At 40.5% G+C, this 248,852-nt stretch overlaps 3 protein-coding genes across 3 annotated transcripts; all 3 read left to right on the forward strand.

Annotated features, from left to right (window-relative positions):
- Window positions 1-711: 711 nt before the first annotated feature.
- Window positions 712-52,640, forward strand: LOC125895810 (glypican-1-like). The gene is made up of 10 exons (XM_049587938.1): window positions 712-1,506; window positions 36,218-36,376; window positions 38,453-38,670; window positions 39,554-39,727; window positions 41,284-41,449; window positions 43,551-43,681; window positions 44,427-44,564; window positions 45,119-45,249; window positions 48,538-48,713; window positions 49,092-52,640. The coding sequence occupies exons 1-10, from the start codon at window positions 1,356-1,358 to the stop codon at window positions 49,271-49,273; spliced, it is 1,626 nt and encodes a 541-aa protein (XP_049443895.1). The 5' UTR covers window positions 712-1,355; the 3' UTR covers window positions 49,274-52,640.
- A 3,793-nt stretch (window positions 52,641-56,433) lies between these two features.
- On the forward strand, window positions 56,434-182,431 carry LOC125895803 (ephrin type-B receptor 1-like). The gene is made up of 20 exons (XM_049587926.1): window positions 56,434-56,706; window positions 101,389-101,453; window positions 102,140-102,430; window positions 103,305-103,523; window positions 103,634-103,814; window positions 117,641-117,796; window positions 125,991-126,253; window positions 131,747-131,822; window positions 133,151-133,275; window positions 146,705-146,870; window positions 147,087-147,192; window positions 149,358-149,419; window positions 149,527-149,724; window positions 159,243-159,490; window positions 163,507-163,574; window positions 164,194-164,341; window positions 166,104-166,253; window positions 172,716-172,912; window positions 173,024-173,182; window positions 176,484-182,431. The coding sequence occupies exons 1-20, from the start codon at window positions 56,613-56,615 to the stop codon at window positions 176,593-176,595; spliced, it is 3,084 nt and encodes a 1,027-aa protein (XP_049443883.1). The 5' UTR covers window positions 56,434-56,612; the 3' UTR covers window positions 176,596-182,431.
- Window positions 182,432-240,717: 58,286 nt separating this feature from the next.
- On the forward strand, window positions 240,718-246,794 carry si:ch211-262h13.5 (uncharacterized protein LOC571127 homolog). The gene is made up of 7 exons (XM_049587939.1): window positions 240,718-241,035; window positions 242,156-242,266; window positions 242,809-242,896; window positions 243,610-243,776; window positions 244,271-244,378; window positions 245,063-245,149; window positions 246,040-246,794. The coding sequence occupies exons 1-7, from the start codon at window positions 240,802-240,804 to the stop codon at window positions 246,550-246,552; spliced, it is 1,308 nt and encodes a 435-aa protein (XP_049443896.1). The 5' UTR covers window positions 240,718-240,801; the 3' UTR covers window positions 246,553-246,794.
- Window positions 246,795-248,852: the final 2,058 nt, after the last annotated feature.

The following is a 248,852-nucleotide window of genomic DNA, read 5'->3' on the forward strand; positions in this document are numbered from 1 at the left end:
GCTTTTAAATTCCATCCCTGACGATCTGAGCCTTGCAGAAAGTAACATCATCTTAAAAACGCAACGTTTATTAATGTTACTCCAGCAGCACATTATCTGTTGTGTTTATTTCATGCATTTCATATTTCATTCTATAACATACTCTCAGCTTATATTGATTACTGATGTACCATGTAAAGCACTGCGTAAATGTGTTGTCTTTTTATTATAAATGACGGAAGATGTATTTTGAGTATCATAATATAAGAGAATAGACACACAACATGCTGTATTTTTTTTTTTTAAATTTAAATGTGTTTAATGGACACAAGTCATTAAAAAGGATTTTTTTTAAAATTTTCTGCTAAAATTTCTTGAATTTGCACATAAAGTTTGGGCTGAATACAAGTTTTTCATGCAAAGAATACCAAAGATATTTAGGAGTCAAAGCATGGACCCCCATATGATTTTAACTTTTCCCTTATTTGTGATTTATTATAATTTTAAGCCTTCATTTTGAGGATTGTGTGTAGGAATAATGAAACCACTGTGTGCACTGTCATTTTCAATTAATGAGAATAAATATTATACATTTTTAATGGGGAATCCCTGGAATATCACTCTTCTACACGCCCCTCGTTATATGAGGACCTACAGGTGGCGCTGTTTAGCCCACCTGGTCCTTGCAACAGTAGACACTCACTCTTATCCTCACACACACAAAGAGGGAGAGAAAGAGAGCATCAACACTCTGCTGCACACTCCCTCTAACACTCATTTCATTGTCCCAAAGCCTGGAAAGAGGGATTTACCGGATACTTCTTCTCCTCTCTGAAACCTCATTTAGAATAACGGATTTGCTCTTTTGTTGCCTTTAAACCGGCTGATTATCATAATCATGAACCGGTAGTCTGCGCGTGGATCTGCACCGGCTTTGACTGAGCGACACCTGCTCTCTCTCTCTCACACACATACACACACACTCTCCCCTTTCCTCTGTCTTTTGTCTCTGACATCTCTGCAGCCCACAGCCAGCAGCGCTGAGGAGGAGGAAGAGGAGAAGGAGGAGGAGGAGCGGGGTGTACCTGACACCTACAGCCGCGCGTCGCAGCTCCATTCTCCCGCAGAAACACCCAGGACTCGCCCGCCGCGGGTGCCTCCGTCTCTGGCGCGTTACTTCACGGGAGCTCTGTGCAGTTTGACGGGGGGAAACACTGCTTCTGCTGACACGCAGAAAACTCCTGAAAATCAAAAGACAGCAACAAAAAACTGAAGACAGGGATCTTCCAAGAACTCTTGCTTGATTCACTCGGATCAGAAATCTTTAGGATTTTCTGACAGACTGTGAGAGGAAAAAGAGGACTACACTTAAGAAGATGCGTCTCCCGGTGCTTCTCTGTGTGTTGGCGTGTCTCTCTGCAGCACCGGGCCCGGTGGCCGGGGCGGACAGGAGCTGCACCGACCTGCGGCAGTTCTACACCGGCAAAGGGTTCACTCTGGTAGGGGTGCCTCAGACTGAGATCTCCGGTGAGTTTTGGGAGAAATTTTACAGAAAAAAAAGCACTTCACAGCACTTACTGAGTCAGTTTTCTATAGTAGCTATAATTAAAAACATAGAAAGCTGCTTTGCTCAAATATATCCTAACAGGATGGGGTTTTCAATAGTGTGTTTTCTCACCTTATTCTAATATTTTCTTACCTCCTATGGCAACAGGGACTTACAGTGTGTCTGTAGTATTTCTGTTTCAATATTCCTAGAAATTGCATGATGCTTCTAGGTATTAGGCTATTTGTCTCATAAGGATGACATGCTTTGTAAATAAACCTGCTCCTGAAGCTTGTTCAGCCCACTTGTTAACTTGTTTTATTGTTCCAAAAGGCAAGTGTGCTTGCATTAGTCTACATCTCAGTTTAAGGATGTTATTGTGATATTCTCCAGCCTCTTTGCACACTCTTATTACTGAGCAATGCACCCATCCTGACTGAGGTGTTTCCCAGTCTATAGACTCTTCCTGCACATCTCTATTACAGCCCTTTCTGGGGCATTTTCATTGTCTGCTGAAGGCAGAATTGCAGGTGGGTGTCAGCTATGTGTCTTATGGAGCTATTATTGTCTGTGCGGGGCATTTATGGTTGTTTGCTGATGTTGGTGCTGCAGATGTAAACAGCTTTTAACAAAAACTACAGAGGAGAGAATAGATTTGCTTTCTGCTCGTGGCTGCTGTAACTCCATGTTGCATAGCAGTAGTGTGTTCTGGGGCATTTTTCATTGTCTGCTCTGCTCTGGACTGCAGGTGTGGTGTGTGTGTGTGTATGTGTGTGTGGGTGTGTGTGTGTGTGGGACTCAATAGATGCTGAAATGGCCTGTTTTGCCATTTGCATAAACTAATAATTTAGGCAAGCCCGGGGCAATATCGAATAACAAGTGCAGCCCAGCAGGCTTGCAGCACAACCTGCTGTAACAAAAGTTGGAGAGAGTAAGATTTGGGATATGATTCTGTCCTTTTGTTTTATCCTGGTACCCTCTCTTGTCAGTCAGCCAGCCATCCAACCATTCAAGCAATCATGCATTTAATCAATCAGTCAATTACCCAGCCAGTCAATTAATCAATCAGCTTGACACTCAGTCAGTCAGCCAGTCAGTCAGAACAGACATCCCACATCAAAGTCTGTGTATCTCGTCTCTCTGGTCAACCACCCTTCACACATACTGATTAAACTGTCCTGGCCTTGAGGAAAGCGCAATATGGGAATTGTGGAAATTGAGTTGTTTTCGCCTTTAAGGCAATCATCCGACTCTCTGTCTCTTCCAGTATTTCACCTAAAGATGTAGTGGAGGAGGAGATGAGAAGAGAGAGGGGAGATTGAGGTGTGTGTATGTGTTCAGCGTGTATGATCTGAAGGTCATTTCATGTTGTGTCAATGAAAATAGTCTTGTATGGGCGGGTGGGTTATTAATATTGGATGTGTGCGTGGGTGTGTGGGTGAAATAGAGACCAACAAACAACACAGGAGTGAACCAAAGAAAGGTGGAGACAGAAACAGACAGAAAAAAGAGAGACAGACAGTGAGGTGGGTTGACAGAGACAGAGCAAGTGAGTCACTCAAGGTCTCTGTTAGACCCGACACGACTCTCTCCCTCCCTTTCCATTAAAAACTCATCTTTTATTGACAGATGAAAAACACAATGCTTCAGTCACTTGGACCTTGATCTGCTCTAGTTATTTGAGCAAGAGTTCTTCCTTTCCAGACCCCATTAATACTGACAACCAGATAGGAACAGAAAGATGGCGACCGGCAGCAGAATTCCCCAGAACAGGGGCTCTTCAATCTTTCTCATCTCAGAAACACAAGGTTGGTAAATTTAGCTTTTCCGCTCAGGGAGCAGCAGACTCCCCTGCACTCCTGTGTCAGTGTCACTCTGGAGGGTGTTAGTGTTGCCCAGGCTGAGGGTTCCTCATCTAAACTCTATTTTGGTGCAGCCGGCTGAGGTGGTCGTGTTTACACCTGGAAAGACCTAAGTGAAGCTGATTCATTCATTTGGTTGCCTTTTTTGCACCTTTATGGCCATTAGGAGGAATAATAACTGTTATTATTTTTGCAAGCATGTATGCATACAAATAAGTAATCAAAAGTACTACCTTCTGTTTACAACTTTTTAAACATAGATCTTTTCGTTGACAGCCTTATTTCCTTTCTGTCACTGTCTCTAAAGGTTCAAACTGACCTGATTCTAAAAACATTGAGGTTTGATGCCTCTGTTGCCTGTCAGAACTTATAAAAGGTCTTATAAAACTGACCGACAGAGCTGGATGAATTTATGAAGATTTTATCATAAGTGCTCTGTCGTAGGCAACTGGACTTGCTTGCAGTTGCCTACGACATAGCATTTATGATAACCATGACCTGGATGACTGAGAATCTTCACTGACACGAAGATTTTAAGGATAAGGCACTTTCTGTCTCTCTTTTAATAAAACAGCTTAGTTTAATTAAAAAATCATCATTAAACTAATTTGATTTTCTTTTATGTGTATGGCTGTGTGAATTAGTCTCGCCTGTATTGATGCTGATAGACAGCTCTCCTGGGGGGCAGGGGGCTTACCTCATTATAAAGATATTAGAAAGTTGTATATTAAGATTAACATGTTTTACGACAGGGAAATTAGAGTCAAACCAGCAAAACATCCTCATCAGAAACACAAATAGTTGAATGAAGGGTCTAGTGTGTAGGAATTAGGCAGCTGGGAGAAATTTCCCTCTAGGGTTTTCTACCAGAAAGAGTTCTCCTGGTTAAGGCTGAGTTTGGTGACGTTTGGGAGCTTGGTTTGGGTTAAAATGAATAGATTTCTGTCAGAAAGGGCTTTCTTGGAGAAAGCCCACAAGGAAAACTTCTCTTGTGTGCAGAAATGAATGGCATCTAGCAGTGAGGTTGCAGAACTGAAACTTGTGCCATGTGCCAAGCATTTATGTGAGAACTACAGTGGCTAATGTATAAACACGGAACCGTGAAAGGTCCTATCTGTAGTGTATTATGTAATGATTTAGGACAAGACCCAGCTGCTGCCAGTCACCATTAGTTTTTGCTAAGCCTGATCTTTCAGAGTTTTCTGACACCACTGGTTGACAAATCCCTTAATAATTATCACGATAGTCCTTCTGGTTAGGAACGGCTAGTGTCTGGAATTTTCTGATTCCAGTACCTGCATTTCAGCACCAAAACAAAACAAAACCTCTTTCACTGCCGTACTTTGAGAAAAATAATGATGTCTACAAAATCCTTTTATAAATTCAAAAAAGGCAAAAGTCAGTGCGTTAGAAGACAATGTTGAAAGACTAAGCATTCGATCTTTAGTTTTGATTTTCTGCCGCAGACACATTTTGTCAAACAGTATTGAGCTTTCAGACATAGTCATTTACTCTCTATTAGTACTTCTGAGGTCTGACAGACATCTATGACACAGTCTTTCAAACAATCCCATGAATAAGTGATACAGTGTCAGCACAAAAGTGCATTTAAAATGAGTAAAAACTACAAAATTGTACGCAGGAATGTTGTTGTTGTGAGTACATTTTTTACTCATTTAAACACTTTAAACACTTTCTACTGTAGTCAAACATCATTAACATGCAATTAGCTGTTGCATGGAGAAAAGAAAGCAAAATTGTCCATTTGTCTCTCCTGTTTTTCCAAACCAACACAGAAGATTGACTTAAAAATATGTGTGCAAATTCAAAAAGTAAGTGTATGATATGAATATATAGTACAGCAAATATGCAAGGGGAAGAATGGTAACACAATATGATGCCAGGTGTTTATCAGATTTAGAGGATATAAAATACATGTTGTCCGGTGTAAACAGTGTGTGAGATCTGTATTTACCAGTGTATATGATAAATATCAAAATTCTTAAGTAAACAGTGTGTAATTTGATAAGCATATGCTCTTAATTCCTGCAGAGTTTAAAAAAAGCCCCCGTTCTTCTCACACCTATTGTCCTATAGGTTTAAACCCATGTGAATGGAAGTTGTCTTTCCTGCTGTCTGCCTGTCTGTCTTTGTGCCTGCGAGCATTTTTAACTCACTCACATTGTACCTGGTCAATAGTTAAAGAACTAGCTCGTCCTATAGTGTGTGTGTGTGTGTGTGTGTGTGTGTGTGTGTGTGTGTGTGAGAGAGTGAGTGAATGTGTGTTTAAAACTCAGTGAAAGCCAACACCTTCTCCAGGGAAGACACTTAGTTTCATTCACACATGCATTGTCCATGCAGAGCAGCACACACCCATGTGATCGTGTGACACCCAGAAACAGAGAGGGACTATATATCGTGCACGCTTCATATTCTGTATCGGAAGGTATTGAGTTTTGACACCCGTGTGTGTTATGTAGCCTACATATTGAGTATTTGTCACGTTGTTGACTGTTTGAAAGAACATGGAGGAGATGCAGGGAGGTTTAACATGATACACTGTGTTTTTAGGTTGGGTTACCTTTAGATTATGATACATGACAGGTTTGGTTACCAGTCAATAACTCCTTAACAATGCTGAGTCAACGACGGAGCCTCCATTCATTTACATTTTTACAGTGTCAGTGCACTTTCTTTTGTTAACTGTCCCTGGGGCTGAAGAATGATTCGATATTATCATTCATTTGTCAAGTTTCCATTCAAATTTCCAGAAAACTTGCAACAGAAAATGTACATTTCCTATGAATGCAGAATGTTGAGTTCAAGTGCTCAGACAGTTTCACACAAGTGAGAAACTGTGAGGTCAAAACCAGTCTGTGCTTTAATCAAATGTTGCTTTGTCTAACAGCACCTGTTAAGTTTAAGTTACAGTAATGCAACACTACAAAGCAACAGAAAAATATCTGTGTGACTTTAAACCAGCATCAATATTTTACCTGCTGCAACATCTGGCGATGTCTGCTCATATCTGTCCACAGTGTCCGGGTGTGTGCGAGTGTTGACGTATGTGTGTGTGAGAGAGGAAATTGATACTGTCCGTCATCTGTCACACATCACATGCTCACTCAGGCGCTCACAGCACACGCCACCATGTGGAACGCCGAATACCCAGTCCACACACACATACACACATACACAATTTTCTTTATACTCTTCTGTAAGTTTTGCACCCGTCCCTCTCCCTTTCCCTTGTTGTCTGTCTATTTCCTGCTTCCATCTCTGCATTGTTTTTCTAGACAGGCTCAGATCCAGGGGTGGAGGGTTGCCTGAGTTTGTCTGAGTAAGATAGTGAGGGGGGTTTGCAAGATCTGTTAAAAGCAGAGCTGTGAATCTTTCATGATGTCTGATGCAGCGACATGAGAGAGACAGAGTTAGAAGTGAGTAGGAAGAGAGAGGAGAGGATGTGAGGAGAGGAGATCAGAAGGAAGAAGGGAGGAGGGTCTGTCCTGTCATCTCTCCTTCATTGACATGGGCTGGATGTTGCTACCACTGGTTTGGTACTGATCCTAGCTCCTGTAGGCCCTACTCCCTATTTGATCATTTTCAGATGCTATTTATTGAATACTTAAAAATGTAGAGTTGTGCAGGCAACAGGAAACAGTGTGGTAGAATTGACCATTTTCTGATTAACCTCCCTACTTAACAGCAATTTTCCAGTCAAAGTTTAATATGTGTCAAGCTTTGGATTTATAAGCATGCTGAAGTGGCATGCAGTGGGCTGGTCAGAGCAACACTGAAAGTGTTTTTAGCCTTTTCTGAACCAAAAACAACAAGAGCAAATGCGTAAACAAACTGATTAAGTGTGTTTATCTGTCCTAATGTAAGTTCCAAATATTAGCTTGCCCATCTCTTACAGTGGTAACCAAGCCAAAGATGCTCAATAGCAAAAGATGAAGCATTACAAGCTGCGCTAATGGTATGAACACACTTCCTGTCTCCTAAATAGGCGTGGCCTGGGTCCCAGGAATTGCATTTTGAAGTCAGTTTTTGTTTCGAAACAGTGGAAGTACGTATGTAACATGATGCCATGTGGCTTGGATATACTTCTTCCTGTAGACCCTTTTACTGTTATTAAACAGTATAAGGTTTTTTGGTGGGCGCAGTTTAGCTGGAGGCAAAACAATTCTCTACAGACATTAGTTAACGCAAGCTAGCAAGTTCTGTTGGCTTGTTTTAGACAATGGAGGAAGATGATACTGGTGTTTTCTGAAATATTCATTCCGATTGTCGGAGTGCACTCTGGCACAAACTGGACCGTTGGTAAATTCGGAGCGCTGTCTTAATGTACCATTCGGTTATCCAGAGCACCACAATCTCAGAGTGGCAAAGTGAACTCTGGGCACTCTGTCTGGGGAGACGGAGCAGCAGAGTGCAGAGCAGAGTGAATGTGTGATACCTTAACCATTCTTTAGTTCATGTAGAAATATAAAACTCTGTTCTTCGACCAACAGGGCTTTCATGATAGTGTAAAGCATCAAACTGAATTTATGAAAAACACCATGTCAGGTCACTCACTCTCCAGGACCACGAGTGTGAGAAAGTAAACGCTGACCAATGGGACCAGACCGGCTAGTCCGTATGCTCTCGCTCAGTGGATAGAGGATGTGACAGGATTGCTGAAGGTGGGATGGCTGGCTTTGTGGTTGATTACTATGCCAATCTTACAAAGGAGGATGACAGTTCAACAGTTTCCTCCATTTTGTTTTGCTATCGAAGCTAATGTTAACTAATGTGCTAAAAGTTAGTGTTTTGGAGAAATCCAATATTCCTTTTAATACCTCTCTAAATTCTGATTATTTGGACATGATAACCCTCAGTACACACGACGTTATGGTATGATATGTGATAAAATGTATGTTTTGAGCCATGACTCCTTCTATTCTGGCTTCCAATAACATAACAAGACTCCTATGTAGCCTACGGCCTTGTGGTGGCGAGTTGTGTTTTGCCTCCAGCTAACAAACTGACATCATTGTGATATTGGCTCTAAAAGGGTCTATAGACTTACATTGTGCTGTATCTAATTCTCTTTATATATCCATGGCATGGATATATTTAAAGTGTTAAATGGTGTGTAGATGGATGAAAAATTAATTCGAAACAATACAACACTATGAGGGCGGCACGGTGGTGTGGTGGTTAGCACTCTCGCCTCACAGCAAGAGGGTTGCCGGTTTGATCCCGGGCGTGGAAGCCCTTCTGTGTGGAGTTTGCATGTTCTCCCCGTGTCAGCGTGGGTTCTCTCCGGGCACTTCAGCTTCCTCCCACAGTCCAAAGACATGCAGATTGAGGACTAGGTTAATTGGTGACTCTGTCCATAGGTGTGAATGTGAGCGTGAATGGTTGTTTGTCTCTATGTGTCAGCCCTGCGATAGTCTGGCGACCTGTCCAGGGTGTACCCTGCCTCTCGCCCGATGTAGCTGGGATAGGCTCCAGCCCCCCCGCGACCCTCAAGAGGATGAAGCGGTTAGAAGATGAAGAACAACACTATGAACAGTACAAATTTGTTTGTTTGGTTTGGTCTTTATTTTGCCACAAAAATATGTCTATAGTTGCTAAATCTTGCAAGAGGACTCAATAGCTGAACACTGAATACAGGATGCTTTTATTTTTTGCCTGTAGCTTTGGTCTTTAGTCTATTAGTACAATACCATGTATGTTGCCATGAAGGGTGTATTCAAGACCTCTTATAAGGTTCAGCTAACATTAGCTTATTCAGCTTGCTTCCTAGGGCTGTTGAGGTTGACAGTTTTCATTTTAGATGTCAAAATCAAACGTTGCTGCCTAGAAATGCTGTTGTTTACCTCCTTCTGAAACCAAGGACCAGTTGTTTAAAAGTGATATTTTCCGACTTTTCTTTGTAAATTGCATATATGGCGTGCAAAAACAGAAAGCTTTACAATGGTAACTAAGGGTGGTTGGCCAATTAGCATAGATATCTTTCATGAAACGCCAGTAAACTTGCAAAAGAAAAAGAACTTTCATAGCAAGAATCCTTTTTTATAGTCATGGGTCTTGTTGATATATGTAATGCAGCCACATTTATAATGCACATTTGCATTCCACATATGAACCCATAGCTATTATCTAGACTGACTGTGGGTAAAAGCCTAATACATTAAATTCCTCCATTGCCAATTTATTAACAAGTAAAAGTGATGAATGCAAGGGTCAGAGTTATACAGCCTTCCTGCACCCCTATGACGATCACGTACACTAGGAGTGGTAGGTGGGGGAAAAAAGAAGCAAAAGCACAAACCGTTCAATGCCTTAACATCAATCTTTGGACCTAAAATCAATGTGGTACAAACCAGCATCGTTTCTCGATAACCTCTGTCTTTCCTTCCCTCTGCTTGTCTCTCCCCTCGCTCTAGTTCATACCTCTCCTCCTTGTTCTCTCTCCTCCCTTTAATATTTACTTCCTCCTTCTTATCACCCGCTATTTTTACTTTCTCCTCCTCCTCCTCCTCCTCCTCCTCCTCCTCCTCCTCCCAGCCCTCCTCTTTCTCTCATCATTCTCCCCCTCTCTGGGAATCGAGCATCCATCTGTTTTCCAAATGAAAAGATGCGCTGTTTGTCTGATGTGGTGGACACGGTGGTTGCTTGGTTGCTTTATGAGTCAACGCTCTTCATCCATATGTTCCTCGGAGCCCTATACACTGTGTGTGTGTCTGTCTCTATGTGTGTATATATGAACTGAAGGGAAGGAGATTTATTGGTATAACAGGTTTTTACATAGTGAAATGAACTGGTGCAGAACTGGTTAGACTGGTGGTTTCTGAGCTGATTCTTCAGTTACAGTAAGAGACCCCTGAACAATGTAGTCAAATAGCTCATCTCAATAGGAGCTGAAACAATTAGTTGATAAGCTGATTAGTAATTTCAACTTGGTTAAAGCATAAAATATGAATAATTTACTGGTTCCAGGTTCCAAGATATTTGCTGGTTTTCGTTAGCCCTGAAAGGCAAGGTGATTTTTTTTTATTTGCAATTTTGGACAAATCAGTATCTTCAATGATAGTAATAAGAATATTTTGGGCTTTGCAACAAGTTATTTTACTGTCAACTTGGGTTTAGAAAATTGTGATTACTATAGAAAAATTAAGAGGAAAAACAAAATCAGCTGAATATTTTATAATGAAAATAGAAAGTCGCATGCAGGCTTACATTCATCTGTTACCGATTAATCACTCAATAGTTAAAACACATTCTTCCCGTGCATTTTAATTAACATATTCATTGTCTTCATCTGATAAAGAATAATGAACTGAGTTTCATTAAAGAGAAAGTTCAGATTTTTGAAGTGGGGTTGTATGAGGTACTCATCCAAAGTCATTTGATTACATACAGTAGATGTCAGTCGGCATGCCCTCAGTTTGGAGAAGCAGGCAGGAGTACCGCCACTGAAGTTAAACACTGTACTGCTGATGAGGGTAGCAGCAAAACTTATTTTAGCCGCCTTCAAAGATCTATGTCAGTGTAAGTGCACACTATATTGAGAATATTTTCATCACTTTACATCAGACAGCGATTTCAAACGGGGAACTGAAGCCATTTAAGTGTAGTATTTTGTGTAGTACAGTATTTTAGCATAGCAGAACTGCCTTGATTGAAAGTTTGTGTTGTTGAGTGACTTTGGCAATTAAAACATTTAAAATGGTTAGCTTGGATTAATCAAAGTCACACAATAACACAAAAAAGCTAAAAAAAAACCCCAAAAAGAGCTAAAATGGCTGATTTTTTCAATGGAGGCTGGTGGCTTTGATAAGAGCATAAATGGAGAACTGAAAGGCCCATCAGAAAGGCCATCTGCGCCAAGGTAAAGTGGTGAAAATGTTCTAAAAATAGCACACACTTAAACTGACTTTTAGGTGGGACCTTTTTGGGCGGCTTAAATACATTTTATTGCTGCACTCGTCCACAGCAAAACAGTGCTTGGCATCTGTGCTGGTACACCTGTCAACTTCTCCAAACTGGGGGCATGCTGACCGACATTTCCTGTAGGTAATACACTGACTATGGATAAATACCTCATACAACCCCACTTTAAGTAATCCAAACTATTCCTGTAAGTCATATACTACGACACCACATACATGTATAGTATCTCCCATGCTCTCAGGAGCCTTTACTTGCACTTGAAGTGAAGTTGAAGCATTTTTAATAACTTCTTATGGCAGTGGATAGAGACGACAGGAGTGGATGAGATGTGTCGGCTTAGTGCGTTCACTCTGCGTTTCAGCTCACAGCTCGCGGCTCTGCATATTAACTGTCATGCATTGTGGTTTGTAATTTCAGGGAAGGACACGAGCACAGTCTCCTCAGCGGGTTATCAACAGACAGACGCATTAGACAATGTACAGTGAAGCTTTACAAGGCCTCTCATTTCTATTAATTGGTTATTACAAGGATTGATGGGATTGTTGTAATTCAAGTCTTTTACTGCAAAATAAACACCGACCAGACATAAGCAAGGTCAGTCCAGTTCTGCATGACTTGGATTTAGCATTGTGAGTTGAATATAATATACACTGAGTTGCCAGATTATTAGGTACACCCAGCTAAAACTAATGCTATCTAATGCATGTGATAAATCCTACTTTCATGAAGGAGGATTTATTGCAGGACACAGAGAGTTATTTAGCCTACTCTGATTGATATAAATGGGGTGGACAAAATAATAGAAACACCTGCTAGTGTAATGCAACAGCACCACAAACTGCAGCCACCAGAAACGTTGTTGTGTGCAGATGAATCAACACCTCTCGAAAACAGTTTCAACAAAATAGGATTAATTGCAGGGGTATTAGATTGCATTAGTTTTAGCGTGATGTACCTAATAAACTGACAGCTAGGTGTATATCTTATATCATGTTGTTGGGTGAAAAATAGGTTTATGAATTAGCTTCCAGATCAGCAGAGCAAAAGTAGTTCATGAAGAATGTAAATTATGTTGATAACTTATGCTGATACATAACATGCATTCTCACACTGATGAGTTAAGCGTCAGTGCTTTGAAGTTCCTCATAGAAACATCAAGCTGCTGCTCACAGTACAGACACTAAGTTGAAAGTAAACCATAAGGACTGAGACTTCTGGTGGGCCACGTGAGAGCAATAAAATAAAATTGCAATTTGTCAAAATCGCCAAAAAACATACAGTACAGTAACATATTCACCTGAGAATTTGTATTCAGTTTGCAGCCATGAATATTTAACTGCCAAATTAGACTCAGCATGTAGAATGAGTACATTTGTTCAGTGTACTGTGCAGCCAACAGGGGAGATATTACATTATTACAGCTAATCATATAGTTTGTAAGTATTTTCCTCAAACCCCAGCAGGGTTTTTATTCATTTTATAGCTTGAATAGTCTCTGTTGAAAAAAATATGAAGAAACTCAGTAGTGTGTTGTTTTGATAGTGTAAAAGCCACTCTGTGTCCTAACTGAGAGGTCATAACTACACAGGCATGAGCATTGATAGGATCACCGCCCGTTGGAGAGTATTATCAGAGATCTCATTTAAAGTGACTGTGACAGGTGTATCTGTCACAGCTCTACGAGGTAAAACAAACAGACTTGGTACCAGTTTCCAATAGCAACCGAGGGCAATGATCATGTTTGATACATTACATGTTAGCGGAGTGAAACGATGATTGATTTTAATGTCGAGGAGTGTATTTCAAAGGCTAGATTGATTAGGGATCATGCTGTAGCTTTCACCTGAATCCATGCGCGAGCTCTTTTGCTGCTCGTCACCTGCTGTTTGTCCTCTCTACGGGATATAATGAGAGGTGTGGTTAGTTAATGGAGAATGTGCGTCCAAATGCTACATCTGAAGAAGGAATGACAGCGTGTTAGCGTGTTTTCATGTGTGTACATGTGAGGCTCAGATAGAGGCCTATAATTAGACATGTTTCTGTGAAAATCCAAACTCCATGCACGCCTGCTGTGTTTGTGTATCTGTGAGCCTTAGAGTGCTCCGTACAGCCAGTCTCCCTCGTACTTTTTATCATTTTAACCTCCCGAGTGTCAGCTCAGAGGCCATTTCATGTTATTTTTTATTGTTATTTTTATGGCGTTTCGGCTTTATTACATAGTTTGCCATCGGGAGTGACAGAGAAGTTTATTTGATAGAGGTGGCGAACTGCATAAAAATGGCTCCTTAGCTCATAACATTTGAAGACACATTGTGCAACATATCCTTACAATACACCAGGGTGTCCGTATGAGTTTTTGGAAATGCACCACACTTTGTGCAGCAGCTTTAGCACAGTGCTTACAGAGCCTTGCCCAAAGGCACCATGGGAAACATGATAATGAATCCTTCCAAGCAGAAGAAGAAGTGCTCCTTATAAAATATGAATAGTCGATTTTCCTAACTTTTCTCTTGAACCTTGTTAGACATTGTCAGTCATGTAATAGCGCAGTTTAACAAATATTGCTGAACGTATCAGTGGAACATTGTATTGACAAAACCCCATTTTTTTGTGATAAATTGGTTTGATTTTTAAAGCAGATTGGTGATGTGTTTGTAGAACAGAGGTTAGTCAGTCTCACTTAAAGTTGCTTGATATTCAGAGCTCCTAACCACTAATGAAACAGGATGTTTGTTGTTCATTAGCGTAACAATAGTATAATTTATAAAGTGATGCACTCGTTTATTGGTGGTGTTGCTGGCCCTGTGTATCAGAGATCCAGCATAGTATCCCCCCGTATTGGATGTGTCTTCACCTCATGATTTCCATCAGTACCATAACACAAACACGCGAGCCCCCCTTCACAGATAAGTCCAAATGGGCCGCTTTCCTGCAACACAGAGCAGGCAAATATCAGCGACTTTAATGACGAGGATACTTATCATTTCAAATCTACAACCAAATTTAATAGACCACTTTAGAGTACTGGACAGGGATTATGGATTTTATTTTATTCACTTACTGTTGGAGGTTTTAAACATTACAGACTATAAAGTGTCACAACTGCTGTCAGCCGCCTGACACTGAAGCTACAGGATTCAAGGTGGTCTTTCTTTCATCTGGTGCTTAAACCACTGTTTAAGCTACCATCTGTAAAGTACTGTTCCTGTCAATCACTGTCTTTACTGTCAGGTGGGCCTGTCTCATCCTCATGGACCTCGCTATTAACCTGAAAATCTTCCTGACTTGCTCTGACATATATCAAACAAAAAAAAAGATGGACCAGCAAGAAGGCTTTTAAAAATTTTGTTTTTGTTTTTACTCTAATATTGGCAATGAAAATGCAGACAGCAGCAGGATGTGTACTCTATGTCATAATAGTGTAAAATAAAAATATTGGACTGCACTTGTATAGCGCCTTTCTGTTTGTCTGACCACTCTAAGCGCCTTTCACATTACGGCCTCTAGTTTCACTGACCGGCCGAGGCGGAGGCGCAGCGCACCTGCGCTTCGCCAACTGGGTGTGGCCAGGCGGATTTGGCACACCGTGCGCGCTGATGCAGCTACTCCTCTTTCCCACCTCAGTCCCTCCTACCTGCGCAAGTCGGAAAGAGGGAGGAGAGAAGGTGTGGAGTGGGTTTTACACACACATCACACCAATCAAATGAGCCCCTCTCCTCGCCCTTAAATGCGCCGTGCGAAGGCGTAATGAGAGTTTACTCAATTCGCCATGGCAGAATGGCGGCCAAACTTCTCCCTGGAGGAAACTGATGTTTTGGTCCGGGAGGTCCAAGCTCGCAGTGTCCGAATATACGGAACTGCAAGCAGACCTCCACAGGCTGATGATGCAAACTGGGGTGCGCATCAGAGGCCATGATGCACGTCACCACTTGGACCACCTTGCGGGGTAGATATAATTTGTTCCTGTGTAATGAAAAAGAGTACGACATGAAATGACAATTACACTGGATACGGCGGTATTCCAGTCATTCGTGTGTCCTTTGACGGTACACCCTCTCTGCGTAAGTCCTCCTCTTCCTCGCAATAATGTACTCCATCTTTGTAAATCACGTTAATCAAGAACATTTTAACATTTGTATAGGCAAACACATGAAGCACGTAAACCCTTAAGACACCGAACATAACTTGCAATTTGTTGACAGCGTTTCTCTCGTGCGCGTGCGCTCTCTCTTTCTCTCTCGCAGTCTCACTCTGTTTCTTTTCTTTTGACTTTTCTAAGATGACAGATGCTGAATATATACTCCCTATCTGATGCTGTGGCTGTTTGTGGTTGGCTGAGAGGGATGTGAACTCATTAGTTTGCAGCTGTGTTAATCAAATCAGGTTGGGTTTCCATTACGCGTGCCAAACATGCCAAATGGTGCCAATCCCCTTTGATCTGACATCAGATGTGACGGGACAGTCGATATTGAGATACATTTATGTGCTGATTGCAGATAGTAACATTGTGGGTATTTATTGCATTGTTAATGTGCCTGACATTCTGGAAACCTGCCTATGAGGTTTTGGTGACGTGTGCACTGTCCGCCAGTCAGCCAAACTTCGACTTACACCGGCTACACTCCGCCTGCGCTGACAGTAGACCTGGTTTCAGCTGGCGAGCTTTTAGCACACCTTCGGCGAAGCCTTTTGGCAAGAAACTGTCACTGTGCTAAGCTGGTTTGTCAACACCTCCCCCCGCTGCGCCGCCACACCCATCTCAGCATACCTCGGTCTGCCAAACTACCAAACTGAGTGCGCCTTGGGTTGCGCTGCTCGAAACTAGCTCTGCACGGGGTTCGCCACCCTATGCCGCCCTGCGCCGCGCCGGGAAACTAGAGGCCTACATGTCACATTCACCCATTCACACACATGTTAACACATTCCTGGCTGAGGCTACTGTACAAGGTGCCACCTGCTACTCAATAACCATTCACATGCTCTCTCACACCAATGGAACAACTGTTGGGAGCAATTTGGGGTTCAGTATTTTGCCCAAGGATACTTTGACCTGTGAACCGCCGATCTTCCGATTGGTGGACCATCCTCTCAGCCACAGCCATAGTAGTTGTTGGTAGGCAGGTGTGCTAGGCTGCGGGGGTATGCTTTACAGGCCAGATTTACATCCAGTGCCAACATTACCAATGCAATGCAGTCGTGCTCTCAATACATATCAAGGTGGAGATTAAGAGTGTGGAGTTTGGGGTGTTGGATTAGCCCAAGCACATCAGACTTGCATGCAGAAGAAACTAGAGTGTGTGTCCTGTTACAGACCTAATCCACAGCTTTCTAGCCATAAACACTGGCCATAGTTGCTGTTCAAAGATATTGTAGAAAGCAAGAATTTTACAATTGCATTGCATTAATCCAGTTCTTTTGTTTTTGGCAAGAATCGTCTAGTATTGCAGTTCTTGTCTGGTGTCAGGGCTGAAAGATCACATCCAGCAGTATACACTACTTCATTGCTATTTTATTGCCAGGGCAACAGTCTTGATGTTTGTTTGCTTCCTGTCAGTGGCTGTAATTACAAACAGTCAAAATGGAAATACCCAGGAAAGGAAAGGGACCCATTTAGAATGTTTACGATTTTGAGAAGACTGAAATGGTCTTTACAAACCTGATTCATAACCTGAAAAAAACTTACCAAAGATGCCAAATACCTTCAATATTTCCAGCTTTGACATCCCACCAAGTGGCAGTCCATATAGGCTTGTTTGAATGTTGCAGTTGTTGCAGTGGAAAATTTGGCAAAGTAGCAAGGAATACTTGTAATTAGCGCTTTAATAGCATGTCTAACTGCAAGAAATCCCCATAGACAGTTCTTGTTTTCCATGATACCCCATCTTTAACAACTGCATGAGAGCTACAGTATAATGATTATGTTTCTTGTGAGCAGAGTTTCATTTTGTAAGTTTCAAACTCGGCGTGTGTGTGTATTACATCATACAACAGTGTTTTGAATGTGTGTGCAGAATGCTGTTTCTTCAGTCAAAAACTCATTTCTGAGATCACATTTCTGTCCAGCTCCCTCAAGAACCACGTGTCTGTTCGCCTAGCAGCTCTAATCAGACGGCTGGTGCCACATTCATTTAGTTCGTCTACTGCTCTGACATTGAGGACTTGACCTGGAAATGGCCGACCTCAGGCTGTGACCTAATGTTCCCCCAACCATGGAGATTCGATGCTCCCTGCTGAGAAAGAGCAGGGACGTAGAATCTCTCCCTGATGTGCCCTGATTACCCCCACTCACACTTGACGCACACACACATTCATAAACTCCCACCTCTCATTGTCCACTACCTTCCCGTCACCATCACCAGCACTGTGCATTTGGATTAGAGGCTGATGTCTAATCTCCTGCTAATCCCGGCCTGTTAATCTAAGTGTTAACAGTCCTTAGCTCACAGCATGACAGCTAATGCACTGACCTTGCCAGTGAGGGAATAACACCTACTCTCACTGAGTTATTCCATATTTGTTTCTGTCTGTTTGACCCTCTCATTCATCATGTTTACATTTGCAGGAACTCTCATTATTTCTCATTTAAGTCTCCCTTTGATTTGTCGCAGGGCAACGCAATCTCCTGTTTATGGTCAACTGTAAATAAGGGCTTATCCCAGCAGTCAAAGATAGCTGACTTGATCTTTGCATTATCTGCATACTTACACAAACGTGAGCCGTCAGACACTGACTCTCCGCAGCGTGGCACACACCAGTTGGCACTTGTGCTTTTTTGCAGACTGAGTGAAGGGGAGTAAAAGTAGTAGTTAGTTTAAGAGCCTTTAACTACTCCCAGAAATGACATAGAATTAAAGTATTATACGGTAAAGTTGGTGCCATGTGAACACACACGTGCACACACCCACACACACACACACACACACACACACACACACACACACACACACACACACACACAAACTCGCTTGGCAACAGACAGGGCTGGACTGTGGGGTGGTGAGGTATTTTTAGTTCAGTAATAGTATAAAATAAGGACAGGTTCACCCAAAAATACTGTTACACCTCCCTCTCCTTCTCTCTCAGCCTCTTTGCTCTGCTTTTTTTTCACCCACATTCAGTTTTTGACCCTTTCTTTCCCCTTTTATTTCATTTTTACAATTCTGGTCTGAAGACCTTGAAAGCATCAGCAGCAGTTATATTTGTCACTCCTTGGTGTTGCATGATTGTTTTTCTCATGAAACATTTCTATGTAACTGTGGCACTCAAAAAGTACTAGCGTCCCTACCTTGTTTCAGACGGATATATCTCAATCAGCATTTTTATTGGAAGTACGTTAGCATGCTGTTAGCATTTAGCTCAAATACCTCTGTGCCAAAGTACAATCCCACAGAGCTGCTAACATGGCTGTAGACTCAGATTACGATTATCTTCATCATTTATTAATCTGGTGATTATTTTCTCAATTAACTGATTGATCATTAAGTCTTTAAGAAGTTGAACAAAGGTTGAAAATGGCTATCACTTGAAAACTGAAACTGAAATGCGACTCCCCAAAAAACGCAGGATGGTTTTGCAGCACATAGCAGTGCATGCTTCAGCGACCTCTGATAGCAGCTGGGAGAAATTTTCCTTGTGGGCTTTCTACCAGAAAGGGATCTCTTGGTTAAGGTTAGGAAAAAGTTTATGGTTTGGGTTAAAATTAATAGATTTCTGTTAGAAAGGGCTTTCGAAAGAAAAAGAAAGCCGACAAGGAAAAAAGTTTGCTCGAGGGCTTAATTCCAGAAATGGATTTCTTGGTACTGGAAAAAAGTCGTGGCTGGGGATAAAATGGATAGATTTCTGCCAGAAAGGGCTGTCTGACAGAAAACCATTGAGGCAAACTTTCACGTGTGCCCTGTGACAGCCTCAGCCCCGCTGAGCCTGTGCTCTGAGCGCACACTCATGAGTTTCCCATGATGGAGGGTGAGTTATGCTAATTATTTTTACAAATAATAAACTTGTGTGGGTGGGGCATTTATTGATGGACAATACTATGTTGACCTCAGCATACAGATTTCCCCATCTGAGTAGATTTTTGTTGTTGGAATTAATTTAGTCCATCTAAATGTAAACATTTTTTTTTTAAGCACCATTCAGTTGTACATATTTTCCAGTATAAGGTTTGACGGTCAGTTTGTGAAGTTAACAGTCAGTCATTTGAATATGTGCAGGATCAAGTCTCGTCATGGTTGTAGCCAAGTGTGTAAGGAGCAAAATCTAAGTCTGTCTTTGTAAATTAATGAAGTTAGAGTTAGGCATGAGAATACTGTGAGTTGCTGAGTGTATGAGGTATCGGCCAAATTGATATTTTTTACTGAACTATACTTTCCAATTGCTGCACAGAAGGAAGCGTGCATCTGCTCACTAACGAGAGGCTTGTGCCCGTGACAGCACAAGATTTAAACATTAATGGCGTCCTCCCCTGCTGAGCTTTAACATTAGCTAGCTCAGTGGAGGTAGGTGAGCTAGCAGTAGATGCATGCTTCCTTCTGCGCAGTGATACAGTTTGTGGGCGAAGTATGGTAGAGAGAAAATAGTTCCTACGTGAAGGTGCTCACAACAGGGTATGTAGATTACTTTATCTTATCTCAACTGCTGTTGAGTTTTTCAATTTTTTTTTCCTTTGGTGTATTGAGCACCACAAGCCGAGTCCCATCTAGTGCCATTCGACAACACTCAGTAACTCACACCACAGCAATTTAGTATAATAAATAGCACTACAGGTCAGACGAGAAATATTTATTTTTGATTTAGGGGTGAACTGTCCCTCCAAGATAAATCAATCATCAAAACATCGACTTATCATTTCACCTTGACTTCGAGCCCAATTTGCATTGACAAGAGACTTTCGAACCATTCTTTTCAGTAAACATGCAAATATTGATATAAGCTGCAAGACGATATGCCTCATTGATTTGCATGTGGACCAAAGCTTTGACTGGCTTTGCTTGCTGTGGGAAAATTGTGATGAACTGTCACAATTCTACAGTGTAAGTCATTTTTTGTGATGATGAAGAATCATGTTCAATGAAGTGTCAGTCAATTCCGCAGTCATTTGTGAGAAACTGTGAATATATCAGCAAAAAAAAGAGCAGTGTGAATTTAAATCAGAAAATCACAGAAAAGATGTAAGCTGGAGATTTATTAGACACTTAGAAGTAGATTACAGCTTTATAATTTACTCCATTTCCCCTTTTTTCTCCTCTCTGCTTCTTCCTCAGTCGCCACCGATGATCTTTCACTCCTCTCTCCCGCCTCTCCCTCTTCTTTCATTTCCATTTTATTGCCTTCTCATCCCTCCATCTCTCTCCCCTTTCATCATTACAGCTCCGTGGCCCCCCTCCTTCCCTCGCTTTTTGGTGGATAGTAAAAAGGTAAAAGTGTACTCTGGGAGGAAGGCCATGTGGAACGTTAAATCACATACAGGTGCCCTTAAGAGAGTGTGAGGTGGAAACACACATACACACGCACACATGCATGAACACAGAGGTACCATCAGCCCCTCATTTAGGTAGCAGTAATTTGCCGCAGTAAGTGACAGGGTTATTGTAAGACGCTCATTAAGAAAGGGAAGCAGCGAATAAACGTCTGACTGAAGGGAATAAATTCAAACCACTGCGCCACTTTTACTGCTCAGCCATAAGCTGCTTTGATGTGGTGTGTGATGGCAGAGCCGGGGCAGACTCAGGGCGTGTGAGTGTGTGTGTGTGTATGAGAGTGGTACTTATGTCATCTAACACTGATTTTACATTTTATTTGTAATTTGATCACAGGATAGCATGTGATTTTTGCACTGCCTGTATTGTGTGTGTGTGCTGTACTGTGTGTATGTGTCTGTCTTTACATCTTCAAGGGTCAGGGGTCAGATCAGTAACTACGAGATGGACTGTTACCGCGGTAACACAGAGCAAGGTCACTTCCTATGACAAACTTTCATCTCAGCGGGAGAGAGCAAGGAAAAGGAGGGATGGTGGATGAAAGGAATGAGGTAGTGACATTAGAGGAAATAGGGATGGAAGAAGAGATGATAGAAACTGGTTTAAGGAGAATAATTCAAATAAAGGCAGAATAGATGACAGGGCAAGGAGATAGTTGAAGGAAAAAAGGAACGAGACAAGACTGTATTGAAAAAGGAGAAGACACCTGAAAGAAAGTTCAAAGGTGTTATATTCTGGCGGCCATCTTTCTGTGAGTCTGTCTCATTATTTTCCATCTTATAGGATGTTGAATGACATTGAACATGGATGACTGTAATGAAAATTTAATGATGACCAACGATGTATTCCAGACTCAAACACTTAATCTATAATACTGCAAGAGTCATCTATACGTTTTTAGTTGTGCTGGCGGCATGGTTCTAGGGTAAGCAATGTAAGTCTGTTGGTTGATCAGCCACTTGATCCTCGCTGGAATATCTCAAGAACTGTTTCATGGATTCCAATTAACTTTGTACAAGCATTCATGGTCCCCAGAGGACGAATCTTACTGTCTTTGGTGATCCCCTGACTTTTCCCTAGCACCATCAGGAGGTTGACATTATTGGTTTTGAGTAAAATGTCTTAACTACTGACAGAAACTTGGTGCAGATGTTCCTGTCTTCTTTGACATACCCTTCCTTTTTTATCTAGCACCAGAAAGTTAGCACGTTAATGATGTACTATGTTAGCATGCTAACATGCTAAAGCTGTTTTCTCATTTGAACTCCAGACAGTTTCCTACTGGAAATACTCCATTTGGTGTAAGTAAGGGGTGGTGCCTGGGCAGAACATGCGGGAGGTAGGACAGTTCCTAATTTGGTCATTAACAACAGAGTTTCCTGCCGTTCCTTTAATTTTTTTTTGACGAATACAGCATCGGCCTTTACCAACACAAGTTCATGAATCTTATCATCTCTTCAGTTAGACATTTTTGTTGCCATTTTCATGTAAATGCCCCTTCTCCTTCACCCTCAAATGATTGTTTTCTTCCGGTTTGATAAAACGTCATCAACACGCCCACTTGCTTGCTGGGAATTGTCTGGATGATTACCTGCTCTATTCACATGTGGGCTCAATCGGACATTACATGGACATTGTCCTAAGGAGCTGTCTGTCTGTCTGTTTAATGTCCAGTTAAGCTAATACGGACATTTTCCATCCCACACGCATGAATCCGACACATGAATTTTGACATATACAGGAATATATGCGCTTTATTTACCCAGATAATTCTGGGTTACTACAACATCGGTCCTGTTTTTGTTGTCCACCATTTCTATCAGTTGTACTCACCAAAGCAATTACTGAGATCTGAGGAAGCAGCAACATTGCTCCATCTTGGTCCAAAAGGACGAGAAACTGGTTGGAGACAAGCTGCAATAACATCATTGTAAAGAAACACTGTAGCCGTACATCTACATTAAATAGCGTAGTTCACAATTGAAGTTCTGTAAACTGTGATGCATGTTTACAACAGAAAGTTACTGGTCACCTGTGTTTTCTCTCCCAAATCAATTGGGATAACATGAGGGTTTGTTAAAAATATATCTGGTCATCTAACTGTTGGTAAACCCTGCTGACTTGAATGCAGACTGACTTAATTTTAGCAATGTTGCCATGTTTCCACATTACTGCAATTAACTTGGTGTTTGCAATGTTAGTATTTCTGGTAGACGTGATTAAAGTCTGACTGATGTTGTAATAAACTGGAATTATCATTTACAGTTTGTTTCATTCTTTTAAATGGACAAGAGTGATGCTCCACCCTACAGGAGAGCTGTTTGTCAGACTCCAATTTTATTCCTTCGTCAGCAGCTGAAACAGGTTGAGCAATGGTCTAACATCTGGAAACTAGTCATTTGAGAGACTTCAGTTATGCTTTACAGTGTGCTGATTCAGCTACAGCGCATACTGTCCGACCTCTGAGAAAGATTAGTCTGCAGCGTTGGTGCAGGTTAGATGTGTGATGGAGCACTTCTACTGTGGCTGAGAGTGTAATTGGATTTACACGTCTCATTTAACCTGCTAGATGCCTCAACAATCCCAGATATTGGAAACATCGCTTGAGTTTCTCAAGTAAAACAAAATTGATCTTGTACTTTTCATGGTGCAGAAATAGTCTTTAATTACTAACAATTAAAGAAAGTGCAACCAAAACAACTTTTAAATAGTTCAGCAAAGTTCAGCCGCTCAGATACTTAAGTATGATGAAAGTTATATTTGCAAAGTCTGGCTCTTTTGGAGATTTTGTCTTGATTCAAAATATCAGGGGATAAGTGAGGATGTTCATTTGTTTAGCAGCAGTGTTTCACAGTTTCTGAAACACCAAAAGCTGATGTGTTAATAGCTTTGTGGCACATATTTAAAGCTGTGGTGTGAGTGTGTGTGTGCGTGTGTGTGTGTGTGTGTGTGTGTGTGTGTGTGTGTGTGTGTGTGTGTGTGTGTGTGTGTGTTAGAAAGAAAAGAGATTATCTGGTTTGTACATTCCTTTTAGCGTAACCTACAGCCTCAGGGTATTATGTCTATGTTAGTAACATTAAATGTCTCCCTACCTTTCTGTGTGCGTGTGTGTGTCTGTATGTATATCTGGGTGTGTAGACAGATAAGAGTGTATACATATAATTCTAATAACTGGTGTGCGTGTGTTATGAAATATAGTGACCTGATCTTCTTAATTGTATGTCTGGTGACCCTGATCCACCTAATGATGAAGGCCACGAGGGGAGGTGTTTGTGTGTATGTGTGTGTGTGTGTGTGTGTGTGTGTTCTCATAAGCTCCCATACAGTTATGAAAATGGGCCCTTTTGCATTAGTAGCATTAGTCTTACCCTGCACAGATGAATTATGTTGTATATATAGTGGTTTGTGATTGATTTAGGAGATAAACTGACTGAACTCAACCACTCCTAGATGCTGAGGATTCAAACCAAAATCCGCAAAGTCATAAAAGTAATTAAAAAAGGAATGACACAGTGTTTTGATCTCAGGATGATGCAACAAATATGCAATTGTGAAGTCAAGTGAAGCATATGATGTATGGTTACCTGCGATGTTTGAGGTGTCTTGAGCAAGCGGCAACCTCCAGGGCTGAGAAATGAAGCCAACACAGAAGTTTCGAAACTTGCAGTTCTTTGAACGGCTGCTTGAGGCTGCCTCCAGAGGCCAGTCAGTCCCCATAGACCTCCATGTTAAAATGCCTAGCTTTACCATGGAAATAAACATGTTTACACCCTGCTACAGAAAACAGTTTTGGTCTCTAACTGTACGGAGGTTGAATTTTTATATAATTCAATTACAGTCTATGGTCTTGAGGTATAGTTTTAACGAATACAGCCATTTCATCAGGAACCAGTCATGTTGTTTCAGTGTTTTATGTCAATATTTTTCACGAAATGGTTGTTCTTTATTTATCTGAGGTGGGAGTGGCTGGGGTTGGACTTCCTTTCTATTTCTTATTTCTTTTTATTTATTTGTTTATTTATTCATTTTCCGTGACTCTCCCCGAAGCTACAGATATTTTTTACTTGAGCCTCACTGGGTAAGACTCTCCCTCCACCTTAAATTGGTCCTTACCATATATTTTTTAGATTCACAGCAAATATATTGGAGCCAATGCAACAAACAAATAACACGGAAGCTAATTTCGTAAGCAAAATGCAAATCCTACCCTCAAATTGCATCATCGCACAAGCTGTGTCTGCACCTATCTTCTGTGTCTGCAGAATATCAGTGCATGACATCCACACATCCTGCCACACATTATACACAGTCCTCCACGCATATGGAAACACACACACACACACACACACACACACACACACCCATCACAGCTTGCACACAGCCAGCATCAGCAACATGTACATAATGACCGTTTTCCCAAATAAACTGTACACGACAGTGGCAGCAGTGGCCAGCCACAATAATATCAGTAATTTAGCACAGAGGATGTTGTTAGATTTTACAAATCTTACCCTTAAAGTTAAAGGTTAAAAACTGGAAACAAAATCCTGGAGTTGAAGAAAGTCTTGGTTTCTAATTGTTGTCATGCATGCAGGAGCACAGAATTTACTGTTTTGTACAGGATGTGGTCGATGCAAATGGTTTAGTTTTTGCTAAATTTTATTCAGGACATATAGAATAAAGGGATTTTGAAGAAATATCACTTTTTTAAGCTTAGCTTTGGTTATGAGTCTTGAATAAAGCATTTTCACGCATGATGTGCTTAAGAACTGTTGTAAATTTGATAATCCAGTGATAATTTCTATTTTTTTTTCAGTTTCTGGCTGTGATAAATTGTGATTTCAAGGATTTTTAAAGAAAATATGCCTTTCAAACCCTCCAATGGATTTTGGGATTCAGATGGGATTTACAGTAAATACAAAATAGAACCTTAAAAATTATTTGATCAAACTGTCCCCAAAGAGAAGGATTTTTTAATTCCTCTGATTCTAAAGAAGCAGTTTACCATTTTGAGAAATATTATTATTTGCCTTCTTTCCCACATTGAGATAAAGATAAGAAAATCAATACCATTCTCATGTGTGCGTGTTAAGTATGGAGCCAGGAGGTGATTATCTTAGCTTAGCAAAACTGCTGGAAAAGGGGAAATAGATACCCCGACTTTGTCCAGAGTTCCAAAATCTGCCTTCTAGCACCTCTGAAGCTCATTAATTAACACACGATATATCTCATTTGTTTAATCTTAACAAAAATAGTAATATAAAAGGAACAATTTGTGGTTTTAGAGGGAGCCAAGCTAGCAGTTTCCCCCTGCTTCCAGTCTTTATGCTAAACAAGCTAATTGCTTCCTGGCAAAGATGATGAGTCACTTTTATCTTGTCATCTTAAACATGTTTCCCAAAAATATTGAACCATTCCTATTAACGGATGAGAAATTAATGGTGGATTAAAAATGCTGCAAAGATGGCACTGCTAACAATTACAGTTACACAATCTTAGTAAACACAGTATAGTTCGAAAAGGACTTTAATTTAAACAGGACAATTCATCACAGTTAAACTAAGGTCAGGTCAGTTAATTCTCTCTGAAACAATCCACTTGAGCTCAGCTACAGTAGATCAGACTCACATTATCTTACATTCTCTTGGGAAAATGTGTGATATATTTGTGAAGCATCTCCAGACAGTGATGAATGCTGGATCAGAATCAGAATAATCATCTTGCCATGTCATGTAGCAAAGATAAACAACTTGTAGAGCAAAGAATCTTCCCATGAACATTAAAAATGCATTTTACCAGAGGGAAAATACCAGTTATCAGTCTGTAGATGGATGCCAAACTAATTTCTATGTCTTGCATACAAGCCAGCAGCATGGCACCATAACACTGAAAAAAAAGAAAAAAGAAATTAATTAATTTTAAGTGTCAAACAGAGATAAGCAGACAGCTGCTGTCAAGAGCTTAAATCAGTTGCTGTCTCAACAACGCCCTGTCTTTGATTAAATCCGGGTGTTGCCACATCTAGAATATTTGGCTTCGTGAAAGTTTGGCTTAATGGGTTTTTTAATTTGAGTTTCTCTTCACTCAAAGGTGACTAAGCATAGTAAAAGATCATAGATGGTTCTTTGCAACAAGAGGCAGAAAGCATGTCACGCGGGAAGTGTCAGCAAACACCACACTTCCTGTTGCTTAGTGGTGTTGATTCAGCTCTTTGCAGCCTGGCTGGATGGCTTCCTGTCAGCTTGCAGTGTGGTGCAGGGTACCTGTTCACCTGCTTGGCACGCGCTCTGATTGTTGGCTCACTTGTTGAGACGGGCTCAGGTATGTTGGGGCTGCCACAAGGAATGCAGGGAATAAAAAGGGAGACAGAGCAGGAGGGTGTGACAGAGAGAAGAAAGTGAGAGCCAGATGCTTTTGATGGCAAGAGGAAATGAATGGCTAAGCAATGTTGTCTTGATGTGGTCTCCATGGCGACCTGTGTAAGCTGTTAAACGTCTGGAGGCGAAACCAAAAAACAAGTTTCGAATTAAATGGATTCACTAATGATTAAGTGCAAAAATACCCTGCAGCAGAACAAGGATCTGCAGTTTCTCTAATGCAGCACTTAGCTCCAGGAGGGCTGTGGGAAACTGTGATCTCTACTTGGCACAACATCCACCATTAAATGAATTTATACCCATAAATATTACATCAGACGTTTCCACATAATCAATACAAAAGAATTTACCTCATCAGGATTCATGCCAGTCTAACGAGGTGAATAAACTATTCCTCTAAGTAGGGTAATCTGAGTTGAAATAGATTTTGCCTTGACTACATCCTTGACTCAGAGTTTATAGAAACCAGATTGAGGCCATAAGGTTGTTGGTTTGAGTCCCTGAGCTGCTGGCAAAACGTAAGATGAGAAAGTGGGTGAGTGGTGGCCGAAAATAGAAGGCTGTGATCGAACTAAGGAGCACTCAGGGTTTGATTGTGATGATGATTATAATAATGTGAAGCAGTATTTTACTGGCTAGAAGCCCAGCTGACCTTTCCTGGATACATAAATGTTTAAAATATGAGTGGGCAATGATTAGACAATAGGTTTTTTTTGTCTTTTTTTATAGTTAGAATAGTTCCTTATGTTGCTTTTTTCGTTTTATCTTTATCTAGAGCGTCAGATTCTCCTTTACAGCTGTCCACTCTCAAGTTTCATCACTATTTACAGAGCTGCAGGAAATTACTTTCCACTGATCAGGTCCCCTCTAGGAGGCAACTGAAGGTAGTCAAAATCTTCACAACATTGCTGCAGATATTAAGACACCGCAGAACAAAAGGGATGTCTTCTTCACTCTGTCTTTTACATCTTTTTGCCAATATTTTGATCATGTGTTTCCATTTGGCTCCTCTTGTGTTGGAAAGTCTTGAGTGACATACAGTACCCAAGCCTAAACACTGACCTTGGTACCTTACTCCAAACGGATGGGTGACATGGACAGGACCTTATTGCAAAGCTGAGAGGAAAAAATTCTCTGGTTTGGGGACCTGAGATTTGCATCCTTGTTCTTTGCAGATGATGTCGTTCTGTTGGTCTCATTACATCGTGACCTCCACCATATGGGTTGGTTTGCAGTTGAGTGCGAAGCAGTTGAGATGGAAGTCAGTACCTCCAAGTCTGAGGCCATGGTTTTCTGCCATAAAATGGTGGTTTGCCCCCTCTGGGCTGGGAGAGAGTCACTGCCCCAAGTGAAGGAGCTCATGTATCTCAGGGTCTTGTTCAAGAGTGAAGGTAAAATGGAGCGTGATATGGACGGGTGGCTTGGAGTGGCTTTAGCAGTGATGTGGGCACTGCGCTGGACTGTTGTGGTGTAGAGGGAGTTGAGCCAGAAGGAAAGGCTTTCGATGTACTGGCCCATCAACATCCCAACCCTCCCCTATGGTCATGAGCTTTGGGTAGTGACCGAAAGAATGAGATCACAGATATAGGCACGGCCGAAATGAGTGTCTCGTGCAGAGTGGCCGGGCTCAGCCTTGGACGTAGGATGAGGAAGTCAGACATCCGGAGGGAGCTCGGAGTAGAGCCGCTGATTCTTCATGTCAAAAGGGGTCAGTTGAGGGGGTTTGGGCATCTGATCAGAATGGCTCCTAGGTGCCTCCTGTTAGAGGTTTTCTGAGCATTTTTGCTGGTAGGAGGCCCCAGGGTAGACCGAGAACATGCTGGGGGGATTCCATATCTCATCTGGCCTGGGAACACCTTGGGATCTCCCAGAAGGAGCTGGAAATCATTGCTTGGGAGAGGGACATTTGGAGTACTTTGCTCAGCTTGCTGCCCCAGCAACACACAAGCAGATGAAAATGGATGGATGAGTGACATGGGGGGAACCATTATTCAACCAATTTTTAACATTGAAAGAGCCCTTTTAAAAAGTAATGACTAGGAAAACAACTGTTCTCCCTCTTGAGGACTGAAACGGAAAATTGGTCATCACGAAGTAAGTGCCTGAAAGAAGAGCCTTGTCTGAGCTGCAGTGTTGCCAACTCTTTTCCATTTTAAGTATCTAGCACTATCTCCAAAATTGAAAAATCTTCAAAAAAAAAACCATTTGAGATGCCATGAGAGGTATGGGGCATATACGTGTACTATAGTGCACAACTTTCCATTGAATCCAGGGAGTGACAAAAAAAACTCTGATGGTCGAAACAGTATGCTAAATTTGTTGCTAGTTGCTTTTTAATGATGAGTTGCTAAGAGGGCTGAAAAGTTGCTAAATCTGGTGAGAAAGTTACCAAGTTGGCAACACTGCTGAGCTGTTCACCGCTGTAAGCATTTGACAAATATAAGCAGGGGCAGCACCAGGATGAAGAGCCATAAAGAGCTCTGCTGCGCTGTTCTCATAAAGTTGTATTGAATTCAGCTGTCAATGTGCCTTTTTTCTCTCCTCTGCACTTCCTTTCATAACTCATCATTTGAAACTGCGTAGATAAAAATAAAAATCCTACTTGGAAAAAAAATAGACCCACACTATCACACTTCTTCTTAATAGCCCAGAGGGAATTTATCTTATCACTGCTAGGCAGAAACTAAAGCTCTGCATATTTATAACTGAGTGTGTTTCTGTACTCTTATGATTTTACTGTATCTTTGTGATGACCAATTTCCATTTCAGACCTCGAAAGGAAGAACAGTTGTTTCTCTGGTCGTCACTTTCACCGTTAAAAAAAATGGTTAAGTAAGGGTTTCTCCTATGTCAAGGGCAAGGTTCTGTATGTCACTTTCCCAACTTTCCCATTCAAGTTGAGCCCAGTGGAAAAGAGAGGCTTAAATGCACCTTTACCTAACCTTGTACTTCAAACTGTGGTCAGACATCTGGGATGAGATGAGTGAGGTTGGTCAGTGGGATAAGATCCAAAGATGCTCCACAAAAATTGTTAGGCTTAGATGACCTCGTGGAAATATTTGCGGCCAGGGCAAACCTTTTGTATGGGGAATAAGACCCAGAGAAGCTCCAGGTTTTAGGGTTACAGTTAGCTGTGAGGGTACAAAAGAACTTACTGTTGGACGTTCAAACTGTCTGTAACATCCTATGACACCTTTTGTAACTTTCCAAAACCAACAACACAACAAGCTCTGTCACTCTAGCAACAGTTGGCCGGGCCAGGTGTGCGAAGGTGATGTTAGTATGCGGGTTTGACATTTTCTGAAGCTCTCTTCATCATAAGCCTGTCACCCTCGATGTTTACCACTAAGTGCAATCCCTTCCAGGTGAAACTGTCCAAAAGTGTGTGTCATTATCCACATTGGGATGATTCATCGAATCTCCCCACCTCTGCATGATGACAAGCTTTTCACACCTCCTTCGAGTGTGCCCATTTTGAACAGCTATGAACACTTATGCCTTCAGACGTGGTTGGAAAAAACTTTTGAACGGACAAGTCTGTTTTAAGTATACTCTGCATGGTTTAAAGAGTAAGGGATGCATTTGAAAAGTTGCTTGTGATATTAAGTGAAATTAGTAGCACAGACTATCTGTCAAACCACAACCAATGGCAACCAATGATTGACAAAATAATCCTGGAAAACCAATTTATATTGAAATGCTCTTAGCATGTTGCTTTTCTCATTTGATTAAGGCCATAGGCACTAAGGAAAGTATTGTCAGTGAGAGTCCTCACAAGTGTGGTACGGACTTATGTATATTTGTGTGTTTGTCCTTCGGGATGTGGACTTAACTAAATATATACTGAAGCTTGAAGTAAAAAACAATGTGAGCAATTCAGTCACTTATAGAAACTGATTTTATTTGACGCAAATCTCCTTACAGCTAATCACTCCTCTCCTCTCCTCTCCTCTCCTCTCCTCTCCTCTCCATATTTACACCACTATTCCTGGCAGCACCTAAAAGCTGTTTTGTCTTTGCCTAGAAGGAGTCTTTTTTTGACACTATGAGCAGATGATTGCCTAAAGGCCCATCGCAAAGCCCTTGAGCAAGGCACTTATTCTCAGATGAGATAACCTGCACTGTGTTCTAGTCATTTCAGCTACTGTAATGTATCTGTCTGCAGGTATAGCATGTTTGCAAGCTTGCTTTTTGTACATGTGTTAGTGTCTCACCACTGTGCCCACTTCTGTATTTTCCAAGTAAATTAAGTTTTTATAGCAGGATACCAGCTGCTTCCATTACCCAGCAACCCAGGAATGCAGTAAAGCATATGTGTCTGTGGTAAACGCCCTGCGTCGTTTAGGTTGGTAAGCAAACCAACAACTAAATGCTAACATTAGCTGCAGCACATGAGTGCACAAAGATGGTGTGTGCTGTCTCCGACCCACATGTGTAACACCGATGGTTTTAAACCCTGCAGAGGAATTATCTGTACTTATTCTGCCTGACTGTAGAGCCCTCTAAGATGTTTTTTAGAAAGGTGACCTGAGTACTGAAAATGACATTGATTGATACCTCAGACCTCGGCTGTGTCTCTCCTCTCCTCTTCCCTCCCCTCTTCTGTAGCTTATAATGCTCAATTTTTTTAGGGAATGTGTCAATGTGTTGTTGACTGATGTCAAGCTGAAATTTGAAATGTAATCTGATTATGATACTGTGGCTATTGATTGATGGATTATCTATTGGGCAACTGCCGAAGGGCCGCAATGTTTGTCAGTTGGACTTTGATCATTTGATTAACAATCCTGTCAATAACCCTGTGTCAAAATGTATGGATATATAGATTTAGATTGTGATATTAGTTTTTGAATTTAGTTCAGTTTGAAGCTGATATTTCAGTCATCTTGAATTATGGTCTTTTTCACAAAACTAGGCTGTCTATGCAGGGGCATTTATTTTTGCACAAAGGTAGAAAACCTACAATTACCACAATGCACTGTTCCGCAACGTCACAATAAATACTTCCTCTGGTGGGTGACGCAATGCAAGCTTGGCCATTTTTCCACATGAAACAATATGGTGGATGACTGGTAACAAACTATCTTGAATTACAGATAAACTGTTATTAAAATAAGTTCCTGAAAACATTTTAAGTAGGCAATGCAGTCACTGAATATGTATTCATATTTTATCAGCGCTGCTTAGTCAGTATTTTCAGCCCCTGAGTTTTACAATACAGGACACATTACGGTGCCTGCTTCCTGCTCAGAAATTCTCCTATTACAGCCTAACAGTGTACTAAAATGTGTTTCTTAAGACATTTAGGTAAGGAATGGGCAATACAGTAACTGAATCTTGGTTTATATTTGATCAGCACTGCCTCGAGTTTGAGACAGAGAGAGGGGTAGGTCTCTTTGTGTCCGTGGTGGCGGGGATTCAACATGAGGATATATAATCTGAAGTTGAAGCAATGGCCCAAGAGTCAGTGAAAATCTGCTGGATGATGCAAAATGCAGCATTTGAGCTGAGAGATGAGCAGGCAGATCTGAACACTGGTAGGATGGAGGGAAGTTTACTGCATTTTATTAACACATCCTACCCACAAACAAAGCTGGTTGAAAATTTGCAAAGTATTACTTAAAGTATTACATCCAAAATATGCAAAAATGGAGTACTAGATGACTCAGGGGTTTGCACACTGTGTACAGCTACAGTTGAGTTCTGCCGTTTTTTGATCTGCCACCAAAAAGTCATTAACAAGGCACAAAACCTATTTTTTATTCTGTGAATCAAACCGGAATCATAGACGACAAAGACTATGATTCTCATGTGAATCAATATTTTCCTCCAGCCCTACAAATCACGATAACGGCACTAAGTTAATTGGTACCCTGGAGAACACTAATGTGGGGTATCAATGCAGAAAGACAAATACAAGTCTTTTTTGACCAGATAAGAACACAAATCAAAATAAATGCCCAGGATACATAGACTGATTATTTGTTTCTTTCTTAAAGTGAATTTAAATTGGAACCTAACACCTGGCTGGGGACAAAATTATTGGCGGTCGTATTTGATTGTGCAGATGCTGCTTTTCATGTCCAATAGCATCTATTTAAAACAAAAGACTTTCCTCAGGTGTTGACACGAGCAGTCAGTGCTGAACACAAAGAGGTGGAGGTGATGCAGAAGTTCTCTCTGTAAACTAGATTGACAGGATTGTGGGAGTTGTGTGAAAATTTGCAGCTGAAGTGTGAGGATGCGTTTTCAAAAGCTTTTTCCAACTTTCAACAATCAGACACACACAGCTCAGTAGAGAGAACAGGTGTTATTAGTGGGGAAGTGATTTTGTTTGATGCTCTTTGGGTTCAGAAGAGTGAAGCGTCTCATCTCAGACTGACTGACCTGCACTTGACACTTGAGGATTACTGAAGGAATGGGAATAATAAATGAGTGTCGTGGCTGATCTGTGGAGTGAGTGTTTGCAGCTCCAGCTCCAGACTTGTGCTCCTCTTACACTTTCCTCTTAGATTTGTGATAAAGCAAAAAAAAAAAAAAAAAAAAATCTCAAAATACCCAAAAAAGGGAAGTGGGAAAAGACGTAAGGTGGTGCATAAACTGCTATTTCCCGTAGTACGGCTGCCAGTCTCTGTTTCTCACCCACAAACACTCTCTCACACACACACACACACACACACACACACACACACACACACACACACACACACACACACACCAGCCAGTGCCAATGAAAGATTCATGGAGGAGTGATGATTAAGGCGTCTCCTCTTCTGCTCCACTTACCCTGGTGGACAAATTCTGCCCCCAACCCACACATACACATCCACACACACACACACACACACACACCCAAACCCAGGACCTGTTAAGAAGAGCGGGAGCAGTGATGCACACAGCTGTGGGGTACTTACTCACCCTTAACCTTTCCAGGCTTGGGCACACACACACACACACACACACACACACAGTCTGTCAAGAGACTGATGCGGCAGACTGCTTTCTAGGCTGTCTGGCAGACTCTGTGTGTGTGTGTGTGCATGTGTGTGTGTGTGTGTGTGTGTGTGTGTGTGTGTACAAGTATATTTGAATGTGTGTGTGCATGTGTGTGCGTGCGTGTGTGTGTGTGTGTGTGTGTGTGTGTAGGTGTTTTGGAAAAAGATCTTTATCTTTATTCTCCCCTGTGGGAGCATCCCCATAAGCATAGACAACAAATGTTGAAGGCGAGCAATTTTCTAGACTCCTATTCTGCATTTTACATTTTCGGTTTCATTATTCTCAGCAATTATCATGCTTTATTGCCATGTCATGTGCCTTTGAGTACCTTTAAAGTGCTATACAAATGATATTATTGTTATTATCATTATTATAGTTATTTATTATCACTGCAGAGTTTCAGTATTTCAGCTCTGGTCAAACTAACATTTTGTCCTGTAAGCTGAAACATGATACGGTTGAAAAAGGTTAATGTTATTATTATTTTCGTTTGTTTTTTAACCTTTCTTTATCTTATCTTATCTATTGATCTAAAATATAAGATTATTTTATAAAATGTGATGGATTGTTATAGAAAAAATATCCGACAGTGTTTTGCTTCCAGTATTTCTGTATTTTTCTACCTACGACTTCAACTTGTAATGGAGTATTTTAATTACGTGTTGTTGCTACTTTTATTTAAGTAAAACATCTCAGTACTTCTTCCACCACTGAAGAGGGGGCAGGAAATGAGGGATAACATGTAATAAAGGTCCCTGGCCCTCTGGTTCACACCAGTGGCATCTGCAAAATGCTAAATTAGGTTTATCAATGACATGTATTGGAATACTATGAACTTCAATCAGTTGGTTGTTAGTCTACCAACATACTGGCCTAAGCAAATGTACAATAACACAAACACACAGCTTCAGAACATCCAGTGCATAGAAAAGAGACAAACAGCTGAAAAAAACCATGGTTGCTATATATAGATCAAGTGTACTGTATTTACTGTACAGAGTGCTTTTCTGGTCGGAAACTACTGTATAAATAAAAGGATTCTAATAAATGATTAATGCAGTGGACTGAGAGGCACTCAAATCCTTTACTTTAGCAAAAGTAGCAGAAACACACTGGAAAAACACTCCAGTCCAGATTGTAATTAGGTAAAGGGAAATAACTATTGGCAGAATAATATACACTAATATCTGAAGTAAAAGTGCTCATAATTAATACTGGTTCATTTATAGTGCTGAATAATTGATGGACATTATTGTTACACTGATAGTCTGTCATATGTATGTACAGACCATCAGATGGCATGAATTTGGTGGAGCACCTGTATGCAGATCCAGTAACCAGTTGTTCATTGTCATATAGTGCATCTTACAGGCACAGCGGTGCTTTGAGCTCAGAAAGTGAGAATGCTAACATGCTAATGTTTAGCAGGCACTATATAATCTTTACCATGTTTACCAGTTTACTAATTACCAAACACAAAGTACAGCTTAGAGTGATTGCAATGGCGTTGGTTTAGGATTTGGTCATAAACTAAAGTACAGGACACCTTAAATTTTTTTACCTGAAGGTAAGATGTTAGACTCAGTTACTAGGAAATAAACCAAGTTTTTCATCCTGAGGGCAGTAAGGGGGACATGAATGTCTGAAAAAAGCAAATCACAGCAGTTAATGCAAATATTGTCAAGACATTTCTCGTAGAACCACAAATGTCAACCTCCTGCTAGACCAAAAGTCAGACGATTAATTAAGTCTGGGAACTATGGATGTCTGTTAAGAATTTCATGGCAATTCATCCAGTAGTCTTTTAGATATTCCAGTCTGCATCAAAGTGGTGGAGCGACTACCACTGCCATAGAGCCATATCACTGGCGTCATTAATGAAAATGATACACCTGTATTTCCATTTCCTTAGTCTGATCTTGAGGCTAATTTGATAGTAAATGGACATGTTAAAGAGTTGACATATGCAGTGATTAAATTGAATAGTTATAAAACAATTAACGTAATTAACTCTGACTCTGTGTCTTCCCCACCATGCAGGTGAACATCTGAGGATGTGTCCTCAGGGTCCAACCTGTTGTACCAGCGCCATGGAGGAGAACCTGGGCGGTCTGAGCACACGAGAGACCGAGGGACTGATCAGAGAGGCTGGCAGATCGCTGCAGTCTGCCTTCAACGCTCTCCACAGGAGCTTCGACAGTAAGTAGGGTGTGTCTTTGTGTGTATCTGTGTGTGTGTGTGTTTGCAGGATAGATGCTCATTACTGGCTGAGCTCAATACCACAGCTTCAACGACGGGCCCAGAGGAGTATGACAATAGTATGTTGTCTATTTGTGAATTTGTGTTTGGTACAAGCTCTTACTGTGCTCAGCGCTCGATAATGCAGCTTCCCAGGGATGGTTGGGTTTTTTTTCTGTGTGTGCATGTGTGAGGGAGGATGTGTTTGTGTCCTGTGCGTCAAGGGGACCCCTGACTGGGTGTTATAATGAGAGCGGAGTCAGCCAGACACAATGAAACGTGATAAGCCGATCCCCTGATCTCGAAGGGACACACACACACACACACACACACACACACACACACACACACACACACACACACACAAACAGAGGGGTGTCCCCCGGGGCAGTGGCTGGTTCAGCTAATGAGCAGTTGACCCACTGAGGAGCCGAGGCTGCAGATCACTGCACATCAGAGAAAGAGAGGGATGGAGGGAGGAGGAAAAGAAGGAAAGACTGAGAAGTGCCACCGCTAACAATAGGGAGACAGACAAATGTGGCAAGTGAGAAATGTGTCATTAGGAAGGTAGAAAGTGAGTCAAAATAAAAAATGAGGAAAGAAGAAATAGGGAGCAGGAGGAGGACTAGTCAGAGAAGGAGGAGAAGGAGGAGGAGGAGGAGGTGGAGGAGGAGGAGGACAGTATTATTAGTCTCAAGGCAGCAGGCCACCTCAGTAGCAGTTAATGTGGCCGCCCATCTGGTTGTGGTTAGAACAGGCTGGCACTGGTCCACAGCCTTTGAAGCATGAGGGAAAAGCCCAGGCCAATATACTGCAGAGACAGCGAGCTGACTCTCTTATTCTTTCTGTTTGACCTTTGTGTCGCTTTGTATCCATCTGGCTGCAAGCAAATTTCGAAGGAACCTTTAAAAATGTTAAATAAATTGGTAGAAATTTAACTTAAGTACATCCAAGGCCATTGTCCATCGATATGCTTGACCTGAGGAACAATCACATTCCTTATTTCTTCATTCTTCTAAAGTATTTCAATTGCTATATACTCGGTAATTTTCTTATTAAAATAAAATCAAACTCAATCAAACTGCACTTATTAATATTTCTAACTAAACAAGGGATCAGATGACTGTGTGTGATGTGAAAGGTGACAAACCCACAGAGGATTATCACCTGACTCCGCAGCTCCCCTCAGCTCTACAGAGTGTTTTAGTTTGGGTTTTATGGTCTCTCTGCTTTCATTAGAGACATTCACAGAGGCTTTAGGCAGCTATTTTCCAACAAAAAAGCTCAGATAAACCCACTGCATGCTACCTGCTCATCACCAAACAGAGCATAAACAAAGTTACCGACTTGCTTGTGAATTTGGTGGAGCACTTAACGGCTAAAGAGCCAAACATTTTTCCTCAGGAGATAGTGACAACAATAACAGAGAGAAAAAGAGATTGAATATTGGACTTACATTAGTCAGATGGGCAGAAACACAACTCCTATTAATGTTTCTCTGCGTCTGCTGTGTGTGTAAATAGGAAACTGTTTGCTAACATGTTAGCTTTATGAACTTTACAAGACCATGTTATCATCTCTGATGTTTTCTTCCTCCTTCTCCTTATTTCTCTGCTTGTCAAATCTTCTCCTTTTATCTTTCTGTAGGAACAAAATTTTTACTCTGTATAGACTTGTAATTTTCTGCCTTCTCATGTGTATATGGCTTTATTGTACCTGAAGTAAACTGTGTCCTTGGAGAGTTTTGTTTTGTAGCTGTTGTCATGACAGTTATCAGTTAACTGGAGGCCTCCCTTCTGCGTGCACTTCTAAGTTTAAATATATTTTGTGACTAAATGTGATTCTTTGTCTGACCTACAGAGGTTTCGGAGCTCTGACCCTTCAGCTGAAACAGATTGACTCTTTTATATCTCTCATTATTCTGTTCTATCAACTTATTAAATGACACAAAAGACAACATGATTGGTACACTTTATATTTGTTCACTTTCCCTTTTCAATTGTCCCGCCTTTTCTCTCCTCTCCTTTTCCCCCTCAGCTTATTTCACTGAGCTGCACAGTCGCTCTGAGCGCTCTCTTCAGGAGGCGCTGTCCCCACTCGGGCCCCTGTACTCCCAGAACACTCGCCTCTACGGAGATCTGTACGTCGACCTGCGACAGTACTACCGGGGCTCCGCTCTCAACCTGGACGAGACCCTGTCTGAGTTCTGGTCCCGCCTCCTGGAGCGCACCTTTAAAATCTCTGCCCCCACAGATGTGAGTGAAGAAGTTCAACTGGAAGACTTTTGAATGGGAGACAATGGTGTACAGAATGATGAAAGGATAGTTATTAAAATAGTAAGACAGAAACCAGGGCACTGATTAAATAACTGAGATTACAGAGGAGATGGTATGTCACATTATTACAGTCTCAGTCACATTTTAGATGTTTAAAAATACCCAGGTTACAATCATATTAATGATACTGAAAGTTATTTGAATGGAAATACTTCACTGTAAAATCTGATGTGATGATCTCACCTTAAAAAAATCTAGGAAAGGGATTGCCTCGAAAAACGTAAGTATGTTCACCTATAAAGTAAACATAACTTAAGACTGTAGTTATGTTCACGTACTTTCCTAGATTTTTCAAAGTAAGTTCCACTTGTCAGATTTTACAGTGTTGGAATGTGAATCGACACGATTGAAGGATTTTGTGAACTAGTTCTCCTGATCCATTCAGCTGTTGGCTGAACTGCCTCTCTTCAGTTTCTGCTTCTGTTCTGGCTCAGAAATAGAATAAACATTTGCAATATTTCTATTTTTAGGTATGTCACCTGCACTGTTTTGATCTATTGTTGCTCTTAAATGCATAACCAGAGCTTATTTGTGTTCTACGAATATGAAGAAGAGGTAGAAGCATGTTTAAATCTGTCATGATAACATACTTCTTAAGAGTGTCCGGGAGGGTGATCATGTTTCCTGGACATGAGTCTGGCCTGAGACCAGTGTTGCACGCCATCTCCTGTCTTTTCCGCTCTTGCCTCACTTACTGCCAGCTCTACACTGCATGCTATTTAAGAAAGGGAAAAATGTCAATAAAATCACTAACAATAACAAAGTTATCTTTCCCATTTCCCCTGTCACCTCTGTCTGGCAGGTCAACCTGTCAGAAGACTACCTTGAATGTGTTGCCAAGCAACAAGAGACGCTGCGGCCATTTGGAGACGTCCCACGGGACATGAAGGTGAAGCTGATCCGGGCTTTTGTCACAGCCAGGTCGTTTGTCCAGGGGCTGATAGTCAGCGCAGATGTGGTCAGGAAGGTCTCACAGGTGAGTGTGCGGTGTGTGTGTGTGTGTGTGTGTGTGTGTGTGTATATGAGACATAACAGGAGAGACACAGTGAGTCAGACAGAGAGAGACAGTTGTTGCTGTGAGAAAAAGTGAGAGTTCAAGAGTCTGTTTGTGTCTCAGTGAGAAAATCGTGTGTGTGCGTGTGTGTGTGTGCATGTGTGTATGTGTGTGTGTGTGTCTGTGTGAAATGGAGTTCTGCTGGGCTGAGTCCCAGGAAAGCAGATATGATGGATGCGTGGTTGTCACACCCTAACTGTCAGAGAAAATGTCTCCACCCAAAAAAAACGAAAAAAAACAAAGATCATCAAAAATGAAGTGTCAGACTGCCATCAGAACAAAGCTCTCATTTGGACGGATGACAACAGTCTTGTCAAATTATGGGTGTGATAATTTTTTTTTCAAGTCTCGGTGCAGTTTTTTTCCCAACACTCAGAGAGGCAGCGTTGTCTGATGTGACTGTGTGATTGTTTTCTTCTGTGTACTGTTGTTAGGTCCATTGTTAATGTTTGACGTAGCTCATGTGGTCACAACACTTTTTACACCCTTCTTTCTTCATTCATCCCCTGTAAGATAGATTTACTGTACGAACTTCATCCCAATTCTGCAATTTAATAGACCACACCAGTGATTTTTTTTATGTTTTAACCTATGTAGCGAATCATTTAGCAAAATATTCTGCTGACATTTGAATGTATTTTTCCATACAGTTCCAGGCATGTATTAGCTTCTTTTCCTTTCCAGTTGATGTCATAATCAGAGATGATCTTGAAACTAACTTGCGTTGTGTAATCTATCACAGCGATCATCGTGTCTGCTTCCATTTTTGTCAAAACTGCATTATTGTTAGGAGTGCAGGGCTTTTCCCATCAGCACTTCAACCACATTACCACACTGCGATAATGTAACATTGACACAAATTAATGCAGACTTGACGTTGACAGTGATGGATTGTATACAACTCAAGCAACTTTCAAAAGTCTGTGGGCTGATTTTCATACTGCACATAAATAAATGCATGATAACCGATTGGAAAATCTAAAACTGTATACCATGCAATTAAAAATAGTCAGCAAAAATGATCTTGGAAATACACTGGTCTGGTCTGTCATCTGTGCAGGGTAGTGGTAAAATAACTCCACTGTGGAACTGGACACCTTTCATGACTTACATACACAAGAGGCTGACAGTGTAACAGAAACCACGTACTGTATAAAGACAGAGGAGGAGGGCCATCATGGCTTTCTTGTTCAGGCTCCGTGTCTTATAATGTTGTAACACCGCCCTCTACTGTTTATTCCCTCCTCGAGCGTTTTGTACTGCACGGCAGTCATGGAGTAAATGACCTATTAAAAAGAGCTAAGCAGCCAATACACAAAGCACATTTAAATTATGAACAATTACTTTTCCCACAACAGTTCAATTAGGTGAGAGGAAGAAACTGGACTAATATAAATATACCCTTGCACTATTAAATGTCTTCTTTCAGAGCTGGCCCTGAGGATTGTGATACTAACTGTGCTGTCAAACCTCCACAGGTTCATCTGAGTCCAGAGTGTACCAAAGCCCTGATGAAGCTGGTTTACTGCCCCCACTGTCGTGGCATAGCCTCTGTCAAACCCTGCTCCAACTACTGTTCCAACGTGATGAAGGGCTGCCTGGCTAACCAAGCTGACCTGGACCCCGAGTGGCAGAATCTTATAGGTAAGATTCAGTCATTAAAGTAAGACACTGAGGAGTAAAGCTAGGGATAATCCAGATTTTCTTAGAAGGCTGAGTTGATGCCTAGGACTCATTTGTCCTTATGTGGCACACACAAATGATTTACGAGAATTTGTGGCATGTACCAACACTACCCATACTAGGTTTCCTTTTACAGACTACCTTTCCCCACAGGGGACACACACATATATTAGATCCTAAAAACATTAACAGCTTAATCTGAATGAATTTATAGTTAGAATATGATACAGACATGAACTGAAATAAAATATATACAGTAATTAAGGCAAACTTAGTGCAAAATATATTTTCTGGCACCCCAGCAGCTGCCCTATGCAGGTCACTGTCGTTGAATGTTGCATCCAGCAGTGTAACATCACCTAGGCTATAATATCACCCCACCCAAAGCACTCCCTCTTTATGTCTGTGTGACGGCCTCCTGCTTCAGTGGGGCCTGCTGTGTGTGTTTTCCCCTGTCTGTCTGTCTGTTGCTGTGTTTTGCAGGTCCTGGTGGGCGGGGCTGAGTAGCTGCAACTGGGAGCACCTGGCCAGTCTCCTAGCGGCAGCTTACTTAAGCTGGCTGTTCAATCAGTTCGCTCTCTTCCTCTCATTCGGCACCATAGTTTTGTTTCGTTGGCTTCGGCCTGGTTTTCAATTTGTGTTCAACACCATATGACACCCTGCATACATTACTCAATCACCCATTCACCCTGCCAACAAACTGAAACACATATTCACACATTTCATAACTTAATTATGCTTTTGCAATTACCTTTTGTTAAACAATAACTGTGTGCACTTCTCAGTTGATACTGTGTGTGTCTCCCATATTTGTCATGGCCTATGAGCTCTGTCCTGACACTCTGTCACAATGCAACACTGCTCTGATGGCATGCTGTCGACAGATACTGTTTACTGTTAATATTTTCTAATATGTTTGGCTCCTCTAATCTACACTGACACTGTTAAATTTCTGACTGAAGCTCGGCAGTGTGAAATGCTTCCTTTTACTCTTTGGTAACATTTTTATGAATGAAACTTGTCCATAAATTGAGTGGGAAAAGAACAGGTAGTCTTATTATAGGGTGTTTTCATTAGGTTGAACAGGTACCATTCATCAGGCTAAAACAAGAGCTTTATGACAAGTTTTGTGAATCCAAGCCACAATACTCAGAAAAAGGTAAGAGAGATTTAGGATGAAATTACAGAAATAAATGTAATTGTACTGAGTTACAGATACTGGGAAAATTATGTAATTAAATAACAGTTAATAATCAAAATGTTGGTGAATACAAAGGGGTTGGATCCAAATATATTATTTTCGGTATGTGGAATATAGCATTCATTCTGTTGCTTTGCATATTTTTACCCTGCAGCCTTTTTTTGGCAAAGCCCATTTCCAGTCATTATTTTAGCTTTATTGACCAGTTCATAGGCGTTTCTAGCCCATTTTTGGGGGTGCTGAAGCACCCCTAAATTGAATCCCAGCACCCCTAATGTTTGAGAGATTTTTATTTATTTATTTATTTATTTATTTATTTTATTGTATGTCCTTTTTTAACAAGCTAGAAAAGTGTCAAAACCATACAGTACTTGGTTGAAATGTAATATTTTAACAACAAAAATATAGCATTTAAATAACCTTTATCAGATTTGATGGTTTAGTCACAGACTTTCCCAAAAAGTGTTGTGCTTTTCTTTCACAAATGTGGGAATGAAATTGCATTAAAATGTACAAAACAGTGAAATTTATCTTGCCTGGCCGGGCAGCTCTCTGGGTGCTCAGCACCCCTAAACCTCTGATCCTAGAATCGCCCCTGGACCAGTTTAAAACGTTTGATAGAAAAATAATAAAAATTTAATTAAATAGAATAACTTTGATGAAATAATTAAATAGTTACATTACTTATGGCATTTTAAACAGGGTTACTTGTAATATGTAACGTGTTACATTTCACAAGTAACATTCCCAACACTGGATATATGCTGGTAAATTATGATTTAGGGGCTTGGTAGCAAATCAGGTTTTGTCAAATTTATCCAAATTTTTTTCTCTTCTCTTTTTGCTTCTTTCTTCATTCAGACACCATGATCCAGGTGGCCTCTAGTTTCAGCACGGAGCCCAGTCTCGATGTGGTCCTCTCTTCCATCCCTGCTCGGATCTACGAGGCTGTTCACTACCTGCAGGAAAACATGGACACTTTCACAGCAAAAGTAAGAGGTCTCACCTCATCTTGTCACTTTAAAATATCCCTTGGAGCATTTTATTTCCAGTCAGATGCCAGCTAACATCTGCAGTCCTGCACTGTTAGAACGTGTCTCAGGTCAAATATCATTAAGGAGTGTGCAGAAGCAAAGTTATTATCCTCACAGAGTGCTTACCTTGAGGATACATGATGTAAAGCTCAACAATGTGCTCCAGCAGCGATGGGCCGAACATCTCACCCCTACCTTTTATTGGTTTTATAGATGTATCCTTCAAATAAGGTTTGGCAGCATTATTAAATTGCTTGCCTCCCATAATTTACCTGATGTATATATCAATGTTCATTTATTGGACAAGCAGAGAGTGCAGCTATGAATAGTTTTGGCCTTGTTTACAATGCCAAGCTGCTTTACTCTTTCACTTTGTTAAGTGCAATTTATTTTCAAGCTCTTGCATATAAATCGCTAATATAAAATGCAGTCTAATATATCTGTTTCTATCTGACTCTTAAACACTTGTCACTGCAGACAATATCACTGCTATGGTCTTGAACACATAGGCCATGGGCTTAAAAAACAAATGTGGTCAATACACCCATTTGTGGCAACTAGCGGCCAAGCATCCTCACAGTTTGAAACACGTGTCTGCAGCGACATCTAGTGGTATTTTTTAGTTCTCACAAAATGTTGCGATAGAGACTGAACAGTGGTTTCTATAGCTGTGTGATCTCACATGTAAAACTTGTAAATGCAGGTGTACCAGACATGTGGAACTCCAGGTGAACCAGGAACAGGAAGTCCGACCCTTAATGAGCAGAGGAAGAAGAGCGGCTCCCTGACTGCATCAGAGTACAAACCCTCTCCAACTGCTGGGCTCAGATTGGAGATGCAGGTGTGTGCATGTGCATGTATATCTATACTGCATGTTTACTCTATGAATGGACAGAGTTCATTTAAAGGCGCAGGAAAAAAGAAGAGTGGACATGTGGATGTGAGAAAGTATCTATCCACCCGGAACAGTCAGCACTTATTTTAATGGGATTTCACTTGAATGACTTTTGCAGCAGGATTTCTCTTTGATGGTCAAGGTAAACATGTAGGAAATGGTTATGAAAAGGAAATGGTTATTTTAGTTGTAGCATTCATTTTTTTGTTTATGAAAAGATGCATTCTTTTATCGAGAGCATGAAATTACTGGCTTTGCTTGTGCCACTTATTTTCTTATGTGCAGGCTACATCCCAGGTTGTTTTTGTATATGTTTGATTTGAGTGCCTTTGTCAAATCCATCCATGTATTACAGTGGATTTCAATGGAAGTCACGATGTACATTTATTTTAAGCAGCACAGATTGTGATGTGATTTAAAACCTATTATGACTTGTTTTGGATTCTATACCCATACCTAGACTTGGACTTGTGAAACTAAAATGTTGTCTCTGTCCTCAGGTGTCAGATCTGTCCAGTAAGCTGAGGGAGATGCGGCAGTACTGGGTCCAGCTCCCTGTGGCACTTTGCAGCAAATTGGCAGCAGGAGGCGCCAGTCAGGATAAATGCTGGAATGGCATGACTAAAGCCAGGTGAGGAAGCAACCTGGGCTGCGTCCAGCTCTGACAAAACATATCAAACTGTTTATAAACAGAAACAGTGATGTGTTGAACGTCCTGTTGTGTTACACAGCACACTGTTTTTAATATGGTGGATTTTAATTCAATAGATTTTAAATGAGCTTAATTTGCATGGAAACCATACATTCGCTGCTGACTGCGTAACATCTCTCACACATCCACCAAACTAGAGGAAATGTATCTTAATGCCAGTTGCACACCTTTTTACACCAAGTAAACGTGTCTTTTAACCTAGAAGCATGGTGCACACCCTTTTCAGACCGAGGATGCCCCAGCTCCAGGAAAATGTCACCTGTCACCGACCAATCAAAAGCTTGTTTGTTTAAATATGACTTAAAGCATGACTACACCCAGCTCACCTGTGACTCCCAAATGTCCCTCAAATCCAGACTATGTCTAGATACAGTTCAATTTGATTGTCTTTGACCTCAACATGAAGATATTTCTTCCAAGGTTTTTTCCATTATTTTAGTGTCTGATTATTTTTTCAGTTATATTTATGTTCACCTCAGATGAGCTTTGTGAGATGTGATCCCTGATGCATGATGTGTGCATTCATTCTTTTATAGACATTAACTGTTTTTCTGCAACTAAGTTTTTAAACCAACAACACCCCCATCATCCAAGAGAAAACTGTATTGCAGAGTGTTGAATAAAACGCTTTCAAGGTCTGAAATCTGTTCAGCACAAGTTTCACTCATGCAGCTGCATAAACAAGATGCGTTACGGAAAGAAAACTCATGTTCTTCAGTGCTTAAAAGCTTAAAGAGACTTCTTGGGTCAGGATTATAAAGCAGGGAGAGGAGGCGACAAGCTTCTGATAAAGTTGCTACAGTATGGCGCAGGCCTGTTCTCTTCTCATTGAAGGCCATTTGTGTCCTTTTTGTCATAATAAAAGAGGCAACAAGCTGTTTCTTCTCATACTGACTGTAAACAGTGGTTAATGGTAATTCATTTGAAGATGTTATAAACTGATATCTCTTCCACATACAGCCAGAGCCTGCAGAGATTCACATTGTGCACCACATGCAATCATGACCACCCTCCAGCCTCCCTTAATCCATGTGTAAATGGATTATAGAACAATTTGATGCCATGTTGATATGTATGCCCCCCGCTTCCACACATACAAACACACTCATACACACACACACACACACACACACACACACACACACACACCTTGCATCCTTTAAAGTGGTTGGATTGCAGCCAACTGATGAGATTTGTGCTGAGCAGAACACTAAGAAATATATGACAGTAAAAAGGCATGAATTATATATAGATATGTGTGTGTGTGTGTGTGTGTGTGTGTGTGTGTGTGAGAGAGAGAGAGAGAGAGAGAGAGAGAGAGAGAGAGAGAGAGAAGTGAGAAAGGCCATGAAATATAAATGAACCACTGACTGCGTGTGACAGATTAAGGAAATATGAAACGGGTGTTTGTCGGTGTGGCACAGTGAGTGAATTATAACAGTTTGAAACTCCACAGCGACATCTTGTGGATTTCTGGAGAGCTCACTAAATGTCACAAAAAATGATAACTCCAATAAATTCTCAGATTTGGAGATGAGATATAGTGTTGAAGTATAAAGCTCAAATAGGAAATTAAATCCCACCACTAAGCACATGGTGTGTTTGTGTGTGTGTGTGTGTGTGTGTGTGTTTGTGTACCTCTATCTTTGTGAGAACAAAGCGTTTTCAAATCTGAGGTCATTTTGGCTCCTCACACCTCACTTCTCCCCTCCTTCACTTTTCACTTTTTAAAAGGGACATTTGGGAGTTAACACACCCCCTGGGAATTGTCACATGGTCATATGACAGGTCTTGCTTGTTGTAATCATTCCACCTGTTCATATTTACCATTTGGAGATCATTTTCTGTTGCATTTTCAAATATTCATACTAAAAACACAGACACTGTGGAAGATACCTGATCTGACTACCTCAGACTGCTGAGGTCGAATGTTAAATTCCGCCAAAGATATTGTTGCACTTCAAGTACCGTGCATTTTCTTTCCCATCTCTTCCACTGGAAGAATGCTAGGAAGGGATTTCTACTGACCAGTATAACAGAAGGAATTATTACAGCAAGCATCAATACTTTCAAAGTTCGTGTCGGCACCATATTATGGAACAAACCTCCACTTGTCCTTTTAGAGCTGGTTTTAGGATTGACGTTGGAATTAAATGAGGGTGGTCAAGGTTAGAGGAAGAATAGGGCTTTGTATTGACAAAGTGACAACGTTTTTTGTGTAAATAGTTTTGTGAGATAGAATTGGTGTTGGTGGCTGTAGCTCAGGAGGTAGAGTGGATCATCCAGTTATCAGATACTGAACCCCAGATTGCTTCCAGTGTGTGCGTGCATTTGAATGATTTACTGAAAAGCAGGTGGCACCTTGTATGGTATCCTCAGCCACCAGTGTGTACAGTAAATGGGTGACTGAAGCAGTGTAAAAGCACTTTGAGTAATACTAGTGAGGTGGTAGTATTTCAACCATTCAAAGTTTCAGGCAGTAAAAAGCCGACAGCCCGATCCTTGCCTGTGCTTGAGGTTAGCAGCTCGAGGCTGCTACAGCTGTCACTAGCATAAGACACCTGACTCTCTAATGGAACTGTTGGTTTGACAAGAGAGAAGAAAGCATGAAATGAATAAAGCATACCTTTTCTTTTTGCTTTCAATAGGTACTGCAGCTGCCCTTATAAAGTATTTATTGCATGGAGTATGCATATAATTGAGATATACTACTTTGTCATAACATTGCACCTTGAACTTTGACCCTTGAACTACAATAGTATAGGTAGTGGAACTCACCAAATAGGTCTGCTTCTGCTGCATCAGCGTTGATCCTTGTTTTGTTTTTTTAAAGTGTCCATCATAACTCCAACCATGCTATGGGAAAGAAAAAGTAGGCAGAGTACTGTTGTTACTGAGGGTTCTCACAAGAGCAGAAGCACAAGCACGTGGGTGTTTGTTTGCTTGTGTGAGTTGTGTTTGTGTACTCATCTGCTGACCAGGCACTGTCAGCACAAAATGCCACATCTAATTTACAAAATTGAGCACAGCTGTGCAGATTCACTGAGAGAGTGCCGCTTGCATGTGTTTTCAAGTAAACAAAATATTCCCAAAATTACCCTTTCATTAACCAGATCGTCTCCCTTATACCCATAACGATTTTTTTTTTCAAACCAAAACTACCATGATGATGTTGCCACACATTCTTCCTCTCCTGTCTCCAATCAGGTACCTTCCAGAGGTGATGGGTGACGGCTTGGCCAATCAGATTAACAACCCTGAGGTGGAGCTTGACATCACAAAGCCAGACATGACTATCCGGCAGCAGATCATGCAACTCAAAATCATGAGCAACAAGCTGAAAAATGCACTGGATGGCAACGATGTGGACTTCCAGGATGCAAGTAGGTACCTCTCTAAGATTTGTAGTGTACAAAGTACTTACCAGTGTTAATATTTTATACATGGTCAGTGTCTGCCTTTAAAAAACTGTTCAGCCTCACACATACAGTAATGTAATGGTCTGATTCCCCATGTTAAACCAGACCCCATACTCCCACCTAATGACTAATAAACTTAATTAAAACATTGATTTTATTCATGAAGGTCAGATGTTCTCCACTCAGTAATTACTGCTTACAAACTGATAAGTGGTCGCTTATCAGAAGCAATTGAAGTTGACAACTTTCTTGACAATGAAAGAGAAAAGCATCTCTTTCTCATGTTTTTAAAAACATAAAGTAATGAACCATTTCCCAATAAAAATGTTTTTATCTCCCTAGGCGATGACATCAGCGGCTCAGGAAGCGGGATGTGCGTGAGTGGTCATTGTTCTCGGAACAGACCAGGATTGTATGCCTACACCCCAGACAACAACCGCGTCAGAGGCGCAGCCGCGTCTCGAACCCGCCTGTGTGGCTTCTTACTCCTGCTCCCACTGGTCATCCTGCTGCTTCAGCGATGATGGACCGCCATCGACTCAAATCAGACTCTGAGGTCTAGAGGAGGGCTGAACCATGGGATGGACAAAAAGGGGTTTGCTTGGGGGAGAAAGATTGGAACGTAATCTTGCCAAAAAATGAAAAAGACATTTGGGGAAATGAATGGACGACGTTTTTCTTTAACTGAGAGGAGCAAAAATTGACAGTGACAATATTCTTTATTTAGTTTTGCTCAGTTTTAATGTCTTAGTTTGGGTGTGATTCAGTTTGTTATGGATTGCTGGAAGAAGACCGAGATGTGAAAGGTGAAGATGACAAAGAGAGTGATGGCTGTTGATGATGAAGATGATGGGGATATTGATAATGGTTTACTGACACTCTATCAGGTCTATTTAGCTCCAGTTTCCAGTCAGCAGGTGGCAGATCAGCGAAAAAAATGTTTAGTGCCCTGATATGTGGTGCGTTCAACAAGGCTTTTTTTAATTTGATTTTTTTTTTTTTAACTCAAGGTTGTCTACCTTAACAAACATTGTGTAAGTTGTAAATGTTTGTGTACATTAGCTAAAAGTCTGGCACCATATTGAGCCATGAATGTACAGTATAATACTATAATGGCAATGAATTCCCCCATAATCTGTGATGTAGTCGTCCAGACGTTTTGGCGTGTTTTGGCATAAATGGATACATTCAGTAGGATTTGTTTGACATGTTGCAGATAAATTATCACACTCCTGAAATGTATGAGATGTTGTGATTGCAAGATTTTACCTCACTTTTACTGTTTTCCCAACCATTTTCAGGAAAAAAGGGATACAATACTTTAACAACTCATCACCCTCGAATTGAAAACAAGCACCGACAAGCCGTTTCCTTAGGTCCTGTTAGTTTTCTCCTGCAATGAAGACGGAAATCTGCACATTATTCTGACACTTCTGGTTACAATAACCACAAAAATCCCCACAAAGAACATTTCATGATGCAGTAATGCAAGAGAGGACTCCTTGTTGAACGCACACGTGCGTTATGTAATTTAAAATGAAGTCTTAGAAGCAACGCAGTGGCAGATATAAAGTAGGTAAAAACCAAAGCACTTATTAAACTTAACACTTTTTTACATTTTTTGACAGCAGATGTTGCCCCGACCATGTTGGACATTTGTGACAACCCTCTCACCAGGTTTTGTAACTGCATTATGTTAAAGAAAAAAAAAGCATCACTAAGAAAACAAAAGGTGTTTGTACATACAGTTCAGGATGTGTGCAGAATATTGACAACATGTATATGTTTGCCTGGTGATGCATAATTTACTCGGCATGCCTTTCCTTCAGTCTACACTACTACTCTGGTACATATGGGATTCTTGATTCACACAAGTCTCTTGCACATACACACATTTTACACACAGTGGGGTTGTGTATTAAGCTGATTTTTGTCCATAAGTGTATTTAATGACACGTTTCATTCATTAAACTCTGTCTGATTGTAGCATTTGATTTTGCCATGTGCATTTTGATTATGCACACAAAAGTCAAAATTGTGTACTTTTTTTTGTAGCTCTGAATGCAACCCACTCAACAGGAAAAAAAATGCTGCCATTGTGCAATTCTGCAAACCACAGATATGTTACATTTGCATGTTATTATGTAGTAGATAGCTGATATTTTCTGTGGTTAACAAGTGGTAGATTTCAGCACAAAAACCACTTGGTTATGGTTAGGAACATTTTGGCTTAAAATACCCAGTTTCGAGGGCACAGTCCTGGCAGAACAAGCAGTAATGTCTTGGTAAAAAACAAACGCTGGAAAGACAACGATGGGTTGCCTAAAATGCCACTGGAAGCATAGCAATGCCTCACTAAATCACAACCGGTTTTTGTTGTTTATTGGTCTTCAACAGTTGTCTGCAGCTTATCATGCCGTCCCCCATTGCCTATCCAACATGCCTTCCACCTCCTGATGACAAAGTCAGCTCATATACTGTGTCACTTAAGTAACGTTACATATGCAAATGCAACATATTTGTGCTATGCAGAAACAAACAGTGCCAACATTTTCTTCTGGTGGCTGGGCTGCTGGGTGGAGTTTTCTGAAGTTCAAGAAAACAAGCCAGAAGATGTCATAGGGAAGTCATGAGCTTGGGATTGTAGGCAAAACATTTAGAGCAGAAAGTGTAGGTTACAAACCGGGGGCATCGAGTTTGAAACATGTTGGTTTTTACCTGAAAAGGAAGGTCAAACAAATTTATTCTATTAAGTTGCATAACAGCAAATGTAGGTTCAAGAGTTTATGGAGCTCAACCCATACTAGGGATTAAAAGTTGGTGCATCTCTGCCTCTGCAACTTCAATTTTGATCATTTTAGCTACACTAGGGAAGTGTCTGTCGGTTGGTTCACAACTTTGATCCAGACTGAAACATCTCAACAACTGCTGGACTGAATTTGGTACAGACATTCATGTTCCCCAGAGGATGAATCCCAATGACTTATGTGATGTCCCCGTTGTTTTTCCAGAAACGCTCAACTTGCCAGCTGCACTACAGCTATAAATAGAGTTATATGTCTTTGTAACAGGCGCTGCAAAGCCTCATGTTGCCCTGCTGAGGAAAAAGGGGGCCACGTGCTGTGTGTGGGGATGACAATCCTGCACCAGTCAGGGGGTTTGGAGTTAATGAATGATTTATTTTCCTGATGCATATGAAGCAGAGCAGCCGGCACATACACAAAGAGTTCACTTCAAGTTTCTGTCTTTAAATGATGGAGAAGTCTCAAATGTTTCAGTACAGGGTTCACATTTCATTTCTCAGCATCAGTATCTTGACTTTCTCTGACTGATCAGACCTGATCTGAGCATCTGTCCTCTTTCTGCATCACGTGTCTCATCCTGTAATTGATGGAATGATGTGGAGGTGAAGGCAAAATCTGAGTTTCACTGAGATGTAGTAGGGCACTTGTAGCAGCCACAGTCTACCACACTGTTGATTTTACTTGTCTAGACATGAAGGAGATTTATCAACACTCGGGGTACTCTGAGCTGAGCTGCCTGTCCATGACCACCATTTTGAGTCCCCCAGGTGAGAGTTACCTCTGAATAAAAGGTGTCACAACTCTTGCTGCACAAATTTAAGAAATGTAACTTAACTCTGGGGACAGCTTAAACATAATTGTTGTGCTCATGTGGCAGCCAGCAGGGCTGCAATCGATTTCTGAGTCTTCACCTGTGATTTAAAAAGAAACAGACACAGTGCTAATGTGCTTACTTGGAGATGTGGCTGCTTTTACTAAATGCCTCCAACTGCTGGCTTTAAGATAAGAAGCATCAGCCTCTCTTTGTCTGCTATTCACCTACACACTGACATATACACAACTATTTAAGATAATGTGTACAGGGATGCAAGAGCCACTGAATAAAAGTGATTGTCGTTGTGGTACATTGTGTGGTGTCATGAAAGCTATGGACAATTTAAATGTCATGTTGAGGGACTGCAAATTGACTGTCAGGGCTGGAAACTGCAGTGTCACAGCAATGATCTGTCCTGTCGTGTTGTCGAGCAGCTTTTTTCCCCTTTATACAGACAGAGTAAGAGACAGGAAGCAGCATGAGATGAAGGAGGCGGGAGACAGGACAGAAACTTGAAGAGAAAATTGATCCAAGGCCATCGGGGACTGAAATGTATCTGAGTTTTCAAACTGCAGTTGTCATTAAAACTTTTAGACTGTTGTTGCAGAGGGCCAAAAAAACTTTTTTGGTGCCTCCTATTCACTTGCTCCGTAATACTGCTAGAATGAAGGCACCTATCCAACTTTTTCTCCCTGCTAGTGCTGAGTACCAATTTAATACAGATGCATTTTATCCCGAATTTAAAATCTGAATACCTCACTACGTGGAAACCCATTGAAATCTTTTTTTATGTAAGGTGACATGAAGCCAGGGATTGTCTGTGGCTCTAAAAGCTGAGTCACTTGTGACAGAATGAGAGTAACTTACTGGAAACATTCAATTTTTATAATGACACCCATAAAGAAACCGTATTTAATGTCACCTAGGAGGAAATACTGCTGTGTTTCAGTAATTAACCTTTTGCCAGCACCCACTGTTCTGTCTGTGGGGTGCTGGGAATATGGAGAACTTTCAGTGACTGCAAGGGGTTTTAAAAGTTACATAGAAATTAACATGTATTATGTGTATTGATGGATCTTTTGGGGGGTTATTGTAATTACTTTCAAAAAGAGCTGCCAATCTGAAGTAAAAAAAAAATTGTTAAAAACTTCATGTCAAAATGAATCACAAGAGTTTCCGGATCGAAAATAGTTCATTTTTTTATTCAGGTGGACTGACTCCAAACAGGTAATGAGTGTTAAAGGTTAAAATGTTTCACACAGAGTGGGAGGTTACATAACTAAAGACCCAGCACACACACACAGGTGTTTTCCCTTGCAGTGGCTGATTAGAACTCTCAGGTTGAAGTTTGGCGGAGTCGTGCTGAAGTCATCAAAGGTGAAGCTAAATGGATTGCAGCTATTATTAATGTTGTTTATTACGCCAATGTTTTTCTCATTATGATGTATCAAAGTAGCGGCTGTGCTAAAGGCCACTAAAAGTAATTAAGCTGTCTCATTCAAATGGGTACTGCAAAACTACCTGAAGTCAATCAAGCACAGCCTGCACATACAGATCTGACAAGAGGTCTTTATAGTCAGAATAAGTGAAAACATTTGTTAGGGTGGACCATAGGTGTGTAGGAGCTTTATAGGCCTGTGGAGAACATGAACAATAAGATCTAAGTGATAAACTTGCACAGATGAAAGTCCGAAAATACAAAGAATCTAATCTGGAGTGTTGCAGTGTCTCTCTGCGTGAGCGATGACTGGTTAGTCTCTGTTATTATAATTATTTGCAATACTGTACAGTACATGTCCTGCTCTGTTTCAACAAGCCTTTAGAAGCTCAGCACACCCATGATGCATCTGAACAGGTGTCCTCACTTATTTTGCCTGTTCAGGACCTTGCAGGCATGTACAGATTTCATCGACGTGTTTGGCGTGTTTCGGTGGGATCATGTGCATCTGTGTCATTTTACTTGGAGATGAATTCTGATGACCTCACCATAATCACCCACCTTCAACCTGATCGGAGGTCTAATCAGCCCCAAATACTGAAAACACCCGTGGAGTACTGCACTTAGCAAAATAAAGAGTTACAATAATATTGATCAGCTGGAGCCTATTACAGGTTGATTCATTTGCAGTGACTGGTCAAGTTTAGTAATTTCATCCATCCATCCATTTTCATCTGCTTATCCAGGACTAGGTCGCAGGGGCAGCAGGCCAAGCAAGGCACCTCAGACATCCCTTTCCCAAGCAACACTTTTCATTTTCTTGGAAATTTTCTTCTGCCTTGCCACTATTGGGATGGTGCCTGAAGTTGTTGCATGTTTCGTTTAAGTGTTTTCAGTCCATTGATTCATTGATTAATAGATACTAGCTATATAAAATATATATATAGAAACAAAATAGAATATTTGATGTAGTAGTGATATTTTGTGTATTTATTGCCTATGGTGATCAGTCAGTCACAATATTATAATAATAATAATAATAATAATAATATTGAATTTTATTTAAAGGTGCCTTTCAAAGCACTCAAGGACACCTTACACTCACAGTTTAAAAACAAGCAATACAAAAAATAACGGCAACAACAACAGGCAAGACAAAATAAATATCAGGAGACCAAATAAATGTGTTTTAAGATGGGATTTGAAGGTGGAGAGAGAGTCAGTATTGCGGCTATCTTGTGGGAGAGAGTTCCAAAGTCGGGGGCCGGAGCAGCTGAAGGCTCTAGCTCCCATGGTGGACAAGCGAGCAGATGGTGTTGCGAGTTGGATAGCGGAAGAGGATCTTAGAGTATGGGAAGGAGTGTGAATATGAAAGAGTTCAGAAAGATACAATGGGGCTAGGCTATGAAGGGCCTCAAAGGTGAGCAGCAAAATCTTGAAGTCGATACGCTGTTTGACAGGGAGCCAGTGAAGATGTTGAAGAACAGGAGTGATGTGCTCTATGGAGGGAGTTTGGGTGATAATACGCGCAGATGAACACACTGACACATTGATTGCCTCTGCCATATATTAGGAAACTGGAAAAACCTCAGCTCTGGTGAAGGGAAGACAGCCCAAAATGTCTGATAAAGCGTACTGTACCAAAGAGGTGTAGAACTGTTATGGTGCTTTTATTTTGAAGGACTTGTGTAGCAAGCTGACTGAAGTTCTGAATTAGTATTTAACTTGTCAGTTTACCACAGGTGGGACCATTTCATTGTTTTGCAGGTCACAAGTAAGTCTCAGGTCTTTGTTCTCAAGTCCTGAGTCAAGTCCCAAGTCAAGACTGAGAAATGCCAAGTCCTAAACTTAGAGTTTTGAATCCTAAACAGGTCATAAAAGGCTCCTCACCAATGATATTGCAATTTGAACAACAGATTGATCATATATTACATTTACAAAAATCATAAATGCTTTCTAAATTTGTTGAAACAAGTTTTGTGGAAGTTTTGTAATTTGTACATTTTGCACATTATGTTGACTTGCTGGCAATGAATAGCATTAACATTAGATGACTCAGGAAATGAAGGGAAATGAATTGATTTGTTTTACACTTTTTAAACAACATACTTTTCAATCTGTGGGCTTGGGGGAATGTATCCAGTATTTTTAAGTCAAAAGGCTCAAGTCCAAGTGAAGTCACAAGTCATTAGTGTTTAGGTGCAAGTCAAGTTGCAAGTCTTGTTTGATCTTGTGTGGTCAAAAGTGACTCCAATCTGACTCAAATCCATGTCATGTGCCTCGAGTACACACCTCTGCTGTTTACCTCTTGTATGTAGGTCTTATTGCCACTGCCACCATGCTTAAAGTTCACAACTCCTTCCCATCCTGTCATTAAGAGGCACGAGCCTTGCACACCTGCACCTGCCCCTGAGGGGATCAGCATCAGCCTCTCTCTAAGTAACAGTTTAGTTGTTATACTGCAATGTGACCGCTGGGTGTCACTGTCCCGTCACACTAGCCACCATCCCGGGGAGGGCGGTGGGGAGACCTGACCATTGGGCATTCAGCTTGGGTCAGGTGGAAAAGAACGGGTGATTGGTTTACGATCCGCCATCCTCCTCCCTGATTGGACAGAAAGGTGTGAGAGGCGAGAGAGCGGAGATCCACCAGCAGTGTATCCGCTTCAGTCCCCGCTGACTGTGCCGGTGCAGCACACACACTCATACACACATTCACACACACACTGAAGTGCTGAGATGTGACTGTTTACCAGAGGAATACAGCGTGTTTCTGTGGGATTTTTTTTTTACACTGAAAGCCGGATAATGGGAGCGGACAGGCGGGGAGTCAGTGTGGCCATGCGGGCCACTTGGGCTGCGGTGCTTCTCTGTGTGGTTACTCCGGTGTGCGCAGTGGAAGGTAGGATTGCAAAGAGGGGGACGTTTTGCACTGTGCCGGTGGTACAGGGTGAGAGCTTGAATTCATGTGGTAAAACCTCCAGTCAGATGACCTGCTTTTTATTATCCCTGTAATAATCTTTTAGACTTACAGTTTAACTTTGTGTAGAGCTTTAAACAGCTTTCTGACAGAAACTTAAACTGTGATATTTAAGTGATTTTTAAAGCTTCAGGATTTCTCAGCAAGTTTCTGTTTGTCAGCTAGTGTTTGGGGTTTAATATGAGAGTTAATTAACATTTCAGCAGTGGATTTTTGGACAGAACAGGAATGCAGCTGAGCCTTTTTGGAGGTTAAAGATAATGTCTCCTGCTCAGGTGTCACAGCCCACATTATACAAAATAAGAAATAGCAGAAAAAATAACCTGCAGGCTTTGTGCTTCTGTGCTTCTGAAAAATACAATAATCTAATATCAATAATATGCATACAAAATTCTGCCAGGCATGAAATAACATGGTCGTGTTTATTCCAGTTCCATTGTTTAATCAAAGAGCACTGTATTATTATGATGATAGAGGCTATTCACCTATGAATTGCACTGAAAGCTTTGCAGTGTCTTATGATGTGTACACGCTGTATCCTGTATTGTTTGGTGTTTAGTACCAAACATGAATGTGTTTCTCCCTCCTGAGTGCACTGTAGTAATGCCATTAACACACTTGCTGGTGCTCACCTGGAGCGGCAAAGTGAATCATAATTATAGCTCGCAGGTGCCCAGTCACTTCACGTAGCTGCTGCCACCTCCCCTGCTTCCCCACCTCCTGCTCCTCCCCAACATCACCTCCTGCTCCTCCTGCTGTTTCCCCTCCTGAAGCATCATTTCCCCCACGCTCTGTTCCAAACGCCACCTTCTGCCTCTTTTGTCGCACCTCTCCGAGAATGATCTCCTGCTACCTCTCCCAAAGCATTACCAGCTGATGCTCCTGCTGCTCCTCATGCAGATTCAGCCCCTGCTTCTCCACAAGCATCACCTGCTGCTGCTCCTCTTCTCTGAGCATGTTACTGCTGCTGCTTCTCCCCGAGTATTACCCGTTGCTCCTCCTCTTAATCTGTCTTTAAGCGTCCTCCGGTGGCACTGCTCCTCTCCAAGCATCAGATTTTACTCCTGCTGCTCTCTCTGCTCGTTCTCCTCCCCCTCCTCCTTTGCCTCTCCCCAAACACCACCTCCTGCCTCTCTCTTGCTGCACTTCACCACATGTATGAGTATGACCTCCTGCTGCATCTCCCAATGCATTACCACCTAATGCACCTCACACAGAGTCAGCCCCTTCTCCTCCACATGCATCACCTCCTGCTGCTCTCTTTCTGACTGCTGTATCTGCTGCTGTTCCTCCCCAAGCCAATTACCTATCGTCCTTTCTGCTGCTTCTTCTTCCCAAGCACCACCTCCTGCTCCTCCTTTCCAAGCATCAAATCCTACTCCTGCTCTTCTACGTCTCCTCTTTCTTAAGATACACACGCTCCTCTTTCGCCTTGCAGCAAACACGACTGCTCTGCCTTGTACTCCTCCCCAAACGTAACTTACTGCCTCTCTTGTTACTCCTCTCCAAGCGTCTCCTGCTGGCGGCCTTGCCGCTCGTCCCCTAGAATCTCTTGTTGTCTTTCCACAAATGTTACCTACTGCTGCTCCTCTTTGAGCATTGCCAACGGATCCTTCTGGTGTTCACTTATTGTATCCCCCTATACATTACTCCCAAACATCAAATATTGGTACTGCACCTCTCCCGCTTCCTCCTCTTCCTCTTCAAGCATGGCCCCCTGCTGCTTTTTCCTCTCCTCCCCACACATCACCCACTAATACTGCACCTCTACAACTGTAGCATGAAATTCTACTCCTGCTGCTCTTCCTCAAGCATCGCTTCCTCTCTGAGCATGACCTCCTTGCTCCATTTTCTTCCCCTCTCTAAGTATGTCCTCCTGCTGTTTCTCCCCATGCATCACTTCCTGCTCCACCTGCTGCATCCCTTACTCCTACCCCTCTGACATCCCTCCTTCCTGTTCTTCTTGCTACTTCTCCCCAAGCATCTCCTACTTCTCTTGCCACTGCTGCTGCTGCTCCTCAAGGACCCCCCTTCTCCTTCTCCTTCTCCTTCTCCTTCTCCTTCTCCGCCTCCTCTTGTTATTCTCCTTCATCTTCTGCCAAGTCCTCCACCTGTCTGGCTTTCTCTTCTTCACCTCCCTTTTGCTGCCTCTCTTGCTCCTCCTACAGATTCTCTCCATCAGCCTCTACTCCCATGTCCTCTACCACGTCTCCTCCTGTTCCTCCTCCTCCTGCTGCTGCTGCTGTCCCGTATGGAAGCGCTAGATTAGTCTACTGCTGTGTTTTAATGGTGCGCGTAATGACGGGCTCCGTAGTGAGTCTCCCCCATTATGAGACATGTAAATGTGTTGAAGGGCAGGTCTATTTTGATTAAACAGAACTGTGTGTGTGTGTGTGTGTGTGTGTGTGTGTGTGTGTGTGTGTGTGGGAGAGAGGGAGAAGTAGGAGGTTAAGATGGAGAGGAGAGACAAATAGGTACAGTGTGGGTGGTGGGTTGTTTTGTGGTCACGGTGGCCTTTTCATGGTAAGTAGATGCTTAATGAACTGATATAAGCTGATCTGAGTCTGTTGGTGTAAAATAGACCCACTGCTGACACAGTCACTGCTATTATCTCTTCTCTGTGTACACCATCACACTTCTTCTCTGTAAACTTTGAGACTTTTTTTTCCTAGAGCCTGACCAATACATTGCGATATTGCTTCTTACTCGGGGTGTTGCAATAGAGTTATTCGTATTGAACTGTTTGGTACGAGACTTCGGTTCGATATATATTTCAAACCAAATGATTCGCTGAACTATCCGGTTACATTTGGAAAGTAAAATATACAACTTAAACCATGTTTAGTAGTATGTTCTCAGTGCTGCTGCGCTCAACAAGGTAGACCACACGACGGAACAACGTGGTATCTGCCCGTCTCACTCTCAAACCAAAACATTCAACTCCGGTGAGACACACTGGGAGGCACACTATGCTAAGCTAGCTCATTGCAAGATGGTAAGTAGCACCATCAACAGACCAGAAATAGAAGATCTTTCGATAATCCACAGTTCTGGTGTTTGGAGCCACTTCTGTTTCGCTGTGAATTAGGAGGGAGATGGCGAGAGAGAGTGGTGGATATAAAAAACAGCAATCCAAAGAACAAGCCACCAAACAGCTACAGACTCTCTTAGAAGCTGACCCAGTTGCACAGTAACGTACACCAACCCTAAGCTGAAGTTGGAGCCGCTGCACAGGAACAGACTCTCTTAAGCAGCTAAGCCAGCAGCAGCTAACTTCTGCTGGCCAAACAGCTAACTTTTGTTTTAGCACTCTGCAGCTCTTCTAGCAGCTCTTCTAGACTTTCCAAATGTTATTGGACCAAATGGATCAAATCCAGGTAATGAAACAAGTCATTTCACTGCGGTTATGAGACTAAAAAAAAATAAAAAAAAAAATGTATCCACTAATTTACAGCCAGCTATTTCACCATGTTATTCAGTGGAAAAAGTCTTTTTTGGCCGCAGGGCATCATGTGACGGACCCCTGAAATTGCAGTACCACTATTTGGCCACTAAATTGGCTTCAAAGCCAAACGCATGCTTCCTGGAGGCCTGGGCTATAGCTTCTCAGCAGCAGCTTACATTATCACAAAGTACACGCCCAACTGCTGTTGGGTCGGGTAGAAGATTGGGTCAGAAAGACTGACAGGTACATTAGTGACAGCTGTTTAGCTTGTGTTGATACAACTGTAGCATTAAAGACGTTTATTCATGTATTTGTTAGACAGGAAGAGCTAGAGCTTGTGGGACAGAGGGAACTTGCTGCTCACACACAGTGGGCAATTGAAACAATGATTATAGTGCATCATCAAGCATGCTTTTAGGTCAACCCAAAAGATCCTGAATACAGAAATGATGAAAAGCAGTTAATTTACATGTTTTCAACAAGTATTGTCTAACATTTATAATGTATTTAGAAAGAAATCACTTATTTTGCTTCATCCAGACTTTAAGGAGCCCTTTTCAGCCAGACTACACTTCCTGCTTTGTACAAAAAAGCCCAAATTATGTTAGTTTTCATACATATAACATTTAAAAAAAAATCAAGGAAATCTTTCTGACATTTCTGCTTTTTTGCTGCATCAAAAACATACTGAAGTGTGATGCTACTGTGTTGTATCAAACTGTTGTAGCCCTACTTCTTACAGATATATTAATATCAGCATATATGTTGGCCTTTAAGTAACAAGAAACTGTAGCACAGAACTGCCAAAGATTTGTTTTGAGAAATCATTTTTGATTGGAGTCACCTGCTCTGAGTGAGCTCTGTTTTCTTTTGAAAGGACTTTGTTAACTCCATTGTTTACCTCTTTCCAGCTGATTTGTTACAGAAAATATTGGGTGTACTCAATGCACACATGCGTTTTGAGTTTGCCGTGATTTGAACTCTGGTTTGAGTGGCACTGGAGAAAAAAATTAGAGTGGGATCGAGCTGGAGAATGAAGGGGATGCTTCCACTTTTTTAAAAAATCCAATCCGTGTCCCGTCCAGAATCCTTCGTTCAAGCTTGCCATGCTCTGCTTACATGCTCTGCTGCACATTATTTTCTTGAATGAATGGCAGTGTTAATAGCCAGTGTTTGGTTTTTCCATCCTGGGCTACTGTTGAAACAACATGGTGGATGCAGTGGAAGAGAGACCGCTCTGTTGGTGCTTCTTAAAGTCAAGGAATGATCCTTCAAAGGCTACATCATTCAATCCAGCCAAAAGACCACTGCAATGTCAAGGATCCTTTGAATTCTGCCATGGACCAAGTCCTTCCTTCAGAGAATGTTCAAGGATGCATGTACATATCCTTAAGTGGGCATGAAGTACCCACAATTCTTTGGACACAATTGGCCTATTCCAATGTTCACCGCATGCTATGAAGGAGTTTTTCCGAGTCTTTCTTGGACTGAACTTGGAATGACCCATTCTTCTAAGGAAGCATCCTTGTCTTTGAGAAGCACTATGTGTGTAGACACAAACGGATCATTCTAAGGTTACAAAAACACAACCATTCTTATTTTCAGGTGATTATAAACAAATGAAAACATAGTCATGGATATTGTATACTATTTCTGCCAATTCCCTAAATTCTACGCACAGGGTGTTAAATAGATTAATTGTTTGTTTAATAGAATAGCATAGAACTGGGAAAAAATGCTTTTAACCGTTTCAAAGAATGTAAGTTGACTTAATCATATAGTTTTTATGCGTGATATACAGTTTAGGATTAGTTTAGGATTCCAATGGACCCTTGCAATCCTTCAAAGTTTGTGAACTTGAGGTAAAATTCAAGGCCTTGAACTTTTTTGAAAATAGACATGGTTCATTGAAAGTACTTGAATTTCTACATATCTTTGTTGCCCGCAAGCTTCTGTAAATCCTGCTAGGTCCCATAAAAATTCTCAGTGTTGCAAAAGTAGTTAACAGTAGTTTCCTTACATTTAAGGAATCGGGCCTGGAAAGTCCTTGAATAGACCTTGAATTTAATGTCTAAGAAGGTGTGGGAGACCTGGTAATTTCATCCACTGACTAATTGATTCATCAACTAATAGTTTCAGCTCTATTCTGTAGACTACAGCATGTAATGGTTGGAAGAAAGCCTCCCTGTAGCTGTCATTGCACACGAAGAAACCAAAGTTGTGAAATCAAGTGTGATTTAATAGATAATGATAAATTACTAATGACAGGCTATTTGTACTCTAATCAAAAACTCATTATGTACATAAACAGGCTTGTCCAAATCACACAACTTCATTTCATGTTTGTAATTGTTAAGTATTGGGCCGCAACTAACAAACATGTTCATTATCAGTTAATGTGATTTTTAATTTTTGATTCATCAAATAACGACATGTCTGAAAAATACCAGTTATAACTTCCCAGATCTGAAGAAGGTGTTTTCATATTATTTATTCAAACATCCTCCCAAAACCCAAAGATTTTCAGTTTCCTGTTGCATGTGACTGTAAAGTAAAGCAGCAAATCCTCATATTTGGAGAGCTGGACCCAGAGCATTTTTGCTGAAAAATGACTGAAATCATTGATCAATTATTAAACAATCAGTTATCACAGTGGTTGCAGATTAATTTCCTGTTTGTTTTTTTAATTTTGTTTTCCTGCTTTGAGTAATCGTTTCAGCTCTACTTCAGTAGGCTATAGTTTGTTAGTTTGTAAATTCAGTTTAGTTAGATGCAGCCTATTTTTCTTGTGTCATTAAGTGATATTGATGCCTTTGTTAGTGCTGTTTGCACCACTAGTGCGACAAGTGCTAGCCACAGGCATTATAGCTCAGCCACCTCCGTGTTTGCTTATGACATTAGAGGTGAGAACCATGTGCAGGCAATCCCGGCCCAGATTCTGAATGTCTTACATAGCTGCTTTAAAGTTTCACTCAATTGTCAATACTCAATTCTTTTCAAAAGTTATTTGTTTATGTTAAAATATGAATATCAGTTAATGTATGATTTCATATTTACAAATCCATAATAACAGTACCTTCCATTTTAAGTAAGCATCAGTCAGGCATAAGTGTTTGTTCTTTCTCTTTCTGCGTTTTTCAGTTCCTTTTGAAAAATTTCTTCCCCCCAAACCCTGCCGATTGCTCTGTGTGAAGTGAGTACGTTGCTAGATTTGAAATATTTTTGTCTTGATCACATTGGTTGTTTACAAAAGTACCCATCAGAAGCTTTTTGAAAGCGTACATCTGGGCAGTCTTTGCAGATTTGGGCCAAAATACTAGAAAAGTCTGCTCTCATGAGTGTATAGGGAATACATCACTCTGACTCTGGCTGTTTGCTGTCTTCTATGTAGCCTGAAATTGCTGCACAAATACAGTGACCTTTACATTCCCTCAGGATTTACACCTTTTCAGAAAGCCTGAAATGCGGTACAGTAATCCAGCATTTGACCCTGTAATTTTGAAAGTCAATGCAAACCCTGACCCAGCGGATATTGTTGGGTATAAGTGCTACATATCCCACAAACAAGCCTTGGGAGGGGTGGCAAAGTCATCTGTGCCTGAACTAAACGCCCAGTCAGCAGCAGGCTCTGTCACTTGAAATTGCTGATTTGTGTCAGTGTTGAGTGTCGAGGGGTCGAGGAGTTAATTTCTTTCGACTTTTCATGCAAGAGCTGCGACTGTTGTTGGAGCCTAATTTAGAAATCCTGAATTTGTGTGCTGCTGAGGCGTGGCTACATGTACAATATGCACTGTACATATCATTTCTGCTCCTACATGCAAACTATTTTGGTCCTTTTCCCTGGAGCCTAAACACATACGTGCCATGCCCCATCTGTCATCCTGTGGGAATGCTAAAGGTTAAACATCGTAGATCCTGTTTTTAGATGCTGGTCTAAACATGACAAGCAGTAATTTGTGACTTTGTTGTATGCAAAATGTGTTTGTGTGTGTGTGCGCAACTAATGATGAACAAATGATCTCCTCAGGGAAACCAATCACACACTTATTGCTATAGATGACATACTGCACGTACACAGCGCTGCTGCCACACATACATACTGTACCCTGCACCATGCTCTGCAAGCTCATGTTTTAAAGATGTGGTTTCTATATTCATCTGGTGACAGGTTATCAATGTGACAGACAGATAGTTGAACTGGGGAAAAGTAGGAGCCTGGAAGAAGATCCTTCTCACCGGTCCTGAGGCTTTTACTCCAGTGTTTCCCAGTCTATTTTTCCTCAGGGCCTCCCTTCAGTATAAAATATTTATTTCCACGTAGCATTCAAATTGTTTCAGAATAAATTTTCCTCCGTAAGGTGCTTGGAACCTGTGGGAATATTTACCTTTTGCTGTGACGCTCAGAGTCCTGGGCTTTGGTGCTGTGTTTCCCACGGCGAATTGGGCATCAAGAGGCAATTTCAGATCAGTCACTCTGGTATTAGATACTATGCTTTCTCTATACCCACAGGCTATCAGACTTCAATATCACAGCTTTCAGTGGTTCAGGAAGTCATTTCCACCAAAACATGCTCAATGTTTACTGAGATGTGTTTAATAACTTCTCTTAGTGTGAAAATATATCCTTAACTATGAATCTTCACACCTTGGCTGTGAATTTTCACACAACTCAACAATCCTCTTCTTATATTCAAGGAAGAACTTGTTGTGATGAGTCACGCCAGTTACGGAGGAAGAATATCATTTTTTAAATGCATACATTTGGCTACATTTCTGTTCAACAAGATCTAAAATAATTTACACTGTAACTGTAGCTGTAGCTAATCTTTTAAGTGCTTTTAAAAGATTAGTCTAGAAGACCCAAGTCTAGTCTCAAGTCCTTTCTGGAAAGACAAAGGGCCATGTTGGGCTGTCGGTGAGTTTCTGTCACCCTAGTTTTTGTTATGGTGTTGGCACTAGTCGGCCCTTGTCGGCTTTTTTCAGCCGATTCAGGGTGTTGAATCGGAAGAAGAAGGTGTGAGATCAAGACAAACTTGTTATATTAGGTAAGATTATTTCTTGAGCCATTGAGCTCTTCATTAATGGTTAATTGTTTTATTTGCTAGCGCATGATAAATATCATTTGTTCTTTAAACATCAGGCTATGTTGTTAATGTGCTAACTAGCATCTTAAAACTGCAATGTCTGTCTCCTGTGTCCACTTTTTGAATGACGAATACAGACTAATACAGCTTGTATGGAGAGTTATTTCCTCTCACACAAGCACAGAACGTGTGTGCTAGTTGGTTGTTGGCTGTTGACTATGTCGAGTGATCAACTTTTTGGTGGAGACACAGGCAATGTGAGGTGACAGTGACGCAACAGTCGGCCTTTGTTGTCACTAGATCTTTGGTATGTAAGTATGTCATGGCCTTAAGTCAACCAAGTCCTCACTTGCAAATCACAAGTCTAGATGCCAGTCCTTAAGTCTCGGAGTCCATTCAAGTTTCACAGCGTCTGAACATTTTCCTTTCAGCACTACATTAATAGTACTAAGACACAGTCCCTGCAATGCATAGACCAAATAATCAAATATTCAGGCTGTCTGGCTATGCGAGGCCAGGCTGACACTGTGTTATTTATATTTCATTGTCCAAGTGAGTTCAAAATGTAAGAGTTGAAGTAAACATCTCGTGGCAGCCAAGTCCTCCAGACAAAAACCAGCGCTGTGCCACTGAATTACATACATATAGTATACACACAGACCTTAGATGGCATTTTGTGCATGCAGAACTGTAAATGAGTCCCAGGCTAGAAGACGCCCATGCACAGTATTATTTTATAGATGCTATATGTTTAGATCATATTAAATTCTTCAAACCCTTAATTGATCCTAAAATGCAGAGAATGCACCATTGTGCAATAGCACAGTGATGAATATGAGTCCAATATTCAAGCTTCTTTAAGCTGTCTTTTGATCTCTCTCCAACTCCTGAAGGAAACAGAGTGGTGTGGTGATGACCTTTATTTGTAGGCCAACAGGGAAGTTAGTGTTGCCCTGGTTCCCTCGTCAAAAAAGCCATTTGAGATTTTTCCGTTGGACTTTGTATTAATGCAGAAAATAAGCTCTGTGTCAAACAAAAGTTTTGTTTGTTTTTTTAAATCAAGATCATTTCCATAAATAAACACCATTTTTATGATTTTTGAAGCATAAATGCAATAGCCATAAATAAAAAGCTAACGTTAGGCTAGAATCAAATTGCACCACCGTCGCATGACATTGCCACCACAACAAGGCTGTAAAGCTGTGTTCAGTGTAGTGATGTTCTGTGGTCTCATTCAGTCACTTGTTAGCAACCGTCTTTTTTGAAACACCCAAAGGCTTCAAAATGTACGAGTGATGTTTTTACTGACATATTTTATCGAAAAAACAAAACAAAACACACAGACCTTATTTCAGGCACGTAACCAAAAACCTTCATAAAAAGATCCACTGACTATGAGATGAGAGAACCCAGACTGCTAAAATACTAACTCATTTCTGGGTTTTCATATGACTCATTCCTGCTCTACTCCATATCTGGCTTTTTAGCTTCTCAGCGCTCCACAGTGTTCATCAGATACTGGAGTTGCTGACTTTGTCTGTCATTTGGTGCTCTGCAGGTAATGTGTGGTTGGTTTATCAGGGCTTTTTGCTGAAGAAGAACAAAACCAAACCAAAACAATGAGCTGAGAGACCCTAAACTTCGCAGTATAGCTGAGGGGATTATAGCAGCTTAAAGCTTGCCTGACCTCTGAGGGGAATACTAAAGGCTTATAGACATCTAGAAAGTGCTGTGAAACAACACGAGCCGTCCCCTCTGTATACAACCTGCTCAGTGAATATACCATTCATATCAACAACAGTCAATCAGCATCTAAAGCACCTTTAATACAAACATTTAACTACAATCACTATTTCTCCTCCACAGCTGCCATCGCTGACATGTTTAAAAAAGCGTAAATTGATTTTAGCAGCCGAGAGAAGCAGAAGGCTTGCACATTATAAAACACTTCACCACCCAAACTCCTCGGGTTATTTGCATAACAAACCAGTCTAAATAGATTATATTTCCCTGATATGAAACTATAATTGATACAGAGCACTGGTGGGCATAAAAGGAATGAACGGATCCTTTGTTTTCACCTCAAATTCTCCCTTTCCTTTCACTTGGGTCCATTATGCTGTCACTTCAACTAATTTGCAGCTCAAAGAGTCACATCAATACACCGCTGTATTAGACAGACGGCAATGGCATGCTCTTTGAGTTGTTCCGTTTTCTCCCTTCAACATGCAAGGTAAGCGATAGCATCAATTACCCGTTGTTTCAGGGAAAGGCAAAATAATTTCTCTTCACTCATTGCGGTAGATTTCACCAATAAAAAAAAACCCCACCTTATTTTACCTTGACCTCAGGCCTCTCTCTGGGTTTTCTACCTACTGGTCGTAGAGAAGAAAAATACAGGAGAAACGAGAGAATTTGGAATATGCATGCACTGCTTTTAAATGTAAATAAAAGGAAGCAAAGATTGCTCTGGATTGCATGTCTTACTTTTCCTGTAGTGATGGCACAGGATCGGTGGTGCACCAAAGAAACGCATGTTAAATGTGTTTTCTTGTGCAGTGCTGGCACGCAGTTTACAAAATGTTGTGCAATATTTTTTTTTTAACATGAATGTAACAATTGTGTCCAATAATAATAAGGTCACACCTAGTTTAAGTGCAAAAGTGTGTTTGCAAGAGTGCTGCAACTATGACTTTCATTATTGTTTAATCCATAAATTATTTGTTGAAATAACTGACTGATCACTTAGTTTATAAATGTCAGAATATATTGGAAAATACCAATCGTATGTTCTCAGAGACTGTCCTCTGCCTCAGAGACAGCCATAGCCAGAATGCAATATGTTTTCGGGTTGTCTGTCCTTCCCATTCTTATGAAGGCAGTATCCCAAGAAAGAGGAAATTGCTCTAATTTTGCACAAACATCTACATGGACTCAAAGACGAGCTGATCAGAATTTGGTGGTAAAAGGTCAGGTTCACTGTGACCTTTCATCTGCCTCATTCTCATGAACCAGTATTTCAGGAATTCCTTGAGGAAATGGCTTCAAATTTGGCACAAACGTCCACTTGGACTTGGACTTTAGCTATTCATAGTAGTGTCGTAGCAGCAATAAAGGAGCTGTTTATGTCATTCAAAGCATAAGCAGCAAAAAAAAAATTGCTCTGTAAAGATATAGTGGAGAAATGGTGTCCTGAGCAGAGAATGAAGTCACCCCTATGTGTTGTAATCATAGTTTCTCTGTTCTTTGTTGTGGTAGATAGCCCACCTATTCATTCAAGTTAAGCAGGACTTAACCAGACCCTACCTGTCTTATACTAAATGTATTATCCAAACAAATATAACATGGTAACATTATTAGCACAAGCCTATGGTATTTTACATTGTATAAACTGACCAAGCAGCTAGCGGTATTTTCCACTTCTCATATAAAACCAGGGACAACAGCAACATTTAACAAAGGCAACGGTACATAATTTGGCTCAGTTACAACGCACAAGGTTCACCAACAAAACAACTGTCATGCCAAGCACCTTTTCCAAACAAATACAACATGCTACCATTATTAGCACAAGCCTTTGGCATTTTACATTGTATAATTTAGCCTAGTCATGACTGGAGATTTCCTCTGCTCATATGAAGCCAGGATAAATCCCAAAGTATAAATCCCTGAAGGATAAATTACACACAAGACTTTCCTGTCTTCACAATTCAGTGGTTCTTATCTGTGAAATGCACATCAGGCTATAGGGTAGGTTACAGCGTAGGCTCCATGTCGACGCAGATCCTATGCTGTAGCTTCCGCCTTAGTGCCTGTGAGTCCCTGTGTGTGTATTCTACTAATCACTGGTGGTTACTGCTGATAATGTAGACAAAGTGTAGCTCCCACCCTCTAGTCCCCTCCCCCACGTAGTAATGTTAGCCCTGTCAGCACTGTTGCTGCAGTTAGCGCTGCTCCCGCTGTTAGCACCATTAGGTGCTAGACAGCATCTCAGCCACCTCCTTGTTGAGAGCTGGATCATAGATATGCTGTAAATGTGGCATACAGCTCCTTTAAAATGACACCCTTCTATTCTGTGCTTTTCCAGTCTTCCTTCTGCATGCTGCATACTGCAGCTCCGAGCTTTAGACCTTTATAGCTCAGCATGATTGAACATAATGGCCCATTATTTATTTGCTGGTTGAGAGTGGGCCCTCTGCCAGCCTCTTCAGGGTTCCTGCTGTGGGCATATGGTCTCACAGATAGCCATGCTGGAAATTAAGGACTGTGTCACTGTTGAAGCAAAAGAAAAGGGGGGAGAGGACATAATGGGTGAGACAACACACATCAGTGAATTCGCCTTACTGTGAAAAGGTTGCGGGGGGAAAGTGCCCCATCAGAAATTTCAATCAGTTATGATTTGAGAGTAATGTTAAACAGTATAAATGTGTTCAGTGAATGTACTAAAGGAGAAGTTCACAAGTTTTCGAGTCTATCGTAGAATAGGTGCCTATATAAAAGAGGCTCTTTTTACTGTAATCATTTTTTCTTGTGATACATACCCGTTTTTCTTGAAATGTGCTTCCACTGTAATCCACAACCCTTGTTCAGTAGAGAAAAAAAAAATAAAATCAAAACTTTAACTGAAGCTAATATGAGGCATCAGGAGTCTGAGTCAGACAAATCAGGTTGATACCTTTCTGAATTACAGTCTTCTTAGCATTAAATTCCCTCTTTCTGTTTCCCTTGAGCTGCAATAGTAGTATAAAAAAGACTGTAGCATTAGAAGATGTACGCTGGATTTGTCTTAATTGAATCCTTTTATTAGATTTGGATAAACTTTAAAATACAATTTTTGCACAGTGAGAGAACTGGATTTTATTTCCCATCACTTACACTGTAAATGCATTAGGAAGTGATCTTCTAATGGCTGGTTTGGAGACGAGGGATAGAGTAAGAAGAACCTTTTCAGTATTCATATGGGCACCTGACCCTTGTTTTTATAGAGATGCACTGATTTTGAAATTCTCTGCCAATATCGATGTTAACGTAACTATTAAGCTGTTTTGTCCCAAACACGTTTTCTGTTGTCCCTGGGACAACAGGACGTTGGCTCGCCAGCTGCTACTAGCCATCTCGTCACACAACAGTGAGTGAGATCACAGAGCCCATTTGCCAAGCAGTCATTGTATTCTTCTTGTACCTGCTCATTAATTTAAGTTTGAGGCCGTTAGTCTGGAGCCGTGCTTTTTCGCCTGTGCAAAATTGATGTGACACAACAGGAAAACATCAGCCACCACCATTTGTGAACACCACCTTATTTGCAGATAGGCCGACAACAGTCAACAAGGTGAATGGTGGTCGATACCAAGGTCTAGCCGATAAATTAGTGCATCCCCAGTTTTTGGAGTTGATTATTAAGTCAGCAACACTTACTGAAAATAATTTGTTTACAGTGAGAAAAACAGAGAAAAGCATAAGATCCTTAAATCTAAGAAACCAGCAAATGCCTGATGTTTTTCTTGATAAATGACCTGAATGATTGACTTACTGTCGAAACCATTTTCAGTTGATAAACTAATTGTCTTGGCCCTGAATATCTTACATTTTCAGCAGCTGTCAGAAATAATTTGGCTTTTTATTTCTAGTAAATAAAACAAAACAAAACAAAACAAAACAAAACAAAACACCACTTCATAGTTGTGGCTCTCTACTTGCACAGAGTACAGGTAACATTTTCTGGTATTTCTGTTTCAGTTCAAACTTTATCAACTCACGGTAGGTTGACCAAGCGCCCGTGCTCTTTTACAGCAGCTTCACACTTGCTCGGTTTCATCTGCACCTGCCTTTTACAGCCACAGGCTTCTGTTCTGTTGGCTGCTAAGCTGCTCTGCTGGAGCAGTGGGGCATTCAGCGGTACTGCTCAGGAACAGAAAGAAACTGACCGCAGGAAAAAGAAAGATTATTGTTCAGGTCCAACACGTGTACTCCCGAGTGTCGTTTTTTTGTCTGGCAAAATGTCATACGCTTGAACAGTGCACTATCATGACCCCACATTTCAGGCTTTCTTGTGGTTACATTTTTTCTTTTCTTATTCTCCTTACTAAATTTTCATCACAACAGGGGCAAAGCAAAAACCAGGGCAGAGCAGACAGTCAGGGGAGCAACAGGGGCAATTTTAGTTTGACAGTTTTACTCTGCGTGACATCAGTTATGATAGCAAATCTCCGGAGAGATGGAAAGAGGAGGGATGGAGGAGGATAGAAAATGAGTTAAAGCAAAGAAAAAGACAGAAATACAGTGACGATGAACCCAGTAGTTAGCCCTCTACAGTTTGATATATAGAGCAGATAGCCAATAAGTGTCAGGTCCCTCCCACAAGGGAGCCATTTTAACAAGCTCTTAGTGTTTGAGTAGCTGTTAGCAGGGTTGTAATCCAGACTGGCAATTTCTGACTGCTGTTGAATTCAAATTATAAAGCTGTGAACACATACGTATACACAAGTAAGCCAAATATGGCAACCTCTTTCCATCAGCATCTACAGTTGTGTGAGGCTTTCACTCATCAGAAATACTTACGCTTTTACAGTATTATTCTTTAATGATTGTCTTAGATCATAGACAGAAGAGATGTGGCGCACAGGACATGCAACATCCTGTTGGCCATGAGCCAGGTTCAATATTCACATTGCAAACATCCAGCTATACTGCAAACGTACAATGTACTGTGTGCCTTAAGCCACCAGTCCGCCTGGACACTTCAGAGCTGGAACACATTTCTTCACTTCAGAATGAGAAAATGAATTTTTTATTTGGGTCGTGGTGAGGAGTACACACACTAATGTACAGTGCAGTTGATCTTTTGTATGAAATCCCCTTGACTGGAACACCGACCTCTTTGGTGCGCTCTGTCAGGTCATGCGGTCTTGAGCAGAATATACCCAAGTGATTACAACACTGCTCATTCCTTGTTGGGGAAGTTTTATTCTTTTTTTCAGGCGCCACATCAGCACAGCAGCAATGTATCTTTTCTTTGCAGAGGTGATATCACTTTCACTCAGTGAATCATCTCTAACAGGAGCTCTCAGTGCAGATAGATGCACCTGAGGGAGTGTCAACAATCGCTATACCAAGAGGCATGCATATTGACTTGAGTATGATGGTGATCTCAAATTAATAATAACGAGTCACACCTCCAGTGACACCAATTTTAAATTCATATGTAGCAGCTATCATCTTATGTACATGAACTGATATGTCTTTCTAGTTTACTATACATGTAAATAAATGTATAATGTTAACTTAAAATTAGTGAGAGTTATGTACACTGTAATACAGTCCAATAAAAAGTCCTGAAAACAGTTTCATGTTGGAACTATTTTCTTTCTACCAACCTACACCTGCCAACTGTATCACACCACAGAAGGAAGCATACATCTTCTTATGGATGATAGACTCTTGCTCTCACAGCTTCAGATTTGGCGTCCGTCTTGACTGTAACGTTAGCTAGCTCAGTAGTGCCAGGTGAGCTAGCAGTAGATGCACACTTCCTTCTGCGCTGTGATACAGTTGGCAGGTGTAGGTTGGTAGAAAGAAAATAGTTCCAACATGAAACTGCTTACAACAATGTCTATGGATAATCTTGAGTAAAGAGACACTGCTGTTGAGTTTTTCAAATGGATTTCTTTGGTGCTTTTAGCAGCACGAGCTGAGTGCCATCCAGTACCATTATACTGGAGAGAAGGCAGACATCTCTAGACTCGGTATCTCCAACACTCGGCAACTCACTCCAAAACAGTCTAGATTCATATATAGCAATACAGGTAAGAAAAAATATGTTTTTTTGATTTTGGGATGAACTGTCTCTTTAATGTTCTTTCTCAAACAGAGCATGGGGGTGTGGTTAACAGGCAGACAAATGCATTATCATGGCAACCAGATCGCCGTTATGTGTACATGTCAAACCAATAACATGGATATTAGCGTGGATAGTGATAGCAGTCACTTGAACATAAGTTATGAGGCGGAGAAATTTTCTCCACCTTGTTCAACTGAAAACAAGGACACCAATAAACGCAGATCATCACACTATATGCACTTGAGCTACTGCCACTTTTGGTGCCTCTGCGGCTTCTCAACCTACAGAGCTGGTGCTGGGGAGCGTATCTATGTTCCCCAGGTTCTATGTTCCCCGGGTTCTATGTTCCCCACTTACACAAAAAAGGTTCTATGTTTCCCTCTTACTAAAAAAGGTTCTATGTTCCTCGCTTATCCAAAAAAGGCAGGAAACATAGCAGCTGCATTAATATGTTGTTTTAACATCTCTAAACACACACAACGGAACATAATGGGGAGAAATTACAATCAGAAACTTAACCTTTGGGTGATCTGTGGTGGGCAATCTGGGCAATTATATCCTTTACAGAAGGTTTTTTAATCCTGCCGTTAAATGCAGTGTTTCAGTCAGTGAGGATTTCTTCGAGCAGCCAAAGACCAACTGGTAAGAAAAGAATAATTATCATGGTCGAAATAAAGACAAATAAGCTGTTAAGTGCAGCGTTTTTTCGGGAACTCTGTTCAGTAAATCCACCATGATTATTTATTTGTTTTGTGATAAAAATAAATGCATCTATGTTGTTGATCACGGATGTTGATATCAACTGTTCAGTTTAATGTTTCATACATGTTTCCCTGTACCCATAAGCAAACGGGGAAACGCATTAACTGTACATAATTATTTATCTTTATTTCGGCCATGATCAATATTCTTTTGTTTACGAACACTGGTAGATAACTATCTTGCCACAGGTAGTCTTTGGCTGCTCCTACCGTCATAAACAAGAGGGGAAGAAATCTGAGTATCTGATTGGTCGAAGGACCGAACTGAACAGTTGATATCAACATCCATGACCAACAACATAGACGCATTTATTTTTATCACAAAACTAATAAATAATCATGGTGGATTTACTGAACAGAGTTCCCGAAAAAATGCTGCACTTAACAGCTTATTGTAATTTCTCCCCATTATGTTCCGTTGTGTGTGTTTAGAGATGTTAAAACAACATATTAATGCAACTGCTATGTTTCCTGCCTTTTTTGGATAAGCGGGGAACATAGAACCTTTTTTGTGTAAGCGGGGAAGATAGAACCTTTTTTGCAGGGTTAAATGGGGAACATAGAACCCAGGGAACATAGGGATGACCCCCTGGTGCCGTGGTGATGAGAGGACTGATTCTTTCAAGTCACTCTGTGTTGTTCACTCACCACTAGCAAACAGGCTTATGAGCTGTACTTATTCACTTGTACTCAAACACACTACAAAATACACACTCAAACCTTCCAGTATTTTGGCTGAGATGCTCATTTAGAAAAATAATGTTGCTCAGTCTAAATGTCACAGTGTTTTCAGTATGATTTTTGCCAAGATGCTGAAGACAAATGAAAAACAAATGGGAATAATTATTTGGTGGCCCCAACCTGATATGGAAGCTGCAGTAGGAGAGAGCTGTAAACAAGCCGTAAACAAATTCAGTATTAATTTTGTTAAAAACTAAGCAGTCTCACAGACAAAAATAATCTTGCCCTGCAGTGGTGACATTGATAAAATATTTAACTATTCTCTTGGCAGGATTTTTGTCACAATAGTCAAACATGGTATCAGTTAGATAATGGAGGAGTCCAACTCCTACATCACTTTTACACTGCTTCTCTGAGTGTACTGTATCTATTATAGGGGGCATAGGAAAGCCACAGCAAGGAGTAACACTCAGTTGAGGACCCAATTTACACATGAACACTGAGAAACTGTGCTTCAAGACCCACAGAAAGTAAAAGACAGCAGTGACGGGGGCAGAGGTCGCAATGGGGAGGGAGGGAAGCTGAGCTTCACAAAGGAAAAAAGTGGAGTTGGATGCAGCTGTTGTGTTGCAGCCCTCAGGGTAGATCCTGGAGGAGACACGGGCACATCTCTGTGACAGCAGGTCTAACTGTGTGTGTGTGTGTGTGTGTGTGTGTGTGTGTGTGTGTGTGTATAAATGCACTCAAGCAAAGCATTGCGGTTGACTAGACACCAACACTTGAATTTGACAACCCTCACACATACACATATATAAAGGTATATGCTTCAAACCTACACACACAAACACAGCGTCTAAGGCAGAGATGATGAGCGTGGTACCCATCAAAGTGACATAGAAACACTGCTGACAGATGAACTAAAACCAGTAGAAAAAGACAAAAAGGGTAAACTCAGACATTTCTGTAGGCTTTGTGACTTTACTCTGAATTTAACCAAACTCAAATTTTACCCCTGTCTCTCCTTCCATCCCCTAACACCCTCCCATCCTACCCCAAACCTCCCCCTCAGCAACCAACCCTCCTCAGGTTTCTACCTCCAGCTTAAAACTCCCCTCCCGCAGCCAAACATATCTCCCACATTGCTGAAATTGTTTAGGTATGCTTGGTTTACCTTACCTTGCACGCAGAATTTACATAATCATCCTCACTGACTCAGAAAATAACCGTGGCATGTCACGGTACAGGCGACCTTTCGGTGAACTCAGCTGCTTAAATTACACCTCTTGTCTCAATCTGATCTCTTCACCTCTGTGACACAAAAGTGGTGGGTTTATGAACAGGGAAATGGATTTTGAAGAGTTTTTCATGTCTGTTCGGTGCTTGCTCTTGATTTTGCAGCAACTCTCGAAAATGTGTAAAAGTGGCCTCTCAGCATTTAAATGAGTTACAGGAGATATAAAATGGCACATGTTAAAGCGTTTCATACAGCAATCAAAAACAGCCATTTCCCTGTTTGGAAGAGTGATGATCGAATTGGATGTGGAATTGTTTGCAACTCCCTGTTTCACAGAAGCAGTTTAATTTAATTTACAATATAATTTATTAACTGCCAGTATAACGTTAAAGGGGCGAGCTGTCCCTCTCTTCTTGGATTCTTCTGCTATCTTTGGAGTTATGTGGTCATTGCTATAGTTTTTAAAAAATATAACAATGTCATGATTACATTAATACAATGTCTAGATTCTGATTACATTTGTCAAATAGTTTGGTTAGGGAGAGACAATTTGGAACATAGCCTTATTCAACACTACAGCATGTGGTTCACATATGTCTAGATATGGATATGATTTTTTTGACACTATTTCACATAATCCCTAGATCTTTGCAGGCTAAATGTCACAGAAATTTCAAATTCTCACAGCAAGTGGATGTGGTAGTGGATGCCAATTTCAAACATAAACAGTATACCCCGGGAACATGCTGTATTTTCTATAAAGACTGATGAAAGGAATTCTAAATGAGAGATTGCAGTGAGTTACAGAGACAAGAATCCAACATGGACGTGACGTTAGGACTTCGGCTCTCTGTTGTGGGTTGGCCTAATAAACTGTAGCTTCATGCAACATATTTACTATCTGTAAAAGGTTGCTGTTTTCTACTGTGTTGTCATGTTGGAATATGATGTGTAATAGTTTGCAGACCAAAGCAATTAAATTAAATTAATTTTCATTAATTTTATAATGAAATGAAATGAAATTTTAGGAGTGCACCATTCAGATTTTCAAAGTCTAATTTCCATTTTACAAAACAGGTTTGCACAATGAAATGCAAGTTGTAGCCCCTTCATGCTACACACACAGAAAATACAGTACAGTATATGCCAATATTTCAATTAGAATAATAAAGCAACATATATAGTTCCTCATATACATCTGCATATAAGTATATATCTTGACATGTAAAGAGAAAGTATGCACAGAATGTGCAATATCAGTGTAATGTGAGTATTTTAGTGGGTAGTAGAATAGTATTTTAGTATGTAGTTGGAATAAGGGTAGTGCAAAAGGCAGTGGTATGGTAATGTGCAAACCCAGCATAACAGAAAGTTCCAAGTGATTTATTTATGGTGGTGTGCGGAGGATGAGGTGGAGCCGAAGAGGGAAAGAAGCTGCTCTCTGTAGTCTGGTGGTACAGCAGCGCAAAGCCCTGTGTCACTTGCCAGAAGGCAGCAGGGGGAACAGGCTGTGGCTGCTTTGCTGGGTTTTGTCTTTTAGTGTCCGTTGGAAAGAGATGGTTACTAATCGAAAAAAAAAGTTTGCTTAGCAGTAGACATCTGTCGATCTTCTGTTGATAAAGGTAAAGTTACTAAAGGTGGCATTCTTTGCCAAAATAGATCTGCAAAGGGTAAATCTTGCATGATTTGGCTATAAACAGTTTTTGTTTTACAGTATATATTTCTTTCTGATAAGGACACTGATTCAAGAAGCTAGTGATGGGAATTTCGGCTCTTTTTAGAGAGCCGGTTCTTTTGGCTCAGCTCACTAAAAAGAGCCGGCTCTTTTGGTTCCCAAGTGGCTCCTCAGATTTTGGTTGTTTAAATTAATTTATTACCAACAATAATGTAAAATTATGTGTAAAATAAATTACTAATGTAAAAATATACATTATATCAAATGTTTATTATTTATATGGCTTTATATACTCTACAGAGTGCTACAAAAAATAACTACTAACTATTTCAAACTTTTAGCTTTTTACTATTAAGCACTTAACTATCTTAAAGTGCAACTTGCAGGTTAATTTTTTTTTTTAAATATATACATAACCTTGTCTGAAAATTATCATATGAGAAGTTAATTCAGAATTTATTATGGTTTACACAACATAAGGGCACAAATTCAGAGGAAAAAGTGGCTCTTTTTAGCTCCTCTTCTAAAAGCGCTTTTCTTTTTCAACATCACCTGATACTACATCACGAGAGGGACTCGATTATTGTGTTTGTGCAGGTTGCACAAACTCGAGTCTGTCAGGACATTGAGTCCACCATTTTCCGGACAGAAAAAGGAGTGGAGTTGGTTTTCGTTCCTGGGTGCATTTTGTGCAGGTGAAGAGGCGCTTTTTCACGGCTTCATCTGTGAACAAAAACGCGGTCGTGTGTGTGCAGTGCTCATTTTGGACAGGAGGATTATGTTCCTGGAGGAGCCCGCCCACCCTCGCACATACCCCTGAGGCTCGGGAGACCCGAGCCCGAGCCCCGCGGCCCTGCACGGAGACCTGAGCCTTGGGGGTACGTGCGGGGCCGCGAGCTGGGGATATGTGCGAGGGCGGGCGGGCTCCGCGGAGACCGAGACCTCCGTGTTTGAGAGGGGAGCGGGCAGTGTGAGGGTTGACGGGCAGTGTGAGGCATGTTATGTCTGGTCTGGGGGTCAGATTCTCCACCAGAGCCCAGAAGGCATCCACCTCCCTGCAGCACATACTCTCCACAGCTGAGGACATGGGCTGGCAGTTCCCACACAAGCACCTATCATACAAAACATTATCAGGAAATCTTCGTATCTCTCTCCCTCTCTCCCCTGCAGACATCAATACACCGTAATGCGGAGTTATAACACGCATAGCAAGATACGTCTGATACAAGCTGATATTTGCGCATTAGTTTCTGTTATGGGTAAGTAGCATTAGTTATCTAATACTGGCAGAACTATTGGTAGCTTTGTTATAACCTAATACGTGAAGGCAAACTTAATGTTGTGATGTGAACACAGTGTTGGACATGGTTAGCTGTCGTTTGCTAACGCTGGTTGCTCACCAAGACACCTGCCCAGTTCTCCACTGGTTCTCCTCACACCACAGCTCTATTTCTCTCCTGTGGCCATTATTTCTCCTAACCCTGATCTGTTCCTGGTCTCTTGGACGCCTAGCAGGCTCATAATTATAAGCCTGTGGGTCGTCATATGCATATGAACGTACATTTTCAACCTCTTCAGTCTCAAAACTAGTACTGTGATCCGTGTTTATTAATGTTACACTCAATCAAACTCGGCTGGATTCCCTTACGCTACATCACTTCCAGTTAGTGGGTTTTTAGATGCGGAAGCAAAAACGACCCCAAAAGTCACTGTAGTGTGTATATGTTTATGTTTTTTGTTTTAATCGAGTTTCTACATCATTTTCCTACACATTTATTCCCCATGGTCTCCAACCTGCAAGTTGGGTTTTAAACTTGTAACTATTTACAGTGAAACAACATAGAGAAGCTTACAGAATCACACAACAGAATATAACTAAAACTGCAGCAGCAGTTGCAGCAGACACACTGGCACCTTCATAGCAGGTTCGCTTGCTTGTGTCTGTAACCCCCACCCCTCTCCCTTCTGCTCACCGCAGATGCACAGACAACACCACACACATTGACCAATCATGTGCAGCTTGAACAGAAAAAAACCCCAAAAACCCCCCAAAGTGGCTCCCAATCAGGAGCCGGCTCCCGTCGTTCACTTCAAAGAGCCGGCTCTATTTAGTTCGCGACCGACACATCACTACAAGAAACATGTTGCAGGGCTGCAAGTAATGATTATTCTGGCTACCAACTGGTTTTTGAATTAACTGATAATGTTTTACGTCTATAAAATGCCAGAAAATAGTGAAAATTTAGCCTCACAAATGACTCATGCCCAAGATTATGTCTTCAAATATCTTGCTTTTATGTGGTTAAACCATCTAACGCCCCCCAAAATATTCAGTTACCATTGAAAACAAACAAAAAAAACAGAAAAGCAGCAAATTCTCATATTTGAGAAGCTGACAAATTTGGTTAAAAAATGACTTAAATGGTAAATTGGTCATCAAAATTGTTTCCTAATTGTTTGTTTTAGCTGTGGGATATTTTCAGTGTAAGCACCACAAAGAGGTTTACTTGCTTTCACTGTATACGTGTCACAATTTTAAGAGCGCTCAAAAGCTCTGTATGCATGTCCGCAGAGACTGTTGTTTTGTTGTTTTTTTTTAAAATTTTTTTTAATGTAATTTATTGAACCTTTTGACGCATTCAGTTTTGATTGTTCAAATAGACTTTCTATATACATCAGTAACATGCAGTAATATGGATAACCCAGTGCTGCCTCATGCACCGCAAAGGTCTCTTCCTCTCAGGGGTGGGTGCCGGCAGCCACTCCACCTCCACATTGGGGTCTACAGTAAGTCTGGTATAGCGTGTGGCTCCACGCTGACATGACCAACTCCCATACTGGGTGAGCATGTGTCTCTTTGCCATGCCACACACTCCAAGTTAGCATAAGGTGTCGCCGTGAGCTAGCGGATGTCTTCCAGGCTGGCTTCTGCAGAACGCCTGTCCACAGATTGACCCGCTGATAGATTGAGACTGTCAGGGGAGATCCAGCAGAGGCATGGTGGCATGTGGTCAGCTGATATCTCTCTCTCTTTCTCTCTTTGTTCATTTCTGTCTCTCTTTGGCTGTCTCCGGGGAGACAAGCGGAGACACATGCTGACATGTGATAAACAGATCTGTGACTAATGGTCTGTCTTAATAGAATACAAATTAGATGATTAGACAACCTCTTTTATGCCAAGCAAGGAAAAGCAAGGTTCACAATATAATGCTTAAAGCTGGAGTCTGCTTGTTTTTAATTATCTTCTTATATCCCATCTGCATGGTGGGGGATGGTATAAAATTAACACTAGTACATCTGCTTGGTGGTGCGCTTTGATTTTGGAGAATATTGATTGGCTTGTCAAGTCACGCTTGTCCTGGTGTACAATGTCTGTAAATTATATATTCATGTTCAAATTACCTTGACATTTCACTGCTGGATACCAACAACATACCCGCCAAGTCTTTGCTTTTTACTTGGAATTTCAGCATGTGCAGTGTGCTTGTTGTTTCTTCTGCAAAACCAATGTAGATTTTCTGAACCTTAAAGGCAGTTTTTTTTAAGAGCATTCACAGATCACTGTATTTGTTTTACAATTTGGCAGATGACAATAAGATTGTTCACCTCAATTCATAAACCATACTATGTCTTCTATGTAACCTGGCAACCTACAACACACTGAAAAAGGGAAAGAATGGGAAAGAAAAGGATGGTGGTCATGTTGTCGTTGTCAGCTGGTGTCAGGAATTCAGAGAATGGCGATAATATTGACACAGGAACACTGATGACAGTTCACAGGTCTTTGTTTGTCCTCTTTGAGTGGTCTTATCATCCAACAAACAACATGCTTCAGCAGTAATTAATACTGGACACCAAAATTCTTTCTGCTTTCATGCTTTTGCTGGCACACCTGTCTCCCAGAAATGAGGTTTATTACAACAGATTCAAATTATGTACCCTATTAACATAATGAGGAAACATTGCTAATTAACATACCTGGCAGGTTGCAAAAATATTGATTTTTTTTTCTAATATTACCTTTTTTTCCCCACTTCACTGAAATCATGATCTTCCCCTCACCTTCAACAAAACGATTTTGTTACCTTTACCCAGATCTGCCAGTGGGAATTATGGAAAGGGGACGACATTATCTAAATTGGATCTGTTATCCATACCCACTCCAGCAAAACCATTGGTGCACAGACCTTGCTTGAGCCTCCGCTGGGCTTTGGGCAGGCGTTGTCTGTACTCTTTGACTTTTTTTTTTAAAGATTATTTTTTTGGACTTTTTGCCTTTAATGTTCAGGACAGAGTGAAATGGGGGGGGGGGGGAGAGAGAGAGAGTGGGTGTCATGCCAGTGGTGACATGCAGCAAATGGTTGCAAGCCGGAGTCGAACCTGCGACTGCTGCGGCAAAGTATCGCCATTGTACATGGGGCGCCAGTACTATCCACTGCACTACTGACGCCCCAGTGTTGTCTGTACTCTTTGACCCACCTGCCTAAACCTAAGACAGGAGTCTGCACTCAAATTCCAGATTGTGGTGTCATAGTCCTGCAGTTTGCATGTCCACCCTCCAATGCCCTTCCTGTGACTCCAGTGTGGTACATAAATGTAGTGTTTCATTAATTTTTAATCTAGGCAGCCATTACATTGTCACCACTATGTAATTATGGAAACAGTTCAGTAATATACAAACATAATTTTTAAGAGACAGTGCTGGTGCTAGACATGAATGGTAGGGCAAGAGTCAAATACTGTATGTCAACTGATGAATAAGACACAAAACACAACTCACTGACAGCCTAACAAGTGTGACATAAATGCTCTGCTATCTTTGACAGCATAAGTTGATGTTGACATCATAAAAAAATTTGATTTTCAGTGTTGTGGTATTTTAGTGCCTGAACTCAAACACATAGCATACATAACATGTTAATCAAAATAGAATGAGTACATGTGCATCAAAGCTCTGTTTAGTTTTTTTTTTTACAGCTTAAAGGTCTAGTGTGTAGGATTTTGGGGTTTATTGGCAAAAATAGAATATTATATAATAAATATGTTTTCTTTATTGTAGAGTCACCTGACAGTTGTGTTTTTGTTTCCTGAGACTGAGCTGCATATATCAATATGGTGCATATATCAGTCTTTGTCTGAGTGTGTTACTGGGTTTGAAATACACACATCCCTGTGTATTTCAAACCCAGTAACACACTCAGACAAAGACTGGTACACTCAAAAGACCGTACACCACACACTCAGAAGAGCAACCTAGTGTACGCTGTCCAATGCAGTGAGGAATGCCCAGACTTGTACATTGGTGAAACAAAACAACCACTAAACAAACGCATAGCCCAACATAGAAGGGCTAACTCGTCAGGGCAAGACTCAGCTGTCTGTCTACACTTCAAGGAGAAAGTACACTCCTTCAAAGACAGCAATGTGCACATTTTGGACAGGGAAGACCGATGGTTTGAAAGAGGTGTAAAAGAAGCCATCTATGTGAAATTGGAAAAGCCATCTCTCAATAGAGGAGGAGGTCTGCGACACCACCTATCCCCCACCTTTAATGCTGTCCTTTCATCCTTGCCCAGGAGGCTTAACAACTTAACCTCTAAAAACAACGGTCGTTCACAAATGGCCTCATGTGACTCTAACGACTCCAGTGACAACCGTTGCAGCAGGAGTTTCAACGACTGTTGTTGACACACCATTGAAGCACTAACGAACCAGTGACATCATTGGCCTTGTGAAGACCTCCCCAGAGGTCAAATACCTGGGTGCTGGGTGCACCAGTTTGTCAGACTAGTTCCAGCCTAGTCAGACTAGCATGAACTGATGAAGCCTCTTGGATAAGAGGTGAAACATCTTCTAAGACAAAACCAAGTCCAGTTGCGTTCGATTCAGTTGCCTTGAGATAACTATGACCTGGATGAATGAGAATATCCACAGGCATGCTTTATTCAGTGTTGTTACTGGTTTTAATAACCTAAAAAAACACTCTGAACATCTGGATCAGTAAAAAGGTGAGCATGGATTAGGTGTGGGGCTAGCGGGCTGTAGCGACATGCCAAACAGCATTGGAGAAACACTGATTTGTAACATGAAACTGGTTTATTCAGTGTTTTTGCCAGTTTTAATAACCTGGTCCATTTGTTTTGGAGAGGAAGTGACCTCTACAGAGAATTCAGCTCCTGGTTAAAACCTCCTGAACAGTGAACACTAAAGGAATTCTAACCGGGAAAAGTTTCATTTGGTTGCAATCTGCAGTCCTCACCCATACATGCAAATAAAACCCCCTAAATTTTACATGCAGTTCCTATTCTTTAGTTTTTAGTTAAGCAAGTTTGTTTTCGAGAAAAAATAATTGGTAACAGTTAATGTGCCAAAAATTCACTGCTTTCATGCCAGTGTGCATTTTAATAATAAAATTAAATTTCTTATTTGGGCCATTAGTTGGACAAAAGCAACTTGTCAGCCTGGGATTTTATTTATTTATTTATTTATTTTTACTTTAACTTTTTCTCACATTTTCAAGACCAAATTAATAAATCAGTGAACTGAGGGAATAATTGGCCAGTTGATTAAAAAAATTGAAATAATTATTAGTTACAATAGTAGAGTGTAATTTGGAATGTATTATTTGGCTAAGTCCAATGTTTGTTAAAAAAATAAGTTATGTGAAGAACTAGACCTCATTTAGAGCAATTTAAATTAAGTTTCTTAATACAAAGATTTATAATTGCAGGCTCATTTGGAAATGTTGGCTTGTTGCAGCCTTCAGTGCACTGGAGATGTGTATTTTTTAGTTCTTTTTTTCAGTCTCCACATTGCCTTCTCATTGCACTTATATAAACTTAAGAGGCGGTAATGCTGCTGTGGGTGTATTCTTTGTGAATAGGATGAGCTTGTCACCGTTTGAGATGCAGTGTAGATGTACTTAGACACACAATACACACTGTGGCCCATTTCCTTTCAGCTGAGTTCTATTCAGTTACCGAGTCCTTTTCCGTCAGGCTTTTTCTGAGTGCAAGTCACATATAAAATTATTTTAACGCCCCACTTTGATGGACTCCCGTGGGCTTCTAAATTATTGTCAGTTTACATGTCAAAATGCAAAAGAAATACAGACTGGAAGTATATTTACTTAAGATTGATTTGATGAAAAATGTGGGGGATTAGGGCTTTGATGTTTGGGGCTTGGAGATTAAATGTTGGCGTTTGGAGCTGTAATGCTTCAATGTGTAGCTCTCAGTTCTGCCTCGTCTGATTGCGTGTCCCACTCATCTTTCATTTCTGACTGGCAGCTCTGAGACGCACACAGCGAAAACACTGGAAATCTCTTGATGCTCTTAAAGCCCTACTGGATTTTGCCATGTAGTTTTGTGAGTTTGTGAGTTTCGTGACAGTTAAAGTTGTCTCATTTACAGTGTACTCTAGATGCCATATTAAAAGTGACAGTTCCTGACTATCAAACAGATGCCAGTACAAGTTCACTTGAAGTCCACTACTGCCTTATAATCAAACCAAAAAAATAGTATTGGCTGTATTATGGGATCCAACATTTCTGGAGCCTTTCCTTTTTAATCTGTCTCTTGTGAGTTCTCCAACTTTATGGAAGTACAATATAAAATCACTGAGATACCCATTCAGCTTTATCTTTGACCCTTAAAGCTTTCGACTAACCTCCCAACCTACTATATCACACGCAGAGGGGTGCATTCATCACTTTTACAGTGCAATGCAAAACTGCAGATAAACATCAAATAAGAAGCATCAGTTGATGCAACAATCTTTTTCTCAAAGGTTGCATAGTGCATCTTTTCTTTTTGATGACTGCTGGAGGGTGACCTCACAGATTTTTTAATGTGTTTTATGTTGCTCTTTTGACATCCATGTGGATGCAGGACAAATTTCCATGTGAACAGACAACAAAGTTTTATTTTATCTGACTGAATTCTCTCCTGATGCCACTACAAAAACCTCAACTCATGCTGATATCTGCTGATACCAAGCACCAATCCTAACCGCTGCCATATTTGTCTCCCGGATCTTTACAACGCTTCCATGCTGCAGGGAATTCATTTGGATCAGTCAGGTTAAGAAACATAAGGCTGTTTCTGTGCTTTGTGCTAATGCTAACCAGAAATCACACTTCACATTGAAATGCATTCATTGTGAAGCACTTGCACATCATATCTGGGTAATACCCAATCCTCTAAATAAGGCCAATATCGGGATTGGTACATCTGTCTCAGCATTAATTAAATGGTCCTTTATGATCAGTTCAACAGCTGTTTCCTCTCTCACCTGGTTTTAGAGCCTCCAGATTTATGCTGATACGTTCCAAACTGTCAATTACAAATCGACGTACCATCTGCATGTCACATCCAACTGACATCTTACTTCAAGGCTGGGTTGCTCCATGGGATTCATCTTTAAACCCAATTAAATCATTATTTAAGTTTACTGTAAACTTACATTTAAGTTAATTCTGTTGCACCAAAACTTTTCTAACTTTTCTAAATTGTGATCCAGTAATAACTTTAACTTACACCTGAGGGGTTTTAACTTTTAAAATGGCTGCCTTTTCGACATGGATTAAGTAAAAGAAGTTTCTTGGAGAAAGTTAAGGGACAAACTCAACCCAAATGAGCTTTATGATGCTGCTTGGTTTCTCTCAAGACACCGGTTCAGCAAGGAAGCAGTTATGGAGCTGAACAGGAAGACTGGACCGACTGTCAAACATGGCAGTGAAAGAAAGAGAAGTTAAGAGAAGTTGCCTGCCAGTTGCTGCCAGGCAGTCTCGTTTTTCCTGTTCTTCCTGTGCTTTTGTTTTACTGTGCTGTTGTCTGTATTTTTCTTTATCTCCTATTAATTGGCCATATTGCCCCATCAAGTCAGCCAGCAAGATTTTCTCAAAGGAGGAGAAATTCTTCTGTGCCGAGCCATAATGTTAGGCTACCTAACTGACATTTAGCTAGCTGGCAAACAATGTGAAGAGCAGCTGAGAGTTAATGCAACTTCAATTTATTTTACTTTGGGTAAGCAAGCACCTCCATTTTGATTTAACTCTATTTAATCTTTTTAAAAACTTGAATTTACTGACAGAAGTTAGTTTTTAAATGTGCAACAGATCTCAGCTTAATTTTGAATCTGGATTTACTCATTTTTAAACCTTGTTTTGTGAAACTCTGATTAGGACTAATCTTAGATTAAATTAATCCTTGTTGGCACAACCCAGCCCAAGTGGTCATGCACATGGAAGACACTTTATTGAGACCTGACACCAGAAATCAAGCAAACTAACAAAGCATATATCCATCGGCCTCAAACCCCACTACACATCCCTCCCTGGATTTTAAGCTTTGTCTCTTCATATACCCACTTAACAAACGAGGACAAATGGTTGCCCATCCTATTCACCATATGCTCCACAGGGAGAACATAAACTTTTAATTGTGCCTACAGAGGCTACTGTATTTCAGCCTCAGCAGTGCCAACTCATGTAGCTCTCCGAAATACCCGTCCTATCAATGCAATGAACATTCACGTTAACAAATGATACGGCGTGTGACGATGTCTAATGTGCCATCTACAGGCGTCGTTCTCCTTAAAAAAAACAAAAAAAAACAGAGCATGTCAGTTAGAGGCCTGTTCCCCTTGTGTTAGTCACAAAGGCACAAAGGATTCTGCCACATTGACAGACTGGATGCTTCACACAGCGCTTGTGTCTCTGAGCGAGCGTGTGCACGTGTGTGTGTTGGTGTGCACGTTTCTTTTTGTGGTAGTGGCAGTTTCATGTTAAGTTTTCTTCCAGAGAGAAAGGGAGAGAAAGACAGGCTTCATCAGGGCTCAGTTCTAAAAATAAGAACCCAATATGTTCTCGTTTTATTGTTCTGCCATTCCTATTTTCTAAAAGACAATAAGTTAGTTATTTATTTATTTTTACAGTGACTAGCACGCCCTGTCGTCTAAAAACTCAATATGTTGCAGTTGTATTTATAGTGACAAGCCTCTACTGTGACAAGCAATCATATTCTGGAGAACCACGATACATCTTCTGTGCTTTAAAGCCACAAACCTGCCCTGCTTCTTTAAAGACTATGTATTTTGTTGACAGGTCTGCCCTGTTTCCCTGTGTTGTATTGAATTATCTAACATATAATATGTCTTAGTGACAAGTCATCAAGCTATACTATTGTAAAGAAATCCAACATTATAGGAGCCATGGGCCAGCATTTCTCAATTTAGATTTTTTTTGACAGAAGCGATGGAGAACGCTGTAAATTGTTTAAATGCACAGGCATCTGGGGGATGTAACGGCCTCTTTAGATAGGTTTCTGCAGGAGAGCGATGATATGTTTTCCAACAGTGACGAGCATGTCCTCTTTCATCAAGTGGAGTCATGACACCACAAATTTTCTAGGTCAAGGCTGTTAACAACAGATGCGAGAGGGGAACGAGAGGAGAGGTGAAATCAGAGGGTGAGGGAGACACAAAGGACGAGACAAAGAAAGAAACAAAAACAGGGACCACAAAGTCTGAGACTGAAAGTGTGTGTGCGTGTGTGTATTCCGTGTGTAATGCTTGTTCAATAAGAAACCGTGACACAGATAAGTGCTCATGTGTGACAGCTCGGTTGTTCTTTTTAACACAGCGTCCCTGCGCCTCTCCCAGCTTCCATTCACAACAACAACGTGTCAGCAATGAGAAAAACAAGCTGATACCTCAAGGCATCGGTTCTACTTGTGCACACGTCTGATCCTACAGATCCGTTGCTGTGAGACCATGCTGCTTTGTGGGCACACTTGGCCTGAAAACGTCTACAATGAGTGTGATGGATGGATGTCCTTTAAATCTGTGTCCATTTATTATCTGTTCACCACCTGTTGTCTGGTAGTCCTTTGTTCATGCTGGCTGCTGGTGCTTTGGGTTGGTGTTATGGGAGGTTCACAAGTTTTCCTTGTTTTAGGAGATACTGTATATGAATAATATCGGAAAAATGTTTTTTGCCACTTGCGTGGAGCTGAAGAAGCTGTAAACACAACGCTGACATAAAGTTGATATGATGAGTGTGTTAGCAAAAGAGCTATCTATTGAAACATTTGGCACGTGGTGAGCAACATTGCATCCATTCATAGCCATTGTGGTTACCACTTCATGAGTGTAAGTACAGTTTTACTCTCCTTTTAGCTCCGTCTGGCCTTCACCAATTCCTGAGGGGAAAACCTTTGTGCTTCAATGTGTTCATCAGCTAGTAGCATTAATAGTAGCATTATCTGCTGTTCAGTGCTAGGCAGGTTGTATACAGTGAGGTTATTCAAGCACTTTTGCTGAAAACAGCTGTCTGCCGCAGCTGAATTAAAAAAAAAAAAAAAAAATGACAATGAGAGCGAACCAAAACAGGAAATTTGCCGGCTGTAAACCCAAAAGAAATGAGCCGAAAGATGCTAGAATGCTCCACAGAGCTGAGGATGACTGCTGAGTCAGGCAATAACTGTCTGTGGGTTTGTCACTGTGAGCAACTTCTTGTTATGGTCATTTGCTCCATTGTTACTGTAATATTAAATTTTGATTAGTGCAGCTTTAACTCGGTTCAGTTCAACAGCTGGTGGAATCTTTGACGATACAGTGTGCAACAGCACAGATCCATCAACATCACATAGTCACATAACATCATATCACCCTCTTATATCACACAACATGTCACACTTACACAGCTAGGAAAGTGTTCTCTGTTTTGTTTTCTTATCTCCTGTCTTACCGTGTTCTAGTGGATCATAACATATCAGGTGTGGAATCTTCAGATGCTCTGGCGCAAAATGAGACCAAACTTTTCTATAGAGGTCAGTTTTTGAGCCACAAGGAAGGCCAACATGTGACCTGCAACAAAAGGCAAGGCTTCTTGTTTTTAGCCAGGCCCCCAGGAAGGTTGCTGGTCTTTAAAGCCAATGTGACATAGTGACAAACCGTGTAAATACAATGTCCAAGTCTGCCACATGATGCTATTGGGCCCAAAAAGGCTTTTCCTCATTGACTTACACTGGGAAAGAGACATCTCTAAATCAGTGAATACAGCCTCTGTGAAAAGACTCATTTTGCTTTTAGGATCTGATTCATTTGGCTTGATAACATTTCAAAAGTCTAGAAGAGCTGACAGTGAAATCGTGTTATCCCCATTCAAGTTAGCTGAGTGCCAAACTGGAAGTAGGTGGCTTAGCTGGTGGAAGTTAGCTTCCCCACTGCCAAAGTCTTTAGAGTGCTTGCCTGATTGGCCCGATGATGCTGAAGATCCAGGTTATTTTACACCCATGAAGTCGAACTGTTATGGCTTCATGGTTCACTGAACAGCTTTCATAGGGATAAACGGTACCCTGCCTCCAACACTGCATCCAGTTCTCTTTATATGTCTTTTTTTTTTTTTTAGCCGAAACAATTTCTGGGTATGCTTTTTTTCTATGCTTTTGCTATGTGATTTATTTTGATGACCTGCAGCCCCTACTGGCTGGTTAAGAGGAGCGAGCAGTCAGCAGTCACTGAAAGTATGAAACAGTCAATGAAACAGGCTTTTCAACAATGAATCAGTGCAACCACGAGATGTTCTTGAGCCTATAGTCATGAATATGCGCACAAAATATCAGGCTGCTTGGTCTGGTAGTATGTGGGATTAGCTGACACACACACACACACACACACACACACACTGGAAGGTGTGATTCCCCCCAGCTTATGTCTGGCAGAGATAACAACACCACAGTATCAGCATGCTGCACTGGCGCATGTTGCTGTCATGTAAGTGCAGTAATCAGCCGGGGAGTTTAAACTTTGAAAAGTTTGGAGAATGTACTGCGGGGGAGGGGGTATCACATTACTACTTACTGATATTAAGTGATAGTGAAAGTGTTATTACAGTAAGATGCATGTGAAACACTGATATAGGCTCACTTGTAAAATCAATAGGTGTTATCTACGAAGAAGTTTATATGAAGCCTTCATATGATTATTTTTATAATCTACAGCTCCATGGTTCATAAGTAAGAAGTAAATCAATACATGACTACAGTAGGCTTTTATCAAATGACCAATTCAGCCATTGATTTGTACTAAAAAATCAAGATGAAACAGAATGCTTTCCTCCTATTAGGTTATTTAAGTACTTTCTTCAAACCCATTATTGCCTGTTTTACTGTAACAGTATGATGTAACTGCATAATGTATTGCATGGTGTTCACCTTAACTGCTCTGTTCACAATGATCCATGTGCTGTAGTGTACTATTTTAGCAGGGATGGAGGTGCTTGAGTTACCACTCTTAATAAAAGGAGTTTAAATATGCATAAATAAGAGCAGGGCTGACAGTAGCTGAAACCAAAAATACTTGAAGAGGCGTATTTCACCTAATTTAGCAGCTAGGAAATGAAGAGCAAAAGCTGAACGCCACGAAAAGAAATTTGGCAACTTCAACTGGAACTTTGATGCAAAAATATTTTATCATCAGTGTTTTGCTCTCGACACAAACCTTTAGAGGAAAAAAGCATCGCCTCTAAGGATAATGGGAACAAAGCCAGAGGACTGCCACAAATAAGCAGCGAGATTTGTCAACACAGGTCATTTAGGAAATCAAATAAAATTACAGAGGAAGACATTTAACTGGGAAGCATGTCTATGAGATTTATCATTTGAATAACCTCTTAATTGCCCCAAAAGTGTAACTAATGGCTCGGAGTCCTTTGTGTTTATCATCAGCACTAATATATTGCTATACAGAGGCTGCAGGTTGGCCTTTCCTGGAACTGCTACATATGGTGGCATGCCCGAGTACTGAGATCCCTGCAGTGCGTGAAAGCAAATAAACAGAGATTAGCTATTAATACATGAGGACCAAGAGCCCCATGTGTCTAATTTGTTTTGTGTAGCACACAGAGGAGGAGAAATCAAGAAGGAAATTAATACCAGTATTAGCAGGGAAAGTTAGCGGAGGATAAGGGACTGATAAATGTGATACTGCAGGACCTATGGTTCTCTCAGTTACTGTCAGCAGAGGCCTAAAGGCATGGCTTTGTTTTGTTTTCAACACTTAATGGACTAGTCACAAAGCCCGGTGAACTATGGGAAAATGTAGTGGATGATGCAAAAAATTTGATCCGATGCTAAAGGGCTGTCCACATCATGAACAGTAACTGTAATGGTAATAATATGAGCACCCACACTAATGAACAACATTTTGTGAACGGCTGTGTTGTAGTACTCAAGGTTGGTCTTGAGACCACTTTTTGAAGGTCTTGTCTCTGACTCAACCACATTTAATTTGGCCTTGTCTTGGTCTCAGAAAAAGAAGACTCTGGATTTAATTTCAAGACCAGGTCAAAACCACAACCGCAGGAACATCACTTAATTGCCTGTGTAAGAAAAAATAGTGTTGAGTCAAGATGGTGAAGTTGATTTAGCTCCTTTGTGTTTGTATTTATTTGCTCACAGAATAAAAGAGGTGAATGACGAGGAATCTTCATTTGTTTTCCGTGGGTGTCTTTTTGGGAATGTTGATTTTTAAGATCAGCTGAGGAGTTCCTGTGGTTTGCATGTTACACATTTTATCTTAAGTGTGTCATGCAGTGTGGGACTTGCACTGGTCTGGCCTTGGTCTTGACTCGGCCTCAGCCTGCCTTAGTCACAGCTGGAGTGCAGCTTGGGAAGTGATTGGCTGTCACTGTTTTTATCATTCATCGAATCGTTCTGTAAGTGATCCTGCTAGTATCATTCGCCAATGTTTGTCGTTAGTTGTAGTCTCTGTCATCCAGGTGAGTTAGAAGGAAACAATATATTTGCAGTTATTATTATAGTTATCGCTCTTGGTGTGGACAGCCCTTAAGGTCCCACTTTTTATTTGCTTTTAATTTTATGATATTTTCTACAAAATTTGTTTGTGTCGCACACAGAGGAGGAGAAATCAAGAAGAAAATTCATAGCACTACGAGCAGGGAAAGTTAGCGGAGGATAAATGTGATACAGCAGGACCTATGGTTCTCTCAGTTATTGTCAGTGGAAGCCTAAAAACATGGTTTTGTTTTGTTTTCCAACACTTAATGGACTAGTCACAAAGCCCAGTGGACTATGGGAAAATGTAATGGATGATGCAAAAAATTTGATCCAATGCTAAAGGGCTGTCCACCTGATGAACAACATTTTGTAAACGGGAGTGTTGTAGTACTCAAGATTGGTCTTGATGTGAGACCCATCAACTACTTTTTGAAGGTCTCGTCTCTGACTCAACCGCATTTTTACTCGGCCTTGTCTTCGTCTCGGATAAAGTGGATTTGGGATTATATTTCAAGACCAGTCAAGACCATATCTGAAGCCTTTCTGGGGGAGTTTCACTCATACAAGGGACTACAAATTGGAATATTCCAGCCAATGTTACTTCTATTTTGGCCACTCTTTTAGAAAAGCTGTCTCACATAAGACTAACTATTCACACAGTAAGGTATTGTACTTCAAAAGTACTTTTGAAGTGAAGCTGCTACTGACCCCACAGTCATCCAGTAATGTACCATTTAGTGTATCTTCAGATTGCACCTAAAACAGTATCAGCGTGTGTTAGTTTCACTCTGGGTAAGTGGATAACAAAGAAAATCTCCCCTGAAACCAAACTGTCTCTTTAATTTATGACATGCAGGTGTCATGCTTCTGTAGCAGAATTGTGATTTTGTCCACAACATCCACAGCTGCTCGTGTAAATCTACTGTTGTTGCATAGTTATGTCTATTTTTTTGCTGATACAATGTGTTTTTGAACTGCTGAGCAGACTGTTTTAAGACAACAGGGTCAGCCCATTAGCCAGTACTTCAGATTGATGTTGAATGTGAAAATTATCAGGTAAGACTTTGCAGGCTGTGTACAAGCCAAAGTTTTAGCTGAAGGGAACAGATGAATAGCAGTACTGAGACACAAGAGTATAATGAGTCTACCGGAGCTCCTGTGGGCCTTATATGGGAAACACATTCTAGACAGGAGGTAAACCTTAACAAGACTTATTATATACTTGCTTTAATTCTTTTCTTCTAATAATCAGAGCCTGCTTTTTGTTTAGCAGTTCATCCTAGTGTTTAATTTTAATTACATCATTTCCTGTGGAGAGGTAAATGTTCACCCAGGTTACATGTGTTGGAGAGTTTTTCAGATTTTCAGAGCAGTGTGCCCTTCCTCATAATGTCTTCATAATTGATTTTGGGTTCATGCGAGGTTGGATTCAAAGAACAGCTGCTCAGCATGAGTCCTGCAGAGTTTATGTTTGTGTGTGTGAGAGCATACACATGTATCTGTATAGCCTACGTATACTTGATTCCTGCAATTGCACATTTGCGTCTGAATGTGTGTGTGCTCTTGACGGAGTTGTCCTTCCGTGATGCTGTGCCATTTCACTTCAATGCCTAATTGGTCAACGTCTGTCTCTGCGGGCGGCATGACGTCTTTAACTCCAGGAGGGCTTTTAGCGTGTGTTCGGAGGGTGTGTATGTGCATGTCTGCATGTTATTTTGTTGTGCTTCCTTAACCACGCATATGATGCTCCCAGGCGTCCTTTCTAGCTTTCTCTCAGAGGCACATACAGTTATATACAATACAAACACACACACACACACACACACACATTTAGAAGCATATAAATCTGCACTAATTTGCAGTCTTTGAGCAGTAAACTAATCTGGTTAGAACACACTAGGCTAATTAGCATAGGATGAACCGACCTCACTTGCCATTTGACCACCTGTACTTATACATCACACACACACACACACACATACACACACACACACACACACACACACACAGAAAAAAGGAAGGGGAGGAGGCGAGGCAGTGAAACAGTAAAATTGCTTCTAATTCAGCGTCTGTGATGGAAATACTTTTATTTCTCCCTCTTGGGCCACAACAAGGATTTAACAGCCTCTTTGACTGCTACAATATCGCCGAGATTTACCTGCTGTTTCTTCTGCCATAAAATGGCTTTGGTTTTGTTCAGTGGTGTAGCATTGGTTGAGGAGGTGCAACACTGCGGGGGAGGTGGGCACACTGCTATCACAGCCTCCAATATGTCAAAAGTAATTAGGCTGATCGGAGAGTATACCCTATTATGCACGGAGAGGTGTGTGCTGTGCACTGTTAATTAGACTGATGAGTAGATGCACTCTAATAAGCTCTGCGTAGACCTCTTCTCTTTAAAAAGACAGAATTTGCAAGGCATGTTTGCTGATATGGGTTAGTTATGTTGTTCTCATACACCTGGACAAATGATGGGCAATATATGGAGAGAATTAAAACAATTAGTCAATTAATCATTAGGAGCGTAACGAAACATCAGTCTAGATTGATATATCAATTCAGTGATCAACAATCCTATATCATTAATGCAAAGTGGAAACATCAATACATAGCATCAATAAGGTTGGGCCTGTGAAAAAAAATTCAAGCACGTTTGATATTTACAGGGTTCCCACAGTCATGGAAAACCTGGAAAAGTCATGGAATTTGACAGTCAAATTTTCCAGGCCTGGAAAAGTCATGGAATTTGTAAAAATCATTAAATGGTCATAATTTTGTTGTGTGTAATGAAATGGCTACAGTAATCTCCCATGAATAATCCTCCACATCATGTAACATAATCCCGAGCGGAACATAATGATACTGTGTCCTAAAGTGCGTCTGACTATCACGTTGCATCGCATAATATCGGAGCTCTATGTCCACACTGAATCTGTTCAATATGCACTTTTGTTATGTCATATAAACAAACCATATAAATATCAGCTCTGACCTTGAGATCATATTGGAGATGTTGCCTCTTAAAAAATGGGTTAGTACTTGCTATCTTCCTATGTTTATGCTTTTTACACGGAAAACACATGTTTTATATTGTGATATGAGCTGGAACACACAGTACAGCCAACAGAGAGCAGCCTATGGGTAGCCTATTATTAGTGCTGGTCATTTAGCTTACTAGAAACATTTAGACCTCTGGTGATCTTCCTCCAGCCAGTAGCCACTGTATTTAGTTTTTTTGTTGTGAAATGAGGAGACACTGTAAAAATGATTTCTCAGTTCAACTTTATTAATCAGTGATTTCTCATCAATTGCAGGGCTTTCAAATCCAGCAAAAGAAATGAATAGAAATGGGGTGTCTGACAAAGGTTTTGCTCTAAACAGCACACTGCATCACTTGCAGCTAATTAAGACACCTCTGTTATAAGCTTCATTTCCAAAATGTTGCCATATTGGTACAGTTTTAGTTTACTTGAAAGACGAAGACTGAAGTGTCTCCTCTCATTATACAATAAAACACATGAACTTTCTGGTAAACATATACAGTTGTAATAATTCTCTCCCACCTTGGTGAAATGTGATCCCCCTTCATGTTGCTGTGCTCAGCTCACAGCTGTTAGTCCATTTATAAACAAATAAGCATAACATTATGTTAATCACGGTGTCATGTTGCTTATTACTAATGCAATATAAGTTAGATTTAGCGCTGTGACGCTGTCAGCACAGGTTGCTGATGAAGGCTACTTTTTAATTTGCCAGAAAGTATCGTAATGACAAATGCTGGTTCAGCCGCTTTACATAAAATCAAAACTGGTTTGAGCTCGAAGTGAGACCAGCAAACCCAGACACTGATCCAACTCTAATTGTCATCTTTAATATGTGCCTTTATTTTTAAAGTCCCATGACATCTTGCTGACTGTTTCTGTGCAAGTGCACTTCCTCCTAAACATTTGAACAGTTTTAGTAGCCTAGTGCCAGGCAGACAACGACAAGCAGCCAAGAAACTGACAGTGAGGATACTTGCTGATACTGTCTCTTATCGATCGCAGGTCCTTGAATTGAACCGAATCGAATTGAAATTGTATCGTGGCAGGCTTTGTGATATCAGCAAAAAATTGTATGCTTGTCCAGAGAATTGATAAAATATCCTATTGGGATGAAACTTGTGATTTACACCCCTACTGATTTTTGATTGAAAGAGGCTGACAATATTTTGATAATAAATTAACTGTCAGTAATTTTTTAGCTAAAAATGCCAAACATTTGCTATTTCAAGCTTCTCAAATGTGCAGAATTGATTTTTTTCTTTGTCCAATATGACAGCATTTCAGTTGGTTGCCAAAACAAGCAGTTTAGGATGCTACCTTGTGCTTTGAGTTATTATGAAGAACATTTTTATTATGAAGAGCATTTTTCTTTTCTAAGTTTGAAACTTCTATGAAGGCTTTTATATTTGGTGCTGCTGTAATGACCAGAACACAAGAAATTTTTAATTTCTATTTCTATTCTATTCTATTCTGTTCTAATTTCACAAGATTAAATAAAATGAATGAATCCAGAAAATTAAAATTTTACTCAAAAATTATCATTAGTCGCAGCCCAGATAGATGATCACACATTTGGAAAAAAATAATTTTCTTATTCATTAATATTTGTTCAACATGTAATAAAACATTGGATGTATATAAAAGATTTTTGTGTGTGTGTTTTCACCAACGTTACTCTCTCAGCACTTGGTCATAAAGCTCAAGCTGTGAGCGAGATGTAATAACATAAAATGATGAATTACAGAGGTCTCCCAAGAGTTCCTGGGCATGATGGCGCAGTCCATTTTCTATAAATGTATTACCAGCAAAGTTTGTGTATTGTATGTTAAAATTTCCTGAGAATATGTCTTTAACACCCTGTTTTTGTGAAGTAGAAATATGGTGGTACGCTGGAGAATGATAGTGCACAACCATTGTTCTATTCTTTAAGCGAAGCCTTGAATCAAACCCCTTTTTGCAAGAGTTTGCTGGAAGGTATAGCTTGTAAGACTACACGAGCTATTCCAACATCTTCTCTGTCAACATTGTGGATTTCTCTCTATATTACCATTTTTCTTTTTAGCCTCATTTTTTTTTTTACCCAAACTTCAAAGACATCTGAACAGGCAAAATATGCAAGGCAGAAATAAACTGGGTCTATATTCTGCTGTGGATCAGTGTTTGAAAACCTTTGTTGACAACATGCCACTAAACGCACTGAAGCTACAAATTAGATAGTGACAATTGTCACCGTTTGAATAAGCTTTGGTCCAAGATTTTGATAGTCGACTACATTTTCGCGTGACAAGCATTTCATTTTCCCAAACGACCTTCACTCCCAAGGGAGAGCTGAAAAACTGGGTTCTGCTGTAATTAGGCTCGCTCGCTGACAAAAAAAGAAGCACCCAAGGTAGAGGGGGGGAGATAAAAGACAGGGAGGTAGAGTGAAGGAGAGGATGAAGGTGGAGAGGATGTGAGGAGGAGGAGGGGTGGAGATAATGAGAGGCAGGGTGACAGAATGAAAGAGTGCAAGAGGAGGAGAGCATGTCAAGAATCAAGGGGGGTTGTTTGCCTGCGGCTGCCTCGTGGTGTGATGTCGTCGAATCTTCTCACCATGTTTTATTACAAAGGGCTCTGTGTTAGGGTCTGTGTTGTCAGCATGCCAACTAACTTATGTCGGCTTGAGCGTCTCAGACTGTCCCCTCGCTGTTAATTTTGCGCACAGCAGTTTAGTTCAGTCATAACGAGCATCGAGCTATGAAACCGTCTGAGCAAAGCCTGAAACAAAAAGGGGAAATGATGTTTTTTAGCCTTCTGTGTGGTTGAAACATTACTTTTGGTGGCCAAAATGTTATTATTTTAACAGGTGTAGTTACAGGGGAAGCAGCATTTCATAAACATTTTAAGATTCTGAATGTTTGCTTTACTGTCTGCACTACTACTACCAGCAATAGTAATAAAAAGTGTCTTCCATAACTCTGTCATCCTAAATGTTTGATAGCATGTGGTTTTACCACCACTTTCTGTACTATACCAACGTTTGCATGCATGGACATGTTACCGTAAATCACTTTTTTCCTCGTGAAATTGCTCTCATTTTACAATTTCCCAGCCTGCCAGGCTTTGCACATACCAGACAGAAATGTGCAGAAAATAGTTCTCAGGGCAGCTCACATGGCAATATTTCACCATTAACGCAGCAGGGTGTCTAATATGAATTGTTTTACTTTTACAGTGAATGTTGCCATCTTGGGTTTTGCTGTCAAGTAGCTTTGCTGTGCTGTCATACATCTTTGTAGCTATCTGAGAGAGCACAATTAGTTTTGTGATGTACAGGATTGTGTCAGTACATCACCTGGCTGTGATTTAATAAATGAGACAGGCAATATGTGAGGTTACTGAAGCAGATAGAGCCGATAGTGTAGGTTATGGTGGAGACATGCAGTCATTAGTGGCACCCAGATCAGCTGAGTGCTATCTACACATATTCACATAATGGAGTTGTCTTTTTTATTGCTATCGCTGCCACTGACTGATTTCACCTGTAGGTGATTCTTAATTATCATAACTGCCTTTAGCTCATTAACTAATGTGATCAGGTATGTCTGTAATGATTAGTGTAAGAGATTACAATTTCAAATTTGATTGATTGGTATCGGCCAATATCAGCTTTAAAATGAACTATCAGAATCAGCCAACATGCTTTTTTATTTTGCAAAATGAATGAATACATACATTCAAAATCATTGTATTTCATGTCTACATCTACTAGTGGGCCATCATGATAAGATTATGCATGCATAATATGATGTTAATTCCACTACAGAAGAGACTTGATGATCACTAAAATTAGGTAGGCAAAAAGTGATATATTGATATTGGTTATAGGTCAAATGAGTTGTTACATATTGGCATATCGGTTATTGCCCAAAAAAATCGAATTCCTTAGGCGAGGGGCTAAGGAAGGGGGCGGAGTGAAGATTGCTCACCGCGCAGCAGCCCACCGCATCCATCCACCCCTCCCTCACTCGCCACCCCACACATATACCCCTGAGGCTCGGCTCTCTCTCACCACGCAGCAGCCCTCCACATCCCTCCCTCGCCGCCCCGCACATATCCTCCCGAGCCTCAGTGCCTCTCCTTGACCAACTGACCTAAATACTATAAACACACTACTAACTGTAAACCTACACTAAAATACACTATGCTAACAATACAATTCGACAAATTACTAGCTATTCTCTCTGCTCTACTACTCTCTCTGCTCTGATCCAACCTACTCGCTATCAGTTTGATAACTGCGGACAGAATGGTTTTATAGTAAGGGGAGGAGTAAAGGGAGGAGGGCAGGCTTTAGCGTGGACGGTTAGTGACGTCATTCGCCCCGAAAAAGACTCATTCGTCTCCAATATAATGTAATGTAAATTCAAATGTAGTAACCAGGTTTCGAGCTGTAGAGGGCACTCCATAGCACATTTTTAAAATAAAATGTAGATTTTCATCAGTTTGCACTAAACTGTCAAGATTTTGAGCAGGATCAGTCAGTAACACTACTATATAGAAACAATGATTATCAGCTGAAAAAAAAATGGTTTTAGGGTTTAGTTACTCTTTAAGGTTTAGTGGTCAAAGGTCAAGGTCACTGTGACCTCACTGTAACTTGACATCCATTCCATTCATGAACACTTTATCACTGTTCGGGAATTTCTTCAAAATTGACACAAACATCTACATGGACTCGAACTTAGAGTTTGGTGGTCCAAGGTCACTGTGACCTCACAAAACATGTTTTTGGAGATAACTCTACAATTCATACACCAATTTTGATAAGATTTTACATTAATGTCTTACAGATAAAATTATGATGGAATCGTAATTTATATCCCAAAAGTCAAAGGTCAACTTCACTGTGACACAATTTTGTTCTGTAAAAATATTTCCTGGCCATCATTACTTGGTTGCATTCTGAATTGGTTACACTGATCAAGGTGTCTGCCTTAAAACTATGTATACTGTATAGATCTTCTTTGTTTCTGGGTTGAAGATGTTTGAAGCCTCCATGTTTTAGAATTAGTAGCTTCTTTGCAGCAACATCTATATTTGAAGCATTGCCAACTGCCATGGCTACATATGAAGTCTGGACTGACATGGATGTAAACTGTAATTGCTTGACTAGTTGGCAGAGTGGCCCAGGAAGGCAAAGGCATGACCCGTTACTCTGCCTCTGATTGGCTTAACCTGATATTCTTACCCTTGCCAGTATCACCCAACCCAACTAATGAGAGCAACGAGTACTAGAACCAATCAGAGAGAGAAGAATGGGTCATGGCTTCACTGTCCTAGGAAAAAAAGGTCTATGAGACAGGGGTGCTCTTGTGAGATTCATGCTTTCCACTTTCTATTACCAAAGTGTATGCATTCAATCCAAAAACAAGATCATTTACAGTGTCCGGGTATGTGAAAAGGAGGTAGTGCATCAGGGTCTGATTCACATTCTCTATTTACTGGCCATGAGCCATTACTGCAATCTTATTCATAAAGTTTTAAATAAAGTTGTAACTATTTTTAGAATGCAGCAGTATTTCAACATACTATTTGATTATGTACTGTAGTAACAGCTATGTGATATAGTTGTATGTGCACAGATGATAACACTGAATGGAAGCGTCATGCCTTGGAAATATCCAATATCAAATGTATAATAACTAAGCAGGAAATGCTGCCATTGTCTATAATTGTATTATCTTTGTTGTCATTGTCTTCTATCATTGTTGTTTTGGTTATACTTTGTTGGCATAGCAAAAGGATTTTTTATTTGTTTAGGTTCATTTGTGGCTATTATCTCTTTTATGAGCAGGTGGGGGAAAGACGAGAGGGGAGAGGCATTACAGGAAACAGTGTAAAGTGGGATTTTATGAATATGAATGACACGCATCACTATGCAATACTAAAGTTGGCATCTGAGCTGACTGTTAATTAAACTCATACCTGTCCTCTTCCTGCAGCTCCCTCTTTTTCACCTCTCTCTTTCTCTCTCTGTCCGCCTCTCTTTTTGTCTGACAGAGACAGTGATGGATACAAGGACGGCGACAGCTGAGCTTGGCTGGATATCGTTCCCTGCCAATGGAGTAAGAACAATGTGCAGAGGTGTACTGTGCGTGTGTGCGTAGGTGTATGCTTGTGTGTGTACCCTTGGGGAAAGCAGTTTGAGTACACTTTACAGTGCTCCATTAAGGAGTCTGTCAAAATCCTAATTACAGTTGCAAGGTGACACCAATTAACTGCTATTGATGCAGAATAGAATGGATTCCAATGGATCAGGGAGGTGTGGCTCACAAGAGTCTGTGAGAGACAAATTAATATATTAGAGTAAAATCAAATAGAATAAAATAGTATAGGGTCTTCCTCCCGTTGCCTTGTACTCTTCTTTTTAAATATTGGCTGAGCTACTAGCTGGTTACAATGGTCTGCTGTGTATGTGTGGGTTTGAGGTGAGCTGCTCTAATTGTGATGAATGGTTGTCCCTCTTCAGAAAAGAACAAGGTAGAGGAGAAGAAAAAAAGGGAATGAGGGAGGAGAGTGGGGAGGTGGGAAAAGAGAGAGAGACACAAAATGAGAGGGAGGGAAAGAGAAAGTTTAATTTGTGTCAGGTCTTGGTAAACCCATTAATCATTTTGGCCTCTCTTCTCCTCTCTTCCCATACTTCCACCCCCCTCATCCATACCCCCTGCCCCTTACTCTCTCTCTCTCACACACACACACACACACACACACACACACACACACACACACACACACACACGCATTTCCCCAGTGGGAGGAGGTGAGTGGCTACGATGAGAACCTCAACACCATCAGGACGTACCAGGTGTGCAACGTGTTTGAGCCAAGCCAGAACAACTGGCTGCTCACAACTTACATCGATCGGCGGGCAGCCCAGCGCATCTATGTGGAGATCCGCTTCACCGTACGAGACTGTGCCTCCATCCCCAGCGTCCTGGGCTCCTGCAAAGAGACGTTCAACCTGTACTACCTGGAGACTGAAAGGACCGTGTCAGAGGGCATCAAAGGGGTGGAGTACTGGGCCAATGCCCCTTTTCTTAAGGTAATGGGTCCAGCAAAAGAAGCAAAGTGTGAAGAGCTGCTGGTTCTGGAAGTAATGTCACACTATAAATAAGCATTTGAGTGTAAAATGTTGATGATATTCTCATTGTTACTCAACACAAAGACAACAATTCCGTTGGAATAGGCCATGGCTATTGTTTAAATTTTGATTTAGATTTTATTTATTAATTTGTCACGTTAAATGGGAGTGCTAAGTGCAGAGAACCTATTTTCATCTGAAAATTGCAGAAGGCTGATAGCAGAGTTTTGTTTTCCGTAGCCTATGAAAAGTTGTCAATTTGGAGAGGCAATGTTCTCACAGCACACTAGGACACAGCAATTTAGATGAAAACACCACATCAGAGCTGAGTTTATTGACCAAAGTCTACAAATTTCTAACCCCCTCACACGGTTAGAATTTAACGCTCAGTGATTGATGTGTTTTTCCCCAGTGCACTTTGAAATTCATAGTCCACTTCTCTCCTAAAAATGTCATGTATACACAGTCTTATATATTTGCAGCTTTTCAATTAACTAAATTGAATCAAATTTCAGTGTGGTTTTGCACTGTTTGTGTCAATGAATCAGAGGATTGGAAACCATCCAAGTGTCAGAAATCTCTGAGTAGCGTCCTCTGGGGCCGCCATCAAGGTCCACTGGGGAAAAAGCAAATTATGACTAAATTCCAACCTACAGTAATAAAATGTTCTGGTATATAGTCACAAGTGTATTACAGGTGATTCAAACATTACTTGCTGAATTTGAAATGAGAATCAAACAACAAGGACAGAGGAACCTAAGAGTCTTTTTGGCTTTCATTCCTCTTGCTTTATTTTGCCTTTTCTATCCTTCACTTTGTCTGAATTCTCTGTCAGGTGGACACCATCGCTGCAGATGAGAGTTTCTCCCAGGTTGATTTTGGAGGGAGGCTAATGAAGGTTAACACAGAAGTTCGGAGTTTTGGGCCGTTGTCCAAAGGCAGAGGCTTCCACTTGGCCTTCCAGGATCTGGGTGCTTGCATGTCTCTCCTGGCTGTGAGAGTATTCTACAAGAAATGCCCCAGCGTGGTGCAGAACTTTGCTTTTTTCCCAGAGGTATGGACCAGAACTAACTGAAACTCTTTTGTGAGCTGTTTTCCTCATTATGGTGTGTCATGTAAACAGACGTTCAACAAGACACTTTTTATGTTTCTGATTCTGTGCAGACACTGACTGGAGCAGAGTCCACCTCATTAGTCATCGCTAGAGGAAGTTGTATCCCCAACGCTGAGGAAGTAGACGTGCCCATAAAGCTTTACTGTAACGGTGACGGAGAGTGGATGGTACCCATTGGCAGCTGCAGCTGCAGGTCGGGTTATGAACCAGACAATGGCAACGTGTGTCGAGGTAAGCTGTGCTAGATCAAACTGTGCTCATAAAAAAATGAAGAAAGAAATGCTTCTGCAGATACTACACTGCATCACAGCATATCAAAGACAATGCCATATAGACTTGGTTCATTCTCTTTTATGTTCTGATATCTTGACAACAGCAAACACCATTGCATGCTGCACACAATTTGCATATTGTTTTGTGGCCAAAGCTAACAAGATGGTATGACGGCAAATCAATATCCAGCAAACATGTTTATAATCAAACATAGAAAGAATGCTTTTGCAGCCAACAATAACTCAAAAAGCAGACAACAAAGAAGTATCTTCATGCATGCTAGAACCAAATAGTTCTAACCTTAATTTTTATATTTATGCAAGCCTGTTAGAAATATTGCATTGAAATTATCCTTTGAACAAAATGTGTGCATATCAATACTCTTTGTTTTCCATCCACTATGAAAAATGTGCCATATTTAAGTCCTGGCTTGATCTACAAAACAACAACATAGCTGGGCTACTGTGCTGAGTCAATTCTGTAGAAAATGCAAATGTTTTATTGTGTGCAGAAGAGGAAAGTGTGTCATTTCTGGCAGTCCTAGTTGTGTAATTGCATGCATGTATACGTTTTCGGATGTATTTTTGCCCAAGGGTGCAGCCCACGATGTTCCATATGTTAATATTAGTAGAAGCAGACTTGGGTGAACATGGCACAGAAATAGCTCGTCTATCTCTTTTACCTCCTTTTTATATCTGGCCTCCTTCCCCATTTCCTCTCCGAAGTAGTACCCATCATTTCTTATTCTCCCTGGAGAGTCTCATCCACTTGTGTGTGTGTGTGTGTGTGTGTGTGCATGTATGGGTGTGAAGGAGAGGGTGTGTGGGGATGTGTGAGCATTTGTGTGTGATGTATGTACATATGGTGAAATGATAAGTGAGGCCGTCTCATCCCATGTTAATTAGTTTAGCGTGTTCCAGCCAGATTAGTCCACTGGAAATTAGTCCTGAACTGCCGGAGAGTGTCTAAGAGATAGAGGGGCAACTGAAAGGGTGGAGGGAGGGTAAAAAAGGAGGGAAGGAAAGAAAGAAGAAACAAAGAAAGTAAAACAGGAGAGCCCTCTGGAGAGATGGACTGGCAAGAAAGTTTAAAAAAAGGACAAACCAAGGACAGAAAGGTAAAAAACTGTGAGAGATAAAAGAGATAGGGAACACAGAAGGGACTGATGAATAGTATTCTATCTGTCTCCAGTGAAATACATTAAATGTTAGCTTTGCCTTTGGTGTCAGTGTCTCTTTTGCAGAGAAATACTTTTTCGTCATATAATATTTGAGCGGGTGGAAGGTAAGCCAGACAAGATTCATGGAAGACGATGATTAGGTCTGACAGCATTGCAGTTATGTTGATCGGCATTGCTTAAGATATCATGTTGAAATTTGGAATCATTGTGTCGTGTAACCAATTCAGAATGCAACCGTTATTAAATTGGTTAGTGATAAATTTAATAGTTGACAGATAATCGTTAATCATTGCAGTCGTTGCATCAAATAAGTTTACAGCCAGGGAGCTGTATCCTTGGCCAATCATGATAGTTAATTAGGTCCCTAAATTTTGACGGCACCTATTTGCACCATGTCGTTTGCCATTAAAAAGATGACAGCAAGTGTGATCAACAAGGGAAACACATACTAATGTTACAGTTTGTTGGTGTTTCTCTGAAAGCCCTGTCTCATTACTGGTAAGACTGCACATGCACCTTGCACATATGTGAAATTATCTTGGTATTTCCTGTCTTTGATTGCGCAGGTTTTCCTTCTTCATCACATATCTGTTTCATGTCAGATTTTAACATTAGCCTAGCTCCTTTTGAGTTTGTCTCAACCACTGTGTGGCCAAAGGGGGCTTCAAGTAGCCAAAGTATCTCCATACCACCAATTCTTGTTAAGCATTTTATCCACAGTACAGGTCAACTTTTTGTAACTGCTAAGGCTGTTGGTCTCAGTGCCGTCATGAAAATGTTTCCTCAAAGGGAGCGTTTTTCTCTCCCATCCAATTTCCGACAACAGAACAATGTGATGTTTTTAGCTACTCAACCAATCCTTCAGTACCTATTTTGGGAAATGAGCTGTCTGTTCCTAAAAGACTGCCATATAATTGGTTAGAAGCAGCTTTGTTTCTGTGCTTGAACTGAGTAATTAGTATGATGTCAGTAATATAACTAATGGACACTATATTGATTTTTTTAGTTTTTATATCTGGGTGTATATTTTTTTTGTTGTTGAAAATCCCAGGCCTTACCAAAAAGTCTGAATGGTTGCAGTCCAAAGAGAGACTCTGTTGACATGACTTGACAGTTTGTGTAATGGCATGTCTACGTACACCTGCCTTGTGTGTTTCAGTCAAAGCTTCTGTGCTTAAACACTGATTTAAGATGTCGTGGGACAGAGCCTGTCCCGTCTGTCTCCACAGAGCTGGCATCCTTTTGGTGTGCTCTTCTGCCAATCAGCTGATAACAACTTGGCAGGAAACTGGACTCACTATTAGAACAGATGGTTGTCTTTGTGTGTGTGTGTGTGTGTGTGTGTTTGTGTGTGTGTGTGTGAGGCCACAGAGATGGTGTTTATTTTGCACCAAACCAGCATATTGTACAAACCATCCGGCAAAACTGGCTCAACATCAAAGTACTGTGCTTGTGCGTGTGTGTGTGTGTGTGTGTGTGTGTGTGTGTGTGTATAAAGTAAACATATTCAAATAGACCCTTACTTCAAATGCGGCACACTACAAATGTCAGCGCAACCACTGAATACACACAAACTACCCCTGCTGTGGACCCCGACAACGCTCTAAGAGTTTTTTTAAACCTGCAGCCTTTACCACTCTCTCTCTCTCACACACACACACACACACACACACACACACACACATGCACACTAATGCAAGTCTTTAATAATTGATCAGTGAGCCTGTATGCCAACTTTATACAATTGTCATCCACATGGTCGCTGTATGACTCCACACAGCTGGCTAAAGGCACAGAGGAAAACAAAGGAACCATCTTTTTCTCTTTTTCTTTGTCCCCTTTTTAACTCTTTCTTTATGCTTTCATTTCTATCTCTCCTATCTTTTGCATTTTCGTTCGGTTTCCTCATCACCGTCTGTTCTTAGATTTGTCACATTTGCATGATGGATTTTCTGCTGTATGAGCTGCGTCAGTTCATCTTCAAAGGCATTTTAATTTCTATCCATTCTATCCACACCCAGTCAAGTACACAGCACTACAAGAATTACTGTAAATGCATCTAAACTATCTATGTATTGCCATGAAATGATATTAAGTATCTAAAATCTGACATTTTAATAACAAATGTTCAACTAGTTCTCAAAGAATCTTTGTCTCCAAAGAGCTGAATTTAAACAACAGTACACTATTTAAACTCAGTGCCACCAAACAAATGGTAATCCAGGTTAATCCATGTTAATACATGTGTTAATCCATGTAAAATTGATCAAAGTGACACTTTATATTAAAATGATCCTATATTTATTTATTAATTAAATAGTATAATATTGATGGCAGATATCAGTGCTTAATCAGATTTTAATAAAATCCCACCTATAAAAATATTACATTTAAGTGACTCACAGACAATATGTACATGCAGTGTTAGGAGTTAGAAATCCTTAGACAGCTGGACACACACACAGAGAGAGAGAGATAACTATAGAGAGAGGGTATCTAGAGATAACTAATAGAGAGAGAGAGCAAGACTTGTTGCCATGGTGACACACCCCATGTGTATGAGCAAGGTTGTACAATAAATGACCTTGACAAGCCAGATGTCTATCTGCCTATTCAAGATAAACACATGGACACACACACACACACACACACACACACACACACACACACACACAAACACACAAAGGGAGGCACAAGCCATTGACGCTCCTTAAGAGACGACTTCAAAGAAAGGTAGATATCTGAATATAAAGAAACCAACAAAAAGGGAGAGTGACATAGACAGACACGGAAAATAAGGAGAGAGAAAGTGTCTGATGAAAAGAGAAGCTGAGTGAAGCAGTGGAAAAACTTGCTGAGGATAATTTGAATGTTTGAGAAAGAGTAATGACTATTATATATCAAGGAATACATATATTCTGCAACAGCTTTAAAGAGCACAAGACTCTCAAAGGAGTGCACTACTGGTTAGTTTATCCAGTTGCATGTAAAGAGCACTAGAGTCTTTCACACACAGCCTTCACAGCTTTTTACTCTTTTAAGTGTTTGGAGGCATTTTTATACTGTTAATACAGACTGTAGAAAGATGACAGGAAATGAGGAAGATACAGCTGCAACTTAGGCCCCTGGATGGAGTCAAACTAGGGACATTGAAGTTCATGGTCAGTGTCTTGACCCCTAAGCTACAGGTACGCCCAGGGGTGGAGCAGTGATTTTAAATGTGGGGGTGTTCCAGGGGTGGCACATGAGCACCACATCCTGCCTGCCTTTGGCTGTTTCCCTCTCCAAAATTAATGCTCCCAGACAGTATTCAGAGGTTCTTCCAACATAGAGTCGGTCATTATGAACTGAGAGTCATTCATTATGAACATGCATATTTATTAAAACAAATTTAATCTGTTATCAATTTTTAATATGAACATATACCAAACCATATCATTGTAGGCTACCTGAGAACTGAGACAAGACTAACAAACTGATTAATCCAGGTGTGTCTGACCACTGTTGTGACTAGTACTGGGGTCAGACACACCTGGATTAATCAGTTTGTCCAATAATGTAAGACAGGAAATAAAGGAGCTGGTTTAAGTTCAGGAAGTAGTGGAGCTGGGCATAAAGAATAAGCTTTCGGTCTGAGGACCTTCGTCAGGGTAACAGTCTGCACCTGAGAACAAAGAACAGTCTTATGTGGTTGATCAAGGTGATCAGCAACACCTGCGCTGTGCCACTCCCGCTTAGATGGGAGATGTAGTTCAAAAGCAGGGTGTGTAGTCCTCTCTGCACAGCAATAGATTTCAAGTACAGGAAACACTCCCCTCCCAACCCTTTATTTAGGGGTATGCATAGATTCAATCTTCTACTACTGTGTATATATGTATATATTTTTTCTCTGTTTTTTCTCTACTGTCTAGTTGTTATCTGCGCATGGTTCTTGTGGAGTGTGGAGTGTAAGACTGTTCTTTGTTCTCAGGTGCAGACTGTTACCCTGACAAAGGTCCTCGGACCGAAAGCTTGGTGAATTAAAGATTCTTGCATTGATCCAAGTGTGCAGATCCTCTTTTTCACACGTGGTTTTCTGGCACCTTGGCTTGGTCGTGAGTGTGGTGACCTGTTCCTGGTTTTAACAACCAACAACATAACATTTATCTTTATTAGATGGCCAAATTATCAAATTAATTTGAACCTAACAATCACATTTCTTACTATAGCCAATATTTACAAAACTAATAACTGGTCTCATATAATCTCTCTTTGTATTAATGTACAATATGTGTAATCTCAACCCTTTCAAGTACAGTCACGTAATGAATATCTTTCTTTTTCAGGACAACCTGGAAAATCAGAATATGTATGCTGAAAATTTCAGCATACATATTCATTCATGTGACATCATTTAATGATGTCACATGAATGGATTAAGTTATATGACTACAAAAACAAAAGACAAAATTTTAAAAAATTAACCGGGAATTGAATTTCACAGAATTTTATTTTTAAAAAACACACATATCAACAGTTATCAATTTATCTTTATTTTATCATGGAGGATTATTAGGCTATTCCTTTCTTTTCAATTCTGGCAGAAAACTATCTTGCCTCAAGTTGATCTTTGGCTGCTCCTGATTGGATGCTACCGTCAAAAAACAAAAGAAGAAGAAATAGTAGCATCTGATTGGTCGAGAGACTGACCAGAAGTCGTCATTGTTTACGTCAAGCCCATAGACTGTTGGACAGGCTACATGACCATCACATCATATTGAAGGCGATCAATATTGATCGCTTTCAATATGATGTGATGGTCGTCTAAAAGGCGGTGTAAAATTTGCCTGACTCATCCGGAGCTCTGGTAATTTTGAATCTCAATCAGAGACCTGTAATTGCCGTTTTTCTGGTCATCGGAGGCCAGACAATCAATAAAATATTCTTGAATACCTAAAACAAAACACAAACACGTGTTGTTGTTTTTAGTCACATAGCCTGTCCATAATGATTAAATGTCACGCTGCTAACTTGTTAACGTCAGCACACGTAACATATGCTAACGTTATATTACACAGTGTTTAATGATACAGTCTATTATCTCCCTATTACTCTAATCTTTCCTGCTTATCGCTCAAACAAATGATTAATTTTTAAATTAATATCGGTGCTCATTTAAGATACCTTCATCAGTTACATCAGAGGCCACTGTCTAACATCATCAATCCAGCTATTCATGATGCTGTCATTGTAGAGAGTCACTTCACAATGACAGCATAATGAATTGATGACTGACACATGTCACCGCAGCAATGGCACCGCCGCAAGATGGCGGCATACACAAGTGGCTCGCCGAATTCATCTATAAAAAAGGTCAAGCCTCACAATGGAGGTCCGGTATCATAATTTACACGTTTTTAATCACAAAATGTAATATTTAATTACTATCGCGGAGTTATCTGCCTAGGCCTAGGCTATGAGGTTCTTGGGAGAGAAAAAAACCCTCTGCACTTAACGGCTGGATTGAAAACTTTCTCGAAAAGATTGTCCTGAGCCCACCGTAGATCGCCAAAAGAGTAAGCTTCTGATCACAGTTTTCCCCATTAAGTTCCTTTGTGTGGTGTGGTGCGGGCTGCGGGGGAGAGCAGGGTCTCCGCCGACAGAGAGATGATGTTGATTTGAGGGGGCAGCGGAGAGCCGGTTTCCTCTGCATTCACTTACATGACAACTTGACTTGAAAAATAAGTCAATTTTCTGCTGCTGCCTCTTCCTTTTTGGCATCTCTGCCTCCTTCTTCTCTCGGTTGTGTGTCAGTGTTGTTCAGTGTCAGCCATCGGTGAGTGACAAAAGCTCCGACTGACGTAACTTCAAATTTCGCGGGCCGGCGGCCGGTCGCGGACAACAGTCTGTGATTGGGTGAATGTCCGTTCAGTTTGACCAATGCCCTTTCATGCAGCATAGGAGGGGGGGGGGGGGGGGGGGGGTGGGGTGCGCTCCATTTTGTATGCTGGTGCACTGCCAGGGTGGGCAAACGGGTTTACCTTTGGAAAATGTGTGGGGGGTGAAAATGTGGGGGGGATGAAATCATCTTGCTGTAAAAGTAGGGGTGTCAAAACACCCCCATCCCCCACGGGTGCGATGCCCCTGGGTATGCCTCACGGCTTTTTACTCTTAGGGTGCTTTCGGACCTAGAGTTGTCTTGCTTTGGTCCGAATCAGGGACTAACTTTGTCACAAAGTTGCATAATTGCCTAGAGTTGGTTCGTGTTCTCAAGGCAGCATTTACAAGCGTACCAGATCAAATGCCTTGTGTGAGAAAGCTGCTCTTGATTGGTCAGAAGTTCCATGCACGAAAAATCCAGGAAGTAAACAAAATGTTAAAGAAGCGTACCCTTGCAAGATAAATGCAACACTTTCTAATATCACAATGGAGGGACAACTAGGTGGGTTGACTTTAGCGCTGGTCATTGTGTGCTATATTGCCTGCATTGATCATTTTAGGCAAACCATACAGTTTGAAAACAAGGCGCCGAATGTGCATATTAAGGCAGTACAGGAGGAGGCGCATAGTACTATTTTTTTTAATGATTATAGAAATTTCCTAGAAAGGCATTTCCCAAAGAAAATGCATGAGTGCTGAAATCCATCTAAATACAGCATTATTTATATGCTGGCATTATGGACGAATGTAGCCGTAGCGAATTCGCGACAAACAGAAATCTTAAAATAACGTAAAAAATATCAGTAACATGAAGTCTATTCCAATATGTCAGCTGTAGAAGCAAACATTAAGCTGATACGTATTTTAATCTTAGCTCAACTTACCTTATATTGGACAATTTCTCCAAATTTGCGGCCTCCACATGCAGCGGTTGCTAGCCAAAGCATTAGCTTCCATAAACTGGATATAGTTCTCACTCTGACCGGTCCTACAAGAAACCAGTGCTTGCAATATGTTCCAAGGTACGTATTGAATATGCACAAACTGGCATTGGGGGAATACGTACGCTATCTCGGCTGCAGTCTCAATGGAAGCAGTTTGATATGAATTTGCGACAAGGGGATAATCCTCCGTAACTGTAACGTGCTCATCCTGGTTTAACCCAAAAAATGCGTAATGTGACTGCAGTTGTTTCGGATTGTGGTCAGAACATGTTCTCACACAGCACAAACAAACCGCACCAGAGTTTGTTTGTAACCACACAGAGACTACCTCATCAAGAAGGTCTCGATCTGGTTGTTTTGGTGCACACCCGAGCACAATTGCTGTGTTCACACCTGCCGAAAAGAACCGCACTCAGGGGGCAAACACTGACATATTTTCACCACATAAAGTTGTGAGGGTAATACGTTAGCAAACTGTTGCTTTTAAGGAGCAGTTTTATCATTCATTTGAGTCTTGTTTCTGTCCATTTGGTGAATGTGAGATCAACAGTCACTCTGTAGCTCTGTTTTTGGTTTCTACCAACTCCTAAATGAATTATCAGACTCTTAAGCTGCTAAATGTCTCATTAAGTTCACCAGTTTGCCGCTGTCACTGTCTGCCATTTGGTGCTGAGCAGGTAGTGTACAGTTGAATTTTAGAGTTACTACCTGCTGTGCCCCAAAAATGATGCTATGAAAGTAGGGAGAGGGAGCCTAAACAGCTGAACAACGAGATGAAACTCACGATAGATCTCAGCCATACACCTCAGCACTCATTTGGTGGTTTGCATACTGTTCTAACTGCCTGATCTTTGCAGTCAAAGAAATACATTCTTGTGTAATTGCTCTTTAGGCCACCCCCAGTTTCTAAGTGGCACTAGCAAAAATAAAATTGGTCTCCTCTAGAAACCAGGACTTACAACCTACTTCACAGCACACCATGAGGAGAGGACACTCAGAGCAAAATGTGTAGTTCACTGATCTTACATCATTGTGAAGTGGCGAAACAGTTATACCATGCTATCATTTGGGGCCAGCGATGTATACAGGCATTCACATTTAATACAAGCTTGATCAAGTCCTGCTGTATGATATGAAGTGTACTTCATATCTGAGATCAGAGTATATTTTTCAAGCTCTGGGGTTCATGTACGATGTAATATGCAGTAAAACATGGGGCCAAAGAACAGCATTGTAAATCACCTTAGAACAAAAGCATCAGCAAAACCAAGAAATAACAGTATAACATTTCAGGAGAGTGAACACCATAGAACAGTGCTGCAGAAATAGTGATATTGAGAGGGGAGGAAAAACCCCCAGCAGTTTCATTGTTCCCCTTATTCTCTACTTCTAAATTACTTTGTCTTTTCTCTTGTTTGTCTCCATTTTTGCTTTGTTTTTTCACTCTTAAACAAAACCTGCCTGACCTTTAAACCCTTGAACATTTGATTAAGTGACACTCTGAGGCTCTTAACTCGCTGGCACTTTGTCTCATTTACTTCTTTCACTTAATTCATGTTATCATTTGGACTTGCAGTTTGTACAGACTCTGTAAAAGCCTGCTCGTGCGGTCCTCCTCCGTCTTCCACCATAAATCTGTGTAACATTTGCATTTTGGTCTTACAAGCATCTGAAGCATCTCTGAGATAAAGTGAACATTCATTACAGCGGAGGAAGGGAAAACAAAGTGCTAAAGATTAATCAAAACTGGAAAAAAAGTAACATTTAAAACCCTCATTTGGTTTTCCTTCAGCCTTTTGGCAGAGCTTTCGTTTCAGTCTAATTTCTCATTTCACACCTCTCTGTTTCCCTGTTTGGCGTTTTTTATTTTACTTGTAGTCATAATTTAGAATGCGTTTGCCCTCACCCAAAAGGCACTTATGAAATCCCATGTGTGAATTAAAAGCAGGTGTCCTTCTGGGATACAAAGTACTCTGACGCAACATGCAATATATTTAACTTCAGATGTCTCACAGTGTCATGATGTTACATTTAATTTGTTTAGTGAATCTTAATTTCTTTTTTTTTTTTTTTTTAGTACTCTGTCAGTCACACATTCAGCCGTAGTAGTGCAGCTGTGGTAGCGGTGTTCCTGCACAAATTGGAGCTTTGAAGAGTTCAGTTGCTAACCTGCTTTCAAATGTTTAATGGGAAACATGAGCCACTATCAAAATGCTTTAAACAAGGCTCCTAATATTAAGCACTCCAGCCTGAAACATGAGCATGAACTCTTCCCGCACCTGATTAGATACAGTGTTGTTGAGCTGTCCTTGGGTTTTACTTGAGAGAGTAGAAAATTATAGCAGCTTCTCTGAGAGCTTTTACAGATTTCACTGATGCTGTGCTTTGTTTATTATGTGTACACTGTGCTACTATTTTGGCAAAGACTTCCTTGAAAAGGAGATGGTCTGATCTCAAGAGACTCTTCTAGTAAAATAAAGGTTAAACTAATGTTCCCAGTAAACACACAGTTAGGCAGCCCTGTTTGTGTTTCAAAAACATCTTTGAGGCAGCAGAGACATGACTGTTATGCATCAGCAGCTATTACTAACACACTGTGCTGATTTTGGTCAAAGAGCCTGTAAAATATATTGACAAAAGTAGTAGCAGCCATGATTTTAGTGTATGACATTATGTTCAGGCAAAGGTCTAGCTTTACTGCTTTTGAAAAATTAATGCCAAAAATTAAAAATGCAACACTACTTTCAGCAGACCAGCTGGAAAAAAGGGGGCTGATGCATACATCTGTGGCATCACAGAAACTCAGTGTCTTTAGATAAAAATACAGACACTGGATTGGTGTGAATGGGCAGTACTGAGAAAATGTAGGAATGGTTCTAAGTGAGCACTATTAGTTACTTTACTGTTTGTTTTTGGTGAAATTGCATTAATGTTTCCCGAAGATTTCCTGGGAAACAATGCACAACACATATTTATAACTGACCAGTGTTTAAAAGCCTATGAGTTTGCACAGCTAATAGATTTGCTTGTAACAGACTGGTGCATGTGTAAATGCACATGGTCCAGGGAAGGAAAAGACTCAGGGATGTGTAATTGTTTTAAAAATGGTTGCTGTTCCTTCACAAATTTAAGGCTGTAGAGGGGCACATACAAGACTTGCTGTGGCACTCACATTTAAAGGTCCAGTGTGTCAGATTTAAGGAGTAAATATTGGCAGGAATGGATTATTTTACTATATAATGACAAAAACTCTGTCTGTGTGTGTGTCTGTTCCACGTTTTTCTCCTCACTGACTTGGTCAATCCATGTGAAATTTGGCACAGTGGTAGAGGGTCATGGGAGGATGCGAATGAAGCAATATTACATCAATTGGCCAAAGGGGGGCGCTATAGGAACCAAACTTTGAATGGGGATATCTCATGCCCTGTATGTTGTAGAGACATGAAACTTTGCACAGAGATGCCGCTCCTCATGAGGAACAAATTTGCCTCAAGAACCCATAACTTCCAGTTGTATAGATTTTCAGCCATTTTGACTTTTTTGAAAAACACTTAAAATCGATCTCTTCCTAGGAAGTTTGACCCATCTGCATGAAACTCAGTGAACATAATCTAGGGACCAATATCTAAAGTTCCCTCTTGGCAAAAGTTGGAAAACTTACTAAAACTGAGCTTCTATAAGGCAATGAATATTGTGGAGGGCGTGGCTCATCCCATAAAGGTGTATAACATCTCAAGGGTTTCACTGATCACCACGCAACTTTGTAGGCATATGACCACACATAATCTCAGGGGACCCCTCCATTATTGACCCCATCAAACAAAATGGGGGCGCTAGAGAGCTAATTTCTTATCTAGGCCTAACCGCCATATCCATTTTTACTAAACTTGGTAGATATGTAGAACAGGACGCCTCAAGGTGACTGGAGAAATTTAACTCTATTTGGCAACTGGGTGGCGCTATAACAACAGAAAAATGCTTAAAAATGGCTAAAATGCGACCGATCGCTGTGGCTCCCCCTGTGGCTGAATGTTGTTGTTTTTTTCTTCTAATTTTTGGTATGACTAAGTCATGGTATGGTATGCTGTACATAATCACGGAAACTGTCAGTGTGTCATTCTGTCAGTCAGTCATTCTGCCTGTCCCATGTTTTTCTACTCACTGATGTGGTCAATCTATGTGAAACTGCACATAGGCATTGACATAGATAGAAGGTGACAAAGCTACCAATGGGTATGGACTAGTAATGTAATAAGTATGAATATAACATAAGAATTGTTGTGTTTTCTACCTGAGAATAAGCCATTTATATCTACATAGGGATGGTCCTTGTCCACTGAGATCACCATTTTGCACCGCCATGTTTTTACATTTGCTACATTCGCTCTTGATGAAGTCATTTGTGTTTTGGTATTGGCCACTGTGGTTAGCAGACCCTCATGACAAGCAGCATTGGAAAACACCGTTTTTTTTTTAATGTGGAAGTGCTTTATTCTGCATTTCAATTTGTTTACTGGAGAGGAGAAGACCTCTGCAGATAATTCGGCTCCTGGAAAAACCTTCTTAACATCTTTATCATAAGTTATTGGAGAAAACAGGTGAGCATGCAACAGCCCTGTCTTCAACATGCTAAACAGTGTCAAACAGGGCTTATTTCACTGTTTTAAATCACCAGGTTTGTTTGTTTGGAGAGTAGGAAACCTCAGCGGATAATTCAGCTCACAGTAAAAACCTTCTGAACATCTGGATCAGAAATCAGATTAGCATACATTTAGTTATCAGAGAAAGAAGGTGAGCACACATTAGCAGGTGCTGGGTGAGCAGCCCATCTGCGACGTGCCAAACAGCGTGGAAGAAACACTGATTTGTAACGTGAGATTTCTTTATTCAGTGTTTTTACTGGTTTTTATTCACCTGGGCTGTTTGCTTTGGAGAAGAAGAGACATCTGCAGATAACTCGACTCTTAAACCTTAAACCTTAAAGCTTAAAACCTCCTGAACAATGAACACAGATGGAATTCTAAGTGGGATAAGTTTCAGCTGGTTGTAATCTGCTATCATCACCACTAGACACCTAAATTTCCCTAAACCTTACACACTGTTCTTTTAACAAATTGAAACAGGGATGTGAGACAGGCATTGCCTTAATTTCATTACAGAAGTGGCACACTGACTCTAAACTCCAATACTGGGCTTGTGTTATCCCAAGAGGACGGCAGTGCAAATAATTAAAGTCCACACATGTATATAAAAGCCAAATAACAAGCCTGCTCAGTACGAGCCGTGCCTTGACGAATAAAAGTTGGATAAAGCGGGACATCGTATTTAAGAATTCCTATTTGTGTTTTGTATCATAAAGAATAATTCAGTTAATATTTATGGACAGAAACAACTGTGACCCAGATAAAGGAACCAGAGAAATGAAACCATAATCTACACCAAAGATAATCAGCATGTGTGGAAGTACACAAAATGTTTTTGTGTGTCTTGTCTGAACAAAATAATGTGCTTCTATCCCCAGAAAATCCCCCTCTGTGCTTTGTCAACCTCATACTACCAGTAATAACTCCACTGGTGTGGCGTCTTTCTAAAACAAAGTTTGCCAAATGTCTCGCAATCAAGACAAACAAACGGCACACAGACATAGCTTATTGGTCGTGTTTCATTCATGTTCAGGAGGCTGAGTTGTGTCTTGGTTTTTTATGTGTTTCTCCCCCCTCTCTCTCTTTCCTTTCCTTTAGCTTGCCCTCAGGGCACCTTTAAGTCGTTCCAGGGGGCAGGATTATGTCAGCAGTGTCCGCTCAACAGTCGCTCCACCATCGAGGCCGCCACCCTCTGCGGTTGTCGCAACGGCTATTACCGTGGAGACATGGACAAACCAGAGGACGTGTGTACCAGTAAGTCAGTCTCTCTCTGTCTCTCTCACACACACACACACACACACACACACACACACACATAGTGGTTGACATCACTGACAGTCCACTATCTCACCATTGAATTAAAGGCCAATATTTCCTTTGATTTATCATCCCAACATTAATTTCATGCACCTCATTCAGAGCAAGTGTGCCGCACTGTTCCTGTCCTTGTTTGGGGATTTGGGGAGCAGTAAGTAATAACACTGCCACACTCCTCAGGCTTTCCATTGAAGTGAATATGTGTTTAGCATGTCGAAGAGGCTATATTGCTATGCAAGGCGAGGCGCAGAGTTTGGAAAACGCTGCCTCTCCGTTCCACAGAGAGATGGTGTAAGTAGGTTGAGACATGAATCATTTTTGGACTGTCTCTGTAGCTAGTCTCAAATTGTGAAACTGTGTGTATGTGAGAGTGTGTATGTCTGTGTCTGTGTGTACATTTGCGCACGTCCTTGTGACCTGGATATAACTTCATGCTTTTTCCGAGGCTAAAAAAGCTCTAGTTCATTCATGGGCTGATCATTATTTTACTGTCGTACATTCATGAATGAATTTGCAACATTCTGTCAGAAGAATATATGAAGATAACCCCAAAACTGTGAAAATAAAACAGTTTTCTTGCAGTGTGATTGCAGGAATCATGACAGTGAATGTTGGTGAAGCCCTACTTTTAACCCTGTTCTCATCTTTAGAGCTGGTTTTCATCTCTTCCTTGTAGTTTGTGTTTTTGTCAGGGTTGAGCTTCCAGTGTTGACTAATTTTATACAAACTCATTCAGTTGCAAACAGTTTGGATGTTTTACCACACCTGTAGTTTGGTTCAGTTGGTGAAGACCAAGGTTAAACAATGGTACATTGTGCCTTTTACTTCTAGCTTGTTTTGTGTTAGTAATGGATGATTACAAATAGGGCTGCAACTAATGATTATTTTCACTGTCGACTAATCTGTCAATTATTTCTTCAATTAGTCAACAAATCATTTTATCGAAAAATGTGTTAAAATGTTGAAAAATGTCGGTCTGTGTCTCCCAAACCCCCAAATTATGTCATCTAATGTCTTGTTTCCTGCTCACGCCAAAGGGTTTTAGTTCACCGTCATGGGAGAGTGTGTAAAGCTGCCAATATTTAAACGTAAGAAGCTGCAATTAGAGTATTTTGGGGTACTTTTATAGTCAAATCAATTAGTCGACTACTAAAATAGTCACTGATTATTTTAATAGTCGATTCGTCATTGATTAGTTGACTAATCATTGCAGCCCTAATTACAAATGAACCAACAGATGTTAACATGAAGTCATATGTTGTTGCTGTTAAAGTTGTTCTGCCACCAATACTAGTTTCCGAAATGCCTTTGATACCGCCTATAATGCTGGATTGGGTATCAGCAAGTACAAAAGTCTAAGTACAGATCCAATTTTTTGTTAAGCTTTAAGGTAGTTTCACGCACGGATTTGACGGCAGTTTTCCTGGAAATCAATTTTTCATCACTTTAAAACAGTAGCCTACACAGCAAGCTGCCCTGTGCAGCCACTGGCAACTACTGTAATCAGAATTAGGAAGGAAAAGATGGTATTGAAACATCTTTAGTTGTTCTCCTGCACTATATGGGCCCTCAGGGAAATTAAATTCTGGTGACTGACAGCAAGTCAGGCAGCACTGTATTGCTTCTTATGTGTTTTTTATGCTATATGATGGTCAAAAAGAGCTTAGGAAGAAATAATTGATTCTTCATGTTAAAAGTCAAGACCCCAGCTGGACCTCAGATGGGTAGAGGCAGGATGAAAAAGAGATATGTTGTACCAACATAGTAAGGGGGAATAGTTGTTGGCATCCATGATTCACTCACCTTTTGACAAGAAACTGCTAAAATACATGGATTAGCTTTAACTTTTTCACTTCCTGATGTATCGGGGTTGATCCCTGGATTCACCTACTGACATACAAATGTGTTACCATGGTTACCAGAAGTATAGCCTATGTGGTATAGATCCCTTTCTTGATAGTGACCAATCAGCAGATAGAGTTTATTCGGAACACTTTACATGAGAGTATCTACATAAGGGTGACATGACACTGTCATAACTATGACATGACACAGTCATGAACCTGTCATAAGCATTTTGTACATGTCATAAACATTAATGACTGCTGTCATTAAGTGTCATTCGGTTTTTGTTCCGACAAGTTGACATTGTTTGGGTTGTCTTGATTATGACAACTTAACATTAATCAAAGTGACATTAACAGAAGTTGTCTTTGTCATGACAAGTTGACATTAAATTCGTTTGGGATGTCCTTGTAATGACAACTTGACATTAACCAGGTTGATATTACCAGAAGATGTCTTCATGTTAATGTCAAGTTGTCATAAGGACATCCCAAACAAATTTAATGTCAACTTGTCATGACAAAGACAACTTCTGGTAATGTCACTTTAATTAATGTCAAGTTGACATAATCAAGACAACCCAAACAATGTCAACCTGTCATTGCAAAAAACAAATGACACTTAATGACAGCAGTCATAAACCTTTATGACAAGTACATAATGTTTATGACAAGTTCATGACAGTGTCATGTCATAGTTATGACAGTGTCATGTCACCCTTATGTAGATACCTTCAAGTAAAGTGTTACCGTTTATTCTTGGATTACCATCAAACAAACAAACAAACCACACTTGGAAGCAAGAACCAACTTTTCAGGCCGTATTTGTTCAGTTGTTCTGTTTGCCCTACAGTTCGATGGATAGCTTCCTCTCCGGTCTATATAAATCGAACCAAAAGGTCAAATGCACCAAAGGGTTGGTGTGAAAGTAGCCTGAGAGGCATAATCAATGTTGTTGTAAACTAGTGACATCATGATCCATGAAAACATCCATAGAGGCAATAAATAAAGTGATTTGACACCCACAGATGTAATCCAGCTCATTTCATGCCTCACACTAAAAACTCATATGGCTGGGACTACATGCTGTAATATGTGTGATTGTTTTTATTCCTTTACTTGTATTGCAATCAAACCGTGTCGCCACTGATCATCTGTTGAAATGATTTGAAGAAATGAAAATGATTTTTGCCACAGCATTTATGGAACAATTTATGGGGTTAACCTATTCTGACAACAGAGAAAAGACATGAAAAGCCTCACCTCAAACAGCAACAGCACACTCTCAAATTGATGCTGACAGAAGAAAAAAAATCTACTTTCCCAGTGAAAAGGTGTCAGGTGTCAACCTACTCAGCCTACACAGCTCTGTGAATTACCTTGGTACTTTCAATTCAAGGGCAAAAACAAATTGAGTCACAAGTTTGTTTGTTATTTCAAACATAACAGCAATAAAAAAAGAAGAGTGAAAACTCTGAAAATCAGTGTGATAGAACTTCAATATATGGAGGAGCTTCGGCTTATTTTTATTTGGTATAAACTCAATCAGATATAAAATCACATCAGTGAAATGGAAGAGTGAGCATGCAGTGTGCAGATAGGTGCCTGACAGAAAATCATTCCCTCAACATGCCTCATGGGCTTGATAGGTACGGAGAAGGTGTGGGTGTATGTGTGTGGAGCTTTTTTTTTGTTTGTTTTTGTGTACAGGTCAGATTGATTCTACAAAAGCCAAAAGCCACTTATAACACAGTGAGGAAGTGTACAGCACAGATAACTCTTTGAAGTGGAGCAGTTTTTATTGTCGCGGCAGTAAAAGTGGTCAATTTAGAATGTGATTATTACCCCTTTTCTTTCATTTTTGTGTCATAATGTTTATGTGCTGTGATCTCTGTGGGTGTCTGACAGTATAAAAGATTTTGTATTTATGATATCCAGATCTAAACATGTGCAGATTATGAGACAGTGGGCCCCTGGGCACAGATATGCAAAAGGCCCCACAACCTCTCCTACAGATGTTTTGCATGTCTTTGTAGTCGTTACGCATTTTTATGTGATTTTGTTTCTTGTGGTTAGTTTCTGCCTTTTTGCAGTCATTTTGTGTCTCTTTAAAATCAGTTTATGTCTCTCTGAGGTAAATGTAGGTCTTCTTGAGGTATGTTTGTGCCTTCTTGAGGTAACTCTCTTTTTTGGTAATTTTGTGTCACTTGTTATTTCATGTCTTCTGGCTGTTTTGTGTCTCTTTTTAGTGATGTTGTGTGTCACTGTGGTTGTTAAGCCTATTTTTGTAAATATTCTGTGTCTCTTTGCAGTTCCTTTCCATCTCTTTTGATCTTTCTCTGTCTCTTTGAGGTAATTTGTTCCTTTTATGTCATTTGAGTCTCATTTGTGTCACTTTATAATCATTTGTTGTCTTTCTGAGGTAATTGTGGGTCTTTTTTGGTCATTTTGTGTCTCCTTGTGGTTGTTTTGTGTCTTTTTATAGGCGTTTTGTGTCTCTCTAAAATCATTTGGTGTCCATTTCAAGTACTTTGGGATCTTTTTTCGGTCATTTTGTGTCACCTTGTAGGCATTTTGTGTGTCTTTGTGGTTATTTATGTGTCTTTTTATAGTCATTTTGTGTCACTTTATAATCATTTGTTGTCTTTTTGAGGTAATTGTGGGTCTTTTTTTGGTCATTTTGTGTCTCCTTGTGGTTGTTTTGTGTCTTTTTATAGGCGTTTTGTGTCTCTCTAAAATCATTTGGTGTCTGGTTCAGGTAATTTTGAGTCTTTGTTCTGCCATTTTGTGTCACATTGTAGGCATTAAGGGCGTCTTTGTGGTTATTTATGTGTCTTTTTATAGTCATTTTGTGTCACTTTATAATCATTTGTTGTCTTTCTGAGGTAATTGTGGGTCTTTTTTGGTCATTTTGTGTCTCCTTGTGGTTGTTTTGTGTCTTTTTATAGGCGTTTTGTGTCTCTTTAAAATCATTTGGTGTTTGGTTCAGGTAATTTTGAGTCTCTGTTCTGCCATTTTGTGTCACATTGTAGGCATTTAGGGCGTCTTTGTGGTTATTTTGTGTCTTTTTATAGGCGTTTTGTGTCTCTCTAAAATCACTTGGTGTCTGTTTGAGGTAATTTTGTGCCACCTTGTAGTCATTTTTGTCTCTTTGTAGTTGCTTTGTGTCTTTATATGGTTGTTGTGCCGGTTTTGGTAGTTATTTTGTGTTCCTTTGCCTCTCTTTGTGGTCTTTTTTGTGACTCTTGTGGTAATTTTAAGTATCTTCCAGGTCAATGTGTGTTAATTTGAGACATTTTGAAGGTGATGGCCAGTGGGGTCCTTGACACTTGGCCTCTGGCCCTGTACTTGGTAGGAATATTCAATAATCCATCTGTGGATCCAAAGTAAGTTTTAGTGAATATCTACTTCAGTCATTGTGTGTGTGTATAATGATGAATGCACAGTTTCTGACAGATCCTCTCTTTGAGTAGAAATGTTTATAAGATGATGCTACTTTGATTTCCAACCTGTCACTGGTTGTTAGCACTTGCAGCGTGGGTGTGATACACACATATGCTTTCAGGGCCATCTCAGACGTTTCTCACAATTTAACATATGCCAAGGTTGAATATCCATTTTTTTGCTCCAACATGTCGCGTGGGTGTAGGCTTTTGTGTGTGTAGTTGGTTTGTGATGTGTGTGAACAGTCAAGGAAAAGTGAACCCGCTAGGTTTAACCTTGTGAAAACTCTGGGTGTTCGTCTAAGACTCACTCTAACACCCTAAAAGCCAGAGTTTCTCCCCATGATCAAAGAGATGAGCTGACAGAAAAGAGGGGAGCCAGCAAGAGAGAGAAACTGAGTGAGTGAGCGAAGAGTGACAGACAAAAAGATTCTCTGGCAGGCGGTGAGCTGTTAGGTCACCCCCTGACTGTTAGAGACAGGGTTGACTGAATTACCTACATCTGTACAAGCAATACTGGTTGGAAACTGCACTTGGAAACTATGCATGGAGGCAAAAAAAAAACAATGTTTAAACTCTGAAAACTGACAACCCCTGAGTTGATATCTGTAAAGTAAAAGTAAAGTAATCATCCTCATATTCACTGGTCAGTCTGCAAAAAGGCAAATCTTAGCTTAGAGCACTCTAAGCTAAGATTTGGTTCTAAACTTTTTCTGTAGCCAGGAGTGTGTACCACTCTCTGAACTCTAATGCAAAAATATAATCCTGGCAAACAGGGTGAAGCAGAAGTTCCTCAAATACCCAAAATAGGATGGGACAGAATGTTCTTTCAGACCCCATGGGTGTAAGAAGTATTCAGCTTCATCAGATTGACCTTATGTTTTGCATGTAAACTAAGACTGCAACTAATTAGTATTTTCATTATTGATCAATGTTTGGTGCATAAAATGTCAGAGAAATGTGAAAAATATGGATCACAATTTCCCAAAGCCCAAGTTGAAACATTCAGACACTCATTTTGTCCAAAAAAATCATTCATAACCCAAAGATATTAAGTTATCTATCATAGAGGACAAAGAAAACCAGCAGATATTCACAGTTGATATGCCAGAGCCTCTGAATTTTGGCATTTTAAATTTGGAATTAAAATATGAAAGATTAATCACTTGGAGGAAAAAGGTAACAGCTGCACACTTAATCAATGCCACAAAACTTGAATGGACAAATTCTACTTGGATCTTTGTCAGGTCAGAATGTGTGTGAAGTTGAAACCATGTCCATATTTATAGATAGTGCACACCAGTAGGCTGAGAAGCTCAATGATGGCAGATGTGGTTAACTATCTAAACCACTCAGGTGGTAAAAAAAAACTGACAAACAATTTAATAAGATACATTTAAAAAAATGTTTAAAAAAGGAGGCATAGTGGTGCTGTGGTTAGCATTGTCAAACCCAGGGTGGGGGGTTCGAACCTTGTTAGGGGAGCCCTTCTGTGCAGAGTTTGTACGTATCCCCGTGGGTCTTCTCCGGGTACTCTGGCTTCCTCCCACAGTCCCAAGACATGCAGGTTAATTGGTGACTCTAAATTGTCCGGTGTGAATATGAGTGTGAATGGTTGTCTGTCTCTACTGTATGTGTCAGCCCTGTGATAGTCTGGTTACCTGTCCACTGTGTACCCCGCCTCTCGCCCGATGACAGCTGGAATAGGCTCCAGCCCCTCGTGACCCCTACCAGGATAAGCAGTTATGAGAAATGCATGGGGAAAGGTTATACAGAAACTTTATTACAAAATATCAAACATATATCTAAATTTATAAAGCATCATACCACATCATGGCATCATCCTTTGTTTTAGTCTACATTACCTGCGTGCAAACATTTATTTTCTTAAACTAGAGGCAAAACACAAGAAATCTTAAACACATGGAGAGAAACTGGGTCTCAGTCACCCTTAAAAAATCAGTTATGTAGGTCAAATCCAATAAGGAGAAAAAGCACACCTGTTGTATTAATGAAAAAATTAAATTTTTACAAATGTGTGTGTCTGGTTCAGGTTGAAAGTCTTGCACTTGCGTGATGTGCATATAATTAATCTCCCTCAAAAGATTACTCATCGACAGAATTGTTAACCATTCATTTTCTGTTGACCAACTGATTGATTAACTGTGTTTGCTCTAATGTCAATTCTTAGAAAGCAGTATAATCATAAATAATTGCTAGTAACTATACTGCCTTTTGCTACATATTTCCCTGTGGAATGTAAAGACATAGAGGTGTAAAGTTGTACCTCAGCTGTTTCTGAAGTTAGTACTGGTAGACTTCTTAAGTTAATGTTTTTTCCTCCTTTGGCAGCCCCAGTTAATACACCCTGTATTCCTATATCTGAGCCACAGGACACAAACTGTTCTATGGTTGTATTTTACTCTATACTCTAGCTTCTGTACAAACAAACCAGTAAATCTGATATGGCGCCATCCCATCACACATTTATGTTACTGACAGTGTGAGACATCTTGGCCTGCTAGTAACTGTAATATTACATCAGCTGAAACATTTCCAGACAGTTTATTGCACACACACACAGTTTATTCTGCACATCCGACAGCTTTCTTAGCTATAAAATGCCAGATATCCTGCGATAATAAAAAAGTAGCCATATATAATCCATTAGTAGGCACTGCTTAATGGAAAACCAAATTATTTTCTCAAGTGCTTACCATAATGAGGTTTGATTGCATCCAGGTGTGAAGTAGTGATTTGCTTTAAATTGACAGACCCTCGAGCAGACACAGGAAACATGTGCTTTCAGTGTCAAGCCTTTAACCTCCAATCATCTCCCTCTAGGTGTCCCTTCTGCTCCTCGCAACGTGGTCTCAGTTGTCAACCAGACATCGGTGCAGCTGGAGTGGCACCCACCTCGTGACACCGGGCACCGTGACGACCTGTCATATAATGTCTTGTGCCGCCGGTGCCACAGCAGCGAGCGTCGGGCGTGTCAGCCATGCGACGACAGCGTGGTGTTTGTTCCAGGCAAGCAAGGGTTGAAGGAAACAAGGGTGGAGATCAGCAAGCTGCGGGCCCACACATCATACACCTTCGAAATACAGGTTTGTTCATTGGGCAGAGAGAAGCGCCTTTTATTTATTCATGCATGCTGCTCGGTGTGGTGAAAGGAACACTCAAATGGAAATCTTTATTTTAACCCATTTAATCCCAAATTTTTCCCAGACACAAAAATATCCAAATCATGTGTCTTTAGTATCCCTTTGAAACAATCAATCATAATTTTTAGAAATGTTCATGGAAAAGTGTGTGAAAAAGTGTGTTTTATGATTGGTCACAATTGTGACCGGTGGGATACTGTGTGATATCAACCATTGGACAGACTAAATATAGGTCTATTTGACCTGTGCAGTGTGTTTGTGTGTGTGTTTCTGTGTGTGTGTGTGTTTGTTTGTGTGTGTGTGTGTGTGTGTGTGTGTGTGTGTGTGTGTGTGTGTGTGTTTGTGTGTGTGTGTGTGCGTATGTGCGTGTGTGCGCGTGAGTGTATAACATCCTTATATATAAAGGCTAGTTATTATCACTTTTAAAAGTTCCAGCATTGCCTCTAAATGCTCTCTCATTGTAGTGTGAATGTTTTACATATAAGCCCTATACTATCGGCTAGCAATATAAATACTGGGAGCACCATTATGAATATTGAGGTTAAGACAAAAAACAACAACAATCATCAATGTATTTCAACATTGTAACTTTAGTGCAACTTACTTTAGTGCAACATTCATTTGAAAACGTTCATTTTTAGTGCAGTATACATTGAGCACACTGAACATGAAGGTAAACATTTAGGATAGAGGTAGCTGCTGAACATGCTTTCAAGTATAGGCCTACACTGACTGACTGAACAACAAAATAAAATAGGTTGTAGAACAAAGAGCAAAGCAATGCCTTGAATGACTAAAAAATAACATCTTTTCCTGGAACATTTAGGACATTTTGATGGTTTTTTTCAGCTTTTTTTCCCTAGACTCCAAAGTACTGTTTGTTTGTAACTGTATGCAACCACTTGTGTGTGTGTGTGTGTGTGTGTGTGTGTGTGTGTGTGTGTGTGTGTGTGTGTGTGTGTGTGTGTGTGTGTGTGTGTGTGTGTGTGTGTGTGTGTGTGGTGTGTGTGCCTACCTGTAATTGCGTGTGTGTGTGTGTGCATGCGTGTGTGGAAAGTTAGGTAGAATTAGTTAGCTAGCTAGTCTTCATGTGTGTGTGTGTATGTGTGTGTGTATGGAAAGTTGCAGTAGGTAGGAAGTTAGGTAGCAGCAGAATTAGCTAGCTAGCTAGTCTTCCTGTGTGTGTGTGTGTGTGTGTTTCTGTGTGTGTTTCTGTGTGTAAAATTAGGTAGGAAGTTAGGTAGCAGCAGAAAGTAAGGTAGAACAGTTAGCCTACGTGTATTAGCATGTAGATACAATGGGTTATCCCACCGGTCACTATTGTTGCCGGTGACATCTTTGTGAGTTCTGTGACCACATTAAACAAAGTTGAGTAATTGCAAATGCATATATCAATACTAGACACCTTAAACATGATGTATACCAAAAATCTATGTCCTATATTTATGTTAACATACTTTACTAACCTTTTCTGTGTGAGCTTCCTTGCTGCCATCCTCTTCTCTTGGCGCAAACAGGAAGTAAACAGCTCTGGTCATGTGACAATGTACAGTAAACATGCAACACTGCACATATTTCATTGAGACCCTTTATTATTTCAATATCTGCTGGAAATGCATTGATAGATCATTCAGTAACATTTTTATAGCCTTAGAAATGAAACTTTTTTTTACGGTCACTATTGTGACCGGTGGGATTAAATGGGGTATCACGCTTACTCCCTTTAGGCTCATAAGGTGTGTTGAAAGTTAACTTGCCTCTTCTGTAGTTAGGTTTGGATTCACAACAGATGCAAAGGACACGGATGGCTACCCAGAATCACAGCAAGAAAATGTGTCAACATGTATCAAAGACCTTTAAGAAACTTCTCAAACTCTTCCCGCAGCATTATTCACACCTCTTCTGCTGATCTGTATTTTTCTTCACAACTTTATAGTTACATACGCAGTTCTTCACAACACTCTTGCCTCCTCAAAGCTCTAAAGCGACGCAGCGGGAACAGTATTGGCAAAGAGACTCTGTCCTGGCTGAGGGTCGTCAGTGAAATGCATTGGAACTGTTGTGAATCCAGGATATTTACAGCTTCCGCCCTCCACGAAGAAGCAAGTACCAAACCTTACAAAACCACCTTGTAAGGCAACAGATGGCAGTTATATCAGTGGAGAAGTCCTTTAATATTTTCACACCACTTACGTTAAAATGTAACTTTTACAAAGCTGGATAATCGTCAAAATATAAAATTACCCCTCAAAGGAGTAGTTAGATTTTATGCTAAAATATACTAAAAACAACCTTGGTGCTTAGTGTGTTATCAACTGTTTTAAAATGCAAATAGCTGCCAGATATTCGCCTGGTGCCCAAGGATACAGAGGCTACACACAGTAGATGCTTGCTGACACTGAGGCTTTTATGCACAATTTCCAGTTATATCAATGCTCTCTCAAAACACAAGGCCACCCTGATGCTCATAAAGCCAGCGCGATGGTGGACCTTCAATCTTCTACTATCAGCTGCCACACTGTAACCATCAAGGCTGGGTGTCTAAATCAAGGTCACCAGCGTTGTAATTGTTAAAGGAAGGAAGCGTGTTACTTTATCATCTCTATTCAGTCCCTGATTTTGAAATCTCGCCCAATCTTGCACTTAAAATATGAACAGTTCTCCTTCTGGTATACGTCAAAGTTCAGTGGACCTATTAATAATAAAAGAGGATTTTTATAGGATTACAGCATGTACAGTAGCTCATGATTCTTTTCTAGATCTACTCAATAGTGTGGCCTGGTGTGTGAACAGATCCATTTTGAGAGCAGTCTGTTGTGGGACGGACAGATCAATAATGATGTATGAATGAGTGACCAAAACACTGACCTGATTGTTAATGCATTGATTGTAATTTGATGTGTTTACTGAAAGCAGCCACCATTAAACACAGAGCTGAATATCCATTGAGATATCAGTCCAGCTTCCCAAAATTAAATTATCCACCAAGGGGATACACTAACAGCTATTTAAACAAAATAAACAGTAACATTAAAGTGGTGTGTCACCTTGACTTGCATGATTAGATTATAGAATTATTAATGTGTTTATGAAATACTCACTGGTGAAATGTAAGTATGTTTTTTTATATTTTGACAAAACTGATATTTTTTGAATCTTCAGAAGCTCAAGAAAAGGGAAAACACAAAATAAAATGTGAAATGACAAAGAAATAAACAAAGCAATGTAGAATCTGAGCTCCGAATAAGCCATTAAGCTAGCGTCACTAATTACCACGCCTTTGTTTAATGATTTGCTGTGACTGAAGACATTGTTCCAACCGTCAAAATGATTAACCGAGCTCATGACAAACAATATGTGGCAGCTAATTAGGTGGTCTTTAAAACGCACTCGGAACCTGTTAATTGTGTCTTTGTGTTGGTGAGAAGAGAGAGATGGTGAGACTTTACAGTTTCATGAAGACCGTGGCAGCGTTTTTGCAGTGAAATGAAAACCATCACATTATTGCTGATAATTGACTTTTTATTGAGTCCCTCCCATGAACAGTGATCATCCAATCATAGCTTAGCAGCTAGAATTCTGCATGGCTGTAGTCAGAGTGATGACCCTATATAATTTGGAGGCTGGTGTATTTTTTTTTATCATTATAGAATCCAAAAACACAAGAGTGTAGGAAACTGATGAAGCAGTGTGTTGATTTGCTCTAATTTAACCTACTCTAGTTGGCATGTCCAGCTAACTAGCCTACTACCTACAAGACATATTTCCCCACCGTGTGACCTGGACTGCTATTGTATCAGAGTGTAGGTGTAACATCAGCAGCTTTATCTTGCTCTTTAACACCCTGGCAACCCATACCAGACTTTCAGTATGTAAGCTAAGCAGCCAAACAGGTTTATGATAGAAGGAAATATCAATTTGTAATAATTTACATTTACTTTATTGTGCTGAAATACAAGAACAATGCTGTTTCTTTATTTCCATGTCTCCTACATGGATCATCACTTGTAGAAGTTGCATCTTTTTTGCCTTTAGCCCTATGTATGTTTCCTTTGAATGCATATTAAACATCCATTTACAGAGTTCTCCTTTTAAAATGAGTTGGCAGGAAATATTAAAAAGTCAGTCTATGAGTTTTCAACCAACTAAGTGTTAATTTCAGCTGATAAAATTAGTTGCTGGCTAGAAACAAGAAGCCTGGAGGTTATTAATATAACCAATGTTCTCTGAGGGATGGAACTGAGGTACAACATGTATGTATGGGGAGTGCGTCCGTGTGTACCAACCGAAAGGGAACTGCTTTTTCTACCTCTGTCGGAAATCAAGTGCCTATTGTTTTAAGAATTAGCAAAGCCTAATTTATGGTAGGGTGCACAGCTCTTTTGATGGGTGTTGCTCGACAGTAATTCAAGAGCTGTGCAACATTTTCAATTTATGATTTGACAAAAGGGCGGCACGGTAGTGTGGTGATTAGCACTGTTGCCTCACAGCAAAAGGGTTCCCGGTTTGATCCTGGGTGTGGGAGCCCTTCTGTGTGGAGTTTGCATGTTCTCTCTGTGTCAGCGTGGGTTCTCTCCGGGCACTCCGGCTTCCTCCCACAGTCCAAAGACATGCAGATTGGGGACTAGGTTAATTGATAACTCTAAATTGTCCGTAGGTGTGAATGTGAGCGTGAATGGTTGTCTGTCTCTATGTGTCAGCCCTGCAACAGTTTGGCGACCTGTCCAGGGTGTACCCTGCCTCTCGCCCAGTGTCAGCAGGGATAGGCTCCAGCCCCCCCGCGACCCTCAAGAGGATGAAGCGGTTAGAAGATGGATGGATGGATGGATTTGATAAAAAAAAATGTACCCATCTTCTTCTGACAGCTGTTTGTTTTTTGTCTTGATTTCTGCTACTTTGTGTCTTTTGCATTTAATTAATCAGTTAATTAAGTAAGTTAATTAAAGAGAAAGAGATTTTAAACTCACTTCTACTCAAAAGACATCAGCTGCGCAAGGAAAAGAGGGGGTCAGTGCATTCATTAAACCACACAAGGGAGCTACAGGGTATATATGTTTTGGTCCAACAAATGCAGGACATGGACGGAGAGTCATACTTTTGGATTTTTTTTTAAGTCTCCAAGTTTTCTGAAGTTACAGAATTGTTCAGTCGAATGTTAGTATGATGCAATGTGACTACCCATTCATATCGCACGACAAAATATGATGATGTCTTTTTTGTCAAAAATACATCAATTCTGTGGAGGGCCCACCAAAAGTGTTGTGCAGCCTTCATGAATCAGGTTTAAGTATTTTGTGCATCTAACCTGCCACCGCTAATAGTGTAAACTGCACATGTGCTTTGTGAGAATAGAAAGCTTGACAGGCCTAGCAACAGTAACTAAGAGAGTTAACGTGTGAGGTGGAATAGCTGACCATTACACTTTTTACTCCACAGGCAGTCAATGGAGTCTCCAACAAGAGCCCTTACCCCGCCCAGCAACTGTCAATCAACATTACAACCAATCAGGCTGGTGAGTGTGGAAGTGCAGAAGCTGTGTGCATGTGTGTGAAAACATCTGTGTATGTGTGTGTAAGCATGCCCTGGAGCACAGTGGATTATGCGAGGGAGGGATGGCTAGGGGGATAAAGGAAATTGAGCTACAGCTTTTTAATTCATAAAACATGTTATAAGCTTGTCATCTCTCTCCCTCTGTCTCCCTTTCTCTCCCCTCTCCTCTGTCTTTCCTGCACATTCGCAGCTTTCATCCTGTTTTCCTCTTTTCCCTCTGCCTCTCTCTGTCTCTGTTCCCTTTTTCTTGCCTTTATCCCCTCTCCCTGCCCTCCCCTCTCTCCGTCTCTGACAGTGTAATTCTTAGAGACTATAAAGTGAGCTGAGTTACTGCTCCATCAATACTTTATAGAGACAGACACAAGTGATATTTCCACCGCTACCCAAATTTAGATTTAAAAGCCGCTTTGCTCTGATGGAAAACACATCATTTACCTCATCTACGGCAACCCAGGCTCATTCCTAATCGAAACATGATCCATTGTCACCCTGCCGCTTTCGGAGCACATTTGTTACTGCTGCCGGATGCAAAACTCTCTTATCCCTGAAATCTTTTAGGACTCAACAAAAACTGATTTATTTTCAGGTTGACTGCACTGGGGAGGGGTTTAAATTATGCAATAGGTTTAGCGTATTCATGGGACCTTAGGATATGAAACTCACTCGACATATAGAGAACCCTGTAAAATGTCAATTGTGGCGATATTAAAAATGACTGTGAGGTTTTCAGGTGACAGCCCGCTCACACTGTCAAATTATGACAGGAAATATTTGGCTCATGAGATATCACAGCATTTACTGAGGATTGTGGCAACTATATGATGTCCTGATGACTCAGCTGTGAAAGATCCATACGTCCTCAATATAACTTACATCAATTTGATACTAGTTACTGGTGTGGCATTAATCTCTGTGTCTTGATGCCTTCCTCTCTTCACTGTACGCTATCAAATGAAGTACGAATGTGATGAAAACCATCTCATAAAGAGATCTGGGAGGCAAAACCAAAAAATACATTATAGCCAAGAGCTTGTGGTTCCTAAAATTATGAGTAAAAATGCATTACAGACATAACTCTTACTTCCCCATCAGTGACAAGTGCAGTAATTTGTTTTCATGAGCCTGGATGAGGAAACATTTTTCTCCTTTGGGTGTAAATAATCCTTGGCAATATGTCATTACATTACACACTATATTTCCATATTTATGGAGTTTAAGCATGCTAGCGGATCTTTTAAGTGCCTAATTGATTGTGTGTACTCGTGTGTGCGTATGTGTGTTTTTTAACAGCTCCCTCAGTAGTTCCCATAATGCACCAAGTGAGCTCAACGAGCCGCAGCTTCTCGTTGTCATGGCCACCGCCCGAGCAGCCCAACGGAATTATCCTCGACTACGAGATACGATACTTTGACAAGGTAGAGTGGGATGATTAATGTCTGTGAGTGTTCACGTGTGTGTGTGTGTGTGTGCATGTGTGTGTGTGTGTGTTTGCCTTTGTGCTTTTTGGTGTTATGGTCACAGACAGTAATCCATTAGAGTCAATAAAACGGGCAAATCAATATCAACTTCATCTAAGTCATCTATTATCAGCACTCACTGAGAGGCAGCAACAGTCTCACTGCCTCTAAACTACTTAGCTCGTAATAAGTTGCTGTAACACTTGTTGCTGATAAGTTGATCCACAATTTTTTTTGTCTACACCATCTTCGACAAGCATTTGAAGTCACAACAGTTCATTATTTATGCACAGATAAATGGGACAATTAACCAGTCAGAGAACCACAAAAACATTGGTCAGTTGGTGAATAAAACACATTAAGAAAACATACACATTGCCATTGAGTTAATTAGAAAAAGAAATCTTTACTTAAAGGTCCAGTGTGTAGGATTTAGGGGGCTATATTGGCAGAAATGGAATATAATATAATAAGTGTGTTTTCTTTAGTGTATAATTACCTGAAAATAAGAATTGTGTTCTCCTTACCATAGAACAAGCCATTCGTATCTAAAAAGGGAGCGGGTCCTCATTTATTGAGATTGCCGTGTTGTACAACAAAGTTTCTATACTCTGCAAGGGTTAACTCCCACACAGGGTTTTAAGCCTGCAACTCCGTACCAGTCATTTAGAGCTGAAGAAGCTTCTTTGATGAGAGGCAAAACGTCTTCAAGAAACACAAGCAAGTCCAGTTGGCTACAATATAACGCTTATGATTACCATGACCTGGATGACTGAGAATCTTCATCGACAAATCTGGTCTGTTTGTTTTGGAGAGGAAATGACCTCTGGGGATAATTCGGCTCCCAGTAAGAACACTCCTAAACAATCAACACTGACAGAATTCTAGCCGGGGGAAGATTTAGCTGGTTGCAATCTTCAATTCATTGTTCAACTCTACCAAATCTCCCCTAAATCTTACACACTTCACCTTTAAAATAATAGCTTATCATATTGGGGGAAAAAAACAAAATAAATTTATATGTTGCTGAGATTTGGATAAGAAGAATGATACCACTCTCATATCTGTCTGTTGAATATCAATCCCTCTGTATCCAGTCTTTATGTTAAACTAAGCTAACTGTCTCACTTTAGATGAAACTATGCCCACTTCCACATGATGATTGGCTGTCAGTCTTTGGAGTTTAAGAAAGTGTTTCTCCATGCAGCACACAGGAAGGCTGGTGCTGGTTTAAAGAGGCATCCTATAGCTGGGCACCATGTGAAACAACACAGCATGCATTCCTCAGTGGCTTTGAACACCACCCTTGCCAAAAAAACACTGAGGAACTCTGCCCCCTCTCATCCATCTCCTTAGATGCAGGATGTTGGGTTTCGATGCTCTTGTACCTCCTTTATGTATCTATGTGTCTTGTTTGTGTATGCAAAGTTTTACTTTATCTACCCATATTGCTGTATTCAAAGCATCTGTTGCTGTCATATTTTGCGGAGACGGACCTTCAGTCGCTGGACTAGAAACAAAGGCTGTTAGGTCAGTGGGAACAAAAGACAACGATTCAAACTTTAATGAATGCATTTTTCATCCATAAAATAATCCAAACTCCCCAAAATAATTAGATACAGGCATTGTAACACAGCAATGCAAGAGCATGCCAAAGTTTTTCATACCTGACAGCACAATGTCCCAACTGGAGTTGACCTAAAAGCAAGACTTCTCCTTGCGTCATTCTCACTTGTGTTTAAGTGGCTGCCCTCTGAGGCACCTGCCATAATTCAGGTGTTCATATTATGAGATATTTCTTCAGCTATTTGAACAAATTAAAAAAAAAAAAGATTAACTAATTACAGCAATGTCCACTGCTCCATTACACGTGCCCATACAAAACAGTGACACATGACAATATGGTGTGCTTGCAATTTGTGTTTTTAATGTATCCATTCACTTACGTTTTTTTCCTTTTCAAAATAATCACTCAGTAATGCTCTTGTAATATTCCTTGTGTTATTATTCATTATATCCTGTCACTTAACATACAGTACAGGCCAAAAGTTTGGACACACCTTCTCATTCAATGCGTTTTCTTTATTTTCATGACTATTTACATTGTAGATTCTCACTGAAGGCATCAAAACTATGAATGAACACATGTGGAGTTATGTACTTAACAAAAAAAGGTGAAATAACTGAAAACATGTTTTATATTCTAGTTTCTTCAAAATAGCCACCCTTTGCTCTGATTACTGCTTTGCACACTCTTGGCATTCTCTCCATGAGCTTCAAGAGGTAGTCACCTGAAATGGTTTTCCAACAGTCTTGAAGGAGTTCCCAGAGGTGTTTAGCACTTGTTGGCCCCTTTGCCTTCACTCTGCGGTCCAGCTCACCCCAAACCATCTCGATTGGGTTCAGGTCCAGTGACTGTGGAGGCCAGGTCATCTGCCGCAGCACTCCATCACTCTCCTTCTTGGTCAAATAGCCCTTACACAGCCTGGAGGTGTGTTTGGGGTCATTGTCCTGTTGAAAAATAAATGATCGTCCAACTAAACGCAAACCGGATGGGATGGCATGTCGCTGCAGGATGCTGTGGTAGCCATGCTGGTTGAGTGTGCCTTCAATTTTGAATAAATCCCCAACAGTGTCACCAGCAAAACACCCCCACACCATCACACCTCCTCCTCCATGCTTCACAGTGGGAACCAGGCATGTGGAATCCATCCGTTCACCTTTTCTGCATCACAAAGACACGGCAGTTGGAACCAAAGATCTCAAATTTGGACTCATCAGACCAAAGCACAGATTTCCACTGGTCTAATGTCCATTCCTTGTGTTTCTTGGCCCAAACAAATCTCTTCTGCTTGTTGCCTCTCCTTAGCAGTGGTTTCCTAGCAGCTATTTGACCATGAAGGCCTGATTCGCGCAGTCTCCTCTTAACAGTTGTTCTAGAGATGGGTCTGCTGCTAGAACTCTGTGTGGCATTCATCTGGTCTCTGATCTGAGCTGCTGTTAACTTGCCATTTCTGAGGCTGGTGACTCGGATGAACTTATCCTCAGAAGCAGAGGTGACTCTTGGTCTTCCTTTCCTGGGTCGGTCCTCATGTGTGCCAGTTTCGTTGTAGCGCTTGATGGTTTTGCGACTCCACTTGGGGACACATTTAAAGTTTTTGCAATTTTCGGACTGACTGACCTTCATTTCTTAAAGTAATGATGGCCACTCGTTTTTCTTTAGTTAGCTGATTGGTTCTTGCCATAATATGAATTTTAACAGTTGTCCAATAGGGCTGTCGGCTGTGTATTAACCTGACTTCTGCACAACACAACTGATGGTCCCAACCCCATTGATAAAGCAAGAAATTCCACTAATTAACCCTGATAGGGCACACCTGTGAAGTGGAAACCATTTCAGGTGACTACCTCTTGAAGCTCATGGAGAGAATGCCAAGAGTGTGCAAAGCAGTAATCAGAGCAAAGGGTGGCTATTTTGAAGAAACTAGAATATAAAACATGTTTTCAGTTATTTCACCTTTTTTTGTTAAGTACATAACTCCACATGTGTTCATTCATAGTTTTGATGCCTTCAGTGAGAATCTACAATGTAAATAGTCATGAAAATAAAGAAAACGCATTGAATGAGAAGGTGTGTCCAAACTTTTGGCCTGTACTGTAAGTACTAATAGTTGATAAAAAAAAAAAAAGAAATCATTATTATTGTTATTAGTTAAGGGGCTGGGGTGTTGTGAATGCTGCTCATTATGTACATGATGATTAATGAACGACAGCTAAAAGCAGAAACGTGTCAACATATTTCTCAGACTTATAATTCCTGAAATTGATGTATTTTCTCTCTCACTTGGGCTCAATGTCTATTAAAGAGTTGGGTTCATGCATCATCTTTTAGACCATATTATTCCCTAATAAGTTGGGATTGATCTCAGAGCCGCAATGCATATTTCATGGAGCCTGTAGTCATACTGACAAGGTTTTACAGTGATGGAGAGCCTCTCTTTATTCCAGCACACATCCATTGTTGATCGTAGTCATGCAGCAAAGACGGGCATCCGTTCATTAATGAGTGGCTACAGTGGGATCCTGTCAAACTGTAAAGCTGCATTGCTCCAATGAAACTGTGAAAGAAAGGTTTACTGATTTATGGAGTTCAACAAAGCTGTGTGTGTTTCCTCCATGAACAACTAATGTAGTTTGAGTTGCCACAGTTTCATAAGCTGTAGCACACAATATGGAATCTAATTAAGATCTGTGGGCTCTGGAAGATCCAATTAAAACTGTTTAATTGGTCAAGTAGCTCATCTCGTGTGTCTTGTGCAGGCCACTCCTCACTTTAATCGCTCGAAGAAACAGAACCTCAGACAATCACAGACAGTGATTTAGACAAATATAAATTAGACCAAAAAATGTACTTTTGTCGCAGTTGAATTATTTAATATTTTGATGCCTTCAGGAGACGAAGCTACATGGTTTATAGCTGTTTTATGTGACTATAATCACATCAAGTGTTATTTATTTTCTCAGTGATACCAGGACACATTTTTACAGCCTGGTTGCAGTCTTTATCTTTATGCTGTTCATGGCGATGGTTGCACATACTGTGTCCGCGGGGAGGATTGTTACACTGTTTGTGGACTGCAGCCAGCAATATTGCTGTATTGTTTGTTGAGTGGGATCATTTCCGAGATTCATCTCCTCAACTCAATGTGGATGTGGCTCTGTGGACATTGCTGTTTTGATATTTGCCAGATGACATCACAGAAGTTACCTTTATTCATGAAGGACAGAGTCTTTCCTCCCAAAGAGAGAAACTCACGGCTGCAGAGGGGTTTCACACAAGCCCCTAGGAACAGCACCAGGCTTTGATGCTATTGGGCCCAAAAAGACTATTTCCCATAGGCTTACATTGTAAAAGAGATGTCTTTAAATCAGTGATAACATTTTTTGAGTGTCACAGCCCCTGCGAACTGAATAATTTCCTAATCAGAATTTGATCCATTTGGTCTGATAACTTTTCAATAGTCGAGAAGAGCCGTGCGCCTAAATAACTGTATGTATTGTATTGGGCTACTGTATTGTATTGTATTGTATAATTGTATTGCAAGTTCCGTGAGGGCTAAACTGGAAATTAGCCTCTTGGCTAGCGAAAGTCTCTTGTGTGTTTGCTCTATGGGCCCCAGGATGTGAAAGATGCGGGTAATTTTTCAGGTAAATCTTTTTACTGAGCAACTTTCACAAGAATGAACAAGGCGTTGCCTCCAGCACTGTATACCGTTCTCACAGAATAGTTGAATAGTCAATCAAAACCACTAGTTGACACTGTGCAATGTTACTGACTAGTAATTCACCTGTGGTTTTAGCATGGTGCCTTAATGAAGCAGTGGGAATGCATTTACCGCAGATATGCAGCTGGGGGCGCTGTGGGTAGTCAATGTTGATGGGTCATAGTTATGAATTGCGATGGTCTTCTAACATCTGAAGGAGGACATTGGTTTTGTTGGACACAGGGCTGTTTCAAGACCCTCTGGGGGCCCTAGGCAAGAGGCACCGTGGAGGCCCCTCCCCCCGCCGACACCCGTCTCTGACACTGAGAAGACACGAAGCGTTTGTAACAAATCCTTTATTTATAGAAAAATGGAAAAACAAAGCAAAATTGCCTTATATTATTTAAATAACAAAAACACATAACATGCTTCCTTTCAAAGAAAACAATAACAACAAAATACAAAAATAAATACAGTAACTCACTGTGTAACACAAATATTTGTGTAGTCACTTTAAATTAAATAAGATCATGACAGATTTAAACTGGAGAGCAGATCCCTCTGAGGCTCAATAAAGTTATTCTTATTCTTAGTTATTCTTATTTCTTAATTCACTGTGAACTTAGAATAACTTCCTCCTACCTTCATCTGTTGAGGCAACTGTAGAGGTATGCTGTTGTTGTGGACCAAAATATTTCAACAAAGCACCTTGAGAAAAAAAAAGAGCTCAATTATATTTGGTGAGTTTCCTTTAGTATCATCATGCAAGTACAGAATTGTGTGTGCGCTTCACAAACACTCAACATTTAAGATCTGTATGAAATAATTAATGAACAACAGTAACAACTTCAATGCTTCATGTTAACATAATATCTTCCTCTTCTAAATATAAATTAGTTACAGTTTGGACAGAATAAGATGTTCTACTGACAGCAGAATTGATGTTGGTTTCATTAATGTTAGCATTTGACAAAAAATGCATTACTAATGGGAGAAATTAACATTGTCGTTGGCTCTGACTTATTGCAGGTACAGTGTTCTGTGTACACAACCATGGCAACACAGCTAATGTCATAGCTGGGATTAGGGGGGATTCTGACGTGTTGTCGTTGCTGCAGTGTCTATAGGGGCCCCTTCCAGCTCGGGGCCCTAGGCAATTGCCTAGTTTGCCTGTCTGGTTGCGACGGCCCTGGTTGGACATTGATTTCTTTTTTAAAGAATCATTTTCTACGTTACATTCTGCCACGTTACATAAACAGAATTTAGGTTATCTAGGGAAAGAAAGACTTCTGCTATCCCGACAAGAAAACAGTCATGTTGTTATCGCAGCTTAAGTATTTCCAGCTCAGACAAGTCAAATCATCCAATCAAATTGCAGCTCATTTGTGAACAGCCTCTCATAGCCAATTGAGGACTACCCCCAGGTGGGTTCCGTCTACATTACTGGTTGTATTTGAGACCTTTTTGACGATTGCCGATCATTGTTATATTTGAAGGAAAAATATATGGTATATCCTGCGATAAATCGACTAGTTGACTACTTTTTTTGGAGTAGTTGATGACTACTAAAGTGCAGTAGTCCTGAATGCCCTACTATCACAGAGAGTACATATCTCTGCAGTAGACCATCCATTCATCCAGGCTTGGATGTTTAGGATCTGTATGACTCAGGCTGTTGAGGCTGAAGAGAAACAAGAGATATCCGTAATGATTATTTGTATTCTCTTTGACAATGCCAGTGATTAGCAGCTCTATTGATGACAGTGCTTTTTGAGAGGTGCCAGTATGTCCTTGAACTAAACTCTCTGGAAGTTTGCTTTATCCTACCCACGCTGAATCGCTGTGCAAGAGGCACTTCCACTGCTTCTCCATCCAATTATTTATCTACCGCCTCGGTCAAAGTAGTCCAAAACTCCCCCCTCTCAACAATGTCTTCCAGTTCTTCCTGGGGGATCCCAAGGCTTTCACAAGCCAGATGAGATATACAATGCCCAGGGGCTCCCACCAGTTTGACATGCCCAGAAAGCCTCCAAGATGAGCACCCAGGTGGCATCCTGATCAGATGCCCAAACACCTCAACTGGCTCCTTTGTATGTGAAGGAGTAGCGCCTCTACGCCGATCTCCCCGCACGTGTTTGAGCACTTCACTCTCTCTCTAAGGGCTTGTTTCCAGTGTTTTGCAAAAGAGAATAAAGAGTGAATGTGATGATAAAAAATGTCACTCCTCTGCTTTTCGCTGTCAACATCTTGAGAGCACTGGAGGATTTTTCTATCTCCCTAGCTGAATCACTTAAAGACCAGAAGACCAAAGCACCAATTTATTCAGTAGTGGATGCTGCTGAAATCGCAACTCCGACCACTCTCCTCTGTGAGGCTGTCTGACTGAAGCAATCAAGCCTCCAGCTGTCCTGTGGTGGACAAGGTTCTAATGTGTATGAACCAGGAGACTGAGGCACAAAACACTTTGCTGCCAGAGCCCAGTGATCGAACAAGCCTGCATAAAAAATGTCAAACCCGGGGCTCCAATGAGGGCCTCTGATTCAGGGGTGAAACGTGCAGGACCTGATTGCTTTCCCATCAAAGACTGCTGCTCCAGGACAGAAAAAAACTCCAAAGAAAGGACAAACTGCAGCTGCATATCTTGTCTTCTTTGTAATTCAGTCAGTGGGAAGCAATGCATTTGGAGACTGAAAGTTAAATTAAAAGCGTATCTATCACCCAAAGCAAAACATAAGAATATCCTCATCTTTTCTGAAGCTGAGCCAGCAGCTGCAAAAACAGATTCAGAGACTTTCACTGCAGACAGATTAAAAACAAAGAGCAAAGCACCTACAAGGGATTGTGTGAGATACACCAAAAGAACAACATGCCTCCTCATTCACAGCCCACATTTGATTTCCTGCCATCTTCCAATCCTTTTTCATAAAACTGAAGAAAATAGTTTTTGGCTTTTTTGGAGGGATACCGCTACTAGTCTTTGTGTTCATTTTTTCCCCCCTCTTAATACATACTGTCAGTGAGTTGCTGCTTCCATAACTCACTAAAGTTCTGAGATACAATCATAACAACACACTGTAAATGCTCAAGACTGTTGTCAACTCCCTTTCTTATCTATTCTCTTTGATGAAAAGACTCGGTCCTAAAGTCCATGACTCCAGAGGGCTTGCTCACAGATTCCAATTTTCCAGCACAGCATAGTGTATGGCTATAATTTCACTGTGTTGCACAAGGGAAAGAGAGTGTGTCGTTTTTATTATTGTGGTTCTTATTGCTTCTCTTAGTTCAGTATGTGCTATGTGTTAATATGTAAATCCTATAACTAAACGAAACACACCGCTGACATAGCACATAGTATAATCTAGGTATGCTACAGAAGTCCTGCCCTTATTACTTCGCTGTTTTATCTTTGCACAATATATTCAAACCAGACTCTTTCTTGTTATATTTCTTACATTTATAAATGCTACACAAATTGTCAACACACTCAGACACAGTATCTAATCAGTAAAATGTCAGTAGAATGAAAGATGTGTTTGTAACTCTCCATGCTGATTTTCTATCGTGAAATGTGATTCAAAAAGATCAAAAAGATTTGCTCTCCAATTAGTGAAATGCATTTAGGCCATCATCAGAATGTGGTTCATGTGTGCTCAAAGAAGAAGCTGTGCATATCTATACGGTGAAGTTTTCCTGACAAATAACCTTTTGCGATCATGCAAGCAGTCACTGTCGTCTCTTACAAGCAACAGAAGAAATAGTGTGATGTTGTTTTAATGCCGCAAAACCTTTTAGGAAGGAGCTCAGCTGGAAAGTTGGCTGTAAAAAGTGTCCGACTTTGTCAGCAGAAACCACAGTTTACATGCGGTCTCTTACCAACAGTCAACCACAGAGTTTCTTATCTGTCCCTAACCTCAACTATAGACCTGGCAGATCAGAAAATACTCATATGAAACAGAAATTTTAGAGGGCACTGAAAAATAATGTTGTTGTGGTGTTGTAAGGGCTTGTGGGAATGATCACGTACATTAAAAGCCACTGGAGCAAACAAAAAAAAAGACATTTTACTTGAGCAAGAACATATATTGGAACGTTAGACAAACCTATCACTTAACGCCAAAAAAAACAAGGTATGGGTTCATTACAACGTTGTGACCCTTTCCTTGTTAAAGCCGCAGGCACTGAAGACATACTCCCTGTCACTTTAAAATTAAATTCATTTATTCAACTGACTCAAACATCTTCCAAACATTGTTCTCAATTAACATCATAAATAAAGAAAACAAGAAATGTCACAAAAATGAGTCAAACAATAATCAAAAGACTTTATCTTAACCAAGACTTCAGCTGCCCAACATTTTCTGAAACCACTACCAGCTACAGGTGGGGCCATACATGCCCTATGCACCAAGTCCTTATAGTGTTATAAACATTCATTCATTCAAATAAATGCAACCCAAAGCTATAATAAACAGATGCAATAACAAAATGATATATAATATGACATATAAGCAAAGTTAAACCTTTTTTTAATGGCTACAACAATTGTAAATCACATTTTGACAGCACCATATGATGCTGTGGCTGGCAAACAACATGCCAGTATGACAATGGCAATGGCATAAAGATCAGTGCACTGGCAGCACAGCGTCACCACCACCATGATAGTCACACTTTTTAAGTTCAGCTGTTGCTTGAAAACTGCATTTAAACTTTAATATCATGTTCATGCTGCTCTGAATCTGTAGGATAATGCACAGAATACTTCTGGGAATCATCTGGGAGGCCCATGCTGCCAGAGATCATTTAAAAAACAAAAGATGTTGCAGTTAACATAAAAAAAAAAAAAAAAATCAACAATACAAATACATCTCATCCCCGCTCAAGTGGCGGGGGTGCTGCACCTGGCTGTGAAGGTGCTACTTCCCACGGTTTGGGTGGAAGCGGAGTTCCAGGGATCGACAGAAAACAGCAGAAGCGGAAAGAGCAAGTTGTGATTCTGACTCTCGGAGAGCAATTAGAGTGAGTTTTAGGACAGAGTGAGAGGAACTGCAGTCTCTGAGACATGTACTGTAGCTGCAGTCTGACAGTCACAGATAAAACACTTATTTTGTCAAAATCAGGGCAGCGACTTTACAGTAAGCCGGCCTTACTCGCCGCTGCCTTTGCGCTAACATTATTTAACATGGAGGCCAATTAAGACCCAGAATCAAAAGCTGGCAGTTTCTTCTCTCATTGTTTCTTCATTTCAGTCTTCTTCCTCGATGCTCATCTTAAGAAGGGAGAAATACTGTACTTTACACTGGAGACAAGCCAGCCCCATAAAGTGACTAATTTTAGCTTCAAGTGAAGAAGTCCTCGGGGAGCAGTTTGATAAGCCTTGAGAGAGGGAGGACAGGTTTTTCTTAGCAGACAGCTGTACTGTACCTCCTTTTCTCCACCTTCCTTCCCTCCATCTACTCCACCCCTCTTTCCCCCCCTTCCCTCTCCCTTCATAGCCACTCTATAGATAATGAGGTTTTAATGTTGTAAATTTGATATGGCACAGGGAGGCAGGATTTTTCCCCACTACTTATCTCTAGCTCCCAGACCTTCCCAGATGGGTTGCCCCCTAACCTTTTCACTGTGGCGAGCATAGAGCTCCCTCCCAACACACACGCACACCTCCAAATCTAAAACCCACTCTGACACAATACCCCCATTTCTGTGTCCACTTCCAAATATAGCTCACTCATATTCTCTCACAGCTTTTAACACCTCAAACTCTATAGTCGTCCATGTGTCGTGTCATAATTATGACAGTAGGAGTCTGAATGCTCCTAGTACAGTATATCAGTATTGAACTGAAATAAACTAGAGCTAATTGACATTAAATATAGCATATGAAAATACTGTGGGCACACAGGAACAACATGCATTACACAAGACATTGCATAATAGAAACAAGACAGATAGCCTCAAGCAACAACATAAGGTGTTTAAGACCATCAAGTGAGGAGCAGGTATTTGGAATTAAGAACTGCAATAATAATATGAATAAAAATTCAGTCATCTTTAACCCCTTTTTATTCATGTGCATGTCATCTTTTGACTGCCCTCGCTCTCCATCCTCCCTTCTCTCTCCACCCCCAGCCCTCGCTTTCTTCTGGTCTTTTCCCTCCTGAACTCTCCTCCTCATCACCGTCATCTCTCTCCCTCTCCCCTTCGCTCTGCCGTCGACCCCTCCACCTCCTTCATCCTCACGGCATGATTCCCTCCCCCGTCCTTTCATGCCATCTCCACACCATATTTGTCGTTCCCCCTGGACCGTTTCGATCTTGCCGCAGCAAAAACCTTTTTATCTGAAAGAAATGGGTAAGAGGAAGCGTAGAAGGGAAGGCGTAGAAAGATAGAGCTAAAAGGTTGTAGCCTTGGGTTTATAAGATAGGCCTGATAGGTCTGATGCCTAATTCACCTCAGGAGGAAGACGGGGCGGAAAGAGGTCCAAATGCTCTGGCAGACCTGTCTCTGTGGGCAATAGCTAATTAACTGCATTATCACTTTATATTTGAAGGAGATGGAGGAAAGAATGGGTCGAAGTGGTGGGAAAAAGAGCCAGAAATCAAAGAGAAAGGGACTGAAGAGACTTTTGAGCAGGCACTTGTGGACAAAGTGAAAGAAAAACAAAACTCTATCTTTCATCTATTGGTGTCTTGCATTGAGAGTAATTTTATGTGCCACAGCTTTGAATTATACCCCTTTTTCCCTTCTCTCTGTCAGCACTCCAGTAAAATGGGAGTAAATTGTATTCTGTATGTGCTACACAAAACACTGTAAAATGACATTTGTAAAATTTAATGGTGATGTGTCTCTCCAGAAACAATGACCCAGTATGTCTTCTGAACTTGCTTTAACTAGGACAACTTATTTGGTATAGTAGTTCCAGTCAAATCTGTTCTCACAGAGGTTGGTGGATTATCCAGAATAACTGACAAAGATGCCTTGCTGCTGAGTTTTCTTTTTTTTATAAATGTTGTTAAAGAAATGCTAACTTTACAGCTGTGATATAACAGTACTCCTGGCTATGTGACTACACCATGATATCACTGTTGGGTGTGGTAACAGATGAAACAGAGCAAACTGCTGGCTAAGGATTGACGGATTGTCAGCCTGCTTAATTTTTTGACGCAATATTTAACATTTTTACGTTTAGCAGAATCATTATTTTTTCATAAAATAGCTGATAAATATTTTTTAAAAATGTGCTCCTATAATTTTCATACATCAGACGTATATTACTCAGACCTGTTGATGTAATGTTATTTACCTGCGGAGGACACAGATGTCACTCTGTCTGTCACTGTTAGAGACTTAAGTCTGATAAACCAGAGACTTATATAATAACACTGGACTTACAGATCAAAGAATGTTTTTATATTGTGTCCAATTTTCAGTCCACTTCCCTCCCTCTCACTCTCAATTCAATTTCAGTTTTCAATTCAGTGTGTTTTATTGGCATGAGTCTAACAGAGACAATATTGCCAAAAGTGTCAGGTAATAATGAGATGGGAAAAGTAATAGACACTATTAGTATAGATGCACTAAAGAAAAGGTCTAACAGTGCAGTGGACCTATGGGAGTATTACACATACAGTAACGACACTAGGGAAGGCAAACAGCAATACATGCATTAAAGTCTTTTTTTTTTTCATGATAAGTCTGGAACTGCTTCACAGACAATGAACTGTGGAAAATGTTGTAGATGACACTGAGAGTCAAACAGACGGTTAATTCAAGTGCGTGTAGCACAGAAACAATATGTAGTTTGAATTGTTCTTGTTTTTATTGTTGGAAAAGGGAAAAGATGAGGCATGTGATAGAGACTGGCATGGTGAGACAAGATAGATGAATGACAAGATGAATTCAAACTCAAGATGTTGCATTACAACATCCTGCCAGGAGTCACAGTTTGAAAACGTTGAATGTCTCAGTTTGGACTGGAACGTTGGAAGGATTAATCTTGTCTGAGCTGAAGGCCAAAACTGAGTACTAAATTTAGTCTCTCTTAGTCTGTGACTGAAGAAGTGTTATCGTCTGACTTGGCTCGCTGTGAAACAAATTCATCTCTCTCTCAACCTCCTCCTCAGTCCCAGTCGTCACTGCTGAACAGTTCAGTGGTCCAGAGCGAAACACCCAGTGTTGTTCTGGAGGGTCTGAGGCCTGGGACCGGCTACGTGGTCCAGGTGAGGGCCCGCACTGTGGCTGGCTACGGAGCCTACAGCAAGGACATGCTCTTTCAAACGCTCACCGACGGTAAGTGGGTGGTTGGCTGGCTGGCTGGAGTGTGTGGAGGTGTGTGTGTTGGTGGGGGTTTAAGGTGGAGAGGAAAGAGAGTGCAGGACTGAGAGGGGGAATGTGAGAGGTTGAGCAAGAGTGAAAATCTGGCTGTGAAGTAATTAAATTTTGCCCTACTTTGTGTGTGTGTGTGTGTGTGTGTGTGTGTGTGTGTGTGTGTGTGTGTTTCTGCAGATGAGTACAAGTCAGAGCTAGGACAGCAGCTCTCCCTGATTGCAGGCTCTTTAGTAGGAGGAGTGTGTATCGTCTCATTGGTAGCTATCGCCATCATCTGTACCAGGTAACGCACAGGCACACACACACACACACACACACGCACATGCTGCATTCATGTGTACTACAGGAATATGCATTTGTTACATACACGGAATTGTCCAATCAAAACGTCCTTAACAAGGCATTGAACATGCTCTGATTTGATAGGTTTCAATAAGCTCATTGTTTTCCTTTTTTTAATCTGGAAATGTAGCTGTATAAATAAGATTTCTTTTGTCGTGTGTGAAAATTAGAGATAAAATTAATGATAAAATAAAATGGAATAGAATAAAAAAGTGGTAAAAATTGAATGTTTTGCAGTATAAACACTTTTTTATACTGCAGAGATTTTAATTGTCATTACAGTAAAAGTACAGGTATTACTGTGTCATAATATCTCTGTCGGTAAGCAGTGACACTGTGACAGTGAGCTAGCAGCATGCACAATACCAGGACTCTGAAGCTGCAGTTAAATGGAATTCAGCTACCATTTACATAAATGTCTGACTGGAACTGAGGCGTTGATTGAAATTTCATTCACTAGAATTTTTCACAGCTTTCAAACACACCTCACAGTGTGGAACCTCAATCACATGATAACAGGTTCACGACCCCCTCCCCCCATGTGATCATTTGTTATCATGTTAAGCGCCACACGTTGGTCATGTGATGATAACTGAGCCATTTCCATGACAACTGAGCAAATTGTACCTGGTGACGAATACTGTGAGCTTCATCTTCATGTCAGGAGGACATCAAAATATAGAAATTTTCTGTTGCCAGTAGGTGGCGCTCTGACTATGATTCAAAATTCCTCTATTGTTTTCATGACCTGGACTATCATCAAATTTTGAAGAGATATGCGCATGTGGAGTGAAGTTACAACAGCTTTTAGTGTATCGTTGAAGCACTGAAATACACCACGCCACCATGGAGACACCCTTTGACAAAACTCACAGTTTTCACAATATAGCATCCTCTACATCTTATGGCCCTCATGCAGAATCTGGTCATCTTTGTAGGAGATGTACTATTAAGTCTAAAACATGACATTTCCTGTTGCTAGTAGGTGGCGCTACAACTGCAACTAAACATTGGCATGTAGCTGTATTCAGGTCAGGACTGCCATCAAACGTGAAATTTGGGAGTTATTGGTCCGTGAACCTTGGAGTTACAAACCACTTCCTGTTTCATGGTGAAACACAAAACTTTCAGGCCTCGCCACAGTCACATGGTTCGACAAGAACTCAAACGTTTAACTTCTTTGCAGCAACTTTGCAGTTTTGAACCTCAGTCACATGACAACAGGTTTACGATCCCCTCCCTCCATATGATCATCTGTTACCATGTGAGGCCCCATACTTTGGTCACGTGATGATAACTGAGCCATCACCATGACAACTGAGCAAACTGTACCTGGTGACGAACACTGTGAGATGTAGTGGACAGGTGATAAGTTTGAGTCAAGCTTTTTATGTCAAAAGTAATGTTTCCAGGCTCAAGAATACATTTTTTACATTATCATTTATAGTTTCTTTTACAACATCTTGAGGGAGTCTGGTGCATTTTTTTTTAGCATTTTTAAGACTTACTTACTGACATTACACAAAAAATGTATAATTTAATACAGATAGAATATCCTTTGTAGGTGACAGAGTTTCAAAGCTTGCTAAACGCGGTAATTTGCTATCATTTGTAGGAAACAACATCTTAATTATATGTTAATTATACATAGCTTCGGACAAAAATGATTTATTACTGATAACAGTTTTAAAATAGATCTGGACTTTCTGAAATTCCTGAAGTTTCTGTGACCCTGTGACCTCCCAGAAATAGCAAGCGACACTCTGTCTCTCCTGTGTGCAGTGTCAAGTGTCTATTGTGAAGATCAGTTGACGTATTGAAATATTACAGAGTGCATTTCTTTGGTTCCAGTCTCAGATGAAAGCAGGAAACAAGAGCTGACAACATAGAACAATAACCAGCCATATAATACTAATGAATTCCTGAAAGACTTTTCCCTTCTCCGAGGCAGACTTTTCAACATTCAAGAAGACTATTTATTTTACCTCAGCTCAGCTGAAGAGAAGACAACCAATTAGCATTTCTAACTTTCCTAACTTCTGTGTAACATTTCTGTCTGCTTGCCTCTTTCCCCCAAATTCTCCCTGTTTGTGTTTCTGTCTGCAGAAGAAGGCAGTTGAAGGAGAGCGTGTATGGTGACAAGCTGCAGCAGTACAATGGAGGAGGAGGTACGACCAGTTCTGAAACTTTAAATGAGCTCTACTTTAATATGTGCTTTCATGCACCAAACTTCCAAGACAGTTTTTATATTTACACTCTCTAATTTTCTCCTTAGAAGTGACTCTGAGACCAGACATGTTCAGTGGTCCCACCCCGACTGTGACCTTTCCCACCCTGTCTGAGGGTCACAGTTCACCGGGGGTCAAGATCTACATCGACCCCTTCACCTACGAGGACCCCAATGAGGCTGTGCGGGAGTTTGCAAAGGAAATCGACCCCTCGTGTGTCAAAATAGAGGAAGTCATTGGATCAGGTAGAGATTCTCATAGACTTAGTGTCTTTGACCCTCAGCTTGCTCTTCTTCTCTCCTTCATGTTGTCTGTAACATGTTAAAAACTCAACAAACGAAACTCCATCATCTTTTTAACATGTGTTCAGTGTCACTGTACATTCTATTTGTACAAGAGTGTGATGAAAAAAAACCTCACAGTCCATGTTCATATCTACTCTAAACTGCTTCAAAAGGGAACGCTAGAAAAGTAAACCTTAGTTTCCTTTAATGAGACCAACTGTCACTTGAAACAACAGATACTCTACAGTAAATTAATCAAGTTCTTCAACTGTGCCAGACGTCTGTGTCAATGAGAGAGATCTGGAAACGTGCAATGCCAATTTATTATTTTTGCTTTATTTTTTTCCTTTGAAGTCAGGAGAGATGTTTTATTCATGCTGAAAACTTTCACAGGAATAAATTAAAACTGTCTTCGTGCATTCTCTTTGGCTATCTGAGCTGAACTGTAAAAACGCTATGTGATGTTTGGCAAATAGAGAAAGTTGGATGTGAAATGGTGTCCCAGAGCATCCTCTGAAATTTTTGGGGTGGCAGGGGGGAGTAGAGTTTTAGCTGTCAGCTGGGTGGAAAGAAAGAGAAAAAGATGGCAAGAAGAAACAAAAAATAAAGACACATTTTACAGATGCTGAGATCAAATACCTTATTTTACCACGGATTCCTTGCAACATCGTCAACCATTTCTTTTTAGCTGTATTGCCCCAAGGGCATCCAGGTAAGATGAGACACAAAACACACAGATTTTAGCATAAGAGACATTTAGACCTTAACAGAATACATAAAACATAAAGATATGTAAAACGTATGCTAAGAACCACAACACAAGGTCATAAATAGGTTCACAAAATGCAGTGTACATCTAATAACAGCACAATATAAAACCAGGGAAACATCCAGCCGTCAGCATCCAACCCAGCCATAAACTGTAGGTCTGCACATCAAAACAATGTACTTAGATATCTAAAACTCTATGAAAAAGGCAGAAGTGCCCCTCACATTTGTTCATTATTTCATTTGCCTAAAAAAGCTGTTGAAAACACACAGTACCTAAGCAGAACCTCAAGCTCTGTAGGTGATATTAATGCTTGATGCAGATTTTTGCATCAAAATTAGGAATAAATAACCTATTCAAGGTCTCAAAGACAAAGGCTGTTTGTCATCTCTGCATTTAAGTTTGATCTCTTCTTCATGAAAGCTCAACGCTGCAAACTGAATGGTCACGGTCACAGTGTGGAACTGCCTCAAGGCTCTATTAGAAAGTTTGTTAATCAGCTGCTATGTTGAAAACAGTCAAGCCAAATCAGAGCACCGCTCACCAGCTGGACGAACTTTCTCATTTTACAGCTAAACAGTAAAGTGAAATATGTTTCTGAAAACATTTGTGGTGAGAAATAAGTGATGCAGTAACAGAGTCTTGATTCATATTTGATCAGCGCTGCCTACTGTGACAGTTTGACCGCAGTTCACGAGCAGTGACTGATATGATTGACAGCTACATTGAAGACTCCTCAACTTTGATCATTGGTTGTTTTCCTTCAGCCGTGGCAGGTTCTAGCAAATGCCATTAGAAGCGCTAGGAGGCAGAGGGACATGATTTTTTTTTATACAGACTATGTCTCATGTACTACTGTGTGGATATAGTGGAGATAGTTCCAGTAAATATGACAGTAGGCTAATTTTTATGTAGCAGTAATAGCGTAATCTGGCCAGGGGTAGCTGTACGGCTTTTTTCAGCAACCTGGTCAACTGTCCCAGGCCCCCAAAAGTCCCAGATTAACTGCACGTCCAATACATATTTTGTTTTTTAATAACTGAATTAAAGGCGCTGTATGTAAGAATGTGGCCAAAACGGTTACTGCACTCAAATTCAAGTGTTCGAGTCGTGTCCGCCCCCCCTCCCCTACAGATTCGAGGTTGTTGGACAGCGGCACGCTGGAGACTGATTTGTTTGCCCACGGGCGGCTGCCGTGGCAGGGCCGCGTTTTCCAGCGGACCGTTAGATCAAGTCCGGCTTCTCTGCTGCTAACGCTGCTGCCGGGATACAGCAGAGGAGACTGATAATGCTATGTACTGGGACACTGCTAATGCTGCTTGCCATGCTGCTGTAGCTCAGTCGTAACTTTAACTGATGCTGAGACTCTACTGACTGCGTGACTGGTAGACGGCGGTAGGTGGTGCAACAGGCCAAAACACAAATTCAAAACATAAACATGATTTGCGGACCGTAAAATTTTTTTTTAAATGTGTATATTCTGGCTGTACTATTGTTGTCGGTGAGATCAGTATGTTATATGAACATTATTCCTTAGTCTTTTTGACATATTAGGAGGATTTTATGACTATTTGCTTTAGATTTCTTACATATAGCTCCTTTAATTGACGCTTTGCTAAGTACCACCCCCGGACCCAGAGTGGCCCATCAAAATGTAGCATTAGACCAGGGTCTGACAACAACACAGGTGTGCTCCAGTGACTCTAATTGTTTTAGATTTCCTTAATTTCCAGGCTGGTTTTGTGGATTTGGAGCTAAATGTTGTGCCTTGGTTACGTCGCGTATTAATGATACTCGTTACCTGAAGAGGTTAAAAAAATGAATACATTGCTTCCCTGCCCAAAACCAAAATCAAACCCTGAAAAGTGTAGGGTTAGCTAGCTAGCTACTGAAGATATAGCCTTACTGAATGTATACACATGCTGCTTTTGCTTTTTAATGATTATAACATAAAGACTGACCCTGCTGTACAGGAACCAGTGATGGGAAGCAGGGAAACTGCTGATATTCAACCAGCTGTGTGTCATGGCAGTGTGCGCAGATGAACGTTGATTGACTTCCCCCAGAGATCCCTGCCCATTCGGTCGTGGATGTGCGGGTGCTGGCAACTGGTTCACTATCAGCAAAGTTTCCCTTTACATTCATTGTCTTCTGTGGTGATCAGCAGTCATGTGGTGGTTCACTTTTACACTGTGACCTGTAGCCTATAGTTCGGCTTTAGCCTGTAACTATCTTTGTCTTTTTAACCTGTTGTTGCTGCTGAGTCAGTTTGACATCCTGGATATATCCTTCAAACACAGACTGTAGACCCCTCTGTCTGCTTCTCTCTGGAATCACTGTTTCATTTGTCCAAAAATATGATAATATTTCTTCAGGGAGTGCAGTTAGTTACAGTGTGGGCTCCATGCTTACTCTGACAGCTTGTTGGACCATCACCAGAGTTGGGTATAATGCGTTACAAAGTAACGCGTTAGAGTACTTTGATTACTTTTTACAGTAACCAGTAACCTATAGTTTGCTTTTTGAGTAATCAAATACTTAAGTACATTTTCAAACAAGACGTCAGTTACTTCCGTTACTTTTGGAACGCTGGTCCTTCAGCTCCGAAACAGCAACGGCTGTCGTTTGGTTCTAATAACGGAGATAACGTTAAACCTATCAGTCTGAAAGAAGCCACGGAGCTTGTGGCTCACGCCGTGGTCAGAGAAATGCTGCCATTGTCTATGGTGGAGTCTAAATAGGTGGAGTAGGACTCGCTGACATACATATTTCAGACTCAGGACTTCCATTATGCCTGGTACACGCTACACGCTGGTACTCACCAATTATCCCCGGTCGTCTTTCACGGCGTGTGTGATGTCATCGGGTTATTCTTGTCCTATTTTTATTACTTTCACTATTATTTGAGTCACTACCAGAACTGTGTCTGTTCATGGTCCAGCCGACATGTTGTTGTAGTCACCTAAAAGCGTCAGCAGGTGGCAGGAGCTACATTTGAAGCGCCATATGTAAACCGTCAAGCTACTGTATCTTCCACAGGAAGTTCTGACAAATGTTTCAGAATAAAAGCCTATTTAGAAAATGGAGGGATTCTCTAGCCGAGGTTAGAAGGGGCTTTTAATTTGAAACAAGTGTTGAGTTTGAAATGACAGTGCGATATGTTAACTTTACAAAGACAACGGAGCGGATAAAAAGTAAATATATAAACACACAGAGGGATTAATAAATAACGGACCGTCTATAATGTAGTTTGTTTCAAATGAAGCTGGGAGCCTCTGCAGTTGTGGTGAGTAAAAGCCCCGCCGCTATTTGTTAATGTTATTACTTTATGTCCGACCATGAGGATGTACCATTGTTTGCTAGCTTGATGCTAATGACAGTAACGTTAACTCAGCGGGTTGACAAAGTGCCTCTGCTGTTTCACACCATCATTTCCCCTTTTACTCTGTGTGGTAACATCCCTAGAGGAAATATTAAAAATGCTGGGGTGTTGTTGTCATACAGTTGTCTACGGCAGCAGATCGTTGTGTGTTTCTACTGGTCAAAGTGACGGCTGTGATGGGAGAACTGGATCTCAGTGAAGGGCAAGTGGTCCATAACTTTAATTTTGGAGACAAAAAAATGTAGGCTTAGTGCCCTGTGGTCCATTGCCCAATAGGAAATGTAGAATACTCAAAAGTACTTTAAAAGTGCTTGAGTTACTTTTCTCAGGGAGTAAGGTTGGAAGTACTTTTAAAGTAATTGAGTTACTTTACTCAGGGAGTAATGCAGTAAAGTAACTGGTTACTTTTTTAAAAAGTAACGCAGTAACGTACTTTGATTACTTTTAAAGTTACCCTTACCCAACACTGACCATCACAAAGGTCAATTGTAAATTTGTTGGTTATATGTACTTTTACAGTATAATATACAGGTCCAGCATTATTATTTCATTTTTGGACATCTTTTAGTGACAAAATCTAGTTCTGAGAACTCTCTATTAGTTTACATTGTGCTCACATGATCCATATTCCCGATACAATGTTTATTTAATCTAGTTACCACAAAAACACACAACTTTAAGTCCCCATGAAATTAAGAATACATTTTCTCAGTTTTAATCCTGTGTCCCTGTGTTACCAGATCATTTACATCATCTTATATGTGGAATATGTGTCAAAAATTTTGTATTGGCGTTTTTTATCTTCCATCTTTTGTCTTTCTATTAAACCATGTGAAATCGTTTCAGATGTTGGATGACTCATCCTGCACTCAGGCACATTTACAAAAGTTCATCCAATCAAATGAGACTTTCGGCGACCAGCTAGCCACACCGGTCATATAAAACTGCATCTCACTGTTTGTGGGTTGTGGTAGCCAACAGAGCAATACAGAGAGCAATAGGAAGAGATGTGTGGTTGGAGTTCAGTGGGTAAAACCTTTGTTTTCATTTCCAAAACAATGTGGCTGCGGTGTAACTCATTCATCTCGCCATCATCCTTCTCCTGATGTAACAGCAAGTTGAGTGTGTGTGGAGTCAACCATCCACTTAGCAGAATCTGCTGTAGCTCCATATCACAATAAAGTCTAAGCCCACTTTTTAGCGGTCCAATCAAATGCAAAGGATTTTATCAAAATCCCTGTTGTAATTGTACACTGCTCAAATATTCTGTTTGCCTGGAACATACGTCACAGTGCAGAAGCTGAAAACCTTCTAATTTCCATTTCTTTAAGTAGGACTTTAAGTATTATTCCAGCAGGTAATTATACCCCAGACTCAATGGGAATTTGAAGGTGACAGAGTACATACACTTTACACAAAGGGCAGTAAATAGGGGATCAAGGGGCTCCAACAGCAAAATTGTTGGCCAGGAGCCCCCTAACTGGGTCATGGGTTAGCAATACAGATAAAATCCAAAGAAAAATCCATTTAAAAAATTGTTAACGGATGAGAGAATGATGACAGAAATGACCCACTGTTTTTGTCTAAACCAAAGTGGCAGATCAAAGTTCATCACAATGATGCAAAAATCAGAACAATGTCAAAAGGATAGTTAGCACAATATAAGGTACGGCCAAATTTATGTTGCTTCATGGTGTGTATTCTCATATCACCCAACCCCATTGCCATCATCTGTCTGTGCATTCATGTTTTTATGTGACCAGTTTACATTGTTTTCTAATTTACAATAATTTATTATTTTGTGCAGATTAATTAGTGATATTTGTCTTGTACTTCAAACCATAATAGATGGAGGAACTTTTTTTTTTCCTCTGACCAAAACCAATCAAACCCAAATGGCCATGGAGCTCTGGGTGATAAAGGTCATGAACCAGATTGAGACTCTCACCGCTGAGAGTATGTGCTCTCGGCTTTGGTCTGTTGAGCCACTCTGAGAGGCTTTCCGTAATCCCTGCGTTTCTCGCTTTATTTCTCTCAGGGGAGGGTTTCTCACCTCAGCCAGAGGTGACAGAGGAGGGATGAAAACCACGGGGAGGGCAGGGAAGAGTTGAGCCACGGTGATATGAGATGTGGCCGGACTTTGAGCCCTTAAACGGTTGAATCTCTCCCATTCTGCCGTGGTAGAAAGTAAAAATTTATCCGCAGCTCTCCCCTCTCTCCGACTTTCTCTTTTTGTTTTTCTTTCTGTATTTCTTTGATACTTCCTCCTATCTTCATCTCTCTCTGTGATTCAGCCCCTCAGGAGTTTTAGAGTTTGTTTGCGTATAGAGAAATGCTAAAACAAAGAACCAAGGGGGGAGAAAAGCTGAACAACAGATTATGGAGGGAAGATAAAAGAAGGAAGCACCCTAAGGAGATGATAAAAATATCTCACCTCACTCCTTTTTCCTCTCTCTGTGAAAACACCCCTCTCCTTTCCTTTTTCATTATTACTATCATCCACACTGTAAGAAGAGTCATTCATTAAAAGCACTTCAAGTCCTGAAACACTTTAATTCACAATGGAAAGGGGTAATAAAGTCTCACACGACAGGCCGGTTTATTTACTTGCACTGTATTTAAATATACTGTTGATTTAAGACATGCTGTCAGAGCAAAATCAATGACTATTTCTCCTAATGCTCCGTCTTCTCCTTGACCACCTCTACTTTAGAAAAAGAGGAAGTGACATGTCACCTGATCCCGCCTCGAAAATTGCTGCTTTCGTCCGTCTCCGTCCATCCTTCCATACTTCCTCCCCCTCTTCCCTCTTATTATCAATGCTGTCTCATTTCCATCCTTCATTCTTTTATTTCTGCACACCCCTTCCCATCTCTTCTTCCTCCCCTCATCCTCTCTTTCCATTCTCCTTCCCTTTTTGCCCTCCATCCATCTCTTCTTCAGCTGCTTTACAGCACTGACAGTAGATGGTTTTTAATGAGCAGTGAGATGTGGAGCAGAGATCACAGTGAGACAGGACGACACAGCCTGTCATCCAGTTCCCATCACTCATCCATTATTCACACATGATTTATATCTCTGAGATGAGGACTTTTATTTTGAAGCGATATTCAATTTTCATGTCCCCAAGCAGCATATGGCCGCATTTATTTTGACAAAAGACATCTATGTCTGTACATTGAACAAGTTCAAGACAGTTCATAATTTTGATATTGTAACTAACCATGATAGACCAATTCAAAGGTCAAGCAAATACATATGACGACGGTATCCTCCTGATGCTCTCAATTTGTTCTCACAGTTCTTCCCCCCAAAAATCTAAGAAAGGGAATGTTGGAGAGTTGGAGTATCCTGAAATAGAATAACTTTTTTGCACAGGGCCGCATTTGTCTCCTCCACACTGTGTGTCTTCTCTTTTGAACATGCTGCATTCTGGGACACTGCACTGACTCATCCAACTTGAACATGTCTCACTTTTAACTGCGCAGCATACGATGTCAGTTAAAAAAAACAAATGGTAATGAGCACCTGCTTGAGTACAGCACTGCTTTCTGGAACACCATAATGGCTGATAAATAAATATGATGTTATCAGGAAATTAAGGCAGTAAAACCCTTGGATTAAAGGGGCACTACACCAATTTTGCATGTGGCAATCAGTTTACTCTTTCCAAGTACTACTTACTTACTTACTTAAAACAGCTTGTATAAAAAGGGCCAGCATACTCCATCAGAAGTGCTCGACAGATGGTCGAATAGCTAGCTGGGGTAGGGGGTCTGGACATTTCTGTAACTTTGGAAACCAGTGATCCAGCATTCACACCTACTTCACACCAGGCAGGTGGAGGTAAAACAGGAGCCAGGGTTTGAATGATATCACCTACCCCCTATGATGACTGTTTATTTTTGGCTCTACCGTTCAGGGTGGGCATTTATTTTAGTCGCACAGTTCTGATTGAGCATAACCCAACCCTAAATTCTTCTGTGTCTGTGACGGATTTTTAAAGTTTGACAAAATAACTGTGATCATGTAGTTATTCATTTTTACTTCTTGTCAGGTAGCCAATGATGAGTAACCTACCCAACAACAGGGCACAGGAACAGGCATTTTGGCTGTTTCCATCTTGTTTTTTTTTTTTTTTTTTTTGAGGGTTTTTTTTTTTTTTTTTTAAGTTACCATATTTGAACAAGAGAGTGGAGCTGTGGAGGAGCAAGGGAAGAATCTGACGATGTCGCACGCCTGATTTGATCCATGCTGTAAAACGTACCCTGCTTTAGGGTCTGTTTAACTCTAAATTGGAATACGATATACAAAGTGAACATCATGCTGTAATTAAGGTAAGACTTAAAACTAGCAGTTGAGCATATAAACTTATTACAAAAATGTTTACTGAGGTAATAAATCCAAGTAGACTTCTATACAATCTGATTTTTGTCTGCAACCTGTGGAGTTGCCCCCTACTGGCTGTTAGAAAGAATGCATGTTTAAGGCACACTTAAAAAGGCTTAACTTTTCAGACCCAGAGTCTGTACACTTCTTTTACGTAGAGAAAAAGCTAAAAAATATTTAAGCCTATATGGCTAATTAAACTGCAGGCAGGGATTAAACATATTAACTTCGTGTTTCAGTACAGTCTCTTTACCCATGAGGCCACCTGGCCGCCTTTGTTTAAACCACCAGATGAAAGTTAAGGTATGGCGTGCCAAGCCAAATACCTTCACAATAATAATGGCATTGTCCCTTTTATCTTGTTTGCCACCTCTGCTACAAACCTTTGTTTACCCCTGAGAGGAGCTATTGAGGGGATTCAATTTTTGTTGTTCTTTTGGTCTCCAAAAAAACCTCCAGTGTCCCCTTGAGCAAAGCCCTTGACCTCAATCTGCTCGAGCAAAGCTGCTCAAAGGCCATCAGTATGAGGCTGAGCGTGCAGAGGGTAGCTCCCACGACTGAGAGAGTGTTTATGTGTTTAACACGCCCTGCCCCTCTCGCCACTGCCCAACTCAGCTGCTGCAAAGGACAATATGCTCCTTCTTGTCTGATTGATGGAGGATTTTTAATAATGCATGCAGGCCAAATGGTGTGAACTCCAGCCCATCTGATTTCACAGGTGACCCATTTCTACAACATAAAATGTGATTAAAATCCAATTATTTATTCACCCCTTTTATAATGTAATCATTTATTTAAGGGCTCTGAATTCGAAGGAGCATTAAAAAGACAACCATCCCCAAAAATGCACTTGTTTTTCCCTGCTGAGTCTCATAGTGTTTTCTGAAGAGCCTTAAATGTATACTGTACCCTTTAAATTTAAGTGATCTCCTTTTTCAGGCGAGTTTGGGGAGGTGTACAAAGGTCGCCTGAAGCCTGTTGGGAAAAAAGAAATTCCTGTGGCCATCAAGACCCTGAAGGTTGGCTACTCTGAGAGGCAGAGGAGGGACTTCCTGTCCGAGGCGTCAATCATGGGCCAGTTTGATCAGCCAAACATCATCAGACTGGAGGGCGTGGTCACCAAGAGCAGACCTACGATGATCATCACAGAGTTCATGGAAAATGGAGCGCTTGACTCGTTTCTCAGGGTAAAGAACACATGCATTCTGTACACACAGACACATGCAGGTGTAGCTACTTAATGCTGTTATACTACACTTAATGTAACTTTCAGAATGATTAACAGTGTTAATGTTGGCAGATGCGATGGAAGTGCAGGAATGCTGCATACTATACTCCTATAATGACCACAAGCAATGATATCAACACAGACATTTTAGGATTAAAGCTGTACAGCCATACTATTTTGTAAAGCTATATGATTACTACTACTTCTAATTAATAATAATAATAATGATAATAATAAGTATCATAAAAGCAACACAGTGTAGTGTGATTAGATTTGATTGACAAAAGTAGCCCACCGACTTTCAACAGATGTAATTCAGATGTTGCTAAATCCTGATTTGTGCACTGAAGTATGTGATATTGCCTTTATTCAACCCAGCTTCACCTATTTTATGCCAACCAAAATTATAGGACAGATTTGTAATTAGTGCACATGATTCTCCCATTGTTAATGCAAAAATCTGGTGCAAAATAGTCTGTTGATTTAGTTTCCTGTGATTCAAAATAAGATGCTGATCAAAAAAGATATTATCAGGGCCTTTTAAAATGCAGTAGCACTCTTATTTTGCTGTACCACATGATCCTCATCAGCAGATTTGTATGGTTAGGTTGAAAGCACCAGAATGAGCTGAGATTGTTTTGTCAACTTATGAGCAGCACTTTGACAGTCAGTAACACTCCTTGACTAAAAGTAGGACAGGTTCAGTTTTGCACACAAACAAAAGCTGTGGAAGGAAATAATGTCAGTAAACAATTAGGAGACCAATGTCACAAAGCACACTGTACATACTGTATGTGGTAATGCATGTGCCTACAGTCCGTATATACACAACAGATGGAGAGGGGAGGAGTGGGAGTTTTGTGGAAAAAGAGACACAAAGACAGAAACAACCTCCTGCTCTTCTTTTTCTCCTCTCTTTTCCTTCCTGTGCTCTTTCCTCCTCATCCTGCCAGCATGTCTGTCTGTCAGTCTGTCCGTCTCTTTGATCCTGCCCTCCTTTCGAGGCGCCTCTAAAGACAGAAAGAGAAACTCTTTGATGTTTGGTTCTCACAGCGTGACCCCTTTTGACTCAGAAATCATCCGCTGACTCATACACACACACACACACACACACACAATGATCGATCTCACTGGTGTTGCTGTCCTAGCGTGACCATCTTGCAGGCGCAAGACCCAGAGGATCAATGTGTGTGTGCATTTGTGTGTACCTAGAAGAAGGTTTTGCTGGCAGAGGATTAGGCTAGAGGAGCATCAAAGGCACAGTTTGATGCACAAAGTGAATTAAAAGACACACAAACACCTTCGACTGCAACTATGTCAGCAGGGATGTCAGTGATGTTTATAAGAGACAGAGACTGTCTGGCCCAAAGGTGAAAAGAGTGAAATAGCAAAAAGGTTCTGAGTTTCGTCAACATGTCTCATAACAACAACAAGCCTCCAGCTCCTGAAACTATGTGTTTTTCTGTAGATTTTTCATATTCAGCTCAGGAATCTTATGTCTGCTTGTGCACATTAAGGAGATGCTTTCAAAAATTCTCAGAAAATATTTCATTATAATGAAAACATCTCCTCCTAATAATCTGATTTAATTCACTGCAATTACAGGATGAACCACTTTTACTTCTTATCACATACTGCACATCTTTGGGACGGCAAAAGTCCATCTGTGAATATTATCAAAGAGCCTGACGCAGAATCAGTCCCTGTTTAATTATTCCATCTTAAAAACATCTTTGGTTAACTGAGCTGCTCTCCAAAGGGGGAAAACAGCGTAATTAATTCTTACTTTCTTAACTGTACAAGCCTGTTTTACAGCCACTTGTGTATGGCATTGGTCAATCTGCTTCATTTAATTTAAAGATGAAATATCTGATTAACTGATTAGCTTCTTCTTCTGTATGGGACAATCTATGGACATGCAACATGAGTGCTCAAACTAAGGCGACAAAGATGTGGTGCCTGTTATAAAATTATCAGACAAAACCCTCCAAGTCTGGGAGGGCAGATTTAGACAGTGCTTAATGATCTTTTAAGCACTTTGAAGCATACTCACTCCTTAAGGTTTAAATATTAAGAATGATTGTAGACACCAACTTAAATTTTAATGAACACTCAGACTACATTCTTAAGAAGGCAATGCAAAGATTGTTTCTGGAGCTGATCACATACTGATGGTGGACAAGCAATGAAGCTGGAGTGTGGGTCACGCAGCTGCTCCAGATGCAGCTTTACCTACTCAGGAATGAGTCCTAAAACACGGAAGTTAGTTAGCACTTTTGCACTTCAGTTTCCCTTGTCTTGAAGACAGTGGGTTTTTTGAATGGGTTTTTGGTCAGATGCCTGAAATAAGGTCTGTGGATAACACAAGCTTAAGCGACTTTCACATTTTGTTGTAGGACATAAAATACCCTAACATACCCCACTCCTGAATTTTTAAGATTTTAGGTGTCTTAATAAGGCAGTTGTTAACAGGTGGCTGAATGAGACTACAGAGCATCATCACGCAGAACTTGGCTTCACAGCCTTGTTGTGGTGGTGAAGATGAAGACATGCAACTGTGGTGCGATGTCAGCTTTCAACATCTGGCAATCGCATTAACACTTCAAAAATCATAAAAGAGGTGAAGATTATCTTGCTGAACAGAACGTGCAAGTATGATGCATTATGTTTGCCAGAAAGGTTATTTCAGTCAGGAACACTTCAGCCAAATAAAACTTTATTTCCATTTGCAGTATTATATTTGGCGGTATGGCTCTGTTCTGGGGCCTCTCCTTCTTTCCTTGGGCCTATACAGAAAGCCTCTTCCATGTGCCTACCTGGCAAGCCTTAAGGCAAAGAGAGCACACCTTTCTGCCCTTCCACGTGCCTACATGGAAAGCCTAAGGCAGGGAGAGCAGCAGCAAAGACCCCCAGGGAACAGAGCAGAGCAGCATCAACGACAAACAGAAATGACATTGATAAGTGAGACACAGCACAAAAAGGAGGAGCTGGGGTGGAGGCTGGTTGCAAAGCAGCTTGCAGAGGAAGCAGCAACAGTAGGCAGGCCAGAGCAGTTTAAATAGGGTGCCCTGAATGAGATTCACCAATTGGTTGCATAGAAAGAAATCATGTGATCTATCAGCTGACTCCATCAGTTGATTGGGCTGTTTGAGATCAGCTGATCTGGGGTGTGAGCTGAGCTTGACATGATGTCCGTCCTGAACTAACACTATGCTCAATTTTTTTTTGCAATAATCCAAAATCTAATCGAAACATCCCATTGGCTTTTTGTCGACTTCCATGTTGGTCTTAAAAAAATAAAGTCATCCCTGCACCACTATATATGGTACTAAAGCAATGACAAATATCTTGAAGATCTTTTATTCTATCATCTGTCATCTTACTAAATAGTTATTAGTGAGTGCTATTGTTTTTTATGATTTATATTTTAAGATTTGTATGAATCCTTGATAATTCGAGCTTTAATCCCAACTGATTGGCCTGTTAATTAAATATGCATTGTCCTCATCTGATTTGTTCTAATAGATGGCAGGGGATGTGTTTAAATGTATGTACAGTATGTCTGTGAAGCAGACAACACATTTCTGTGAGAGTGGACAAAAAAGATTTCTATTTTTTTCTATTATATTCTAACCTAACCTAGACCTAACCTAAGACCAAGGTCTGTAATATCAATAAAAAATTGAGAATCAAGAGAATCGAATAAGTTAAAACATGCAACACCAGCACTCATCAGACTGTGTGTCTGTGCTTTATTTTCTCACATCATCTCCATCACATCACAGCCACATTTTATAAAATGTAACTGTCATCTGGTTTGATAAAAGGTACTTTTTTCTTAACTTTGTTATAGCTTCTGCCATGACATTTCCTGTGAAATACTGACATATCTTTGACTTCCTCGAAATAACTAAAGTGAAAAGGTCTGATAAGAGAAAAATAAAAATAATCCTGTCACGGTTTGTGGTTTTGCAGCAAAATGATGGGCAGTTCCCAGTGATCCAGCTGGTTGGTATGCTGAGGGGCATCGCGTCTGGGATGAGGTACACGCACACAAGCGCGCACACACACTCCTGCTACAGAAATCCATTTTTATTATAAAGATGAAGAGGAGAATTTTTCAGACGTTTTAGTGATTGTTGTGTGAAATTAGATTTTTATGTAACAATACCAATTCTACCACACTGAGACTTCATGTTGTGATATCCAATACTGTCTGTTTGGTGGTGTGTTTTACACAATCAGGCATCAACAGCTTGAGATATCTTTCTCTCTCACACACACACACACACACACACACACACACACACACACACACACACACACACACGCACGCACACACATAAACAAACACAAACTCTATTTATTCAAGTTAAGAGAACCACAACTTGTCTGCTTGGCAGCTTGAAACACAGCCTACACACACACACACTCACAAGATCCTATCTGTGTTTTATTGCATGTATCTGGCTGTGATACACACCGACGTGTACATGTACACAGACATTAAATCCCATTTCTATTTTATCAAAGGTAGCTGGCAGTGATAACACACGCACACACACACTAAATCCCATCAGCTTTTTATAGTAGCCCAGGTATCTGGCAATGGATAACAGGCACACACACACATCCACACAGTAAATCCTGTTGATGTTACAGGTACCTGGCGGAAATGAGTTATGTTCACCGCGACCTGGCTGCTCGGAACATCCTGGTTAACAGTAACTTGGTGTGTAAGGTGTCTGACTTTGGATTATCACGATATCTGGAGGAGGACACCTCTGACCCCACCTACACAAGCTCACTGGTGAGGACTCACACACACATACAGGAAACATGCAAGAGCAAATAAATACACACTCAAGAGGACACAATGATGCTGCAATTTTATTTAGTTTTAGTATTATTATTTTTGATGCAAACAGTCGTCACTTTGCAGATACAACATGGTAGAAACACAGATAAAATACACAAGGAGAGACAAAGAAGAACAGGGTGATGCACAAAATGTAACATAATATATGCTCAAAACAAAACAAATCAAATCAGGATGAAAGTTAAGTCACAGTAATTATAATTATGATAATAAAAATAATGATATAATGCTGTTGAATTTGTGTAATAACTGAAAGTTTCAAAGGAGAAATCTGTTAAATATGACACAGGTGTTTATGTACTGCAAAACTACCTACCTAGTGTGGCTACACATTATTACAAATAAACACCAGTCTCAGTTATACAGCAGGTTGCCATTGATGCAAAGCAGTTTATTTTATAGATTTTATTTTGATGTATAAAACCACTTAAAACCCACAGTGTTGTTGGCCACCTGCTTGAGCACACTAAGTTGCTAAGCTGCTTAGATCTGCCATACAGATAGAAACTTGTGTTAATATGGACATGCTACACACTGCTAGCTTGGTTAGATTCTTTATCTAAATTGCAAATGTTGTCTTAATTAGATAAACAGTTAAGTAAAGTCAAACTTCATTTGGAGAGCACATTTAAAAACAGCCAAAGTTGAAAAAAGTGCTAAACAGTCATGAAATACAATAAAACAGATGTACACAGAAGCAAACAAACAATAGGAACAGAAGAAGACGTGAACATAACAGAGCAAACTGCAGCAAAACTGAAGATGAAATCGATTTACGTACGGTGTCAAGCTCAAGTCAATCATACGCTAACAAAAAGAGGAGCGTCTTCAGTTGTGACTTAAAGGTTGCTATCGTCAGAGCAATTTTTATTTGAATAGGTAAGCTGCAACGGCTTGGTCGCTGCTGTTTTTGTGCCCCCTTCTGGGAACATCAGGAGCATGTGATCGGTCGACCCCATTGCTGTAACTGGAGTATGAAGATACAGTAGTTCTGCTAGATAAGGTGGCTCCAGAGTGTTTAAAACCTTTGACACAAGCAACAAAGAGGTGTTATGTCAGTATGCCAGCTGCTGTAGTCCTCGAGTTGTGTAAAACGAGCGTCGTGACCCTCTCTCTGTTTCTCTCTCATACAGACACCTGTACCAAATATACGCCAGAGTTCAGTGATTGAAGCAAATAATAGCTTCAATCAAAGCAATCAAAGTATTCTGGTGTATGAAAAAAGGGACAGTGTGTAAGACAGGTCATGCAGAAAGTAAGACAGACACTGAAATAACATACAGTAAGATAGAAAATGACAAAACAGTATTCCTAATTGTTGTTATTCTCATTATAAGATTCATTCTTTACAGGATACAAGCAAAGACAGGTGTAGGCCTAATTGTCTTTCAGCACTGTTAACTATCTTTCTACCATTGCAGACAGTATGAGGTGGCGTACAGTATACAGATACATGTACCCAGTAAGGACTGTAATGACCGTTACGTTAATAGTCAGTCCTCACCCTCACCTTTATGTTTATGGCGTACTCTTGCAGATACATGCTGCCTATGGCCTCTGTTTAGTACTGTGTGATAAAGATGTACATCTTCATGTCGTGAGTTGAACTGTTCAGCAAAATATTCCTTTCTTTCCTTTCTTTCCATCATTTATCCCCCACACTCTTCTTCCCTTTCTTCTTTCTGTCTCACAGGGAGGTAAAATCCCAGTGCGGTGGACAGCTCCGGAGGCAATCGCCTACAGGAAGTTTACGTCGGCTTCAGATGTGTGGAGTTATGGGATCGTCACTTGGGAGGTGATGTCATACGGAGAGAGGCCTTACTGGGACATGAGCAACCAAGATGTGAGTCACTGCATGCTTGTGTGTGTGTGTGTGTCTGTGTGTGAGAGGGAGAGGGAGAGTAATAAAGGAATAGACAGACAGTCTGTCTCTTGTTCCTTGTGTTCTCATTGATGTCCGTGACTGTACGGGATTGCATACGTTTACCCTTTTTTTTTTTGTCGCTCACTGTCTTTCTGGAGTGTGTCTGCCTGTGTGTGTTTGGGTTGGGGGTAGGCTTGTTTGTTTCCTTTGCCGTCTCTCACAGCGGGGTGTCTGCATGTCTTGGAAAACACACGGAAAGTGAGGACATCAATTTAAGTGTCACAGAAATGTTTGTTCCCTGAAACATCCGACCAAAAGGCATCAGGCTTCTGTTTTCTGGCTGATCTTTTCTTGGGGGAATATTTCATTGTCTTGACGACTTCATTCCAATTACCTGCACAGTATGATCAGTTTGCTGCAGCATTTTTTTTTCTCCGTGCTGGCATCAAAATGATGTTAATAAGTGGTTTGAAGTTACACTTATCCATGTTTTTGTTAGGCTAGAAATGATTGGCAGGTTTTTAATAAGAAGTGCACATTTCTCTGCTGTTCATGTGCTAAAATTTATCATAAAAACTACTCATCCTTTCTTTAGACTGAGTATTCAATTTTACTGTTTAAACCTAACGGGGATCACGTACAGTACATGAAAAAGGAGGTTCCAGAAGATCGGATTGCTGACATTTTTATTTTTAGGTTTCTATTCCGAGAAGAAATGTGATACTCAGATTATAGTTAGTTTTGGCACTAAAACCCACTTCAAAGCGCAGAGGCTTTAAATCCCGATTTCTACTTTCGGAAACTATATATCCAATAGCTTTGACACAGAGGAGCTTGGGAATTCTATAAGCCTCTATTTTGTCTTGAGTTTAAACTTTAACATAAATTGTGTTGCTGGGAATCTTCAGATCTTTGCTGACTGGCTTCAGTTGTGTCTGTCAACTGGAAAATATCATAAAATTCCAAGACTACATTTTTCAAAAACACAGCTCCACCCCAGCAATATGTAACCTGCTTTAGACCTCATTAACTTGGACTATATGTGAAGTTTTCTATACCTGGTTGGCTGTTCCGATGATGAGGAGGTAATCAGTAGTAAGACGCCTTTCCAGCTGTGAGACAGACACACATTTTCATCTATAAAAATAAATCAGTAGAGAAGCTTTTCTCTGTGTAGTGTCTACATCACCTTAACCATCTCTTTCCCCTTATTTCACACTACTCCCCCCTCTATGTCTCTTACCTCCCTCCTGCTGTCTCTCCACACCTCCTCCCTTGCAGCCTCACCCTCATTCCCCTCCGGTTGCTCCTCAGCAATAGAAGCAGTCTATGCAGCAGTAATGACAGAGAGTCAGTATAATGACGGAGACAGTTTTATAATGGCACAGACAGTGTATAATGATGGAGAAAGTGTGTGTTACCACTATAGCTAACGAGGGTCTGTTGGGGCATTAACTATGCATGAACCTCACACCCTTAACTCACACATGCTACACACACAGCTGAACCACACACATGCAGGCTGACATGTATAAAGGCACACACACACATATGCACACATGCGATTTCAAAGAACACAGAACGGTGAAATTGTCAGCGGAGCCACCACAGGTGCTGTGTTCGACATGAATTAATCATGAAAGAGACCTGTGATGTTTTACTACACTCGCTGTTATTTTGATTGACAGCGGTGCTTAGAGAGAATTTATGCGGCACAAAGCCTGAGAAGTGTGTTGGGGTCAAGTAGAGTTCACCCAGCGAGCAGACAAATCCCCAGCGCTGAATTTACAGTAGTAGGAGCACCGCATCCCCTCAGCTTACCGTTAGAAAGGCTTACAAGTACACTGACACGGGCTAGTAACTTCAAATTTTACGGGAAGGGCTGAAAAAAACATGTTAAAGTATTATTTCAAGGAATTATATGGCACATCTGCTTTGTTGAAGGTAGAATGCGTCTTTAAAAAAAGCTAGCAGCAGCACCAAAACTCAAGACACAGTGCAATGGCTCAGATTTGGAGGGACTCAAAAGCTTGAATTACAGGGGAAACAGGTGGAGTGAAAACAATGTTTACTGGGTCTAAATGCAGAGAGAAACATACAAATCCAAAAGGGAAAACATGGCAGGCAAAAGTCCAGACACAGGCAAAGGTCATGCAGTAAGGCAGGAAGATAAGAAAAAAAAATGGAATGCTTTGGCAGGACGGCACAACAGGAAACCTGGCAGAGCACTGAGGCTACAGGGCAGGTAAACTCAGGAAGGTAATGAGCAGGTGTGCAGGGGGATATAGAGGTCAGCTGATGGGGAATGGTGGGAACACAATGGGGAAAACTGAGGGAATGGCATGGTATGAAATGGAAGAGACACATAAAAAAAAAACATTAAAAATTATGTAAAATTATGAAACAATGTCACATAGCAGGTCCATCAGCGTTTTTTTTTTGTGTTTTTCAAATTGAAACTCCCCCTTAATCCTTATTAGAAAGCACTGACATCAGCTGCAGAACCCCCAGGTTCATTTACGGAACTGTACTAATGTTGTGTATATGTAGCAGCAGTGTCATGCCAACAACAATGTCAAGCCAATGTCACATCATGTGGGAAAAAGTTTTTATAAGGGCTCAGGAAAATAGCATTTTAAGGCTGCTTTGACCAAAATTTGAATTTTTGGACTTGAATACATCATGAACACTATTGGAAGGATTGAGAATGATGTAAAAACCTAAAAACAAATAAATTTATAAAATAATGGAGCCAACCTTTAAATAAAGGTTGATCATTTTATAAGAAGGCACCTAAACCATCTGTGACTTCTGGATTGTTAACTATTGTAACTAAATTAATTTAAAGAAAATGCTTTTTTGCCGATTTAGATGAGAAAATGAAGACCTACCGGCAACCAGCAGCCTGTTAGCTTAGCACAAAGACTTAAAAGTCGATTAAAGCTGCCTAACAGCACCTCTAAGACTCACAAATTAACATGTTACATGTTGTTCACACAAAATCGGAAATGTGAAAACTACAGATGTGGTTTAATTGGAGTTTTTGTGCAGGACTAATTCTTGGTTGGTTGCAGTGATTTCCTGGCATGTCCTCTGTTTGTGTGGCAACCTCATGTGACTGCCAGTGTTTGTGCGAAGTTAAGGTAGCCAGCTGCTGGCAGTAGCTACATACTTACTATAGAGAATAGGGTCAGGCGATATTGAAATTCTCCTACTAACCATATTGCTTTAAGAAAAACAAAAATATATGAAATTATTGTCCAATAAAAAGGCGAGGAGAGAGATGCACATAGGTATAATTTCTATGGACTTGAGACGCGTATGCTGCAGAACCCCTAAATGGCCATAAAGTGGACACGATGTATTTGCAGTAAGTACTGTGTTTCTGTCTTTAGTCTCGACTTGTTATCACACAGCTTACAAATCACAAAGTTCATGTTCTCTGGCTCTCCTTTTTTGTAAGGTTTAAAACCAAAGGATCAGAAAATAGGCCCATTTGCATTCCATTTGCTAATGAGACACCTCTCCTGCTGGAGTTAGGGCTACATCAGTAGTTACCTAAAGCGTGACACATATGCTAACAATTACAACAATGCAGTGAAGCATAAAGAAAGCAAAGAACATGTGTTGCATAATTAAATATCATGTGAGGAGCATTATAATGGCAAACCAGTATTATATTTAACTATAATCTTGTCATATTGCCCAAGCCTAGTACAGAGAGATTCATGAATGAATGAATGAATAAATGAATGAATAGTACAGAGAAAGTGGCATTGATCTTCTCATATAGCTCTTGCCCAGAAAGCAAATAACCTTCAGTATTTTTCCCTATTATTCATCATGGTTACATACAAATGGTACTGATGCTCACACTCTTCCAGCTTCCAGACTGTTGTCACAACACAATGTTTAATCCCCTCTGATTCCTGATGTTACAAAGGATGTGTTTACATGAAAACTAATCACTGGGCTGAGAAAGAGAAAGATAACAATAGTTGGATATGTGATGTGTGAAAATATCTGAAAGATAGATATATCTTAAGTCTTTACAAACACAGTACATGTTACAACCTACTTGTGGTTTGAGCCATCAGGTCAGACAACAATGTGAGTTTTAAACATTTACAACTATCATAATTAAAGTTGGGGAGACATTTAAAAAATTATTCACACATCCCTGGCACAGGAGGCCGAATAATTTGAGATAATGATCATGGAACTTTTTTCTTTTCTTTGATTATTTTTTTTGGTGGCAACGCAGCTAGTTACTCTTTCAGTCAAAGGAGTTTTTGAATTCTTTGATGTTCTGGATAATTACATTCTGCACTCAAAGGTATGCCAGCGTATTTAGCACAACATCTCTGCGATAGAAAATTCCTGCCTGAAAGTTTTCACATAAAACCTCGACAGATCCTTATCATTCTCAATATCTGCATAATGAAATCAAAAGCTCCTCTGTGTAAAACTACCTGCCTCGACATCAGAGACTGCAGCAGGCGTCACCGCTGCTTAGCGATGAATATCCGGATATTCTGTGTGACTGCACGCTGTGTCAGGATGAAGTTCTCAAATGGAAATTGAATCCTCTTAACTAATCCAAGTTTTTCCTTTTTTGTGGTTTTAATTAAAGCTGAACGAGGCAAGACTCCTCTGCAGAAATACACCTTTCAAAATCACAAAGGAGCTGTAACAGAGAGCTCTTCTCTGCCAAGAGGAAGTCACAAATCAAAACTTGCGAGCAAAATACAAAGTGTCCCCTAAACAGCAGCGAGAGAGCTGGACTCAAATTTGGATCTTTCATCCCTTTGATATTCTGAGCATCATAGACCAGCACCATGCTGTGTGCAATTTACTGATGTCTGATCACAAAAAATAAATTTCTTTCAAAATATTTTCTCCACTCTGTCATGTATAACTCCCGTTTGCCCTATTAGAAAAGTGGGTTTGTTTAAATGTGCACAGAAAAGAAGTTCTCATAGTGTGTCCTATATATGTCAGATTTGTATTTGAAAATACTTGTATTTTCTCTTTCTGTATATACAGTTGTGATGACATCCCATCACACTTTACCTCATTAACGTATGGGCTGTAGCAGCTCGCAGAACAATATCATGGGTCACAGGGAAATGTTTGGATATCAGTGTGCAAATATGGTGTTTGCATTTCCAAAACCGCCATGGATGCAGTCTAAGTGGCTGGAATTTATTCATTTCTCCCTCTCTCTCTCTCTGCCTCCTCATCCAACAATGTGGGTGATGGAGGTGTGGGTGGAGGCAAACACTCCTGTACAACTGAACCCAGTTTCAAACTGTAGTGGCTCTCCAGAGACTCTGTGCACACTAAATCACTTTACAGCAATGAAATACTCAAATGATTTGATCAAATCCCTTTCAAAATGATGCACCACCCACATATTCCATTACCTCTAGAGCTCTGTCACATTAGGGATGCTACAATAATATATAATATAAGTATAATAATATAATATAACAAGAGGCTGTAAGGTGTTTTAACTGCCATTTCACTGTGTCTTTAATAGTATAATGAATAAAGCAGTGAGTCGTCTGGAGGCAGCAGAACAAGCTGCCACCATAGGCAGTTTATAAAGATGGACAAAATAACAGCTCCTCAAAAGTAATGCAAAAGTGGCTCGCTACATTATAGGTCATAAACCCCGCCCCCTTCATGTTAAGACATGGGCCAAACTAAAAGAGCAAAGTACACGTCAAATAACGTTTTCTCATAGATGGTGTCTGTCATTTTCGGTAGTTTTTATTACGCTGATGATGATGATGATGATGATGCTATAAAAAGGGGGTCATGATTGTCAGCTGATTGTGTCAAACTCTGGCTCCAGATGACATCACCAGCGCAAAATGACAATGGCTGTATCTAAAATTTCAGCTTCATTCTTGTAGGAGGAAGTGGAAACGTGTTGTACGTTTTTATATACAGTCACTGGCTGCAACACAACAATGACATATTATCGCCCCATAAAGTGCGTATGATGAATGTGTCAGCAAACAGTTACCTATTTATACATCCAGCAGAAATGACAGAACATTAGCGTTTATTTCAGATGTGAATCTGTAAGTCCAATAATGACCCTATTTTTAGCTCTATTTTGGTCTCCTCCCATCCCAGATGGAAATACTCTATTTTTAGCTGCTAAATGCTCTACTATGTTCACCTGCTAGTCTCAAACTTTTACTATCTGCTGTTTGCTGAGCAGGAAGTTCACAGATTTTTTCTGAAAACATCTGCCTGCTGTGTCTGACAACAACAACGATTGACCTAAGAGACTGAGACTTGAGACTGACCCAAACAGTAAAGTTGTTGGCTGTAAAGCAGACGCAGTGAGCAGAGAGTCAGCTATTAATTCTCTGTTTGTTTGTTTCTTGCCTCTTTCCCCTCCTGTTCTCTCTCACCGTGTCCCAGGTGATAAATGCCATCGAACAGGACTTCAGGCTGCCAGCTCCCATGGACTGTCCGGTAGTGCTGCACCAGCTGATGCTAGACTGCTGGCAGAAAGACAGGAACGCACGGCCAAAGTTCCCCGATATTGTCAGCATGTTGGACAAAATGATACGCAACCCTGCATCTCTCAAGGCCGGCACCAACAACGTCGCCCCAGGGTGAGGAGAGATACAAACTCATTTACATACACAAACACACTCTCCCTGTGTCAGTGAAACAAACAGTTATATTTTTCTCTCCGTCTCTCCTATTGTTTCCATTGTCTGCAGTCCTTCCCATCATCCCTTGTTAGACCGTGGAGCTCCGGACCTGAGCAGGGTGAGCTCCGTGGAAGATTGGCTGGCTGCGTTGAAGATGACCCAGTATCGAGACTCCTTCCTGGGCTCAGGCTTCACTTCTTTGCCGCTCGTCACACAAATCACAGCCGAGTAAGTCTACCCGTTTAACTGCCTCTGTGTTTTTGTACGTCTGTCTCTCCCTGCCTACGTCTCACACTGCTCACCTGCCAAGTTGGTGTCTTGTTAGTTGGACAACTGGCAGGGCGGCTGGTTGGCTGACTGTTGGTCCATGTGTACGCCTGTCTGTCTCTCTGAACAATCTCCCAGACTTACTTACTTCCGGCCCCTCTTTCTCATCTTATCATGATATAAAATACTTTGAGTACAAATAAAGAACATCAATATATCACTGTCAAATAAACTGTAATTGTTGTTAACAATTTAAACAATTATCAAAATAGTAATTTTTTTTCCTCCAACATTAGTGATGCTGTGATGCGTAGATTTCCCGTACTTGACATACCAGCTGTTTTGTTTGTGGTTTATTCTGTTTCTTACTCCAGTGAAAGAGTTGGAAGTGGGAACTTTTTAATCTGCATTTCACTCTCTTCACCATCTGCCAGTGTGAGGCATTCTGGGAGTTTTAGCTTCATTTACTTAGTATAATGCACTGTAAGTATGTATTTTGTTGTCAGCTATTTTAAGAATGGGTCAAATGGTGCTTTTCCTGCCCAAGCAAGCCTTTAAAAGAGGCAAATTAGCATCACTCCTTCTGTGTGAGAGCTACAAGATGTGGCTTCTGCTCCTGCCATTATTTTTGACCAAGGCACCAGCCTCAGACCTGGAGCTGGTCCCTATCCACTGCTCTGTGGGTCAAACATAGAGGATGAGTTTCCCCACAGGGATTAATTAAGTGTACTTTAACATAGTGCCTGAGTGGAGACAGCAGATAGAGCCACACAGAATGGGCTAGGTGCCAGTGAACTTTATTTAAAACGCAGCTCATGGATGTGGCTCTGCTATACAGGGACAGAGTTTTTAATAATTTGAAACTAAACTGCCAAACAAATTCATGCTGTGTTTTGTGTGTTAAATGTTACATGTGACATCTTGTGAGGAGTCATCTGCTCATGTGAAAGGATGTATGTGATGTTTTTCAGTGTGCCTGCAAAACATACGGTTTCTAACTTTACATTTAAATATGAAAAATAAGACTTTTCTGTGCTCATTTTAATCTTTGAGTTGATTCAGGTTGCCTGCACGCGGCTCACTAACATGGAGGTGGATGTGCGGGCAGCTACGAGCTAACAGTACTAAAGGTGCTAACGGTGCTAATTAGTTATCTGGGAAAAAAAGTCACGCACAGAAAAATGAAAAGACACATTCCCTCCCTTGCTTCTCACCTCTCAGGTTACCTATTTGGCTGTCACTCCCTGTATCTTGCATTTGGCACATCTGCTACATTAAGGGGCTGAGCTGTCCTCCCTCTTTGTCTCCTCACTGTTGCTGTCTCTCTCTCTTTGTCTGTGTGCACTCCACTTCCTCTTCATTATCATCCACCCGAATGGGTTTATCAATGATATTAGTATCTGACCTGTTTAAAGTAGGTCAACAGAGTTATGAAATGATACTGTGTGCCCTGTTCCTCTCTGTTGTTGTACATGCACATCAATCAGCCAAAGCATTAAATCCAGTGGTGGGTGAAGTGAGTAACATTGATCATTTTGTTACAGTGCAATGTTCTGCTGGGAAACCATTCATGTGGATGCCACTTGACTTATTATTATTATTATTATTATTATTATTGTTATTGTTATTTATTGCCGTCTCTTGTATTTTTGTACTTATTTGCATGCCTAGTTATTTAAGTTTTTTAAGTTTAATTTTGAAATCTTTAATCTGACTCTTTCTCCTTGACTGCTGTAACACTGGAATTTCTCAATTATGGGATCAATAAAGGTGTATCTTATTTCTTATTTATCTTATCTTATCTTGACGCACTCCACATATTGTTGCAGGCCCCCCAAGCAGAACAATGCACCATGTCACACTGCAAAAACTGCTCAGGAATTGCCTGAGGAACGTGACAAAGACCTCAAGGTGTCGACCTGGCCTCCAAATCTCCCACACACCAATCTCACTGAGCGTCTTGGGACGTGCTGGTACCCCACCTCGCAACTGACAGGCCAATGCCCCTGTGCCAGACACCACAGGACACCTTTCAGAGGTCATGCATCCATGCCTTGACATGTCAGACACAAGTCTGATCCAGGGAGGCCCCACCGTGGATTGGGGGTACTTCTGGGGTACCAGTACATCCCATGTATGCTCAATCAGATTGGGGTCTTGGGAATTTGGAGGCCAGGTTGATGCCTTTTGCTCTTTCTCACAATCCTCGGCCATTCCTGAGCAGTTTCTGCAGTGTAGCATGGTGCATTCTCCTGCTTGGGGGCCCCTGCCATCAGGGAGTGCTGCTGCCAGGAGAGATACCTGATCTCCAGAGGTGTTCAGGTTGGTGGAACACATCAAGTGGCATCCACATGAATTTCTGGACCAAAAGTTCCCCAGGAGAACATTGCGTTGTAACAAGATGATCAATGTTACTCACCACCCAACAGTGGTTCAAATGTTTTTTGGCTGATCGGTGTATGTATACTGTAGGTTACGCCATATTTTCTTCACTGCTTCTTGGTGAAACAGCCTTCTAGGCTTTTGATGGATGCAGAAAAATATGCAGAAAATGGAACCTGCTCCAAAAACTTAAATGACAGACCAAACTTTCGAGTCAGTGTGCAAACGTGATTGACACAGCCTGAGGTCGCCTTTATTTTCAGACATTTCAGACACAGTTCTAACAGCTCTACACTTTCAGGACAACCTCTGGGTCGCAACAGTGTTATCAGCAGTAACTGTCATATAAGCACAGTGTGGAGCAGCGGCGATTAGCTAGCCTGTGGGATACACTTATAGGGACTTGCATGCACTAACACACACACACTACCAAAAGGACTTTATTCTCTGTTCAGGATGCCATTACTCCACTATATCTTTCCATAGGAAATAGTTGTTTGTTGCTGTATTAATGCTCTGAATGCTGTATACAGCTCTTGAAAAGCAGTTTACCTACAAAATTACAAAAAAGTTATAAAGCTGAGAAGGAATTATGGGAAATCTGTACTTTCCTCTCCAGAAATGATTAGCAAAACCTGGGCTACTACTTTGTCATTATTTAATCAAACCAGTCAAAAACAGCTCTTACCCATATATGCTGCGTGTTCTTGCTGTGCTAATTTAGAGCCTTTTGTGATTCCAATTTACGCACCCCTCATGTGAATTTATTGATGTTAAAAACCTGCATATGCCCCCTTTCAAAGTAGCCGTGGTAATATGAGATTCCTCTGACGAAGATAATGAGACCTCCTGCGTGTTCTCTCTTTCTGTGTTTTTCCAGAGATCTTCAGAGGATCGGAGTGTCTTTAGCCGGACACCAGAAGAAAATCCTGACCAGTGTTCAGTCAATGAGGCACAACATTGACGACCAGTCTCCTACTGAATCTGTGTAACCTCACAGGGGAGTGACACAGTGTGAAATATTTGACAAGTGTACAGTCTGAATGAGCAGGCTGTCATCTTTACACGTCTGTTTTACCCTCATACACTTCAGTTCGCCGCTCTAGGAGATCCAAACCACTTTACATGTTTTTAATACTCGCTGTGGCCATTTGTGTGTCTGTGTGGCCTCAGCAGTCACCGGGTCCCTCCTTCAGTCATTGGACAGACTTCTTTCACACCATTTAGCAAATTGATTGAAAGTAAATGGCCTCTTGGAGGGAATTCATCGTAAGAGGAAAAACAAGGCAGACATGATTTGTGACTGCAAAACAAGAAAAATAGTGTCTGGACTTTTCTATTTGACTATAACAGGTACAATCACAACCCCCCACCCCCTCTCCCCTGAAATCTGCCTGCAAGATAACTTCCATCATTGAAATCCACAAACCAGTTTTTACCAGTTTCACTATTTGAGTCAAGGACGACATGGCCTGGTTTTTATGTAAGGATAAATCACACAAACATGCTACTGTGGAGAGGAAACCAACCGACCAGACATTTATATGAAGGAAACTGGACTAAAAGCCTGACTAAAGGTCTGTCAAACAGTGTCCCTGGGAACCCATCGCAAGCTGTTATCTCCAGTATGTTTTGTTGAGACTACTTGAGTGTGTTGGTGAAAATTGCTACCATTTGGATCCAGACAAGAGCCAACAGTTTAATGGGACTTTGTGAATCCATCTTCATATTGAAGAGTCTGTACATAGTATGATATGGGATGTTTTATTTCCTATTTGCTCATTTGCTTTCACTTTTGCCAACAGCATCGAAAAATTAATTGTCACTGGAGTATTTTGTGAGCTCTCTATGATTATCTTCCTCTGCCTGACTCATCACTGGAGCAGACTTTAAAGTGCTGTGGACTACAGACCCAAACAAAATGGAAGAAAAGGTTTCATAATTCTATTTTTTTTGTACTTTCCATGCAGCCGTGAAAAGATATACTCTTTCAAGCAGAGAGCTGGCAAAGCCTGGCCTACTTAAAATACTTAATTCAGAGGTTACTCATAATGGATGATGTTTTACAATCAGCACGTATGCCCTCTGAGTAAAGGCAATTACCGAGTAGAAAACTGAGACAAAATCAGATAAAGAAATATTAAACCATTGCAGTGTAATAAGTATTTTTCTTTTCAAGCTGGGAAGCAGCTGCAGACTTGAAAGTATAGAAGAAGAGGACAAAACAGCATAGGAGACTGTAGATATGGAGTCGTTACCAGCTGCTGAGACGCACCTGTTGTGAACACACAGCAGTGGCCAGAGAATCTCAAAAGGCAGAGAAGGTATTCTCATCCAATGTTCTTGTGATTTGGCTGCAAATCCTAAAGCTGACTGCCAGTCAGGCATTAATATAACGCATGAACAAAGCAGAAATCCAATGCTCATGTACTGTCCACGCATGAAACAAATCTCATTTCTGTCAAAACTGTATGGCTGCCATCCAGATGGTAATCATCACTCTACAGCAGGCATGCAGGCAGGCAGGGGCCTTTGTATCAATTCATTTTTATTCACTGGCTGCCGGACATGTCATTGTTGTCTGTTTTGACAGCCACATTTCCTCCCTATTGACATCAATGATTAATACTGTTGTGTCAGTTTGCAGATGAGATGACATAAAGTGACCTATCCACGTTCACATCTGTGGACAGCAACCTTTTCAGTGTCAGGCGTTACGCAACACTGATTTACAAGCAACAAAGACTGATTCCTCAGACACGTCAGAGAAGAGATCTAACAAGAAGAGATAGTAAAAATACCAAATGCTGGAGGGGTCAAGAAGGAAATTGCTGGCATATTTATCATGTTTTGGTGCGGGAATGTGATGTCTGACTCACTAGTCCTCACAAAATGTGATATCAAGAAGGCCTGATCTCACTCTGGGGCACACTGGTGGAGAAGCACTGGGAGATCTCTTTTATCTCAGCGCTGAGCAGATTACCAGCTGTGAAACAACAGCATGCCTCGCTCTGCCTTTAGCCCAAACCTCTGGTCATGCGTGTGCCCCCACATCCCGAGGATTACCAGTCTGCAGCGTTGATTGGATGTTGAGATTTTATTTGTCATCCCCTTCGAGCCGTGCACACAATGACAGAAGTGACAGTGTTTAGTCCTTCGCTTTCAACACGTTTTACTGCTGACATGTCCTACAGGACGATGTGTTTGTGTTTGTCTCGCACCGCTGCTCTCCACTGCTGGGATGGCCCAAACTCTTTCATTTATGAATGTTGTGACATTGAGAGGTCCACGACCATTTCTAAACCTCCAAACATTCCCACTTTTTTGGCAAAAGTCTGCTCCACCGGCACGAACCGGAATTGCATTTGTTGCCTGGCAACGATAGCTTATTGAACATTTTATCAGGAAGTATTGAGATCAACTGGGAGTGTGTCAGTGGTTCAGAGGCATAATTCGTTGTAAATAGATGCCTGTGGAAAAACAGTTTGAGCGCTGACTCTGGGGTTTAACAATGAGTGAGCCGATGAGTGTGCCTAAAAGCTCATATTGAACGGTATCTAAAAAATATGTCATGCAGAAGAATTGAAAGCTGTCAGCACAGACAGGCTTCTTAATACATTATGTAACATGTAGCAAAGTGTGATTTGTCTATCCTTTTTTTTTTCTTTCTTCCAGTTAACAAGGTTAGTTGTGAGCTTTCAGAGGCATTTCACATGTTTCTGTGTCAGTGTTTGTGAAAAGACAATGAAGGCATAAATGATCTACAGCACGTCTTGTATTAATACTGCGACATGTCTTGGTTTGAGCACAAATACACAGCACAGAGAGGATAACTCAGGAACACAACAGATGTGAGTTTTGTCCACATTCCTGCATAATATGGGATGGTTTATTGGTAAACTGTGCACTATATAGAGCGATTATTACAAGATGAAGTGCTTAAGAGTTCATGGAGAAAACTGTTTGATGTTAGTTTTCTGAAGTGCTTATTAAAAGTTAAATCCACTCTAAATCCAGCCCCTAAAAGAGACGAACACATCACTAAATCCTTTGAGAGTTTTCTATTTGTGTATGTGAACAAGACTCTTATACAAAAAAAAACAGAGAGACACACTTTTAGGTAATGAACAGTAGCCAGAATTAATACGCTTTCTGATTATATCAGTGCTGAATGTCTGGGTACCTTCTAGTTCAAGGCTAAATTGCATTTTTAATCCTTTTTATTGAAAGTAGGGAGTTTTGACATCAGGCTTTTTTAATGTTTCTCTTTTTTCCAAAGGCTCTTATGTTGAATACTGCAAACCACCAAGCTTCTAATAAAAGAGCAACCACTGAAATTACAATACTTAACTATTCCACACACATAAACAGTTTTTTTATTATCCAAAGTAAACCCAACTTTTGTTGGTTAACTATGTTAATGTGATCAGTGGAAACATCTGCCAGTCACTGTATTAAAGATTCAGTGTTTCCCTAAGACATGAGCTGTGTCCCAATTCCATACTACGATTCCAGTGGATTTAAAATGGATGATGGTGTGTCTGCTATCGCCCACTGTACAAAATGAAGCCAAAATATTTCGGCCATCTTGCGCTGGTCACGTCATTTGAAACCAGAGACCATGCAGAAGTGATCTCTGTGATATTGAGTTCCTGCAGTCCGACCAATCACAAGCAGCACCATTGATTGCAAGCACTGGATCAGCGCACACAGCCGTCAATCATGACATGGAACCCCGTTTTTATAGCATCATATAACTAATTAAAACCAAATTTATTAGAAAAAAGAGCACTTGAACACATCAGCATGATAAGAAGTACCTAAAATAACAAAATGAAACTGTCTGTGGTACTTTGATCGATTAGTTTGGCCTATATCCGATCCATTAACACGGGATGGGTGGGGCTTATGACCTGTACGGCTTGTACTGCAGCCAGCCACCAGGGGGAGATCAAACAGTTTTGGCTTCACTTTTGGGGAGCTGTCATGTCATCCATCTCTATTTTACAGTCTGTGGTTTTTCCCATCCTTTATTCATATTTCAAATTTTTCTTTAAACAATATTCGAAATGTTTCTAATGCATGAAGTGACTTAGTGTAAATGGCCCCTCTTGTCTGTGGGAAAAATGAATGGGACTTTTACTTGCATCACCAGGGGCTGCTGCCACTCTATATAGTATGATTTGGGACACAGCTACTATTTTAAAGTGGATTCCCCGTCTAAAGAAAAGACCCAGCCACAAATATCCCACAAATATTGTTGGATATTTTACTTACTGTTGTAATGTGTTTCATGATACTTTAGTGTTGCAAAAACATGCTGCTCTGAGAAAAGGTTGGCATATATCTGTGACCACAGTCTCTTCTTTGTAAAAACCCAACATTAGCTGCTAGCAGCTGCAGTGCATTCTGGTCTGCCGGGACTACTGTCAATAGGGACGGCTGTGATGAATTTGTCAGTGTTGAATGGCGGTTCAAATGACTGTGGCAGACAAAAGCCCTCACTGTCTTGACTCTGAGGGACTGACACCAAAACCTGACATTTACTGCAGATGCTTCAGATAGAGAACTCCGTTCAGTCTTCACTGTAACTTTGCTGGATATATATCAACATGATGGCATGTTGTGTTCGGCCAACTAACCAATGAGACAGGAAAAAATTCACTAAAATACAAGAAAAAGGCCCAGAATTGCAAGGTGTGTCACAAGAAAGACCTCCGAGTGCTTTAGGGTGGGTTTATCTTTTAATTGCAGTTATTTTTTCTCGAGGCTGGATCGACTCGGCTGCTTCTCTCCTGTTGCTTTGGTGTAATGGTTACTGTAGGTGAGGCTGAAGATGAGAGGGAAAAAGTGAAAGGGAATAGGTAATAGAAGGGGCAAGAGGAGAAGGGAAGTATAACAGAAGAAGCGAGAGAAATAAAGGGGGGGGGGGGGGGGGGCGTGAGAGGCAAAGCTCTACACTCGCGTTTGAATAAAAATGAGGCTGGGTGTGGAGAGATTACTTTTTCTCTTTTTCTCTCCCTCTCTCTCCCTGCTCTACTCGGCTGTCCTCTTTCTTCTCCTAATGCCTACAACCTCCCTGTACAACTCACTCTGCTTCCAGTCTGCATCTCCACTGACTAACAGTTTAAAGGCAAGCGAGTTCGGCTCTCAATTTATTCTTAGATGCACTATTTTCACAAACATTTTAACTTGTATCTCTTGATGATGTATTGGCAATGATCATTTTCACGCAAAAAAACCCTGAAATGTGTTGTTGTGGGTTTTCAGGGGAGTATTTATCCCAAACTGTCAAAGTAAAAGGTCGTCTCTACCCAGAAATGAAGGGTTTGTTTTCTCATTTTAGCCTTTGGTCCATGTGTCCAGTCATTCACAGTATTTTATCAAACTAACCTGAACTAAAACAGTCTGGCTGTAACACTTCTGGACATGCAGAAAAGTTTGTTTTTCTCTTTTCTCAATTATTTATTTGTTTAATTTATTTCCTTTCCTATTGCTTGCCATACTTTTCAGTATGTGTTTAATGTGTATTGGTTGCTCTTAAAAAAAAAGAAAAACAGCTCAGTAATCAGCTGTAGTCTGCCTTTCTCTGTTTACCTACGATACTGTTAGGTGTTCCTGCTCATATAGTCAGAGCATCCCACTGTAATGTATTATAATGCTGTAATATAATGTGAGTATGCGCACGCCCATGCATCTTTGTGTGTGTGTGTGTGTGTGTGTGTGTGTGTGCGTGTATGTATGTGTGTGTGCGCGCGTGTGTGTAATATAATGTGTGTGTGCTGTTCGGTGTGCAGTAAAATGTTTGTACATTGTGCGTGTGTGAGTTTGTAGCTGTTAACTTTCTGAGTCTTACATTTACAATGCACTGTTTGTCAATAAAGAAGACAAATCAATCAAGTTGATCGGCTTTGGTAATCAGTTGATGAGCAGGTAAGCTCAAGATGAAGGGTATTCTATACATTATGAAGGATTTGGCCCAGGTGCAGAAACATCTTTGTGCTTTTAATGTGTGAAAAATGTTCTATTTTTACTGATAAACACAATAGTGGTATGTTATGGTGAAGGCTTACACTTAAAATATGGCTAAGGATTAGTAGTTAAACATTTAACTCATCAAAAGAAAAATGACCAACATACTGATCTGCCTCTGGAGGGCCCGTGTTTCCCCTATATGCAACTATATGCCACCGCTGCTGATTCTTTTTTTTTTTCTTTTTTTTTTTTGTCTTAGCTCTTTAGAAACTACCGTTATATTAGCCTATTTGGTGCTTCAGATGTTCATATCCGGGCCTATAGAACAGGTCTATACCTTGTCCTTTTATTAAACAAACTAAATAGCCTTATGTTATTTATCTTATTTGCACCAGGGCATGTCATTTCTGTCTCTACATGGTCACACGTTCACAATTGTCCTCTGCCCTCTGTATCGCATTTCGAGTTTCGCCCCGATGCCAACACACACACACACACACACACACACACACACACACACACACACACACACACAGGTGAGCACACTAGAGCGCAGTTACAGCTAACAAGCTAACAAACAAGCTTACATGGCAGACTATCAGTTTCCACATAGACGTGAGACCTAAAATACATATTATAGGACAACATGAATAGCATGTTCAGTATGCTGTCATATTTGACATGCATCATAAAACCTGTGTGTACTGTTCAGTCTAGTTTGCCTAATTTTACAAGCTTTAGAAATAAAACCAGCCCCACCATCTAATTTCTCATTTTCATCAACCCAAAATGATTCAGGAATTTTGTCCTGCATTTTTACAAAGGTGCACACAGGTTATAACAAAAAGTTTAAAAGTGCACTCAGTGTCCAATGCTGTGTCCTGCAAAACCCACCCATCCAGGTGAAATACCAAGTCTTTAGAAAGTCATATCTATTATACAGACACATCCACAGTATCTAAGTTACCCCAATCAGATAACGCACTGCACATTACTTTGTTTATAACTGACAAAGGTAAAGGTAAAAGTAAAGGTATTTGTATTTCTTCATGCATGGCACATAACATTAAGAATATGAAATTACTAATTTGGTTTAAAAACAAAGCTTTATGCTCATTTTCTTGTTTTGTCACCTTAATCACTACTTCAATACTGTTTAGAAAAGGCAAAAAATGGTTGTTTTTGCAATATTAATTATTATTATTAGCATTATTATTCCACATTGACAGTGGGGACTGTTGGACCCCAAACAATGAGAAAATAATGTTTAAGAAATGACATCAGGTATTGAGGATGACAGTAAATAAAAAAATAAAAAATATGTGGCTTGAGTCATATCATTATTATTATTATTATTATTATTATTATTGTTATCATTATTCAATATTCTTAGCTTGATGTTCACTACTTGAGGCAACATTATAGCCTTTACCTGACACACTGTACAATAAATTCCTTAGATTAGATTATAGAAGACAACCGCATTCTGAAAAGTAATAAAAAAGGTAATGAAACTCTATAATGAGTTCCACTTTTATGCCAGCAGACTAAATCCATCATTCATGGGAGTGAGACTCAGTTTTTTAAATGTGTGAGTGACTCATGTTTTTAACTGTAACTCTCTGTTGATGAATAGCAAAGTTTACAACCCGACTTTGAACGATACAGTGCCATTTTCCTCACAGCATTATAGAGGCATTTAACACAGCTGAGCTGACAAAAAATTTACAAAAGCTCAAAAACCCACAAGGCGGGCTAAATTGAATCACATTTAAAGCTAGATTCACTAATAAAAGAAACCCATTACCTGACAGCCTGTGGAGTCTGCTGCAGTGTATTACTCACAGCAGTGAGAGCCCCATCAATTCATATGAAACTGATTAACAGCACAGGAACTATTGCAAATTGCTAATGAGTGCCATGAATACACGTTAGGAGTGTAATTGACATAAAGCCGTTAACTGTAGCTAAGTGACAGGGAATGAAATTTGATTACAATAAAATGTGGCCTGCAAGTGGAGAGTAATAAATACATTCCTCATTTATTTCACTGAGGCACAGAATTGAAAATGCAAGTCAAATGCACCTACAGCTAATGAGCTACACCATATGAACCAGCCCTCTAAAACGACCATTTAAAAACACTGATGAGCTTTTACTGATCTGCCACCTCCGTGATTAACAGATAAAGGCATGTTTTTCAAATTGTCAACAAACATACCTAAGCATATAGCTTTTCTGTGCCACAAACTCAAATTATGTCCACAAACTATTAAAAATGCAAGAATGAGCTGCATTGTTGCACTGGGTAATATGTTCCCTTGGACATGGACATTGTAGTTTATTATAAGTCAACCCCACACACACTGACTTGCTGCTGTAAACACTCACTGCATAGCACCAAATGTGTATTGATCCATGGCCGGAAAATGCCCAACAAATATGGTATTTACAACTTATTGAGTAACATTTGCTAAAGACAAATGTGCTCAGCTGTTTTAGTTAAAATGATCAGCTGTTTTTAAAAGTAAAAATATATATTTATTCCCTGTTCTTAAAGATTCAAAATGCTTGAAGCTGAAAGTCACAGGCAGCAATCTAATGGCTAGATTAAATGTTGGCATTGTACGTTTTTGCCCAACATGGATATATAACATTTATAAGTTATTATGCAGCAGATATAAACTTCATGTTTCTTTACATTTCAGCAACACTGTATTTAAATGTGTTATGTTTAGGCATTAAATACACTTCATTATGGTTAGAAAAAAATAATGTCTTGGCTTAAAATAACCAGTTTTGGTGGTACCGTCTGCACTGAAGATGCCACCAATGTCTTGCTTAAAAACACCTGGTTTTGCTGTTTGTTAGTCTAAAACAGTGGTCTGCAGCTTGGCAGCTATCTCACTTCAGCATCATGTGGCTCACCACTCCCTCCACCTCCTGATGACAATGTCAGCTCATATACATGTAATCAGAACTTTATCACGTAAGAAACATTGATTTGATTTTACGCAATGTACAAATGTAACCTATCCATGGTTTGCAGAAATGTGCCAACATTTGTTCTGCAGGCAGGTATTTATTAATCTAGACTGTTTTGGTGTGAGTTGCAGAGTGTTGGAGATATCGTCCATAGAGATGTCGGCCTTCTCTCCAATATGATAGAACAAGATGGGACTCTGCTTGTGGTGCTCAAAGCACAAAAATAGTATTTGAAAAACCCAACAGCAGTGTCTCTTTCCAGAAATCATGACCCAGTTATAATCCACAGACCTTGTTGTGAGTATTTTTATGTAGGAACTATTTTCTTTCTACTGACGACACTTGCCAACACTATCCCCATACTAACATACTATTTAATGTCACAATACATAGTATGTCAAATGCAGTTTGCCAAAAATATATAACTAAAAGATATAACTCTAAAAATAACAATGACCGAGAACTGCAGTTGTAATTTCACTGTCACTGGTAAGTGCCGTTTGTTTTATCTTCAAGGTAGCAGATATAGAGGTAAGAGTGTCAAAGTTCAGGGCGCAATGTTATGAGAAAGTAGCATGTGTGCGCATACTGCATGCAACAGCATGTACTTTTGAAGGACAGCTGCAGTACCTACTAAAAGTAAAAAGAAAAAGTGTATGATTCAGAATGCACCCGTATCACCACGCAGAGGGAGGTGTGCATCTTCTCCTTGACAAGATGCTTGTGTTCATGACAGAGCAAGAAACAAACTTTAATGGTGCCCTCATCAGTTATGAGCATAACATTAGCTAGCTCAGTGGTGCTAGGTGAGCTAGCAGTAGATGCACACTTCCTTCTGCGGGGTGATACAGTTGGTGGGTGTCGTTCTGTAGAAAGAATTTAGCACCTACATGATACTGCTCATAACGAGGTCTGTGGATTATCATCTAGTTCCTTTATACTCAAGAAAAGGCAGACATCTTTGCAGCCGATATCTCCAATGCTCGGCAATTCACACCAAAACAATATAGACTGATAAATAACATTAATGTTAAAAATATGTATTTTTGATTTTGGAGTGAACTGTCCCTTTAAGTTCTGGTTTAGTTTAGGCAGCTAAAACTATTTTCTTAGTTGAGTTTAGGGGAAAAAAATATGGTTAAAATCAGGAAAATATCACCTTTGTGTTTAACAGAAATCAGTGTCTACTGTTAGTAGGAGATGGGAAGCAAACAACAATCTTGCACTGACAGAACATAATATCTTTGAGCTACATTTGTAACTGACTTATCTGTCACATCAAACATGCATAGTCTGTGTAGGGTGCAGGATGAAGCTTATAGGAGTTGACAAGGATGCTACACAGGAATATAAACAAACAAGATATTAAATTTATCCAGTATTTGCACCGTGTCTGATATATTCTGTCATGTTTGAGATTGTTCATCAAATCGAACATTCAATTTTGTCCAATAAATCTGAGCGAATATCAGAACAGTGTGTACCACTATAGCTTGCACAGCTGCCCAGGAGAAAATAGACATACTCTTCAGTGAAAATAATGGCCTAGCTCTGCACAATATCATGCTTGGCTGTTGCATGAAAGCAATAGAAGGTCGCCCGCCAGGGAAATGAAAACACAGGTCATTTTAACCATTTGAAAAAATGACCACTGCTGTTCTCTTTATGGTGAGGACAGTCTTGAAGGGAGATGGCAAATCACAGAGAATACATTGAGGCTATGTGATTAAAAACATTTACAATTTAAATCTACTAGTCCATACCCATTGGTAGCTTTGTCACCTTCTACCTATGCCAGTCCTCAATGCCTATGTGCAGTTTCACATAGATTGACCACATCAGTGAGTAGAAAAACGTGGGACAGACAGAATGACAGCTTCCGTGATTATGTACAGCATACCATACCATGACTCATACCAAAAATTAGAAAAAAACCCCAAAACACTGGGCCACAGCGATCAGTCGAATTTTAGCTATTTTTAAGCATTTTTCTGTTGTTATAGCGCCACCCAGTCGTCAATTAGAGTTAAACTTCTCCAGTCACCTTGAGGCATCCTGTTCTACATATCTACCAAGTTTATTAAAAATCCATATGGCGGTTAGGCCTAGATAAGAAATTAGCTCTCTAGCGCCCCCATTTTGTTTGATGGGGTCAATAATGGAGGGGTCCCCTCAGATTATGTGTGGTCATATGCCTACAAAGTTGAGTGGTGATCAGTGAAACCCTTGAGATGTTATACACCTTTATGGGATGAGCCACGCCCTCCGCAATATTCATTGCCTTATAGAAGCTCAGTTTTAGTAAGTTTTCCAACTTTTGCCAAGAGGGAACTTTAGATATTGGTCCCTAGATTATGTTCACCGAGTTTCATGTTGATCGGTCAAACTTCCTAGGAAGAGATTGATTTTAAGTGTTTTTCAAAACATTCAAAATGGTGGGAAAATCTATACAACTGGAAGTTATGGGTTCTTGAGGCAAATTTGTTCCTCATGAAGAGAAGCATTTCTGTGCAAAGTTTCATGTCTCTACGACATACGGGGCATGAGATACGCCCATTCAAAGTTTGCAATTTCAATCGGTTGCTATAGCGCCCCCCTTTAGCCATTGATGTAATATTGCTTCATTCGCATCCTCCCATGACCCTCTACCACTGTACCAAATTTCACATGGATTGACCAAGTCAGTGAGGAGAAAAACGTGGAACAGACACACTGACACACTGACACATACAGAGTTTTCATCATTATATAGTAAGATAGTGAGATATCCATCCAGTTTTAGTGTACAAGTTACCAATCCTAATCTTTATTAATACCTCCAGTCTTTGCTGCCTGTGTCTCATCACCTTCAGAGTTGAGAGACACAGACCAGAGCTCATATCGTATGGATGATAGTGTTCGTGCTGCTCCAACCCTCTACTTCAAGGGTTAATGGTTTTCAGTAGTAACAGGCCAAAGCTTGGCCTGGCGTGTTAGTGAGGAGCACAACAGCGGGCGTGGTGGCATGAGTTCATCATCAGTGGAGAGTGAGTGACAGAAGAAGGTGAAGAGGGAGAAGATGGAGGAGGAAGGGAAAAAAAAGATTCTTTATGAAATGTGTGTTTGTGTGTGTGTCACATAGAGTGAGTCATCTTCACACAACCTCACCAACACAAATCTATCTTTCCTCTCCTCCCCCACCGGCCCCCTGGATAAATAATTGACTCTCTCTTTCCCAACACTGGTCCGCTGGTGTGAGGCATTTTGCTCTCCGGACTTCGTTCCTGGATACAAGAAGACGTGATTCTTTCTTTTTCCTTCTCCAGCTCTGTTTCTTTCTTTTTTCATTTGCGTCTATCTTTCCCTCACAGAACTCTCTGCAGGAAAACGATGAATAGTGAGCATTTTTTTGAAAGGAATGAACGGTTATCCATTATTGAGCAGCAGTCAGCAGCAGCTATCTCTATCTACTAGGCTGCTAAAATAAATATGACACAGCACTGGAGAGATTTGCACAGATCTGAACCGAGCCCTCTCGTGCTCTTTAGTTACACATTTACCAGCAAAGCAAAAGCAAAACCCAGGCAAGACAGAAGCTTAAACCAACTAGTAAATAAAATGTTATTTGTATGTGTGTGTGTGTGTGTGTGTGTGTGTGTGTGTGTGTGTGTGTGTGGCAACATTACAAATAGAGAAAATAAAGACATTTTTCCTGTCTTGTCCTTGGATTTAACTTGCTGAAAGACTGAATGGGAAAGAAAGCTTGTCTGTTATCACTTACACTTCTGCCTTAGATTAAGATGTTGTCACAGAATTGCACTTCAACTGGACTTATCAAGGTTTTATCCTCCATCTCTCTCAGTCTTTGCTTTGAGTTTCCTGCCTGCACTCACCTGATTAGTCTCCAGCATGCACGCCTGCCCCTTATTAGTCGATTACCTCGGTATATATACTCTCCAGTGAACAGTTACTCCTTCCCTGATTAACTGTGCTGCCTCTCTGTTGTTGTTTTCCAACCATCTTCCCTGTTTTGCCTGCTTGGGTTGTTTTTGATCACTTCCTTGCTACCTTTTACCTTTTTGAATTTGTTTTCTCATTCTGTAAAATGTCCACTGACAACTGTGGAAGCCTGGTTTATCTGAGCGCTGTTCTTCAGTTAGCAAGTGTTAACAGGACTAAACAAAAGACGATTTGACAGAATAAGATTGTCATAAATACCCCTCTGACTGGCTCATGAGACAACCTTGTTCAGAATGGGAACATGGCAGCCCAAGAGCCAAGTCCTTGGGGCGCTCCTTGCAGGTGGAAAGCCAGGCAGGATCACTACCTTGTGGAGCTGCCATCTGCAAGCTACAGAGACGGGATCAGGAGCAGATTCAGGCATTGTAGGACCTGGCAGTGGAAAGGCTAGAAGGTGGAATGTCAGCTCTCTTGGCATTAGAGGCTGGAGCCAGTGTGTGAGTTTGAGCTTTAGTAAGACACGGATGTACAGTTGTTAGATTAGCTTGATGCAGTGTTGGCTTGGAGGCGAATCTCTGAGGGTAAATTCAAATATATGGACTTTTCTACGCTTGCAGAGTCGCACACTAACAGTAAATTATACACATCAAAGTCTACTTACGGGGGAAGGGGAGAATTACTGCAAATGTGAAAAAAGTTTCATAGAGGCCTTTGTGGTGCCAGAGGGAGCTATATGGAATCTGATAAATTGCCTCAAGCAATGTCACATGAGTCAGCGTGGGTTAGCTCTGAAGACTACAAGTTTGAAAATGAAAAAAATATCTCAAGGTGTGGAGTAAGAAAGTTAGCTTACCAGACCTCTGCAGCCTGCTCATCATCTCTGCTTGAGGTCAGCACCTCAAGTCAACATTAGCCGCTACTAGCAACACACCCGAATCTCCAGCCAAGCTGTTAGTGGTTGAGTTGCATTGTGGGTAATGTAGGCACCATGTTCGTATCCTCTGACAAATACATTCAGAATGGTTACAGGTTTAAGAACTTGCATTTGCATCATTGAAAATTAGTGATGCCAAGTCCTGTCTCATAGCATGTTTTAACCCCTCAGTGCACTTGCTGACAGTGGCTACGGTTACATGATGGCTTCTCATTCAGAATGAAATAAATCTGAATGAAATCATTCGGAATTAAAGTGTTTCCAGGTAGTTTATATGGGAAATATTCATTCCGAATGAGGGTTTACATGGGAGATCAGTTCAATCGCCTTTATTCAGGTCTGCGCAAGGTTTGGGGCAGGGAAGGTTTCTGATTGGATAGGGGGTGGGGCGGATGTTATGTGTTTACGTTTACCGGAAGAAAACACTGTAGTCCTCGCTCCGGATAACAAGATGCTTGACGACGCCGTTATTAGTGCCTTTTTCGGGCTTGTTTTGCTTATATTCTTGAAGCAGCAGTACGACAACAACCTTGTTCTGCTAATGCTTCATCTGTTGAGCAGGAGAAGGGAGGCAGAAGACCGTGTTGTGGCGAATGGAAACCGGTGAGTGCAATGAGTCCGACTGCTCTAGCTCAGCCCGTTGCTATGCAGCCCGTTGCTATGTGCGCTATATACGTCATCGCACCAGAAGGGCAAGGAAACGAGCATGCGCAGAAAGACCGGAATGAACTTAAAGAGGAATGAGTGTATACATGCACACAAAATTCTTTCATTCGGAATGACAAACGGAATAAACCACCCCCTTTAATCGGATTTAATTTTCAATCGGAATGACCATTTTTCAATCGGAATGGCTGTTCATTCCGATTAAAATTGGAATTAAACTGTCCATGTAAATGTACTGAATGGGCTCCTGGACACAGATATGCAAAAGGCCTCACCACCTCATCTTTCCTACATACGAGCAAGACACACAGACTTTGTGGTGGTTTCATGTCTCTTTGAGGTAACTTAGTGCCATTTTTTGTTACTTGTCTCTTTGCGTTAATGTGCATGTGTTTTCATTATTTTTTCTGTGCATCTTTTTGCTGTCATTTTGAGTTTCTTCCTAGTCAGTATGGGTTAATTTGTCTCTGTTTCATTTTACAGGTGAAGGCCAGGGGGGGCTCTGATACTTTAGGCCCTTGGCCTGTGCCCATTTGGACTGTTCATTAATCCATCCATGACTGAGCACAATATGATGATAGCTCAGTCTGTAGGTTCAGAGGGTGGATATTTGGATTCAGTCTGAGATGGAGGAGGGTTTTTATTCTGAGTTTTCTAGGGTGATGAGTATGCCAGACAAAGCAAAGTTCAAATCAGACTGATGCTATATAATATGTTAGCAGTTGCTCCCTATTGAAGTTCAAAATCCTAATTACAGAGTAACTTTTTAAATTCCTACATCATCTCTGCAAGCTTTATCCTGCAGTCCTGCAGTGTCTTTAGTGATCATGTTTGAGGTAAAAATTTTGACCTTTGATTATTGCAAACGTCAGCCCTATCGCCAGAACAAATGTTAGCATTGTAGGTTCCTGCAAAACCACGGATATGTTTTACATGTCTGTCATTATGTTGCAGATATATGTTGAAACTTTTAACAATGCTGTGGTTAATGTGTGGTTATGTTGAGACACAAATAACATTCAGCTATGGTTAGGAAAAGATCATGTTTTGGCAGAACAGTGGTCTGCAGCTTGGCCGGCATCTCAACTAGGTGCTATGCCATCCATCATCCTCTCCACCTCGCGATGACAAAGTCAGCTCGTCTATTTGTCACTAAAGAAATGCTGACATAATGCACATGAAATGTATTACTGGAACGTATCCACAGTTTATGGAAACATACAGTGCCAACATTTTCTTCTTGCAACTGGGCTGCAGCATGTATGCAAGCTGCATTATGCACCCCTGTGGAGTAGGCGAGGAGGGCGAGAAATGTGTAGCACGTAAGGAAATTCCAGAAACAACACCAGTGCTGTAAATTTATGTTCAGAGTGGCACTGGACCCCAGCAGGCAGTAAACACCTTGTTTAAAAAAACCCCCTGAAGTTTATGACATTCCTGCCTTTTTTAACTGTGAACTGCCCCAGTGACGTAGATCACTTCTGACCCCATCATGTCACAGCATCACAGTAAGAGCTTCAGTCCAGTGATTCACAGCAGGGGCAGGTGTCTTTACTGAGGGGATATAAGTAGAGTTTGGACTGGTATTAGATGTCCTAAAATGGAATCTTTTTCTTGCTCAGTCATGCTGTGTTTTCTCCAGAAGCACAGTGTTTTCTTGTCAGCGTAAAAAAGGCTTACAAATAACTTTCGGACCATAATGGGACACAGTCAGAAAAAGAACATTGTTTTAGAAGGTCTGCAGGGTGTTTTGTGCCATATAGAATTGTGTGAACAGTTAATTACAAAAAAATATTTGGAGAGTTTGCTTCACAGTAAACTGTTAATGAATTATCATTCATTTTGACCACCGTGTTAACAGATACAGATGAAATTACGTTATTAAGGGACTTGCTCTGATCACCTTAATTTTAGAAATCTGGGTCAAATGTAACTTTGATTTTCAACTCTTTCAACTTCATCTGAACTCAGTATGCCCCACCACCCCTTAGTCTTCCCTGAAGTCGATGTAGAGGTAAGATAAACAACTTTGTCTTCAGCTTGGGTCAATGCTGTGCAAATTACCTGCCAGCCTTATCTGAGTCATAGCCTCTCTTTGAGAGATTTATCTAAAATTAAGATTTCATTTAATATCTAAATCTTGGATGTACTTATCTGTGATATTAGAACACTGTAAATTGAGATTAGCTATATGCAGTTTAGTTGTTGAAGTAAAACCTAAAGTTTAAATGTCAAAGGTCAAACTATCACCATGCTATCTCTGCTCCCTCTGCATTTTCACACTTCTCTTTTCCCTTTTCCTCTTCAGTCCTCTCCTTCTCTTCCTTCCTCCCATCTCATCCCCCGTTTACCTTCCTCTCCCTCCTCTGTTTCCTGCGTCCCATTGTTCTTTTCTACCCTGAAGCCTCTGAAGTTTAAATTTAGCCAGTGATTCTTCTGGAGGGATCAGTACTTGTGTTGCTTTCTGAGGACGCCCTCAGTGTTTGTAGGAAGTAGTTCACTCTAATCTTATTTTTTATGGTGTGAGTCTGCTGAGAATATTTTTAAAGAACGAACACAACAAAATGAAATAGTGCTTTAAAACCAAAGCTGTGCACTGATACAGTCCAAGTGCAGGGAACTGTGTGACCCACTGAAGGTTTAAATTTCATCATATGGAAGACTTTTTTAAATTAGTTTCTTCGCTTATGCATATATTTCCATTTTTCTCAATGTCTCATGGGCACAAACAAACCTCCATATCCAACTCTGTAAGTATTTAAAGGGTTATTTCACCTAAATCCCAAACAGTTTATTTCCCACTCGTGCATTTTCAGTCATGTTTCTTGATGTTTAGAGATGGTCAATGCCAAATCCTGTCCCACTGCCAAATTGCAATGGACGTGATGTGAATGGAATTTGTTCATAAAGCTCAAAGCAGTGAAAAAATGACATTTGGAAAAAATCAAGGTGTCTTTTTTTTGGAGATAAATCTGCCTATTTTAAACCAGAGTGTAAATAGCAGAAATCTGTGTGGGGGAAAAAAAGCCTCAATGTGTCAAAAAGTTTTCACAGGGCTGATGTGGAAGATGGCCAAAAAAGGAGGATGCAATAACAGCAGATGACAGATATTTAAAAAACAACAACAAAAAAAAAAAACACCTCAGTGTTGCAGGACCTGTTTTTGCTTCTTTATTTTTGACAAAGTATTCATGTTATTTGACATAACAAGATGCTGTTTTGTAGCTTTTATTTCATAATCTTCATATCTTAGGACCTGTGTCAGGGGCAGGCAATTTTCAGCTCTGGAGCCAAATGAGGCTCTTTAGCCCCTCTCCAGTGGCTTCCTTTGGCAGTACAGTAGGTCTATATTTATGTTATACTGCCACTTATTGTTACTTGCTTCCACTCCAAAAAGTGGCATTGTCAGGAGGGGCTGTTATTTCACGTCACCTGTCTTTGTATCAGCAAAGCAGCTGACAAAATCACCTCAAGTGAATAATTAGAGGCACATTTATTAAAGAAATATCAAACATTTTGAGAAATAAACTAATTTGCTTTCCTGTAAAGAGTAAAATGAGATGATTGACACCACTTCCATGTCTATATGATAAATTAAATATAGAGCGGACAACTATTATCTTAGCTTAGCATAAAGACTGTTAGACACGGCTAGCCTTGGCCAACACATTCTCACGTCCGACCTCGTCACATACTGACGTTTTGGTCATGGACTTTCCACGTCCACATACAACTTGCAAGGTACCCTGGGTGTGTGGCTGTTGACACTCTGGGACACTGTTTGAAGTTATTCTCTTTCAAGATACACTTCCGTTTTTTACAGGAAATTTACATAGTCTCTTTCAAAATATATGCACGACGTCGTACAACACCGTGAATTGACGTATATTTTCCTTCAACAACGAACACATGTGGCTGGGTTTAGGAAAAAAGAACAGGGCCAGTAAAATTTTACAGGACGCGGGCCTTAATTTTCATCCTTGTTTCGCCACGTTTCCCCTTGATGCTGCTGGGCGCCGTAAATCACTGCCCAAGTGCTGGATTTTAACAATTTTTGAGTGAGACCATGCCCGCCTGGCCCTGTCCAAAGCAAATAAACTCCACTGCAGCTCTAAACCTCATTTATTAACACATCACATATTTGTAGATTTGTACATCTGTACACAAACAGAAATGTCTGAAATACAGGTTGTGGCTTTAGAGGTGTTGACATGTAGATTTTTTTTTTTACTTTGGATAGAGCCAGGCTAGCTTTGAGAGAAGTATTGATCTCCTTAGTCCTAACTCATCCTCATAATACTGGCCTTACACCAAATTTTTTCAAGTGATTTCTCTGCCGCAAAAGAATTTCAAATGTCAGAATAAAATCATGAGAGTTTTTCTAGAGTTGTGGGACGTGATCTCCATTCTTTTGTCTAAGATGGTCATAAAATTCAGTCGTCAGTCTTTTTCCCGTCTTCACTTAAGATAAAATCAAACATGTTCAACATTATCATAAGTTTTTACTCTTGGCTCATGAAAACAGTAAAGTTCAATGACTTGTCAACCAATAGGTGCACTCTCTCCAGCACTAAACAGGAAGCAACAAACCATGTAGACAGTAAACACAGAGGCAACTCAAGGGAGGCAAGAAGAACAAGTCTCGTTTCTCTTGTACTGTGGAAAAGGAGCAGAAACTGGAGGAGCTGTGGACTGAGCAAGAGTCTGTGTTAAGTAATTTGGCTTGTATCTGATCCACCAACCAACACTTAATTTAGAAAGTAATTGTATTTTTTGAAACTGTGCACCTCTCATTATTTCATTCTCATTCTTCACTGCCACTAAAATAGCAAATCTAGGCAGCAACAGAGGCTGGTGGGGAGCTAAGGCAACATAATCCAAAATGTAAAGTTTGCCAGCAAATACATATTATCTTTGTAGATTATATTGGTGTTTAAAATATTATTGATACATGATGACTTTTATCTCCTGTTTCTAGAGTTATGCATCTTGCCCTAGGGTTGTGTTTCTGCAAACACCTAAGGAATCGTTAATATGTCGTATTTATTATATTGTGTGTAACACATCCATGACAATGTACAGAGCCCACCATAAACAGGCAAGAGGCCATGTGTCACACACATATTCTGAATGCTTTGGAAACATGTGGGTGGCTGTGGCTAAGAGGTAGAGCGGGTCATCCATTAATGGGAATATCAGCAACGATCCCTGGCTCCTCCAGTCTGCATGTCAAAGTATCCTTGAGCAAAATACTGAACCCCAAATTGCTCCCGATGGCTATTCCATCCAGTGTGAGTGAAAAACTGAGTAGCAGGTGGCACCTTGTATGGTAGCATTGTGTGAATGGGTGGATGTGAGGTGTGTGGTCGCAGAAATACAAAAGGAGCTATGTAAGTGACGTCTTTTCATCATTTACATGTCCAAGAATCCTCCTAAAACCTGAATAATACCGGCATATCCCACGTCTTAATCACAAAATTCTAAATTTGGAAAAAAGGCCTAATATGGAATATCTAAACCTGATATGCTGTTAACATGACCTGCATCAAATTCAGGATATTAGTGGGATATTAGTGTGCATGTAAACATAGACAGTGTCACTGTACTGTAACTTCAAAAACAGACATCCAGGAGATACAAGATTTTCCGACTGCAGCAGCAGTGGTGCGAGGAAGTCCCCTAACATGAGATCAAACCAGTCTGATTCATTCAAGCTCCCTCATTGTCACCGCATAATGGCAACAACAACACCAGCAAGGAGGAGGCAGAGTAGTGAGCCAAGATAACACACACACACACACACACACACACACACACACACACACACACACACACACACACACACACACACCCTGCAGTTGCCTGCCTCTGTGTTCAGGACTGCACCTACGTGTTGATTTGATGATCTGACCATAAGAAGGAGAGAGGGAGAAAGAGAGAGAGAGAGACTCAATTTTATATCGCCATAGCAACGGGGGACTGTAGCGAAATCTGGTTCTCGCTTTTAATCTCTTTTTAAATCATCTTTGAAAAGATGGCTCAGTGACAATGTGTATGTGAGTGTGTGTGTGTGTGTGTGTGTGTGTGTGTGTGTGTGTGAGACAGGGAGAATCTCTACAGTAATTGTGGCTTACGTCTCTCCCCACCTTCTCCCCCTCACACACACACACACACACACACACACACACACACACACCCTTCACTTCTTCCTCTTTTGTCAGCGTACAGATTTTCTCTTGGCGCTGGCCTTGTCTTCCTCCCTGCACAACGCCACGTTTCAGAATAGCAATCAGCCTGCCTCATTTGGCCCCTGTCTCCTCGTGTACCAGAGAATACTTCTGCTCTCAAGTCAAAGGCTGCTCCCTGAAGACATCTGGGCTTCCCTTCACAGGGTAAATTAGATATCTAAGTGGTTAGATGCTTTGTTGCAACTTGGCTTGTGAAAAGTCAAGATTAAAAACAAAAAAACAAAAAAATCACTGACACACACGCAGCAGAGTTCAACTTGAATAATGGCACATTGAAATCCAATTTGCATCCTTTGTTGCATTTCATATCCACTTCTCTCCCATTCTCTCTCCATCTTTCTTGTTTCTCTGTTTCCCATTCCTCAGTAAACAAATGTCAAGTAATCTTGTTGTCGTACAAATTTGAATTCTGGTCTCTGCTCTCAGCGATTGAATGAGCCCACAGTTTTGCTGATATGAGCATCATTGTAACTTCTCGAGGGCCAGCCTTTGTGCTACATCAGGAATGAGTCAGTGCCCGCCTCTGGTTCACTAACATAAGACTAATAGGAACAACGTATGATTTAGGGGAAATTATTAAAAATAGAAGAGCTGCATACTTTAAGAGGGTATTCTGCATATTTTTCCTCTGTGTGTGTCTCAGTTACAGGGTTGTTGCATCATGTTAGAGTTAATCTAAGTGCTGAGCTCAGACTGACTCACACACAGCAGGGCTCAGAAGGTTACTTCAAATTATAATCTGTTTTAAATTACTGATTGATTACCTGCTTAACACTTCAGTCAGCGAGGGAATCTACCTGATGACTCTGATCAGCCATTAGTCATCAGGTACCAGTATTCACACTTTTTTTCTTTTCTCTGAATTTCTATCATATTTTGCTTCTTTCAGCCTTTAGAGCGTCAGAAAATATGGGTTGGTGTGTGGCTTCCCTCCTCTTATTTATCTTCTTCCTCTTTAGAACAAAGTCTCCTTTTAAGCCATCTCTGTGTCTTGACGTTATGCGGAGGCCAGGGCTGTGCAGCCCCTGTACAGTCCCAGGCCTTGTTAATATTTCACGTGGTGAGAAGCCAGAGCAGACGCCTGGTTTTCTCCCAAAAGGAAAGTCTTCTCCTCATTTAACCTCCGGCACCAAATCTCCATACTAACCAGCCCAGCCAAGGGCTTGACAAGAGACACACTGATTGTTGCAGTGAGGCTCCCCTGTTGTTGCATTGTGCCACCCTTCATTGCCATGCAACATGACAAACACTTTAAAAATTTGCTGCCAGAGAATCATAGTTCTCCGAAACAACAGAAATAAAGAACAAGACTGTGGAGGAAACATGGCTGTCACCGCAAAGACAGATGACTAAACTATGGCCTTGACTCTGACCAGAGGTCAGTTAGCATGAGTTTCCACATATCGTGTTTAAAGAGCAAGTGAACACCATTCATTTCGCTCTTTAACAGATTTTCATTCTCTGTAATGTAAATTTCAGTGACAATACATTATGAATTAGATGGGGTTTATATTAAAAAATAAGTGAAATCCTGCCTCTTATTGAACATAATTCATCACCTTATAGAAAATGCTTTTTAAAAAGTCCTCTGCTCCATCTCAAAAGGAGCTAGAAGTTTTTGTTTTTGCTGAGTAAAAACTTTTAGAAGTTGTAGCAGTTTGACAGCTTTTGGAAAGTAAGCACAAGCATGCCCATAGTTTAATGACTAACAAGTCTAGAAACAAATGTTGGTGCTGCAGACAGAGAACGTTAACTGTAATATACTATATATACATATATGTATATATATATATATATATACTCATCACTCATCACTCATCACAATGTCCCATGCTACACTGCAAAAACTGCTCAAGAATGGCCCAAGGAGTATGACAAAGAGTTCAAGGGATCAACCTGGCATTCACATTATCCAGAGCACAATCTGACTGAGCATTCACGGGACAAGCTAGTACCTCAGAGGAACCCCTGACTGATGGTGAGACCTCCTTGGATTGGACCTGTCTCTGACCTGCCAAGGCATGGACACAGGACCTCTGGGGGTGTCTGGGACTGGGGACTAGACAGCAGATCCTCTGAGTCCTGTTGGTAACAAGGTGGGGTGCTGGTGTGTCCCACGTATGCATGGTCAAATTTGGATTTGGGGAATTTCAAGACCAGGTTGACACCTTGAGGTCTTTGTCATGTTCCTCGGGCCATTCCTGAAAAGCCAAGTCCAATCCATGGCGGGACAACTGACCTGTTGAGGCATGGACAAAAGACCTCTGGCAGTGTCCTCTGGTGTCCCCTGGTGATGGCATCAGGGCTTCGGCAGCAGATGAGTCTTGTCTGTTGCAACAAGGGGTTGGGTTCCAGCACATCCCACGGATGCTCAGACTGCTCCAGGGGAGTGCTGTTGCCATGAGGGGCTGTACTTGGTCTGCTGTGGTGTTTGGGTGGGTGGTGCATGCCAAGTGGCATCTGCATGAATTCCAGGACCCAACATTTTTCAGCAGAACATTGCACTGAAGCGAGATGATCAACATTTACTTCATCTGTCAGTGCTTTAAAGTTTTGGCTGGTAGGTGTACCTATGTTTTTAAAACGCTGAATGCACAAAAGCTGTACGTTAAATAAGAGGAAGACACAGGCAGAAAAAAAACCTCATTTGGGTTGTGATTTAAAAGCTGCCTGTACTGTGAAGCAGACATCTTTGCTGCTTTATGCAAATATAGTTTAAGATTAAATTATTTAATTAGTTAACAAGTTCTCCTGCTTTCTGACTGGTAAATGCAAAAACAGGAAAACAAAAAATATGAAATATAAATGTTTCTCTTTTGGTTTCTGATATTTTCTCAAAGGACAACACAGCACATGTGATTAACAGATGTTGTGCCAGAAAAACTAAGTTCAGTTGGGCTTAAAAGTATTAGAGCCACATGTGGCTTTTCACTGCATCAGTACACTAAGGTGGCCAAAAATGTCCATCCCAGCAGCAGCCTAAATCCTGCACTCCTGGTTGCCAGACTCAAGACAAATTACATGCCAAAACTGTCCCATGTTTATTGGTCCTGTTCCAGGCGTTGACACCAGCCTGAGTGCTGCTAACCAGAGTTGTTTTTCAGCCCAGCTCTACACCTAAACATCTTAGCCAAACCTGGCAGCCGTGTATGGTCCAGAGCTGGCTAACATTTGGTCTGCTGATGCCAGAACACAGATGAGTGCACCAACACTTAGCTGAGAATGTGTTCAGGGAGACTGGCAGCCTCTATCAGATGCTACATTTCACATTGTTTGCCACAGGGTTAAATTTGACTAGAGATGTGCTTTATTGCTTTATGACACAAAACAGGAAGAGATTAATGTTCTTCCATACAAGGACAGAACTAGTGCTTCAGAGTTTCTCACAAAGGCAGATGGTAGAGGGAGTGAAAGACAGATGGAAAATCACTTTCTAGCTGTTTATTCTCTTCAGTAAAGTAGAAGGGAAAATATTTGTCTGCAGAGGCAACATCTTCTTTATTGGGTGGAAGTGTTGCTTCACGTTAAAAAGATTTAAAGATTTTTGTTTTAGGGAAATATGGTCTTAATTTACAGAAACATTAGCCATGACAGTGTAACTGGTGAAAGGCTCACATGTCATAACCAACCATCTCGAACATTTGTTTACAATACTTATACAAGGGGATTACAGATATTTTAGCAATGATTAATGTTTAAATAGCACCTAGATTTTCAAGTCAAGCCTATTTAGAGGAGAAGCTACATTTTCAAGAAGCAAATTTCATATTTTCAACACGTATTTATGGTGTCATGAGGTCTGCATACAGTCATGAGAGTAGGGGGTAGAGGATGGAATTCAGCAAAGCACTTAGAAAACTAGATCACATTTAACACAGACAGTTATTCCTAATTCTGCTCTTTTAGTGCAGTATAATGAAGACTCCAGAGATGGTGCGCTCTCAAGGGTAAAATAAGGGTCAGAGGTCATACAGAATAGGCAGCTCATCATCTCGCTCTGCTATTTATGATATCTGGGAGGGATTTTTTTGACTCAGACATATGTTTCTTTTTACTTGACTATTGCATTAGTTGACAGTATTTTGTGAATCCTATTGTATCCTATGGCATTTAAAAGTTTTAAAGGTGGTATGTCATTATTATAATTTCCTTTTTTCACTCTAAAGTAAGCTGCGATCACACAGCTAACGAGCTTACTACCTACGGAGGCAAGTAGGCTAAGATGCACATCATTAACTATATTAGTTGGTGGGGTTTGTGGGGTACAGGCTGAGTGAAAGAAAAGGCCACGTTAATATCTAGCTTATGACAGTACCTGCTGTTTGAAAAGCTGGTCTCAGATGCAATATTTGTTTCCTGCTGTGGTAAAGGCATGACCTGCTCTACTTTCCCCTACTCTGTCTCTTCTTGGCTTACCCTTATACTCTTACCCTAAGCAGCTCCTTAAGGCTAAACCTAACTAACCCAAGCAAAGACAGCAACAAGTACTAGCCAGTCGGAGGCAGAGTAGGGTGGGTCATACCTTGCCATAGTAGTGTTTGGGCAAGTTTACATTCTTGAGACTTCAGCCAGTGTAAGGCCAGTAAATGTTTGTAGAATACATCAGTTATGGAGACACAAGATAGTATGTAAAATAGCCAAACAAGGTTTTCTGAAAGAAATTAGTCAGATTTCTTGACATTTTTCCTTTTCATGCTTGTAATACCAGACCTAACTATCTGCAAACAATTCTGTTTCTTTATTTCAAACAGGAGAGACGGGTGAATGAAGTAGAGATGATATTTAATATGGAATATGAGTGCACAGATTAACAGATTAGTTGTGCTGATTAATTAAGATTTAACAGAAGTCTTTGGCGCTTGGACCGCGGAGAGAGATATTCAGTGATCAAAGGACATCTGAGTAGTGGCAAGACCTATCCCGCCATGGAGTCCAGACACTGGTAGTGGTGGTGGTGGCATGCATGACTGCAGCAAGAAAGAACTACAGCAGAGAAATTACATACTTAAAATAAGGAGCAGTACAATTATAGGCTGACAGAGAAGGTGGGTCACTGTGCTATTGGTTGATTGTAAATCAGCTGATGACTCAATTGACAGACCCAGACAGTGGACACCTAGAGATAGAGAGTAAGCATGTGTGCAGAGTGAAAAAGAAAACTTAGAGCCTGAGCATGAATAGTATTGTCTTCCTGACTGTACTTCCGCTAAAGTTTCATTTACCGTTACATATCCTATGCAGCTGTCAACCTCTGAGGCTGAAAAATGAAGCCAACACAGAAGTGCCAAAAACTGCAGTTCGTCTAATGGCCACTTGAGGCTTGCTCCAGAAGCAAGTCAATCCCCATAGACACCAATGATAAAATGCGTGACTTAACAGCGGAAATAAACATGTTTACAATCTAGTATAAAACAGGTTTTGGTCTCTATACATAATTTCAATATTAACATTTTTTTTTGTAACTCACCAGTTTACATTTTAATAAGGCTTAAAGTTATGCATTATTAAGGGCAGGTCGCTCTGAGTGACAGGCTGTCTGCAGATGGTGTCTCATCTCAGTCAGATTCATCCCTCGCTCCACCACATCCAGCCTCTCATCCAAATCTGGTCACCTCTGGCTTTAACAAACCAAGATGGCAACGTGCCAAACTCAAGGCTTCAAAACAGGAGTGGGTGATGTCACGGTAGCGACATGCATTATTTCATACAGTCTATGGTCCTATATCAATCACCAACTGTGAAGGATGTTGACTTTTATTTGGAATTTCTCAATTGTGGGATCAAGAAAGGTGTATCTTATCTTATCTTATCTTATCTTATCTTATCTTTTTGCCTGGGACATGTAGCTTAGCTTCTATCTCAGTTCTTTAACATGATATTAAGTGTATTTCTAAGACCCCTCCAACAGGATTCTTGTTTTAAAATGAGCAGAGACAAAGTTTTTTGACCAATTCACAGAGCTAACTGGTAGAGCACATGTCCCATGTACTACGGCTGTGTCTTTACCTCACTGTCCAGGGTACGATAGATAGATAGATAGATAGATAGATAGATAGATAGATAGATAGATAGATAGATAGATGCCGACCTCTCTCTTTCGCCACCCTCCTTTCTTATCATTCTTCATCTTAAAAAAGGGGCAAATTAATGGTCACCAGCTGTAAATGACCAGCATTTTTTTATCTTCCTCCGTCTGAATCAAAGAGCCACTGTTTTTTTTTTTTAATTATGAATTAAGATGGTAAATTTGCTATCGTTAATCACTGTAAACTGCATAAATGAGGTGCAAGCATGTTGCGCTTGAAAGGGTGCAGCAACAGTTAGGCTACAGCTACTAATGGTCACAACATGATAATTTACATAACCTTTTTAATATAGTATTTCATAAATCAAGAAGGACTTTTTGAAGTAATGATTAAGTTTTTTTGGGGGGTCAGGAAACTTATTTTGATTTCTAAATGACCCTCTTGTTCTTAATCATACTACACTGAGACACACCCACAAAGCGATGATGGCTCCATCGATTTGATTATGTTACTTAGATTAATACACTGTAGTTGTGAACACACACATTAACCTCTGCAGAAATAATCAGCTGTCACCAGGAATATGGCAGAAATATATGTGGATTTGCGGAGGATTTATGGCAGTCATTTAGGGGGAGGTTTACAGTTGCAGGAGCCGGGGAGGAAAAGCATGGCTGATGAAAAATAGTCTGTCAATCTGTCCGCCTTGGGTGGAATCTCAAACCCAGGAATCTGACGGTAAGAATGAAATATTATGTGAAGTGTGAAATATTCCAGTGGTGAAATATTCTGCTCTGTCTGTCCTCATTATCTGTCTCTCTCTGTCTGCCTCTCTCTTTTGTCTCACTTTCTACCTTTCTCTCCACTGACTGCTCTCTTCATCTCTCTGCCCTCCCAGTCCCTCTTTGTCTCTTTCTATCTCTCGCTCAGTGCTGCAGGGAGTTATTCAGCAACAAATTAGTCACAGTTTTCCCAACGAAAGAGGAGAGGAAAGAGACAGATAGAGTGGAGAGTAAGGAGAGGTGAAAGGGCATTATCCATCTGTATGTTTTCTTGTTTCCTCACAGCTAAGATTTTTATTTTCGACCGATTTATGCAGATTGAGACTGAAGTATAATAACAACTTCAGCGTAATTGAGAAAAGGGTTGTTAAAGTCAGATCAACTCAACACACTGCACCTCTGGGAAATACTGTAAAAAGGTGATGTGGAGCACCATATAAAAATCCTAACAACTCATCCGCTCGTGGATGTGTTTTAATAGAGTCCATGAGTAGCAGGGAACCTAATTAATTAGACTTTAACTGAAATGAAAGCAGAGAGTTTTATTTCATTTAATTTGTATGGCAGAGAGTGGGAATGATTCGCAGCACAAACTGTGAAGTTATTAGGCTGAGATACAAAGGCTGACTCAAATAGAAGTGGACAGAGAGGACAGAGCAATGCGCATTTGGTCTGCGAGGAATTGGATCGTTTTGCCCTGAATTTGATTTTGTGTTGCCAGTAAGTAAAATTTGATAACCAGGACAGGAAGTGGGATTTGTAATCTTTATACAACAGGGTATCTGCAGGTCTTGAAAAGTCTTAGAAAGAACTAAATTTTGTTTCCTGAATAAAAGACGTTAGGCAGTATTTAGACAGTATTGTGTTTTCTCTTGTCTGCTCTGGGCAGTTATGTAAGTTGTAAAATGTTTTTGTATCTGATGCAGGCTGAGAGATGTTATACACCTATGAAGTCTGTTTAAAAAGTATGTTGTTTTTATTTACAATGGCAATGCATGCGGAAATCGTTTTTGTGGAGTTTCATTGAGTGAGCGATGGGCAAATGTCAATTAAAGCAAAAGCAATGACATCCCCTGCGTATCTGGGTTCAGGTCATATTAATATGATACACCATATGATTAAAACTGAGAAATACAGGGAGAAATGCTTTACAATAATTACGAGCTCTAGGCAATATTGTCCCCAGTGGCTGTAGTTAGTGTATGTGTAAAACAGATATTAAATTGCATTCTGTGTGATATTATTTCATTAAAAATGTCTTAAGAAGAAATTTAACTCAGTGAACTCTGCAGAAATCCTGTTACAGTTTGAATATCTCCCTGGTCAGCCAGGCGTTTAACAATCTGACAATCAAAACAAAAGCAAAATAATAATTTAAGCAAATAAACAACAACAAACAAATACCCAACTACATCAACATTGTTAGATGTAGATACTGTAGATATGAATTTAAGTCATGTACAATTCAATTTCAATTTTCTAATACCAATATCGGTGGGATCTAGAATACTGTACTGAATACTGAATACAGATGAAGTTTTGTTGGTTTTGAGTCGTGTTGTTTTATGTAACCAAATGTCAACATCTGCAAAATGTCACAATGTTAACATCCACGCAACGTAAAATTCTAATGTCATTAGACATTTAAAATATCGTCAACTGGATTTTCATAACCAAAATTCAAAGTCCAGTGTCTTTCTGATGTCTGGACAAGACCTGCATAGAGTGCCACAGGAATGAGTCCTAAAACATGGAAATGAATTAGCATTTTGCCATTTCCTGTTCCCTCACCTCAAAGTCAATGGGTTTTCTGATAGGATGAGGTTGTGATTTTGGTTGGATGCTTGAAATGAGGTCTGTGGTTAACACAAGCTAACTTAACATAAAATATGTCAGTAAATACTCCTCTTGAATTTTGAAGCTTTTATGTGGCTTAAAAAAGATGACTGTTAACAAGTGGCTAAATTAGAGAATTTCATCAGGTTGAACACAGCTTTACAGCCATGTGGTGGGGATGTTAGGTCATGCAACGGTGGTGTAGTTTGTTTATAACCTAACATTAGCTATTTATTTCCCAGACCCTTATGGGTCATGCTGGGGCTTCTTGGGTACAAAGTGGGTATGGGTTCAAAATGGGCCAACTTGGGTAAACCCACCCATGAGGGCAAAAGTCATGGGGCCAATATGGAACCCGTGAACAGTCCTGTATTGGGCCCATTTTTCAGCCCATTTGCGACCCACATGAGCCCCACATACAAATGTTGGCTGGGAAATACAAAGCTAATGTTAGGTTATAGACAAACTACACCACCGTCACATGACTGAACATCCCCACCATGTGGCATTACCTTGCTGAACAAAACGTATAAATATCATGGACATTTGTTTGCCACAGAGCTTACTTTCTGCAATAATCCATAATCCAATGAAAAAATTGAGGGAACCAGGGCAACACTAACTTCAACTTCATCCCTGAGCACAGTACTGTGTCAATATCACATATAACTTGATGATGCAAAGTTTTCTTATTGTAGTGCATAATTGTTGTGAGTTTCATTCGTTATCAATAAGATCAAGCTGCAAGAAATATGTTGGGGGTTTTTTGGTAAATGCACAGTACTGCTGTATGCAATCAACAGTGTAAGTCATTTTGAATAAAATGTTGAAATTAACATATATATTTAACACATTTTCAAAACTCCATTCCTTTTGACAAGTCATTGCCAACACAACCCAGCTGGTCTCATTCAGGTTCGACTCACTGCACCCTTGTTACAGTCCTACTCAGGCTCATTTTTAGCATTAGAGCTGACAACTCACTGAGTTGCCTCCATTTGTCAGACTTACATCATTTCAGTAACAGAGCAGGAATTCTGCCTGAGTCCAGTCTGGAGACTTCATATTCATTCATTAAACTTCTCCTTAATTGATCTATTTGGTCTCTAATTGGTCAAAAATTAGATGAATCTAAGTGATCAGACCTGAAGTCACGATTCAGTGGGCAGGGTGCTGTCCATGGTGCTGATCAGACACTTCTGTCCGTGGCGCTGACAGCAGCACAGCAACGCTTGGCTGCCTTTATCCAGGTGCAGCACTCACAAAAGCACATTTTTAACACCTTCTGCAAGCCTTTTGCTGATGTAATTGATCGTGTCATCTCTTTCCTCTCAGGGTGAACCCCGTCCCACTCTCCAACACATGAGCCCTGCGCCTGCCAGCCTGATAGACAGTCACGCCACACACGGAGTTAATTCAAAAGCTTGCTCCTGAACGAGATGAAAGATTGTATTTGTGCCAGTGACGTGAACCGATTCCCTCGACACTGTGACACTTGATGCGTCGTAGCTTCTTTGTTGCTGAAATTTTGGTAGGAAATGAGATTTTCCCGCAGTTTTCAGCGAACCAGAAAGCACCAGAAAGTGGAACTTTTTTGGGAGAAGCAAATTTTGTGGAGCACACACCCACACATGAACGCACACAAAAACATACCTCCCTCCCTCCATCCCCTCCTCTACCACACACTCATCCATGTGTGGATGCGCACGCACAGTCACTCACACAAAATAACACAGACAGAATAATAAAAATACCTCTGCACTCATGCTGAGATGAGAGCTTGCAAGTGGAAAATAATGACATCTATTGGGAGTCAAGCATCCCTCTGTGCAACACACACACACACACACACACACACACACACACACACACACACACACATACATACACACAAGGATGCACATGTGCACACAGAAGTTGATAAATACTCTAATTCTCCTGTGTGTGTTATGCATATTAAATTGAAACAGTTCTACCAGTCTTTTCAGTTCAAGTCGATTCAGTGTGTGTTTGGCTGGTATATTGTTGTTGCTGCTGTGGAAATGAACAGGGCGTCTTCTGTGTCACCTGTGGTACCTGATGTGCTGCCATGGCAGAAGCATTTCTTGGCTCAGGAATCCAGTGCTGCTTGTGTTGTGCCAGTTTTATGAGTCATGCGCCACAAAAGAAATAAATCTGCAGAGTGCTATTGCAGCTAACTTGCATGTACTGGAGAGTAATTCCATAATATGGAGTTCCAGTAGGTGTCTGGTCTATTTTTTAATTTGATGGGTTGTGCTTTCATTACATCACCAAGTCCTCTCTCCTACTGGTGCCTTCACAACACCAAGCAAAATAATCCCGACTGCAACGTAAAGATAAGGATTCAGTGTACGTCAGGGGATAATCTCCTGATGCTGTGTTGTGTAGCAGTGGGATGTGCAGTACAGGTAGCATGTGGTAGTCATTTAAAAGTCCCATTACCTGGCAAGACGACAGCCTTAGTGCTGTTGGATTTTCCAAATTATTGCACCTGAGAGAGGCAGGGGTTACCAACAACAGTGCAACGGGAGATAGCTCTTCCCCGAGTGAGTCACTATGACATTTGGAGGCAGAAACAGATCAGAGTATTGAGTTGGACGGGTAATATTTGTACATGTTCTCTTCCCAGCTGGTAAACCAGAGGAGAAATTAGCTGCTGTAGTGTAGAACTGGGAGGAAAATGCATTTAAGTGGTACATGTTTGGAGACTGCTGGCTCATACTTCTGTTCTGGCTGTTGCCGTTTAGCATAGTTGGATTAAAAGACCACAATCAGACTGAAGTTTGGGTTCATTCTTAACCTTCGAAACAGCAGCTGAGAAAACAATCTCGACAAGGTTCTTTAATCAGGTGTTGTGGAGCTTTATTTAAATATTTTGAAAGACATTCCAGAGAGGAGATTCATATTAATATGCTCATGTCAGAGCAAGAGTGGCGAGACAATAAGGGACTTTTTACTCCTGCTTTCTGCTGTACTGATTTTTCTTTTTATCACCTAATTGTAGTTCAGTCAGGAAGACTTTCTTTGTGCTCATCCATTCACAACTCTCTCCCTCCCATTCCCACTGTTTCCTCTAGTCAGCTGACTATGGGCGTTCTCTCTACATGTTATCCAATCAAACTTCAGCACAATCTCTATCAGCCAATCAGGATGCCACTACAAAATTTAAAATCAGCTCTCTCCTCTGTTGCTGTCAGCTGTCATTTTAGGCAGAATTGTCGTGCCCTCCTCCACCTCGGTCACCTCCAGCCATCATATTCAGAGTCCAGGACAAGCTCAACAAAAGCTCATTCCTCTACTCATCGAGGTCAGCTTCTCTAATCTCATCTTCACCACCTCTACCTCCACCAGTGTCTAGTTCCCTATTCGACTATGGATTCATCACCCTCCTTAAATCATACCATCTCGATGGGGTCTAATCGCCAAAGACTTTTCACGTTTTTTCATTCTTATGTTCTTATGTGTCTTGTGTGTGTTCACCATAAAAAAGGAATCTCTTCCAATTGAAACAAAATCACCATAGAAGAAGCAGCAGAGACAGAAGTATCCAGAGTATTAGTCCGTAGTTTGGGTCAAGCTCCAAAAATGTTGGATCCAACATTTTGCCATTATGCAAGAAATGGCATGGTTTCATAAGACCGTTCTTTATTCACCCTGCAAATCTCTCAAAACATGCTCACATCTTTCAAACTTCACACCTTCAGTTTCTCACACAGACTTCTTTTAGAAATCTGAAGTCTCCATGTGTAAGAGATGAGATAACTTTGATAACATTACAAAGGTTAGGCTGCGTTTAGACTGACCTCAGCACTGCAGTTTTAGAAAAATACACAGCCTCTTTATTCACTTGAATGACGCCAGTCTATTGGCACAGCGAGGTTGCAAATGCAGAGAAAGAAAACAGTCATGTGGATACGAAGTTGAACCTGGATCAGCTTTTGTCACAATACAGTCAAAGACTGTATAAAATAATAGAAGGAGCTACTGTGACGCCACCCATTGCTTTGTGGAGTGCTGTTTTGAAGCCTTGAGTTTGACATTTTGGGCATCACCATCTTGTTTTTTTTGGAGTCAGAGGTGACCATATTTGGGCGAGAGGTTAGAGCTGTGGAGCAGTGAGGGGTGGATCTGACTCGCAGACTGTAGCAGCACCTCACAGACAGCCAAGTGGCCCCATCCTTAAATATGCATAACTCTGGGCCTTCATGAAATGTAAACCCTTAAGTTAAAAAAAAAAAAAAAAAACTCACCCCCCATACATTTGTCAATAATGTTGAAATTAACGTGGGGTTCTATAGGGATTTATGCAGTTTTGGAGCCAGACTTGAATGCAACACAAAGTCACCCAACAAGCTGCTGCATTACACACATGCAAGCACACATTCCTGGCAGATAACTCTGTAACATAAACACCATATTTCTACTTGAGCCAAAAAGGAAATCAAAGTTTCAGTGCACACAAGGATACTCAGGTTGGCAGTTAATATACTGACAGCTTACATTTATGACAAAAAAAAGGGTTTTGAAAATTGCTTCATCACATTTGCTGTGTGCTTATTTCTACTCACAGTCGTCGCTCTGAAAATAAATGATCATGACCTTAAAAACTGTACAGTTGTAAAATCCCTGAGTACTATTTACCACTGTACAGTGCTTTGGCATCTGACAAGCCTTCAAACTCACAGATCTGTGACTGTTAATTGAGACTTCTTGGATTGTGTCTCACCGTTGCTTGAAACAACCTGAGATATCTCAACATACGATATAGAGTAAGCGCTTGAACGGGATGCAAAGCTGGAGGACAAAGCAGGAAATGAGCAAAATGTTCAATCATGCTTGAGTTATCCTTTGACATCGACCTCAGTGATAGATGTAGCCATTCTCCGAGCATCATTTTATTCCTGCAGCCTTTCAAATCAAAGTAGAACTGGGGCGCTTTGAATGGTTGTAATCAGCTTCTCGTCCATTTTTCACCCACCATTGTTCATGAAACTAAATTACAGTGATGGGGGTACAAAGGAGTGTGAGAATTTGATTGGCTGTTGACGGCCCATTAGTTCAGAAAAGTTCAGTCATGGCCAACTTTTTGTCTTCTAACAAGTTTGTGTAGCATCCACACACTGGCCAAGTTTGGTCACTCAAGGAAACAGATAGTTTTCTAGTGGCTTGCTGATCATGTTGCTTGTAGAGTGAATGCATGGTTATGGGAGGAATATAATAGATGTTTTTAAAGCAGTAAAAGCCAGCAAGTGTGTATTGTATGAATACTAAAAACCGAGAGCCACAAGCCACCAACACAAGGAATTAACTAAACAAATGAAGCAAAAAATGAACAAACTAAGCAAAAACCATTTGTCACGCCGCCTTTACATCTATGTGTAGTTCTCTTTATCGCTCCTAATCAGTCTATTAGTCAGCTTTTACCATTCCATTAAGTGTTTTCAAACCTTGTTAATGTCCCGCTGTCGAGTGTGTTTGGGTGTGTTTAGGAGTAGCAGGGTACAGACTGTGCTCTGAGTCAGCAGACAAGAGTGGAACTGAATGTTAAAATGACTAAATGCTAAATGCCAGCTCAGTAATGAGAAAGTGTCTGAAGCTGTCAGAGGCAGCCCGGACCAAATGCTCCAGTTTGATTAAGACACCTATCGTCTGTGTCCCACAAACACAAAACAGACTGCGCTCCCAAAAGGTCAAGTTTTCAGAAAGTGTGAAACATTTGTTCATTTACCCAGTGACATCTCTGCATTTCACAATGTATTCCAAAGTGTTAAACAAGTCCGAGATTGCAGAAGTTAGTGTGTGTGTGAGCACTTCTCTGAACATTAAACGGCCTCATTATGCAGACGACGATCAGAATGAGTTTTGTAGTTCTCGAACAAACAGCAGGGTTTCCAGGCTTTATCAAAGTCTTCTGGACCCTTTTTATGACCCAAAAACTGCAATTAGTCATGTTTTCAGTGTGGATAAATGACATTTTAAATCTTATATTTGGACACATTAATATTGCTAACACTCACACTGCTCATACCGTATAAATCTAGTGCATTACCTTTTATTTCTACTGTTTACTTATATATCTATTCTATTTATTATTCATTTACGATCGCTCCCTCACATATGAAAATATGCTCAAAATGTACCCCCAAATATGTTGATGAAAAAACATAAAGACGAAAAAATATGCTTGTAAAGAAGACCACTCACCACTGTTAATAATAATTAGAAAACTTAATAAAAATAAATACAATAAAATTTTAAATTGTTTTCCACATAAAGTTTTCTTGGACATTTTCTACTGCACACAATGATTATTGCAGGCTATGTTGGGCTTGTTGTGTCTCAAGACTGTCCTCCCAAGACAAGAGACAGCATCGACAGACTGTATAAAAGAAGCAGATGTAGTCATCCATGATGTCACCCATTGGATTGCGGACTACAGTTTTGAAATCTGAGTTTGCCATCTTGGCCGTCCCTATCTTGGCTGTTTGAAGCCAGAGGTGACCATACTTGGAAGAGAGGATGGCCCTGGGGAGGATCTTACTAAGAATCTGAGGACACCACCGCAGCACCTTCAATCACAAGGAGGCCACGCCCAAAAGCATATCCTGCTTTACTGTCTCTTTTACTCTAAAATGACCATAATTTACACAATGAACATTATACTATATTGAAGAAAGCTTGAAACTAAAGACACCATTCAAGTAAAAAATCAAGTTGGACATACAGTAGAGTCATTTTCTCACTCTCTTTTCTCAAAGACTTTCCATGTCGACATTGGTTGTTGATGTTCTGGGAAACCACGTCAATGTCAGCCTGTTACATGCATTGTCTGTTGTTTTTTTACAGGAAATGTACAGTTTGCATAAATTATCTTTCAAAATGAATGCACTACATTGGTACAACACCGTGATTTGACATTTGTTAACTTCAATGTACGTGGTTACGTTTAGCCAATACATGCATGTGGCTGGGTTTAACAAAAAAATAACAGAGTTTGGCTTTACAATCATACAGGAAGCAATCACTGGCCCCTCAGATGAACGTGGGACATGAAAGGACAGCTTATTTCATCGGTGTCTGATACCGCAAGTTGCTGGCCAAGCACTGGTATTCTCACTTCAGAGTGAGACTGAGTTGAACTGGACTTAATTTGCAAGCAGTGGAGTCGCCCTCTGCTGGCCATTAGAAAGAACTCAAGTTAAAGACACTTAAGCACTAGCTTCACTTTTCAGACCCCTAGATAACCCCTTAACAGCATCATTCATTTCAGTAAGTGCCCCAAAACAAGATTTATTTACTTTCGAGTGACAAATCCCTCAACCTCTGCTGGCACACTGCTGCATTTCTTTGCTGCACAGCATCACTAGTAGTCCAAAATCCAGATAGTACCTTTAACCATAGCGTTGTCAATTCATACAACGGATTTATTTTCTTCCAGTGTTTTGTGATGGTTTCAGAAAGCATGGACTAATGAGGTCGCCCACCGATAGCGGCATTAGATCAGAAAATCCTTCTGTGTTGCTCTAAAGCACAAACAACATATTTTATTGTTTTATTTGCAGGAATGGTTTCTCTTCCACATAATATTTTTTGTCTTGTGCTTTGTTTTGCCCCCTTATTGTTTGATTATTGATTAGTTAGATGTACAAAACCTCTTTTCTTTCTCTCTGCATGAAGTCAGCTGAGACTGTGTTGTGATAAAGGGCTTTATAAATGAATGATACTGAACTTGAACTAATTGGGCTCTGTTCTGTTACACTATACAGTCATATTTTATTCAGTTTGATGATACTGTGGAGTATATTTCCAATCTTTGTATTGCATTCTGTTTGATAGCATCACTTTGTTTATTATCTGGCTGCGAGCGGCAGTTAAGTCCAGCTCTGTAATTTCCATGATGACTCCTTATTCTGTTTTTGGGTCTTTTTTGTTGAATTTCACTCAGACCAGAAAGCATTTTGGTTTATCATTGGACGATTCTCATCCGAGCAACCCAGCGGCACACTCCCACCCTGGTCGGCACCAGGCTTTCTTATCAAAGCCGGGGAAGCTTCTTTGATTTAGCAGACAACACAGAGTCGGTAATGATGTTCTCAGTGGAGCACCCCCTCTGGAGTGATTGCGGGCCATGTTTGTTGGTGTTGTTTAGATGCATCAATCTCACCGCTGAATGGAGTGGACTCCTGCTGCCACTGTTCAGCATTCAAATTATCTTCCAGTCAATTAGTCACAAAGTTGGGAAGAAAAACTGATGGAAGAAGTTTTATTTTATTTTTTATTTTTCAGAATGACCTAAATCTGTTATTCCAAAGCAGTGACATGCTCTGTGACCAAGAAAGCAGAGAGTCACTAGAGCACACAGAGATAAAACTTCCCTGCTGTTCTGCACAGAATTGGAGTTTACTTTTCATTTCAGTCTGGGTTATTTCGGGGGGTTCATTTTATTTTTATTTTTTTTTTAAGAAAGTAAGAACACACACGTACACACCCTCTCACATATATGCATATCCCCTCACGCACTGACGAGTGCAGAAAAACCTCATTAAGATCAAAGACTTGTTTCTCTTAATTACTCTGTCGCTGCAGCCCCATCCTGCCCTCTCTCTCTCTCACACACACGCGCACACACACACACACACACACACACACACACACACACACACACACACACACACACACACACACACACACACACACACTCAGCAAAGCAAAAAACTAATTAGACTGTGGTTATTTTTAAACTGGGATCGCTGTTTCTGAGAATGTTTTCTGTGTGTGTGTTCAGGATCAGGGCTACCCTACAACCTAACACTAACTGTATACATAAAGTTACTTCTGTGGTTGTCATATGGATCATATGCCGTGATAGAAAGTAACTAATTTACTGAAGTACTACTTAATTACAGTTTTGAGGAACATGTGCTCAACATACGTTTCTGTTTCATGCAACTTCATTAGCTTTCTTGCTGCTCAGTAATCTGGGAAAGCTTAACAAAGATAAATGGTATGTGTTCAACTCAATCTTAGTTACTGTATGTAGTTAAGTGCAAGCTTTGTTCATTATCTTATTTGAATGTTGCAATGGGTATCCTAATAATTAATTGTGCGGCACCACATTTCAGAACAGACTGCACCTTTTACTCCATTTATTCAATAGCTAATTACTTTTCAGAATAACCAAAGAGACATTTCCCCACTAAGCAGTTCATATTAATAATTATTCAAGGCCAAAAGATGTGAAACTCTCTGATATTTTACAAAAAAAATGTAAAAAAAAAAAACATTCACACAAATTTGTGTCATCTAACTTTTATTATCTTGTGACCCTGCAGATTTATCTTTGCACACCTTTGAGAAATGAACTAACTTTAAATTAGATTTATTAAGTGGCTTACAAATAAAGTTTGAATTGAATTTTCAGACACACAAAAGATTTATTTCTCTCAAATATTGGTCAAAAAGTTGTTTAAATAAGTGTTAGTGAGCACTTCTCCTGTTCAAAGGTACCATCCATTGATCCACTGATAAAATATCCATTCATTCATTCATTCAGTCAGTCAGTCAGTCAGTCAGTCAATTATTTTTTCGTAACCCCTTATCCTGTTAGGAGCCTATCTCAGTTGACACTGTGTGAGAGGCAGGGTACACCCTGGAAAGGTTGTCAGACTATCACAGGGCTGACACATAGAGACAGACAACCATTCACACTCACATTTACACCTTCACCCAATTAACCTAGCCTGCATGTCTTTGGACTGTGGGAGGAAGCCGGAGTACCCGGAGAAAACCCACGCTGACATGAGGAGAACATGCCATCTCCAGCTTAAACAGCTTGGTTAATACAAAGTGTGTCTTGGGCTGGTTCTAATAAAAGAACACTCTAAAATGTGCAGTTTTATCTTGAAAAAAAAAAGACATTTATTTAGGATTTCACATTACTGGGGCTATAGAAATGCATTGTTTTGGTCACAGTAATTGGTTTGACCACCAAGTGCCTCATGCAGTGCAACACATCTCCTACTGACTGTGCAAAGATGCTGGAGAGTGGCAGGAAATGGAACGTGCTATTGTACATGCTGATCCAGAGCATCAAATTGCTATCAGTTAAATGCACCTATGTTCATTGTCCATAGCATATCCCAGCCCATACCATAACCCCACTGTCACCATGGACCACTCTGTTCACAGTGTTGACATGAGCAAATTACTTGTCCATACAACCCCATGAATGCTGTCTGCAATTTGTCTGGTACGGTGTATATTGGAATTCATCATTAAGAGAACACCATTGAAAGTGAGCAGTTGCCTACTCAAACTGGTTACGACATCATACTGCAGTCAGGTCATGACTCTGGTGAGAATGACGCAGATAAACTTCCCTAAGATGGTTTCTGAAGCCCCTTTCCAACAAAAATCTACTAACTTCCACTGGTATCTGGCTTTTGTACTTAATAGAAAAGGTTATAATCGGCATTCAGTCTCATGCCAAATGACTCTGCAGTGGTCACAGTCATATAGCCTATCAATCAATCAATCAATCAATCAATCAATTTTATTTATAAAGCCCAATATCACAAATCACAATTTGCCTCACAGGGCTTTACAACATACAACATCCCTCTGTCCTTAGGACCCTTGCAGCAGCTAAGAAAAAACTCCCTTTAACAGGGGAAAAAAATGGTAGAAACCTCAGGAAGAGCAACTGAGAAGGGATCCCTCTTCCAGGACGACAGACGTGCAATAGATGACGTACAGAACAGATCAACATAATACATTAACGGTAATCTGTATGGCACAATGAGACAGAAGGGGAGACAGAGAGAGAGAGATGCAATAGCTTACAACAACATTAATTAAAGTAATAATATTATAATTATAATTCTGGCTACTGTGGTACAATATGTTGAAAGTATATATTCATATCTGATAGTGTACATATGTGACAATTATCATATGTGTATAATAACAGTAGAAGTATAACTAATGATAACAGCAGCAGCAGGAGGCATCTGGCAGGACCACGGCAGCAGCACAAGCACACACGTTACACTATCCAGGCACCGCTGTGATATGAGTCAACCTGCAAGACAGTGGAGCACAAAGGCTCCGGAGAAGAAGTCGAGTTAGTGACATGCAGTACGGCCTCAGCTCCAAACGGCTTCAATAGGCAGGGATAGAAAAAAGACACCCAGGTGGACGTGTTCATTTTAGCTCCTCTGCTGGCACAATGCAATGACTTATTGCTGCAAAATACAATCTGCTTCCATCCAAGCAGCGCTCAAACATTATTCAAAATTTAGTCTGCACCAAGTTTGAGAAAGAGACTGAATTAGTAAGAGATATAAAAAAGAAATACCCACCATAACATTTTCACTGGCCTCCATGCTGCTTTGTACTGCTTACTAAACCTTTTCATGATGCTGAACATGACACACCAGTAAAACACAGAAAGGCGTACTCATCTCCCGCAGAGCAGTGGGCACAGTTTTGTCTGCTGGCAATGACAGAGCAGTCTATCCCCGATTTTTAACAGGTGTTCACGCCAGGGGTGATTCTAGGATCAGAGGTTTATGGGTGCTGAGCACCCAGAGAGCTGCCCGGCCAGGCAAGATAAATTTCACTGTTTTGTACATTTTAATGCAGTTTCATTCCCACATTTGTGAAAGTAAAGCACAACACTTTTTGGGAAAGTCTGTGACTAAACCATCAAATCTGTTAAAGGTTATTTAAATGCTGAGTCACAGCAAAAGAGGAATGGATTGGAATCATAAAAGAAACATTTGGTAACCCTAATTTCTGGAGAACTCATTTTTGATACAGCAGCTCCTCAACATACACATAAACAGTATGTATGTTTCTGGAGTAAACCAGCCCCCTATAGTGAGTACCAAAAATACCAAAAATGGACCTTGGACTTATTTTTTGGACTTTTGTTTGAAATAAAATGCACAACATGTACTGTAACATTAACACATTAACAGTAATTGACTTTTTCAATGTTTGTCTCTGCCTTTTTCCTTCTTGTCTGTATTATATAATACAAATACATAAATAAAAATACACTTCAAAAAAGAAAAGTGCTTGAAATCTACAAAATAATAATAATAAATACACACAATAGGAGTTATAATGTTAATGGGCATCCAGTCAGTTAGCTAGTCAGTAGCACCTTGGCTTTAATCAAGGGCGTAGGTTTGATTTTCACATTGGTAGGGACATAAAAGTGCTCCATGGCGGCGACCTGTACATTGATGATTTTTTAATGCAATTTCACGTCATGTGAAACTGCTCACTGCTTTATAATGCATATTTAGATATCTACACTAAATACAAGAATGCCTTGGTTAATGTATTCTCTAATGTTATCAGTTACATGTATATACACTGATAACTTCACCACATCTGTCCGTATGTGCTTCCCAGGGTAAACTATAATAATAACAATAACAGTATACTCCGAAGGGGCTTAACTTCAGTACCAGCAGTCGATCTGCAGTTGGGTTGGTAATAGTGATCCAAATTGATATTGATATCGGGTAAAAACATATATTATGCATGAATCAATATTTTTACTTACCCCTAGTCACAATGCTGAATCTCACTATCAACATACAGTACAGGCCAAAAGTTTGGACCCACCTTCTCATTCAATGCGTTTTCTTTATTTTCATGACTATTTACATTGTAGATTCTCACTGAAGGCATCAAAACTATGAATGAACACATGTGGAGTTATGTACTTAACAAAAAAGGTGAAATAACTGAAAACATGTTTTATATTCTAGTTTCTTCAAAATAGCCACCCTTTGCTCTGATTACTGCTTTGCACACTCTTGGCATTCTCTCCATGAGCTTCAAGAGGTAGTCACCTGAAATGGTTTCCACTTCACAGGTGTGCCTTATCAGGGTTAATTAGTGGAATTTCTTGCTTTATCAATGGGGTTGGGACCATCAGTTGTGTTGTGCAGAAGTCAGGTTAATACACAGCCGACAGCCCTATTGGACAACTGTTAAAAATCATATTATGGCAAGAACCAATCAGCTAACTAAAGAAAAACGAGTGGCCATCATTACTTTAAGAAATGAAGGTCAGTCAGTCCGGAAAATTGCAAAAACTTTAAATGTGTCCCCAAGTGGAGTCGCAAAAACCATCAAGCGCTACAACAAAACTGGCACACATGAGGACCGACCCAGGAAAGGAAGACCAAGAGTCACCTCTGCTTCTGAGGATAAGTTCATCCGATTCACCAGCCTCAGAAATCGCAAGTTAACAGCAGCTCAGATCAGAGACCAGATGAATGCCACACAGAGTTCTAGCAGCAGACCCATCTCTAGAACAACTGTTAAGAGGAGACTGCGAGAATCAGGCCTTCATGGTCAAATAGCTGCTAGGAAACCACTGCTAAGGAGAGGCAACAAGCAGAAGAGATTTGTTTGGGCCAAGAAACACAAGGAATGGACATTAGACCAGTGGAAATCTGTGCTTTGGTCTGATGAGTCCAAATTTGAGATCTTTGGTTCCAAGCGCCGTGTCTTTGTGAGACGCAGAAAAGGTGAACGGATGGATTCCATATGCCTGGTTCCCACTGTGAAGCATGGAGGAGGAGGTGTGATGGTGTGGGGGTGTTTTGCTGGTGACACTGTTGGGGATTTATTCAAAATTGAAGGCACACTGAACCAGCATGGCTACCACAGCATCCTGCAGCGACATGCCATCCCATCCGGTTTGCGTTTAGTTGGACGATCATTTATTTTTCAACAGGACAATGACCCCAAACACACCTCCAGGCTGTGTAAGGGCTATTTGACCAAGAAGGAGAGTGATGGAGTGCTGCGGCAGATGACCTGGCCTCCACAGTCACCGGACCTGAACCCAATCGAGATGGTTTGGGGTGAGCTGGACCGCAGAGTGAAGGCAAAGGGGCCAACAAGTGCTAAACACCTCTGGGAACTCCTTCAAGACTGTTGGAAAACCATTTCAGGTGACTACCTCTTGAAGCTCATGGAGAGAATGCCAAGAGTGTGCAAAGCAGTAATCAGAGCAAAGGGTGGCTATTTTGAAGAAACTAGAATATAAAACATGTTTTCAGTTATTTCACCTTTTTTGTTAAGTACATAACTCCACATGTGTTCATTCATAGTTTTGATGCCTTCAGTGAGAATCTACAATGTAAATAGTCATGAAAATAAAGAAAACGCATTGAATGAGAAGGTGTGTCCAAACTTTTGGCCTGTACTGTATATCCTTCATGATTCAATCTCACCTGTGAGGCTCCTGTCTCTCCTCTATCTCCTCCTGTCTCTCTACTACTTGTCATCTGACAAAAAATATATTGATGCAAGACATGTGAACAGTGGGACAATCTGAGATGCAACAGTCATAGATTTTGATTGTTGTAACCTGATTGATTGTGTAATTCATTAAACAACATCTGAATGTATATAGGCTAAAGAACAGCCATAATCCGTCGTCATGGTCTCCATTTCCACTGCTACGCTGACGACATCCAAATCTACATCTCCACAAAATCCATCACCCCGGCCACCCGCTCTACCCTCACCAACTGTCTGACTGAACTCCAATCATGGCTGCAAGCCAACTTCCTCAAACTCAACTGTGACAAATCTGAAATAATACTCATCGGCCCAAAATCCTTCTCTACAGCAACACAAAACTTCACCCTCAGCATTGACAACACCACCCTCTCTCCCTCCCCATTCATCCGCAACCTTGGTATCATCTTCGACAATAAACTCTCATTTGAACATCACATTAGCCACCTCGCCCAAACTGCCTTCTTTCACCTTCATCACCTCAAGACTGGACTACTGCAACAGCATCCTCTAAGGCTCATCATCCAAAGTCCTCAACAAACTTCAGTACATCCAAAACTCTGCCGCCCGCTTCCCCACCCACACCAGCTCCCGTGAACATATAACCTCTGTCCTGCAAAACCTTCACTGGCTCCCTGTCCCGTACAGAATCAATTTCAAGATCCTCCTCCTCACCCACAAAGCCCTCCACAGCCAGGCCCCCTCCTACCTCACGGACATGCTCCACCACCACACTCCCTCCCGCAACCTTCGATCATCCGACAAAAACCTCCTCTCACCCCCACACAGGACCAAGCACCGAACCTGGGGCGACAGAGTCTTCTCCATAGCTGCCCCCTCCCTCTGGAACACCCTCCCTATACACATCCGTGACTGTCCAAATGCATCCACCTTCAAATCACTCCTCAAAACCCACCTTTTCAAATCCGCTTTTAACCTTTAACATTAGCTTTTCGTTCTCGGTTCCTCATGTGCCCTCCTTTTCTTTGTTTTCCACTATGCTTTTGCACCTTGTTGTTTTATATTGTCCTTGTCTTCTGTTTATGTCTTTGCACTTACATGTATGCACTTTTTTTCTTTGGTTTTAAATGTAAAGCGTCTTTGAGAGCTGTAAAAGCGCTGTATAAATAAAATGTATTATTATTATTATTATTATTATTATTAATGTCAACACAAGTTAGTCAGCTTCATCATGTTAAACATAAATAAAATAAATCAACAAAAATGTAAACGCTCCAAAATCATTATAATACAACTGTGTGCAAAATGTTGCACTTATACCCAATATCTATTACATGAATATGACTCAGTGTTGGTGTTTTTACTGGGAGCAGTGGATCTCCTAAGTCTCTCCTTCACACACCATGGATGCTGAAGACTGTCACTGAAGGAGCTATTATTTATAGTGTTTACACTTTATTTATTCAGACTGTTTATATCATGTCATCTTACTACAAACATTAATTTTAACGGTGTCATCACTACATGACATCTATGATTGCTGATGGAACATGTGAAGTGGAATTTCATGTTCTCTGGCTTATAATATTGATCTAATAGTTGCCAAACTTAGCTCAGCTAGTATTAGCTCGTTAGCATCTTATTATCTAGCAAAGAGTTGCCAAGGAACGCCATTCACTTAGCCTTACATCAACAGGTGTTTGTTTAGCTTATTTACTGAACCAACCGACTCACCATTCACGCTCAGCGCTCCGCTGTGGAGCGCTAACGGTGACGTGCGTGTGTGTTGTTCCCTCACGAACTGCCGTGAACTGTACGGTGACGCACACCCACAAAGTCAGTGGAGAGAGCAGCGCTGGGGAGGACCAATCACACGTTACCAACATAACGGTAGAGCCAATCGATGAGCAATACGAAGTTAGAGGTGGGATGTATGGTAGACACCAACGATTGTTAACCCTTTGTGTACCATACTGAGCGGATGCCAACAGCCAGTGTTTATATTGGTAGGGACAATACAGAAGGGGCTGAATATTGGTAGGGATGTGTCCCTACTGTCCCTACCCAATCCTACGCCTATGGCTTTAATATTAACACATGCACATGACACAACAGCTAGCTTCTCTCATTCCAGTTCAAACAGAGGACAGTGGTACTGACCACCTGTAGCTAGAAAAAATGTCAGCTAACTCCTACCTGACAACATGAACAGCAACCTACGATTAAATGCAGCAAAAATGAGGGCTGGTAATGATAATAATGTGTTGGTATTGAGTGGTAGAAGTTAAGAAATATGCCACATATCCTGGTTTCAGCCAGGTACTTACACCACTACTGTATATCACCCATTGTGGAAAGCAGCGCATTGCTCTGTGCAGATAGAGCGCTCAGAGCCCAAGTCAGGAAAGGTGGGAGGGATGGGGTGGATCAAACCATTTTTGAGGCGGGGGGGTTACATTGCAACCAAGTACTGTATGGTTTTGACACTTTTCTAGCTTGTTAAAAAGGGACATACAGTAAAAAAAAAAAAAATAATTTTAAACTCTCAAATTTTAGGGGTGCTGGGATTCACCCCAAAAAATGGGCTAGAAACGCCTATGGTTCATGCATTTAAAAACAGCCATCTGGGTGGCTGGTCTCAAATGATCTTGCAGGTAAAGACGCTAGATGTGGAGGTCCTGAGCTGGTGTGGTTACAAATGGTCTGCAGTTGCATGGCCAGTTGGACGTGCTGCTAAATTTGCAGAAATGACATTGTGGATGAAATTTTGATACTTCAAGTACATTTAGCTGATAATTATTCTGTACTTTTATTTAAGTAGGGTTTTAAATGCAGGACTTTTACTTCTAATGTAGTATTTTTACATTGTAATATTGTCTTTTTATTTCTTCTACCTCTGGCTAAACAACAATCAAAAAGCCCCCAAAATGATTTCATAGAATTTATTTTTCAATGTGCTGTATTGTTTTTCTTGTTTGTATTCCTTAAATGTGCTGTATTGTTTTTCTTGTTTGTATTCCTTAAATGCAAGATTAAGTGGGGATTAAAAACACAGTACACGCTGTTGGAAAAATCTCCATATTATGTATCACATTTATGCATCCCCAGAGAAGAATAAAATAGTTCTGTTTAGCGTGGTAGTTTGTCAAACTTTTTGGCTCCATTGCAACCCTCAAAACAAGACGTGCATGCTGATGTGTGAAATAGTGACAACTGATGATGACTTTTCTGTAATTCTTTGATTTCTTCTGCTGCAGCTTTGGCTCACTTGCACGAAATTTCCAGGCGCTTTTTGCATGTGTGTGGGTGTGCGCGCATGTGTGTAAATCCCATCTTTTTATGCGAAATAAAATTCTGGCGTGCCACTGGGAGGGGAAATCGTGTTAGATCAGGTCTTTCACACATGAGTAGTGAGACTTGAGTCAAGTCAACGCTCTTCCCGGATGACTTACGCCTGACAACCATGTGGGTTTTAAGCCTGTTTTCTTTTGTTCATTAAAGCCTCAGTAACCTTAGATGTATGAATCTGATTATGCTGTATCAAAAACAGTCCCTGAACACCAAAACGACAATGTGTATGTTCTTTATACACGCCAACAAAGGGCTATGTCTCTCTCATTCGCCAATACAGATGTAATGTGTGTGTATGTGTGTGTGTTTTTGTGTGTGTGGCATGTAGATAGCACACCTGCCACTTCAAAGCTCTAGCCAGATGTGAAAGCACAGGGACTGGCTATACAGGGTGCCACAGTGGGAGGTACCCCCCAGTTCACTGGCATTATTCACACATAATTATACATGCAGAAACATAATAGCAAGAGCTCATTACAATGCTGTAAATCATGTTCCAGCCCCATGTCTTCACCTGTGGTCAGACTTTGATGGTCCAGCCTGCAGCAGTCACTTTGCATGTCTCCTCCAATGAGCATTTGTTTTAAATTGCTTGAGTCACTCAGGTGGTGTCTTTCAGGTACTGCTTTAACAATTCTGTCTGTCAGGTTTGGATACTTAATAGACACTGACACATGCTGATTTGAAGTGTTTGAACTGGCAGGTAAAAGATCTGTGTGTAATGTCTGATTTTCTTTGTTACTTCTTTCCTTAGAGGAAAGAATGAAGAAATTAAAGTCATATTTCAATTTTTCAATCATATTTCAATAGGAGGTCAATACCTGGCCTGTTGTACGTGTAGTCAGAGTCAGTTTCCTGCATTATTTTTCAAAATATGGACCAAATATTGCATTCATTTTTTTTCTTAAATTTTCTTTATCCAGTTTCACACTCTGTTCTTCACAGATTTGCAAAGTACCATTGATTTTTTCCATTGTCACTATTATACATGACTCACAAGACCTTTTTACACATTGTTCCCGCAATAGGGCCACTATGAAGTCCTGTCTTTAAGCGCCTTTGCTGTTTTACACAGAACCAACCAAGGGTGACAACATGCCAGCATCCCGGAAGCAAAAGAGGCATGACGTGTAACACAACAGCATGTTATATGTGAGCCTATAGTGTGGCATATAACATATGTGTCGCAGAGCTTTATAAATAACAACAATGACATAATATGGCAATAACAATCATTTACCATCTCAGTTTAATGGCTGCTGATATTTTCCTTTGCACAGATGGTAAGGACGGTAAGGTAAGTTGCTGTGCTTCCTCTTTGAGTTAGCTGCTAACTGCAGCTAGCTGTTTTTTAAATCTCCCTTGGTTGGGTAGTGCAGACATTGTCAGAACATTATACCCATCCCATCCATGACCCCGTCTTGCCAGCCGTCCCCAGCACTGTTACTACCTCCGCTACCGCAATTGTACATTGTACAACAGTGAGACAGAATAACGGTACAAAATTCTCGCCTTCAACAGGCAATGTAAAAGGAGCTAGAGTGGAAGCACACTAAATGGATCGCTGAATTATCAGCACAGAAAATGGACAGATGCTTCAGGAAATATCTAGGTCAACATGCAAATGTTGAGAGAAATATAAATGGTGGTTCCTAATGTGCACTTTGGTGAGAAACATCCAGTCACAGGGTTTAAAATTCTATCACATGCACTAATAACGGTGTGCGGAAACTAAAAATTGTGATGCTGAGAGAAATAAAACAAACCAATATCTGCAGATTAAATCAATTCACTTTTGATTTCTGGGTTTATAATATTTATCCATGTATACTGTAATAAATAAATGTTAAAGGTATAGGGCATACACATGTAGAGAAGTGACCTACATCTCTCAAGAAGCATTTGGTGACATCCAATTTTCAAATTTAAAATGATGTGTACCATGTTAATGACGTGGATGCAACAGTATGCAGGTAATCTGATAGAAAATCTGATAGATGTTTGGCCAATTTTGGGAACATTCAGCCACTATAAGGCAGGTTTTTTTTCCTGTTCTAAATTACAACAACATAGAGTACATTGAAACAATCTTCTGGTTTGCTTGTGTGTATTTTGTTTAATCCTTGTTATTGTTTATGTTTCCTCTTTCAGTGATATGTCCAGCAGTCAGCCCACTCCTTTCTCGATGTTTGGCATTAGCCAAAGGGAGGCTCATCTCTGGACCAGAATCATGTTACATGGTAGAGCTGATTAGGATTACAGGGACCCTCTTCGCCCAAAGGACCATCCTTTCCTCTCTCTTCCTCGTGACCAACACCCTCCTAGCCTCCGCTTGCTTTCCACAGTCACGTATTCCTTTTTAATACCACAAACCGCTTCCCATTTCAGGGTTGATAAAGCTGCAGAACTGTTCCTCTCAGGAGCCACTGAAGTGTGTGTGTGTGTGTGTGTGTGTGTGTGTGTGTGTGTGTGTGTGTGTGTGTGTGTGTGTGTGTGTGTGTGTGTGTGTGTGTGCAGTGTTTTTCTTATCCATTAATACTTAATATCATTGGCAGAGGGCACAACTCTCCATTTCCTCTCCAACAGCATTTCAGTGTTGAGACATCTATGATTAAAGTGTTAAATTGACTACATCATCATGTCTCATGCATGCTACTCATGTGCATTCTGACTCGGGACAGCCACTTCAGTGATATCATGACAGGTGTGCACACACGTCTTAAGATGGATTTCATGTTTGGCTCTGAAACGCTACGTGCCACTGTTACACTTAAATGTAAATGTGTTCTATATTTGGAGTGTGTCTGTGTGAGTGAGCCTGAACGTTTTGATGGAGGTTGTCGCATATTTATAGCAGCCCCATTTTGACTAAAACAACAAGGTTTTTAATATTCCACAGTTCATGCCATGCATTTATAACACTGTCAGGCTGAGGGTCTTATCCATTCAAGTGAAGAGAATCAGACAGGTAGAAAACTGGAGAGAGGGGGGAGTGACATGTAACACACACACACACACATGCACACACGTAATTTCACTCAAATATCTGCATGCACATACACACAATCAGTCACGCACACATGCGCTGACACACTTTTGTTGTTTCAGTCACTCTCTGGCTGGCATTTCCTGGGGTTGCTCTCTCTGCATGAGCTTTTCACACTTCCTCTCTCCCTGGCTGTAAGCAACACTGATCTGATGGGCAGAGAGAGGGGGAGAGACAGAGGCAGTGCAATCAGGCAGATAGTTGGTCAGAGGCAGCCAAGCAAAGAGTGGTAGTCAGAAAGAGACAGACTGTGTGGGAGTGGTGCCGGGACCAGAATTTTTATTTTACCCTAACCAGCCATCTTCATTCAAACATCAAACCAGGATCAGCCCAGCTTAAGTGAAGGGAAAGTGAAATACAAGTTCTTCAATGCTAGTGACACACTACAGATGATTGTTTTGGGGTTGTTGTTTTTTACCTCTAAAACTGGGCAACTACTAGAGCAGCTTAAAGCTTAAAATGTAGTTTTTACTGACTGTAAATGGTTTAACTTCTCACCTTGCTGCAGTGATGGACACCTGTACTCTAATACGGGATTAATACATCAGAGTTGAATCAACGCCGTACCTACAGCGTGGACTCTACGCCGACACAGTGCCTACGCTGTGGCCTGATGTGCACCTCCCCAGAAATGTAACTATCGCTGCGACACAGACTGTCTATTTTTGTGAATTGAAACCATTTCTCTCAGTGGAAACAAAGCTTGTATTGACTTTTATTTCACAGATAAGAAACTAGCATTTTCAGTCTTGTGTATGATTTATCCTGGCAGAGGAAATCTCTGCTCGTTGCTAGGCTAATTTATACAATATAAAATGCCATAGGCTTGTGCTAACAATGTTAGCGTGTTATAATTTTTTTGGAAAACATGTTTAGTATAAGACAGTTGTTTTGTCAGTGAACCTTGTGAGTTGTAATGGAGCTGAATTTCATAATGTTACTTTTGTTAAATGATGCTGTTGTCCCTGGTTTCATGTGAGTAGAGGAAAAGTGCGCTAGCTAATAGGCTTATTTATACAATGTAAAATGCCATATAGACTTGTGCTAAAAACATTAGCATGTTGTATTTGTGGGGAAAATGTGTTCAGCAGAAGACAAGTGCTATGGGGTGCCGTTTGTAAAGTGTCTCACGCTGAAAATAACATCAACATTTTGCCACATTTAGCTTCAAACAATGTTTAAAAAAGTATTGTGATTTTTTTAACGTCACCTTTTACCACATTTACAGCAATATTTGTTAACTTAGAAATATATTAAATAGTTAAATCTAAATATTAAATGTGGCACCTAAATGTTAAATGTTAAATCTAAATATTAAATCTAAATCTAAATGCTAAATCTAAATCTAAATATTAAATCTAAATCTAAATGTTAAATCTAAATGCTAAATATAAATATAAATGTTAAATCTAAATATTAAATCTAAATCTAAATCTAAATGTTAAATCTAAATGTTTTGGGTGAAACTTAATATTTAGCTAATATGCAAATTCACACTGCCGGTCACCGGAAGTACCAAAGTAAAAGCTCGAGATGGTCAGACTGTTTATAGAATCAAATAACGAATTAAAACCAACTTATCGGGGGAAATGGACACTTGAACATCCATTAGCGTGATAATAACTACCTAAAATAACAAGAAACGTGTTTGGAGAAATTTTATTTGATGTATACTTTGAGTTGTTAGTGTCCCTTCGGAGGGATTAACAACCTAAGCTAAGCTAACAACCGTCAGTTCTTAGCCCCGTTAGCAGTGTCTGTAATGACTCATTAACTCTTAAACGGTCCGTGAAAAAAATATTTTTTTCCAGCGGATGTCTTAGTTACAACATGATTGAGCTAGCAAAGCTGTTTTGTGTTGCGATGTGTGGTATTTATTCAGTTTTGGGAAATCACAATGTCTAGAAAGCACCAGTGGCCGCAGCAGCAGCAAAGCTATCAGGACGTCATCTGTTAAATGTCTCCCATTGTCGGATACGACATTAAACTACTCCAGTTAGCCCAATCATGTTGTAACTAAGACATCCGCTGGAAAATATATTTTCTTCACGGACCGTTTAGAGTTAGTGAGTCATTACAGACACCGCTAACGGGGCTAACAGCTAACAGTTAGCCCCGCTAATCTACGATAACCATGTTATTAATTTCAGACCGTGATAGTAATGTTTGTTCAGTCATAGTGTTTATAGACTTTACAAACACCAGATCAGTCTAAACGGTGATACAGTGACGTGAAAAACGTGAGATGTGCATATATATATGTTGCTAAACTCCGCTGGTTTTCTACCCGGAAGTATTTGTAAACAACAAGATGATTCACTCAGAAGGGACACTAACAGCTCAAAGTACACATCAAATAAAATTTCTCCAAACACGTTTCTTGTTATTTTAGGTAGTTATTATCACGCTAATGGATGTTCAAGTGTCCATTTCCCCCGATAAGTTGGTTTTAATTCGTTATTTGATTCTATAAACAGTCTGACCATCTCGAGCTTTTATTTTGGTACTTCCGGTGACCGGCAGTGTGAATTTGCATATTAGCTAAATATTTAGTTTCACCCAAAACATTTAGATTTAACATTTAGATTTAGATTTAATATTTAGATTTAACATTTATATTTATATTTAGCATTTAGATTTAACATTTAGATTTAGATTTAATATTTAGATTTAGATTTAGCATTTAGATTTAGATTTAATATTTAGATTTAACATTTAACATTTAGGTGCCACATTTAATATTTGGATTTAACTATTTAATATATTTCTAAGTTAACAAATATTGCTGTAAATGTGCTAAAAGGTGACGTTAAAAAAATCACAATACTTTTTTAAACATTGTTTGAAGCTAAATGTGGCAAAATGTTGATGTTATTTTCAGCGTGAGACACTTTACAAACGGCACCCCATAAAGTGCTTTGTCTGTGAATGCTGGCAGTTATAGTGAAGCCGATTTGTGTGATTTGTGTAATAAATGTTTGAAATTGTCTTGTTTTGAATCAACTAAACTTTACAGCACTTCACTTTTTTAAAGTGTAACTGCAGAGTGACACAGACACACCATCACACAAGTACAAATGCTTGTAAAACGGCAGAGGCCACATCCATAGGCTACGATGGAGGGTCTGCAGCACAAGTATAAATCCCCCTAAGGAGTGTCAGTACGCTATGACATCAGCATTGGGTGTAGACCCAAGGGTAATCAGACCCTATCAAAAATGCCATCAAGGCAAACAAAAAGAGAACATCAACACTGGCAGCAGCCTGATGCTGCACCTCTTAACGAACAGCAGCTGTTGGGAAAAAAAAGTACCAAATGTCACAACATGCCATTGTGACGGCTCTTAACAGCTAACACACTCAATTTTGCCTCAATACTGTAGACATATTATTCTCTTGTGAAGATTATGACATGCTGTGTGATCAGAGCAGATACTGAGTCTGCTATGATTCACTCGGCACACACACAGACCAGAGACCTGCAGTAATAATACAGTGTAACCCCACCTGGCCTCATTAGACCAGTGGTGTCTGTTGTAGAGGGGATACTGTTACAGCAGCCCCCAACGTTACATACACCATTCCCAGGATGACAACACATAAGCATCATCGCACTTACTAACACATACAGTACATGCATTCACACATAACTGAGGGCAAAGTACTGGGAGTGTTTTATCAGGATGAAACCCTCTGAAACCATTTATTTTAAGCAACCAGAGACTTTAAAAGCTACAGACATAGAGAGCACACAGAGTGAATTTTATGAATGGTCAGTTGTTGAGATAATTTTCTTAAACCACAAAACACATTTTTTTGTAGTTATGCAAAGTCCTTTATAATCAATCAACTCATTTTCTGCTCATCTGCAACTTGTTTGCCATCTTATTTAACTCAAGGCATTCATAATGTTTAAATCTACAAGTATGTTTTGCAAAAATTGTGACTGCAACTGCAGCTTAATGGTGTTAAATGACTGGCTTAGAACAGTGCCTGTGGCCCATGACCACGTTTGCCTGTGTTAACCATTCCTGCCTCAGCTTCCAGACCATGACAGGGTCAAAGTTGATGCTCACTTTGGGAGCTAACCATCTTCACTTCACCCAGAAGTTGAGTAGCAGTACACGGGAACTTTACTTGGGTCTTGAGTTGCTGCAATATTTACTCATAGCAAAACTGAAACCTGACTTAATGTTAGTTTCTTCAGTGCTCCAATCACCAAAATCTGTCTGCTCTGAGCACATCCACTGTCACTTACTCTCTCTATTCCTTAGAGGAGCTACGCTATTCTTACAACACCTGTTCCAAACAAGTAGCATGGTACGTAGCCCAGGCCCTACACTTTCTGTGGTGACAGTGGCAGCAGGGTGGGGTTTCAGGTGGACTCTAGGAAAGACAACGAAAGTCTTTTTGCATGTTTGGCAACATTTGTTCAGTTTGCTGTCACAGCCATTGGGCCCATGGACACGGGTGTAGATATACAAAAGGCCTGACCACCTCTCCGACATCAACGCAAGACACAAACTTTGTATTGGTTGTGCCTCATTTTTGTGTGTGTTTTGTAGTCATTTTGCATCTTTTTTGTGGTTTTGTGTCCTTTTTGGTGTTTTTTTTTTTTAAGTCATTTTGTGTCTCTTTGTGGTCACTTTGAGTCTCTACCAGGTTGGGACGTTTTAATTTAAGTGACATTTTGCAGTTGAAGGCCGGGGAGCTCCCTAACACTTTGGGTCTGTGCCCAGTACGCCCATTCAGTAAACCATCCATGTTTTTCTTTGGTGCATTTCCACTAGTTGTTTGTTAGTAGAATAGGTGAAACCATGTACCATTATATTGCATCTTCTGCATGTGCGCACACACTATAGTTCTACTAGTGTTGAAACAAAACAACAGGGTGCCTTTAATTTACTCTCACATTTGGCATCTCCCAGCATTTGTGATTATTTACCAAGGGTGGTTGAGTGTTCACTCATGCTAACTGTATCACTGTTCACTGCTGACTTTTCAGCTCCTCCTCTGATTATTCCAGAAAAATGGAAATGTAAAATATATCCTTTCTACTTAGTTAGTAGTCGAATCACTGTTGTGTCATATCAATCAGATATAAAGAACAGCAAAAATGGCATTTTTTTTCAAAATGAAAATGTCACAGAATATTACAACAACAGACTTCTTCACAGCAGTAGGCTGCTGCAAGGCAGACAAACAGAATGACACCAGAAGAAAAGATTCAATATTTGATGGGCATTAAAGAGAGAGAAAAAAAATGCTAAGTGATTTTCAAAGACTGGGCTGAGACTAAGGTGGATAGCAGTAAGATTAAAAGATTACTCCAGAGAAAGTGAAAGCGAAAGATAATTGAAATGGCGTGCTGCCAAGGACATCCCGAGTCTGTGGTATATAAGACCGTCTGAGAAATACAACGTAGGCTTTCAGATCAGCAGCAGCTTGTTGACCAAAAAGACACAGGTACAGTATATCTCCTCAACAATCTGACACATCATGGTACAGGTTTAGATGTAAACCGAGAAGAAATTATTCTTTAAAATATGAGATGCTTAAATGTCGTGGGAGAATTTAAATGTGTGAAAGCTTATTAGAATGAAACAAGGACTGCAGACGTTCAGATGTTGGAGCAGATGGACTAAAAAGGGAAGAGAGGTGTAAAGTCTAGAAATATGAAAGTTAAAAAATGGTTAGTCATCATGAAGCTAAACACGGATGGGGAGCACGCACATACACACATACATGGTGTGCACACATTCTCACACATACCCAGACACATACACATACACATACACATACACACACACACACACAGGCTGAGACATCCAGAGCATCCTCTGTGTGCCAGGCTCTTCCTCCAGGGTGAGTTAGTGGTGCTTTTAAGTGCCGACATCAAAGAGGCCTGTATGGGTGTATAAATAGGCTTTAGGGCTGAAAAAGTTTTAGTTGTCATGAGTTTGATACCCAGTCGGTTAGACAAGGTCATGCATTGACTCAGTGACTTCTCCCTAACCCCTCTCCCTCTTACATATAAAAAGACATGAGCGCACACACACACACACACACACACACGGAGGAGTACATGGATACACAGGAGCAGACAACCACCTGCACACAGGCTTTCAAACACAAATTAACACATGCATCCAAACACATTTCAGCATATTGCACTGTACGCATACAGGCACCTGAAGTAAAGCAATTATAGGTTTAAATGTTTTCCAAATTGTCACAATAACACTGCCAAATAATTGTTTTTTTTGTCAGCATAAGCAGGGCAGTGGGTAGCAGGTGACCGGCCGTGATACATCTTAGGGTTGGCCGAGGAGGTAAAATGAGGAGTGGGCAATGCATCATGAGGGCCAGACTTTGGAGTACCACACATGGTACTTCAATCACATTCAGTGATTGAGCCAGTCTCTCACACTGTGCGTCATCATCCCAGCTCTGGGTTCCTATAATACACCCTGACATGACTATTTTCCCCTGTATTTTCTCTGAGCAACTCAAACTGCTTTCACCATCATTTACTGTAAAGACTCTAAACACATCTGTGTCTTGTGATGTGTTTGAAACTGTTTTGTTAAATCATTTGTTTCGCTCACTTTGATTTGTATTACAGTAAACTGAACGGCAAGCAAAAACATCAAAGCTGCATCAATTAATATTTTTTATGTCTTTGGGGAATCAAAGGAATACATGTGTGAAAGAGCTGCATGTAGCAGCAAAACCACAGGGAATAATCATACAATTAAATAGCCTCTTTTAGCTCACTGTTTTGGTTTTACAGCATATTTTATGTTGGGTTGAGTCTCACTTCTCTCAACAACCTTTTTTCCTTGTTCTCCGCAAACAAGTTACATCTAGCCTCTAAATACAGTCTAGTGTCCTAGGAATTCCATTCATATTGGATGATTCTGCACATCATGATTTGCCAGTACAAAAAGTAGAAGCAAGGTGGAGTGTGAGGGCATGCTGGTTGTGAGTGGTGGGTGGTCGAAAAACAAGTCTAACTTTCTTGCAGGAGGCTGAATTTTGTCTCCTCTCACACACCTGCAATTAAAAATAACCATGATGGCACAGAAGCAGAAAGACAGATAAGAAAAAAATACTGGCATTGGAAGTTTAGAAAAATGTTAGCATTCAGTGAAGTCCAACGCAGAATCTTCCTGATGTTTTTGGTGAAGACCAAAGCGGTGATAAAACAAGGTAGACCTTCAACTTGACATTGATTAACAGTCAGTAACACAGCTCCACATGGACTATTTTATTGCGTTGTTTTCCCTGGATGATTAAGAAAGCAACTCTTTATCAACACAGTAGTCGTAACAGCTTATGCAGCTGTCCTTCTGCCCTCTAGTAGCTAAAAACCATTTGATGCTGCTTTACAGTTAAACTACAAAGAAATCCCTGTGTCTCTTTAATGCAGATATCTTTCAACATGAAAGAGGAAGACAATTTCCAGCAGCTGTAGCCAGTACATTTAAAAAGAATATTATGCAAGATGAGGAAAAAAGTGGGTCAGTATCGTAATGTGATCAAACAGGAACCTAATCTTCCATCATGTAATGTAATGAAATTTAGGAAAAGAGTTGCAGGTACTTGAATCTTTGCTGTTCGTAACTTGAAAAACCAAAAGACAATTTCAGGGTTGTGTTGATAAAATGATTACATTTAGAGTCACATGTAAATTCATGAATTAAGGAGTTCATCCATGAAAAATGTGATTGTATTAACAAGACTTATGAACAAGATCCTAGTTCAAACGAGCAGCACTGTATGTGCAAAACTTTAGGTTTAGTTAACTTAATGCTATTGCAGCAAATATTAGGAAGAATCCCTCATAGTGCAAAATATAGTGCCAAGGTTTGAGATTCAAGACTTGAACAACCTAAATATGTTAAAATACAAAACACGGGGTGTTGGTAGCGTAGTGGATAGTGCTGGTGCCCCATGTACAGAGGCATTGCCTCGCCGCAGCGGCCGCGGGTTCAAATCTGGCTTGCAGCCCTTTGCTGCATGTCAGTCCCCACTCTTTCTCTGTATCCCAATTTCACTCACTGTCCTATCATTAAAGGCAAAAAGCCCATAAAAATAATCTTTAAAATACAAAACACTAAAATGTACATTGAGGCGCCAAAGGTTTACAATTCAGTGTCAATTCAGTGTCAATTTGTTCCCTTTTCTACTCTTGGAAGTGCTGTATGTAACTCTGTGAAGGATAGTTTGTTGTTGAGTCTCATTTCCAGGTCGTCAAATATTGACGCTTTGGGTTGACTCAAAAAAAGAGAGAGACAACTGGTTGCTCTGTATATTCAAACTTTGATCACAACGTTGTGTCGTGTGCTCATGGAGAACAGGAAACAACAGGATATGCAGGAAGGCAATCCAGGCTCTCCAAAAATATAGAAAAACAAGGAAGGATGTACTAAAAAGCCTTTACTGTAGTGGCTAAATCATCAGAAGAGCAGCATGTTTCAACCACTGCAGGTCTTTGTCAGGGCTTTAAAAACACTGAGGACACTCAACACAAACTGTGTGTTGACAGTTCTGTCCAACTACCAATTGGTAGTATTGGTAGACTTAATACATTTTCATTCTCCAGATTGACATGCAGCACCTTTGAAGCTACAGTAACTTCTATGAAAATATTTTTTTTTTGTCATATTTGCTGAAACTGTCATTACATTCACGCAGAATTACATAAGACAGATAGTCTGTGAAAAAAATCATGTCCCTCCTCCTCTTCCTGCTGCCTCTGTTGGCATTTGCTAGAATCCACTGTGGCTCACAGGAAACAGCTAATCAGAGATGAGGAGTCTCTAACACAATCATTTCAATCAGTGCTTGTGAACTGCAGTCAAACTGCCACACTTCAGCACTGATCACATATTAATCAAGATTCTGTTGCTGTCTATTTCTGCCACAAATGTTTTCAGAAACACATTTTAGTGTACTGTTTAGCTGTAAAATGAGAACATTTGTGACCCAGCCGACATGTTGGATACAGTAAAGTGTAGCACCAAGCACCACCCACCGGCAGCTGAACAGTGCACTTAAATATGTTATTAAAATAAGTTGAGGCAAGAAATAAGCAGTGCAGTAACAGACTTGATCCATATTTGATCAGTGCTGCCTCGTGTGACAGTTTGACCACAGTTCACAAGCAATGACTGACATGATTGATGGCTGCATTAGAGACTCCTTGGCTCTAACTGGTTGTTTTTAGGCTCATGGTGTTTGGCCATTAGAAGCCATTTGACAGGGCAGAGGAATGATTTTTTTTCACAGATCATCTGTTTCTGCAAATATGCTAGAAAGATATGTTTTATTAAAGTTACAAACTACAGCTTTAATGATTATACAGACATCTCCCACTGACTGCAGACATAAAAACATGAAACTCCTCATATTGCAACTAACGTTTCAGTGCGGGCGTCCTGCTCTCATTTGCTTCCTGTGGCTGTTTTAAGAGTAGCTGAATACATGACAGGGAAATTAAGAGTCTAAAGCTGACTACTTTATCCAAGTAAAATGACAGGGATTTGTGACCGCTGCTGCAGAGAATGCCAATCAACTGTGAAAGCTTTGTTAACGTGAGCTCATAGCTTGACCAATTACAGTGAAATTTAATGGGTTTAGCATCAGTGTCCATGTTTTGGCCACAACAGTGTAGGAAGCAGCTCCTCCAGGGGAGAAAAAGTTTGAAACCAATTAAATGTGGGAATTATCCCTCTTCCCGCTCTCTCACTGTCCTAATGTCTTCCCTTCTCTGTGCAGACTGTGACCAATAAGATAAGCAAGAAATCCCAGCAGCATCTTGTGAAAGAAAAAAAAAGGAAACACAGAAAAAGTGAACAGCAAGCGTGAGATAAATAGCAAAAGAAAAGACAAAGGCAAAGATAGTGTGTGTGTGAATAAAAAGCATGCGAGATGGAGATAAGGAGGATGATTTGCAAAAGATAAAGGCTGGTTGCCATCCTGTAATTTTGTTCTATTCATTCACACGTATCTGTGAGAGATGGACAAAGTAGTGCTAAAAGACAACATGTAAATACTGGGACTGAGAAACCCAGGTAGAATGTGATCCGAAAGGGAAAGAGGAGAAATGGCACTGGGCTTATTTTTTTCTTAAATGTTCAGCGCAGTAAAGAAACCAATTCTTTTCCTCTCCTACTGGCAGGCGATGTGACACAGGAGGAGATTTCTGCCAGTATTTCCCCCAGAAATGTGTTCTTGGCAAGGTGGAAATGTGTGTGAAACAGCATTTAGACCGTGCTACACAGAAATTCTCCACTGAAAACAATACTAATGAACTTCCCTGAAACAGCATTTAGACCATGTCGGAGTGAAACTTCCCACTACAAGTAACTCCAATGCAAGCTTTCAAAACTATTTAGACCACGTCAAACTGAAATTTTCTCTTCTCTTCTCACCCCAGGCCCATCGCTCACTGTACGATGTAGAGCAGCAGGAGCCCCAGTGGCAGGAGCCCCATCGTATCAAGGCCTGGGCATCACTACAGCGTGGCATCTCTCCGCAGCGAGCAGAAGGGGAGATTACTCTGTGCTCACATCAAAGGAGGTTTGTCTAACTTGGGTCTGGCGTTATGCTGGTAGAGCGAGTCCTTGGAGCAGCCTCGCCGTTCTTATCTCTCCCCCACAGACTCTTTCTGCTTTCTGCTGCAGCACAACTAGCTGCCGCCGGTAACACTGACGCATGCAATCGTGGCTCTGCACGGTCAAATGTGCACACAGACAAACACTGGCGCACATGCTCTTGTAGGAAAACACACGCGCACACTCACATTCACAAAGACACACACACAGCACTGAGGCAGCTCTTTTTTTTCTTCTGATATTAGCAGAATTTGTTCTGCTGAGTGAGTCTCTCTCTCCCTCCCTCCTCCAGCCTCTGTTGAGAGCTGAACCTGGTTCAGTGAATATTTGAAATGGGTTAAATGATTATCCCTGGACAGATGCTTTCAGAGGGAACCCGCTGCATTCGAATGTGATGTTCAATATTTTAACCACTCAAGGTGTACTTTCAACCAAAAACACCACAGAATTGAGCGCACCTGCAGCACATGAAACACATAAACAAACTGTGTTCTCCCTGATAATCATGGCCTTCATACTACTTGCTTGCTCAAATGCTTTCAACTTGAAAATTTAGTAATTTGAAACAGTTTAATAAGAGTCCACAGACATGCCAGCAAGCAGCTCTGTGAGGCTGTACTTAGGCACTGCACAACTGTACACAATGGCACTTTTAGCTAATTGCTAATATCATCATGCTAACATTCTGGCAATAACAATGCTAACAAGCTGATATTTGGTAGGTATAATATTATCATGTTACATATCTTGGCTTAGTATGTTAGCATGCTAGCATGTGCTAATTAGCACCAAATGGAAAATACATGTGAGGTTGATGGGAATGCCATTAAATTTGCAGATATTTGGTCATAATTCAAAGTACTGGGTAAACTGAATATATATTTTGTCAATTTCCCCCGCTGGCCCCGTTCACAAGTTCCCGCTCATAGACTTTACAATAGACTTAACAATGTTATGATGTCATGAATTCTTTAAAGGCTTTTCTTGGCTTGAAGCTTTACAAATAGAAAATCTCTACGGATGAAAAATTCATAATATTAAGAGTTATAATTAGGCTTGTTTGTAGTACGAGGTGTCCTGTCAACAGTTTAACAGACAAGTCTTTTATAATGGTGGCCAGTGGAGACATTGCTTTTTGGGTCGCAGTGTGCAAGGCTGAGCAGCATTCCTCAGGGCCTGGATGAGGATTGCAGATCGCAACGAGCTGAAACTTCCTCTGGCTAGAATTCCTTCAATGTTCATTGTTCAGGATGTTTTTACTTTGAGCTGAATTATCCGCAGAGGTCTCCTCCTCTCCAAATCAAACGGACCCATCACCAATCAAACAGCTTTTAACTAAGGTGGTCGACACAAAAACATGAAAACTCGATTGGTCCTACCTAGAGCCAGTATTTGGTTTGTCTGAAACATTGCGGTGCAACAAGGCAATCTCCTTAAATAAGGACCTGCTCCCTATGTAGATATAAATGGGTTATACTAAGATTACGTAGGAAATCACAGCAGTTCTTATTTCCAGGTAATCATACACTAAAGAAAGCATAAAATATTATATTCCATTTCTGCCATATATCCCCCTAAATCCTACACACTGGACCTTTAATTGCTTATTTGATAATGACAGAGCATGTTAATGAACATCAGTATAGAAATACAAGATGTAATTATGCCGGCGTTAGCAAGAACACTAATTCACAGCTGTAGTCCCCTGGCAGGTAACAAAAACAGAAACAATACAAGTAGCAACACAGAGATACAAATATCCAACACACAAATAGCAGAATAAGACAAAATACATTGTATGACATGTCAAGTTTAAATTGATCACAATTGTGGTTTGCCTTCAGCCATTGTTTCAGATGGGTCTTAAAACTGGTAAAGGGCACTCACTTATTGGAAGTTATGGGCCATTCCAATATTTACTCTCTGTATTGACAGTTTGTCCAAATTTGGTGCACCTATGTGGCACCTCACAGTCTCCTCAAGTGGTGGCTCTGGTGCCAATGACACTGTCAAACCTCTGTTTAATGAATTTATTTGAAGGAAGTGAGGCAAGCCCATGCAAAGCCTTATACATAAAAAGATGTGTTTTTTTTAATCACATTTTTTCCAGAATGCCATGACAATCCATCCAATAGTTATACAGACATTTCACTCTAAACCGAACATGTCAACCTGCTAGTGGTGCTAAAAGTCAGGGAAAAAGTCATTTGGGTACATCTTGTAGGAACCATGAATATGTGTACACATTTTTGTGCAAATTCATCTAACAGATGTTAAGATTTTGACCTTCAAGACCACTGACTGACCAACCAACATCGCCATCCTTTAAGCCATGCTGATAACAATGCTGATAAAAATGTAATTTCTTATTTCCTTTATGTGTCTACAGACAAGATTTTTGAATCATTCATGTATTTTATTTCACACTTAAAAAAAAAGTAAAAACTCTAAAAATATGTGTTGGGCTGACAGAGATATAGAGATTGTGCGTGTGTGTGTGTGTGTGTGTGTGTGTGTGTGTGTGTGTGTGTGCTTGCTAGCCTGTGTCCTACTCTGTACTCAACTGCAGTCACAGACATTAATCGATCTTGTTGTGAACAATGGAACCAATCTGACTGCTCCAAAAGTGTGAACCCCACCCATAACACACAGTCAAGCCCAGTAAACTGTTTACTGCTTTGAAATAAAAAACAAAATATACTGTACATTCAATTGATAGAAATGTTCCCAAATTATTTTGGGAAAATAACACAGTGATCTGGAACAACTGAAATGATTACCATTGCTCATTTACCAAATTCAGTCAGACTAAGGATCGATCCAAATCTTAATTTTTTTTTCTCAGCAAAATAAAAACAGAAAACACAAATATCAAAGATACAAGGATCTAGTACAGCAGCAAGTCTAATGCTAAAAGTAATTAACTGGATATCAGTGAATCATTAACCCAGTTCTGACTGGTGGGCCAACAGTTTTACCAGATTTCCCTCCAGTACAGCACACCAGACTCACAGTGACCCCCTGTGGTGAGATCCCCATATTACAGCCACAAAATATGACTAATTATTTGATACAAGTTATGTAAATGGGGATTATTGCATTAAATTAGATCTCTTAAATACACTGCATGCATCTTTTGATCAGGATTAAATACAACACCCCCTGCATTGAGACTAAACCTCAAGTCTTATTTGTGCACGCATAGGCCATAAACCTATTGTGAATGAAAGTTTTGTCATTCACGCTGCTTGTTTTATAGGAATGAGTGTTCCCTGGGTTAAATCACTGGAACGTTCATTCACAAGTATCAGCCCTCTGACATCAAATAAACTTTGTCCTTGGCATCATTTCAACATCTCTGTCCTGTTTTGATTCCAAAAGTCACTGCAGAGCCCGAACGCAAACAAAACAGAACAAACTTCACTTTAAACTCAGCTCTGTCCTTTGGCTCCTGCCTGAAACATCGGCCACCATGGACAAATCCATCTGCACATTATTACTGCTATTATCCCTGCTGTTCATTCACACTCTGTGTGTGTACGGCGAGGGTTTTGCACTGTCACCCATCCAACTTGCTCCCATCCCCTGTAATGACAAAACAGTGGAGAAGCTGTCTCGTCTGGCTGTCACTTACATCAATGAGGATCGCACCGACGGCTACAAGTTTGCCCTCAACCGCATTGCAAATGTCCACCTGCATGCTCAGGTCAGTACAGAGACAAATGCCCAGTGGGAGAAGCAGCCTGGGGTTGTTGTAATATTTTGTCAGTGGGTGATTTGTTCATGTTTAACCAGGGGAGTTGGGTGGAAAGGTTATTTTCCCTTCTGTTGCTGCTAAAATATCAAAATATTTCTGTGAAAAGAAGGAAGTCACACACTGATAGATTTAACCAGCCGTGGCCAATCTTCATGTCAATGGGATCCCATTTGAGAAGATTTATGTTTTGTTGTTAGAAATGACTGTGCACAGACAAACTTTAAATCAGAAATCACCCTCTTACATTGTCACAATGTGCTGACTCTCACTCTGGGGAAATGATAATAAAATTAAACTCTGCCTCTCAAGGACTTATTGTGGTCCCCAGACCCTAGTTTGGGAACCAGTGGACTACATCAAAGACATGAAAAATAGCAGCAATTACATTAGTGTGCAACCACTGAGGAATAAAAACAACGATAAATATTTGTTGTTTTCACTTAGTTGTGAATGACTGGCATCAGTGCATGTCGCTTATAATAAACGTAACATTAAAATTGATGTACAGAATTTTATGTCATGAAATGAGAAGCCACCCCCTTTTCACGCCTCATGAAAAAAGGCCTTTAGTACTGAAGTGACTGTTAATAAAAGTCCAGGTCATTTCGGTGCAGGACCGCTGGGACAAACCTTACACAACAAGCTTTATGAACTTCATGCTGTCAGCTGCTGAAGGCTATTGTAGCCCGGCTGTGGGATAGATCAGGTTTTAAAAGCCTCAGCTCAACTTCATGACCTGAAAAGGCTGCCATTACACCTGCTCAAATTGCTGAGATTTGTTCTCAGTGCTACCGCTAAAATCGATATTGGCCAAAGTGTTATAGGGAATTACACAGAGCACCTCCTAAATGGTTCCTTACAAATGTAACTGAACAAATGAAGGTACTTGGCAGAAGACTTCTCATAAATTTGAGTCTCAGATATTCACTAAAATGAGGGTAATTCTTCTGTTTATTCCATAAACAAAAACACTGGTGCAGATAACAGTACTTTTTGAAATTCTGAGCACACAACATTGTTTGTATACCCTCTCTCTTTTTACTACGTGTGTTTGCATTGTGAATGTCAGGGCCCAGCAGGTAATGTGTATTACCTGGACCTGGATGTCCTGGAGACCAAGTGTCATGTAGGTAGCCCAAAACCATGGAAACGCTGTGACGTCAGACCATTCATGGAAACAGTAAGACACACACACACACACACACACACACACACACACACACACACACACACACACACGTGACCCGTGTTTGTACTTGTACTTTGCTTGTGATGACTCCCTTACACTGGAAAAAGGGGCAGCTAAAGAAAGTCACAATATGTTATTTGAAAGCACTGAAAGCAGCTTTATCTTGAATTCATGGTTTAGATTTTGATATAAACACATTTCTATATATTCTACATTATATTAGCTCATTTGAAAAGGGGATTTTCTGCGGCATAGCCCCCCCTTACACTTGCCTAAACCTAATTCTAACATTAAACCATAAAACCAATGTCCTACCCCACAAACAGTCTATTGAAGAAGGAAGACTGGACACTTAATAAAAATGTCCTCATTCTCCAGTCTAAAACGTTGGTCCCCACAAAGATAGAAGTACAGGAGCACACACACATTTAAAGTCAGCTTGTCTTGTTTTAGTTATGTCACATGTTGCCAAATCTTTGTAGAGAAGTGGCTTTGAGTGTCATAAGGGTTCATTTCTTTTTTATCCTTTCCAGCAAATCTCTGGCAACTGTAACACCACCATTCTTCACACACCAGACGGATACTCCTACCTGTACAGCTACGACTGCTTTCTTGTCCCAGGTGACATTAACATATTATTAGATTGAATAAAAGCCGCCTTACAAGACCAATTCTACTTTACAATATCACAGGGAGATTTGACACCAGAAAGTAGGGATTTGGCCACATTATGCTACTGTGTATGCTACACAGTATGGTTTTGTATCTTCAAGAATTAAGGTAGCGTCCCACTGATCTAGAAAAGGCTGGTGCTGGTTTAAATTTCTCAACAAGTAAAATTTGTGATAGTAACATTGCTCAGTATACAAGGGTCATCAGAAGAAGAAAACAGAATCTACTTTGAATAGAGGTTTCTCCGCAGACATTTTCATTTGTTACAAACGGGTGTAACTAAGAACATTATTAACTGGTTCACCTAAATGGAACTGAGCCTTGATTAATACAAGTAGTTACACCTGTGCCTTTCCTACAAGTTACACTCTTATCTCAAACTCAAATTAAATATTTAGTTTTTAGATCCCTTAAAGAAGTACATTTAATTACCTGTGTGGGTGTATCAGTGGTGCATGGGTGCTTTATACAATCATTAACACGAAATGCTCCAAAACATATTTTATTGCTGATTTAGCTTTTGTGTAATACTTCTATTTACTGCTTCTGCTCAATGACCATGCTTTTCTGCCAACATATTCTGCATACATTATCTTGTTAGTTGTTATTTCAGTGCAAATGTGATCATTAAATCTCTTATATTATCTGTCTGATTCCTGTAGATACTCCAGAGAAGCTCCAGCTGACCTGTCCAACTTGCCCCCTCCTGCTCCCTGAAGACAGCCCACAGGCATTGACTGCTGCTCAGGTCACTCTGGCTCACTATAAGAGACAGTCCACACTGAGTGCAGGGCTCGGGGTGAAGAGGATCACCAGAGCTGCAGCACAGGTATGACTGGATATACAGTTATTACATTTGATTGGACAAATAAAGTTCAGAAGGGCTGATTTCATTGCACAACAATGTGTTAAATGTTGCATTTATTGGGAAATGACACTTAAGGAAATTCTCTGGGTGTGCATGAGCAGACAGCGCAGTGCACCTTTGCGCTTCTGTGTGCCAGATGAGTACCTTTACTGCTCCACAAATACCATAATGAGTCTGGCAAGGTTGCAAAGAATTACTACAGACAGTACTGCCTTGCCAGGCTTTTTGTTTTGGGGAGCAAAAAGGAAATTGAGTAGTTTCTTTGGGGACGAAAGCTGAATAGCAGAATATTGCTAATTAATTAATTTACCTTAGGAAATGTTTTTGTGAGCTCCAAAACCAAGATCATAGCCATGACATTACAGAAGCCATACCGCCTCTCTCTCTCTCTCTCTGCCTTCATAGGTGTATTCCTTTGTGTTATTTGCCTTTTTATTACCCTGTTGTTTTCTCAGTCTGTGCCAGTGAAAGCCAGCTTCGTGGAGTACACAGTCCAAGAGTGTCCGGAGGGACTGACAGAGAGAGGCACCTGCCAGCGACTGACAGTCAAGTCTGACACAGAGGTACTCAACACAAGGCATTACCTCTACACAATAAACACACCATATCAGACAAGTAAAGTTAGTGTGATACTTAAATACTTGAAAATTGACACAAAAACATGAGTGGGATATCATTCCAATCTTCTTTGGGATATTTGTCTGACGGTGCTCAATTAATTTCATAAAATGGAGTCCTATGCTGAGAATTTGACACAGTAATGGCGCTAATTAATGTTAATGTTCACAAAACTTAAATAAACATCAGTCAGCCAGCATGTTTACTATCACTGAAGCAGCATTAACTTGATGGCATGACAGATTAATTTCTACTTTTAAAACTGACAGCACTGAAGGGCTGCCGTTTTGAATGTTTTTTGCACATTCTATTTTACAAAAGTTTCATTTAGCGTACCTGTTGTTTAAAAACATATATAAAATCATCGAAATACATACTACGTAGCTGAACTTATGCTGAATACAAAAATGTCATGTGACTCTGAAAATACTGCTTACATTTGTTCAAATTTTAGAAAGTGTGAAAATGATCACAGACCCCAGAAGGTTAAAGAAACCTGACAGGTCTTCTCCTATTTAATTTGCTATTTTATTATTGACTCTATATTTTTCTTTCCTGATGCTTTTTTTTCTTGTTGTGACCCAGTATCCTGAAAGACATCAATAAAATGTCTCATTTTCTCCTCTCAGACTGCAGGTTTCTGTGTGGGATCTGTGCACGGAGACTTGAATGTCCATCCTGATGTCCAGGTGTCCTGTGAGATGTTCAAAGCACAGGTACAAGAAGCAGTTAAGGAATATTTATCACCAGAATCAGACACAGGTTTAATGCCAAGTAGGTTTTCACATACAAGGAATATGCCTTAGCGCTGGGGTCCCAACTGTGTCAACTGTAATTTCTCAAGTGTGACCAAAGAAAAAGTTACAACACAAATCCATGAACAATATGCCAAAGTTAAAGATGAAAGGAAGAGAAAGTGAAACAATAAAAATTCCATCCTCCAATTACTTGCTGGTAACATGTTTCTACAGTTTTCAGAGCTTTCATGTTCTTTCTTACACACACAGGAAACAAATCCAATTTATGGGGATAATTTGACTACCAAAAAAAATATTTTGATTCTCTCTGACAGTACATTAAATCAGGGAAACAGCAGCAGAAAATTTTAACACTCGTGGCAGAAAAAAAAAAAAAAAACATCTACACCCCAAAAAGGACAGAACATTTTCATTCATTAAAAGCTGTAAGTCAGTAAGTGAGTACGTGTAAAAACTCCAGCAAAAAGCAATGTGAAGTGCCAGTCGTTTCACTAGGAATGTCATAAGCCACTGCCTGACTGAGATTTGATGAGTGTTTCATGCTCTGTTTTGTTTCAGATTTTACCAAGGCAACCTTTATAATGACAACGTTCTGAATGAATGCCACTGGCCATATAATTATTCCGTTGTGTCTAGCGTCTTCAAACATATGTTGGGCTTGTGTGTGTTTAAACTTATGTGTGAGATTCAAAATTGTACGGTTCTGTGCTATAATTATGTTGTCTTCTCACTACTTTTTAGGGCTGTGGTGTGTAATGTTATATTGCATGACTGAGACTCTTTATGCAGTCAGTGAGAGTGAATTTGTCAAATATCAGCTTGGTGTGATCTTGTCTCTTTGTCCGCAGAATGTGGACATCCTCAGACCAGTGCAGCCTCAGGGTCACGACCTCCCACTAGACCCTATGATCCCAACGTTCCCGCCTCTGATTGATGACCCAGGAAATGATCCGCTGCCTGTTCCCTCTGACCCCACACTGCCCCCTGTTGTTCAACCAGAGCCATTTGACCCCATGCCAGTTCTCCCTGCACCCTTTGACCCTGTGCCCTTTGATCCCCCTGTTGTGGTCAACCCCTTGAACCCCCTCACGTCATCATCCAGTGAGTCAGCTGAGGATCTAGTAAACCAGCAGCAAAGACCACCAGGTGCTGGATCTTTTGCTTCATCTTCTGAAGAGATAGGAGGCCCTATAGCACTGCGACCACCCTTTGACTTCCACTACCAGAAGCCTGAACGCAAGAAACGGCAGGCCCTGATGGAGACCTCACCCTCTCACGACCCCATCTTTCTGTCTGATTTCCCCAGCGGATCCTCTCCTTTCCGCTCCTGTCCTGGTCCTTCTCGTTACACCACAGTTTAACTAGTGCTGCCAGTGAGGGGGTGGGCCGATAAACTGCTCCATTCCCTGTCACTGGAGGCTTGTAATAATTTGTGCTAATGAGAGGAATGCTGTCTCTTCTCACTGGCCCTGAAATCATCTCTCTGCTGCTACTGTAATACTGCACCAAATGCAGCTAGTGCTTAAACCATATGTATTTGAAAATGGCTTAAAATATTGGAACAATTTCAATAAATCTTGGTTTGATGAACTTATATATCTTAGCTAACTGTCTGACAATATTTTTTAACTATTTTGACAGTATTAAGCAATACCATTTTGATTTCGGGGCTGAATATTTAAAGGCGCTGTATGTAAGAATGTGGCCAAAACAGTTACTGCACTCAAATTCAAAATACTGCCGCGAGTCATGTCCGCCCCCCCTCCCCTACAGATTCGAGGTTGCTGGACAGCAGCACGCTGGAGACTGATTTGTATGCCCATGGGCGGCTGCCGTGGCAGGGCCGTGTCGCCACGTCCTTGATCTTCGGTTTTCCAGTGGACAGTTTGAGCGAGTCCGGCTTCTCTGCTGCTAACGCTGCTGCCGGGATACAGCTGAGGAGACTGCTAATGCTATGTCCTGGGACACTGCTAATGCTGCTTGCCGTGCTGCTGTAGCTCAGTCGTAATTGTAACTGATGCTGAGACTCTACTGACTGCGGTGGGTTGCGCAATAGGCCAAAACACAAATCCAAAACATAAACATGATTTGTGGACCGTCAATTTTTTTTTAAAATGCGAATATTCTGGCTGTACTATTGTTGTCGGTGAGATCAGTATGCTATATGAACATTATTCCTTAGTCTCTGTGACATACTAGGAGGATTTTAATGACTGTTTGCTTTAGATTTCTTACATATAGCTCCTTTAAGAGCTAAAACAATTAGACTTTGTTTGTATTTTGAGGCAATGTGTGAAAAATGTTAATCACTGGTTAGTGTATTGAAATAACTATCTCACTAGCTAAATATGTGAGGGACACATAACGGGGGAACTCAATTCCTTCATCAGAATGACTTGGATGACCCACTTTGCCAGTAACACACTGTCCCACTCTGACATGCTATTAGCAAGCTGGGACAGAATCATGTTTTAAAAAAGAAGATTACTATCAGGGTGATTTAAAAAAAAAATAAATAAAAATCTGATTCAACATGACATCCCAAAACAAAATATATAACAATTATAAGCTACCCATCTTTTTTTTTTTTTTTTTTTTAGAACCTCAACATTATTTACCTCAGAATGCTATGTTAATTACTTTTCACCTCAATTCACTGCAAGCTTGTTGAATATGCTGTGCCACATCCTTGCACATACACAGACTTGCTAATAATGAGCTCAGTGTTGATTTTAGTAATGGAAGTATATACACAGAAAGATAAAAATCATGAAGCTTAACTGTCCCACTTTACCAGTGTTCATGAAAAACTACATTTGGGAGGAAAGAAATTATCTACTTACTGTTTTACTTTGACCTCTGATCTACTGACATTTTTTTTAATGTCTGAAAGGGTTAATTTAAAGGAAGGTAATTCTCACATGAAGTACTGTCTTTACTTTTATGGCTGTGTGTGATAATTCAGTTATCGGGCAAGAAATCTGTAAAAAATCTGCAGAAGGTGAGAAAACAGTGTGATTTCTACAAACTGTTTTAATGTTTCATAAAAAGAGAATTATTTTGTGCAGTGTGTGTCTTATTGTCTTAGTTTTGGCCAGTGCTCCAAGTCTGGTATTACATTGTACTTGAACCACTTGACAGTTACAATAAAGAAAAAGTCAGTGTTGATCAGGATTCCCCAACACAGGGCTGACACTGTGTCAAATAGCACTGACATGAAAGACAAATGCAAACATCTCAGGAAAGCTTTAAAAGCATGCAGCTACCTAAAGTGGACCTTTGTAAACACAAAAACCAGAGCTATTAGAAAGAGGAGACCGACACAGAGGAGAGAAGTAGTAGAGATGCGATAAGTCATTCCTCATGTGGCTGTAGTGTCACTCTGTCTGATCTTTAATAAACACAGTATCCCTGGGTTTTTCAGAATCTTGCCCTCTATAAAAACACTCATCAAACACAAGCAGAGCAACATGCAGTCCAAAGCAATGACAAATACAGAGACCTGTAGATCAGGAAATGAAACAGCGGAGATAGAGAAAAGCCCACAGGTCAAGAAGCAGTAGTCCGTCTTCATTTAAAGGACAGTGGCAAGTCCTTTGGGGACAGCAGGCAACAGATTTTTTACAGAGGACAGGTGGTATGAGTGATGAGCAAAAAGGCG

Source organism: Epinephelus fuscoguttatus, linkage group LG10, assembly GCF_011397635.1.
Source record: "Epinephelus fuscoguttatus linkage group LG10, E.fuscoguttatus.final_Chr_v1".
Lineage (NCBI taxonomy): Eukaryota > Metazoa > Chordata > Actinopteri > Perciformes > Serranidae > Epinephelus > Epinephelus fuscoguttatus.

Bases quoted from the DNA above. Each gene is read 5' to 3' on its own strand.
- LOC125895810 (XM_049587938.1), top strand. From the start codon at position 1,356: ATGCGTCTCCCGGTGCTTCTCTGTGTGTTGGCGTGTCTCTCTGCAGCA. The intron at 45,250-48,537 runs GTGAGGAAGCAA...GTCTCCAATCAG, and splicing joins AATGGCATGACTAAAGCCAG to GTACCTTCCAGAGGTGATGG. The intron at 48,714-49,091 runs GTAGGTACCTCT...TTATCTCCCTAG, and splicing joins TGTGGACTTCCAGGATGCAA to GCGATGACATCAGCGGCTCA.
- si:ch211-262h13.5 (XM_049587939.1), top strand. From the start codon at position 240,802: ATGGACAAATCCATCTGCACATTATTACTGCTATTATCCCTGCTGTTC. The intron at 243,777-244,270 runs GTATGACTGGAT...TTGTTTTCTCAG, and splicing joins TCACCAGAGCTGCAGCACAG to TCTGTGCCAGTGAAAGCCAG. The intron at 245,150-246,039 runs GTACAAGAAGCA...CTTTGTCCGCAG, and splicing joins GTGAGATGTTCAAAGCACAG to AATGTGGACATCCTCAGACC.
- LOC125895803 (XM_049587926.1), top strand. From the start codon at position 56,613: ATGGGAGCGGACAGGCGGGGAGTCAGTGTGGCCATGCGGGCCACTTGG. The intron at 117,797-125,990 runs GTAAGTCAGTCT...ATCTCCCTCTAG, and splicing joins ACCAGAGGACGTGTGTACCA to GTGTCCCTTCTGCTCCTCGC. The intron at 149,420-149,526 runs GTACGACCAGTT...TTTTCTCCTTAG, and splicing joins GCAGTACAATGGAGGAGGAG to AAGTGACTCTGAGACCAGAC.